The sequence below is a fragment of the Trifolium pratense genome, linkage group LG1 (genome assembly GCF_020283565.1).
Source record: "Trifolium pratense cultivar HEN17-A07 linkage group LG1, ARS_RC_1.1, whole genome shotgun sequence".
Lineage (NCBI taxonomy): Eukaryota > Viridiplantae > Streptophyta > Magnoliopsida > Fabales > Fabaceae > Trifolium > Trifolium pratense.
The window spans coordinates 15,490,715-15,730,653 of record NC_060059.1 but is presented as its reverse complement, the minus strand read 5'-3'; the positions used below and the strand labels follow the sequence as shown (position 1 = coordinate 15,730,653).

Here is a 239,939-nt window from a genome sequence, read left to right as displayed (position 1 = left end):
CAATCCCATCGAATCTCGAAACCCTAATCAGCTCCTTCACTTGCCTTCTTCATCTCCATTTCATTCCACTTCTGGTAACATCACTTCCCATCTTAAGATCTGTATAATTACTTCTTTCACCTTTTGTTTCCCCATCTTGTTTTCGATTTCATATTTCATTCATACGCTGCGCGAATCCCTTTTCTAATTTCAATCTATGTATATTCCTGATTCATACTTAGGGTTTCTATTCTGCAATTTTATTTTAAACTAGAACATCGACCCGTGCGGTGCACGGGTCTGATTAGCTGTAAGATATATAATGATTAAATAAGATATGATAATTCCAATAATGTAAGGTATATGAAAAAAGTTGAGTAACATTAAACGATAGTTCAACAATAATTTTGGATAAATATTCATACAAAGAAAATTATGTTATATTACGGAAGACTTCCTTATTATAAACCACATTCGAAGTCTTAGTCGTATCTTCACCGTCGTCATCGATGATCAATATTTTTAATCCTTTTCTAGAAGTAACTCTTGAAATTGCAAAATACAACTGACCATGTGAAAACACTATCGACGCAAGATATATCCCAACATTCTTTAAATATTGTCCCTGACTCTAACAGTCCTCAAAAGAAATCATTATAGGAAATTGCCTTCGTTGAAATTTAAAAGAAATTCTCACGTCAGATGGTGTCAGAGAAAATCTAGGTATGAAAACCTGATCACCAATATTACTTCCTGAAATAATTTTTTCTTCAAGAGCACGTTTTCCCAATCTCGTAATAATAAGTCTTGCTCCATTGCATAATCCTAATTTTTTATTCAAATTCCTTAATAGCATAACTGGAACTCCAACTTTAAGTCTCAACTTGTGATTTGAAAGGCCCGACGTAGAAATCGTGTTAAAAAATTTGGGAGTATGATCATCATCCATTGTTTGACCGTCTACATTTTGTGTGAGTGGAGTATCATAACTCAAATATGTTTTTTCTTCACCAGGAATTAAATCAAACATATAATCATTTATTGCGTCGACTATTGAATTTTTAGGAGCTAGTATAGCTTTATTTTTGAAATACATTATATCGTTCATGTTTTGTAAAAGTTTAGGATAGGTGCTTTCAACGATAGAAGCAAGAGGATCACATGAATTTGGAATCAATAAATCTGATGGAATATGAAGTTCTAAATCATCTTCGTTGTCATCTTCAATTTCTCCATCCCCAAAACTCATTCAGAAAACAATCTTCTTTGATCCGGAAAGGTTAGGATACATTGTTAGCAAAATAAACAAATATGAATCAGTGATTTTTTTCGTAATTAATAATATAGTCACGTTGATATATACCTGGAATCAACTACTATTTGCATAAATATCACCATGATATATATTTGAAGTAATACGATCAATCATATTCCTCAACATGAACAAACTTTTAAGTTCATAAAGACATAAAAAAAAGTAAATTTTTCTTAGCATGTTTAGTTAAAAAAAAGTAACTTTTAAGTCCAATGATTTTTTTCTTTTAAAAAACTTTTAAAGCATACCAGTCATGCGTTAAATAAATATTATTGTTAATTTTTTCGACTAATACTTCAAATTGATTCGCGAACGGATCTACCAAAGTTGTGAAACGATAAATTTCGTGTCAAAAATCAGCATAAAACATCTTCGGAAGCATCACTGCACCCTATAAAATCAATGAACAATAGAAATGTTAGGAAATTTTTTTTTGAGTTTTTTCCATTTAACAATGGTCTATGAAATGATGAATACTGCATATTATTTATTCCTTGTTAAGTATCAATCTAAATCTTAATATAATAGAAATCACTCCCTAAATGCAAAATTGTGTTGTGTGTGAAAATCCTAATATCAATACTTGGTATCATAATTTTAATAGAAATAACATATAAAATAAAATTAAATATAAATAATTTCCCTACAATGTTTTTCGCCACGATAATAATGGTGAAGACTAATAATAACTGATAGTTTTTTATTAGCATATGATTTTTTTGTCAAAATAGTCTTTTGAAATCTCAATCCAATACACCCCCTTAATTCTTCCGAACCAATTCGGATTTTAGATTTAGAACTAAAACCATAAACCACATAAACAAAAAACCCATACACAAAATCAAAGGTTTCTTACTCTCGTTCTTTCTTCCTCGCCTCCATCTTGAGGGGTTAGAAAAAATAAGAAGGGTCTAAAGAGAAATAAATAATCTTTCAGTTATATGGTAGTAAGCCCATTTACTCTACAACCCGTGTCCAAGAATCGACGCACGCCGGCGGCACACGTACTTCTCTTCTCTTGGCTTCTTCGTCCCTGCAGTGCACTACGTCCAGGTCCTCTTCTCTCTTCTATCCCTGCACCGCCACCTCCGCCCAGTCGCCCACCACAGCCGTCGCCGTCGCCTAAGTGACCTTCTTCAATTCAAGGTTAGTGTGATGTTATGTTTCATGTGACAAATTGGGTATAGAATAGAATTGTTACATTTTTAAAACATATTGTTGTTTGGAATTTCGAACCCATATTGGTTAAGGAAATGAATTGATTTTGAAGGAAGTAAGTTATGAAATTTGTTTATTTGGTTTAATATGGTTTATATTGAGATATTTTTCATCTGCATTGACCATTGAGAGCTTATTTTATGAATATATATATGAAAACTGAACATAGGGGTGTGCAAAAAATTTGGCTATCCTTAACCAAATTACTAACCAATCCATATTCAATTTTAGTTTGCAAAATCCATTTAAAAAAAAAACCACACCACTCCAATAAAAAACACAAATTATAAACCATAACCACATTTTGTAATTTGGTTTGGAATTGGGAAATTCTTTTTTTCTACCGCAACAATTGTCAATCTACCCCAACATTAATTTTGAATGGACGAATTTACCCTAATATATAAACTAAATCCTTGAAGAAAAAAATTTGGTTACCGGAACACTTTGGAAAAAAGTGTTCTGATATGTAAATTTTTTTTTGTTACCAGAACACTTTGGAAAAAAGTGTTCAGGTATATAAAATTTTTCTATTTTTTTTTTACCTGAACACTTTGAAAAAAAGTGTGTAGGTATGTAAAATTTTTCCAAATTTATTTTGTTACCTACACACTTTGGAAAAAAGTGCGTAGGTATGTAAAATTTTTCTAATTTTTTTTTGTTACCTGAACACTTTGAAAAAAAAGTGTGTAGGTATGTAAAGTTTTTTAAAATTTATTTTGTTACCTACACACTTTGGAAAAAAGTGTTCAGGTATGTAAAATTTTTCTAATTTTTTTTTTGTTACCTGAACACTTTGAAATAAAATCTCTTTTCAAAGTGTGTAGGTATGTAAAAAAATAGCCTAATTTTTTCAAAGTGTTCAGGTAACAAAAAAAATTAGAAAAATTTTACATACCTGAACACTTTTTTCCAAAGTGTGTAGGTAACAAAATAAATTTGAAAAAATTTTACATACCTACACACTTTTTTTCAAAAAAAAATTAGAAAAAGTTTACATACCTGAACACTTTTTTCCAAAGTGTGTAGGTAACAAAATAAATTTGGAAAAATTTTACATACCTACACACTTTTTTTCAAAGTGTTCAGGTAAAAAAAAATTAGAAAAATTTTATATACATGAACACTTTTTTCCAAAGTGTTCCGGTAACCAAAAAAAAATTTACATATCAGAACATTTTTTTCCAAAGTGTTTCGGTAACCAAATTTTTTTTCTTCAGAATTTTAGTTTATATATGAGGGCAAATTCGTCCATTCAAAATTAATGTTGGGGTAGATTGACAATTGTTGGGGTAGAAAATTTCCCTTCCTGGAATTGGTTTGAAAATTTAGGCCCAATAGCTAATTCAGGCCCAATCTTCAATTTTTTAAAATTCTTTATTATATAATAAAATAATTAATTAAAAGAGGGGTGGAGGACCGGTGGTCAACCAGTGGTCAACGCCGGACCACCGGCGGCCGGCGTGGCGGCGCTCCTACCGGTGCGGCGGCGGACGGCGGTTTTCCGGCGGACCTCCGGTGACTTTTACGGCGGCCGGTGGTGGTGCTCCGGCGGCCGGCCACCACCAACCACCCATACTATTTTATTATTATTTTATTTTAAAAATCAGATTTTTAATAATTATTTTAAAAATAATTAAAAAATCAGTTTTTAATGTTTTTAGTTTTTAAAAAATTCAGTTTTTTTTAAAAATAATTAAAAAATCAGTTTTTAATGTTTTTAGTTTTTCAAAAATTTAGTATTTTAATTTTTTTCCTATTTATTAGTTTTTTTTTGTATTTAAAAATCAGATTTTTTAATTTTAAAAATTACTCTTTTTTTAAATAATAAAAAATATTTTTAAAACAATATAAAAAACAAGTTTTTGGCTAAGTAAAAAATAATTTGGGTTTAAAAAAAATATTTTGTGGGTTGATTATAAACCAATTCAATCATAAAATTAATGAAAAATTATGTTTTTAAAATAATTAATAAATTTATTTTTTTTAATCAACTAATAAAAAAATTTAGTTTAAGTAAAAAACCTATTTAAAATTGGATCATGTGAATAACTTAAATTTTATTACAAACCGGTTATAAATTGGTTCGATCCGGTTAATAACCAAATCCAAATTAGTTTTAAAAAATAACCGGTTTGTTATTGAAATGGTTTTGGTTTAGAACCAAAACCATCAATTAGGTGTGGTGTGGTGTGGTTTCCAAACCATGCACACCCCTAACTGAACATAGGTTGAACAGAACATTACTCATAGTTAGTTTCCTTTCTTCAATCCAATCCAACGCTTTGTTAAGTGATGATTGTTCAGATTTTGATTCAACGCCATTTTCAATAACATCACATGTATGTCCTTAATGTAAAAATATTTCATTGATTATAGTTATCTATCTGAACCAGCGTTTTCTTCTTAGAGAGTATAAGATAGATTATTGGGATTTTCAGCTTTCTCATTGGAACTGCATAGTTTATATGGTTAAGGTTTGTAACAATAAGGCATTGATATCTTCTCCTCCAAATGAAACTAAAATGCCTTGACTAGCTTCACACAGTTAGGAAACTTGGGGTATTGAAATTGGTAGCCACTTAATTTAACTACTCAGTTGAAGTGATCTCTCTTGTTTTTTTTTTCTTCTATGATTTTTCAGTTCTCACTAAATGTAAGGAATTGAGAGCCGCTTAGATGCATCGTACAATATACACAATCTACCAAAATGTTTTGAAGGAGTAGCCGCTTCTTCTAGTGTCACCGTCTCACCGAGGGCTGGCAATGTTTGATGAACTTGTCTTTACACTTGTTTCCACATTTTACCATTTTAAACATCTCTATGATAGTTTTGGTTCTTCTGCAATGTGGGCAATTATCACTGTCATTGTTATCTAGGAATTCTCTGTAGGAAAGTTCTGTTTTTCTTTTTTGGGTAAACCATGTCTTTTTTTTTTCCCATTTAAGTCAATTCTTTCTCACTGATAATTCTTTGACCATGTATGAATATAGTTAATTCACTCATTCTTGAAAGTATAATTGTTTGACCATGTTTTGATATAGTTAGTTCAATCATTCTTGAAAATTATATACATATGTATCTTCGTTTGTGTATTTTTGAGTATGTTTGGGATCCTTCTTGTCTGTATTGTGCTAGAATAGCCCCTAAAATGTTTTCGAACCCGAATCAGGATAAAGGATAATACTAATGCACATGATACTGCAGTTGTGGATATCAAAGATGCTATTAGAGACATGATGTCTAGGTTTCATTATTGTTTAGATTTTTTTTTTTTTTTATATATGTATTAAAATGAAATGGCATAACATGGACATACAATTGTTTTTTTCCCTAATAGATTGACGAATGGTTGTTAAGGCACATTTGATTATTTCCTATTTTTATATAATATACATAATTTTAAATAACGATTTATAAGATGGGTAATTGGTGATTTTTTTAATTTTAATCACAATTTAAAATAATAATTTCGTATTATGATGATCAATGAATTTCTATTGCCCATTCTGTACTCTATCATGATATTTTTGATTTTTATTACTATTTTTTAATATATGAATATTTGTTCCAGCAATATTCAATATACGAAGGTGAATAGTAATTTTTAAAAAAATAAAAAATTTAACATTTTATGCGTGCTTTTGTAATTGTACATCCAAACACTTGTTTTTGTGTAAGCACTTTTGGATATACACATCCAAATGCAAATAGCTATCCAACATAAGCTTTCATGCCATAAGCGCTTGAATAAGTTGTTTATCCAAATAGGGCCGAAATGGGTGAAGAAAAGCAACACAGTATTCCCGCTTTGCCATGGATGAGAGACCCTGTCGACATCACTCTCTCTCAACAACTTCCGCTGCATTCTGTTCCTTCTCTCCACCCCAAGTAAAACACTATTATTACTCTATTGCACTATTATTTCTATTTCAATTTCTTTAGTATTTATTTTCATCACAATTTGTCATCAGGTTGAAGTCAGCGCTGGAGGACTTGGGAATCTCAAACCTATTCCCAGTGCAAGTCGCAGTTTGGCACGAAACGGTTGGCCCTGGCAATTTTGAGCGAGACATTTGTGTTAACTCACCCACTGGAAGCGGCAAAACCCTCGCCTACGCTCTCCCCTTAGTGCAGATGCTGTCTGATCGCATCACTAGATGCCTCCGCGCCTTGGTTGTGGTCCCCACTCGCGACCTTGCTTTGCAGGTCAAACAAGTCTTTGATGCCATTGCGTCTCCATTAGGCCTGTGCGTTGGCTTGGCCATTGGTCAATCATCCTTAGCCGACGAGATTTCCGAGCTCGTTGAAATGCCGGCACATGATATAAGCACCTACTATGATCCGCATCACGTTTCACTTCCTCGCTTTCAGAGTAAGGTTGACATATTGGTAGCAACCCCTGGCAGGCTTATGGATCACATTAATACTACCAAAGGCTTCACGCTTGAGCATCTTTATTATCTTGTAAGTCTAAATTCTCATTATTTTTGCTTTTATTTTAAGTATACAATTAAACTTAAAGTATATTGTGGTTCGTTTTTGTAGTGATATACTGTATATGATATGATAATGAGGGAAATAATGTCAGGTGGTTGATGAAACAGATCGGTTGCTTCGTGAGGCATACCAATCATGGTTGCCTACTGTGGTTGAACTGATCCAATCTAATGATGACGGTTTTTTCCAACCGGCTGATTCTTTTTCCCCCTGTTCTGTTGGTGCATTAAGAACCAGAAGAAGATGGTGAGTTCCAACATTATTCACAAGTCTTTTGAAATGTTCGTTTGTCGATTAACTAATAGAAGTGAATGCCACTGAATCCTGATCTTGATGGAAAACCAACATGAAGCTTTATTCAGAATTCTTGACACTGCCAGTAATAGGATTGTAGTCAGCCTTTTTATAGTTATTTTTGCCTTTATATTTTCATTTAGAGTAATGAAGGTCCAGTGACTGACAATCATGCTTTTTATATTAATGCACATATACATGTTTATTTATTAAAATGATATTTATTTCTGAAGTGGAGTTGAGAGGGGATTCAAGGACAAGCCTTATCCCAGGCTGGCAAAAATGGTTCTATCTGCGACATTAACTCAGGATCCAGGCAGGATTATTCAGCTTAATTTGCATCACCCTTTATTATTGAAAGCTGGACAAATGCGTTATCGGCTCCCAGAAAATTTGGAATCTTTTAAACTGGTATGACATTGCATGGATCTTTTGTCTCGTTTAATATTTATAAATCTTGTAGCTAGGCTGCTTTCAATGTCATTAACTTAATCACTTCAATTAGATACTCTCTTCAGTCTCGATCACAAGCAAAAATATATGCTATTTTTACTAACCTCACTATATTTAATGCTATAATTTTCAGAATACCCGTCACTTAACAAAAAATTTATTTTCTAATATTCTTCAGCAATAAATGTCATCGATGGTACTTTTTGAAATGCACTCATTTGTTTGAGATTAAGAACATTAATTGCACTAAACCAATTTTTTTATATACATGCGAGGTTTTAGGTTAGTTACTTTCTGGTTATAATAAAGATCTGAGGGGGAGTATTTGTGACCATAAGAGACTAACATCATACAGTGTCAACTGCTTTTTAGTTCTGTCGTTTTACCTTTCAACCCTTTTCCTGCCCTCCAATGTGGATAAACATTCTTTTCACTCCCAACTCCTTCGCTCAAGAACCATACTCAGTTTGGCAGTATTTATAGGACTGCACAGGCTTAGTTTAGTGAAAGGTAGCTTCCAAGTTCCAAATGATAGAATTTTATGCTTTGTTTTATCAAGTATTTTGTCTTTAGATAACAGCTTTTTCATCAATTTTAGTGGAGTTTGATTCTTTAGTTTTCTCAAAGCAAGATTTAAGATTTATTGTGTTTTGAAAGTCAGAATGTTCAAACTTGAGAGGGGATATGGCCTGAAATTGTAAAACATTGTGGTTATGTTCTTAATGTTTGATTTGTGAAACATTGTGGTTATGTTTCTTGTTGGCTGATAGAAACCCAAGTCTGAGAAAAATCGGAAACTGTATTATTGATTCAAAACAAACTAGCGCAAAAGAGAAACCCCCATGTTATTTCAGAGCAAAAAAACCATTCTCTTACTAATAACAAACAACAACTAATTTCCTACCCTTCTCTCCTCCCACACTACTTGTTATGCTGTATGGCCTAACAACTTCACAGCTCTGCAACAGTAACCAATTCTCTGCACCTAAGCATTTTTGTTCGTTTTGTACATAATCCTTCCAAGTTGTGAGCTTCCAATGCTTTGAGCATAATAACACATACCCAGTGCTCTATCACTTCCTGCTTTTGTGAAGAACATTCTCGTCCCCAAGGCTGAGATTAGAAAATGTGTTGAGTTAAAATTTATTCTTTCGAGCTAATGACTGAGATCAGAATGAAAAGCAGCATCAAGTTCATAATGTTGAGCTTGTATTCTAAGATGCAATTACTCTTGTTGGGTAAAATAATCAGGATAAAACATTGTCAATTCATAAATTTTCCCCACATTTAGTGATTTGGAAAGATCTTTTGGGTCAAAGGTTGAACTCAAAGTATGCAATTCCACTATATTATCACAAATGTACCATTAAGCTTTTGCAGTTGAGTATTGAGTACCAAATGTTGCAATGAACAAGTCTTGGCTTCCCTCTCTCCCCTCTCACAGTATGCCTCTATTTGTTGCTTTTCTTTTTGTTTATGCTATTATCTTTATGAATGCAACATATGAGTGACTCATCTAAGTGTACCCACAGAGTGAACTGTTTGTAACACACTCAAATAGTCATATTGTTTGAACACACTCAAATAGCCAGAAATAGAGGGTGGGAGATGGTCATTCTATGATTCTTCTTTTACCATTATTTTTTAATTTGGCATATATTATATGATACACACTCACACACACATATATGCATATTCACACAGAAAATGAATGACACATGTCTGTATTTTCATTAATTTAAAAATGGATGAATTATAATCTGCAGCTCCCTTGTAATTTTAGATTTTTATTTTTGTAGATTTGTGATAAAAATGTGAAACCCTTGTACTTAATTGCCCTTTTGAAATCCCTGGGAGAAGAAAAATGCCTAGTTTTTACAAAATCTGTGGATTCAACGCACCGTCTCTGCCAATTGCTGAATTGTTTTGAAGATCTACAAATTGATATCAAGGAGTATTCTAGTCTTCAACATCAACGTGTAAGAAGGTAAGTTTTATTCACAATAAATAAGTAGATATTTCAAGCAATGTATGCTGAGTGCATAGGTTTACATTACATTCAAAACTTGTTACCAAAGAACTTCTGTAGGTTAGTGTGTTTGGATTAGCATACCTTTTGCTCAAATTGACTTAATAGTAAAAAACTCACCAAAAGAACTTTTGAAAGAGAAGTGATTATTTTCCCCCTGTAAACCAACATACAAGTGTTGGTCCTTGATCTGAAAAAAGTTGCTAATTTTCTGCAGCAAGACATTGAATGAATTTCGGAAGGGGGTGTTTCAAGTGCTTGTATCTTCTGATGCGTTGACTCGTGGAATGGATGTTGAAGGGGTAAGAAATGTCATTAATTATGATGTGCCCAAATACATAAAAACTTATGTTCATCGAGCTGGTAGGACTGCAAGAGCAGGCCAGACTGGGCGTTGCTTCACACTGATGTCAGAAGATGAGGTATGAAGTTATATCATGTCATTTATGCTAGATCCCCGTTTCATAGCACTGGAGCCAATAGAAGAAGTTACAATTTGAGCTATAAAGACTATTTAAAAGCTTCAACAAGATAATTCTTTCATTTTTACACTAAAGTTAATCAAAGTTACATACTAATATAGGATTAGACGAATGGCCTCTGCTTGTGTAGAGCACATGGTTTTATGATGTGGGTGTCTGATAGGAACCTGGTATCTTGTTATACAAAATAAGGAAATCCCTTTGATTACAACACTGTAGAACTTTCAACCACTCCTCTTATTGATAGGAAAAAATACCATATTTCTCCTTGCATAAACTCCTTTCTCCTTGAATAAACCAACGACTTGGCAGTTTCCTTAGCGATTTCTTTGTCGCCACTAATCTCTTTTGTTCAAAAACAATTTAAAACTAACCCCCAAAAAAAATATATTTAAACTTCCTGTTTTTGTTCAATAATTATAATTGTCTTTCTGTGACGGGATTGTCTATTTGATGGTGGTGCTCTCTCTGGAGTCTGGCCTCTTTGAGTCAAAATTCTATAAAAACAACTGAACTTTTTCTCATTGAGGTTGGTATATGAATTAAAACTAAATGACATCATAAAACTCTATCATGTATTGAATCTAAAGATTGACCATTTACCTCTAAATCTCTCTTAATGGTTTCACCTATAATTTTTCTTGATCTCCCTCTACTTCTAACGATTTGATTTACCTTGGTTAACACTCCTTACTGTAGTGATGTTTGTACAAGTCTTTCTCTATGCATGTCCGAGTCACCTAAGACAAGACTCTACCATCTTTTTTCACAATAGCAACTATCCTAATTTTCTCTATACTGACTCTGAATTATTTAATTTGTTAATGCAATACAGATCACACATATACTTGATTTGTTGTCTTTTTAACATTTGGAACCTAAGTCATTCTTGAACTCATCAAATCTTATTCCATTCCAGGTTCGACGATTTAAGAAGTTGATGCGAAAGGCTGAGGGTGGTTCTTGTCTAGACCATAACATTTCATCCAGTCTAATTGAAGCACTCAATACTTCCTACCAATCAGGTAAATATGTTGATTGCATTTCAAGGGTATACGCTTAAACACCTTTTTCTATCATCACTGACATTTAGGGAGGGTTGTTTTGTCTACATTTTTCGGCTTGAGAAAATTTCTAAAACAAGATAAATTAAATCGTGTATTGACTAGCCCGACGCTTCTTGATGTTCTTTTCCTTCATGTTGTTTTGGGTTTACATTTGACGTTTCATTAAGTCAGTGTTATTTTGTTGGCAGCACTGACAAAATATAAGGTGATAATTTCAAAGACACAAAAGAAACCCAAGAAGTAGAATCTTCTCAGTTGAGCAGGGAATGAAAAAAAAATCATTCATAGGAATAACAGCTTATTCATGAACACGCAAGGGAAAAGTATCTTAGCTTCAAAGCATCAAACTATCAAAGTAATCCCTTGAAATATTCAACCAACAATTGGAGTTCTACATGACAGGATAAAATCTTCAGGGCATGAGGTCATGTTATTGGGGAATACTCCTAAAGGTGTTCGCTTTCTTCTATTTTATCGACGGGGTATATGTATGTCTGAGATGAACAGATCAATGATGATTAATGTTCATCAAAATCTATAGGATTAATTTCTTCATTTGTTATATTTTTTACTTTTTAGTTTTTTAGATATATTTACTAGTTTGCATGGACTTCTTAGTTTTTTTTTGGTATAGCATGGACTTCTTAGTTATTAGCTTTGTTTTAGCTATGTGACCATGAAAAATATGAAATTATGGATCTGTTTGACAAAAAATAAGCTGCGCAGGATAGGATAGTGACAGAATAGGATATACAACAGGATAAGGATAGAATATGATATCAGCAGGATAATAGTTATCCTCAGTTATCCTATCTTGTGTTTGGTGCACACAGGATAACAATATGATAATTATTATATAATGTTTTGAATACATACTAACTGATAATAATATGATAACATGTATAACATATTTAAATGATAAAATTACCCTTGTAAAAGAATTGTTATTTTTAAAATTTTTTTTTGTAATACTTTGAATTTTATAAATAAAAAATATAATTAAGTAATCAAATACCTTTATATAATTTTAAATAAAAATCATGAGAAAATAATCAAGCTTAATTTTTAATTTTTTATATGAATCATGATCAAATAAATAACTCAATGATATATTACTTTTTTTTAAAAAAAACTCAATGATATATACATGTTAGATAAGCTAAATAAATATATGATATATTTTATACGTAAATAATAAAATTACCATTGCAAAATAATTATATTTAATTTGTTATAAAATTTAAATTAAGTAGAATTTTTTAATAATTATTTTTTAATAATTATTTTACTTTAAAATATTGTAATTTTAGTAGAATTTCGATTTTTTAGATTATATAAATTACAAAATTGCCCTTGTGAGAAAATCACATTTTTTTTATATTTAAAAATTAATTATTTTATTATTAATTTGCTATCAAATTATTTTATTATTTATATTTTATTAATTTTCATTTTTTATTTTAAAATATATTTTATAGAATAAATCAGTAATTTTTTTTCTCTTATCCTATCCTGTTGGTAACCCAGCTCAAATTCAGGATAAAAATTTTAACTAGAGAGACAGGATATGATAAGCTTCAGGATTAACTTATCATATCCTGGCGTGTCACCAAACACTGGATTGAGACATGATATGATTCAGTTATCATATCCTGTCTCTTATCCTGTGCACCAAACGGGCCCTAGGATTAATTTCTTCATTTGTTATATTTTTTACTTTTTAGTTTTTTAGATATATTTACTAGTTTGCATGGACTTCTTAGTTTTTTTTTGGTATAGCATGGACTTCTTAGTTATTAGCTTTGTTTTAGCTATGTGACCATGAAAAATATGAAATTATGGATCTGTTTGACAAAAAATAAGCTGGGCACTTAGGGCCATCCAACCATCACAACCGGCATTTGGAAGTAACACCCAACAATCACAACCAGCATTTGGAAGCAGCATATTTGGTTCCTCAACACCTTTTGGCGCTTCATCCCAGCCAGCATTTGGTTCAACAGGCACTCCTGCATTTGGTGCTCCGAGCACTCCTGCATTTGGTGCAACTAGCACCCCCGCTTTTGGTACAACCAGTACCCCAGCTTTTGATGCAACCAGCAACCCTGCATTTGGTTCAACTACAACCCCAGCTTTTGGTAGCACAGGAAGTGCATTTGGCATGTCAAATACTTCCGTGTTTGGAGGTGGGGGGGAGGATTCGGGGCTTCAAGTAGTCCTGTATTTGGCTCATCAAGCACACCTGCATTTGGGGCCTCCAGCTCTCCTGCATTTGGTGCTTCTAGTACCCCAGCTTTTAGTTTTGGCTCCTCCAATCAGGCTTTTGGTCAGTCTAGTTCTGCATTTGGTACCAGCAGCCCATTTGGGAGTACAACCTCAGCCTTTGGAGGTCAGAGTTCTGCATTTGGTGAGTTCAATAGTTTTTAAAATTTTATCTTCTTTGTGATATATCCATTTTTAAGATATAAGGGACTTGAATAACTATTGCATTGTAATGGAGAGTTATCTTATGCAGGATCACAGACCCCAACTCAAGTAGCTAGTTACTCGGCTACAATGGAAACAGATGGTAGCTCTGGACAATGGAAACGGATGGAGTCCATATCAGCCATGTCTGTTTACAAAGATAAAAGCCACGAGGAGCTAAGATGGGAGGACTATCAATTGGGAGATAAAGGTACATCTTTTTTTTTTTTTTTTGTTTTAATTTTAAAATATAAATAATTTGATAACTCTGCTGGCTTTCATTGGTGATGATCTTGACTTAATTCAAATTTAGGTGGACCACTTGCCTCTGCTCCTCAGTCAACTGGTATGGCAGGCTTTAATTCATCTACGACACAGACAAATGCCTTTTCTCCTTCAACTACATTTGGTCCATCATCAGCCTATCCCTTCTCTAGCAATTTTTTGAATTGCACAACACCTAATTCGAACAACCCATTTGCACCAAAAACTTCAACATTTTCTTCTGGATTTGGAACTTCAGCTCCTGCTTTCAATTCACCGGCATTTAGCTTTTCAACATCAGCAGCAACATCATCTATTTTTGGCCAATCCCAATCTCTATTTGGGGGAAACTCTTCATCACAGCCATTTGGCTCATCCCCTTCATTTGGGGCCAACTCTTCATCACAGCCATTTGGGGCATCCACGTCTTCTCCATTTAGCTCTAACGCCCCTACAAATCCACAGTCACAGCCATTTGGGGTCAACTCTTCGTCACAGCCATTTGGCTCATCCCCTTCATTTGGGGTCAACACTTCATCACAGCCATTTGGCTCATCCTCTTCATTTGGGGTCAACACTTCATCACAGCCATTTGCATCTACGTCTTCCCAATTTGGCTCAAGCATTTTTGGCAACACCCAGTCATCCCCATTATTTAGCTCTACCACCCCTACAAATCCACAGTCTGGTTCTACTTTCGGTCAGAATACCTCCCCCTTTGGGCAGACTGGTGCTTTTAGTCAACCAAGCTTGTTCAATCCACCTTCGTCTGGGCTTGCTGGAAGCATTTTTTCAAGCAGCGCATCACTCACATCTAATGCTCTGACAGGTTTTGGTCAAACAGCGGTAAGTAGTTTGATAATGCTTTTCACTTTTAATTTTGTTCCGTTAAAGATCATGGTTTGTTTATGCATCTGCGTGTATAATTTTCTTTGAAGATTTAGCATAATTGGATATACTTTCTAATAATTGATTTACTTGTATGTGGACATTTATGATTTTATGATTCGCATCTTTGTATTTGTATGTACTTCATTCAAAACTTTATCCATTTTTTAGTTTCCTTTGTTTTCTGCATGTATCATACATTATCTCCAGACCACCTCCAGTTTGCATCACGTTTTCATTTTCTATTTTGTTCTTAATTTTTTTTTACCTGCAGCCGTCCATGTCAACGCCTTTCCAGACTGCACAACCTGCAAAGTCGAGTGGTACTTTTGCCATTAGCAACTTCGGCCAGACACAACCTGGTCAGTTCAATAATTATTAAGATGCAAGCGACTTGAATAATTATTGCAAATTTTTATCTTATGCTGTCGTAATTGATATCAAATCAAGCATAATTAGTATTTAATTATTATCATTATTATTTTAGGATTTGTATAAAGTCTATAGAGTCAATCACCTTAATTGTTGGAGATATTTGTTCCTTAATTTACTCCAATTAGGTTACTATACTTGTGTATATATACACCTCTTGTAAACTCTCAAAAGTAATGCAATATACAACTTTATTCATTCCTTTATATGGTATCAGTTGGTAACGTTCCAGCCCTACCCTGTTAACACTTTGCCGTCACACTTTGCCTCCCATGGCTTCCGATGGCTCTCGCTCCATAGCTAACCCCTATGAACCCTCCAAACCCTTTTCGTGTATCACCCTCAGCGGTGTCACCAAGCTTCTCCCTACCAATTACCTCAATTGGAAACTCCAGGTAGAAGCCTTCCTTGATGGTTTTGATCTACTCAAATACACTGATGGATCGTTCCCTGCGCCGACAGCAACGATCACCACCACCGCAACGCCTCCGGTAACATCACCAAACCCTGCTTTTCAAACATGGCGTCGCCAGGATCGCCTCATCTATGGTGCCATCCTCACCACTCTTTCCGACGAGGTGGCCTCCTTGGTGTCCCAGACGAAGACCTCGCACGACCTCTGGGAGCTTCTCAAGAACACCTATGCCTCGATCCTTCAACTGGACGGATTTACACCTCTCGCCATGTCAAGTTCGTCGAAACTGAATTCCCCTTCCGTTCACTGGTGGCCCAACCGATTACGTCCACGACCTCACAGACTGGTCCACTCCAACTGCCCGTCTTGCCGACCATCGCTCCACCTACTGCGAGCACCAATCCCACATCCCCGGATACCTCACTTGTTGAGCCTCCCTCCCCGTCTGGCATTTCCTCCCCGACCACATCCCAATCCTCGTCCTCAAATACAACGAGCAATGAAACGACCAGTAATGACCCCCCTTCCTCCTTACAGCCAACATTGCTCCCACAACCACAAACGACCTCTCCCCCCACAACGACCACTGAACCCCATGGCGGTGGGATCATCACCCGGTCCAAAAACAACATCGTCAAACCCATCCACAAACTCAACCTCCATGTTCGTCCCTCATCCCCGATGGAACCTAGTACTATTACCCAAGCCCTTCGTGATCCGGACTGGCGTTCCGCCATGTTGGCTGAATTTGATGCCCTACATCGCAACAACACCTGGGAACTCGTTGGTCGTTCCTCTGCTCAAAATTTGGTTGGTTGTAAGTGGGTCTTTCGCATCAAGAGAAATCCAGATGGGTCCATTGATAGGTACAAGGCTCGATTGGTCGCTAAGGGTTTCCATCAACGCCCTGGTTGTGACTACACAGAAACATTTAGCCCCGTCGTCAAACCAGTGACAATTCGGATCATCCTCGCCTTGGCAGTTCGACAAGGATGGTCGGTCCGCCAGCTTGATGTTAACAATGCCTTTCTTCAAGGGACGCTCAACGAGGAGGTCTACATGGCTCAACCACCTGGCTTTGTTAACAAAAGCTTCCCTGATCATGTCTGTCGCCTAAAGAAGGCGCTCTACGGGTTAAAGCAAGCTCCTCGCGCTTGGTATATGGAACTTCGTGTATTCCTGCTCTCCATTGGCTTCGTCAATTCCACCGCCGATGCTTCTTTGTTCATTCAGCGGACACCACGCGCGACACTATACTTGCTCGTCTATGTCGACGACATCATTGTTACGGGGAGCTCCTCGACAGAATTGTCTCGTCTCATTGCTACACTTGCTGCCCGTTTCTCATTGAAAGATCTTGGCTATCTCAATTATTTCCTGGGTGTTGAAGTCATTCCTTCCGCTGCGGGCATGTTTCTTTCACAACGGAAATACATCACTGATCTCCTTCAAAAGTCGGGCATGACAGAAGCTAAACCAGGGTCCACTCCAATAACTGCTACTCCTCCGCTGCTCAAAAACTCTGGTGATCCCTTGCCCTCCCCGACTGAATACCGAGCACTAGTTGGAAGTCTCCAATACTTGAGTCTTACTCGACCAGACATTGCCTTCGCGACCAACAAACTTGCTCAGTTCATGCAGAACCCGAGCACCATGCACTGGTTGGCTCTCAAGCGCCTACTTCGCTATCTGGCCGGCTCTTGCGACAAAGGCATTTTCATCTCCGCGACTGCTCCCCTGAACTTTCATGCGTACTCAGATGCGGACTGGGCGGGTGACAAAGATGATTACATCTCTACCACTGGTTACCTGCTCTATCTTGGCGACACCCCCATCTCTTGGAGTTCCCGCAAGCAACGCTCGGTTGCTCGATCATCCACTGAAGCTGAATATAAAGCCTTGGCCGACACGGCCAGTGAACTCCTTTGGGTACTCTCTTTGTTCACTGAACTTGGTCACACTCCTACAGCTGGTCCTGTCATCTACTGCGACAATCTTGGTGCTACACATCTGAGTGCTAATCCTGTCTTCCACTCCAGAATGAAGCACATAGCCTTAGCTTATCACTTTGTCCGTGAAAACGTTCAACGTGGCCGTTTTCGTGTTTCCTTCGTCTCTACCAACGACCAGCTTGCTGACATTCTCACCAAGCCTCTGCTTCGCCCCCGGTTCGAGTTTCTACTATCCAAGTTGCATCTTTCTTCCAGGTCGCCCAACTTGCGGGGGGATATCAAGCATAATTAGTATTTAATTATTATCATTATTATTTTAGGATTTGTATAAAGTCTATAGAGTCAATCACCTTAATTGTTGGAGATATTTGTTCCTTAATTTACTCCAATTAGGTTACTATACTTGTGTATATATACACCTCTTGTAAACTCTCAAAAGTAATGCAATATACAACTTTATTCATTCCTTTATAATTGAGAGTGATCGTATTTTTTTATGCAGGAACACAGACTCCCACTCAAGCATTTGCCAATACTGCTATAGGGCAATCAGAATTTGGAGGTCAACGGGGTGGAAGTAGAGTAGCTAGTTACTCGGCAACATTTATAGAAGATACTCCCTCTATACGGGCTGGTCAGTTCAATATTTTAGTTATGGGTACCTTTTTTTTTTTTTTTGTTTCATGCAATGATTGAAGGACTCATGTTTGAAAATGTTTGTTTTCTTTTGCTGTCTTAAATACCAGTTTTCATATGCATAGATTCTTTTTAAAGACCTGAAGATTACATAACATAATGATTGAGATTTTTCAAAGCTAGTTTATGCCATCCTTTTGTTTATATATATTTTTAAGATGCAAGCGACTTGAATAATTATTGCAAGTTTTTATCTTATGTCGTTGTAATTGAGAGTGGTCCTATTTTTTTTATGCAGAAACACAGACTCCCACTCAACCATTTGCCAATACTGCTATAGAGCATTCAGAATTTCGAGGTCGACTGGGTGGAAGTAGAGTAGGTAGTTACTCATCTACATTTGTAGAAGATACTCCCTCTACACAAACTGAAAAATTGGAGTCAATATCAGCCATTCCTTTTTACAAAGGTAAAAGCCATGAGGAGCTAAGATGGGATTACTATGAATTGGGAAATAAAGGTACATTTATTTTAATTGTAAAATATAGGCTTAATTATACTTTTGGTTCCTCTATTTTATCACGCTAACGAAAATAGTCCCCCTTTTTTTAAGTTGAACTTATTGTTCCCTTAAGTATCACATTTCTGAAAATGTTAGTACCCATCCAGATTTTTAGCCTAAAATATAAATAATTTGATAATTTTGTCGGCTTTTATTGGCGATGACTGATAATTCTATTGTGCAGATTTCGGTACCTCTGCTGAGACTATTTTTACATCGGAGTCCATATTAGCCACGCCAGTTTACAAAGATAAAAGCCATGAAGAGCTAAGATGGGAGGACTATCAATTGGGAGATAAAGGTACATCTTTTTTTAATTTTAAAATATAAATTATTTGACAATTCTGTTGATTTTCATTGGTGATGATTGAAGAATTAATGTTTGAAATTGTTTGTTTTCTTTTGCTGTCTTAAATAGGTGGTGGAAGTAGCTTCGGTGGAACTCCAGGCATGTTTGACAGGGCTACCCCCCCGAATTCTATCGTTGCACAACCAGCACTGATCAATACAAACCCACCCCAGAATTCTATCGTTGCACAACCAGCACCGATCAATACAAACCCATTTGGAACACTTCCTGCTTTGCCTCAGATGTCAATTGGTCGAGTTGGAAACACTCCTTCCGTTCAATATGGAATCTCTAGCATGCCTGTAAATGACATTTCTTGATTTTAATTTCTGATTCTGTTGACATTTTATGCTGGTTTTGTACTTAAACTTGAGTTCATCCTTATTTGATTTATCTTTTCAGTGCAAACCATGATCAACCTTTCTGGGTGGTTTTACATTTTATGAAAGCTAATAAGTTTCAAACTGACACTTGTTTTTCAGGTCCAAGACAAACCTGCTCCTATAAGAATATCCTCCGTATTGACTGCTCGCCACCTCTTACAAAAAAGGATCAAGTATCCTCTAAGGAAATATAAGAATGAGGAATCAAGGGTGAGTAATTGTAGTTTTGTTTATTATGATCAGGGTTTATGTAATAACTGGGCTTCTGGTATGTCTTAAATCTTAATTGCATTGTTCTCTTGCAGGTTCCATTCTTTAGTAATGATGACCACACCAAAGGCTGATGCCCTTTTCATTTCTAGAGTGAAGATTCAATTAAGTCCTTCACCGGCGTATACCACTTGACCATTAGATTAACCAATTCTATCATACACCGAACCATATTGAATCTCTTTTTCTAATTGTATCTTCTCTCCTTTTGAGTTTCGCCCACACCCGGCATTTTTAAGATTTTGGTGGCCTACTGGCTAACCTGTAAATGGGTACCTAGGTACCCGTACCCGTTACCAGCATTTTTACTAAAAATAAATTGATCAATTATAAAATATCATATAATTTTAATAGAATTAAAAAAATTTCAAGGATTTTAATATTGACTAATGAAAATTATAAACAAAATTATTATTAACCTTATGTTAAAGTTCATATTTATGTTAAATATTCATATTATTTTTATATTATGTTATAAATAAATATTTTTATTAAAAATATGTAATAATTTAGTAGAGTTCTATTGTTTTAAATTGATTTACATATATTATAATATAATAATATAAATAAAACAAATAAATATATATTATGCGGGTATGGGGCGGGGTGGGTACTAAGGTACCCGTACCCGCACCCATACCCGTTTATTTTTGCGGGTAATTACCCATACCCGTGCCCATACCCAGAATGCGGGTTTTTACCCTACCCGTTGTGGGTAATTTTTGCGGGTACCCTCTGGGTATGGGTCAAATTGCCATCCTATATAATTGTTTTTGCAAAATGTAGCCAACATAAAAACCCCAACAAACTTAACTCATGTTTTGTATTAAATCAAAAAAATTAACTACACTTAACTAAATTTCTTAAACACCGCATAAACAGTTATTTTTTTATATATTTATGTCCGAAGGGAGTATGTTCTATCATATCTTTTTCAATAAATAAAATGGTTAAAACATTCGACCTTTTTGTGACATTGATAATCTAAAATAATTTTTCAATAAGTTTAACCAGGATAGATTTGGACTTTTAAGAAAACGTATTTTCAATTTAACTATAAATAAGAGAATAATTTTGGTCTACTGTTTGTAAAACTTTTTTTACAGTATCAATTAGTGACAAATCATCATTTGCATGACTCTTACGGAGATATAATAAAAGTTAAACTTTTTACATAATGGGTACACACAAATTAAATCCAAATATTACTGACAAATTCAGCGGAGTTAAAGCGAACAACTTAGACTATTTGTCAAACAATATAGAAAACATGTATAGAGTGTCTTCCGTCGCTTATCTCATATTCTAAGCTTATTTCGATAAAGTAACCTTAAATTTAATATTTTTCCCGCTTATTTTCTCTCTCATTTTAACCCTAATTTAATTCAAATAAATGTTAAAAAATATATCAACAAGAATCAAACTCGAGACCTCTAAGAATTATTTGGTTCATCTACCACTAGGCTACATCAATCAATCTAATATAATGTGGTAACTCACATGTAATAAATATGAAATCAATGCTTAATTTTGTTTAAATAGAAATCAACCCCACTTTTTTATACAACTCCAATTTTTTTTCTTTATCTAATACACATTTTGTGTTACCCATTCAATTTCTTTTTATACAATTTTTTTAAAATAGAAATAATTAATTTATTTCCTCTCATTTTTTACATTAATTAATTTTTCATTAGATTCTTGCAAAATTCAGTTACAAATTGATTTAAATAAGATGTGTTATAGATTTGCATTTGAGTTATATATATATATATATATATATATATATATATAGAGAGAGAGAGGATGTATATTATGAGAATGATAAAAATATATGAGAAATATGAGAATGAATAATAATCATTAGATTAAAATGAATGGTTGAGATTAAAACACTTTTTAATGTGTCTATTCCACTCAATCACAAACCCTTCAACTTCTCTCTTCATTCCTTCGAAGAATCTTTCTCTTCCCTGCGGCCGTCTCTCTCTTCCGGCGACCATCTCTCCCTCGGCGAACAACTCTCTCTCCTCTCTCGCGGTGACCTTGCATATCTTTCTATCTCTCGGAAAACACGTTGATGATTGTGAGGTTGAAGCAAAGTGAAAAGGTATGATTTTGATTCCAAGGAGTAATTGTGACAGATTGAAGAGAATAATTGATAACTCTGTGGGTTGAAGGGAAGTGGAAAAGTTGGATTTTGATACCAGGAAAATGGAATTGCTGAAACGGGGATTGTGGAAATTGAGTTGGAGGTTTGGTTGAAAATGGGGCGGTGGAATTTGCATGGTGATTGTGGTGTAATGTCTTCCATTCATTTTATTCATCGTAATCATCTCAAGTTCAATTATTTTCAGTCATACACTTTATTTTTCTTGCAAATTTTGATCATGTCTCACAATTTAATTGAAACAAATCTTGATATTCATTGTTTGAGAGGTGCATTGTCGTTATCCTTTGTTTCTTATATTTTTTTCTTATTCACTTCATTTAATAATTGTTTTCTTTATGTTAAAACTCTTAGAGACGGTTTGCCACTCATTTGGGTCTCACAAGACTCGAGAGATTAGTCTCTGCTGTTGCGCTGCGCATACCCGATTTACACCAAATAAGATCCAAATTTCATAACTGGTCAAGACAAATACATCAATGATGTTTTTTTATCACTTTTTTTTTTGTTTTTGCCACCAATATCCGGCGCACTGTTACTCAAATTTTTCATATACCTTTGTTGGGTTTTTGTATGATTGGCTACATTTTGCAAAAACATCTTTTAGCCAAGTGTTGAGACATATGTGCTTACGCCAAGTGTTGCGACAGATGTAACAACACTTGTATGTCTGATTGTTCGCGCCAGCTAGCGTTTTTATTTTCTACTCAATCTTTCGAAGATTTGATTGAAGAATTGTTTCGTGGTTTCTTACTCAACAAGGCGCACGTGATCAATGTGTTTCAGAAGGCAGCTGAACCCTAGTTCTATTTTCTAAAGGAATAAAATAACTTTTAGAAAATATAATATTTGTTTCAAAAATATATCTTGTGAAGATTGCTGCAGAAAAAATAAAAGATTTATTTCAAATAAATCTTTGTGCTTCAAGAAGATTAGAAGATTTAAATTTAAAATATATTTACAACAAATATATTTATGGGAGGAATTTTTGATGCAAATAAAGATTTGGTAAAAATATATATTTTGCATCTAGAAGATTTATCGGAGCTGAAGCATTATGAAAAGCCCACGAGGCTTGATGCGCTGCAAGTATACAGCCTTGCCGCGTGTAGTTTTAAAAGATTATCGATCCCACAGAGACCAATAGTCGACCTACCGTTATCTAATGTTACGTTGTAAATCTAAGGCTAAATAGTAAATAGTAGTAGAATTTTCAAATAAAACAAAAGAAAATATTTTTTTTGGGGTTTTTAGAATAATAAAGCGTATTGCTAGGATGAGCTCTTAGTTGCTTCACAGGGTTCGATATTTAATTCGCGCTAAGTAAAATTACTACCGCATCTAATTGTCGTATTTTAATAAAAGTGATGCTCCAGGCGAAAGCCGTTCTCACTTCCAGCTCTCACAACTCTCATCATGAAATTATAAAATACTTATCAAAGTAGTTTTCGTGCTAAGTAAAATTACTACACCACCTAGTTGTCGTATTTTAATAAAGTCGATGCTCCAGGCGAAAGCCGTTCTCACTTCCAGCTCTCACAACTCTCATCATGAAATTAATAAAATACTTTACAAAGTAGTTGCATTACTTCTAGATATTTAGTGGTGTAAACAATTAAGTTTTCGAATTATATTGGTTTAAAAACACTAATCTCAGCTATCGCGAATCTTGACTAATGTTGTAGATTATAAAGGTGATGCTAAACTCTCGTCTCACATCCGCTAATAAAGTACTTTTTGAAAACCAAATATAATTAAATTACTTCTAATCCTAAGTGGGTGTTCTTCCGAATTAGAAATAATTATTGACTCTAATCCTAAGTGGGCGTTCTTCCGAATTATAATCAATGCTTAGTTTTTACTATCTAGTAGAAATCTCAAGTGGCGTTCTATGTTGATCCTACTTTAATTAATTCTCACTCTCGTGACAAATTATAGTCATTTAAAAATAAAAACTGCTTAAAGAAAACTTAAAAGAAACTAGCGCGCGAACTAACTATCGAAACCCTACTAGCTACTAATCACACATCCTAGCAATATTAAATTAGCTAGACATAACTAAAACTAAAACTAAAGACGAAATAAATAAATAAGCCGGAAATAAAAACATAAAGCAAATAAATAAATAAAGCATAAATAAATAAAAACAATAAAAGAAAGAAAATAAAATAAAAACCTGGATAAAAGCTCCAAGGAATAACGTCGGCACAAAAGAAAATAATATTCAACTTTAGAAAGAATTCCCGCAAAGGCTTAAGAATTCTTTCCAACTAACTATACGAGTTATATTCTCGTTTTACAAGTTAATTGTTACAAAGTTGTGTGTCTAGAAAGTGGAGAAAAGGGACCTATTTATACTAAAATACAAAACACCAATGTTGTGTACTGGCCGATGTGGGACTAATTGCAAAACACGCGTCACCGTTTGATTAAATTTTGAGGAACGGCTGTGATGGAAAGTGGCAGGCGCCACTTTGGACAATTTGGCAGCCGCCACTTTGTTTTGTTTGGCAGGCGTCAATTGTTGTTTGTGGGCTGCACACGTGTGGCCCAATTGGTTGCACGTGTGTGGCCCTTTTTGTCCGGTTTTGCTCCTTTTTGGTCCGTTTTCGCTCCTTTCTTCAACTCGTACACTTTTTATCTGTTTATTTAAAATACAAGAAATAAGTAACGATTCATAATATAAAACTTCGAAATCGAAATAAAAATAATTAAAATATAATAGTAAATTAACTAAATAAATAGCATATTTTAGGCGTATCAAACTCCCCTAAACTTGAACCATTGCTTGTCCTCAAGCAATTTAGCTTGCATATAGAAAACATTTGAAATGCGAAGCAACTCACACACACAGACTTAGAGAAAAATAACATCACAAGTACTCATACGTGGTCAGAAATTCAAATCGGCTAAGATTAATTAGTTAGGTTCTTTACACAATCAAGAAGGGTATTTCAACGACACACAAAGTTCTCCCTCTTATACATATCGAATTCGGATCATGCCGTTGTACTAAAATCTAAATCTTCTCCTTTGTTTCATCCTTTTTCATTCTAGACAGTCACATTAAGACCCTTTATCTATGTCACACACATGGTAAGAAAGCCGGTTAGCGTCTTTGTTCATCTTTTTCAACTCGCAAATAGCTTGATGATACAAATTTTGATGATACAAATTTTTGTATTAGCAATCATATAAATATTTTTTCCAAGGTTTAACCGTATTACCACAGTATGACCTTATATTATTTTTTTTTCTTTAAGGTTTAACCGTATTACCACAGTATGACCTTAAGAATTTGCTTAGATGATTCGCTTATATTCATCGACAAACCTACTTAATGTGTGACTTTATAGATGGTGTCCGACTGGATAGATAAACTACTAAAGGATTCCACAGATTTAAATCAGGAGATTTTGGCACAATGGTTATTCAAATTGATATCTATACTAGGGAGACTTCTGGGTGTTGGAAAAATACTGATTTTGTTGTGAAATTCCCTAATTTCCTTAACTTAGCCTCTCGTCTTTTCTTAACCTATATACTTTCTAAGTGAGCTATTAGCCTAAGTCTTTGAAAAAATTTTAATTTGGCTCAAGAAAAGGAAAAATTTAGAAAAACCAAAGAAAATACTATAAATTTAATTTTTTTTTATTATGCGAAAGGGAATAAAAATTCAAATAACTAAGAATTAAAAGTAAATAGAGATAGTAGAATACTCCCCTAAACTTAAATCCAACAGTGTCCACACTGTTGCAACTCAAGAGTAGTTTTGAAGCGTAAAACCTGTGGCAACAGCCCTGCATCTTATGTTGGGTTTGCAGAATTTGGTTTTGCTGGGTTCGCATGGATGTCACTTGTTCCATCATCTCCTCTTGTTGTTGATGCATGGCATAGAATAATCCATCGCACTCTTGATTTAATGCATTTTGGGCGCGTATCTCATGGAGTACATCATCGATGGAGCTTTGCCTTGATGAGGAGGAACTACCTGCAAAAGTGTTAGAAAAATGTGTAGTGTGTGCAGGTGGAACAATGCTTGCGCCCCCACCAGCGGCAACATTTGGAGAAATGTGCGTGGGAGCTCTATTAGGCACAAAATTATTAGTATAGCGAAGATTCCTTTCATTACGTACATCCGTAAGCCATGTGTTAGGAAGGGTGATATTAGAGAAAACACGGTTGTTAATCATTAAATCATATCTACCATCTTCCCTTAGCCTCACTAAATTCATACTCTTCATCATATCTTCATTGATAAAACGGGGTGGAGTATGGTCTAAATTTTCTAATCGAGGTCCTAGTCCTATGGCTTTAGCTATGGTCGTGATTAAGCCTCCAAAAATTATAACACCATTTTGCCTCGAATTAACTTGTGAAAGCATATGTGAAAAAAAAGGGGGCGGTGTTAATTCTTAATTCTTTAAAGACGGCAAACATATAAAACAATTCTTTAGAGTTGACTTTGCTAAAATTAGCACGGCCAAAAATAGTGTTTGCCAAAAGGTGGCGAAAATAACGTAACGCCGGATTATGGATAGATGAGGTCAAATGAATGAAAACAAAAACATCTTCCCTAGGGAATCATATGCATGGCGTGAACCATGCTCTTGTAAGAGTGTGGGAAGTTGTGTTTTTGTTTGCTCATGGAAGGCTTTTTTGAAAAGTGATCAAAGACTTATTTTTGAAAAAAAATTTCTTTGATAAAAATTTGGAAATCTTTCACTAAAGAATTTAATTGCGCATAATGTTGTGCTAATAGATTGTTTTGAAATGGAAATTATCGGAGAAAATTGAATATAACAGGTACTCATAAAGATAAAAAGAAGAAAAAACGATAAAGTATGAATAATAATGTATTAAAAGAAAATATGCGAAAATTTAAACACACCGAAAAATAGGGAAATAAAAGTTTTCTCCTCCTCCAAACTTATTAAATGAATTGTTCTAAATGTGTGGGCGGAGAAGAAAACATATAAAAATAATGGTAGTCACTAGCCACGTAGATTTTTGAGAGCGTTATGGATGCTCGCGAATTCTTTAGCGCAATTGTCGAAGCTCACAATAGTCAAGTCTAGGAATTTATTAAGATCGGAGCGAAGCGTCGCGACAGTATCGGTGAGCTCGGCTATAGCAGCGGTATGATCAACTAGGGCGGTGGGTGGTGACATGGATTCAGCTGGCTGGGTGGGTGATGGTGGTCCGGGTGTGTAGTAGAATGGAGGGGTTTCGGGGTCATGTTCATCTTCTCCTTCCAAATCGAAAAGCCAGTTGTTTTTGTCATGAATGCTCGTCTTTTCAAGGTTGGGCAAGGTGAAGTGGTGAACGGGCTGGCGGTTGATAATGAGCTGAAAGGTTGTGGGTCCCAAGTTACCAACTAGTTGGCGGTTAAAGCAAAAGTTGATGTTTAGGTAACGGAATCCGCTAGCTAGTGGGGCTCCAAAGTGGATGAGTTTTTGGGTGAAGGGGTTCAGGCCAATGGTCTTAACCAAGAAAGAGACAAACCCGCCGATGCAAATACGGTGGTTTGGTGTATCAATAATTTTCTGGATGTTGGCTAAGACGAATGGTGCAAGGTTTACGGGGCGTCCTTGGAAAGCACAATACAGGATGAACAATTCTTCCTTAGAAACAGCGGTATCATTTTCGGGCTTCCCAAAGATGGTGTGAGCTAGCAGCATATGAAAATAGCGAATGGCAGGGTTATGGATCTTTTGGTTAACTCGGTCAGCAGGTTCGGCGTTTGGTTCTCCAGAAATACTTCCCCATAAGTTGCTCAGCTCATAGTCCATAAATGCGTCCTCTTGGACCTTGGTTGCAGCATCAGGACTGCTTGGTACCTTCATGAGATCGGCCATGTTTCGGTAGCTGTAATGACAATCGACACCGAAAAGTCTGAATCTGGTTTGGCCCTTGTCAGGTGAGAGTCCATAATGAGGATAGGTCACGAAAGAGCTGAGGAATTCAATGGTCAGATTTCGGTAAGTGGGAAAGCTGGAGAGGTCGAGGTTATCCCACCCTAGTTGATTGATCAGAAACTTGACACTCGCGGTTATGCCTAAAGCATTCATCGTCGTATCGTGAGGAAAAATCTGGAAAGACATCTCTCTCGCGAAGAGGGCTTCGAAACGTTCCTGCTGGATTTCACTCTTGATACGCACAATCTGGTTATCGTGGAATGCCATTTCCTTTTTCTTTTTAAAATAATCTGCTAGTAATCATACGGGTTAGTGATAGCCAAAGTAAAGTAAAAATAAAAAGTAAAGACAGCAGTGAAAGTCATGGGTTGCCTCCCATGCAGCGCTCTTGTTTAACGTCGGTTAGCTCGACTATCTAGACCTATAGGTCAACATGGTTCCTCCTCTAGACTCACATCTTTTAAATTATGCTCAATATTCTTGGGTCTCCATTTGAAAATGTCAGACCATTTCATAGGTCTTCTCTTCTTTTTTTCTTTCTTTTTCTTAGAGACACCCGGGGGTATTTTATTTTGAGCGATGTTATTTTCTGGGTGGTCTTTTAATATGTCGGGAGGTATTTTCTTAGAAACGGGGCCTTTTAATTTATTCGGAGCCACAGGGGTTCCTTTTTGGAGTCTTGATGGAGTTTTTAGTTTTAAAGTTGGTTTAACATGGCTAGGTTTAGGAACTTGTGTAATCTCTAAACATTTAGCTAGGTCGTCATCACCATTTTTATGAGTTGGAGGAGTGGAAGTTTTTAAAATTTCAGAATGTTTAGTTTGATCCTTCTCACTTTCTTTTCTACATTCTTGGATGACGTCTACCATGTAACAACTATCGTCTATAGCTGGTGCTTGCGTTAAAATAAATTCGACTTTTTCTTCACCTACTACAAACGTTAGCTTTCCTTCCTTTACGTCTATTACGGCTCCGGCAGTTGCTAAGAATGGCCTTCCTAAAATGATAGGTGTATTGGAATCTTCCCTTATGTCCATGACTATAAAATCGGTAGGGATATAGAATTGACCTACACGTACTGGCACGTTTTCTAGTATACCTAAGGGGTATTTGACAGAACGGTCAGCGAATTGTATTGACATTTTAGTTGGTCTCAATTCTCCTAAATTAAGTTTTTCGCATATGGTCATAGGCATTAAGCTGATACTGGCTCCTAAATCGCATAGGGCCCTATCTATTACATAATTTCCAATTACACAGGGTATGGAAAAACTTCCTGGGTCTTTTAGCTTAGGAGGCATATCATTTTGGAGTATGGCGCTACACTCGGCAGTAAGCATAACGATTTCCTCATCCTCGATCTTTTTCTTTTTAGTTAAAATTTCTTTGAGAAACTTAGCGTATGAGGGCATTTGGGTAATGGCTTCCGTAAAAGGTATTGTGATGTTCAATTTTTTTAGAAGTTCTACAAATTTCCTGAACTTTCCCTCGCTTTTGGATTTCTCAAATCTTTGAGGATACGGGATGGGTGGTTGATATGGTGGTGGGGGTATATAAGGTTTCTTCTTTTCTATGATTTCCTCCCCACTATTTTCTTTATCTTTTATGTTTTGTTCACTCTCTCCCTTGGTTACCTCATCTGAGTCTTGGTGTATGGTTGGAGTATTGGTTCTAGGGTCGGCTGGTCCTTCGTATCGGTTCCCACTTCTTAATATAATAGCATTAACATGTCCCCTTGGGTTTGGCTCAGGTTGGCCTGGAAAAATGCCTGCGGGAGCAGCAGTTGATGCTTGTTTTTGTGCTACTTGTGCTATTTGAGTTTCTAGCATCCTAGTGTGAGTGGTCAAGACATCTAACTTGCTTGTTATTTGTTTAATTTGCTCACTAGTTTGAAGGTTGGTTTGAGTCTGGGTAGCTATGAAGTTTTCTACTAATAGTTCAAGATTAGACTTCCTAGGAGCATTGAAAGCAAGTTTTTGGAATCCTGGTGGTGAAGGAGTAGGTGCTTGGCCAGGTGCATATAGAGCATTGTTACTTTCGTACGAAAGGTATGGATGGTTCCTCGGACCTTGATTGTAAGGGTTTCCTTGAGTGTAGTTTACTTGGTCTGGGGGAACTTCCGTTAAGAGTTGACATTCAACGATTTTGTGCCCTTGAATTCCACATAGTTCGCAATTTGAAATTGTTGCAGCCATGGTGGCTGCAGGTGTTGTGGTCATACTCTCCATCTTTTGAGTTAGAGCTTCAAGTTTGGCTTTAACAAGGTCAAGCTCGTTTACTTCGTACATACCGCCTTTCGTTTGAGGTTTCTCTACGGATGTTCTCTCGTTTCCCCACTGATAATGGTTCTGAGCCATGCTCTCGATAAGCTGATAGGCTTGGTTGTATGGTTTATCCATAAGTGCGCCACCAGCTGCGGCGTCTATTGTCATTCTTGTATTATACAAGAGACCATTGTAAAAGGTGTGGATAATTAGCCAATTTTCGAGCCCATGATGAGGACATATCCTAATCATTTCTTTATATCTTTCCCATGCTTCGAAGAGAGATTCGTTGTCTCTTTGTCTAAATCCATTGATTTGGGCTCTTAGCATAGCAGTTTTGCTAGGCGGGAAATATCTTGCTAAAAAGACTTTCTTCAACTCATCCCATGTTGCGACTGAGTTGGATGGAAGGGACTGGAGCCAAGCTCTAGCTTTATCCCTTAATGAGAATGGGAATAAACGAAGTCTTATAGCTTCGGGACTGACACCATTAGCTTTGATAGTATCGGCATATTGCAAGAATATGGACAAATGTAGATTAGGGTCGTCCGCGGGATTTCCGGAGAATTGGTTTTGTTGTACGGCCGATGTAACACCCAAACCCATTATTTATATATTTCTTCCTTAGTAAAATCTTTTTCAAAATACGCAACGGAAAATCACATTTAATTTATTGAATGTTGGTTCGAGTATTACACTCCTCTACCAAAATGATACTAATTTAGTTCTTTAGTAAAAATACTTGTTTATACAAATGTTAAATCAACTAATGTATTTATTAGTTATACAAAACAACCTAGATAAGGAGATTCTATATACAATATAAAAACCCTTTCCCGTGTCACAATCAGAGCGGAGCTTCATCGACGACTCGACATCGAATACCACAAAACCTGTAAATCTGGACCCCCAACGGTCCAGCACATAACACATAAAAGAGAGTTAGATAACATACTCAAATTATACAAGTGTAAGTAAATGGTACTTAAACACTTCTTCACAAAAACATGCATAATCATACATTATACATATACATCACCATCATTCATGCATATTCATATATCATGCATATACTTCATTTATCACCTAATCAAACATCCACAAAATACACCAAACATATAGTTTCACGTCGTCTCGGACAATACCAAAACATCAACAAATACATTGTTCAGATTATGGTCATGACGGACCCTGCGTTGTTCATTTTATAGTCATGACGGACTCTGCTCCTCACATACGGATTAACAATCAACATTTACCAAGTATGTGTCAAACATCATTTATTATAAAATGCACACATAATCCCTAATGCAATCTAATGCTTCACATTCATGTTATGTCCTCTAGACACCTCTAATGCATGTGGTACCATCGTCTTTATCAGAGTATTTCACCTCCGATATCCGTCTTTATCAAACAATATAGTTCGATATCCTTCTTTATTGGACAAGCCAATATCCCTAAATATTCATGATGCATGCACTCAAAACTCATGAATATATTCATCAACAATTTTGGCATATAGCCCGTCAACAATAACGTGGAACACTATCCAACGTCCGTCTTTATTAAGATAATCAATACCTTAATATCCGTCTTTATCGAATAACATAATTCGATATACTTCTTTATTAGAATAACATACTCTAATATCATTCTTTATTAAGTTGATTAACACCTTAATATACTTCTTTGATATTTAAACAAACATCATCAACAATCAACAACAATTATAATTCACAAATATAATCAACAATTCATCAACACATCATTCTTCATCAACAAGCATCAACAAGCATCAACAATCATGTAAGAATAAGACACTGATTGAAAATACATGCAAAGGAAGATAGCAGATGAAAAATTGGTGAAAACTGCAACATTTTCGCCTGAGGCGAAACAAATTTCGCCTGGGGCGAAATTCTACTGGTTGCTCACTGACTAATTTTCGCCTGGGGCGAAATATATTTCGCCTGGGGCGAATTCTCTGCAGAATGGACTGGTTCTAATTTCTGCAGGACAGCCTCTCATTGCAACGATCATAACTTGGGCTACGAAAGTCCAATGGAGACGCACATATACTCGTTGGAAAGCCAACAAACAGGGCTACAACTCTTATGTTGGCCACTAAAACCAGTTCACAAAGAAAAGAGGTCAAAATTGCACGTAAAGGTTTAGACCTCATAGATAACAATTTTCTACATTTCTCATTTCAAACTCTAAACTCTCAAGACTCTCACATAAACCATTTTTCATGTTATAAACCCCAAATAAGTTCATATTCAAGTGCAACAAGCATATCTAAACACAAAAGGACAGTTCATTTCTCAGATCTACGTCATAAACATCGAAAAAGTAAAGATTGACACTTTTTCATCAAAACTCTCAAGAACACAAAGTTCTTGAGTTTAATCTGTTATAAAAGTCGTTTTTTAACCATTAAATCCGTTCATTAATCATGTTAAAAGCATGTTAAACATATTAAGAACCTTAGGAACGATTTCCATCAAGAATTTCTCTCTCTCTTCCTTGCCCTTAATGGGCGCCCCCTCACACACACTCAAGGCCCATTGGGCCTCAAGCCCAATTGGCTTGGCCCAATAACACGTTAACTCTCACTACTCGCTTAATAACTAAAGTACTCGATAAATAACTCTAGTTATTAACTTAATTAAAATTCCACGTTAAATAAAATATTTTAACACATAAAAATAATAATATGAAAATTGGGTCGTTACAACTCTCCCCCACTTAGAAGATTTTCGCCCTCGAAAATTATGCGACTAAAGCAACTCCGGATAACTCCTGTATCCGACCCTCCAACGAAACGCTCAAAACGCTACACATTACCAAGTTTGACAAAATTAGTTTATCCCATCCAACACAATTTTTGTCTATTTATCAACAAGAGATCAAGGACGGCCAGTTCCTCAATTTGTCGATAAATATTCAACAATCATGATATCGGCACAAAACAGTCTTATCAAACCGCTAAAACGTCCACTCCGCACGAAACATCCATAGATTCATATTCTACGGTACTCACAACTCTACCCCAAAACAGGTATAACCAATCGAACTCTCCGAAAGATACTTCCGTGGAATACTTCCACAACTTCATAATTCTCTGATTCCCTCATGAATCACTTAACCGTGTTACATCACTTATTCATATTCGAATCTTATTCCAACTTATCACTTGATAGTTTAATTCCAACAATCACTTGATGACCAACATTCTCAAACTTCATTGACACATGCTAAAAACTACCGTCTCTAACCGTCAAATTCCTTTTCTCACATATCTCCAATCATTTAGTCGAATCCCAACACGACTATTCCATTCCCAAGTAATCTCTCAACCAACATTTGCATTCCTTAACGCAACATTTTCCAATACCACTTCTCCTTAATCCCTTAGCAATTCGCTACTTCAAAATTAGGCTACCGCCTAAAATTGGTTCTCCAAACAATCATAACCTCTATCTCGTTGATTCCAACAACATCTTCAATTCTCTCACACTCCACCTATCCATGTTCCCCATCATCTTGTATTGCAACAAGCACACTCTTCTCCGTTTATTCACTCATCGAATTAAATCCACAAAGCTCCAAATACTCGTCATACGATCTAATCCCATCCATTAAATTCTAATCGACCTTTGTCTTAGTATTCTTACTCATGACTCCTTGTCTAATCCCAATATGACATCTCTAGAAAATTTCCAAAATTCTCGTCCAAATACATTTTAAGTTATGCACCAAGTCACTACCGTTTCATCATCCATGATGAAACAATTTAAAATCCTTTACTTCATTGTCACCGATTGTGACCATACCTCATCAACATCCACGATGCATCTAACAAAACTAGTCTCTACCGACTCTTCCATTCCATGAATCCAAATTCCTTAGCAAATACTTATTCACTCTTATCTTGTGGGCACTACCAAATGCTCTCTGACACTTACCTTAGGCATAGCCTTCAACTCTATACTATATGTGCTAAAACACGACATCTACTCATATGTGCGGTAATCCTTTTCGCAAACTCTCACCTAACACAAGTCACTTCCAACATGACCTCCTATTACTCACTCTCAACACGTTCTCCAACGGCTAACTTTCTTATTCTTCATCATTCAAAAATAATACCTCTCTTTTAGCTTCATCTCCACTTCTAGGATCTCATTCAACTTCGACACAAATTGCCCTGTCATTATCCAAATCCAATTACCCTTTCTTCGGCAAGCCTCTCACAAAATCTTTCGAATTGTTATCCTACAACGTCCCCACTTCCTGAATACTCCGCCTCAAGAACATCTCTACTCATCTCATCTTCTCACGATCGAAACATCTCGGAGGGATATAACCTTCTCCCCCACTTATCTCAAACCCACCTACACTCTTCCACTAGAACTTCTGGTGCTCACACCTAACGGTTCTATCGTCTCTAAACATATTCTTCCTAAGAAGAAACTAGTATCGACATCGTTTATACGCATGTCGCATACAGGGGACAAAACCTAACCCACGATACCTAAACACCTACACAAAATCATGCAAGCATCCAAGTAACCTATACTTCCCTCACTTCTCAAAGTTAGGAAATCAAAACAACACAAGAAAAATGAACATTGCATAGCAATAATTCATATTCACATTTATTCTAGTCCTAACAAACACAAGAAGACAAGAATCTCACATCTAATCAACTTAGGACAAGACATCAACCAAATAAAATTCTTGTCTAGCTCCCTCGCTTAGCAAAAGCTAGCGAGCTCCCGGCGAGACAAGTCAAAAACATTCACAGGATTTAGTAAGACTTAGCGAGACTCAGCGAGGTTCATTCTTCGCCTAGCGAGCACATCCAAAAATCTGGGTGCTCTGCTACGGTTTTGAACTTACGCTCACTAAACTCTCGTTTTCTCGACTCACTAATCCACAAAATCCAAAACATCAAGCATATAACATCATTATAGACTTGAAAGCACATTTAGAATCATGCATCAACAACCACGACATAGAATTATGAGATCTTCATGTTTTTACTCATAAAACGCATAGCAATTCAAATGCCTAGTAATCATCCAGCACATGTTATAAACAAACATATAACAAACACACACTAGGATTCATTAACATCCTACTCTTCTCACTATCTTGAAAATTTAATTTCCACTTATTCAAAAGAAAATAACTCTATATTTTCACCAAAATCTTCATCATCAAGAAATAACATTAGTTTTTCTTTTAAAACTATTTCAAATCATTACCACATGCAGTTTTATATCATGCCGGATCGTCACATGCAGTTTTATATCATGCCGGATCGTCAACAATTAGCAAATAAGCATCAATCAACCAAGTTTAAACTACACAAAGGTTAAACTCTAAGCATATACAACTATTATAAACATAGAAGCATAGCACTCATACAATTACTCAACAAAAGAATGGATCAACTAATCCAATTCACACCACTCATAGTTCCTAAATGAACAATATAAGTGATTTCACAAAACAAACACAACAAAATTGTTAGACCAACACGACTGACACACAATACTCACTTGGTCTGACTGCACAGACCTGCTCTGATCGACACATAACCCACACAGTCCGAAGACAACGGGGCTCTGATACCAATTGTAACACCCAAACCCATTATTTATATATTTCTTCCTTAGTAAAATCTTTTTCAAAATACGCAACGGAAAATCACATTTAATTTATTGAATGTCGGTTCGAGTATTACACTCCTCTACCAAAATGATACTAATTTAGTTTGTTGGCGTTGTATGGTTGGCCTCATTTTGCTAAAACATGTGATCTTTCCTGATGTGGAACTACATGCTTCCATCATCCAGTATAAGCAAGATGTTCGGTACAATGCTTCAACATTGGATACCACATCCAGTAGGCCGGGCCTGTGTATGGTGAGATCTCGCGCCTAAGTTCTAAATATGGAATCCACAATAAATGTTCGTTTGTGATAAGGAGCGTTGTCACGCATAATTATTAATGGATCTCGTGATCAAGTGTTGCTTGTTAATCAGATCTTCAAGTTAAGGAAACAAAACATTTTAATTGAAGAATATTCCTTGAAGGGACCATTAATCATGCTGAGCTATTGAAGCCTAATTGAAGACCTAGCCTGAGCTCGTGAAGGTTATTTAAAGAAGGTTGACTCCATTGTTCAACTCACTGAAACCAGAATTGAGTCTTACAAAGCGTGAGTTTAGGTTTTAGTATTGTGTTTTATTGTGTTCTAAGTCTTGTGTTGATTTCTCACTAGACTAGGAACTGTGTGTTTGTGCATTGTAATATCTCTGGAGCTTCTAAGCAAGGAGATAGTGTGTGTATACAATTCCAAAGCTTTTAAGTAAGGAATTGGTGTGTGTTTTATGAAGTGTGTCTTCACCTATTGAATCTATAAGTGTACGATCACAGTGGCTGTGATCAAGAGGAGGTGAGCGGAGGTTCTCATACCTAGGTGTGTCTTAGGTAGGATATAGCACGGGTGGTGATTAGGTGAGAAGTCATTAACGGGAGGTTTGTTAAGGGCTTCAAACTAATACTATCATAGTGGATTCTCTCCTGGATTGGTATCCCCCAGAGTAGGCTTATGCTGAACTGGGTTAACAAATCTCTGTGTTAATTTACTTTCAGTTTGTTTAGTTTTTATTCCTTGTGTATGCGCTGTTGGATGTTGGATCATTGATTCACGCATTAAAAGTATACTATAGTGGTGAAACGTTGAGTACAACATCTTTATACTAGTGTGTCAGAATTTCAATTGGCATCAGAGCAGGCACCCTGCTCGAAACTCAGGGTGAGCTTCAGGGACAGAAATTTCTGGTGAGATGGACAAGGAAGGAGGAACGGTTTCTAAACCACCACTGCTAACTGGGCATGAGAACTATGACTACTGGAAAGCTAAGATGATGGTATTTCTTAAATCCATTGATAGCAGAACATGGAAAGCTGTAGAAAATGGATGGGAACCCCCTATGGTTATTGATAAGGATGGAAAGGCACTACAAAAAAAAGTGGAAATTGCAACAAATGGATAGCAACAGTTTTGTAGAACTGCCGGTAATTTTAAAACAAAATTAAAATAGCAACGGTTTTGAGGAACCGCTGGTAAGTTTTTAATGAACCGGCGGTTTAATTTGGTTTACCAGCGGTTTAGTTGATAAATAGAAAAAAAAAAACCGCGAACCATTTTTTTTATTTTTTTAAGTTACTTCTTCAGCGCCTTCTCCTTCTCCTTCATTCCAGAGAAAACAAACCCTAACGAACCCTTCGCCGTCGTTCAGCCGTGTTCTCCTTCGCCGTCGTTCAGCCGTGTTCTCCTTCGCCGTCCTTCTCCATCGCGAAAACGAACCCTAACGTCGTTCAGCCGTCGTCCTCCATAAGGTATGTTCAGCCGTTTTGGAATTGGATTATACTTAATGTCACGAAGATAATCATCATGAAGCATAATTTATTTAATTTTATTTTTCTTTCTCCTGTGTTCCTTTATTCTACTTCTACTTGTCTTTTGTTCTCTCTCAATTATCATCCACAAACACTTCACATTCCACATCACACTGTGTTTTTCACTCTGCTTGGTTACATATGGAAAAGATAAATTATAACTTACTTTATAAAATTACTCTTCACTAATGGTATGAGAAAGAAAAATTACAAGAATTGGAAAATTAGAGTTATTCGTTTTGTTCTGTTCTTGTTCTGTTCTTGTTTTCCTCATCTTCATCGCCGCAACTCTCTTGTTCTGTTTTAATTTTCGTTTGTTCTGTTCTTGTTTTTGGGATTTTTTTATTTTGATTTTCGATTGTTTGTTATGTTCTATTATGTTCATGCTATCTTTCTCTCTTGTTTAGATTTTTTATTTTGATTTTTTGGGACTGTTTCTTATTATTGATAATGATTAAGTGATTATTACGGGATTTTGATTTATGTTCTGTTCTTATTATGGGATTTTGATTTCTGGACTGTTGTCATTGCTATTCCAATTCTGGTTAAGTAGTTTGTAAATGTCACGGTAATCGTCGTTGCGCTCTGGAGATATATTGTGGGTGTAGTTTCTGCTGCTGTTGGGTTTGTTCCTGCTGTTTCTTACACATGGTACTCAAATTATTATCTTCTAATGGTGGACCTCGTAAGAACCAATTCTCACATTTAAGAACTGCTATTGAGTTGGTTTTACGCTCAAGTGTGTTCCTTGTCATATGCTTTGGTTATTAGCAACCATCCTTGTCAATAGTACAGAGATAAATGGGAGGGATTGAACATACAGAAAAAGAAAGCCAAAGGAAAATGAGAAAAATATTGTATTTTTGCCTCTTGTTGTCCGAAAGAAACTGGCAGATCACTAGATGTTTCAGGGATCACCATGGTGTTCTGTTGATAATATGACTTACAGTCATTTTGAATGTAGGGAAATCCTCTCTTGCCCCTATTTTTGTTGTTACATTCTCTATCTCCATGTAGTTAGTGTTGGTTTTCGGTTTGCATCTTTTCTCTGCACGAGACATAAGTGTGTTAGTTCTTGATTGAACTGTGTTGGCTACAAGTATTAGGCCCTAACTCTATCAACTACATAGATTTTGGCCAAGTTGAAATAAGTACAATATACTGACAGGTAGAAATGTTAGATTCAGTATGTGCCAATCCTATAGTGATAATGTCATTGAATTGTAATGGATGGGTCAGTGCAGTTAAGTAAAAAATTAATTAATTAATGCTAACCCTTCAGTTTTACTGCCATTAAATTTATTTTCGTCTAAAAGAGGTAGATAAACTACTATAAGAAGTTGTTGGTTTTCTTCTGTTGCCATTTTTGTTGAATTTGTGAAGTTAGCAGAACCTGTGAAGTTGCAGCAGCTGTTCATTTTAATTTTAGTTCAATGTTCATGTTCCTTTCCCTAATTTTTCCATGCTATAATTCTTTTTACGTTTTGTTTCCTTAATACTGCATTCAATCCTAAAACTCTTGTTATTTGTATCTTTTGGCCTAAGTGTACAACTTGTACTTATTAGTGCCTCTTAATATTCTAATTATGTTAATTCTGAATTGATAATAATAGTTCTGAAGCAATGGATACGACTTGGATTACACAACCACGAAATACGCCAGAGTATGCTAAAGGACTTAATGGATTCCTTGATTTTGCCTTTAAAAATCGTCCAAATGGAATGGCAAAATGCCCTGTAAAAAATGCGGTTTCAAAACACCGCAAAGTAGAAGTGTGATTTAAAGTAGAAGTGTGATTTATTGGTATACCTATATAATTTTGGTTTCTTTTTTATCTCCTTTTTGTCCAATATTTTTGTGTACTAATTCATTTAATTTATATGTCAGATGATGATGGTAATGTTAGACAAAAAAGTGTAGAAGTGAACGACTTAATCCCGAACAAAGTGGGATTTAAGGTGCAAACAATCTGGAATGATGACCATCAGCCCATAGGAGAGGCAGGTGGACTGTTATCAGGATATATTGGCTTTCTTGCTAGTAGTGATGAATTGCTTCCTATAATGTATCCAAAATGGCCCAAAGTTCCGTTGGCAAAGAAAGACTTAATTTATGATAACAACATAAAGGTATAAACTGAAATTACATTGAATATATGTTTAATTTAGAAACATCTTTCAATTTTTTGTCGTCTATTTCAATTTATATATGTTTAATTTAGAAACATCTTTCAATTTGTTTCCGTTGAAGGCTAAATTTGTTGTAAGTGATACAAACAAGTTTCATAAGAAGTGGATTTATACAAGCTTGGGAAAGAGGTGGAGGGAACGTCGGTGCTTTCTATTCAATAAGTATTATGATTGGGCTCTTACTGTTGAACAAAACATAGAGCAATTTCCACCTGAAGTTACAAAAGATCATTGGGCCATGTATTTGAATTATAGATTGTCTCCGGATACTATGGTAATAACAATAATTTGAATTATTTTACACTTGTTCCTAATATATTGTATATTGATTGTTAAAATTGTTTTCTAATATAGGCGAAAGCAGACAAAAATGCTCTAAATCGCCAAAAGCAACGTATTCCCCATACGTTAGGCACAAGGTCACTAGCAAGAACACGAGATATTATGGTACAATTAAATTATTTCATATAAGAATTATTACATAATTATTACAATGTATAATTATATAACTATTTTACTTCATTTTAGGAACAAAGAGATGGACGGTCTTACAGTAGAGGAGACATGTATGAAATCTCTCACACGAAGAGGAACGGATCATATGTTAATGATGAGGCTCGACAAAAAAATGTAAGAAATTGTATTATATATGTTTACTGATTTTTGCTCTATATAAGTGTTCAACCATAGGTTAGAAGATTTATATTATATATGTCTGGGTGCCTGCTGCTTAGTGTTGGTTACTTTAAAATGTTGTTTCGGTGGCTGACTTGTTTTTTTCCCAATTTTAAATAAATAAAGGGATAGAAACAATATTATGTGACTTTTCTATCCTATATATAATTTCAAGTCAAATTGAGTTTTAGGCATTTCTTATGCATGACTTTTGGTAAGTCCAATAAACTATAAGTTTGTTTGGACTAGTTTATAAGTTTGTTTGAAAAAAAGTGTAGAAGTTAGATTCTATGTATTTTGTATTCTATCCAGATTCTTGTGGTTGGACTCCAATTTTGATAAATAACACTGTATTTGTAGGAAGAGTTACAAAAAGAAAGGCAGACATCATCTGATAATGAGGCTTTTGTGACCGTGTTTGGAAAAGAGCATCATGGTTATGTTCGAGGAATGGGACTTGGTCCAACACCATCTCAAAATAATGGTTCTAGTTCTCGTCCTTCAGTATCAACTTCTTCATCGACTGCTGATGCCAAAATAGCTAAGATGCAAAGCGAAATTGATGTGCTAACTAAAGAAGTTGCTGAAGTTAATGAGCTTAAAGCTAAAGTTGCTGAATTTGATGCAATGAAGGAACAATTTGCTCTTATTATGGCTAATATGCAAAACCAGGTAAGACAATATTTGTGTGCCTTACATATATATATATATATATATAATGTGAATATATTGACATTGACTTGTTGTTATTGTTATATTATACCTTTTTTAATAAGTTTTTTTTTTTTAATTTATTTCATGTTCAAAGTCACATGATATTAATTTGAAGTGCGTTTTTTTATGTATAATATATATAATATATATGTTGATACTACAATACTTTTGTTTTTAACTATACTTTAAATTTTGTTTTCAGGGGTATAACATAGGATCGTCGTTTGAAGTACGACGCTCTTCTGAGTCTAGTCATAATGTTGAGGGTAATCAAGCAACTCCAGACGATTCAACTTAGATATATAATTTTTGTTTAGGCGTGTTGAACTTTTGATGTCACGCTTTTCTATTTGTTTTAATTTTGATGTACTAGGCGCATGTGTTGTGACCTTCGTTTTTGTTTTTTGTTATGTACTATTTAGGTTGCATGTGTCAATGCAAACTTTAGATGTATTGCGCATGTATTGTGACCTTTAGTTCCATGTGTCGTTGTGAACACCTTATTTTTGAATCAAATGAATGTTATTTTGTTTATGAATTTGTTTACATTGCAAGAATTATTATAGTAGTTCAATATTTAAAAATACTACGTTTGAATATTAGTCGATGATTAAAAAAACAGGGTAAAAAATTGTCCTACAAAAAAAAATATATAAAAAAATTGTCCTCAAAGAAATCATAAAATATTTTAAAAGAAATATATTATAGCGGCGGTTTCAAACTGCTGAAAAAACAAAAAAATAAAAAATCAAATAGCAACGGTTTCAAAACTGCTGCAAAAACAAAAAAAATAAAAAATCAAATAGCAACGGTTTCAAACCGTTGCAAAACTGGCTAAAATTTGTGTTTTGCGTTTAGCTTATTGCAACGGTTTTAGAACCGTTGCAACACATACTGTGGCCGTTTGTGTAACGGTTTTTCAAACCGTTGCTATTTGAGCTACCAACGCTCAAATCTGCAACAGTTTGGCAACTGTTGCTAAAAATGCTGCAACATTTAAAAAATGTTGCTAAATCGTCCCAAAACTGTTGCTAAACACATTTTTTCTTGTAGTGAGGTAACAGGTGAAATCAAGCCTAATAAAGACTATTCCAAAGACGAGGATGACCTGGCTCTGGGAAATTCAAAAGCCTTGAATGCCATATTCAATGGGGTGGACATCAACATGTTCAGACTTGTTAAACGATGCACTGTAGCCAAACAGGCGTGGGAAATACTCAGGAAAGCACATGAAGGAACCAACAAGGTAAAGCTGTCCAAACTTCAGATGCTTCGCACAAATTTTGAAAATCTGAGTATGAAGGAAGAAGAGACTATTCATGATTTTCACATGAATATTTTAGAATTTGCAAATTCATTTGATGCCTTGGGAGAACCCATATCAGATGAAAAACTGGTGAGCAAAATTCTCAGATCTCTACCTAAGAGGTTTGACATGAAAGTAACAGCAATAGAAGAATCTCAGGATCTGGCCAACATTCAAGTGGATGAACTAATAGGCTCACTTCAAACCTATGAGATGAGCATAAACCAAAGAAAAGAGAAGAAAACCAAAAGTTTGGCTTTTACTTCTAATACTGCAGAAGATGATGAGATAGATATGGAGAGTGATGAAAGCTTATCTGAAGCCATGGTGTTACTTGGAAGACAGTTCAACCGTATCATGAAGAGGATGGATAAAAGAAATAAATTCAATGGTCCAAGCACCAAATCTGACTTCAACAATAAGTTCAATGGTCCAAGCACCAAATCTGATTTCAACAAACCTGTGTCCAGTCAAAGGAGGACCAGAAGTGATGACAAAAGTACTTCATCTAGAGGAGTTCAGTGTCATGAGTGCGAAGGATTTGGTCATATCAAATCTGAATGCCCTACTTTTCTAAAGAAGAAGAAGAGTCTTGCCGTTACTTGGTCAGATGAGGATGATTCAGAAGAAGATGAAAGTGAATCTGCAAAACTTGTCAATGCATTGACAGGTGTCTATGAATCTGATGCTGAATCATGCGATGAAACATCATATGAAGAACTTCTGGCTACCTATAAGGACTTATTCATCAGGAGCAATGAATTCTGCAAAGCCTTGGAAAAACAAAAGGAGACAAATTGCCAACTTCAGGTCGAGAAGAATGAATGTCTGGATATAATCAAGACTCTCAACAAAGAAATTGAAAAGCTGAATGAAGACTTGGAGTATGCTAGAAAACAAGCTAGAGTCTTTGCATCAGGAGAAGAAAAGTTTCAAGCCATGCTGCTTAAACAAAGTGCTGGTAAGAAACCTATTGGTTTTGATTACGAGATAGTAGATCAAGAAATGGGTTACAACAAAGCTACAATCACTACCCCCATTGAGAAAACTTTTCCTGTTAGTGGTGGGTTACTACCTCCTCATCCTCCCACACATCAGGGAACTGACACATGGTTAAAACCCAAGCAGCATGTCCAGAATAACTCGATGCCTCAACACATGCCTCACCATCGATATAGCAGGTCAAGGTCGAAGACTAAAAGAAGGAATTGGAGGTGTCACTATTGTGGTAGGAAAGGGCACATTAGACCTTATTGCTACAAACTGTACGGATATCCACAGAATTCACGGCCACTTGAACCCAAATCTGAGAACGTGAATGTCAAGAAAGAGTGGAAGAAGAAAGAAGATGGTGTAAGCCTGATAGCTCATACTTCACTACGGGCATCATCTAGACAAGATTGGTATTTTGACAGTGGATGCTCTAGACACATGACTGGTGTGGAAGGGTATCTAGCCAACCTAAGGTCCTATGCCACAAGCTTTGTAACATTTGGAGATGGAGCTAAAGGTGAAATAAAGGGAATTGGGAACCTAATTGATAATGGGTTACCAAATTTAGACAATGTTCTGTTAGTAAAAGGACTTACAGCAAATTTGATCAGCATCAGTCAACTATGTGACCAAGGCATGAAGGTGAACTTCACTCAATCAGAATGTCTAGTTACAGATGAAGAAGGAAGACTGATAATGAAGGGGGTAAGGTCCAAAGATAATTGTTACTTGTGGGTGTCTGAAGAAGGAAATTATATGTCTACCTGCCTCATAAGCAAAAATGAGGAAGTCAAACTCTGGCATCAAAAGTTGGGTCATCTACACCTGAGAGGAATGAAAAAGGCCATAGCTGAAGAAGCAATCAGAGGATTACCCAAGCTAAAGATAGACGAAGGAACAATATGTGGAGAATGTCAGATAGGCAAACAAACCAAGGTGGCACACCCAAGGCTTCAACATCAATCTACTACCAGAACACTTGAATTGTTACACATGGATTTGATGGGACCTATGCAGACTGAAAGTCTTGGAGGAAAAAGGTATGCTTTTGTTATGGTGGATGATTTCTCTAGATTTACGTGGATAGACTTCCTTAGAGAAAAATCAGATAGTTTTGAAACATTTAGAAACTTATGTGTTCAACTTCAAAGAGAAAAGGGGTCTGTCATTATAAGAGTCAGAAGTGATCATGGAAAGGAGTTTGAGAATAGCAAATTCTATGATTTCTGTGCAGCAGAAGGTATCCAACATGAATTCTCTGCTCCTATAACACCACAACAAAATGGTGTAGTAGAGAGAAAGAATAGAACCATTCAAGAGTCTGCTAGAGTAATGCTTCATGCCAAGGGTCTTCCATATCAGTTCTGGGCAGAGGCTATGAGTACAGCCTGCTACATACACAACCGTGTGACACTCAAAAAGGGAACATCTGCAACCTTGTATGAATTATGGAAGGGAAGAAAGCCAACTGTGAAACACTTTCACATTTTTGGGAGTAAATGCTACATTCTTGCTGACAGAGAACCAAGACGAAAACTTGATCCTAAAAGTGAAGAAGGTATATTTCTGGGATATTCCTTGAATAGCAGAGCCTACAGGGTCTATAACACAAAAACCAAAGTCATTATGGAAACGATCAATGTTGTGATTGATGATGCACCATCCACTCAACCATCGGATGTGGAAACAGATGTTGAACCATCTCCTGACAATTCTGAAGAGATGACACAAAGTGAAAAGTCTGAATTAAAAGGTAATGAATCTGATCAAGACTCTGTACCTGCCCCAGCAAAAGCACCATCTATTAGGACACAGAAGAATCATCCTAAAGATCTTATCATAGGTGATCCAGACCAGGGCATTGCTACCAGAAGAAGGATTGATGCTATTTCAAACACCTGTTTTGTATCAAAATTTGAGCCTAAAAACATAAAAGAGGCTCTTACTGATGAGTTCTGGATTGAAGCAATGCAAGAGGAATTGAATCAATTCACTAGAAATGAAGTCTGGGACCTTGTTCCAAGACCACATGGAGTAAATGTCATAGGCACTAAATGGATATACAAGAATAAGTCTGATGAGAAGGGTACAGTAACAAGGAATAAGGCAAGACTGGTAGCTCAAGGCTACACTCAGGTGGAGGGAATCGACTTTGATGAGACCTTTGCTCCCGTGGCAAGACTAGAATCCATAAGGCTGCTTCTTGGTGTAGCTTGCATCCTCAAACTCAAACTCTACCAAATGGATGTCAAGAGCGCCTTTCTAAATGGGTATCTTCATGAAGAAGTATTTGTTGAACAGCCCAAAGGTTTCATAGATCCAAATCATCCGGATCATGTCTACAAACTGAAAAAGGCTTTGTATGGCTTGAAACAAGCACCAAGGGCTTGGTATGAAAGGTTAACTGAATTCCTGATCAATCAAGGATACAAGAAAGGTGGAAATGACAAGACCTTATTTGTCAAAGAAATGAATGGAAACTTGTTGATAGCACAGATATATGTTGATGACATAGTCTTTGGAGGGATGGCGGAACCGATGGTCCAACACTTTGTGAGACAGATGCAGTCTGAATTTGAGATGAGCTTGGTAGGAGAATTAACCTATTTTCTTGGATTACAGGTGAAACAGATGGAAGACACAATATTTGTGTCTCAAAGCAAGTATGCTAAAAATATCATAAAGAAGTTTGGCATGGAAAATGCTGCACACAAAAGAACACCTGCTGCCACACATCTAAAATTAACCAAGGATGAGAAAGGTGTAGATGTAGACCAAAGCATGTATAGAAGCATGATAGGAAGCCTACTGTACCTCACAGCAAGCAGGCCTGACATCACCTTTGCTGTTGGTGTATGTGCTAGGTACCAAGCTGAGCCAAAGATGAGCCATCTTACACAAGTAAAAAGAATCTTGAAGTATGTCAATGCAACCTCTGATTATGGAATAATGTATTCCCACACCAACAATGCTAGGTTGATGGGATATTGTGATGCAGATTGGGCTGGATGTGCTGATGACAGAAAAAGCACCTCTGGTGGATGTTTTTATCTAGGAGAAAATCTTATCTCATGGTTTAGCAAGAAACAAAACTGTGTTTCTCTATCCACTGCAGAGGCTGAGTACATTGCAGCTGGGAGTAGTTGCTCCCAATTATTGTGGATGAAGCAGATGCTTAAGGAATACAATGTTGAACAGGATGCTCTAACATTGTACTGTGACAATTTAAGCGCCATAAATATTTCAAAAAATCCTATTCAGCACAGTAGAACAAAGCATATTGACATTCGTCATCACTTCATCAGGGATTTGGTGGAAGAGAATATTGTGAAATTGGAGCATGTTGCAACTGAAGAACAGGTAGCTGATATTTTTACCAAAGCTTTAGATGCAAATCAGTTTGAAAGGCTTAGGGGCAAATTGGGGATTTGCCTATATGAAGAATTATAGCAGTTAAGCCATTATGTGCGCGCAACCGTTTTTTTCTCTAAATTTCAACTATTGGCGCACGTAAATCAAGGAAAGACAAAAATAACTTTCCATAACTTCTCAATTACACGCTATCATCTCTCATATCATCATTATTCCTTTCCAAAACCTTCAACTTCCTCTGAACTCTTTGCTGCGATCTGCAAACACAAACCATCATCGCAAATCATCAAAAACTTCAAAAACCTCAACAATTCCCGTGTGAAAATGTCTCAATCCTCCGGTTTCGCTCAGATCAAAAACAAACTTGTTGATGCTGTGAAAACAAGATCAAAAGCTAAGAAGGAAGGAACAACTGTTGTGGTCGATGCGATGCCTATATCAAGTATTCCTGCAACTACTTCTAAGAAGAAGAAATCTGCAAAATCGTCTAAGAAAGTAAGTGAATCGTCTCCCTCAATCTCTATTAAGTCTGATTCTATTAAGCCTAAGAAGAAGAAACCCCAATCTCCTGTAAAAAGGGGTTTAAGCATGTCTGATCTGTACTTAAATAAGGATTTTTCTGAAACTGCGAATGTGGAATCGCATGATGTTGGCTCCGGCAAAAATGCGAATGTTGAATCGTCTGTTAAGTCTGTGTCTGAAAAGGTGAATCAAGAAAACCCTTCTGTAGAGGAAAACCCTAGTTCTGTTGAAACCCTAGGAAAAACCCAAAATATTGCTGAGAATGTTGGTATGAGCAATAATCCGAGTGTTCCTGAGAATATGACAGTTCCCCTGAATGTCATAACTGATGCTTCTGAAAAATCTCAAGAAAAGGCTGTTGTAACCAATGCTCCAACCGGTGTTGAACCATCCTCTATACCAACTGATGCTGAGCAGGATGTTGAAGCATCCAAAGGAGGATCTAGCCCACATGCTAACACTGCCACTGGGTCGTTGGGCAGTGGATCTAATACTGAAGCTTCCACTGAAGAGGAAGTAAACAAAGAAAGTACCCCTGAAGATGTGGCTGATTCTGAGCCAGAAAATGAAGCTGGTGAAGATTCTGAGAAAACCACCAATGAAGAGCAGGACATAGTAGATGTTGATGAAGTCTCCTCTGAAGAAGATCTGCCACCTCCACCTACTCAGAAAGGAATTGGGAGAAGACTGAGAAGCAGGACCACTACACCTGCACCTGCTGTTACTACTACCCCTGTTGTCACCAAGAAAGCAAAGGACACCACTCTGAAGCCTGTCAAGTATGGTCCTAAGAAAGGATGGAGCAAGCCTATACCTCCTCCTGAAAAGAATAAGGGTGTGCTGAAAAGGAAGAGTGCACCATCAAGTGACTCTGAACTTGAAGCTGAAAAGGATGACTCAAGCATCAAGCCTCCTGCTAAGAAGGCTATGTCTGCTAAGAAGGCCATGCCTCAATTTGTTGCTCCTGACATTGAAGACTTTCCTTGTGACAATGTTTCATTTCATCTTCCATCTTATGCTCAACGATGGGGAATCATTTGCAAAAGAAGATTGGCTCTGGAAAGGGAACTAGGCAAAGATATTCTGGAATGTGAAGAGATTGTAAGTTTGATCAATGATGCTGGATTGATCAAAACTGTGTGGGGCTTAGGCTCCTGCTATGAAAAGCTGGTTAGGGAGTTTGTTGTCAACATTCCTATAGGTTGTGACAATCCCTTGGATAAGGAGTTTCAGAAAGTCTTTGTTCGAGGAAAATGTGTTACTTTCTCCCCAAGTGTGATAAACAGGTTTCTGGGTAACTCTGATGAGCCACACCCTGATATAGATGTGTCTGACAATGTGGTCTGCAGAACCGTCACAGCTGATAAAGTGAAAACCTGGCCCAGGAAGAAGAAGGTACCAGCTGTCAAGCTAACTCAAAAGTATGCCATCTTGAATCGCATTGCTTCTGTCAACTGGGTCCCTACTACACATGCATCCGACATTGCAACAAATCTGGGTAAGCTCATTTATATGATTGGTACTGGTACTAAGTTTAATATTGGTCTATATATTTTCAATCAAGTTGTGCAGCATGCCAAGACCTCTGTCACCAAGCAACCCATTGCATTTCCAACCCTAATCTGTGACATCATCTTGTCCCAACATCCAAATATAAGGCATGAGGATGAGTCTGCTAAGAAAAGGGCAACTCCTCTGGCCATTCATCAGAAGCTGTATAGTAAACAGCATGCGCCAGATATTGTTGGACCATCAAATGCTGCTGCTGACACTCCTATGACAAGGAAGGAGATGATTGTTATGCTGGAAGCAAACTGTAAAGAGCTAGATGAAAAGAAGCTGCAGTTTGAAAGGATGATACATGCTCTCAGGGTTGAAGAGGCTGCAGCTCAAGCAGCTGATGCAGGTGATGATGGTTCTAGTGGTGAAGAAGAAGCCGACTCAGATGCTGAAGGAGAAGAAAGTGATTCATCTCCAAGTGCTTCTGTGTAATTTTGATGTTTCCTTGTTTGGATTTTTATTTTGCATGTCTGTGGGCTGAGCCCTGAATTTAGCACCGAGTGTGCATGGTTTGTAATATTTTGTCTGCACTTTCTGTTCTGCTACTATCTGCACTGCTCTTGGATACTATTTTATGCAGTTCTTTTTTGTCTATTTTGTGGCTAAAAAGGGGGAGTAGATATTGTATGTCATGGTTGCTGAGATTAATGTGCCACCAGATGCTGGATCATCTGACTAATCCCTATGCATGAATTAAGGGGGAGTAAGATGAACTTGGTACTCGATTCTACTTTTGAGGGGGAGCAATATTTCTTTTCTGCTTAGCACACAATGTGCTACTGCATGTTGAAGCATCATCTGTTCCTGAGAATTTATTTTTCTCAGCTTTGAGGGAATTTATTTTTCCCCAGTGTTTCTTTTATGAGAATCGTATACTCTCTATTGGCAAATTCCTGTGAGGCTCTTGTGCTTATCCTTCCGCTGTTGCATGCCTCTGAAGTTCTAAATTGATACATATTAAATATGCTATTTTTATATGAGGGGTTATTAAAACAAGCATGTTAAATTGTTCTACTTTACTTCATGACTGTGTGCCTACGTTGAGTTGAAGAAAAGGTAGCCTGTGTATCCCTTTAGAACGGTTGAAATAATCCTAGGATGTTTTAGCCAAAAATTGCCAAAGGGGGAGATTGTTGGCGTTGTATGGTTGGCCTCATTTTGCTAAAACATGTGATCTTTCCTGATGTGGAACTACATGCTTCCATCATCCAGTATAAGCAAGATGTTCGGTACAATGCTTCAACATTGGATACCACATCCAGTAGGCCGGGCCTGTGTATGGTGAGATCTCGCGCCTAAGTTCTAAATATGGAATCCACAATAAATGTTCGTTTGTGATAAGGAGCGTTGTCACGCATAATTATTAATGGATCTCGTGATCAAGTGTTGCTTGTTAATCAGATCTTCAAGTTAAGGAAACAAAACATTTTAATTGAAGAATATTCCTTGAAGGGACCATTAATCATGCTGAGCTATTGAAGCCTAATTGAAGACCTAGCCTGAGCTCGTGAAGGTTATTTAAAGAAGGTTGACTCCATTGTTCAACTCACTAAAACCAGAATTGAGTCTTACAAAGCGTGAGTTTAGGTTTTAGTATTGTGTTTTATTGTGTTCTAAGTCTTGTGTTGATTTCTCACTAGACTAGGAACTGTGTGTTTGTGCATTGTAATATCTCTGGAGCTTCTAAGCAAGGAGATAGTGTGTGTATACAATTCCAAAGCTTTTAAGTAAGGAATTGGTGTGTGTTTTATGAAGTGTGTCTTCACCTATTGAATCTATAAGTGTACGATCACAGTGGCTGTGATCAAGAGGAGGTGAGCGGAGGTTCTCATACCTAGGTGTGTCTTAGGTAGGATATAGCACGGGTGGTGATTAGGTGAGAAGTCATTAACGGGAGGTTTGTTAAGGGCTTCAAACTAATACTATCATAGTGGATTCTCTCCTGGATTGGTATCCCCCAGAGTAGGCTTATGCTGAACTGGGTTAACAAATCTCTGTGTTAATTTACTTTCAGTTTGTTTAGTTTTTATTCCTTGTGTATGCGCTGTTGGATGTTGGATCATTGATTCACGCATTAAAAGTATACTATAGTGGTGAAACGTTGAGTACAACATCTTTATACTAGTGTGTCAGAATTTCATAGTTCATTAGTAAAAATACTTGTTTATACAAATGTTAAATCAACTAATGTATTTATTAGTTATACAAAACAACCTAGATAAGGAGATTCTATATACAATATAAAAACCCTTTCCTGTGTCACAATCAGAGCGGAGCTTCATCGACGACTCGACATCGAATACCACAAAACCTGTAAATCTGGACCCCCAACGGTCCAGCACATAACACATAAAAGAGAGTTAGATAACATACTCAAATTATACAAGTGTAAGTAAATGGTACTTAAACACTTCTTCACAAAAACATGCATAATCATACATTATACATATACATCACCATCATTCATGCATATTCATATATCATGCATATACTTCATTTATCACCTAATCAAACATCCACAAAATACACCAAACATATAGTTTCACGTCGTCTCGGACAATACCAAAACATCAACAAATACATTGTTCAGATTATGGTCATGACGGACCCTGCGTTGTTCATTTTATAGTCATGACGGACTCTGCTCCTCACATACGGATTAACAATCAACATTTACCAAGTATGTGTCAAATATCATTTATTATAAAATGCACACATAATCCCTAATGCAATCTAATGCTTCACATTCATGTTATGTCCTCTAGACACCTCTAATGCATGTGGTACCATCGTCTTTATCAGAGTATTTCACCTCCGATATCCGTCTTTATCAAACAATATAGTTCGATATCCTTCTTTATTGGACAAGCCAATATCCCTAAATATTCATGATGCATGCACTCAAAACTCATGAATATATTCATCAACAATTTTGGCATATAGCCCGTCAACAATAACGTGGAACACTATCCAACGTCCGTCTTTATTAAGATAATCAATACCTTAATATCCGTCTTTATCGAATAACATAATTCGATATACTTCTTTATTAGAATAACATACTCTAATATCATTCTTTATTAAGTTGATTAACACCTTAATATACTTCTTTGATATTTAAACAAACATCATCAACAATCAACAACAATTATAATTCACAAATATAATCAACAATTCATCAACACATCATTCTTCATCAACAAGCATCAACAAGCATCAACAATCATGTAAGAATAAGACACTGATTGAAAATACATGCAAAGGAAGATAGCAGATGAAAAATTGGTGAAAACTGCAACATTTTCGCCTGAGGCGAAACAAATTTCGCCTGGGGCAAAATTCTACTGGTTGCTCACTGACTAATTTTCGCCTGGGGCGAAATATATTTCGCCTGGGGCGAATTCTCTGCAGAATGGACTGGTTCTAATTTCTGCAGGACAGCCTCTCATTGCAACGATCATAACTTGGGCTACGAAAGTCCAATGGAGACGCACATATACTCGTTGGAAAGCCAACAAACAGGGCTACAACTCTTATGTTGGCCACTAAAACCAGTTCACAACGAAAAGAGGTCAAAATTGCACGTAAAGGTTTAGACCTCATAGATAACAATTTTCTACATTTCACATTTCAAACTCTAAACTCTCAAGACTCTCACATAAACCATTTTTCATGTTATAAACCCCAAATAAGTTCATATTCAAGTGCAACAAGCATATCTAAACACAAAAGGACAGTTCATTTCTCAGATCTACGTCATAAACATCGAAAAAGTAAAGATTGACACTTTTTCATCAAAACTCTCAAGAACACAAAGTTCTTGAGTTTAATCTGTTATAAAACTCGTTTTTTAACCATTAAATCCGTTCATTAATCATGTTAAAAGCATGTTAAACATATTAAGAACCTTAGGAACGATTTCCATCAAGAAAATCCGTTCTAAGCTAAAACGAAAATGGGGTGGAGGAAGTTCGGGTGAGGAGAAATCGACATTCTCCCCTTCCTCGAGTCACCCACGAATATGAAATCTACTCTCTTACCTGGATTCGAAGAAAACACGACGAAGATCTCGAATCCCTAGCTCTCCCCTTGCTCTAGCTCCCAAGCTCTCCTCTTCTCCTCTCAAGAACACAAGAACCATGAGAAATGAATTTCTCTCTCTCTTCCTTGCCCTTAATGGGCGCCCCCTCACACACACTCAAGGCCCATTGGGCCTCAAGCCCAATTGGCTTGGCCCAATAACACGTTAACTCTCACTACTCGCTTAATAACTAAAGTACTCGATAAATAACTCTAGTTATTAACTTAATTAAAATTCCACGTTAAATAAAATATTTTAACACATAAAAATAATAATATGAAAATTGGGTCGTTACAGCCGACAACAATGAAGGTTTAAGCTCAAAGTTATTTGCTTCAATAGCGGGGGCAGCGATGCTATTGTGCGGTTCTTCTTGCGAAGGAATAGCGTAGGACCTTAATGGTCGTTCTTGTGGGGCTTCCGCCATGACTAAATCGGGAAGAGGAATCTCTAATTGATTTTCTAAATTTCTACGTCTTAAAAGACGTTCGGGTTCGCTAACTAGTTGCACCAATCTTTCGCCTCTAGAGCGAGTGCTTGGCATGCAACAAATGAACTAATCGGGGTAAAATAAAAATAAAATAAAATAAAATTGCCTTAGTCTCTACGGTGTAACACCGGAGTTACGATATCGACTAAATTGGTCCCCGGCAACGGCGCCAAAAACTTGATGCGCTGCAAGTATACAGCCTTGCCGCGTGTAGTTTTAAAAGATTATCGATCCCACAGAGACCAATAGTCGACCTACCGTTATCTAATGTTACGTTGTAAATCTAAGGCTAAATAGTAAATAGTAGTAGAATTTTCAAATAAAACAAAAGAAAATATTTTTTTTGGGGTTTTTAGAATAATAAAGCGTATTGCTAGGATGAGCTCTTAGTTGCTTCACAGGGTTCGATATTTAATTCGCGCTAAGTAAAATTACTACCGCATCTAATTGTCGTATTTTAATAAAAGCGATGCTCCAGGCGAAAGCCGTTCTCACTTCCAGCTCTCACAACTCTCATCATGAAATTATAAAATACTTATCAAAGTAGTTTTCGTGCTAAGTAAAATTACTACACCACCTAGTTGTCGTATTTTAATAAAGTCGATGCTCCAGGCGAAAGCCGTTCTCACTTCCAGCTCTCACAACTCTCATCATGAAATTAATAAAATACTTTACAAAGTAGTTGCATTACTTCTAGATATTTAGTGGTGTAAACAATTAAGTTTTCGAATTATATTGGTTTAAAAACACTAATCTCAGCTATCGCGAATCTTGACTAATGTTGTAGATTATAAAGGTGATGCTAAACTCTCGTCTCACATCCGCTAATAAAGTACTTTTTGAAAACCAAATATAATTAAATTACTTCTAATCCTAAGTGGGTGTTCTTCCGAATTAGAAATAATTATTGACTCTAATCCTAAGTGGGCGTTCTTCCGAATTATAATCAATGCTTAGTTTTACTATCTAGTAGAAATCTCAAGTGGCGTTCTATGTTGATCCTACTTTAATTAATTCTCACTCTCGTGACAAATTATAGTCATTTAAAAATAAAAACTGCTTAAAGAAAACTTAAAAGAAACTAGCGCGCGAACTAACTATCGAAACCCTACTAGCTACTAATCACACATCCTAGCAATATTAAATTAGCTAGACATAACTAAAACTAAAACTAAAGACGAAATAAATAAATAAGCCGGAAATAAAAACATAAAGCAAATAAATAAATAAAGCATAAATAAATAAAAACAATAAAAGAAAGAAAATAAAATAAAAACCTGGATAAAAGCTCCAAGGAATAACGTCGGCACAAAAGAAAATAATATTCAACTTTAGAAAGAATTCCCGCAAAGGCTTAAGAATTCTTTCCAACTAACTATACGAGTTATATTCTCGTTTTACAAGTTAATTGTTACAAAGTTGTGTGTCTAGAAAGTGGAGAAAAGGGACCTATTTATACTAAAATACAAAACACCAATGTTGTGTACTGCCCGATGTGGGACTAATTGCAAAACACGCGTCACCGTTTGATTAAATTTTGAGGAACGGCTGTGATGGAAAGTGGCAGGCGCCACTTTGGACAATTTGGCAGCCGCCACTTTGTTTTGTTTGGCAGGCGTCAATTGTTGTTTGTGGGCTGCACACGTGTGGCCCAATTGGTTGCACGTGTGTGGCCCTTTTTGTCCGGTTTTGCTCCTTTTTGGTCCGTTTTCGCTCCTTTCTTCAACTCGTACACTTTTTATCTGTTTATTTAAAATACAAGAAATAAGTAACGATTCATAATATAAAACTTCGAAATCGAAATAAAAATAATTAAAATATAATAGTAAATTAACTAAATAAATAGCATATTTTAGGCGTATCAAGGCTCTGCTATTTAAAGGGTGCTGCTAACCCTTATTATTTACCGAAACTTGAAGCAAAAATAGAATATCAAAATTATGACCAAAAAGGGGGAGTAGTGTGTGTGTGGACAAATGTGTGGACCGATGTTCTTACATTTGGTGAAGTTGTTGTTCTTATGCTTCTATGCTCGTATTGATGTTCTTATGCTTCTATGCTCGTATTGAGGGGGAGTGTGAGTTATATATATGCATATGTTGAGGGGGAGTAATGCTATTCAGGAGGAGTAGTAGTGTGTAGCTAGCCTGATAATGTTTATGCTCTGATAGTGTGCTTGATGGTTGTGGGAGTGCTATGTTCCTGATGTGTGATGTCATGCCTGATGTCTAGACATCCTGATCTGATGTGTGAGAATTTATTTTTCTCAGTATGTGGTTCTTTTGTGAGAGTTTAGTTCTCTCTGTTATGTAACTTGCACTTCTGATACTGCTATGGTACCTCTATGCCTCTGTTCTTTTGTTTAATGCACACTGACTTTATTTGTCAGAATTTGTGGCTAAAAAGGGGGAGTAGTGATATGTGATATGTAAGATCTATCTGCGTGATGTGTGGACAGATGTGCTGACATCTGGTGTGTGATCTGTGATATGTAAGATCTATCTGCGTGATGTGTGGACAGATGTGGTGACATCTGGTGTGTATGTTGTTGCGGTTCTTCCTGCGATGTGTTAATCTTCTAGGCCTATGTCTGAGCGGAGTAAATGTTACCTTCAGCTCTGTGTGATGTGCATGCAAGAATTCTAAAAAGCATTTAAACTTGTAGCATAGGGCATGATCATAATCATAGTCATAGAAATATGGATGATTCATCGTGCTTAGTCATAATCATAGAAATATGGATGACTTCTATGCTTAGGATCACAATCATAGAAATATGGGTGATTTGGGTCACAGTCATAGCAATATGGGTGACTTAGTTAGTTACAATCATAGAAATATGGGTAACTTGTACATGCTTATTTATGAATGCACACATGTGTGTCTACAACAACCATTAAGCGTTGATCACTCTGATTGAATGCTTCTGCTATTACAAGGATGTTGTAGTTCCTATGGTTGACTACATTGTATGCTTGTGCTCTATCATGCACAAATTCAGGGGGAGTGGTAGTATGAATAAGTGACAAGTGTGATGCCAAATGCTGAGACATCTTGGCTTTATTCTTTGGTGGCTGGGAATTTATTTTTCCTAGTTCTATGTTTGTGGGAATTTATTTTTCCCTGGTGATCTTTTGTTGAATGGATGTACTCTGATTATAGGAGTTTATTTCTCCTATCTTTGAATCCACTATGAGAGTTTATTTCTCTCTATCTGCTCTGTGAGGCTATATGTGTTTATTCCTGCTATTGCACGCCTCTAATGCTACTTACCTCTCTTGGAAGTAGTCTTACTATGTGTTACTTTCTTTCCTAGTTGTGTGATCATGTTGACTCGAAGGAAAGGTAATATTGTATCTCTCTTAATACTGGTCTAATATTGTTTTAGCCAAAATTTGCCAAAGGGGGAGATTGTTGGGTTTTTGTATGATTGGCTACATTTTGCAAAAACATCTTTTAGCCAAGTGTTGAGACATATGTGCTTACGCCAAGTGTTGCGACAGATGTAACAACACTTGTATGTCTGATTGTTCGCGCCAGCTAGCGTTTTTATTTTCTACTCAATCTTTCGAAGATTTGATTGAAGAATTGTTTCGTGGTTTCTTACTCAACAAGGCGCACGTGATCAATGTGTTTCAGAAGGCAGCTGAACCCTAGTTCTATTTTCTAAAGGAATGAAATAACTTTTAGAAAATATAATATTTGTTTCAAAAATATATCTTGTGAAGATTGCTGCAGAAAAAATAAAAGATTTATTTCAAATAAATCTTTGTGCTTCAAGAAGATTAGAAGATTTAAATTTAAAATATATTTACAACAAATATATTTATGGGAGGAATATTTGATGCAAATAAAGATTTGGTAAAAATATATATTTTGCATCTAGAAGATTTATTGGAGCTGAAGCATTATGAAAAGCCCACGAGGCTCTGCTATTTAAAGGGTGCTGCTAACCCTTATTATTTACCGAAACTTGAAGCAAAAATAGAATATCAAAGATGTAGTCTTTTAAGGGTTTCGTGTCTTTAAGCCACTCTCTAGGAGAGTTGGTGTAAAGTGAACCACTCGGGTTGTGAGATGGTCACTATGTCCTCACTCAGAAACCTATAGGTAATGAGTTGAGTATTGTAATTGGAGGAAGCTTTTAAGCAACTCCAAATTGTGAACTTAGTCGTTGGCTAGGTGGTGATGTTATTGAAGTGTGTCTTCATCTTTGTCAAGGAGAGTGTCTCCATTATGTTGTTATTGAAATCCTTACTGGTTGTAAGGTTGAGGGGAGTGAGACGGGGTCTCATATCTAGGAGTTCCTAGGTAGAAGTTGCATTGGGTAGGGATTAAGTGAGGAGTTGTAAACGGGGGAGTTTAGCTCTGAATTAATACTGCTGATAGTGAATTTCCTCCTGGATTGGTATCCCCCAGATTAGGCTGTTAGGCTGAACTGGGTTAACAATTATGTGTGTCGTTTATGCTTTTCAGTATATGTTTTTAATGCTCTGTTTTATTGTTCTTACTGCTAAGACAAGTGTTACGACAAGTGTTTGCACATCGTGGACAACACTTGTCTACTGTGTACCAGAATTTCAATTGGTATCAAAGCAGGCATCCTGTTCTGTATCTGGGTGAGATCCTAGGGAAGATACTTTCTGGTTATGAACAAGTAAGGAATACTGAAAAGTTGTTTGGACTTGAAGAAGTTCATATTTGTTTGAATGGTCCCTAGAAGTGGAGGATGGACTATTCATGGCACGATGTATAGCTTTGATGTTGAGCTTCTGTATGGTTTGATTTATTTTCAAACTTTTGTTAACCTGTTGCACCTGGAGTGTGGAATTTGTGCAAAGGTCATTATGGTGTGCCTGAAGTTTGTTGAGAAGTTTTTCTGCTTTGAATTCCGCTGCATATATATATGATGGAAAACTCTTGGTGGTTTTGAGTGTGCAACACTCTGTTCTCCTCTGAAGAGGTTCAACTAACTTGTTGGAGATGCCAACGATACTTGAGGGTGATCTCAAGTCCACTCATAAAGGCACTCATACATGAGTTTGTTAAAGAGAGATCTGAAGGTAGTTATGAGCAATTTATTTTTGCTTCTAACCCTAAAAGCCAACCTCAAATGGCTTTGATAAAAGATCTCTTGGTGTGTTCCTTGAGAAGGGGACTGATGTCTTCCCAGATGTTGGTACATCTGACCAGCAGTATGCAGAATCTTGTTGGATTTATTTTTACACTAGAAACTTGTTGACAAGAGGATCAAAATGGAAAAGAAAACTCATTCTCATTGAATTGGGAAAAAATGAAAGTTATCTGTTACATAGCAGTGAGGCTTCTGCCTTATATATATTTCTCTACAAAGGGTAATTTACTATTTACCAAACTAACTAATCTAGATAAAACTAATCAGTATAATAAAGCTAATAGCTCCCCTCAAGTTGGATGGTGTATGGAGCACAATCCCAACTTGGATAACATAGAAGAGAAAGCAGGGGAGTGAAGGGGTTTGGTAAACACGTCGGCCAGCTGTGACTTTGAAGGAACAGAGAGCAGATGGATTAGTTTTGACTGCAATTTTTCCCGGATAATATGACAGTCCAGCTCAATATGTTTGCTGCGTTCATGGAAAGTTGGATTGTGAGCAAGGTAGATGGCCGATTTATTGTCGCAGTAGACAGAAGCAGATTGAGGAAATGTAATATGAAGATCTTGGAACAAGTATTGGAGCCACTGTAACTCACACGTCAAAGAAGCTAATGCACGATACTCCGCCTCGGTAGATGAACGAGAAACAATATTTTGTTTCTTAGACTTCCAAGAGATGAGGGAGCTACCTAACAAGACACAGTAGCCAGTGACAGATCTCCTAGTGTTGGGACAACAAGCCCAGTCCGAGTCGGCAAAACCATGAAGTTGTAAAGGACTGTGACTAGAGAATAAGACTCCCTTGGCAGGACAAGATTTCAAGTATCTTAAAATGCGAGTAGCAGCTTGATAATGAGGTACTAGGGGCGTTGAAACATACTGACTAAGGTGTTGAACAACAAAAGAAATATCTGGCCTTGTATGAGTCAAGTAAAGGAGCCTACCAATGAGTCTTCTATAACCAGACGGATCATCAAAGGGAACACCATCAGTGGCAGACAATTTTGTGTGAGGATCAAGTGGCACAGTGGCAGGCTTGGAACCAAGAAAACCAGTGTCTTCAAGAAGCTCAAGAGTGTACTTCCTTTGATTCAAAAAAATACCAGATGAGGACCTAACAATTTCCAGGCCAAGAAAAAAACGAAGTGGACCAAGGTCTTTGATCTTAAACTGTTGATCAAGAAATAGTTTGACGGACTTAATCTCTTCAATGGAAGTGCCTGCCAAGACAATATCATCAACATATACTAATAAAGCTGTAAAGGAAGTGCCATGAGATTTGACATAAAGGGAATGATCAGCTTGAGAAGCTTGGTAACCCAGAGAAATAAGAGCAGCAGAAAGTTTGGAGTACCATTGACGACTGGCCTGTTTCAACCCATATAAGGACTTATTCAGTTTGCATACCTTCGAAGGAGTGGCATCATAGCCAGGAGGAAGTGACATATAAACTTCCTCATGTAGGTCACCATGCAAAAACGCATTGTTGACATCTAATTGTTCAAGATGCCAACCTCTGACAGCAGCAACAGCGAGTAAAACACGCACAGTAGTCATTTTAGCTACTGGGGAAAACGTATCAAAATAGTCAACCCCCTCCATTTGAGTGTAACCTTTGGCCACAAGCCGTGCTTTGTATCTTTCTATGGTACCATTAGCATGATATTTAATTTTATAAACCCATTTGCAACCTATTGGAACCTTACCACAAGGAAGATCCACAACAGTCCAAGTTTTATTTAACTCAAGAGCTGTGATTTCAGCATCCATGGCCTTCTTCCAACAGTCAAACTTGGAGGCTTTGTTGTATGTTGTGGGCTCAATGGTAGAAGAAATAGAACAGCAAAACAATTTGTAAGCAGGAGAACAAGTATTATAAGATAAAACAGAAGAAAGAGGGTGAACAATATTAGAGGAAACCTGGTTGGTACAGCCAGACTTGATATTGCAGTGATAGTCCTGTAAGTAACTAGGGGGCCTTGTTACACGAGTGGACACTCTAGTAGGGAGAGGTATAGAGGGTTCAGATGGGACAAGCACAAAATCAAGGTTGGGTGATGGTTGATCTGCTGCACTGTGAGCAGAATCAAAAGAAGGAGGGGCAGGAGTAGCTGTATTAATTGGTGGAGTTAATGGACTAGAATCCAAAGTTGGAACTAGAGGTGGTGTGAGGGCTGGATTAAGGCTGACATTGTCTAAGGAACCAGTGGACAAAGGGAAAGTATCCACACAAGGATTATGAGAGATGTCCAAAGGGTCATCATAAAGGGGAAAAATGGGAGAATTATGTGATGAAGTGGGGCCAGGGACAGATTTGAAAGGCAACACATGCTCATAAAAAACAACATTTCGGGAAAGGAAAATGTTATGAGAGTGGAGATCATAAAGGATGTAACCTTTAGTGCCATCTTTGTATCCAATAAAAACACACTTTCTGGCTCGAGAATCAAACTTAGTACGATGAGCTTGTAGGGTTGTAGCAAAGGATAAGCAACCAAAAACTTTAAGGTGAAGAAGGGTAGGTGATAATTTGAACAGTAATTCATAAGGAGTTTTGGATTTAAGTAAGGGACTAGGAATTCGATTGATAACATGTACAGCATGTTGAACACAAAAATTCCACATAGTAAGAGGAACATTGGAATGAAAAAATAACGACCTAGCTACATTCAAGATATGTTGGTGTTTACGCTCAACTATACCGTTTTGTTGAGGGGTTTCAACACAGGACTTTTGATGAATAATCCCCTTAGATAAAAAAAAATCAGTCAAGGCAAATTCTGTTCCATTATCGGATCTAAGACATTTCAAGGATGTGTTAAATTGATTTTCTAGGTAAGCAACAAAGTTCATAATGCAGGTTTTAGTTTCACCTTTGTTTTTGAGAAAGATCACCCAAGTGAACCGGGAGTAATCATCGACTAAGGTAAGAAAATATTTGTGTCCTAGAAATGAAGTGGTGGAAAAAGGTCCCCATACATCAGCATGCAAAATTTCAAAAGGAGTCAGGGAAGTAGTAATACTATTTGGAAAAGGAAGCTTCTTTTGTTTAGAAAAATGGCAACTATCACAAGGTGACATGTTATTTTTACAAGGTATAAAGGGAAACTGTTTAGAAATTGCTTGCATACCAGAATCAGAAACATGGCCTAATCTAGAATGCCATAGCTCAAAAGAATTACAAGAAATTGAATTACATGAAGACATTGGAGCAGCAGTATCTATCACATACAATCCTCTCTGAAGCTTAGCTGTACCAATCGTTTCCAATGAATGGTTCTGCAAAATTTTGCACAAGTCAGTGGTAAAACTCAAATGACAATTATTGGTACTAGCTAATTTGGTAACAGATATCAAATTGACCTGAAAGCAAGGAATGTAAAGAACATGATGGATAGTAATGGATGGTGATATAACTACGCTACCAGAAATAGAGGCTAATACTTGTGATCCATTAGGTAAAGACACAGGGACAGGGACAATGTTTTGATATGTTGTGAGGGAAGAAAGATCAAAGGTAATGTGATCAGTAGCACCCGTATCTAATATCCATAGGCTAGAATGCTTACCATTTTGGTGAGAGGAAGGAGAGTGCAAGGCAAAGGGAGAAGTGGTTACAGCATTGGCTTTTGGTTGGGAACCAAGTTTTGACTGTTGAAGAGCTTCAAGAATACCTTGATACATCTCCTGAGTAAATTGAAAATTGGACTGTGCAGAAGAACCTTGTTGGACTGATTCCAAGGCAGAAGCACTGGAGGTATTGTTGACCTGAGATGATGAACTCTTGAACTTGTTGGTCTTATAACCAGGAGGATAACCAATCTTCTCAAAGCAGTTGTCAACGATGTGATTGGTTTTACCGCAATGAGTGCAAACCCGATTCCCACTTTGGGATGAACCTTGACCCTTTTCTTTATAGAAGCTCTTTTTACCATGGGAATTACTCTTAGTAGAGTTAACTTGCATAACCATAGCAGAGTCAGAAGTAGCTTCAGAAACAGAATCAGAATTATTGAAACTTAACATCTCACGTTCTTGTTGAATAACTAGTGAGAAAGCACGATCAATATCAGGAAGGGGATTCATCATCATGATTTGGGATTTAGAATGCGAAAAACGTTCATTCAGGCCTTTAAGAAAGCGAATAACGAAATCTTGTTCGCGATAAGCCCTAACCGAATCAATTACACCACAAGAACAGGGAATTGAACACTTACAGTAAGGAAGAGGACGATAATTCTCCAATTCGTCCCAATAAACCTTCAATTGAGTGAAGTAATCAGAAACATCAAGCGTTCCTTGACGAAATCGATACATATCCTCTTGCAGATCGGAAATGCGGAAAATATCACTCTGAGAAAAACGAACGCGTAGATTCTTCCAAACGCCAGCAGCGGTTTCGATCCAAAGCACAGATCGCGCGATAGATTCAGAAATTGACCGGTGAATCCACGCCAGAACCATTGTATTGCAACGGATCCACGGTGCATACAACGGATCAGAAACAGGAGGTTTGGGAAGAGAACCATCGATGAACTTCTCTTTGTTCTTCGAAATTAACGCGATGTGCATCGAACGGGACCAGGTGTGATAGTTCTTGGCGGTTAAAGAAGGAGAAACAAGAACCAAAGCCGGATTTTCGTTTGGATGCAGATAGTAGGGATTCGCAGAGTTGGTGGGGAAATCTGTGTAGTTCTGGAGTGCCATTGATGAACTTCAGGAAGAAATTGATGAATTTCAAGAAGAGATAGGTTGGAGAAAAAGGAAGAAGAAGCAAGATTCAACAAGAAGGAATAACCGTTTTGAAGGAAGTGTAACAATGGCTACCAGAACTCATGTGAGCTCTGATACCATGTTGACAAGAGGATCAAAATGGAAAAGAAAACTCATTCTCATTTAATTGGGAAAAAATGAAAGTTATCTGTTACATAGCAGTGAGGCTTCTGCCTTATATATATTTCTCTACAAAGGGTAATTTACTATTTACCAAACTAACTAATCTAGATAAAACTAATCAGTATAATAAAGCTAATAAAACTTATGGTTGACTTCTTGGGTGAGTTTATTTCTGATCCAAGTAAGTGGTGGTGCAGATGTGTGTTTTGATTTTCCTGTGGAAGCTTGATAAAGGTATCTCATTTAGATTCTTTATGTGGAGGTCAAGCTCAAATGTCAATGACATCTTCTCTGATATCTGGAGAATCCTTCTGATCAAAGGAACCAGATTTATGGATTCTTGTTTATGGCCATGAAACAGATTCTGTTTGGAGGAGAGTAACTTGCGTATACCAACCACTAGATGTGCAACTATTGAAGGGGAGAATGTATAATTCTCTAGAGTGCTCTGAGAAGTTATTAATATGGAGTCCTTATTCTGAAGCTGTGAGATCTTGAAGACAAGTCAGACTCAATGTCTTGACATCTTGAGAACCTTTTTTTTTTGTTCAATATGTCTAGTGGTATTTCTCTAAAATAGGATGGAGGTTGTTTACTCTAACTTGATATAATCAAGTCTACGAGAGCATGGAACTCTTGTTCTGTTGTAGTGAAAAGAGCTTCATGGGATTATGAACATTGGAGCTGCTTCAACCTATGTTCAATGGGTGAATTGTTATCTGCACTTTGGAGTGTCATCCAAATCACCTAGGATAGGCATTTCAGTTGTTTCTAGCAAGGAGGAGTTATTATTTTTAGGAGCAAAGGATTATTGCTCTTTGGTATTGAAAGTTGATCAACTACTGATGGTTGATTCTCTTGTGGCCCCCTGCTGTTGTTAATTATGATGTTGGTGCTTCTACTAAGACCACAAGTGAATGTGTTGCAGATTCTCTCAAGGGAACTATCCCTGAGACTGATGTTGTGCCAAATATTGACACATCTGTGGCACCTGAGACGGATGTTGTGTCAGATGTTGACACATCTATGGCATTGGAGACAAATGTTGTACCAAGTGTAGGTACATCTGGGGTACCTGAAATTGTCACAAGTGACACTGTTCATAATGATGCTACTGAAAAAGAAGGAACTCCTGTGGTAGCAAAATCTAGTAATAATCTTGTGGATTACTATGAATCAGATGAAAGCAGTAAGACCCTATCTGAAGGTATGGGAGTGAGTGATTCAGATGTTGTCTTCATGCATGAAAACGTTACAGGTGACAAACTTGTGACATAAGTGTCTGATACTGGTGTTGGTAAAAGGACTAGAAGTAGGACAGGTAAAAGTGTGACAATTGTTAGTACACCTGTCCATCACTCTGAGGCAGAGAAGTCTGCTAAAATGGCTGGGAAGAAAATTGTGACTGGTCCCCCTAGAACCAGGAGCAAGGTGATTCCAACTTCTGAGGTCAAGAAGAAGAGCTTAAAGAGAAAAGAACCTCATTCTAGTGATTCAGACTTTGAAAGGGAGACAAATGTAGCTACATCTGGTGGCACATCTTGAAGAAGTGTGAAAGGTTTGATGAGAAAAGTGTCTGATCTAGGTGACTGTTTTGATAAGCTGGTAAGGGAATTTGTAGTGAATGTTGCTGACAATTGTGATGACCCTAAAAACCCTGAGTATAGGCAGATTTTTGTGAGAGGAAGGTGTGTTCACTTCTCACCCTCTATAATCAACAAATTTTTGGGAAGAAGTAATGAGGAAGTAGCTGAGCTGAAAGTCACAGATAATGAAATTTGTAAAACAATCACTGGGAATAGGCTGAAGCAATGGCCTTGTCAAATGAAACTTTCTGCATCTCAACTATCTCCTTTATATGCAGTTCTGAATAAGATTGTTGTTGTTAATTGGGTTCCTACCACTCATTCTAGTAATGTAGCCAAAGAATTGGCTAGGTTCATCTATGTTGTGGGAACAAAGACCAGAAGATCAAGTGAGCTGACTGTTAGTGATAAGAATTTACTGTCTGGGACACATGTAGATGCTGGTGTGGGTACATCTGTCCAGCAAAAGGTTGGTGCTCTCACTAGGCAGCAAATGATAACTGACTTGATTGAGTCTAGTAGAGCTCTTGAAGTCAGGAAACTGAAGATTGTGATGATCCTTTGAGCAAAGAATTCATGAAGACTTTTTTTTGATGTGTTGAATTTTCACCTGCTGTGATTAATAAGTTTTTGAGCAGGAGTGAAGAACCTGAAGCTGAGGTAGAGTTATCTGACAGAGCTATAGGTTTGAGTAACTTTATCTACATTGTTGGTATCAAGACCAAATGTGATTTTGACTCTTATATTGTTTTTAAACTACTAAGCATGCTAAGTCTTTGGCTGTGAAGATGCCAACAACATTTCCCACTGTGCTTTGTAGTATTATTCTTGATCAGCATCCAAGTATTTTGATCAGCTCTAATGTTGTCTGTAAGAGGGAATCTCCTCTCACATTGCACTATAGACTAGTTGAAGGGACAAATGTCCCACATAATGTTGCAACATCTGGCAAGAAAATTCTGGCTTCATGACAAGAAAAAAGATGATTGTTGATTTGATGAACCTATGCAAGTTGACAACCTTGGTCGAAAGAAGTATGTCTTTGTAGTTGTTGATAATTACTCCAGATTTACTTGGGTAAATTTTATTTTAATGTCTTCAAAGACCTTTGTCAACGCCTCCAAACAAAGAAGGAGGGTATAATTATTAGGATCAAAAGTGACCATCGGAAGGAATTTGAAACTGCTAAATTTTCTAACTTCTGCTCCTCTGAAGAATTAGTCATGAGTTCTCACCTATCCTCTATGAGCTTTGGAAGGGGAGAAAACCAAATGTTAAATATTTCCATGTGTTTGGGAGTAAATGTCATATCTTGGCTAATAGAGAACAAAGACGAAAGATGAATCCCAAAAGTAATGGTAGGAATGGTGATCCTTTTGTTGTTGTCAATGAATCTCATACTATGACATGTTTGTATCTTCAACCTATCAAAACCCCTAATGTCGAATCAAATGTTGTTACTCATGTTAAAGGTTTTGTCAGCTCAAATGTTGTGGGTAGTGTTGGAACATCTGTCAGATGTACCTCTCAAACTGTCAATCTAGTATGAATGTTGCTGTTGTTGATGACATTGTTGTTGAAATTGTGCATGTGTCATCTTCCAAGGTTGTTGGTTCTGACACTTTGTCATCCCTCACTAAAGTTGTGGTTAAGTCCCCCAAAGGAACCTAACATAAGTCTAATGTCATATCGGATGTTGAAACATCCTGGACCAACCCGTTAGAGTTGTTGAAACCTGTTCTGCAATCCCCCAAACTGATGCTGATATGGTTCTGAGAGTCCTCAATCTAATGAGGTTGAAGATCAACTAATGGTGGTTTGGAGTATTGACGTTTTGAATGTGGTAGAAGAAACCGATCTTGATGATCTTCCACTTGACCAAAGTTGTTGCTCAAAGTGTGACTAAAAGAGAACTAGCATGGTATGATTGTTTGTGTGGATGTGCATTCTGCTGAGAAGTATTATATGTGTTCAGATGTGTTATGATTAGATGCGATAATGCTCAGATATGTGATGATCAAAGGTGATTACTACTATTGTAAGTAACTATTTCAGACATGTTTCTGAAACCTCTAGTTTGATGTTCTTATGTGATGACAATATACCTATTGTTGAAGATGCTTTTGGTATATGTCTCTTGAGATTGAAACTGAATAATACTCATCTGTGTTGAATAACTTGTCTGTTCTGGTACGAGATGTTGTAACATCTGTCTCAACATCGTGTTATCTCAAGTGTTCCAACATTGTGTACAACATCTGTCACCCAAATGCCAGAATGTGGTTCACTATGAGCCAAATATTGAGGATGATGTTCTGGGCATCATGTCACTTGACTGGAAGAAAGTTGACATCTCTTCTGTCCTCTTAGAGAATGTTTCATTCATTTTGAAGAAAATGTCTAGAAATAGAAATTTGTGTTTTAAAAGAGATAATGCTATGAGAAGCTGGATTTTTGGTAAGTATATTTTTAACTATGAAGCAAGCTACAACGTTTATGGTGAAGCTACCAATAACCTTTATGGGTGTAATCTCTAAGAGTATTATGAGACAACTCTTTGAGATTGAAAGATCAGAAGCACTCCAAAGCCAAAAAGGGAGTGTCTTTGACTTCTGACTATAGATTTCTTTTGTCGGACCACATGTTCCTAACATTGTTTTCTCTGCCGGTTGGTACATGTTGTTTCCAAGAACAATGGTTTCTCATGCTCTTGTCATGTTGTGGAAACAAGGGGAAAATGTCTATTTTATGAGTGTTGACTATGGAGTTTGATGTGGTGGATATGATATGGTTCCTCCACTACTGATTTATATATGATAAGGTATGTATCCCATGGTGTTATCTTCAGTAGTAGTAGCTCTGTGCACTTTGTGGTTGATGTGATGAAGATAGTATAAGTTTATACCTTATGACTTATGATCTTCATGCTATACTGTTGGAGTTTGGTTATGGTATTGTGGATGAAAGTTCGCATGTTCTCTTTCCACTACTTCTGTTCTCTGTATATTTTGTGGGTCTTGCCCTGGATTTGTAGCACCTGTATGTGCATATGGTCTGTAATATGTGCACTCTGGATATTTCTGTTTTTGCTACTCTGTGTTCTGATATGTATGATGTTTGTCAAAATTATGACCAAAAAGGGGGAGTAGTGTGTGTGTGGACAAATGTGTGGACCGATGTTCTTACATTTGGTGAAGTTGTTGTTCTTATGCTTCTATGCTCGTATTGATGTTCTTATGCTTCTATGCTCGTATTGAGGGGGAGTGTGAGTTATATATATGCATATGTTGAGGGGGAGTAATGCTATTCAGGAGGAGTAGTAGTGTGTAGCTAGCCTGATAATGTTTATGCTCTGATAGTGTGCTTGATGGTTGTGGGAGTGCTATGTTCCTGATGTGTGATGTCATGCCTGATGTCTAGACATCCTGATCTGATGTGTGAGAATTTATTTTTCTCAGTATGTGGTTCTTTTGTGAGAGTTTAGTTCTCTCTGTTATGTAACTTGCACTTCTGATACTGCTATGGTACCTCTATGCCTCTGTTCTTTTGTTTAATGCACACTGACTTTATTTGTCAGAATTTGTGGCTAAAAAGGGGGAGTAGTGATATGTGATATGTAAGATCTATCTGCGTGATGTGTGGACAGATGTGCTGACATCTGGTGTGTGATCTGTGATATGTAAGATCTATCTGCGTGATGTGTGGACAGATGTGGTGACATCTGGTGTGTATGTTGTTGCGGTTCTTCCTGCGATGTGTTAATCTTCTAGGCCTATGTCTGAGCGGAGTAAATGTTACCTTCAGCTCTGTGTGATGTGCATGCAAGAATTCTAAAAAGCATTTAAACTTGTAGCATAGGGCATGATCATAATCATAGTCATAGAAATATGGATGATTCATCGTGCTTAGTCATAATCATAGAAATATGGATGACTTTTATGCTTAGGATCACAATCATAGAAATATGGGTGATTTGGGTCACAGTCATAGCAATATGGGTGACTTAGTTAGTTACAATCATAGAAATATGGGTAACTTGTACATGCTTATTTATGAATGCACACATGTGTGTCTACAACAACCATTAAGCGTTGATCACTCTGATTGAATGCTTCTGCTATTACAAGGATGTTGTAGTTCCTATGGTTGACTACATTGTATGCTTGTGCTCTATCTTGCACAAATTCAGGGGGAGTGGTAGTATGAATAAGTGACAAGTGTGATGCCAGATGCTGAGACATCTTGACTTTATTCTTTGGTGGCTGGGAATTTATTTTTCCTAGTTCTATGTTTGTGGGAATTTATTTTTCCCTGGTGATCTTTTGTTGAATGGATGTACTCTGATTATAGGAGTTTATTTCTCCTATCTTTGAATCCACTATGAGAGTTTATTTCTCTCTATCTGCTCTGTGAGGCTATATGTGTTTATTCCTGCTATTGCACGCCTCTAATGCTACTTACCTCTCTTGGAAGTAGTCTTACTATGTGTTACTTTCTTTCCTAGTTGTGTGATCATGTTGACTCGAAGGAAAGGTAATATTGTATCTCTCTTAATACTGGTCTAATATTGTTTTAGCCAAAATTTGCCAAAGGGGGAGATTGTTGGGTTTTTGTATGATTGGCTACATTTTGCAAAAACATCTTTTAGCCAAGTGTTGAGACATATGTGCTTACGCCAAGTGTTGCGACAGATGTAACAACACTTGTATGTCTGATTGTTCGCGCCAGCTAGCGTTTTTATTTTCTACTCAATCTTTCGAAGATTTGATTGAAGAATTGTTTCGTGGTTTCTTACTCAACAAGGCGCACGTGATCAATGTGTTTCAGAAGGCAGCTGAACCCTAGTTCTATTTTCTAAAGGAATAAAATAACTTTTAGAAAATATAATATTTGTTTCAAAAATATATCTTGTGAAGATTGCTGCAGAAAAAATAAAAGATTTATTTCAAATAAATCTTTGTGCTTCAAGAAGATTAGAAGATTTAAATTTAAAATATATTTACAACAAATATATTTATGGGAGGAATATTTGATGCAAATAAAGATTTGGTAAAAATATATATTTTGCATCTAGAAGATTTATTGGAGCTGAAGCATTATGAAAAGCCCACGAGGCTCTGCTATTTAAAGGGTGTTGCTAACCCTTATTATTTACCGAAACTTGAAGCAAAAATAGAATATCAAAGATGTAGTCTTTTAAGGGTTTCGTGTCTTTAAGCCACTCTCTAGGAGAGTTGGTGTAAAGTGAACCACTCGGGTTGTGAGATGGTCACTATGTCCTCACTCAGAAACCTATAGGTAATGAGTTGAGTATTGTAATTGGAGGAAGCTTTTAAGCAACTCCAAATTGTGAACTTAGTCGTTGGCTAGGTGGTGATGTTATTGAAGTGTGTCTTCATCTTTGTCAAGGAGAGTGTCTCCATTATGTTGTTATTGAAATCCTTACTGGTTGTAAGGTTGAGGGGAGTGAGACGGGGTCTCATATCTAGGAGTTCCTAGGTAGAAGTTGCATTGGGTAGGGATTAAGTGAGGAGTTGTAAACGGGGGAGTTTAGCTCTGAATTAATACTGCTGATAGTGAATTTCCTCCTGGATTGGTATCCCCCAGATTAGGCTGTTAGGCTGAACTGGGTTAACAATTATGTGTGTCGTTTATGCTTTTCAGTATATGTTTTTAATGCTCTGTTTTATTGTTCTTACTGCTAAGACAAGTGTTACGACAAGTGTTTGCACATCGTGGACAACACTTGTCTACTGTGTACCAGAATTTCAATTGGTATCAGAGCAGGCATCCTGTTCTGTATCTGGGTGAGATCCTAGGGAAGATACTTTCTGGTTATGAACAAGTAAGGAATACTGAAAAGTTGTTTGGACTTGAAGAAGTTCATATTTGTTTGAATGGTCCCTAGAAGTGGAGGATGGACTATTCATGGCACGATGTATAGCTTTGATGTTGAGCTTCTGTATGGTTTGATTTATTTTCAAACTTTTGTTAACCTGTTGCACCTGGAGTGTGGAATTTGTGCAAAGGTCATTATGGTGTGCCTGAAGTTTGTTGAGAAGTTTTTCTGCTTTGAATTCCGCTGCATATATATATGATGGAAAACTCTTGGTGGTTTTGAGTGTGCAACACTCTGTTCTCCTCTGAAGAGGTTCAACTAACTTGTTGGAGATGCCAACGATACTTGAGGGTGATTTCAAGTCCACTCATAAAGGCACTCATACATGAGTTTGTTAAAGAGAGATCTGAAGGTAGTTATGAGCAATTTATTTTTGCTTCTAACCCTAAAAGCCAACCTCAAATGGCTTTGATAAAAGATCTCTTGGTGTGTTCCTTGAGAAGGGGACTGATGTCTTCCCAGATGTTGGTACATCTGACCAGCAGTATGCAGAATCTTGTTGGATTTATTTTTACACTAGAAACTTATGGTTGACTTCTTGGGTGAGTTTATTTCTGATCCAAGTAAGTGGTGGTGCAGATGTGTGTTTTGATTTTCCTGTGGAAGCTTGATAAAGGTATCTCATTTAGATTCTTTATGTGGAGGTCAAGCTCAAATGTCAATGACATCTTCTCTGATATCTGGAGAATCCTTCTGATCAAAGGAACCAGATTTAAGGATTCTTGTTTATGGCCATGAAACAGATTCTGTTTGGAGGAGAGTAACTTGCGTATACCAACCACTAGATGTGCAACTATTGAAGGGGAGAATGTATAATTCTCTAGAGTGCTCTGAGAAGTTATTAATATGGAGTCCTTATTCTGAAGCTGTGAGATCTTGAAGACAAGTCAGACTCAATGTCTTGACATCTTGAGAACCTTTTTTTTTTTGGTTCAATATGTCTAGTGGTATTTCTCTAAAATAGGATGGAGGTTGTTTACTCTAACTTGATATAATCAAGTCTACGAGAGCATGGAACTCTTGTTCTGTTGTAGTGAAAAGAGCTTCATGGGATTATGAACATTGGAGCTGCTTCAACCTATGTCCAATGGGTGAATTGTTATCTGCACTTTGGAGTGTCATCCAAATCACCTAGGATAGGCATTTCAGTTGTTTCTAGCAAGGAGGAGTTATTATTTTTGGGAGCAAAGGATTATTGCTCTTTGGTATTGAAAGTTGATCAACTACTGATGGTTGATTCTCTTGTGGCCCCCTGCTGTTGTTAATTATGATGTTGGTGCTTCTACTAAGACCACAAGTGAATGTGTTGCAGATTCTCTCAAGGGAACTATCCCTGAGACTGATGTTGTGCCAAATATTGACACATCTGTGGCACCTGAGACGGATGTTGTGTCAGATGTTGACACATCTATGGCATTGGAGACAAATGTTGTACCAAGTGTAGGTACATCTGGGGTACCTGAAATTGTCACAAGTGACACTGTTCATAATGATGCTACTGAAAAAGAAGGAACTCCTGTGGTAGCAAAATCTAGTAATAATCTTGTGGATTACTATGAATCAGATGAAAGCAGTAAGACCCTATCTGAAGGTATGGGAGTGAGTGATTCGGATGTTGTCTTCATGCATGAAAACGTTACAGGTGACAAACTTGTGACATAAGTGTCTGATACTGGTGTTGGTAAAAGGACTAGAAGTAGGACAGGTAAAAGTGTGACAATTGTTAGTACACCTGTCCATCACTCTGAGGCAGAGAAGTCTGCTAAAATGGCTGGGAAGAAAATTGTGACTGGTCCCCCTAGAACCAGGAGCAAGGTGATTCCAACTTCTGAGGTCAAGAAGAAGAGCTTAAAGAGAAAAGAACCTCATTCTAGTGATTCAGACTTTGAAAGGGAGACAAATGTAGCTACATCTGGTGGCACATCTTGAAGAAGTGTGAAAGGTTTGATGAGAAAAGTGTCTGATCTAGGTGACTGTTTTGATAAGCTGGTAAGGGAATTTGTAGTGAATGTTGCTGACAATTGTGATGACCCTAAAAACCCTGAGTATAGGCAGATTTTTGTGAGAGGATGGTGTGTTCACTTCTCACCCTCTATAATCAACAAATTTTTGGGAAGAAGTAATGAGGAAGTAGCTGAGCTGAAAGTCACAGATAATGAAATTTGTAAAACAATCACTGGGAATAGGCTGAAGCAATGGCCTTGTCAAATGAAACTTTCTGCATCTCAACTATCTCCTTTATATGCAGTTCTGAATAAGATTGTTGTTGTTAATTGGGTTCCTACCACTCATTCTAGTAATGTAGCCAAAGAATTGGCTAGGTTCATCTATGTTGTGGGAACAAAGACCAGAAGATCAAGTGAGCTGACTGTTAGTGATAAGAATTTACTGTCTGGGACACATGTAGATGCTGGTGTGGGTACATCTGTCCAGCAAAAGGTTGGTGCTCTCACTAGGCAGCAAATGATAACTGACTTGATTGAGTCTAGTAGAGCTCTTGAAGTCAGGAAACTGAAGATTGTGATGATCCTTTGAGCAAAGAATTCATGAAGACTTTTTTTTGATGTGTTGAATTTTCACCTGCTGTGATTAATAAGTTTTTGAGCAGGAGTGAAGAACCTGAAGCTGAGGTAGAGTTATCTGACAGAGCTATAGGTTTGAGTAACTTTATCTACATTGTTGGTATCAAGACCAAATGTGATTTTGACTCTTATATTGTTTTTAAACTACTAAGCATGCTAAGTCTTTGGCTGTGAAGATGCCAACAACATTTCCCACTGTGCTTTGTAGTATTATTCTTGATCAGCATCCAAGTATTTTGATCAGCTCTAATGTTATCTGTAAGAGGGAATCTCCTCTCACATTGCACTATAGACTAGTTGAAGGGACAAATGTCCCACATAATGTTGCAACATCTGGCAAGAAAATTCTGGCTTCATGACAAGAAAAAAGATGATTGTTGATTTGATGAACCTATGCAAGTTGACAACCTTGGTCGAAAGAAGTATGTCTTTGTAGTTGTTGATAATTACTCCAGATTTACTTGGGTAAATTTTATTTTAATGTCTTCAAAGACCTTTGTCAACGCCTCCAAACAAAGAAGGAGGGTATAATTATTAGGATCAAAAGTGACCATCGGAAGGAATTTGAAACTGCTAAATTTTCTAACTTCTGCTCCTCTGAAGAATTAGTCATGAGTTCTCATCTATCCTCTATGAGCTTTGGAAGGGGAGAAAACCAAATGTTAAATATTTCCATGTGTTTGGGAGTAAATGTCATATCTTGGCTAATAGAGAACAAAGACGAAAGATGAATCCCAAAAGTAATGGTAGGAATGGTGATCCTTTTGTTGTTGTCAATGAATCTCATACTATGACATGTTTGTATCTTCAACCTATCAAAACCCCTAATGTCGAATCAAATGTTGTTACTCATGTTAAAGGTTTTGTCAGCTCAAATGTTGTGGGTAGTGTTGGAACATCTGTCAGATGTACCTCTCAAACTGTCAATCTAGTATGAATGTTGCTGTTGTTGATGACATTGTTGTTGAAATTGTGCATGTGTCATCTTCCAAGGTTGTTGGTTCTGACACTTTGTCATCCCTCACTAAAGTTGTGGTTAAGTCCCCCAAAGGAACCTAACATAAGTCTAATGTCATATCGGATGTTGAAACATCCTGGACCAACCCGTTAGAGTTGTTGAAACCTGTTCTGCAATCCCCCAAACTGATGCTGATATGGTTCTGAGAGTCCTCAATCTAATGAGGTTGAAGATCAACTAATGGTGGTTTGGAGTATTGACGTTTTGAATGTGGTAGAAGAAACCGATCTTGATGATCTTCCACTTGACCAAAGTTGTTGCTCAAAGTGTGACTAAAAGAGAACTAGCATGGTATGATTGTTTGTGTGGATGTGCATTCTGCTGAGAAGTATTATATGTGTTCAGATGTGTTATGATCAGATGCGATAATGCTCAGATATGTGATGATCAAAGGTGATTACTACTATTGTAAGTAACTATTTCAGACATGTTTCTGAAACCTCTAGTTTGATGTTCTTATGTGATGACAATATACCTATTGTTGAAGATGCTTTTGGTATATGTCTCTTGAGATTGAAACTGAATAATACTCATCTGTGTTGAATAACTTGTCTGTTCTGGTACGAGATGTTGTAACATCTGTCTCAACATCGTGTTATCTCAAGTGTTCCAACATTGTGTACAACATCTGTCACCCAAATGCCAGAATGTGGTTCACTATGAGCCAAATATTGAGGATGATGTTCTGGGCATCATGTCACTTGACTGGAAGAAAGTTGACATCTCTTCTGTCCTCTTAGAGAATGTTTCATTCATTTTGAAGAAAATGTCTAGAAATAGAAATTTGTGTTTTAAAAGAGATAATGCTATGAGAAGCTGGATTTTTGGTAAGTATATTTTTAACTATGAAGCAAGCTACAACGTTTATGGTGAAGCTACCAATAACCTTTATGGGTGTAATCTCTAAGAGTATTATGAGATAACTCTTTGAGATTGAAAGATCAGAAGCACTCCAAAGCCAAAAAGGGAGTGTCTTTGACTTCTGACTATAGATTTCTTTTGTCGGACCACATGTTCCTAACATTGTTTTCTCTGCCGGTTGGTACATGTTGTTTCCAAGAACAATGGTTTCTCATGCTCTTGTCATGTTGTGGAAACAAGGGGAAAATGTCTATTTTATGAGTGTTGACTATGGAGTTTGATGTGGTGGATATGATATGGTTCCTCCACTACTGATTTATATATGATAAGGTATGTATCCCATGGTGTTATCTTCAGTAGTAGTAGCTCTGTGCACTTTGTGGTTGATGTGATGAAGATAGTATAAGTTTATACCTTATGACTTATGATCTTCATGTTATACTGTTGGAGTTTGGTTATGGTATTGTGGATGAAAGTTCGCATGTTCTCTTTCCACTACTTCTGTTCGCCGTATATTTTGTGGGTCTTGCCCTGGATTTCTAGCACCTGTATGTGCATATGGTCTGTAATATGTGCACTCTGGATATTTCTGTTTTTGCTACTCTGTGTTCTGATATGTATGATGTTTGTCAAAATTATGACCAAAAAGGGGGAGTAGTGTGTGTGTGGACAAATGTGTGGACCGATGTTCTTACATTTGGTGAAGTTGTTGTTCTTATGCTTCTATGCTCGTATTGATGTTCTTATGCTTCTATGCTCGTATTGAGGGGGAGTGTGAGTTATATATATGCATATGTTGAGGGGGAGTAATGCTATTCAGGAGGAGTAGTAGTGTGTAGCTAGCCTGATAATGTTTATGCTCTGATAGTGTGCTTGATGGTTGTGGGAGTGCTATGTTCCTGATGTGTGATGTCATGCCTGATGTCTAGACATCCTGATCTGATGTGTGAGAATTTATTTTTCTCAGCATGTGGTTCTTTTATGAGAGTTTAGTTCTCTCTGTTATGTAACTTGCACTTCTGATACTGCTATGGTACCTCTATGCCTCTGTTCTTTTGTTTAATGCACACTGACTTTATTTGTCAGAATTTGTGGCTAAAAAGGGGGAGTAGTGATATGTGATATGTAAGATCTATCTGCGTGATGTGTGGAGAGATGTGCTGACATCTGGTGTGTGATCTGTGATATGTAAGATCTATCTGCGTGATGTGTGGACAGATGTGGTGACATCTGGTGTGTATGTTGTTGCGGTTCTTCCTGCGATGTGTTAATCTTCTAGGCCTATGTCTGAGCGGAGTAAATGTTACCTTCAGCTCTGTGTGATGTGCATGCAAGAATTCTAAAAAGCATTTAAACTTGTAGCATAGGGCATGATCATAATCATAGTCATAGAAATATGGATGATTCATCGTGCTTAGTCATAATCATAGAAATATGGATGACTTTTATGCTTAGGATCACAATCATAGAAATATGGGTGATTTGGGTCACAGTCATAGCAATATGGGTGACTTAGTTAGTTACAATCATAGAAATATGGGTAACTTGTACATGCTTATTTATGAATGCACACATGTGTGTCTACAACAACCATTAAGCGTTGATCACTCTGATTGAATGCTTCTGCTATTACAAGGATGTTGTAGTTCCTATGGTTGACTACATTGTATGCTTGTGCTCTATCTTGCACAAATTCAGGGGGAGTGGTAGTATGAATAAGTGACAAGTGTGATGCCAGATGCTGAGACATCTTGGCTTTATTCTTTGGTGGCTGGGAATTTATTTTTCCTAGTTCTATGTTTGTGGGAATTTATTTTTCCCTGGTGATCTTTTGTTGAATGGATGTACTCTGATTATAGGAGTTTATTTCTCCTATCTTTGAATCCACTATGAGAGTTTATTTCTCTCTATCTGCTCTGTGAGGCTATATGTGTTTATTCCTGCTATTGCACGCCTCTAATGCTACTTACCTCTCTTGGAAGTAGTCTTACTATGTGTTACTTTCTTTCCTAGTTGTGTGATCATGTTGACTCGAAGGAAAGGTAATATTGTATCTCTCTTAATACTGGTCTAATATTGTTTTAGCCAAAATTTGCCAAAGGGGGAGATTGTTGGGTTTTTGTATGATTGGCTACATTTTGCAAAAACATCTTTTAGCCAAGTGTTGAGACATATGTGCTTACGCCAAGTGTTGCGACAGATGTAACAACACTTGTATGTCTGATTGTTCGCGCCAGCTAGCGTTTTTATTTTCTACTCAATCTTTCGAAGATTTGATTGAAGAATTGTTTCGTGGTTTCTTACTCAACAAGGCGCACGTGATCAATGTGTTTCAGAAGGCAGCTGAACCCTAGTTCTATTTTCTAAAGGAATAAAATAACTTTTAGAAAATATAATATTTGTTTCAAAAATATATCTTGTGAAGATTGCTGCAGAAAAAATAAAAGATTTATTTCAAATAAATCTTTGTGCTTCAAGAAGATTAGAAGATTTAAATTTAAAATATATTTACAACAAATATATTTATGGGAGGAATATTTGATGCAAATAAAGATTTGGTAAAAATATATATTTTGCATCTAGAAGATTTATTGGAGCTGAAGCATTATGAAAAGCCCACGAGACTCTGCTATTTAAAGGGTGCTGCTAACCCTTATTATTTACCGAAACTTGAAGCAAAAATAGAATATCAAAGATGTAGTCTTTTAAGGGTTTCGTGTCTTTAAGCCACTCTCTAGGAGAGTTGGTGTAAAGTGAACCACTCGGGTTGTGAGATGGTCACTATGTCCTCACTCAGAAACCTATAGGTAATGAGTTGAGTATTGTAATTGGAGGAAGCTTTTAAGCAACTCCAAATTGTGAACTTAGTCGTTGGCTAGGTGGTGATGTTATTGAAGTGTGTCTTCATCTTTGTCAAGGAGAGTGTCTCTATTATGTTGTTATTGAAATCCTTACTGGTTGTAAGGTTGAGGGGAGTGAGACGGGGTCTCATATCTAGGAGTTCCTAGGTAGAAGTTGCATTGGGTAGGGATTAAGTGAGGAGTTGTAAACGGGGGAGTTTAGCTCTGAATTAATACTGCTGATAGTGAATTTCCTCCTGGATTGGTATCCCCCAGATTAGGCTGTTAGGCTGAACTGGGTTAACAATTATGTGTGTCGTTTATGCTTTTCAGTATATGTTTTTAATGCTCTGTTTTATTGTTCTTACTGCTAAGACAAGTGTTACGACAAGTGTTTGCACATCATGGACAACACTTGTCTACTGTGTACCAGAATTTCAATTGGTATCAGAGCAGGCATCCTGTTCTGTATCTGGGTGAGATCCTAGGGAAGATACTTTCTGGTTATGAACAAGTAAGGAATACTGAAAAGTTGTTTGGACTTGAAGAAGTTCATATTTGTTTGAATGGTCCCTAGAAGTGGAGGATGGACTATTCATGGCACGATGTATAGCTTTGATGTTGAGCTTCTGTATGGTTTGATTTATTTTCAAACTTTTGTTAACCTGTTGCACCTGGAGTGTGGAATTTGTGCAAAGGTCATTATGGTGTGCCTGAAGTTTGTTGAGAAGTTTTTCTGCTTTGAATTCCGCTGCATATATATATGATGGAAAACTCTTGGTGGTTTTGAGTGTGCAACACTCTGTTCTCCTCTGAAGAGGTTCAACTAACTTTTTGGAGATGCCAACGATACTTGAGGGTGATCTCAAGTCCACTCATAAAGGCACTCATACATGAGTTTGTTAAAGAGAGATCTGAAGGTTTTCATCCCTATAATTTGTGCAAATTTTGGTTTTCGTCCTTAATTATAATTTGTGCGAATTTTGGTTTTAGTCCTTGTAATACATGCCAATTTTGTCAAGTCAACTTTCTATGAACACGTGAATCCTGATAGTGTCCAAAGTGCTAAATCTGGCCACGTCACCATTTTGTGTGACATGACTAAAATCAAAGTAATTTTAAATTACAAGGGCAAAATGAAAAGATTTTTTTTTCATTTTAAATTAAAAGCGTAAGAAATAAGTCTGCTTAAAAATTACAAGGGCAGTTGAAATTAAAAGCGTAAGAAATAAGTCAGCTTAAAAAGTAAGTTTGTAATACAGTATATATTAATATTAATCTCTCTCTTCTTCCCAATTTCACTGCTACTTTATTTTCTCTGTGAAACTTGTTCCCGCTTTCGTAAGGTTCGTTTTGTTTCATTCATTGTGTGTTTATTTAACAGTAACACTAATATTTTGATCTTGATTTCAGTTCAACTGCTATAAATAAACAATGCCTGGTTCAACAAACGGTAACTTTTCTATCCTTCTTTATAATTTTCTTGTTATAACCTGAGAGGTTGCGTATCAGTTTAATCTGATTTGGAGGTCAGTTCTGACATAAAGTAGTTACAACCCCCTCCCGATAGCAGTTTAATTTACGCTATTTTGTTGCCTTTTAAATTACTGTGAATGGCTTTAACGGTGTAGATTATCGACAGGATTGATTCGAGGAGTGTTAGTTTGTGTTTATCTCTGGTGTTTCATGATGTAGAGAATCTTATTTGTGGTATTCAACCATGTTCTTCGTGTTTAGTTTGTTGAGTCTTTCGTATTGGATTGCATAGGTCAGATATTCCTCGAGGGGAAATCATTGCCTTGGATTGTATAATTTTCTTTGAAGATTTAGCATAATTCTATATACTTGCTAATAATTGATTTACTTGTATGTGGACATTTATGATTTTATGATTCGCATCTTTGTATTTTGTATGTACTTCATTCAAAACTTTGTCCTTTTTTTAGTTTCCTTTGTTTTCTGCATGTATCATACATTTCTCTAGACCACTTTTGATGAAATGACATTCTTCTGAAATTTATGCAGTGCAGCCACAATGTTCGACAATAACTCTTCCAAAGCGCTATCCATTTGCAAGCTTTTAGGCTCCGCGAGTTTGATCAACTATTAAACCATTTGTATAAGAGAACTTTGATCAAATATATATATATATATATATATATATATATATATATATATATATATATATATATTAATTCATCCTGAATATTATACAAACTAATTCAAAAGTTGTTTTCCTTCACCAAGGCCCTGTTTGGATTAGCTTATTTTTGAGCTTATGCAAACAGCTTATGCAATTTTTATGTATTATTATAAGTTTGTCAAAGTAGTTTATGATAAAATAACTTATAAAAATGCAATTTCCACTAGTATAAACTTATAAAATAACATCATCATACAAGAAACCGAGAAATTTGAACGTGTGCTCGTAAGCTTGAACCCGAACCTTCATCAACATATGTTCCTCTCCTAGGACGACCTCTTTTTCGAGGAGGAGAATCATTTGTGGCAAGCTCTCTACGTGCCAAACCATGGACATTTCTCTGCCTACCATATCTTCCTCTCCCTACATTTTTCTTCCATATCTACACAACAAAAAATTTAAATAAAATGTTCATTGAATCATTTCATCAAACACTTAGAGCACATTAACAATAAGGGTCATGTTCCCAAGACAATTGTTAAACATACTAAAAAAGGAAATTAAAAGATAAAATTAATGCTAGAAAGATGATTTTTTATGTTTTTAATGTGTTAAATGCACAAGTTTCAAGGTGAAACTTTCATACTATTAGTATGTTTAACTAGTATCCCGCGGGCACTTTAGCATTTTCCTAACAATAATCATAAAATTAATTATCAACAAATTATCACCTAATCATTAACATGATTCAATAATCACAAACAAAATCAGAAAATCATCAATATCACGATTAACTAATCACAAACTAATCAAATTAAACTGATCAAACAACTCATATTCAACAACCTAATCAACAACTCTAAAACCTAAAATACACTTATAATCAATAAAAAAAAATTATAACATTAATTAACCCTTACTTGTAATGTCACAAATTTGGTTTCTTTCAAGTTGGATTGACGAAATATGATAGATGAAGCAATAGTACTGTTTAGAGGTAACTGAATACTAAGTTATTTGTTCTGTCTCCCCAGCAACTGCAATCGGGAGAGGGTTGGAACCGCTTGATATCAAAACTGACCCTCAAACCAGATTAAATTGATGGTGAAAGCCAAAAAAAAGGACCAGTTTGAAAAACAAATTTCGAACCATAGCGAGCAAAAAAATGTTTTTCGAACTCAGTTTAGGTTGAGAGAAACAAAAATCAGGGGGTTTGAGAGAAACATGGGTCGGGGGTAAAAAAAATATTCTGAGGGAGGGCAATAAAGTGGCCCATTTGATGGCCCATATATTTTTTAAAAATCAAACGTATCCTCCGCACGCGCAACTGTAGAGACTATTTCTCTCGAAATAACTGAGATTCATTTAAGTAATTGACCTCCTGACCCAACACTCTTTTACTAGGCCTAATACTATTTGGATCGAAGAAACATTTCATATTTTTGCTTTTGTAAAGGTACAAAAAGAAAAATATCATTAATTAAATCTTAATTTAAAAAAAAAAAAAACTAGAATTTTGAGACAAAGTCACAAAACTAAAATGTTAAAAGAACAAAATATTGTGTAACTTGTTCCAAATCCCATATTACTTTAATTTGTGATGTTTATCTTTAATAAAATTTGTTTGACTACATAAAAAAATTAATATAAAGATGCATATATAATAATATATTATTAATTATAAATGGTTTACAATGTAAATTATTTTAAATTGTCAGTCCATATTTCATTTTATTTTAGAGTTTAATATATATGTTGTATTAGGGTAAAATAATTTTAAAATAACATTCAATAAAAATCAAATACTTATTTTATCATGTCATACAATTAAAGTGGGGTATATAATTATAAAATATTTGATGAAAATATTAAATTATTTTACAGTCCATTATCTTATTTTCTGCTTATGTGTTCATCTACTTCTTTTAAAAAATAAATAAATCAAAAGTATCATAAAATACCGTTTTCGTTTAAAAAAAAGACTGATTTGATTTGTCCCCGAGCTTATTTCAGTTGATAGGACATCGCATGCAGGAGTCAGACTTCAAACCCCGGACACTTCACTTAGAGCCTGTTTGGATTAGCTTATTTTTGAGGTTATGCAAACAGCTTATGCAATATAAATAAGATTTTATACTATTTTATAAGTTCAAATTAGTTAAAATTGTATTTTTATAAGTTATTTTATCTTAAACTACCTTGAGAAACTCACAATAATAAATAAAAATTACATAAGTTGTTTGCATAAACTCAAAAATAAGTTAATCCAAACAGGACCTTATTCATCTTTAAATTGAATTTTCTAGCCACCAGGCTACTTAAGCCATGTTTGACCCAACTTTTTTTAGAACTTATCCAATATAAATTAGGTTTTATGCAATTTTATAAGTTCACACCAGTGAAAATTATAATTTTATAAGCTATTTTATCATAAAATACTTTGATAAACTTATAATAATATATAAAAATTGCATAAATTATTTGTATAAACTCTAAAAAAAGTTGGGCCAAACAAGCCCTTAACAAAAGAAAAAAAAAAATTGATTTGATTTTTAAAAATAAAATGGTAAAAACGGTCTTAGATGAAAACGGTCGACGACGGAGATTTCACGCTGAAATTCAATTTTCAAATTCCTACGTCTGCGTAAAAAGTAAGTTCTTTTATTTATTTTTTTATTTTTTATATATATATCAAAATCTACAGTTTCTTGTTTCTTCCCAATTTGACTGTAACCTATTTCTCTCTTATTAATTCGTTTCTCTGTTTTCTTTGTTCCTTAAACCACAAGGTTCGATTTACTCTCTTTAAGTGCTTATTCATATCTTGCATTCATTCATTCATATTCATATAATAATTATTTAAGTGCTTATTCCTTTCTTGCATGTTTCTTGATGTTCGTTGCAGTTATTAGCGACCAACAAGGTTCCACCTTTCATTGTAAACATGGTTGCTTCAACAAATCGTAAGTTTACTATCATTAAGCTTTGTTTCAAGAACGACAAATTGATCATAACTATCACATTCTATTTTACTATCATTAAGTTATAGGACTGTTTGTTATTCTTCAGGTTTAGCTTGTTACATAGGTTGATTAGACTTACTGATCAGTATTATTATTTTTCTGTGGTGGAATCACCGTTGTTTAATTAGGGTCATATTTGTAGTTTCTCAAAATTCGAAGCCAAACCCTTGCCTGTTTGGCTTCGGATTTCGAGTAGATATTTTATCCTATTTGCACTGGTTGTCCGTTGATCGTTTGTAATTGTGGCTTGGAACGAGATCCTGAGATGTCCATTGTATCTTTCCTGTTGGATTGTATTAGTCGGAATTTCATCGAGGAGAAATCGTTGCTTCGGTGTTCATGTTGATTAACTTATAGTGAAGGAACTTTCTAGGATTGATCATTAGTGGACAATGTTTATTTGTTCGCCATTCTATGTTATCGTCATTATTATTGTTGTTGTTAATTGTCACTCCCTCCGGTCCTAAATATAAGAGGAAGTTTACATTTTAGATTCATTGAGAATCTAATGTATCTAGTCCATATTATGAATCAGATGCATTAGATTCTTAATGAATCTAAAAAGTTGATTTTATCTTATATTTAGGACCGGAGGGAGTATCATTTAAGTATAGGAAGTAACTTTCTTTACTGATTACATCGAAAAACTATTAATTAATATATGGACATTTTTTAACAGTTTTTGGGCAGTCGTCGTCAAGCCCGTTTGGCTCATCTCAGTCAGTGTTTGGGCAGCAGAACAATTCAAGTAATAAGGGTCGCAAACGGGTATTTCAAGTACTTCCATTAGGATCGCAAACAGGTAATTCAAGTACTTCCGCAGGTGTATTTGGTGCAACTCAAACGTTGTCACCCTTCTCTTCCAATACTACTTCCAGCGCTTCGTCTTCGCCAACTTTCAATAGTTCAATGCCAGCATTTGGGGTATCTTATACTCCATCTTTTGGTGGTAGGCTTTTCTATGGAATTCTTTTTTCTTTTTTTTTTTTTTTTATATATTTTTTCCATTTATTAATTGTCTTGCTATCTATAGATTGTTTTCATTGGAGTCTTTGAAACCTGTTTATTGGTAGTGTCATGTGATGTGTGAGAATCACAATACCAGTTTTGCCTTATTGTGAATTTACTACTATGGTATTTCCTTTCTTCCCTGATAAAGATTACATGTGAGTATGTGTGTGCGCTACATCCTGTTTATGGATTTGTTCTGTCCTTCCCCCACATCTGTAGTCAACCCCCTAAGTTGTTTTAATATACATGCTAGTATATCCACATCAACCCATGGATTAATACAAATCCCATGTGAAACACTAAAGAACAAAAACACCATGAAGATTAAATAACATAACAATCGAGGTTTGTATATATGATTTTCTATTCAATGCTAAATTATAATATAGCTCTTTTAATAACATGACAGAATTGTCAAATTATAGTTCTTTTTAAAGACCTAAAGATTATTTAACATTAACGATTGAGATTTGTATTAGCTAGTTTATGCCATCCTTCTTTTGTTTATATCTAATGATGGTAATCATTACCATCTTTTGGCTTATTTTTCTGCCTATTTTATTGTAATTATATTTTGTAGTTTTCTTTTCTAATTCTATCTGATAACCAACTTTCTTCCTTCGTAGGATTATCATGTTCTGGTCAGAAGCCTGCTATTGGAGGAGTTCACTCTACTCCTACTCAAACAAGCCCATTTGATTCTTCAGCACCTTTTTGTGCTTCATCCCAACCAACATTTGGTTCAACGAGCACTCCTGCATTTGGTGCAACGAGCACTCCCGCATTTGGTGCAACAACAATCCCAACTTTTGGTGGCTCATCAGGAACAGCGTCTGCATTTGGGGACTCAAGTTGTCCTGCTTATGGTGCTTCTAGTACCCCAGCTTTTAGTTTTGGCTCCCCCACTCAGGCTTTTGGTCAGTCTAGTTCTGCACTCGGTACCAGCAGCCCATTTGGGAGTACAAACTCAGCCTTTGGAGATCAGAGTTATGCATTTGGTGAGTTCAATAGTTTTTAGAATGTTATCTTCTTTGTGATATATCTATTTTTAAGATGTAAGACTCTTGAATAATTATTGCATTTTTTTGGTATCTTTCTCATTGTAATTGAGAGTGATCTTTTCATATTTTCTTATGCAGAATCACATACTCCCACTAAAACATTTGAAAATACTGGTATTGGGCAGTCAGAATTTGGACGTCGGCGTGGTGGAAGTAGAGTATCTAGTTACTCAGCTACAACTCAACCGGATGGGGGCTCTTCTGAAACTCTAAGAAAATTTGAGTCCATATCAACCATGTCTATTTACAACGATAAAAGCCACGAGGAGCTAAGATGGGAGGACTATCAATTGGGAGATAAAGGTACATCTTTTTTTAATTTTAAAATAGAAATAATTTGATAATTCTTCTGGCTTTCATTGGTGACCTTGACTTAATTCAAATTTAGGCGGACCACTTGCCTCTACTCCTCAGTCAACTGGTATGGCAGGTTTTAAATCATATACGACACAGAAAAATGCCTTTTCTCGACTTGTATTTGCTCAATCATCAGCCAATCCCTTCTCTAGCACAACACCTAATTCTAACAACCCATTTGCACCGAAGACTTCAACATTTTCTTCTGGATTTGGAACTTCAGCTCCTGCTTTCGGTTCATCGGCATTTGACTCTTCAAGTACGTCTGCATTTGGGACCTCCAGCTCTCTTGCTTCTGGTTCCTCTAGTATCCCTGCTTTTGGAGGTCAGAGTTCTGTATTTGGTGAGTTTAATAGTTTATAGAATTTTATCTTTGTGTCCGTCAAAAAAAAAAAAGAATTTTATCTTTGTGATATATCTATTTTTAAGATGTAACAGACTTGAATAATTATGGCAATTTATTATATGTCGTTTTAATTGTGAGTGATCGTTTCATATTTCTTATGCAGGACCACAAATTCACACTCAAGCATTTGTAGGTCAAAGGGGTGGAAGTAGAGTAGCTAGTTACTCGGCTACAACTGAAACAGAGTTTGGCCCTGGACAACCTAGAAAATTGGAGTCCATATCAGCCATGCCTTCTTACAAAGATAAAAGCCATGACGAGTTAAGATGGGAGGATTATCTATTGGGAACTAAAGGTACGTTTATTTTAATTGTAAAATATAAGCTTATTACACTTTTGGTTCCTCTATTGTATCACATTAATGAAAATTTTGGTACCAATCAATATTTTTAGCCTTAAAATTGGTAGTTGTCCCCAACAGTGGTTATTTATTACCCCCATTGTTTAAACTCAAGATAAAATACTACAACTGGGGCCAAAATTTATCTTCTTTTTTTTTGTCAAATGATGTAATGTTTCATTCATGCAAAAGGCTAAAAGCCAGACAATAACCAAAAGTAGATCAAATACCCAATATCGGGGTATAAAATATAGAATTAATGCAAAATCAACAAATAAAAGTTAAAGCACTAGATTTGCTCCTGACTTAACAACTACTGAATCAAATGACTATATTATTCTAGCTGAAGGCACAAAACATAACCGTTTGGGGGATACAAAGTCTGGGTTTGGACCAAAATTGCAACAAATGTGATACTTGAGGGACCAATCGGTTTTAAATAGAGAGGACTATATTTGGAAAAAAATGGAGTGGAACGAAATTGAATAACTATCACATTCCATTGTTTATGGAACGGAATGAAATCTATTATAAAATTTGTATTCCTTTTTATCTTCTTTTTTTGTTTGTAGACTAAGTGGCAAGCACCACTTGAAACTCACATTCTCGTGTTTGAATAATACTGCGATTGCTAGTTGAGCTAGATCGTGGTCCTTGTTTCATATACTATAATGCTATACTTTTATACATATAATAAAATATTAATGGAAGCAGCAGGATGTTTCCAACTATAAATATATGAGGAGTGGCAGTTTGTGTTCATCTCTTGTTTCAAAATTTTATAGCTTGTCTGGTGTTTCATGATCTGGCGTCTCTGGTAGAGAATCTTATTTGTGGTATTGAACCTTGTGCTGTTATTTTTGGATTAAGAGTGTTTCTTATTCTTCAGGTTTAGTTTGTTGAGTCGTCTCAGATTAGACTTACCGACGATGAGTATTACTTTTATTTCGTCATGGTATTATCTTAAAATCCTTGCCCTTTTGACTTTGGTTTGGAGTAGATATTTTATCTTATTTGCTCTGGTTGTCCGTTTGTGTCTTAGAATGAGATCCCGAGATGTCCATTTTATCTTTCTTATTGGATTGCATAGGTCAAACATTCATCGAGGGGAAATCATTGCAAAATAGAGTAAAGCAATAAATGTGATTGGATGCATACAATTTTGTTCCATTCCATCTTATTGTAATATATCCACACAAAAGAATATACTATGTAACCATGCCCACTCCATTCCATCCATCCCATGAATCCAAACATAATTTGCAATTTTTGTTTGCTTATCAAACCTCTAATACGGCTGATTATTTATTGGACAATGTTTATTTGTTTGGCATTCTATGGTATTGCAATTATTATTTGTTATTATTAATTGTTACCATTTAAGTATAGTGAAGAATTTTTCTTTACTGATTACTTCAATAAACTATTAATTAATATATGGAAACATTTTAACAGCTTTTGGACAGTCGTCGTCGCATCCATTTGGCTCCTCTCAGTCAGTGTTTGGGCAGCAGAACAATTCAAGTAACAATCCTTCTGTTTCTAAGCCATTTGGTATTCCAACTCCATTAGGATTGCAAACAAGTAATTCAAGTACTTCCACAGGTGTATTTGGTGCAACTCAAACATTGCCACCCTTCTCTTCCAATACTACTTCCGCTTCGTCTTCACCAGCTTTCAATAGTTCAATGCCAGCATCTGGGCCATCTTCAACTCCAGCTTTTGGTAATTCATCGTCGCCATTTGGAGGTAGTCTTTTCTATGGAATTCTTTTTTTCATTTATTAATTGTATTGCTATCTGTAGCCTTTGAAACCAGTTTATTTATAGTGTCATGTGATTTGTGAGAAGCACCATATTTTACAGAAGAAATATACCAGTTTCAAACACATAGTTTCTTTGTAGTGCTTACCTAATGCTTTTAGGAAGATTTTGGTTTTATGGAGGATTTGCAAAACAACTGTCAATCTTTGCCTAATTATGAATTTACTACTATGGTATTTTCTTTCTTTTCTAATAAAGATTCCATGTGAATATGTGTGTGTGTGTGTGTGTGTGTGTGTGTGTGATACATCCTGTTTATGGGTTTGTTCTGTCCTTCCGCTACCTCCATAATCCACCTCCTAAGTTGTTTATATACATGTTAGTATATCGATATCATCGGAGCCACGAATTAATTCAAAATCCCATGTGAAACACATAAGAACAAAAACACTAAGAATATTACATAACAACGATCGATATTTGTATATATGCTTTTCTATTCAATGCGATTTTAATAACTTGACAGAATTGTCAATATATGCGATTTTCTATTCAATGCTAAGTTATAGTTCTTTTTAAAGACCTGAAGATCATATAACATTAACAATTGAGATTTGTATTAGCTAGTTTTCTTTTGTTTATATCTAATGATGGTAATCATTAGCATCTTTTGGCTTACTTTTCTGCCTATTTTATTGTTACTAAATTATTATATTTTGTAGTTTTCTAATTCTATCTGATAACAAACTCTCTTCCTTCATCGGATTATCAGTTTTTGGTCAGAAGCCTGCTTTTGGAGGATTTCGCTCTACTCCTACTCAAACAAACCCATTTGGTAGTGCCATCCAACCACCACAACAAGCATTTGGAAGTAACACCCTACAATTACAACCAGCATTTGGAAGCAGCATATTTGGTTCAACGAGCACTCCTGCATTTGGTGCAACGAGCACTCCAGCATTTGGTTCAACGAGCACTCCTGCATTTGGTGCAACGAGCACTCCTGCATTTGGTTCAACGAGCACTCCTGCATTTGGTGCAACGAGCACTCCGGCATATGGTGCAACCACCCCAACTTTTAGTTTTGGCTCCTCTACTCAGGCTTTTGGTCAGTCTAGTTCTGCATTCGGTACCAGCAGCACATTTGGGAGTACAACCTCGGCCTTTGGAGGTCAGAGTTCTGCATTTGGTGAGTTCAATAGTTTTTAGAATTTTTATCTTCTGTGATATATCTATTTTTAAGATGTAAGAGACTTGAATAATTATTGCATTTTTTGTATCTTATGTCATTGTAACTGAGAGGCAATCTTTTCCTATTTTCTTGAGCAGGATCACGTACTCCCACTCAAACATTTGAAAATACTGGTATTGGGCAGTCAGAATTTGGACGTCAGCGGGGTGGAAGTAGAGTAGCTAGTTACTCAGCTACAACTGAACTGGATGGGTGCTTTGGACAACCAGGAAAATTTGAGTCCATATCAACCATGTCTTATTACAAAGATAAAAGCCACGAGGAGCTAAGATGGGAGGACTATCAATTGGGAGATAAAGGTACATCTGTTTTTAATTTTAAAATATAAATAATTTGATAATTCTGCTGGCTTTCATTAATTCAAATTTAGGTGGACCGATTGCCTCAGCTCCTCAGTCAACCGGTATGGCAGGCTTTAATTCATCTACGACAAAGACCGATGCCTTTTCTCCTTCACCTGTATTTGGTCAATCATCAGCCAATCCCTTCTCTAGCACAACACCTAATTCTAACAACCCATTTGCATCGAAGGCTTCATCATTTTCTCCTGGATTTGGAACTTCAGCTCCTGCTTTCAGTTCATCGGCATTTGGCTCTTCAAGCACATCTGCATTTGAGACCTCCAGCTCTTTTGCTTTTGGTGCTTCTAGTATCCCTGGTTTTAGTTTTGGCTCATCCACTAAGGCTTGTGGTCTGGCTAGTTCTGCATTTGGTACTTTCTACCCATTTGGAGATAAAGGTACAATTTTTTAAATAACTAAAATAAATGATTTGATAATTCTGCTGGCTTTCATCAGCGATGACTGATAATTCTGTTGTGCAGATATACGTTCTGGACAGACTGAAAAATTGGAGTCTATATCAGCCATTCTTCTTTACAATGATAAAAGCCATGAGGAGCTAAGATGGGAGGACTATCAATTGGGCTCTTCAGCCTCTACAAATGCACCTTCTGGTTCTGAGTTTGGTCGGAATACCTTCCCCTTTGGACAGATGGCTGGTTTTAGTCCATCAAGCTTCTTCAATTCACTTTCGTCTGGGCTTGTCGGAAGCATTTTCTCAAGCAGGGCATCACCAACATCTAATGCACCTGACTGGGCGATGTCATATCAAGGCAGAGGTTCGACGGTTTCATTGGCGGTTTTGACAGGAACGGTGCTTGCGACGGTGGTGGTCAGTGGGTGGATTTCGCATAGGTGTTGGAGAGCATGACTTTGGTCAGTTGATTATTCCATTTGAGCACTGACTCTAGCTCTTAAGAGAGCAGTTGATGGTTGTAAAGCAGTTAAAAGCAGTCGTACAAATGTCTCAAGGAATTGCTTTATGGTCTTTCCATTGAATAAGCTAGTAGATTTTATTTTACAATATAAGCTAGTAGAATTAAAGTAGCGTGTGCATGCTGATTTTTTGAACATATGATTGATCTTTTTTTTTTGCGGTACCCTATTGTTCTCAAGAGAATGGGCCTAATAATTTAGAGTTCGATTACTATAAAGTAAGTAAAATTTTATTTTGAAAACTCAAGAAATAATTACACATTGCTTGACAACCACTCCATGAAAGGTTTTTGTGTTATAATAAAGAAAAATGAACCCTCCAAAATGAGCCAAGGGTTAAGGGGTTAGAGGTTCAGGATTAAGTCATTGCAAGCAGAAAAAACTAACATTATAATATACTAAGAACTAACAATTTACCATTAAAAAAAAAAAAACACAAATGAGGCCTATTTATTTTGGAAAAAATGTGATTTTTTATAACATGTAATAATATTTTAGTAAGATTTTTAAATATTAATTTTAATTTTTTTCATGTGTTTTAGAATGCAAAATAATCAAATTAATGTAATTTTATTTGATATTTTATTATTTGATAATAAATTCAATTGATTTAATTTAGTCTTTATCCAAGCAATATTAACTTTGAAATATGAGACTTTTTTAATAAGTAATTTCTTTTATATTTTTGGAGGTCAAAGATGATTGTTTTAGTGGCCTTACCCTTAAGTCAACCCTACTAAAGTATTGCTGGTCTGCCATTTTCTTGACTTATCATCTACTTTAAGCAGCAGGGCCAAACACAATTTAACAAAAGCTCATTTAAAAATAAAAATCATTTTTCTTTAACATAAAAATACAACTAAACTGCTACTACAAAAATAGTTCGAATACTCATGAGTAAATTTAAGAGGTAGTAGTTTTGAGATAACTCGGATCTAATGGGGATCCTTGTGGGGATTATCTGTTTGGGGTTTTGAGTTCGGACATTTTTTTCCAGTGGAACGGGGATTGAGGGGAAAGTTTTCCCAGAGACACTTTAAGGCGGGGATCAAGGAAGCACCCCCATCCCGTGGACATCCCGGCCCGACCATATTACTTATAATTTGTCTAATTTTTTTGGTACAATGCTGGTGTATATTACTAGTAGATATAAAAACAAAATATTTGTATTATAGTCTGTCAACAAAAATTGTATATAGCAATTATTAAAGATTTTTTATTAAAGATAATTGCTTTTTTTTTTTATGCAAAAACAAAGCAATTATTAAAGATTTTTTATTTTATATATATTACAAATACAATTATACTCCCTGGTCCCAAAATAAATGACTTATTTTTTACTTCATCTACTATTCATATAATCTCCTTTGACTGAATTTTTCTACAAATATATATATATATATACAAATATTAATATATGAGATGTTGTTTGATTTATTTAAATGAGTATTTTTAAAATGTATAATTTTTTAATTTTTAATAATTGATAATTTAAGATATTAATGATTAAATTTGTGCATTAATAAATCTAAAGGTGATCAGCTAGGTAAAAGATTTGATACTAATATGTAACAAAAAAAAAAAAAAAGATTTGATACTAATAATTAGTCACGTGTGTTTATAAAAAAAAAAAGAACCGTTATTGCATAATTTGCATTTATTGCGCACAGCTTGCATTTATTGTCTATAAAAGGCAACACAATTTACACAATTAAGACAACAGTGCCTTCTTTTATTCTTTCCTTTTAATTTACACAATTAAGAGAAAAGAAGGCACTTCTTTTATTCTTTTGTTCCCTCCCTCCCTCCCACATAAGAGAAGTTTAATGGCGCCGCGAAAGAGAAAATTTGATGAAATCAACAAATCAGACAAGAAGTTTTCAGAACGCAAACTCAGTCTCTTCAACAAAGTAACAGAGCTCTCTGTTTTGTGCAATGCAAAAACAGCACTCATCATCATGTCACCTGACAATAAACTCTATACATGTGGCTATCCTAATTGTGACTCCGTTGTTAAACAATTTTTGACCGGAAAAGACATGGTGGAAGACGGTGAGAAAAAGAAGCAAGAAGAGATTGTTGAAACTCTAAGGTTTGAATATGAGGCAATTGAAGAGAAACTTGAAGAAGAAGATAAGAATTTGAAAGCTATGATTGGTGGTGAGAAGAAAGAGAATAGTGATTCTATTTACCCTTGGTGGTGTGATTCTATTGATGATATGAATTTAGAATCTCTTGAAGAATTCAAGGCTTCTTTACAAAATTTGAGGCTCAATTTAGGTTCCGCGATGGACGAAAAGAAATTAACCAATTTAGGCTCAAATTTAATGTAATACCTTATTGATCGAATGATATATATATATATAGAATTTAGTTAGTTATGATCAATTAATGTGTACAATTCATTAACTCATTGTCAAATATTGATCGTGCAAATTTAATGCAATGTTTTGTTTTTGGCCATTATTATTATTATTATTTTTGTTTTGGGTTTCTTGATTTAATTCTTGATCCAATGAATAATCAGCTTAAATTTGACGCTACACAAACATAAATTGAATTGCGTAAAAAGTAAGTTTTTTTCCTCTATCGTTTTCTTTCTCTTATCGTTTTCTTTCCTTTAATTCAACTTTTTTACATTATTACTATGACCACAGTTGAATTAGCGATGAAATTTAGGGTTTTTGTTTTTTCACTTCAATTTTAGGTCTTTGTTCTATTTAGTGATATAAAATTATTGGAAACCTAGAAATTGTTAATTATGATACGTTGTTGAGATTGGTTTGTGAAATTTGAATTCAGTAGGTTAGATTTTGAGCTTGATTTTGAAATTATGTGATAAGTTACCCTCACAAGCACATTGATTCAATTCTCTGTTATTGGAATTTTTCTGTTTTAAGATTCTCTGTTGTATGAAAAAATTATAGTTCCAATTTTGTTGCCTTTTAAATTCCTGTAAAAGGGTAGATTAATCGGAAAGATCATAAAGCTGACAGTGTAGATTATTCATAGTAGAGGCAGCTTATTACACAGGTTGGTTGATTAGACTTACCGATGAGTATTATTTTTCTGTGATGGAATGTCTGTGGTTTAATTAGGGTTATCTTGGTAGTATCTCAAAATCCTTGCCCGTTGTGCTTCGGATTTCGATTACATATTTTATTGTATTTGCTCTGGTTGTCCGTTGATCGTTTGTTTGTGGCTTGAAACGAGATCCCAAGATGCCCATTTTATCTATTTTTAAGATGTAAGGGACATGAATACTGGTATTGGGCAGTCAGGATTTGGAGGTCAACGGGGTGGACGGAGAGTAGCATTTGGAAATTGAACCTGTTGACGAAAGCATGATTTGGTGGAATATGCAAAGTTGTTGCCTCTGTACTGCTATCACTATAGCGCCAAGGTAAAGTCCTAGTGGCTGTTACAGAGGTCCGGAACCTGTAAGAGATTTTAGGTATTTACAAATGAATTCAAAGCTATATAAGTAGTTACTTGATTTGATTTAGGTTCCGTCTGATAAAATTAAGTTATAAGCTAGCTGAAATGATAATGGCTTCGACAACTAAAGCAGTTTGCTCCCATATTTGCAGACCAGTATAGTGAGTCAGGAGCCGACACTCTTGAACTGTTCCATAGAGGAGAATATAGCTTATGGATTTGATGCCAAAATTAACGACGCTGATATTGAAAATGCAGCTGTAATATTTAATGCCTTCTTTCACAAATGAGACAACATCTCTCTCCCATCTTTCATTTGCTCATTATTGGTATGTAATTGAATGCAGAAAATGGCCAACGCGCATGAATTTATATCAAATTTCCCAGAAAAATACAAGACCTTTGTTGGAGAGCGAGGCATAAGGCTTTCAAGAGGAGAGAAACAGAGAATAGCAATTGCTAGAGCATTACTTATGGATCCGAAAATTCTCCTACTTGATGAAGCCACCAGTGCCTTAGATGCTGAAAGCGAATACTTAGTGCAGGTGAGTTAACGCATTAGTTTATACGAGTTTATTTTTCCAGCTTCATTGAAATGTAAAATTTTCTTATCAAGGTGCAGGATGCTATGAATTCTATCATGAAGCGAAGAACAGTTCTAGTCATTGCTCATAGGTTATCAACTGTGAAAACTGCTAATACTGTTGCAGTTGTTATACTGCATTAGTCAAGAGACAACAACTACAAACAACAAAAACTGAAATCTAATCTATGTCTAGCAAATTATGAATAACGGGTGCCAGTTGCCACGGTACATGTGAGAACACTCCTGTCTGCCCGCAGAGCTTAGTTCGGTGGTTGACTGTGGTCAGACGCCATTACCATCACCACCAACCTCAACCCAACCTCTCCTTCAATCCTCACCGTATCTCCCACACTCGTCCTTCAACTCACATCGCCCAACCTTCCAATCTAGGGACATTCCCTCATCATCATCCTCTGCCATTCATCATTTTCACTCATGGCGCTCCCAAATTCGCTCCTCTTTCTCCCAATCAATGATCGTTCGCAACTATATCTCCACTTTATTCACCAAAAACCTACTTCATGGTAATCTTCCCAGAGTTCATTTTCACCGTCAGAACTTCAATTTCAATGGCGATGGTTGGTGTAGTCATGTCATGAAGTCCTTGAGGCATATGCCATTCCTTACTAATTAATTAGCTTGAAACTGTTAATTTTCTCTTGCCTCTTTTTATTTCCATATGACAGCATGATTCAAATTTGGCTCCTGCTTTCAGTTCATCGGCATTTTGGGACTCAAGCTCTCCTGCTTTTGGTGCTTCTAGTACTGCAGCTTTTAGTTTTGGCTCCCCCCCCCCCACCCCCCCCCCCCCCCCCACTCAGGCTTTTGGTAAGTCTAGTTCTCCATTCGGTACCAGCAGCCAGCCCATTTTGGAGGTCAGAGTTCTGTATTTGGTGAGTTCAATTGTTTTTAGAATTTTATCTTCTTTGTGACATACATATCTATTTTTAAGATGTGACAGACTTGAATAATTATTGCAATTTCTTTATCTTATGTCGTTGGTTGTAATTAAGAGTGATATATCGTTTAATATTTCTTATGCAGGTAAGTAAGTAGAGTAGCTAGTTACTCGGCTACTAATGAAGCAAATAGCGGTACTTCTGGCTAGACTGGAATATTACAGGTCTGTCTGTATGATGTCTCCCACAATAATATTCATATCATAATTTCAATTGAGTTATAGATTTGTTAAAGATATAGTTTTTAATAATAGTTGCCTAAATTTTAATTACTAATATAAAAATAAAACCAAAACAAATTTTATTTGAAATTAAAAAAATTGCATTTATTATTTACCGGAATTTAGGGTACAATACTAGTGTATATTACTAGTAGATATAAAAATAAAATCTTTGTATTATAATCAATCAACAAAAATTATATATAGCAATTATAAAAGATTTTATATAGATTTTTATCAAAAAAAAAATAAAATTTATATAGATATTGCAATTATAGAAGATTATGTAATTCGGGAGAAACTCTTTAAATTAATACTCGGTAAATTAATAAACTCTCTAAAATAATAAATTTGTCCGGTCCCGACTTGAGTCAATGTAAAAAATTGAAAAACTCGATAAAATAATAAGATAATAATTTTTCTGGAGATCCCTTTATAATTTTCGGTCCCAAGAAAAGCATAAATTAATGATTCATAGAAACTGAAAAAAATATATTACACTCTATTGAAATATGATTCAATAGTTGTCTGTTTTCCCTTAAAGTTCAAGTCTATTTGGAGCTCATCTCTAACATTTATTGTATTTCAAAAGTCATTATTGATTTTCAATGCATATGAACACAGTAGTTATTAATTTACGTTGAGTCTCAAGGTTCGCTGCAACGTAATTCTAAGAGGCATAGACTAATTTGTCTTTTTATTTGGTATGTACAGTATAATTACTTAAAAACTCTTTAAATTAATAATTATTAATTTATCGATAAATTAATAACTCTCTAAATTAATAAATTTCCCTTACATTATTAATTTAAAGAGTTTCTATCGTAAATAAAACCGTTATGTGAGAGAGAGCTTGAGTTCTTGCATCTATAAAAGGAAGCATCTATAAAAAAAAAGGCTAAAGTGTTACAAATAAAAAAAATAAAGAACTAAAGTATTACAAATAAAAAATAAAAGATCATAATGTTACAAAAAAAAAAGATAAAGACCAAAGTATTAAAAAATAAAATAAAGACATGAAATTTTGCCTTAAGTTTTTTATTCAGCCACATACATGGAATGTTGAGAAAAGGAGAAATTTTGTGGTCTAACTACTATCTCATGCGCGGGTAGCATGAGATAGCATGGTAATTAAAACCTACGAAATCTAGCAATTTGGCAGCTATTGGAATTAGGGTTTGGGGGAGATACTTAGAGAAGAGGGAACCATTACATGTTCACTAATTTTTTTAACTCATTTGAGATCTCATTGGGTAGAAATTATGACTTCTTTCTTGAGGCCAATTTCTTGCGACTCATTTGAGATATCATTTTAAATATTGGTTATAGTGAATGCATAGTTACGCTCCCTCACACATAGGTTATTTTTTTACTAAACTGGTAACCAATTTCTTGGTGTTTTTGGTTTTCCTTTACTTGTTGTTGCTTGAGATTTTGTTGCTTGTGCTTAGATTGTTTGATTTTAATTGTTTGGCTTGTTTGGCCGTTAATTGCTATTGGAATATGGTACATTACATAATATAAAAAAATTTAATGTATCGGTACATTGGATTATTAAATTACTAGATAAATGAAAAGAAAAAAAATCAAAGAAATCATTTTTTTATCATTTAAAATATCATAATAACTAAATACTATTTATCAAAGTTGTAAAAAAAATTATATTTTGTTGGCACTTTTTGGTAAGTCTAATAAGCTAGCTTATAAACTTGTTTGATATAAATGTGAAGTGTTTGGTAACGAGCTTCTCTAACTAGCTTATAATTTTTTTTAGATGTTATTTCAAGTAGCGTATGAGCTTATAGCTTATAGTTTTTTCATTTTATTTCATATTTACCCTTATTAGTTTTATTTATTTATTTATTTTTAAATTATGTAATAACTACCCACTAACACTTACAAAAAAAAAAACTACCCACTAACCATGTACTTTTATGTCATTTTGTATTTACAACAGCTAAATTTGTCAAACACTTTATTTTTATTCTACTAGCTTTTCAGCTATAAGCTACCAACTATCAGCTATTAGCTATAAGCTAGCTTATTAGCTATCAGCTAGCTTATAGCTTATTTTTACCAAACAGAGCCTTTGAATTTTTATCACTCATAACAGACATTATTGAAATTTTTTTATGAAAAAATGTAAAAAAAGTTAGTATAATATTAATGCTTATAAAACATTGAACTTATCTCTATCAAAAACAAAAAAATATTGAACTTGTGTTTTTTCTTATGAAATTATCATCTCTGAAATACAATTATTGGAAAATAGTTTTTTGATTTATAAAATAATCGTTAATTTAATAATTAATCGATCTAATATACTGATACTTTAAATTTTTTCATATACATCATAGAAGCTCCCTAAAAATAAAGGTTGTAACTTGTCATTGATGATGTTAGTATACCTTCGGTGAATTAGGGTTTAAACTTTTGAATTTTAATTAATATTTTTTTTATCAAGTAGTTTAATACAGTTAGAAATTCACTCTTTTTTTTGGTACAATAGAAATTCACTCTTTAAAATAAATAAGTAGAAAAATTTGAGTTTGGACACCCAAACCCTACATATATAATGTGATGTTCTCAGACAATGGTGCATGTTTATGCAATCGGAGGCACATGACCCCACTTTATCTCTTTTTCTTTTCTTTTTTGGAATAGAAGACGGCCGTAACCCACTTAATCTCTTATTTTATTGAAAGTATTTTAGTAATTTTAGCTATTCAACATTAAAATTAAGTGTTGCCCCCCACAAAATATTACTAAATAATTGTATTCATAAAGAAAATAAATACGCAAAAGTGAGAGATAAATTATTGAATGATGTTTGTTCACATATAGAAGTAGAGAAGGGAAGGTCGAAGTTTGGTAATGGAAGAAGAGAAAATCCTAGAAATCAAAAATAAGGAAAAAGAAGAACAAGAAGAATACAAATATGGAACAAGAAGATCTTGTAGTGTGTGTGTGTTTGGTTGTGAAAATAAATTGAGAAGAGAGAAAGACTTGAGAGAGAGAGAGAAGAGAGAAAAAAGGTGAGAAATTGAATAAATTGCCAAGCACCGGTCCACTGTGAAAAATCGTAGGTCTGTTAAATCGAAGAAAACCAAAAAAAATGGTGGGAACCGGTCGCGATTTTGATTGGCCGACTGATTCATCTTAATTCTCGTTTTGTTTTAATTTATTTTTTTATCCATTAAAGTTATATCATTTACCACTGCAATTGCGTCTTTTTTTATATTGTTGGTGTTGAATACCATTTGCTACCTTAACACATAACTGATCAAACAAGTTCTTCTTTTTGTCTCTCTCATTTGTTTTCCTTAGGTTAGGTTTGGATTGATGGAACATAATAGAGCGGAACGGAACAAAATATAACATAATGGAATGGAGTGGAACAGAATGGAATAGATATTTCATTCCATCGTTTGGATATTTTACGACGGAACAAAACTAATTTCCCACTCTATTATTTGGAAAGTGGGCGGAATGGAATGAGTTATAATTTTTTATTCCAATTTTATCTTTTATTTATAAAACATTTACATGTTGAATTTTCTTCTCAATTCAATTAATGCTTCACATATCACTGTACCTACTGAAATCACACTCTCAACTAAACAAACTACAAGAAAAAAAGAGAAACAAAAACAAAAGTTAAGGAAGACACATTCAAACAAGAGCACCAATGATAGCATACCAGCATACAATGAGTCTGCAAAATTAATTGTATGAAAAATTGGACTCAAAGAATTCATGAATCCAATACTAATCCATAGAATTTTACACGGAATGAGAATTCCCAACTAATTTATAACCCCAACATCCCATAACAAAAATAGAAAACCCCCAAAAAACCCAATAAATTGGAGTTGGACAATAGAGTTCCTAGTTGAATCCAAAACACATAAAAACCAACACTGCAGCAGGAGGACGCACAATAGACGAAGAAGAAACGTTGAACAAGAAAAGAGGGAATACTTGGAATGGTTTAACGTTGAACAAGAAAAGAGGGAGTAGTAAAGTAGGGACAAAATTGTAATTTTATAATTAATGTGTTCCATTCCATGGCATACACCCCAATTTGGGGGGAATGGAAAATTGGATAAATGAGTGGCATTGGATGGAATGGGTTCTACCACACTTCATTCCACTCCATTAATTTTTTGCAAAACAAAACAATGAAATTTAACTTCATCACACTTCATTACATTCCATTCCACCACTTTCTATCATAAACGGAACATATCAATGTGTTGTAATTATAAGCTATTTTTTAGCTATATTTTCAAGAAGGTGTGGGTAGTGGGGGAAGGAGAATGGTGAGGAATGAGAAATGTAATAAAAATCGGACCGGACCGACCAATTCTACCAAGAACCGGACCCTATGTCCAGTTCGATCGAGCCTGAAAACTGATGTGTCATTGAACCGGTAAACCGGATAAAAATCGAACAAACCAGCGGTTCAGGCGAGTTTACCGGTTGGACCGAGTTTCGGGCTTATTTAAATAGATCTACATAAAATCGATTTTGATTTCTTTAACAAATTCATACGCTTCAAACTACTACTCCGTACCAGATTTAGAAAGAAAAAAAAAATCATAAGAAAGAAAAAATGCAGGGAAGGAAACGTCCAGATATAGATTTAATATGAAATTCAATTCATAAGAAGGAAATGAAGAAGGTTGAGTGTTAGAGCAAAGATGGCTACATTTTTTTTTATTTAAGCAAATAAATGACCGAATGAAAATGTTGGCTAAGTTATGAATGTGCTGGTTTGCTATTTTATTTTGAAAATTTGAAATACGGTAGCTTAACTTCGTATTTACTTTTGCAAACCTAGCTAGGGTTAGGACTTATACTTCACTTATGTGAACAAGTGGGTTTGGGCCTGTCATATATAAACCAAAACTACTTTCCTTTTTTACTTACTCAAATAGAAATAAAATTATATAATTGACATTTTTTTTCTAAATAAAATGTCAATGAAAAGACTGGTATTAAGAATTGTTTATAAACTTTTTGATATACTCAAATAACCATATGTAAATAAAGCTTAAGAACTTAATCAGTCAATAAAAAAGTTTAAAATTAATAACTAAATAAATTGTGTATTAATTCTCATGTAATTATCAATCAAAATAAATATTCTATCATTTTCATTTTTAAAAAGTACAAGAAATTGTTGAGTTGATTTAATTTTCAATAGTGTAAAAATATTACTCCCTCCGTCCCAAATCTTTAGTCTTTTTAGCCTTTTAGTTTTGTCCCAAAACCTTAGTCCTTTTAAGAAACCAATGCATATTTAATGATACTTTATCATTTGTACCCTTACTAAAGTTAAAACATTAATTAAATATATTTTCTCTTTCTTAATAAAATAAGGGTAAAAATGAATTTACTTAGTGGTAAAAACAACGGGACAACACCGCACAAAGACGGGACAACAAAATACACAAAAACAAATAAATATGTAAAAAACACACTTATTTAATATAACGAAAAAGAAAAACAATTTGGAGGCGTGATTTTAATTCAAGATATCACCCCTCTTTATGGAGAGCATGTTTTGGAATTATTTGCCTATAAGAATCAAACTTGGTACAAATTGAAAATGTTCAACATCTTTTTATTACTTGCCGGGATGCTATATATAAACTTGGAAATTGTGTTGTGGGAAATGATTAATTAGGCATTGATTGATGTTTTTTTTTTTGAAAACTTGGTATCCGGTCTTAGGACCGACTAATCCAAGGGGACCAATCCCACCGCCCACTTGCGGGGGCCCCATTTAAAGCCAGAGTTTTTTTTGCTCTGTATGTACTTAGCCCACCGAAATTGGCACCAGTGTGAATCGAACTTGAGACCTTGAGAGGAGCATACTCCAAGGGCCCAAGCCAAAAAAAAAAAAACTAAACGAACATTCTGAAACATGCATGTTTCGAAACTGTCATAAAATAAGAATTTGTTTTTCACTGTAGCAAAAATTATCTTCAGGTAAAGCAAAATAGGTAAATAAAAATGTAATGTAATAACAGTATATATGCAAGTGCAACCACATTCCTTAATCAATACCAAAGAGCCAAATATTACTACTATTTAGAACAATAATATGAGTTGAGTTTATTTTCGTAAAAGGAAAAATATTTGTACATCAACTATTTACACTAGACTTTTAGGTACCGTTTGATCAACTATTTGTCAATAAATGATTTTTTCACGTAAAAGAAAACAAATGAAAATAAATAAAAAGACTTAAAAGAAAATTCAATGAAAAGATTAATTTCAATGCATTGTAAAAAAAATTCTTCACGTAAATACATTTAGATATACAATTTGACTCATATACAATAGGTATTTGTAAAAAATATCCATAATGGGTTGGGTAGGGTAAAATTCATATTTTAGGTACGAGCACGAGTATGAGTAATTATCTTCAAAATAAAGTATAATAAAAAAATAAGGTACAAAAATATACTTTGTTAACTGAATGTTACTGAAAAAGACACTTAAAAAGTATTAACTTTAGCATGAGATTAGTAATAATTTTGTTTATAATTTACACGAGTCAACGTTTGATTGCTTGGTTAATTTAAAAAAGTGAAAGATTCATGGAATGCGCTATAGTCTCACATGGAATGATATAGTGATATAGTAATAATTTGATGTTATAATATAAGAATAAAAGATTAAACAATGTTCAAACCATGGTTCTTCAGGCAGAAACGGGAAATGAGGACTGGTCGAGAAATGGATTGTTTGAATATTAATTAATCTTCTAATAAGTTAATAATAATAAACATGGATGTAATATATACCACACTTTCTGTGGCAAAAATGTTGGCATGGTAAATATATGATGGATTGACAATGTTGGCTGACAAAAATTGGAGATTTAAAAGGAAGAGCACGACGTGATGTAAATTAAACGATAAAAGATGAAAAATTGGATGCAAATTTGAGGTAAAGGAAGAAATGAAATGAAAGAAGAAAAGGGTTTGGTTACCTTAATATATGGTCGATGCAATGCGAGTAACGAAGGATTGAGTTTGAAGGTCATTGGTATTCTATTCTGCGTCAAAGAAAAAAGGTCATTGGTTTGATTAATTGCTTTGCAAGTAAAATCTTTGAATGAAGATTTATCTTGTTCTCTCTAAAAATTTGAGAGACACAATTTATTTTTAGTTTTTTTGAAAAAAGTGACACAATTTTTTTTTCTTTGGTTGCATAATTATCTAACCTTCAACACTTTAATTGGATAATTATCTACTAGACTATTTCTCTAATTTATTATCAATTACTGTAATAAATTAGTTAAGGGAAATCCTAGGACACATGTAAAAGAAGAGTTCAATGTGAAAATTGTCTTAAAAGTTTTACATAGAATTCTTTTTTTAAAGCAATGCATTCAATTTTTTAAACATTTTAAAAAAAATCAATATAAAAATTCAACTATTAATTTTCTTAACATGACTTGTTAGTTAATTTTGAATTATTTGTAGTAGATTAATCTCATTGGATTAGTCGGTCTTTAGACCAGATATTCAGTTTTAAATTTTTTTGGATTATTTGTATAATTTTTTTTATAGGATAGGAATAATTTAATAAAATATTACATAATTTATAATGGGATTTTTGCACTCTTAAATAATTAAGTTGCTCATAGTAGTAAAACCGTTCATTTATTTATTTAATGAGATTTTCTTTTGTCATCCTCGCCTATCTATATGGAGTGGATGAAGATTTGGTGGGGAAGTTTTTTATAACGTGCAGACGATATTTACAAAATTTCTTAATTTTTTTTTCTTCATTTTTATAATATCCGCTACTTAAGTAGCAAAACGATAAAATTGAAAACATGTAGAATGCGCAAGAAGTAGATAGGACGTAAAAAAAATTCTTTTGAAAGCTTTTGAAAAGCTTTTTAAGCTAAAGTAGAACATATGTGTTTATATAGTGCGGTATCAAAATCACTCTTCCCTAGGATGATGCAACAATTACGGTAAACTATTTCTTTTTACTTTTTAAAGCTTTTGAAAATCAACAACACGAGATGTTTTGAAAATACTTACGAAAGTTGTTGAGTAAAATAAAATAATTTTTCAAAGGAAAGTTTTAAGTGTTTGAGATGAGTTTCAACAGAGTATTAGTTCTAGTAAATGTTAATGTTGAAAACTTCAAATCTTCACAGGTATTATTGTAAAAAAAAAATAAAAAATCTTCACATGTATTTATAGAATTTCTATGACATACATTGTTAAGGCTCGGCTACAATTATTTGACCTTGGTTTGTCCTCTATTGAGCAGTGAAATTATATTTGGTGCAGTAATAAATCTCAACCATTGATTTTAAAACCACGTGATAAATGATGATATAATACATCAATCACACTAAATTGATTTTTTTTGAAAATCATTTTATAGTGGTCATAATTTAAAAGAGAAATGTAAGCTCTCCCCTGCAAAACCCTTCATCTAAACAGACCACAAAAAAGAGAGGTCCAAAAAGCTTGCAAAAATAGCATAGAATTGAAAAATTGCACCTGTCACTCCGAGCTCAAACCCAGGTTAAGGTGATTCGGTTTGCACCACAATAAACCATAAATTACTGATTAGGTGATTCGGTTTGCACCACTATAAACCATAAATTTTACACACAATAGAATGATTTTTTTATTTATTTTAGTCTATGATCTAAACAAGTCGCACATAGTGATCATCCACTATCATGTCTAATGTTCAATTTTTGAGAGCTACAAATGAATACTTAATTAGTAAGGTAAGCTGTTCATATAATAAACAGAAAAAATGTAGCAATTTTAACATAAGGCGATTAAAATGCATAGTTTTAGTGAGTGAGCTCCAGATCGCAAAGAAAATGGTTGGACATGGTCCGCAAAGGCAATGTTTTCCCTTTCGAAACGAAACAAACAGTGATGTTTCTCAAGATTGTAATTTGTAATTTACATGATTGAAAGCTTCAGATCATTTTTTCTCGAACGATCCAAAACCTTTAAGTGGCCATACCTTCAGATAAAACATCAAAAGATTAGGAAGAAAAAGAAGGGAAAAAGGAATTAGAGCCTTGTGTGTGTGGCTTCAGAGTATATGCACAAACTTACCCTCCAGAATATCTTGCTCTCAATAAGGCCATAAGGAATTGGACCAAAATTTCTAGAATCGTTGCTATTATATTTGTTATCGCCCTGTACCCAAACGTGACCCTTTGGAACCTATAAAAAGGAAGGCACTTAGAAAACAAATCTCAATATGATTCAGCAATGGAAAAAACCATTATTAATAAAAAAATTGACCATACCACAACTGTTTCAAGCTTATCATCACCGTTATCGGGATCAGAAACATATGTAATGCTATCACCCTCTAATCCAATCAAGCGCTTCGTGAAGATCTTGCTAGGGTTATGAGGTGAGCGATGAACTACAATATCTCCATGAGCAACTTTACCATATCGAGTTGAGATCTTTTCAGCAAGAAAGATGTTTGGTGTCAAATCGATTGTAGGAAGCATGCTAGGACCATAAGTCTGCAGAATTGGAACTGACTAGTTATTAATCATGAAAACGAATTTGTGATAAGTTAAAAGAGAAATCATGCTTACCATAACAGGGTTAACCAGGTAGTTTTTCGTAACATGTAAAACGCATAAGAACTTTACAACTGAGACTGTTTTCTCACATGCTTCTTTAATAGCAGTCCTCAATGGCCCCATGTTTCTAAATACCGTTATTGCCTTTTTCCTCTCTCCAAGTATGAATCTTGAAAGTTGTTATCTGTATCGAAAGATAAATGTTTCGTTCACCGGTAGCAACTAACAAAAACCGAGAACATGTCAGATGTGAGTGTTGGGATAAAGCATGCATGATTTGAAAGACATCAGCAGTAATTAGGAGGTTTTTATATAACTCTAAATTATCTGCTGTCCAGCTTTTTCTTCCAAACAGCAAACACATTCTAAACAACTTCTACATGAACTTTAGAAAGTAGAAACTCCAATATCAATCGATCATTTTATTTTTAAGAAAGAAATTAAACATTACGAAACATATCAAAGTTGTGAACTAGACAGAGACCAGTCACTTTTATACCCCAATTCAACTAACAGTAATAATATATGAAACTAAAACTAGGATCAAGACAGAGAAAGATAGACCAAGCTTAGTCATTGAAAATAAATAATGAAATGACATGCCACAAGAACATGCGGTTAACCAATGACAAAATTAAAGAACGGCGAATTTCAAATCAGACCATTAGGCTGCAAGAGGGCGGAATCCTCAATAGGATTGAAATTTGAAAAAGGTGTCGGATTATTACTTAACAGACACTTTTTCCCAATTTATTTAGCTTAGTGAACCATAGCTCCAAAACCCCTGAACTAAACAGACCCTAATGGACTTTCTACAATCAAAGATCAGACAAGGCATCTCAAGAATATTCAATTCAACACCCACTCTAAACCACTCGCAAAGTAAGCATAAAAAATTGAAATGCAAGGTTCTATTTTAAAGACAATCTATAGATACCAACCAATCAGTGGCTGATCTTGTTGATTCAACACCTCCTACCTATTGTTGATTTACAAATAGAAACATATCAAACAAATGAATTTTCGTAGATTCAACAAAATATGATTCTTTCTTTTAATTGCTCTAATTTTGTTGTTGCATTCGTGCAGATCTCCTTACCATTTACAGAGAAGCAGATGAAGGTAATAGTTTTTGGATACAAGATAGTATATTTCTATTGTAATAGTTTTTTGAAAAAATATGTGTGGTGACCAAGATCTAACTGAGAAGTTTACAAAATTGTAGCTTATAGCTCAAAAACTTTAAAGATATATTAGACACTCATGTTCAACTTAAACTTTCATACACTAAACTAAGTACTTCCAATCCCTACACCTTATACTATTATAGTGAATCACATCTCCTCATTGCTACTATCATACATACATGGTTATTCTCACCTTGCACCTAATCATATATTCTTAGTTCACAAAATATACATCCTTAATGACTATTATTATTATTATTATTTTATTATTATTACTACTATTATTATTATCTCTCTTCCCCTATATAAACCCCTATTGTTACATTGCTTTTTACTTACCTTATATCAATTTAAGATTACAATAACTTACCTTATATCATTGTTCATCTAACTCTTTATCTATATTGCATATATCCATACTCTATGTGATACATATCCAATCTCTTACCTTATGATGTTATGTGGTGTTAATACAAATTTAAATTCCTTATCTCTAACATTTTTCAAGTCAATGTTGAGTAAGCTATGAAACACGGATATATGAAAAACATGAATCACAAGCACTACCTATAGAGTCACAAACAACTCAGTATCTACAACTCAGTTATCAAGAATATAATTAAGAATAAAGAACATAATGTATCTGATAGTTATGACAGATTTTATAAAAGGAAACGTGGGCAGAATGATACAGCTAACCATTCCCTTATAGGAATGTTTCCTTATTCAGCGAGGGAAGAAAAAGTAAATCTAGACCTGATTGATTAAATAGGAGAATGTTTTCCTGCCACTATTTTTTATGCATGATTTGAGTGGTGAATTTTACCCTAGGAGAGCTAAGGCCTCTCGAAGTGCCTCCTTTATCATTTACAGCTTATTTCCTTTCATTTTAGTCTTATGTTTGTATTGTGAGCTAGATCCCACATGAACTCTAGCTATTTCCAGTAATAAGAATTTCTATTCACTACTATATTCTACTGTTTTATTTTATTGATCAATGTTCAGTAGTAATCGAGATCGAGTCCTATCAATTGGTATCCAGAGCCTTGGTTTGCGCTGCACACCAGAGAAAACGATGGATGCGAGATTTGATTCAATGGAACAAAAATTGGGAAACATCGAAACAAAGTTGCAACAAATTCGTCAGATGTTGTTGGAACAACAATCAAGACCGCCAGTCACGGTGGAGCAGTTTCGCGAGCTCATTCAAGAGGAACGGGCTCGTCGTAACCGTCTTCGTGGGCGACCACGGGGAAGAGTGCACCACTATCACGAAGAGGAGGAATGGAGCGATAATAGTGCGTGGTCGTGGGACTCACCTCAACCACCGCAAACTGATGGTAGTAACCATAATTTCTACGACGTCAGAGAAGAAACTCACCTAAACAAATCTGAGTTTCAGCCGGAAACAATAGTGATGAAGGTGTCTGCAACTACAGTTAAGGTTGAGACCGAGAAAATGAGGGTGCTAAGTACGATGGCAGATAACGATTGTGTACATAGATCAGCGGTGCAGCCTCCGCCAACATGGCAAAACACCACTAGACCTGTGACGGCACCACCGCAGCGAGTTCTGCCGCTCAAACCACTGAAATCGCCAAACGCAGAGTTGAACCACCATCGCAGTCAAACGCCACGACTTCCGTCAAAGCCTCTAGACACCGGCCGATCGGTGACAGTACTATCACAGCGATCTTCGCCGGACTCCGATTTGCATGAACGAATCTTTGCAAACACAGATATTCAAGAAAGAAAAGAGCAGGTGATTGTTATCAAACCACCACCGAAACCGCCAGACTTATATCGACTTGTGTTGGTTCCACCATGGCGAGAACCACCGGACATGGGAGTAGAGATTTCTTTAATGGAGAACGTGGAAGGTTTTCTCTTGTTGAAGAGAGAAGGGTAGTTTTGATATCTTACATGGTGGGTCTAGCTCTTGACTCGGTTGATTTGACTTGGATTAGAAAAGAAGATCAAAGGGCAAATGGGTCAATTGGCAAGGTTGGTATCTCTTTTAACATAATGGGTCAGACCCAAATTAAATTTTGTTTGATTTTGAAGGAATTAGCAATGTGGGCAGGAATAGAGTTATTGAGCTTAGTTCAATTTAATGATAACAATTGGATTATGAAAAAGGAGGGGGTGGGTACAGTTGATTATATGAATCTGAAGGGGATAGAAACAGGTCAGTGCTTCGTTTTAGGTGAGTTGGGTCAAACTCTTGATCTCATGGACCTAGTCCAATGTTATCATATCATTAGTGTTCAGGAGAAAAGGTATTGTAATGGTATGGCTTTGTGTTGGACAATTTTGACTCATCTTTTATCACCAAATGATGATTATTCGGTGCTGCAAGGTGGGGGAAAATTACATGGGAATGCTTACTACACTGAGAGAATGTATGAATACATGGTTATGCTAACTATCCAAGTAGACGATGATCTGGTAAGAGGGTACACAAAGGAGGTTGAAGTTATGCTCCATGAACAATTTCTCTTTGATAACCTGCTTGAATTCATTCGTAGTCTTAAAGAATTTGTGGATCCTAGGAATACTACCAAATTTTTGAAGTTCATCATTCTTGTTTTGAATGGAAGAAATATGAAAGAAGAAACAATATCAGTACACTTATTCATTCATACAATGAATTGTTACATGGAAGATATAGAAAGTGGTTTTCTTATGTTGTTGGAAAAGCCTATAGCATATGCCCTTGATCCTTTAGATACTTCAATGGAGGTTTTTATTTTCTTAGCTGGACCTATGATTGATTATGTGCGAGCTTCAGTGATTTTGAAAGAGAGCAACTGCAGGTCACCTAGAGACAGAGTGAGTGAAGTTGTCCTACAGATTCGATTGTTTGAAGCTGACTCGACAAGTTTTCAACAGTGGGACCCTGGGAAGGAACCAATTTTGGGAAGTGAATATGGAATAGATAAGTGGCCTTTCTGCATTGCATATGCACTTGTTCTTTGTTATATTTTAAGGCTCTCAAAGCATGAAAACTATAAGTTCCCAAAGATAATTGGAGGGTTAGGGGACATGTTGATCACTACCTTTGAATTCCAAGAAGGGGTCAACTTTTGCAATCAGAGTTGTCTCCAGAAATTTCTGGAAATAATAATATTCAGTTCAATATTGAAATTTTAAAAGAACACTACCCAAGTCATGGTTTCAAAGGAGGTACCAAGGTCACTAGCTTCAATCATAATTTGGAAGGATAAGTTTGTGCTTAAATTCCTTGATTTCTTGCAAGCTGTTCATGCCATGTTCATGAAATCCACTACAAGTGACAAATTTCTGACAACATTCTTAATGTTTACTTGGAATCTAAGTGTTTGCTACCTAGAGGGGTTGTTTCATTTAGCCATTGTGAAAATGGTGGTATTAAATTCACCGGTGAGGATAATACCATGGGATCTAGGAAAATTCAATGTCTTTATGGCTAAAGTTGCTTGTGAATGCTATTGGAGAAATTCTCTTTCAATCTATTGTTTGCTTAATTGGGTCTATGGAAGAAGGAATCATTTCCAACCTTTACCAACTGGTTTGAATGAAGTGTCGCAGCTGGAACCAGAACCTGAAGAAGCATTAGATACTCGAAGGAATGACCAAGGAGAAGTGGAAGTTTTGGTCAAATGGGAAGGATTGCCTGAATTTGAAAACTCTTGGGAGATAGCTGACAAGATGAGAAGAGTTTCCCAGATTCCTCCTTGAGGTCAAGGAGAATTTTGAAGGGGGAGGTATTGATAGTTATGACAGATTTTATAAAAGGAAACGTGGGCAGAATGATACAGCTAACCATTCCCTTATAGGAATGTTTCCTTATTCAGCGAGGGAAGAAAAAGTAAATCTAGACCTGATTGATTAAATAGGAGAATGTTTTCCTGCCACTATTTTTTATGCATGATTTGAGTGGTGAATTTTACCCTAGGAGAGCTAAGGCCTCTCGAAGTGCCTCCTTTATCGTTTACAGCTTATTTCCTTTCATTTTAGTCTTATGTTTGTATTGTGAGCTAGATCCCACATGAACTCTAGCTATTTCCAGTAATAAGAATTTCTATTCACTACTATATTCTACTGTTTTATTTTATTGATCAATGTTCAGTAATAATCGAGATCGAGTCCTATCAGAATATAATTTTTTCACTCATATATCTAAAGTTTCTTAAACATGAGTTTTGATAAGTTCAGAATATAATTTTCACTCTTAAAATCAGAGCTATTTTGTTATCAAAACTGAAATAACAATCAGACCTATTAGCATAAATCACAAACCCAGAATACATAATAGTATTTGCAAATCTACATCAAGCTAATCTACCGTCAGAGTGCTGGTTGAAAACCAGAATGGAAAAAGAACAAACATCAAACTACCGTACATGTAATAACAAAAGAATAAGAACAAACAGCAACAACAAGCAAAAATCACAAACACAGAATCGAATGCTATTTATTTACCTTCATAAACCAAGAATCAAAACTGCAAACCTAACAAATCCCAGACTCGAATGCTATTTACCTTCACAAACTGAGATCGGAAACTAAGATCGGGATGGTTTGATTTGAAGAATTAGGGTTCGATTTTGGTTTGATTTTAGATTTGGGAACTTATAGTAAGGTTGGGTTATTTCCCCGGTTCGGTTCTCAGTTAATAATGAACGGTCCTATCGACACCGATAAAAAATTGAGGAAATGACATAATTCAATATGATCATATATGTTGGTGTCAGACATCAACTCGTCTCTGACACTGGGGACACGTCTAATCCTAGAAGTGTCCCTATTTCATAGTGAGTGATTAACTAGGATGAATAACAGTAGGACACAAAATAATCGGTTATAATGGAGATCCACAACCATATTCAAATCCAAAACCAAAAATCCGGTTAATTCTTAAATGAAATTTAACCAGTCCATTTACATATGGTTGGGTTATCCAAATATGAAAACCGATTATTTAACCGGTTATCCATATCCAAAACCAAATTTCTAGTTTTTTTTATTTTTTCAAACCAATTTCCTAGTTCCTAATTTCATCTCTTTAGTTAAAAAAGAAAAATTAATATCTGTTAATTGTCAAAATCACAACCCCAATCTCAGTACAAAATTAGAGAGAGAGAGAGAGAGAGAGAGAGAGACGGTGCACCCATACCAAAGGAGATGAACGTACACGACGGTGATTGTTGCTGGTGGCGCGGCGGCGAACCAGCTTCGTCTTTCTTTCTTCCGTTTTCGTTTCAGCATTTTTCCCTTTGTTGTTTCTTCAGTTTATTATTATTATTATTATTATATAGTCATATTTATTTATTTACTTATATATGTATATTTGTTAAGAACATAGAGAGAATTATATTAAAAATTGAAAGAGAAAGTTTTTTCTTAATTTGTTTAAGTAAAAAAAAAAAAATCTTATTTTTTTCACATAAAGATTTTTTTTAAAAAAAATTGATCTTTAAATTTAGATCTGAGAAATAATCAATTTTAAACCAAAAAATAACTGGATTTAAAACTGAATTTGATAAATAACCAATTTAAAAGTGGATATATAAATTTAACTGGTTATGAAACCATAATCAGATTTATAACCGGTTTGATAACCAGTTTTAAATAAAAAGTGGATTTGATTATGGATTCTAATCCAAATAAATGGTTTATAAATGGATATGGTTTAGTTTTAGAGAAAAACCGACCGTGAACACCCCGCCCTACCAAATGGACTTGTTTGAGTAGGACTAGAGCCAAAACCTACAAAAGCAGGCTTCTGACAAAAAACTGATGATCCTGTGAAGGAAGAGAGTTGGTTCTCAGATACAATTAGAAAACCACAAAATTTAATAATATAATGACAATAAAAAAGGCAGAAAAGATAGCCAAAAGATGTTAATTATTACTACCATTAGAAGGATGGCATAAACTAGCTAATAAAAAATACAATCCTTATGTAAGATAATCGAAGGCGCCCTTAAATTCAAGCAGACCCAACCAACATGAACACCAAGGCATTGATTTCCACTTGAGTAATATATCTGACCTATGCAATCCAATAGGAAAGACTCAACAAACTAAACATGAAGAATAAGAAACACTCCTAATTAATCCGAAAAAATAACAACACATGGTTGAATACCACAAATAAGATTCTCTACATCATGAAACACCAGAGATAAACACAAACTAACACTCCTCGAATCAATCCTGTCGATAATCTACACCGTTAAAGCCATTCACAGTAATTTAAAAGGCAACAAAATAGCGTAAATTAAACTGCTATCGGGAGGGGGTTGTAACTACTTTATGTCAGAACTGACCTCCAAATCAGATTAAACTGATACGCAACCTCTCAGGTTATAACAAGAAAATTATAAAGAAGGATAGAAAAGTTACCGTTTGTTGAACCAGACATTGTTTATTTATAGCAGTTGAACTGAAATCAAGATCAAAATATTAGTGTTACTGTTAAATAAACACACAATGAATGAAACAAAACGAACCTTACGAAAGCGGGAACAAGTTTCACAGAGAAAATAAAGTAGCAGTGAAATTGGGAAGAAGAGAGAGATTAATATTAATATATACTGTATTACAAACTTACTTTTTAAGCTGACTTATTTCTTACGCTTTTAATTTCAACTCCATTGCGTCAAATCTCCGTCCGTCAGAACACATATTATTACTGTCGCTAATTATAAGCTAACAGTTTTTTTTCTTTTTAATTTTTTTATTAGGTGCATTTTTTAATATTTTAAAAAAAAAACGCTTTATTAATGTTACAAATTTATCTTAAAATATAAAAAATTAAATTGGTCTGAGTTATGTTACTGTGAGTACATGTCTTATGTTATAGTCAGTTTGTTAATAAAATATTTTTGCTGCTAAAAAAAATTTAAGGATATTGTTGGTATTATGAAAAGTCCACATCAAATGTTTTTGTATCCTCTTTATATATAGATTAGCGGGTCAGACAGGCGCGTTCCGCTTCTACCTGTGTCTAACTTATGTCTACAAAAAAGATATGTCTTATGTTATGGTGAGTTTGTTAATAAAAAAAATTTGCTACTAAAAAAAGATTTATGGTGAGTTTATTTGTTAATAAAAGATTTTTGTTGCTACTAAAAAAACAATCAAGGATATTGTTGGTAGGGTAAATAGGGTTTTACCCCCTGCAAAATAAGCCAATTTTGCATTACCCCCTGCAAAAAAAAACTTGGGATTACCCCCTGCAATATGAAGATTCTCTCTTTTTGCCCCCTACTTGACAACTTGGCATAGAATCTTTATTTTTTATGAGGTGGCATGCATATGTGGCATTTATTTCATTTTTATTTTTTTAATTTGCACATGTCATTTTTATTATTAAATAAATTGGTGATAAATATTTAAAATTCCACTTAATTAGTTTTTAAAAAAATAAAAAATATTGTGTCAAAAAAAAATTATTAAAAATAAAATATGATAATTCAAAAAGATATGTTAATCCATTGTTTCTAACGCAAAAAAAAAAAAAAAAAAAAACTCACAATCTTTTCCTGTAACATAACACAAATCTTTCTCCTTCTCATTCTTCTTCTCAAAACCCAAAATTATTTTTTCTCTAACACAAACTGAGAATCCCAGAATCCTTTTTCTCTAAAATAAAACTTAGAAATCCGCCGAATCACTCCGCCGAATTCGTCGAAACAAATGATTGATGAAGAACAAAGGCAGGAACTAGGAACCGGATTTCCTATAAAGGCAGAAACTGGGTTTTTGAATTTATGGGTTAGGGATTGAATTGATGGGATGAAGAATTGGGAAGAAGAATTATGTTTTTGGGTTAGGAAGAAATTGGGTTGTTGCAAAGGGATGAAGAATAGAAGAACAAAAGAAATTTATGATTATGTTTATGGGTTTACCGAGATTGATTTTTGGAAGAAAAAAAATTGGGTTCTTTTTGGATTGTTGTTCTTGGTGGTGTTGATGATTTTGTTGATGTTGTTGTTGTTCTTGGTGGTGTTGATGTTGTTGTTCTTGTTGAATGATGAAAGTTATCGCGGTAGGGATGAAGGGGAAATTAGAAAAGAATTTATTATTATTTTTTAAATTTTTAGTTTATTTAATAATAAAAATGACATGTGCAAATTTAAAAAAATAAAAAATAAATAAATGCCACATATGCATGCCACCTCATAAAAAATAAAGATTCTATGCCAAGTTGTCAAGCAGGGGGTAAAATGAGAGAATCTTCATATTGCAGGGGGTAATCCCAAGTTTTTTTTTTGCAGGGGGTAATGCAAAATTGACTTATTTTGCAGGGGGTAAAACCCTATTTACCCTTGTTGGTATTATGAAAAGTGCACGCCAAAACTTTCTCTTTATATATAGTATAGAATCATATATATGGGGTTTTCTAACATAGACCCTAGTTAGGTCTAAGTTAGCAAGGTGCACCTTTTCAATTGGACCAAAATACCCATTCTTTTAATTTTTGAAAGAATAGAGCAACAGGGGCATTTCTGTAATTTTACACCAACAGTACACGCGCCCCACCTTTTGAAACCATTAATAGACGCGGATCCAGTGTCGCGCGCGTACCGAAGGACCATGGTTACAGACCGTTGATTTCCATCAGACAGCCAAGATCTGATCTCATCAAGACTGTGTGATTAATCAGACAGCCCAGATCATCCTGATCCATCAGATTCCAGCGCCTGCGCCACACTGGATTACAACCTGGAGAGAGAAAAATTTGCTTTTTAAAAGTAGGACACGTGTCACACAATGGTTGGCTGGACGTGATTTTTGTTCATTTAATACTTTGAACTCAATTATTTCGTTGTAAATTAATTTTTTATTTTTTTATTTTTATACCAAAATTCATAATTTGTTTTTGTCTACAAATAGAGACTTGGTTCGTTTGATTTGGACACCGAAAAAAAACGCAATTTTTCACTACCTTAATCTCATTTTTTGTCTACTAAATACGTTACTTGTGTGTTGTAATTTAACACGCACCACTCAACCAACTCACTGAAACCATTATACCAGGAAAATAGTAGATAATATTCTGGAACTTTTGGTATATTTTATGAAATTTTTGGAGACCTGAAACTATTTTTAGTTAATTAAATGAGATAAAACGGTAATTAAAAACTAATGTTTGCTTCTGAAACCATTTTACTGGTAGAATGGTTGCACATAGTTGTATTCTGAAACCATTTTACTGGTAGAATGGTTTCAATGAGTAATTTATTAATTGTGTTTGCTTCTGAAACCATTTATTCGGTACAATGGTTTCAGAGAGTTGTAATCTGAAACCATTTTGCTGGTAGAATGGTTTCAGTAAGTTGATTATTAGTTATTTGCTTCTGAAACCATTTAGCTTGTAGAATGGTTTCAGAGATTTGTACTCTGAAACCATTTTTCTGGTAGAATGGTTTCAGTGAGTTGATGTAAGGTAGTGAAAAATGAGATTAAGGTATTGAAAAATTGGGTTTTTTTTTCTGTGTCCAAATCAAACGAACCAAGTCTCTATTTGTAGAGAAAAAAAAATTATGAATTTTGGTATAAAAAATAAAAAATAAAAAATTAATTTACGACGAAATAATCGAGTTTAAAGTATTAAATGGAAAAAAATTAACGCAGCCAATCATATGCTGACACGTGGCCTGCCTTTTCAAAAGGCTTTCTCTCTCCGCGTTTGGCCTTCACCCACGCGCGCCTGTCGGCGCGTGTGATGCACGCGCGTGATTTTTGTCCAATAATAGCGTGACACGTGTCCTGGGGGTGGGAAAAGAAGGTGGGGGCGCGTGTACTGTTGGGTAAATTACAAAAATGCCCCTGTTGCTCTATTCTTTCAAAAATTAAAAACATGGGTATTTTTGTCCAACTGAAAAGGTGCACCTTGCTAACTTAGACCCAACTGGGTCTAAGTTAGCAGCCCCTATATATATATATATATATATATATATATATATATATATATATATATATATATATATATATATATATATATATATATATATATATATATATATATCGTGTTAAACTTATATAAGTCCATATTATATTAAAAAATAAAAAATTGTTAAAACCTTGCCTATTAGGGACTAAAAACAAAAGAAAAAAATTTGTAGGGATAAAAACTAGTAGGATTAAAACCAAAACTTGCTATAAAAGTAGGATTAAAACCATATTTTACCCTAACTTCAATGAAAAATAGATTTGAATAGTTAGAAATATTTGAAAGTATTTTTGGATTTTTATTTAATGAATTAAAAAACTATTTCACAAATTTTAAAACTGCGTTTCTCATAAGAATTTGTAAGATGTTTATGATCGTTTTTCTTAATTAAAAGTGTTGCAATTGTATTTGCAAAATTTGTTGATATTTAAAACCGTAGATTGTTCGTATCTTACTTCAAATTACATTCATATCTTAATTATGGTTCAGTGGTTGATGAGGGTGCAAAGCTCGTTTTTATTTTCTAATTAGTTTATGTGCAAATGCTATAATCTAATGGTTTAACTTTTCCAAACAATGTTTCAATGATGTAGGAGATAAATTAAGCAAAAAGAAAGTTTCAAGTATGGTGTTCATTTTGACTTATAGAATCACCAAGCTTTCAATTTAATTATTTAAGATAGTGTCATAATTTCAACAGGTTTTAAACAAATATTTTATTATATTTCAATATCTTAACTTTGAATTTAAAGATAGTGTAAAATCTGGTTACAATTTATTATTAAATCCTACAGTAAATGATATGGCAAGGACAGAACAAGGGAAGTGGAAAAGACTTTGGAAAGTGTAGGCGCCGCCGAAAGCTAAACACTTATTATGGCGGATTTGTAAAGACTGCCTATCAACGAGAATTCGATTGCAAGAAAGGTTTGTTACATGCCCACTGGACTGTCCTATATGCGAGAATGATAATGAAAATGATTGGCACATTTTATTTGAATGTAATGATAGCAGAAACGCATGGCAGGCAGCAGGTTTAGAGTCGATTATTTTACCGCGTTTACAGCGTTTTAACACGATAAGAAAATGTATTTTGAACATATGCAGAGAGACAGATAGAAACACGGCTGGAAAGGCTGCAATGTTGATGTGGATTCTGTGGAAAAACCGTAACATATGCAACGTCGACACGGGGTTTCATCATGAGAATGAAAACCAACCGCAGGCTGGTGTATAAGAGACAATATGGGAAGGTTTGTGCTAGCAGGTAGCTCTTGAATACAAGGAACAAGATCTATAATTGAAGGAGAAGCACTAGCATTATTTGGAGCAATGAAGGAAGTGGAACAAAGAGGATTCACTAATGTTATATTTGAAACTGATTCAAAAAATGTAGCGGATGCAACTCATAGTGTGCATACCAGTGTGTCTGAATTTAGCGTTATTATTCATAAGATTAAATGTATGGTGTCTTTGCATTTTGACTTTGAGGTGCAGTCCATTAGGCGACAGCCGAATATGGTTGCTCATACGCTTGCTAGAGCGGCCATTTCTCGGTCTAGTAGCTACCTATTTGAGAGGATACCTCCTTGTATTGAAAACTTATTATATAATGAAATTATATGAGTTTATGTTTGTCAAAAAAAAAAACTTTGAATTTAAGGATATGTATGGTTAATGCAAACTAACTTTACACAAATATTCGATGAAAATTTAATTGAAACAGAAGTACTGCTCATGAATATTTATAGATCTTATTTAAGCTGACAATGAATGTTGATTAAACCCTTATATCACTTTTTATAACATGTAATCCAAATAATATGATTTTATATAATCAAAATAATCAATCACATGATGTAAAAATCAGCATTCAGTCTACTTTAGTTCTACTAGCTTATTTGTACAACTCCTTTGAGCTAGACACATTGCTCAAATGGAATGAATAAAAGAGTTGCTCTCGCCCACACCTGTGTCTAACAGTCTACGCAAAAATATTCCATCCACTGATCACCACTGTCACAGTCATTGTTCTTGTCAAAATCACCAATGAACGTCCCATCGAATGTCTTCCTTCAAATCGGTTAGGATTAGGAGTTGTGCTAGAGAAGGGATTGGCTGATGATTGATCAAATACAGGTGAAGGCGAAAAGGCATCTGTCTGTATCGTAGATAAATTAAATCCTTCCATACCAGTTGACTGAACAGCAGAGGGAAGTGGTCCACCATATTGAACGGAAGGAGTGTTTCCAACTCGACCAATTGACATCTGAGGCAAAGCAGGAAGTGTTCCAAATGGGTTTGTATTGATCGGTGCTTGTTGTGCAACGATGGAATTCTGGGGGGTAGCCCTGTCAAACATGCCTGGAGTTCCACCGAAGCTACTTCCACCACCTATTTAAGACAGCAAAAGAAAACAAACGATTTCAAACATTAGTCCTTCAATCATCACCAATGAAAATCAACAAAATTGTCAAATTATTTATATTTTAAAATTAAAAAAAGATGTACCTTTATCTCCCAATTGATAGTCCTCCCATCTTAGCTCTTCATGGCTTTTATCTTTGTAAGCTGGCATGGCTAATATGGACACCAATGTAAAAATAGTCTCAGCAGAGGTACCGATATCTGCATTACAGAATTATCAGTCATCGCCAATGAAACAAAAAATTTCACAAATGTGATACTTGATGGAACAATAAGTTCGACTTAAGAAAATGGGGACTATTTTTGTTAGTGTGATAAAATAGAGGAACCAAAAGTATAATTAAGCTTATATTTTACGATTAAAATAAATGTACCTTTTTTTCCCAATTCATAGTACTCCCATCTTAGCTCCTCATGGCTTTTAACTTTGTAAAAAGGTATAGCTGATACGGACTCCAATTTTTCGATTCGAGTTGAGGGAGTATCTATTACAAATGTAGCTGAGTAACTAGCTACTCTACTTCCACCCCGTCGACCTTGAAATTCTGATTGCTCTATAGCAGTATTGGCAAATGCTTGAGTGGGAGTCTGCGTTCCTGCATAAATAAAATAGGATCACTCTCAATTACAACGACATAAGATAAAAATTTGCAATCATTATTCAAGTCGCTTGCATCTTAAAAATAGATATACCACAGAAGATACAATTCTAAAAACTATTGAACTCACCAAACACAGGAGCACTTGACATGCCAAAAACGGGTGTGCTGGTTGTACCAAACGCCGGGGTGCCTGTTGAACCAAATGTTGGCTGTGATAAAGCGCCAAAAGGTGTCGAGGAACCAAATATGCTGCTGGTTCCAAATGCTGGTTGTGATGATTGGATGGCACTACTAAATGGACTAGTTTGAGCAGGACTAGAGCCAAAACCTCCAAAAGAAGGATACTGACAAAAAACTGATGATCCTGTGAAGGAAAAGAGTAGGTTCTCAGACACAATTAGAAAACCACAAAATTTAATAATATAATGACGATAAAAAAGGCAGAAAAGTAAGCCAAAAGATGCTAATTATTACCACCATTAGATATATATATATATATATATATATATATATATATATATATATATATATATATATATATATATATATATATATATATAAATAAAAGAAAGATGACATAAACTAGCTAATAAAAATTTCAATCCATATGTTAAATATGCTTCAATCTCAACCACAAAAGCTAGCTCATAGGGTGAGGTTGCCCTCACATATTTATACACTCAACAACCCGGGAACCCAAGCAATGTGAGACTTCAAACAAACTCCGACAACACAACTACATATCTCAACAATTTAATCTTCAGGTCTCTAAAAGAACTATAATTTAGCATTGAATAGAAAAGCACATATTGTTGAAAGAAATCACATTCTTTCATAGTGTTCTTGTTCTTAAGTTTCTCACGTGGAATCTGTGCATATGAACACAATTAAGTGCCTAATCCTATACAGGTCTCCACTATTAATAATCTACACTGTCAGCTTTATGATCTTTCCCAGTGCCAGATCCACAGCCCGGGCACTTGCCCAGGCTAAAAAAGAATTTGGTATTTTAGGGGTTATTTCAGGGCAAAATTGATATTTTTTTGTTCAAAACTGAGATTTTTTAATGTCAAACTGAGATTTTGCACAAGTTTTATAAATTTTCTGGCTCGGCCACTGATCTTTCCAAGATTTTTTAATGTAAAACTACGATTTTGCCTAGGTTTTATAAATTTTCTAGCGTCGTCACTGATCTTTCCGATTAATCTACCCTTTGCACTTAAAGCCATTCAAAGGAGTTTAAAAGGCAACAAAATAGCATAAATTAAAACTTAAAAGATTTTAGTATTTGGAACTATATGGTCTTCAGTCATAATTAAAAGTATATAGCATTATTTTTTTGAAACGAAAAGTATAGCATTATTATTAGTATTATTATAGTATGAAACAAGAACTAGCTATGCAACCTCTCAAATTATTAAAGAATGATAGAAAAGTTACCGTTTGTTGAATCAAACATCTTTGTTTCTTAGTAACAGCAATCAAGATCAAATTATTGTTGGTGTTACTGTAATGGAAAAACGCAAGAAAGAATCATGAACATTATTATCATATGAATGAATGAATAATGTAAAAAATAAATTGAATTAAAGGAAAGTAAAGTAAAGTAAACGAACCTTGTGATTTAAGAAAGCGGGAAAACACAGAGAAAGAAGTTACGGTGAAATTGGGAAGACAAAGATTGAGAGAGTTTGGTCACTTTGTTAGGGTTCTTGTTGACATGGACCTTAGGAAACCTCCTTTATATCGTATGTATTGGATAGACATTGATTATGTCCAAAGCCATTGTGAAAGAGTTATTAATGATACGCTTCCTGCTGAGAAAGAATTGAGGCATAAGAAAAACCAGCAACTTTTAACAATAAATGATTATTTGGTTTCAAAAGATAATAGACATAGTAACTAGTAAGCACACTGAGCCCGAGATCATCATTATTAACAACTTGCTCACAATGTTGCCTTCTAGATTAGAAATTGAGAATGCAGTGTTCTCAATGAACAAGGAGGGTACACCTGGTCCAGACGGCTTTGGAGCCTTTTTCTTCCAAACCTACTGGAAGATTATTCAAGAGGAGCAAAGACATTATCTCGAAGGAGCAAAGAGGATTCATAAAAGGGAGACAAATCAAAGATTGTACCTGCTTAACCTCTGAAGCCATTAACTTGTTGCCCAAGAAATCTTTTCAGGGTAACCTTGCTATCAAAATTGACATTGCAAAAGCCTTTGATACTATGGATTGGAATTTTATTCTCAAAGTTTTGAAGACATTTGGTTTCAGCAACACATTTTGTAGTTGGATTCAAACTATTTTGCATTCAGCCAGGCTTTCCATCTCAGATAATGGAAAACAAGAGGGATACTTTGCTTGCTCTAGGGGATTGACTAAGTTGGTGGACGATGGCAAGTTAAAGCTCATCAAGGGTACCAGAACCACAAATATTCCTTCACATATGTTTTTTTTTTTGGCTTTTCACCACCAGTTTAATCTGGTTCGGGGGTCAGTTCTGGCATCAAGTGGTTTCAGTCCCCTCCCGATTGCAGTTGCGGGGGATCGAACTGTGGTCCTTCCTACCAAGTTTAGCGTCAATCACCACTGAACCAACTAACGATTGGTTATTCCTTCACATATTTTAAGCAGATGATGTTATGATGTTCTGCAAAGGGGCCTCACCTCATCCAATATCCGGCTGTTGACGGATTTATTTATATTAGATAATAATATAAATAAAATAAATAGCAAATAAATATATATATTATGTGGGTATGGGGTGTGTTAAGTACTAAGGTACATGTACCCGCATTCATTACCACTCATTTTTGCGGGTAATTACTCATACTCGTGTCTGTACCCAAAATGTTTGTTTTTACCCTTTTGTGAATATTTTTTAATACGTACCCACTAAATATGGGTTAAATTGTCATCCTTAATTATAATAAGGGACCTATGACACTTTATACTTTAAAATGATGTTTTTTATATTGTTTGACAAATAGTCTAAAAAATATAAATACCAAAATTTTAATGCCTCTCTTGTATCAACTACCAATTTTATTTTATTTTTAAAAAATTAAATTAGCACACTCAAATTGACACCAGAGAGAATTGAACTTGAGATATTAAGAAAGAGCATACACCGGACCAACCCAAATGGGTTAATAGATTTGAGTAGTTAAAAATATTTGAAAGTATTTTTGTATTTTTATTTGATGAATTAAAAAAAAATCTTCCACAAGTTGTAAGACTACATTTTATCATAAGAATTTGTAAGATGATCTTTTAATTATTAAGATTTTTTTTTGACTAATTAAGATGTTTTAAAATAATTAATTATTAAGTTTTTTTTTACTAAATTATTAAGATGTTTTAAAACAATTAATTATAACCATATTTTGTTTATTACTATAATGTATCTAATTTAAAATACATAAATTTAATTCATTAACAATTTGTTTCAAAAAAAAAATCCATTAACAATTATAGTGTATTTGATGGATTTATTGGTGGATGGATTGGATGATAGATAGTGAATCATTTTGTCACCCCTAGTTGTAAAATAGTGGTTGATGATGTCAATGGAGACCTTAATTTGGTAATGGAAAGATTATGGATATTTTTATCTTTACAACACACATAAAAATCTTTTTTTCTTGGTTAATTTATGCTTGAATGCAGGTAAATTTAGGAAGATTTAACGTAAAAAATCCAAATCCTGGAATATGGCACTATACGTAGTTGTTGACTTGTTGTAAGGAGCTTTTACTTGACTATGAAAAAGTATTAGTTTTGTTATCAGATGAGCAAACTTTGTTGCCCATCTTGCAAGGGCGTCAAAGCTTTGAGCCAGACCCAAAGTTTTTTAGTTGAGTCTAACCTATATTATGGATATTTTGAATCTGGAAATAAAATAAATTTCTTACTGTCCAAAAAAAAAACTCTCCATCCCCACTACCACTTGAAATAAGCAAAAAATTTAAAGGGAATAGCTTTCATTCCCCTTTTTCTAATTTTATTTCCTATTTTCTCCTTTTACTTTCTCTATAACCTCCATTAAGGTGGGAAAAAACCAAAGACTAAGGTTGGATGAAGTTGCATGTGCAACATCAAATGAACTACAATTTACATGTCAAGAAAAGGTTAGGCATATGAAAAAAATATGTCCAATAATCAATCACCTACGGTGGTTGGGTTTTGTGAATTTCTTCATAGAGAATTTGCTTAATTGGGATCTGTTCAGCTGCTGGCTTGTTGTCGGTAAGAATGCTGTACAATGAGTTCAATTCTTGCGCATTCGCCTTTTTAAATAGACTCTTTATTACTGAAACAGCTCCAACGGTCGCAGGATTCCCTTGATCATTTCCGCCTCCACCATTTACAGTGCTCTGGCCAGCTTGTGAAAGCTGACCTTGAGGCCTAGAGAATGGCCGGGAATCCCAGTATTCATTGCAAATTCGACTTCGGTCCAGTGCCTCAATAGCCTGATGGAAAAAAAAAAAAAAAAAGCAGATACATAATACCTTCAGAGCTAGCAAAATTATGCAAAAGGAAAGAAAATCAAATTGGGTCTTACAAAATTAACAACTAATGACAAACCAGAAAGGGGTTTACACCCTAAAAACCAGGTTACAAAATATTACGAACAGGTTAAATAATAAAATTTTGTTAGTTTTTGTGTACCAGGCTGAATAAACAAAATTAAGACTATGTTTAAAAGCCAGAAGTAAAATGTTGCTTTCTTGATAAAGGAAACCGGTTTTTTTAAAATAAAAATTAAGGCTAACAAACTCCATTCCTTCTTGGAAGGTCGGTACGGCATATTTTTTGGCCTAAAACAAACTTTAAGGTGAGGACTTTTTAAAGATAATAATAGAAAACTCAAGAGCTTTTTTAGGCCTAATTATTTTATAATATTAAATAATATAAGATATGCATTTTAGTTCAGATTGATAAGATAAGAAGATCAAAGATAATTAATTACTAATGATGAAAGAGAGTCATAGTACGATGGTGGATCTATAGTTTTAAAGAGAAAAATATTTGGAGCCCAAGCAAATGTTTTACTTGCTATATTCACCATTGGGCATCCCCTACTTTTTTCCTTTGTAAAGAAATTACCAAGAGCATGCATGGTTTGTGGAAGAAACAAAAATCCATTTATAAATCCCTTTCATCCCATGTCATACACAAATGAAGCGCATTGAACAATAAACGAGTTTTGATAAATAAAATTACCTGCACTATTGCCGGTGAAGAAAACCCAAACATTTCAAAGCCATCAAGGCTGCCAGGAGGATGTAAAGGAGGAAGACCCTTTTTTCCCAACTTATGTTGTTTTGCTATCTCTAGATTCACTCTCTCTCTTACCATATCCCAGCATTTTGTCGCTGACATGTGAATGAAGACCTCACTTGGATTATTTTCCAAGGAAACCTGGGAGGAAAACCAAGATTTAGTTATTTTACATCAGAAATATGAAAGGCTTTTCAAGACATACTGATAAAAAGTGCGTACTTGCATGACAAAAGCTTGCAATTAAACATAAGGTGAAAGTACCATAAATAGAGGCGAACCACGTCCAGCATCAAGAATTTCTGAAATATAGTAACATGTACTGCATGGATCTAAGATATTTATGTATCGAACGCGGCTTCTAAATCCTGCATCAATTAATTTAATATGCATAAAACAAATTCAATTAAATAGTGACATAGACATACACGTCATTATAGACCAAATATACGCACCCTTTGGAAATATAGCCTGACTGCTGCACCATGATTTTCCAGAAAGCACAACTCCAAATTCCAAAGGCTCAACATTGCAGTTGATGCGCCGGACAACCTTTGCAATACGAGGACCTTTCTGACGGTGAACGTTTGGACCACAAGAGATATTTCCAATAGCAGCTCTTGCATGGTCTGCTACATTCGAAGTGGAACATCCATCAAACTTCTCATGATTATCCTCGTTCTTAACCTTAATAGGGCCGGAAGGTTGTGGGTTTGGAGGAAAAACCTCTAAAGTTTCTAAACTATGACCACCGGCATCCACTCTTGAAGAAGCTGGAATACTTTTAACTGGTTCTGTACTAGTAAGACCTATATGAAAAGAAAGATCTACTGGGGTTGAAGGTAGAACTGGTCCTCTCTGTTCGTGACATTCTTGTTTTACATGCAAAAGCTTAGTTGAACTCGAACCTGAATCTTCACGATGCACCGCAATAGCATCCTTCTCGCCCGTCACAGAAGCATCTGTTACAGGAATGGTCAGGCTTTTGTATTCTATATCACTACACGGGCTTGCTTTATTTCTAGAACCAGCAAGCATATGAGGAACCTCCTTCCTTCTATTTGAATCTGATGTCTTCACTTCATCATCTTCATCGTCGCTAAGAAGTATAACATTAGGTTTGGAATGTGAACTTTTCTCATCTCCATGTTGAGCTAAAGGTGGAGATAACGCATATGAAGAATCCTCTTGATTTAATTCACAAACAGGGGCACTCGGCTTTGATATGCAACTAACAGATTCTTCTTTAATAACACGGATCTTACGATTAGCCATTTCGTGAGTAGGTTTAGAGCTATTAAATGTTGACAGTTCTCTCTTGTGACTCAAAGGAGACACAGCTTCTGCTGACTTCTTCTGTTTAAGATAGCTCTGATCCTTAATATTAGCCAAATATGCTCGATCCACTATTGGAACATCTGCCGATTGAGCATTGTCAATAAATTTATTTGATGGATGCAATTTCAATTCCTGAATTATTGTTTTTTTATCTAGTGAGATATAAGAAGTTAGTGCCAGCCCAAGGTCCGATTTTGCCCATCTGTAAACTGCACTTAATTTTCCTTCCAATGCCTCAACAAGAACATTTAGTTCACTGATATCATAACGAAAAAGGAAAAATCTAGAGCTCCAAGAGCATGAACAAAACTGCTTTGCATGATCCAAGCAAGCATATCTATCTGTGGAGCAGTGACAGGCAGCAGCAGATAGGTGTAAATCAAAAAAACAGATGCTACATTCCCTTTCACTTGTAGCATCAAAACTACTCTCCATTTTTAATGCTTTTGAAGAACTGCAGAGAAATTCCCTTTTTACTCGCTCCGTCTCAACACGTGCCTAAGGGAAAACAAAAAAAAAAACAGTAAGAGAAAGTATTCACAAAGCATAACCCATATATTTTCATTCAGCATTCAATATTGATTTTAGTGCTGTGAAGCCAGAACCATCATTTTTTTTAGCGGGGTGAGGGTGGAGGGTCACTCATAAATCAGGAGCATCAATTTCAATTAGTCTTGTAATTTCCCCTTAGAAGTTTTAATCTTAAAACAAAGCAAATAAAACAAAAATTCCGCAGTTTAGTTACAACTTTAGGGAATTAAAATGTTTCCATCAAATGAACTAATGAAGTAAGGTACAATCTGACTAAACTAAAGGATCCTTTTCCATAAATCAGGAATTTGTCAATTATCACCCCCAATGGAGACAAGTGAAAAGTAATATGAGTGGGTGACTAACACAGATTGTGGCCTTCAAATGACCAACCAACACATGGCTTCCAAATGGACGTGATGGAATGAGAAAGAGAAATGACACCATACATCAGTACAAATAAAATTGATTATTCTAGATGTTAAACAAAATATTCAATGTATATGAACACAGTATCAGAATAATGCCCCTCTACAACCAACGCATGCCTTACAAATAAAATTTTGCCATCAAATCCTGATTCCAGAATATCTTAAGTAAAACTATTCTCAGGCATCCATCTAATTTCAACTTGTCAGGGAGTTGATCAAAGCCTCAACAGAAAAATGGTTAGAAGTTTGATCCTTGCCACTGCCCTTACCTCCAATAAAGTTGAATCCGTACACGATAAACAGGCTTATGAACTGACAACACTTGAGAGCTTTTAAGAAAAGTCAGCGCTTGACAACTGTAGACACTGATTAAGTTACATACAAAACAGCCATGACCAAGTTGTTGACAGTTTGATCCTTAGTACCCCCTATTTCTAAATTGAATTGGACTTCGCCAATCATGCAATGTTTACAGTTAAAGCTTAACAGAATCTTGAATGAATGTGATTGTTTTATATAAAATTATTCTAGAACCTTCACCTAGATAACTTAAATTTTGGGAGAATTGGTCAATGACATTCAGGAATCACTGAATGTATGTATACTTAAATTTTTTTAATTATATTATAGGTGAAAGATTCTATCATGAGTGATGAACCAACTATCTTGAAAGCTTAAACAGTTAGGTGATGACAAGACAGAATGATTTTATTTTATCTCTAACACACCCCTTCATTTAAGAGCCCTTAGGGAGTGAAGCACAAACAATACACAGCCCCCCTACTTTAGACTAAAAATCAACTTTTAATTAGGAGATGGGAGTAGTTGGCGATTGAAATTTAGGCAAATTGATCCTAGAGTACCCATTAAAAGTTCGCTCATTTCTAGTCCCTATAATTAACAAAAATAGTGTGCTTTTAGTCCCATGACTCGACAGCAACTAAAAACACCCAATTTATGTATTTTACAAAGACTAAAAATAAAATTTGTTGAGACTAAAATTGAATGGTTGTGATTTTATAATGGGGGGGGTTGTTTTTCCATTCCATACCCCCTGAATAGGTGGGGCAGAGAAATATGTGTAGGATGAAATAGAATGGAATACAAATCATCAAATTTGATTCCATCCTACAATTCAAACAATGGAAACCAGTATCATTTTATTCAATTCTACTCCATTTCCATCCCTTTCTAGCAATCCAAACATAGCTTAAGAAGACTAGTGAGCTTTACATGGTGGCTCAAACAAAACTACCTAATCATTATATCCATTGTTATGGCCATGTCATAAATTAATTAGTTAACATGAAACCATATCCCTTTATACAGTATACAGTATTATGGATAAACAAAATTTACCTTGAATGCGCTTGCCAGAAGACCATCCTTTCCACAGACATCTTTCCATTTTAGATTATCCGTTGTGTTTTTCTTAAGCAAAGTGATCTCCCACTGGGCTCGTACTGCTTCCCTAGCAGCCCCAAGCAATAGCTTATCATGAGATATGGAAGTCTTGCGCCTCTGCTCCCGGTACAGGTCTATAGCAATATGCCCATGGCGCAGCCAGTCAACAGGAGCTACGTTAACAGCCTCAGCACAGTTGAAGCCACAATTGAACCCAGAGTGGTAGGCTCGAGGAAATGTCAGAACAAAGTCCCCAGGGTTTTGGACACACCTATAAACTGGCACACCTTTAGACTTAAGAATAGAAGGAGAAAGTTGTGTGACCTGCAAACAGAAGTTTGAAATTCAAGCATCAGATAAATATATGCTAAAAAAACCGAAGCATGATCCAAAAGAGATATTTGTCAGCTCAGAAATGAAATATGGATAGGCAGGTGAAATGAAGAGAAGTAAAAAAATAAAGCAAGTCAAATGAATTTGCAAGTGAAGCAAGAGACAAACATGTGATCCCCCCATTTGCAACATCCTAGTCAAATGAATTTGTGCAGTGGCAGTAAGACTTTCACTTACCAGCTTATGAAGCAAGTCAGGTTGTTCTTCAAAGAGTTCAGGTAAATGCTTTCTCATGACCTCTTCCAATTTGCATGCATCTTTTGCAGCGACACCATACCACATTTTTGGAGCACCCCAATGCATATAATTCAATGAATATAAATGATGATCTTCCACATGCTGCACCCACAATTAAACCATAACATAAAGTTAAAGCAACTCTTAAAAATAAAGATGCTACATAAGCAATCTCTATTTCACGCAAACATAAAACTTCAACAAATAGCACACCAAATAGCTCTGTTGTGGTTTACTAATAAAAGCAGGGTAAAAGAATGTCAACTACATGGGTTCCTTATTCTCACCATGTACACACCCATAGCTTCCCATCCTAACCTCAAAGGGTGTATTGCGTATGAAGAAACAACAATCTATATTCTATATAGATAGGACATACAAACACAATATGCATGTGGACAAGCATCGAGTCATATAGACAACAAATGCAAGGCATACAAATGTATACTAATAAAGATAAATATGATTGTAATGCTTATTCTTGAGATTGGCCCATTGCTTGAGGAATCCCCAAGCACAATCAATTGCAAATGTACACGATTTATGTAACAGCCCGGCCCACCAACTTAGGTGGTCCCAGCACTGCCACCTCGCAGTCTTCTCCACCCCCTCTCTAGTGGAGTTTTTGCCTTCCATGGGAATCGAACCATGTACCCTGGGGTTCAAGTACATGTTCAATCCATTCCCACTACCAATTGAGCTACTCTTTACAATTTAATAACGGAAAGAACAAAAATAAGGGAACTAATTATGTGAAAGCTAAAAAGATGAAAATATACGGCACTAAATACATTAACTCTCCCTATAAACAAACTATTTTTTCTTGCTGAGAAAGTGCCAAAGGTTGTTCAATTGTTGATTGAAAACCCTAGCTTGACTGCCACTAGCAATGACAAAATTTTAAGATTTGTTTTCTAGAACAAGCCCAAATTTGTACCATCTTGAGACAGGTAAATATTTACCGAATTTTTTGAGGAATTCCTCAACACAATCAATTATTTATATGAGTTACAATTTAATATTGGAAAATACATAAATAAGTAAACTAGTTACACGAATGAAACTTGTGCAAATAAAAAAAAAACATATGACACCAAATAGATTATATCCTCCCTAAATAGGAGATACTTTCCAACATGTATAAGCATGAGTTGATGAAGAATACATGAAAGACGTGCTAGAAAAAAGGGAAATATGTTGTCCTTACCCAACAAAATGACGAAAAGCACATTCCTAAATACAACCATGGCACTACAACACCAGATATATCACTGGTTTCATAAGAGAGCAGAGATCCAGGTAACCTTGCAAAGTTATTTAAATTCCAGCCAGATTTTATGTACTGTTCATTTGAATCAGAAACTTGACTAGAGTTGATGGGAAAACCACTCCCAAAAACCCCAGTTTCTAGATCAGCTCCATAAAGCACCTAGAAGTATATCCGAAACAAAATGTAAGGAAAGGTTCATGTACAAAGGGCAATGAAGCGGCATATTTATTAATTAAGATTACATAGAAAGTGACCTCAATTTCTTCAGTAGGACTCTCGACCATCCGCCAGTATTCGCCTTCAATGTTCTCCACAGAAGGCTCCGAGGTACCACTTACAATGGTTGTATTAGCACTTGGATGAGATAAATTATCATTTCTGAAGTATTTGACCTTAAACTCATCTGCATATCTCTTAAATGTTTCCAAGGTAAATTCTGGTCCAGGTTCAAACCCAAACCTTTCAACTTCACAAAATACTGCATTAGGATCTGATTCAGTGCCATTATCCACTCCCATTCTTGTGCATCGTCTCCTTTTCCTTTTTAAATTATTTTGAATCCTCGACTTCTTTGTCCCTGAATTACGATTCTGAAGTTTGTCAATCCTTTGAACACGAGTAGCAAATTTAGAACCCTCCCATATACTTTTTTCCTTCAGAGGACAAGGGGGCTTCCATGATTGGGGGGGAACAATACGACAAATTCCATATGGTTCAGCTCTGGATCGAATACTCGATATATATTTCAATGTATCTTGAAATTCCTGGGAAAAAATTATGAACAAGTCAAAGATCGTATTCTATAATAAAGCTTCCTGTAGAAGTAAACATATAAATGAGAGTTACAAAAGTGAACTCTAATGTGCCACAAGAGTGAGACCTCTTCAGTGGGGTAGAAAACAGGAGCATCCTCGAGATGTGGCCTAAGAGCCTCTTCTGGTCGCCATTTGGCAATTACCTGCCAGAAACTTCAATTGTCAATTACTCATCAAGAAAAACTTTACCTAATAAAGAAGATTTTTTGCAAATTGTCGCGGTAAATAAGCAACTTGCATTTTATTTTAATATACAACAAATACGGAACATCCTAACTCGTAAAACTTGGTAATAAAAAAATATCATTATTATCATATACCTATATTAATTAATATAATAAGAATAATAAGAATAATAAAAGTAACGGAAAATAATGACAGAGGAAGATTGAAGTTGTGATAGGTCTGAGTATTTTTTTGAACAAGTGATCTGAGTTAGTTAATTAATTAATAATTAATTAATGAATGAAGCAAAATAATGTTTTTTTTTACACATGCAGCTAAATAATGTTAATGCAAACAGAAGCAAAGCACCTTTTGGCAACTAGGGCAATCTGGACATCCTCTGATGACTCCTTTAGGAAGACAGGGTCTCGAGGAGAAATTCTGCATTGATATTCGTACGTAAGACACTAACCAGAAGTACACTTTTATATTTAATTATTGTTATTGATATACATTGCAATAAAAATCAAGACATCTAAATCATAAATGAATCCACATGAAACTGACTTGATCATGCCGCTCACAATCACAGTCTTCCTCTGAACCATTCTCACACTGTCCATGGTTAATCCACGGTCTTCGTCGAAGGGATCTAGAAACTTTTGCAGTATCACTAATTTGAACACCATTTCCGACTTGAGTTGACTGCGATTCAGAAGCACTTGTAGAGGAACTGGTCAAATTTTTATCATTGTCTTTCTCATTCGCTTCTACTCTTTTCAGTGCGAAAGATGTATATGACTCAAAACCCGGTGGAACTGACGGAAAATCATCATTATCTTCTTTAACACATATCCTCATAAGCTCGGTCCCCATCAATGACCTCATGCAAAAGGCAATCGGCAATAATGTCTCTGATTTATCTTCCCTGTATGAATAAATAAGTATAACACCATAATCGACACATTCCACAAACACACACAAACATCTACTATATATTCTATTAAACTTACTATAATAAGAATTGTATTTATAAAATGGAAGACGTAGAGTCGTACTCATACCTATAAATGAAATCGATAGAAGCTAAATTAAGGTTCCAGTAACTTCATAAATAGCTCGAAAGCACCAATCTGAAACACATCACAAAGAAAAATCAGAGCAACATTCACATGCAACATACATCTTAACATTCGACACTTTTCTTTTGCAATATCATCAAAATTACTATCCTTAATATTGTCCAACAAAATAATTTCCAATAATGTGATTCACATTCATACAACAGAGTGCCAGATCAGAAACCAAATGCATATCGAAACTTCAATATACTCGTGTTTGTCATTCTAATTTAATCAAATAGTAATAATTTAAAAACAAAGGACCGAGTAAACGTAAACAAATGCATCGTCTAATAACACACGATTACTAGATCTTTAGTTTATTATTACTTATTTCAACAACCAGATCATGAGATCAAGTGTAAAAAAATTCATCAATCACTGAAAAAATCCAAAAAATAGCTTTACAGATCTGGTAAAAAGGATCTTAAAAAAAATTAGGTACAATTATCTATACAATTATACCTAAACAAAAATCATTATAAATTCACAAATTCACTACAATAAAATTATTTAGAATTGTTAAATAGATATAAACCAAGCAAATAATAATATCTTAATCTTAGTCAACAATATTACTGTAATCAAGCAATTATATGGTAATTATCCAAAATCCTAACACAAAAACGGAAATCCATACCCTATGATGAGATATCTAAAGGAAATCGCGGAGAAATTGAGAAGTTCAATTGTATGGTTGAATATAGGAAAAAATTGTGTTGGTACAATTGTGAATTCGTCAAAAATAGAAGGATAATTTGGTAATATTATAGATTTGTTCTGGTTAGAACAAGGAACTTGAAGAATTGAAGTTTCACTGCAAATTTTACAAACCCTAATAATAACAAGATAGAGGAAGAAGATGATTAAGCAAGCAACATAGATAAAAAAAAAATCTACATACTTTTCATTAATGTTTTCTTTTTTTTTTTTGCCTTTGGGTTGTTTTGGTCAAATCCTTTTGTTTTTGGGGTGAAACTTGTAATACTGAAAGTGTGTATAAAAAAGTATTTTCTCAAAAAAAAAAAAAAAGTGTGTATAAAGTAATTGAGCCGGAGGGTATTTTGGACTTTTCAACACATTCTGGGTTTTCTAAATCACAGGCTTTGGGTTTGATGTCGGGCCTTTGTGAATTGTGCGTTGTGGACTTTCACCCGGTATGCGGTCCTTATGTCTAAACGTTCATTTGAATTAGTTTATTTTTGAGATTATGCAAATAAATATAATTTTTATATATTATTATAAGATTTTTAATGTACTTTATGATAAAATAACTTATAAATTAACATAAAACCTTATTTATTTTCATAAATTATTTTGCATAAGTTCAAAAATAAGTTAATCCAAACAACTCTAAGCCTATATTTATAACTTTTTTTTTAATAAAGATTTTGCAGATATGTTTATAACATTATAGAAAGTTCCACCGCAAAAAATAAACTCAAAATTTTATTTATAAGTTTAGATTTTCTTTATTTTTATCTTGAACTTTTAGCTTTTAAAAAATACACATTAAATTCATGTTAAAAAATTCTAAATTTTAGTAAATAAACTTTTTATAATATTCTAAACATGTATGTAAAAAATTATTAAAAATTTAAGAATTTAATGATAGTTGAACAATTTTTGTTGTCAAGTAGTCTAGTGGCTAAAAAATTCATCTTAAAGGTGAATAAGTGGAGTGTCCCGGATTCGAACTCCGGCTCCTGCACATATAATACGATGTCTCTACCAACTGAGCTAAGCTCACAGGATCGAACAAATTTTGTTTTAGTAAGGACTATACATGAACTTTTTGTTGAAATTATGTGGACTAAATATTTATTAAAATTTAATCTATATGTAAAGGCAAATTTTGTTTTGGTGTAGCTTTTTTTAAAAATTCTAAAATACCCTGTTTTATAAAATCTCATGGTCATGTAGTCCAATTAAAAAAATGAAAACATTGAGATTAAAAAATAAAAATAAATAAAAAGATTCAATATTTTTTTAATCTTTTGTAAAAAAAAAAAAAGGATTTTTAATTTGTCTTTGTCAAAAAATACTGTAATTTGAAAGGTCCAATCCAAAGTGGCTAAACATCAAAAGATGCTCGAAGTAAGGACCGGCCCTAACTAGTAGCCATTTTTTTAAAAAATTCAACCCTAAATATAAATTATTTAATTGACAACTTTTTATTTATTAATCTTCTAATTTTCAAGCAGTTCCTAATAATTAAGAGTTTGAGCTCAATATAAATATGACAAAAAATTATTCTCACAAAAACTTTTTATATGTTTACCTAATCAAATAATTATTTTTTTTTATAAATAATCACATAAAATTTTATAACTTTCATTATGTCTTTTAACAAATTGTGACTTTCAATATTTACCACCAGGAATTTTGAGGTAAAACGTCAACAACATTAAAAAAAATAATGATGGTCATATTTTACGCAGAGAAAAGTAGTAAAAGATATGAAGAAGGGAAAGTCGAAGAAATAAAATAGAAATAAATACATATATACCTACAGAATATTTTAGCATATGTTTAATGTTTCATGTTTCTTAAATAATAAGTTCATTACTTTTTTTTAACGTAAAAAAAAAAAACATGATTTTTTGACGGGAAGCTCATTTACGTGTGTCTTATATATCATCGCACATCTATTTCTAAATATTAAGTTCATTATCCATCATTAGTTAGTTCAATGATAATTGGTATTGAGTTTGGTAGGAAGGACCACGATTCGATCTCCTATAACAGCGATCGGAAGAGGTTGGAACAATTTGATGTTAGAATTGACCTCCGAACTAGATTAAACTGATGGTGAAAGTAAAAAAAATAATATTAAATTTGTTACTTAGTCAAAAAATAAGTTGATTACATTATGTATGTATTTATTTATTTTTACAATGGAAGTCTTATTTATTTTTACAATGGAAATGAGGACCGAATTCGGGGCCTCTAGCGTAATACTTAAATCTCTCACCACTATACCAAACTTAAATATCTAATGGCTTTATATTTCTGAGTTTTTTACAATGAGTAATCGTACTCTCCGTCCCAAATTATAAGGAGAAAAATAAAAAAAATACACTTATTAAAAAAAACTAAAACATAATAATTTGACATATGTTTCTTTGTATTTTTTTTTTTATTGAAGGTGGTTGTGTGTCTCATCTCTCTATTTAATCTTTATAAGTCTTTTGTTCTAATTATCATGCATTCTTATTTAAAGCAGACTCTAATTTTTAGAGAGTTAAGTTTTTCATTATTATTTTTAAGTTTCTCTTTATTTTCTTTCATTAAAAAGGGTGATTTTGAGACTTTTTTTTAGCCGAAATCATTCATGTGCATTTTTTTAATTTAAATAAATAAGTGACTTTCATATAGAATAGTTTTTTTTTTATTTCGTCGTCTCAGTGTGATTTTTGATTTTCCATTTTCATGCGGTATTCATTTGATTTTCCGTCTTTATAGGTGTTCGTTTGTTTTCTCATCTTATTGCGGTGTTTGCTTGATTCAGATTAACAAAATAACTTCGGTCGACCACTGATGTAAAAATTATTATACAAAGGTAAAAAGAATATTATACAAATTTTTTAGCTTTTCCAAAAAAAAAAGTCATATCATATTTTGTTTATATTTCTTCTGGGGAAGATTTGGTTTATATTAAACCCAACATTTTTTATATTGTTACAATTCACACTACAACAAGTTTGAGGTATATAAGAATAGTTAAAAATTATATCAATATTGAAAAGTTCACACTAAATAGATTTTACTGTCGAGATCATAAGAGTTTAAGTCTATTTTAAAATTTATTTATTTTCACACATACGCACGGAAGCACGTGCATGCGTGCGCGCACACACACGACAAAATATTGGTGTCATATGCAGTCGCTCCTCCCGAATACCATTTGAATCCATAATTCATAAAGTTAAGTAGAAGATAAGGCTAACTTTTAGCGGACGATTAAATTCATAAAGTTTACATATATCAGCTTATAATATCCAAAAAAAAAATCCAAGTTTTAATATAAAGTTTTAAATATAAAGTTCAATTAAATTTTACTACATTTTTTTGTTACTTTAAACTATATAACAATGGCTTCGTAAGAGTAGTAAGATATGATTACCGTTGGAACAAAATTGGTTCTAAAGCCCCAAGTTTTAAATTTATAAAGTTTTGATAATAACAATAAGTATTAAATATACAATTGGTAGTACTAATTTTTTAATCTAGTGTGCAAGACCATTATAAGCAAATTCTGATGATCTTAAGATATGAAGAAAACAAACATGTTCAGAAAAAAAAAATGCTCTGATAAGGTCTCAGAAGCAAGGAAGTTCTGATAGACTTTTGACTCTAAAGCCTTTGACTCTGAAGCTACGGTGAATCAGAAGCAAGAAGTCTTCAGAAGATAACTAGTTCTCTGCGCAATGAAAAGTCACTTTCATGTCAGTCAAAGTTACAAGGACCTTCACATTCAAAATACTTTGAAGTCTGTTTGTACTCATTGTATTTTAGTCTTAAGGTTTCATTAGTGCTTTGTATTAATTCAACAAACTTTATTTCATTCTTAAATTTGAGAAGTCTCTTGTTGTGTGCTTGAGCATTGTGTATCTTGCTGTGTGCTTGAGCATTTGTAATCTTGTGTGATTATAGTGAAATCTTTTGGAAGTGCAAGGGGACTGGATTATTCTCGTTTTGTGAGAGGAACCGGTATAAATCTGCTTGTGTCTTCTCTCTCCCTCTGATCTCTCTTATATTGTGTTTACTTTGTTTTATCCGCTGTAATTTTTGCTTAAGCTGAGACTTTGAAAAAGTTTTAGTTTATCTTAAAACACAATTCAACCCTCCGTTCTTGTGTTTTCACACCTTCAATTACTACCTATTATGCCCCAATTAAGTGCACAACCACCGCAATGTTGGCAACGTCGAGAAGCCAATATAGGTTATGGTCATAGAAACCGAATTCAGTTAGTAGGTTTTCATGTGCATGATCTGCAAAGGTTGCATAATTCATGCTTCCACACAATAGATAAAATGTTGTAATACTTACAATGCTCACCACAGTTGCCCTTTTAATTGTATTTTGCTCAGCTGAAGATTTTATGGCGTCCTATGCAACAGAACAAACATGCTTTATTCTATGTAATAATTTGCATTTGTGTAAAAAGCTAAAATGGAGAAGGAATGTGCAAACCTGAATTTCAATGACTATAGTGGAGAAGGATTATGCAAAAGTTATTGCTCCTAAAGCTTGTAATCTCTTCCATATTTTCTGAGTGTGTGTGATTCTGTCCGTGCTAATTCATGTTAAGCTTCCTTTAAGAGTTCCATTTTTTGAAAGTTGAGAAAATAACTTGTAACAAAAAAAGTTGAGAAAATAACAATTCAACCAATCCAAATAAAATAATGTACTTGGCAATATATTGATGCCTCTAAAATTTTGGTGTCATATGCGGCCGCTTCTCCGAACACCCTTCGAAACCCCCGACTCTTTTACGTACAATATGGTCAAATATAAATAGATTATTTTAGAAAACGCAGCCAAATGTAAATCACTAGATTTTTTGACATAGGTAAATATAATCAGAAATCAATTATAGAATCATTAGTTTGCACTAGTAGTAGATGAATTATAGCTATCAAATAGACAAGATATTATCCCAATCATTTTTAGCCTCTAAATCTAGAACCTTTTTCCCAAAGTTTGTAGATGTCATAGTACCCTTTGGATTATTAGTAGCATTATTCCACATTATTTGTTCTGGCAAGTCATATTTACAAATAATGCTATATATTCTGTAAGAATATTATAGGCATTTCAGGAATCAAAGTGGCATATCAACTATCAAGAAGCTCTTGCTAGATAAAACTATATATCAAGATGAAAATGCCCTTTTTAAAGAAACAATTGAGTTGATTAAACCAAGGATTCCCTTGTGGATATGGCATAAGTCCAACAATAGAAAGAATAATATTTTGTAAAATAAAAATGAAATAATGTTCCCTCAATATAGTTCAATTAGTAAATGTAAAGATGTTAGTACCTAAAAAATCAGTTTAAATTTAAAATTTGTATTCTCTTTAGTCCTTTTTTTTTTGACATTAGTATTCTCTTTAGTCCTTAATATAAGAGAGAGTTTGCTTTTTAGATTCATAGAATGTTGAATGTATTTGATCTATTTTTAGTTCAAATACATCGATCATTCCATGTATCTAAAAAGTTAACTTTTTCTTATATTAAGTACCGGAGGGAGTATCAACAAGGGATATATGCTCGGCGATTAAAATTTATTATTTCAAATGAATAAGTGAATTTCAAATTCGAACTCCGAGATTAGTATATATAATATGATGTTCTTACCAACTGATGTATGCTCACATGAGCAAAGTAGTATGCTTATTTCATTAACAAAATAACTATTTTTTTTTGTTACTATAGTATTAATATGAAGTTTACACCGATGTCAGCGTTAATAATCTCAGTCGGAAAACTTGTGGGACACACAAGATGAATTCTCTCATTCCAACCAAATTTTCTCTATATATATATAAGTCTGGAATCGAACCTCTAACTATATGTTTAAAGGGACCAAGACACTTAATTACCACTTAAACCAATTCATTGTTAGCACAACTTATATTTTTTTTTATATATATAAATAAATTCCTTAATGACACTTCACACTTGTTAAAAAAATTATTATAATAATGAAATGAAATAAGAGTTGTATTGATACGGTTGGCATATTTTGACACTTGTGAGATTTTTCAATATATTCCATTCCATAATGAATGGTATACTCCTTAATTAAGATCCATGGCACAAAATTTCTTCAAGCGCGTTGTTTAGTCAATAAATAACGATAGCATCCTTATTCCTTCCAAACACGTTACACGCAAGCAAATAATCGATTACTGATAAATGATGTTTTATTTTGGGAATCTACGTGCAACTCACTTGGATTAAATTAAAGTTGCATCTTTACACTTTTTGACTTGAAGCCGTGTTAGATTAATCAACTTAGTTTATACGTAGCATGCATTAAGATAAATATTTATGTATAAAATATTTTTATTAAAAAATAAAATAAAGTTGTTTTTCTATAATTTTAAGTTGTATTTGTAAATTATTTTGAAGAACTTGTAAAAATAAGTTAAAAATAGTCTATAATATATAAGTTATTTTCATCAATTTTTCAAATAGTCTCACACGAGTCGATGTTTAGACAAACCCATCTAAAAATTCCTTTTTTTCACCGGACCAGTCTTTTTTTGTGTGTGTATAAACCCTTTGATTTTCAGAAGAAGAGATTCGATAATCCGTAGTTCGTAACTGCGAGGTAAGTAAAGTCTAATAGAAAAGCTTTATGACCTCTAAGATCAAAAGACTTCCAACATTTTTTTAGTAAGATTTTGAATTCCTTGTGCATAACCAACAATTGACTATTCTAAAGGGTATGGGACCCTATAATTGATGTTAAGGCAGAGAAGTTATATTGGTAAGTGATTGGAGATATCATGGTCACCCCCATCCATGGCCAGAAACGTGCCAATCCTCCATTTGCACCTTTAGATAACAAATATCGGTCCAATATGCTCACTGAGCTTCTTCAAAACTATATACCATGTAAATTTCCCCAACTAATATGAATTATATTCTGAAAATTTTGTCATCTTATTTCTTTTAGATCAGCCACCGAGCTCTATTCTCTCATAAGCAGACATTGAGTGCGTATGTTACACATATTTTTTAAAAATTTCTAAAAAAAATCTCTATATTTTTACAAAACAAAATTATTTTTTAAAGGTTAAACAAATGCATTTATTGTTGCATCGGCCACATGCCATTTATAGCTACTAAGTCTAACCAGAGTTTCCTTTATAAATTCGTCAATTTAAATTGGATAGCTGAGAACTATAACTATCTGACGTAGTAACAGTGAGAAATCCAAGTACCCAAAAATTGATCTCTAGTGAAACTAGACTTTAGCGAGAACATACCCAATTTATGTTAGAACTTTTCTCTCCCGACCCCCCTCATTTCTTTTCTACCCCCCAAAAATCTAATTTTGCCCCTTGCGGTTTGGAAAAATTTTGCCAACAAACTTCAGATTTTACGAACTGAAGTTTTTAAACATGGAAAAAAAATTCGGTTTATATAAACCGAAATAACATATACCGCCCAAAAAGAAGAAAAATTTATGTGAAAATTCGTGTAGCTACCTGTGGTAAATTTGGCATAGCTCTCTGAATATAAGTCGTATGCTAATGATTTTTAATCCAATGTAAAGAAGACAAAATTTACTACAAGATTGACACCGGAATTGTTAAATTTCATTAAGTATAGTATGAGTAAATCTACCTACAAGTTTGAGAAAAGTTTCTGCAAAATGTTGTAGAGATACTTGTGGTAAATTTGTCATAGCTCTCTGAATATAGGTCGTATGCTAATGATTTTTAATCTAGTGTAAAGAAGACAAAATTTACTACAAGATTGACACCGGAATTGTTAAATTTCATTAAGTATAGCATGAGAAAATCTACCTGCAAGTTTGAGAAAAGTTTATGCTCTGTTTCTGTACCAGTACCCATTATTTGGTCAAACTGAAGTACCCCCAAGGGCAAAAATGTAAATTCAGGAGGTAGAAAAGAAATGAGGGGGTCGAGAGAGAAGAGTTCTTTATGTTAACCCCGATGATCATTGATAATTGTGTGTTGTCAAAAAGTTTTTTTATTATATTTTTTTACAAAATGATTGGGTGAAGTCTACACTACTCTTTGATAATTTGAAATATTTATCCCACAACAAATTATAAAACAAACTACATAAATAGATTTGCATGTATATGATACTTACAACTAACTTTCAATTCACATGTATATGACTTGTTCTCGTTAGTTGTTGGAACATGATGTGAAACTTGAAGGAAAAGACTTGGTATAGAGTAAACACAAGTTATGAACTAAGAGAAGTGTGAATTGAAAAAAGCATTTCCAAGTCTCACATTGGAGGGAACACACCTCTTAGAAGTGTTTATATATAGAAAAGTGTCCTCTTGGGGTGTGTCCCAAGGGGTACCCTTTTTGTAAGCGATGGACCACGCCCTCCTTGTCGATTATCACACATGTGCGCACCGCCGCCGCCGTCCGTCGGACCGGGCTTGGGCTTCACACATGTTAATTGTGCGCAAGACCAAGTCATGGACGGTTATTTGCGTCAGCACCTATCCGTTATGTTTTGCCTTATTTTACTGATCACATTTTCATCTTATAAGGCTCAACTGATTCCTATTATTCAGTTCCCCACTTACTCTTCAAATAGCAGTTTTGCGTTTCTTATTCTCCAGTTCATCAAAATTCTCAATATCTATTTTTTCATTCTCTCTGCTTGCTTCTTCACCGAAATAAAAATTTCTTTTCTTTGTTGTTTCATCGAGTGGCTTTCTAGCCATACTGAATTGATACTCGTGTATCAATTATAGATTGATTCATCAAATCAAATCAATAGAGGGTGTATCTCTGCCCGAATTCTACAGTGCAGTAGCAATTCAGTATTTAAATTGAGGAGACTGTTTTATCCCGAGGACTTCACGGTTGATAGTCTATCTTGCACAATTTTGGATAGTGTTGTGAAACGTCTTAAAGAGAGCATATTCATCCACGACTCAACCAATAAGATTTTCAGCCGTAGCTTTTTCTAAAACTGTTTTTTTTTTTTAAATCAAAAACAACATTAGTTTTCTATAAATACTCTCAAATTATCATAGTGTTAGAAAAACCAAATGATTTTTTTTTTTTTTTGAGGCAGACAAGAAGAATCTTTCATTTGTAGTTTCTGTTAAATATGGGAAAACTGTGGATGGATAGCGTTGAAAGACAAACAACTGCAAAATGCAATATCTTGCATGGGAATAGAATTTAATTTTGTTGAGACAATTGGGCACATTTGTCTAATAACTTTCATAGATAGTATATATATAAAAAAAAAAAAAAAAAAGATTATAAGAATATATTTGTCCTTAGCATTGATCCAAACTCATTTTTCAATTTTTAATCTCATCCATATCCCACAAGACTTGTTTTATTCCCATTTCCTCAATCGTTCTAGATACCATTCCTGTCTGAGAGGTTGTAACATCACTTTGTTTAGTTGAGTGAAATGTTTCATATAAATATCTACTATATATGTATTAAAAGAATATGATGCTTTTTAATAATTTAATTTTGTACTATATATTTTAAGTAAGCATATGCCAATTAATGGTATATATAAGTCTATAGATTGATATGAAAATATTATTATCATTCTTGAGATACAAATCGCAAAAGGGAATATATTCTATTTCTGATTTCTTCCTTAGTTGTTCTTCCTTCCTTGTTTACATTAATCATGGCTTCTTTATTATATAGAACTTTTGGCTATGAAATTTCTTCCTTTATAAACCGTTGGTTTATTCAACCAACTCATAATAATAATAATAATCACAAAACCAATAAGAAGTTCAACATGCCAAAGGGTCGACCAATTTCCTTGCAGGTAATTGGCTTCATGCTTAGTTTAATTACCATATGATTATTTGTTCTTGTTAATTAATGTTTATGTATCTATATACATAAGTTCTAGTATGATTGATCAACTAATCATTTCTTTTTCTAGTAGGCAGGAGTTTAATCATATCTCATCCTATATTGAAATTATTTCGATGAATGAAATAAGTTAAAACTGTTTCGGTAAAATAATATTATTTTTAATGAATAAAAATTAAGGATTGTTTTGCAAGTTATTGAGAGCTTTTTAAAAATGAATAATTTTTTCCTCCAATATAACTTGAAATATTGTTATAGTTTTATCATAACGTAACATCTCCAAAAAAATTGAAAAAACATGAACCATAAAGATAAAAAAAAATGTAAGAATGAAAAACTATATATAACATCATAATTCATAATTACATGTCAACAATCTTGTCAAACAAGGAATAAAAGAGTGAAAATAGAAACTCAATATCATATTTCTCTCTAATATGAACCTAAATAAAAGGGATTTATTCGTGAACCTTTTTATATAGTAACATAATAGGTTTTATAAAAATAAAAAGGTAAATGATACAATATTTTATTAAAAATTATGGGAGTTCACATTTAAACCATTTTTTCCTAGGTCTGTTTTAGTAGAATTATAAATAGACCGACGAAGCTACTTTAAACCGATGGATCGAACTACATAAATTGGTTAAATATGGTCCTAGTCGGTTTGTTATTGAGTTGCATGTTATTAAGTCTGATCCAACCACTTTGGGTTATGTGGGTTAATGGGTGAGTCCAGTCCGTTTAAATTTTTTAGTTTTTTTTTTTTTGATAAATTTTTTTAGTTTATTCGCTCCTTTTATTTTTTGTCACTTTAATATAATTTTTCATAATGATTTATTTGGTGATATATAATTGGATGCAAGTGTAAACTTTTTACATTAACACTAAATATTTATTTGGTGATATATGAACTAATTTTTTATTGAACTAAACTATATAATAATTTATAAACTTTAAATTTTTTAGGTAAATCTATATCATTTTATTAAGTTCACATATTTAAATATATTTTTATGAATGAGTTTAAAATTAGATGATACTTTTTAAAGTTCTTACTTTTTTTTTTAAATTACATCAAGATATTAGTAATGGGCCTGAAACCCAAAAGGTTAGCCCAATCGGCCCAAGTTTGAATATTTCTCTTGGCACCCTACCTTTTTTCTCTTGAAAATTTCATGTTACGGGAGTGTTTTTTCTTTCTCAAACTTCCCTTTTTATAATGTCTTATACTTTTAAAATCTTGAAATTTTCATGTTTGGGGGACATTTTTTTTCCTCAAATTTTTCATTTTTATAACTTCCACTACTTAATACTTAAGTAGCTGACGTTTAAAATCCTGGATTTCATGTAGAGAGTGTTTTTTCCTCAAAATTCTAATTTTTCATAATGTTCGCTACTTAACTAGCGGAAAGGTAAAATAGAAAACTAAAAAAACGCGCGAAAAGTTGATAGAGTGCCAAAAGAAGCTTTCCCCAAGTTTTGTATGAGCTAATTGGGCAAAAAAACCTAATTATTTTTTATTTTTACGGTTCGGTCCATACTAAAATACATGTTAATTGATCTGATTTATTTTGCTAAATCTATATATATATATATATATATTAAAAACAAATTTAAATTCTCTCATGAGTTATGTTTATGATTTCACCTTTAAAATTCACTTTAGATTATTTTTTAATTTTCTGTCTTTCTGTAAACTCTGGTAGCTCATCTAGGCACACCTTGTGCTGAGGTGACTATGTTTAGTTTAATATATATCTCATTTTAGCTTCTTCAAAAAAAAAAAAAATTAATAGTGAGAACACTAATATAGCCCCACATATATATTGAATCCCATATTATGAAATGAGTGTTTCAAGCAACTGAAAGTGGAACTCATTTGTTTCAGACTGTTGAGTTGAAAGTAAGGATGTGCTGTACAGGTTGTGAAAGAGTTGTTAAAAACGCCGTTTACAAGCTCAAAGGTAATTAATTTTGTTTTTCATATATCTCAAGTGTTCGATGATCCACTATTATTATTTACTATAAAATAGGGGAGATGTTTTTTTTGGCAAGTAGTCTAGTGGCTAGAAAATTCACCTTAAACGTGAATAAGTGAAATGACACGGGTTCGAACCCGAACTCCTACACATATAGTGCGATGTCCCTACCAATTGAAAGTGGAACCCAAAACTAATAATTTAAGGGTATTTATTTATTGATCATCTAATAAAAATAAATCACATATATAAATTTGCATGTGGTTGCACTGATATCCACAATTAACTTTGTAACCAACTATTATTTTTATATATGCATGTGCTTTATTATAGTTAGTTATTGGGTAAATACTCCAAATTAACGAGGGTAGTTTAACAGGCATAGATTCAGTGAAAGTGGACTTAGAGATGGAGAGAGTAACAGTTACAGGATATGTGGAAAGAAACAAAGTGCTTAAAGCAATTAGAAGAGCAGGAAAAAGAGCTGAATTTTGGCCATACCCAAATCCACCATTATACTTCACATCAGCTAGCAATTATTTCAAAGATACAACAAATGAGTTCAAAGAAAGTTACAATTACTATAGACATGGTTATAATCTCCCAGATAGACATGGGACCATTCATGTGTCTCAACGTGGTGATGACCAAGTTAGTAACATGTTTAATGATGATAATGTTCATGCATGTTCTGTTATGTAAATGTAAATAAAGTTAATAAAACTAATTTCCTCTGTTTTTATGTGTGTACGTTTGTTGCTAGCTAGTGCCTAGTTGTTAAAACTTTCAACATAATATGTAAATATGGAGTGAATTATGTGTGTCTTACTGCTAGCTATAGTGATGAAAACATTTATGTATTGTCTTATTGTCATGTGTAAATAATTTGTAGTAATGTATGTCTAAACAAACTTGGTTTGTGAATTTTATTTGTATAATTCGCCATATATATATAAATTTTTCTCTTCAAAATTTACATTTATATTGTGGTCATAAATTGAATTTTAAATCAATGTCTAATTTCAAAATTTCGTAAACTTGACTTCCGGCGATTCTTGACACCGGCCTTTAATTGGGCTTGTTTTGACCTTTGTATCCATATTAAGATTTGAATCCTCAGGTGGTTTTTCTGTTTTGTCCTCTCTTTCTTGTTCTTTTTTATTTGTCTTTCTCTTTCATTATTTTCTTCTCTCTCGTTATATTTTTAATTTAATTTTCTTCACACTCTTAAACTGCACTCGAGAGGATCCAAATTCAGGGGTAAATGCTTTTTCACCGTATTGTTTAGAAGTCGTTTAAATTTTACCATAAATTAATTTTTAGCATGTGTTTTGTTTGTTTTAAGCAACATTTATGTAAGATTAATCATTATTTATTTTTTTTCCAGAAAATTATGTAATTTAAACCTATAAATTTACCTTTACATTATATTATTATTATTATTATTTTGTCAAGTAGCCCAGTGATTAGAAATTTTACTCTTAAGGTAGATAAGTAAGATGATCGAAATTTGAACTCCGATCCTCAGAGCCGGCCTGCACACATGTGCGGGAAGTAGAGGTGGGAATAGGCTAGGCCGAGCTAGGCTTTGCCAAGCCTGAGCCTGGCCTGTCAAAAAATCGAAGGTCTGAGTCTGGCCTGTGGCCTATCATAGACTTAAATTCTAGGCCTGAGCCTGGCCTTTTGAAAGTCTGATGTGGCCTGTTAGCCTGTTTAAAAGTCTATTTCATATGAACATATTTAAATAAATAATTATATTTATTTTGAAATATACTTATGAACTAATAAAATAATGTTCCATTTGATATTTTAGAGAATTTGACTATATATGTCATCATATTTCAATTCTAGTTTATAATAATACATTTATATATGTTAAAAACTAATGTAGATTAATAAACTTAAATTACTTAAAAAGTTAATAGATTTATAATTTAATCAAAGTATAAATTTTAATATATAAATAATAATCGTAATAAAAATATTATTCATGTTAACTTAAATAGGCCGGCCTAGTAGGCCTCAAAGGCTTTTTTAATGGCCTGCGGCCTGGCCTTTTTAGCTAAATAGGCTTATAAAAAAGCATTGGCCTGCTCTATTTAAAGAAATAGGCTGGCCTGGCCTGAGCCTATGTAGGCTAGGCCTTAAGGCCATGTAGGCCGGCCTGGCCTGTTCCCACCTCTAGCGGGAAGTGCGACGGCATCGGGCCTCAACTCAAAATTTTGAGGTCCTGTAATATTACTTATATATTTTTTGAACAAGAATATTACTTATATATTATTTATACCCATAAAATATCAGATGTATATTAATAGGTTAAATTTTAGGTCCTAAAATAATAGTAATATATTATTAATGTTCATAAAATATCATATGAGTATCAATAGATTAGTTATCTATACTCGGAAATATAGTTCTAGTCCATTTTAATCTTTGCATAAAATTTAATCTTAGATTAAGATGTTCCTTTTTAACGTTATATACAAAGATAATTATTTTGTATTTCTTGTTCTATTTGATTTAATGCAATTGGTTTAATATTGATAATTTATATGATTACAAGAATAAAAATGATTTTTTTTATATTATATACAATTTAAATCGATAATTTTTTTTTAAAAAAAAAATTATATTTTTTTTATTAAGGGGCCACTTCTAAATTTTGCACAGAGTCTCCTAAAACTCAGAGACGCCTCTGCCAATCCTATATATATAATGTAATATTTTTGCCAACTGAATTAAGTTACTGACCATTATATTATGTTCTTTAAATGAGAATAGAGTATATAAATATAAATGTTATTCTATAAAACTCAAAGAAGCCGGTGACGACTTTTTATAGTTATGTATACGTTTTCATTTGAAGTTAAATGCATAGAAGATACGAATCGGAGCAATATAATTTTTAATTGCCTTTAACTCATAATTTTTTATTTGTATAAAATATAACTACCTAATTGATTTAGACAATACATACATGCATGTCTTGCGTTGCGTGTGTTGTAAGGATGATCCCTTTTGTGGTCAACAAGTAATACTAGTTTTGGTTGGTTGCAAGTTGGACCTGTTTATTGTTCTCTCATTGTGCTTACATGAGTTTGGGTGTGTTCGATTTATATGCTCTTTATTTTTTTTACTAAAATAAAATATTCATTCATTCAAATTGATTGATACATCAGATACAAACATAAATTTAATGTCGCTAAAAACGTAAAGGATGAATCTGTGTTGAATCAGTATGATTCAAGTTGATCTGTCAATCTGAACCAAATGAATGCCGCAAAAAACAGAAAAGCAAACAAGCACTGCACGAAGACAGAGATCAAACAAACACCGCACGAAGACGAGACACACTGAGGCAAAGAAATCACAAAATAAAACAAGAAAACTCTAATCTATGTGACATTTCACTTATTTAAATAAAAACAAATATAAAACGATTAAGAGTGGTGATTTTGGATCAAAATGACCCTAAATCACCCCTCTTTAAAAGATAAACAAGAAGAGAAGATAGGAAGAATATGCGTTTTTTTATAAGCAAGAATATGTGTTTTGTTGACTTTTATATGCTCTTTATTTACCATCTATTTATTTATTTATAAGAAAAATATATATAAATGAAATATTATTAAAACTCAAATGAACAATAAATAAAAGATAAATAAATGAAGGATTTGAATCATCTTCTATTCTTTTTGTCCGACTTCTCTTATTTTTGTAACCCAAAATTTATTAATTGACCTGAAAAAGAAACCAGTCTAAAAGAGAAAAAAAAAATTATGCAAGAGAGAAAGAAAGAAAGAAAAAAAATGAATATATAAATTAAATTTAATATGCATTTCAACTTGAAACATTATATATATATGTGGCCAATTCTAACCTTCCATGATGTTCCATGATGCACAAGTTGTCCATATTATTATGACGAATTCAAATTTTACAAAATCGATCGTTGGATTAAAATGTTAAGTAGTACATTCCATTTATGACCTAACTTTAAAAATATTTAATTAATTAAATCATCTTATCTAGTAAAACAAAGGGTGTTGTATCCAAAAATAAAATAAAATAAAGGGTGCCAGCGTGGTTCATTTTTCAAGCATGTTTTTTCAGCTGCAATATACAGTTTTGTCCAAACGCTTTCATTTTCAATTCTCAATTCCCACACTACAAATTCTCTCAATCAATGATAGTAATTCAATCATACTTCTGAAAATCCAAAGTCCCTATATTCTCTCCGCATAACAATGGATCCATCATCATCATCATCACTTCATCAAAACGACGCCGTTTCTTCATCTTCTCCACTCTCACACACTACTCCTCAACGCACTACTTTCTTATACTCTCGCTCTTCATCTTTCTCTTCCGACGACGACGACGTTTCATCTTCCAATTCAATTCAATCCACCAACCGTCGTCTCGACTGCATGCTCCAATTCCTCGACCGTAAATTAACGATCGCCGACCACCACGACCTCCGCCGTACCTCAATTTCCGGTCAAACTTCTTTACCTGAATTCATCGCTAAAGGAGGCGGTACCGGAATCTTCAAACCACCTGTACGTGCCGCGGTTCATCCGTCGCGACCTCCCTGTCTTGAATTGAGACCTCATCCGTTACGTGAGACTCAGATTGGACGGTTTTTGAGGAACATTGTTGCGACTGAGTCGCAACTTTGGGCGGCTACTGAAATCGGACTCCGATTCTGGAACTTTACAGATCTATACGCGTCGTGGTATGGTGTTGGAGGAGAAGGTGTTGTTAGAAGTGGCGATGAAGAGAGTGCGCCGTTTCGTGAATCGGTTTGGACTTCGCCGGCGCTTTGTTTGGTTGCGGATGAAGGGAATAGGTTGGTTTGGAGTGGACATAAAGACGGGAAGATTAGGTGTTGGAATATGGATTATCAGAATTTGAATGATAATAACAAATGGAGTAATCATTTCAAGGAAAGATTATCTTGGCATGCTCATCGTGGACCTGTTCTTTCTCTTACAATCACTTCTTATGGTTATTTTTCATTCTTTATTCTTTGTTTGTTGTTATGCAGATGCTTGTTTGGATTGGAAAATTTTATTCGTTTTTACCAAATATATACCAGCTCTCTAAGTAAGGTTTTGTTTATGTGTTTTGAATAGTAATTACACTAGTAAGCAAGCTAATGTTAGTTTATTAGAATTGTTACTTGTAATTGCCATGGAGGTTTCTAGGAATAGGTTGGTTGCTAATAATAGTATGTGTAGTTGTTTGATTTAGGTCCAATTTGGATTTGTTTCTTTTCATTTTTCTAGATAAGCAACTTTGGATTAGTTTCTTTCTTCATTAGAATAACTTTATGGTCTATGAAGCACATACACCGCACACAACACTGACATTGACACGTTGACACTAATAACAATTTGAGAAAATGACATAATTGAATGTAATCATATGTGTCGGTGTCGGACACTGACACATGTTGGACACCGAGCACACCTTAAATTAGAAGTGTTGGTGCTACATAGTTTAGGGTATTTTACTGATGAAGAAAAGTACATATAAGCTTATAGATGTTTATGGAGGGGTTAAAGTTAAACAAGAGAGTTTCTGGTAAACTTGTGATGAAGGAGATAATTTCAACTCATTAATTGAAAGATTAACTGTTATTGCAAATTTATTTTGATTTTTTTTTTATTAATGATTCTTGAGAAGCTTATCCTAACTTACTTTACATGTTTGTTGTGAATGTGATACATTTTTTTTTTTCTTGACTTGATCTAGGGGATCTGTGGTCGGGTTCTGAAGGAGGTGTTATAAAAATATGGCCTTGGGAGACTGTTGAAAAATCTATTCACCTGACAGAGGAGGAAAGGCACATGGCTGTCATATATATGGAGAGGTCCTATGTTGACTTGAGGAGCCAGTTATCTACAAATGGCTACAATAACATGTTAACTTCAGATGTAAAGTACTTAGTATCAGATAATTCAAAGGCAAAGGTGTGGAGTGCGGGTTATTTTTCATATGCTTTATGGTGAGATTAATTTCCTACAATAGCCTCCGTTGGTGTTAGTATCATATGAATATTAGCATGGCCGATTCTTTTATATCTAGGGTTTGAGATATAATTGGAATTCATAATTTTTCATATCTAGTTGTCACATATATACATTATATTATTTTAGAATTGTTAAATGTGTTTCTCTCTTGTAACCAAAAAAGAATTGTTAAATGTGTTCTATTTTTATCCCCTACATTTGACAAAAAGATATAATATGCTTTTAGGGGATACATTTAAACTATTTTTGTTAAGTGTAGAAACTAAAAATGAATAAAATTCAAATAGGGATTATTTTTTCTAAAGTCATAATTTTAGAAACTAAAATCATGTTTAAGTCAATTTAAAAAAGGGTCTTGCTAGGAGATTGCCTTAAAATACACTCTCACACAAATTATTTTGGGATAATTTCAAATCAACAATATTCAAAGAAGGGGGGGTTGGGTATTTCAACTGGTTTGAGCTAAGGGTTAGAATTAGAGGACCTGGTCCAGACCCTAGTGAAGGAGAAAATACTAACATAACTAATTACTAAGATTTGCCTATCCAAAAAAATATATATTCAAAGGATGGTTAATGAATAACCAATTCTTGACTTAATAAACCGTGAGTAAGTCAAGGGGTTCATTATTTTGAGTTTGATCTTATGACTCAATAAAGAAATGCAAAAACTTAGGTGCATTATTCTAGGTACTATTCCTGCTGCTTTACACTATAAAATCAAAGTAACTACCTAAATTGCTTCATCCTAATTTGGTGTATATTTTGTAGGTGGTATTAGTTATTAGTTAAGCACAGTATCTAAGTTTGATCCTAAAGAGTAACCTCTAAGACAAAGCAAAATGTTATGTAATTTGATCATTGATGGCACTGTCTTTCATAATAAACGCAAACATTAGCTCAAGGGAAAGTGGGTAATTATACATTGTCTACAGTTCAAGCACACGAGTTTTTGTGTGAGACGTGTGCTGGAGTTGTGATTCTTCAGCATCCATCTAAAAGCTTACGGTTGTTCCTTAATCTAGTATCTGAAATAAAATTTTCTTTAGGTGATATTGTTTTGATGCTTGTTGATTAAAGTTTAGTAGAGCAGCCACAATGACATAGACATACTCATGATTTGACCACATACACCAAGTGGAAATATTGACATACTGATGTCCTTTAGTAGCTTTCTAAATCATCTAAAATTTTATATATGTAAACATGAAGATAATATCTTATGATTAAATGGTTGGATTGATTAAATCTGCAATCTATAAACAAATTATTAGGTAGTGTTAGTGTCTAATATATACACTTGGTGTCAATATGTATGCCAAATTAGTTATTTCCTAGGGTCTAGCTTGCTTCTTGCTAATAACTGTATATTTATTCTATGATATGAATCCTTAGAAAATAAGCACATGTAAGAACGATGATGTTAGATATTTGCAAGTACATTACATTTTTATGTGGTTCTACATCCTGAATTCTGTGTCCATTTTTATTCTGATGCATGCTCTCCTGGTGGTAACCTATGTACATGATATGTATAAATAAATCAAATAGACTGAGACCTCATTGTAATTTGATCCTTAGTCTCTCTCTATCTGCACGACTTGGTGCTTAGATACTGCCCATCATGTGAGTGTATTTTCCAACCTGTCAATTTAATATAAGCTAGTGCTTATTAATGTACAGGGATGCCCGTACAAGAGAGTTACTGAAAGTTTTCAATTCAGATGGCCAGATGGAGAATCGATCGGACTTGTCCTCAATACAAGACTTTCCAGTTGAGCTTGTTTCAAGTTCTAGGAAAGACAAAGCACAAAGTTCCATTGGGTTCCTTCAGCGCTCACGTAATGCCATCATGGGGGCAGCAGATGCTGTTCGTCGAGTTGCAGCAAAGGGAGGCTTTGGGGATGATAATCGAAGAACTGAAGCACTTGTAGTAACAATTGATGGAATGATTTGGACAGGGTATTCAAGTGGCTTGGTAGTGCAATGGGATGGAAATGGCAATCGCATACAGGATTTTCTTTACCACTCATTTGGTGTTCAATGTTTTTGTACTTATGGCATGCAAATTTGGGTAGGTTACGTGTCTGGTATTGTCCAGGTATTGGACCTCAAGGGTAATCTGATTGGGGGTTGGGTGGCTCATAGCTGTCCAATTGTAAAATTGACAGTTGGAGTTGGCTATGTATTTGCTTTGGGTAACCACGGGGGCATACGAGGATGGAACATCACCTCTCCAGGACCTCTTGATAGCATTTTGCATTCAGAATTGGGTGGCAAAGAATTTTTATATACTAAAATAGAAAACATAAAAATATTGAGTGGCACTTGGAATGTTGGACAAGGAAAAGCATCTCAAGATTCCCTTACTTCATGGCTAGGTTCTGTGGCCTCAGATGTTGGCCTTGTTGTTGTTGGGTTGCAAGAGGTTGAAATGGGGGCTGGATTTCTTGCAATGTCTGCAGCTAAAGAAACTGTAAGTTATTGTTTTATGTAAAAATACTAGAAAGTTGGTACATCACATCTATATTAGTATCATTAACAACAACTGCATTACTTTGAAGCAAAACATATTTGTTAAAGCATGATAAGTGAGAGGTATTAATCTCTGTTCATGTAACAATTCATGGATGATCAGATTAATTTCTCTCATGAGAGCATGCTCTCACCTGTTATGTATCTTGCACACAATATAACTAATAGCTTTGCCTAACCATTTTTGTGCATAACCCTCCCTAACATGTCTCCCTAACAAGCATATAGGTAGGACTGGAGGGTAGTTCTGCTGGGCAATGGTGGCTGGATATGATAGACAAAACATTGGATGAAGGTTCAACATTTGAACGTATTGGATCCAGGCAACTTGCAGGATTGGTCATTGCTGTGTGGTGAGTAACTATGAGAAGGAAGGAATATACGTGAGCTGGTGAATCCATTAATATATCAGAAATAATACCCTTTGTTTGTTATAGTATGAAAATATATTGGTTTTTTAAGTTAGTTGGGTACAAGATGTCAGGTTTTGTTTTTCTGCTTTCCTTGTTATAAATTCTATTTTGGTTTGAAATATATGGATGGATCATTAAAGGTTGGGCTCTTATTGTATCCTGAAATGAACTTATATCATTGTTTTCTAAATTCTTCCTTGTCTGCTCATTGATAGTAGTTGGTTTTGTATTCTTCAGGGTTAAAACGAACATTAGAGTTCATGTTGGGGATGTTGATGCGGCAGCAGTTCCATGTGGTTTTGGACGTGCTATTGGAAATAAGGTAGGTGTGTTTGCTCTGCTGCTTTGCTTGGCATGCTAGATTGCTAGTTTGGCTTCTTGGTTTTCGTTAATAAAGGATATCAGATAGGTCTGCTAGTAAAATATCAGATACCCATAAAAACTTCACGGGTTCTCTCTACTTGTATCTACTTATTGGAATTCAGTATGATGTTAGTTGAAGGCCTTGGCTTGAATTTCATGCAACATAAAACTTTGAGTCACATATAGGATCTATTAGTCTTCTCACAGATATCGGTAGTACATAATACTTCCTATATCTGTGAGAAGACTAATAGATCCTATATGTATATTTTTAATTTATGATAGACCAAAACATATAAATATAATAGAAATAACTTTTATTGATTATAGAATAGTAATATTACAATGGGTTCCCAAGAAATTTGCGAGTCTTGGGTCGCTCCCTTCCAAGAATTCAATAGCCTGGTCTCTCCCTCCCAATTTCCAATCAAATAACCATCTCCTATTCTTTTCAGCAACTTCTCTATTTATTCTAATTACATAAAAATGACTGCCATAATTTAAATATAGCTGCCATAACTTCTAACAATTAAGAAACAAACCCAACCCTCCTAGTTCTTCTTTCATATTGCTTATTAATAATTGATCTAACATATTACTTCTTCAGTCACAACTCGTGAGATATCTCAGTTATGACATGATATGCTCCTGTGTACTTGGTATTATTTTGCTTGCTCCAAATATTGGAAATCCCTGTTCAGCAATGATCTATACTATTTTATTTTCAACGACATACGGTGGCCAATGGCAGCAACTCCAGAAAATACCGTGGCACATGGCATGTCAGCTGTGCCATATTGAACCATGGATTCTATTTCGTTCAAATAAAAAAAATATAATATTAATAATAGAACTATGAAAAGCTGAACATAATCAAAAAAGTATTGGAAGAGGAATGACAGAAACCTGTAAGAGAGAAACTGAGACATTTGGCAATTTTTTCTGTGTTTTCAGAAAAAGGGTTAGATGTGTTTTTTGTCCATATAAAATTTATCAAATATGACTTTGGTCCCTATAACAACTTTTTTAATTTTTAGTCCATACATTTAACAAAAATAGAGTGTTTTTACTTTTAGTCCCTAATAATCTGCTTTTCAGAAAAGTATATTTTATTTCAAAGGTATTCATCTTTTTTTGCCATCTTTTGTTATTCTGACCATTTATTTCTGAATTGCCTGTCTCACCAGGGAGCTGTTGGTTTGAGGGTTAGAGTGTATGGTCGGATTATGTGCTTTATTAATTGTCACTTTGCTGCACATTTAGATGCAGTTGGTCGTCGCAATTCAGATTTTGATCATGTATACCGGACAATGTCCTTCAGCCGGCCAACAAACCTTTTAAATGCAACACCTGGTACCTTGCCTTTGCCTATTACTGTTTCTCACTTGCCTTATCCATGTATTTATCTTGACATGTTTATAGATCTGGCTTGCCATTGGTCCTTTATGTTGCAGTTGGAACTTCATCTTCTTTTTCAATGTTTCGTGGTGCAAATGTATGTACATGTTGTGCACTTTATTCTTTTTAAGTTATGCACTCAAATAGTTGAATGAAGCACTAATTCTTGAGATTGGTTTCCAGTCTGCAGAAGGGATGCCTGAGTTATCTGAGTCAGACATGATTGTATTTCTTGGTGATTTTAATTATCGACTTGATGACATTTCGTATGATGAAGCAAGAGATTTTGTTTCTCAAAGATGCTTTGATTGGCTTAGAGAAAGGGACCAACTTCGAGCAGAAATGGAAGCTGGCAATGCCTTCCAAGGAATGCGTGAAGCAATAATAACCTTTCCTCCCACATACAAGTTTGAACGACACCAAGCTGGTTTGGCAGGTTGGTACCCCAACACACACACACACACAAATAGTCTCTGAAAACTGAACTAGAAGGGAAACTTTATCATCAAAAAGTGAAAAAGAAATTAGAGTCTAGCGTAAAACGTGGCTGTTGCATTTCTTCTCTATTTATGGCAAATAGAGCATTTCTGCAAATCATGCAGCTCCAATAACATGCACAGGATGCATCCTACGATATAACAAAGAACGAGAGAAGCATAATTTTATGAAACGACAAATCCCAGCCACACTTCATAATGATTTTTGCTGTTCTCTTCATGGGTTCCATTATATCAATTGCTGAAACTGTAGGGCTGGGAAGGGGAAGGGGAAGAAAAAATAGCAGAGACTCTGAATAATAGGATTTAATTGCTGTTTATAATTATAAATTGAAAGGCGAAAAGACCATTTTAAGCCACAATAACTGCTGTTTATATTTGAATTCTCTGTCATCAGAACTGCTTTAGAGTTTCTAATATGGGCATGACATTGGATTTGTACGAAATGTTTTTTTGAAGGGTATGATTCTGGTGAAAAGAAACGCATTCCTGCCTGGTGTGACAGAATTTTGTATCGTGATAGTCGCTCTTCTCTGGGTGCTGAATGCAGTTTGGAGTACCCTGTTGTCTCTTCAATATTGCAGTAAGTGCTCTAGTTTATATGTTTATTGCATTTGTGTATACAGATCAAAATACTCTACCATTAGGACTTTGTGCATATTTAAGTCTCATTTTACTTGGCATGATCTGCTTAACTCATTATGCTGTTCTGATTTCTGACCCCTCTATTGATATCAGAGGATTGACATGAAACTTTATTATAAGAATTATGAAACAATTCACAATTGAATTACAGAGTTCTAAAACTGGCAACTTTACATTTCTAGAACAAGTTCCCATCATCATGACAAGTTGTCTTGTGGGTAAAATATATTTATGGTCCCTATATGTGACACTTTTTCAAATTGGCCCCTATATAAAAAATAAATAAATTTAGTCCTGATATGCATCACTATTCGACCTTGACCCTAGACATCACAAAAACTCCCATGTCAATGTAACATTTTCAAAGCGGCAATAGATGCTAAGGACAACATTGAAAATGACTGTACATTACAAATAGGGGCTAAATTGAAAAACTTTTTACATTTAGTGATCCAATTGAAAATGAGTGTCTTATATAGTGCTAAAATATATTTTAACCTTTACTGGTTGTGTAGCATTACTATCTAAAATATTTCAGCGAACATGAGCGAAAGCACCATCTTTTTGTACCAACTTTTGTTTTGATTCATACCATCTTACCTTCTATAACACCCCATATTGATTTATCTAGAATATCAATAGGAGCACACATAACTGAATCGGGAAACATTAAAATTGCGGAAATAAAACTAATCTTTTACACAAGGTAGTCTGAAGGAAATACCAAATATACATGATTTAATTAAACTGAATAAACTGTCATAATGTAACTGTTACAAACTTTACATCAGAGCCAAGATAACTGATAAATACATGTATACGTGGCATTATCCTATACAAGAGTTTCTTAAGCTGGAAACAGCTAAACATCGAACAGACTTCCATTAGCCTCGCTGATTCGTCCAATCCTTAACTTCTTGAACGAACAACCTGTTACCTATAATCAAATAATCGTGGGGTGAGACTACTAAGCCTCAGTGAGTTTCTTACTACCCTCCACTTGGTGTACTAACACCAGGGTCCTGCAAATAGTTGATCACTAGTAACTCATATTCATTAAAGAATAGCATAATATAAATAGGTGTATCACACAAACTTATCTTGGTTGTTTTTACAACTCACAGCCACTTCGAGGTGAGCGGTTCTCGAAGGCCGTGCTATGGTCCCTGATATTAAATGTAGATCAGAGAACCACCTCAGCTCACAATTTAACTAAACTGATTCTCACTAAAAGTGTACAATCTCTCCTAGCATATGCTAGTCTCATAGCCCAAGGCTACATAATCTGTGGTTCGGGACCAACCACTACTTAATCAGCTATATTAATTATAACGTTCTTAGTTAACAACCAATCCCGGGGAACTAATATAGCTTATGTTCTCATGCATCTTTACACGGTAACTCACAGTAGACGACTGAAGGTTTTATATACATTGTGCTAATTGCTTAGAGTTCAATAGTAAGTAAATTGTTATGAAATCATTCAACTCTAAATTATTACCACAATCTCCCCAAAAAAATAAAAAATTATTACCACAATATAATACCACAATCGAATATGGCGTTAACGTGTCTAAATATACGGAAAACTCGCACAAGTCATAAGCTCTAAACTATCATTAAACCATCCTAAAATTGATGTTGAAATGGTGTGTGAAAATGTTTAATAATCAAAGGACCTTTGCCGTACGAGCCGGGATTCATCCGGGCCTTAAAACAACATATTTTTTAATTAAGTTCTTAAAACAACTCTTAACACGGCACATTTGAGCACGGGGAAGGGAAATACTCAAGCATTTCAAATGATATCATTTCTAAGCTAAGCTAATTCATCAATTTTTCTAACATAGTAATTATAAATTCCTATGCTTTGAACTTATGGTTGCCATGTCTCTAGTTAAACAAACCCACCTTGAATTGAAGATGAACTCAGTAATGAATACTCTAAGCTTCTCGCCTTTTATGCATAAACCTTTTTGCTATATCATTCAATTCTCCTTATTTCTTGCTTCCTTAGCCTTCAAGCATCTACACCTTGGTTCTAATCTTCCAATTGGTACTCAACAGCCCTTGATTCCATCAAAACTCACATGCAACACAACACAACCCACTTGCTGAATTTGAACTTGAATCTTAATGAAAACAAGAAAAGGTGTTTGGTGGCTTACCTTAGCTCCAATTGATGATTTGAAGTATAGGTTTGTACATGCAAGAACTTAAATCCAATTAGGTGAAAGATTGGGATTTTTTGGTTGATGATGATGAATTCGTGTGAGAGATTGAGAGATGAGAATAAAGTCAAGTTCTTTAAAATTGAATGAATGAACATGGTGTGGGTTGCTTAATCTTGTGTAGAAACACTTGGTTGGAGAAAAATGGGTGATGTTAGGTGTTGTTGTTGTCAGCGTGAGGGGGAAGGGAGTGAAAGGAGAGTTTGGTTACTGCAAGGTGAGAGGAAGAAATGGGAGAGTTTAGGCATTAAGGTTCTATATGTCCTTTGGTGTACACAGATTAATAATCCTTGCTTTTGTTTATATTCACAAGAGTGCCACTCCAGCTCTTCCTCTCACTTACTAGTTGTCTTTAATTCCATTAATTTCTCTTATGCTTACCACTTTTCCTTAATTCCATATCAATACACACCACTAATTAATATTACTTCTTATTAATTAATGTTGGGTTGTTACACCTTCAATAGGTACGAAGCCTGCATGGATGTCACAGATAGTGACCACAAGCCTGTGCGCTGCATCTTTTCTACAGATATTGCTCGGGTAGATGAACCAATACGGAGACAGGAGTTCGGAGAAATTCTCGAGTCAAATGAGAAAATAAAATGTCTTCTGAAAGAATTGTACAAGATTCCTGAAACTATTATAAGTACAAACAACATAATTCTTCAAAACCAGGACACATTAATTTTGCGTATTACTAATAAATGTACAGAAGACAATGCTTTGTTTGAAATAATTTGCGAAGGGGAGTCTACTGTTATGGAGAATAAGAAGAAGGCAACAAACCATCAGTTGAAAGGTTCCTTTGGCTTGCCTAGGTGGCTTGAGGTAATATTCTTTCTTTAAAAATATTATTTTATAAATACTTAATTGTTTATAGTTACAGAAGCATTTTTGTTTCTAGTATTTTGTTTCTTAACTTTATAAAGTGACAAAAAAGCAGCAAGGTAGCTGCCATGCCACAATTTGCTTCACGCGCACACACACATAGATACATATATTTAGCAAGTAACAATTTATGTTTGTTAATGTTCTCCCAAAGGTAGAACTCGCCAATGTACATCTAATGCTCAAAAGTTATACATTATGGTATTTATACTACATAATAATTGAGAATAAATTAAGATGAGATCTACACATTAAAAGTAGAAAGTTAGGGAAGCCCTACATAGTTCCATTCTAAACATTGATGATTGACGAGTGAGTAGCGGAGATAAGAATTCTGACGTAGATGAGTGCACATAGAAAATGTTACATTTGGAACAAATATTTTCAAAAAAATCCATTTTCAGGGAGTCAATGTGATAGATAGAATTATTCAACGAATAAAATGTGAAATATAGAAGTTTCAATTTGTAGTTATGGTCAGCTCACTGTTATAGTCCTGTTTAGGAGTATGCCGACCAATTTGATCAGCAATCAAAACATCATACAATTGTATGGCCATCATAGTCGAGATGTCATCATATGGTACAGTCTGCAATTTATATCCTTGTGAACTAAAAAAAACTAGTTCCAACAATTGGATTTAGTACTACAAATTTTTTTTTTTGAAGAAGCTAAATTAGCCCACCCAAATTGGCACCAGAGAGAATCGAACCTCAGACCTCAAGAGGAGCACACTCCCAGGTCCCAAGCCAATACCAATGCACCAACCCAAGTGGGTTTTAGTACTACAAATTAGTTTCCAAATTTTGAGTGTATGGATACCAAACTTGTTTTGCTTTAGAAAAGGCATCTCCTTTGCAAAGCACCATATGGTAATTACTAATTATCTGCACATTTTATGATTCAGGTAAGTCCTGCAACTGGTATTATAAGACCAGATCACATTGTTGAGGTATCAGTGCATCATGAGGAATTTCAGACTCTTGAAGAGTTTGTTGATGGTGTTGTACAAAACTCTTGGTGCGAAGATTCCAGGGACAAGGAAGCAATTTTGATTGTTAAGGTGCATGGGAATTATACTATCCAGACAAGAAATCACAGAGTCCGTGTTCACCACTGTTATTCATCCAAGAAAAACCAACTCACGGACCCTCAATCAAATGGCTCCAGGCATGTCCAAGGAAGTGTACTTCACCGATCTGATTTCCAACGTTTAAGTAGTTCCTTTGATGTGGTTGACCAGCTACATAAATTGCATAGCCCTTAAATCAGTAATTAAGGTGAGTGCATGTGCATGCAACTATTTTTTTAATTCTATTACTTGATTGACGATCTCGTAAGGGACAAAAGTTCCTGTTTATGCATGCAATAATAAGCATCTTGATTATGTTTGGTAATGACTTTTTTTTTCATAGGGAGCTTGTGATTGAAGTTGAATCATGGAGCTGATTGATCTGTACAGTGAAAGCAAATGCAAGGCAAAAAGTAGCTTTGACAAAACCAATTATTCCAAAAGGAGCTTATTTTAACCTGTAAATGTATATCTACATACAAAACAGCGCAAGCTACAATTGAAAGGGAAAATTCAATGGCATGCTAGGGCAAATGAAGCTACTATTGTTGAGTTTGTTTTTTGAACTAAGGTTGCTTCAAACAAATATTTTTGAACTTCATAGTTTCTAGCATCTCATTACTTGCTTGGAATTTTTGTATAATGGAAGTCCATTTCATTAATGACTTCCTACTTCATATTATATTTTGTGACCATCGAATCAATACAATATACATATAAAAGGACAATGGGTATTACTAAGAAAATCTGAATTTATATTATGTGTGTGTGTCATTGTATTATAATTGCAAGATGAAACATAAATAAATGCGATCTTGAAGAAACCTCACTCTGTGAAGTTCATCGCGGGAATGGAAGTTCAGGGTCAATATATCACGGGAGTGTTCGATATGTTGACCTTGAACTTCCACTCTTGTGATGATCACCACCAAAATAATAGGTTTTCAGATAAAAGCCGACAGCTTCTTACATGTGATTTAATCTTTCACCAATTTTCCAATTATTTCATAAATAATACTTTCTCAAAAGAATTCCACAAATATGAACGATCAACGATAACAGACACGCCTTTATAACTAAGACACCTGAAATGAGAATTCCAACAAATGGTACAAAGTCAAATCTTTACAAAGCTTGATTTTGAATATGGATGAGACTGATGACCATGACATGAGCATTGAATGTCTTTTGCTTCTTTGGGGAACTTAGAATTGAAGAGGCAACAACAGAGCCTATAACTAAATAAGTATGCATATATTTGCTATTTTTGTAAGATCACTTTTAAGTTCATTATTTCTTTTTTATTTTGTGTTCTTTTTATTACATTGAGAGAAATGTTTGTCAAGTAAGAAATCTATTACATGATATTTCGATTTAGTAAAGTCAGTAAACCGGGGGTGTGTACTTTCAAATCTGATTTAATTTTGTATATTAAACAACTTATCATGTTTACTAATATTGTTTACCATATTGATTGCAGATTAAAAGAAAAATTATAACATGATTTCTCTGAAAGGACATAGTTGCTACACAAACCGGTTGAAAAAAAAAGGTTAGATGCATTTTCTTGGTAGTCCTGGTACTTGAGAGTGTGTAATTAGGCCATAACTGCTACACTAACCTGTTGAAAAAGATAAATCTAGTTTTTCTAAATTTTACTTTAGTTTTTGAGTTGGTTGATAGATTAAGCATGTCTTACCAACCAAGAGTTTAGAAAATGAATTGTAAATTAGAACTCATTTTGTTTCTTCAAGATGTTTAATTGTTGGATTTTCCTTTTTTAATTTTTATTATTCTTGATTTTAAATATCTTTAGTAATTTCAATTTTCCACATTTTTTGGATGATAGTAAACATTAATAAAGTAGGATATGTTGTGCTATGTTTTAAAAAATGATTAGAACGGGAATTCAAAGCTAATATAATGATAAACACAATTAGGACACTGTTAGTCTATTAAGTATGCCACAATAGGCTACTATTAGCTAGGTTGACAAATTGTTTTGGATGTAGAACCAGCAAAATACATCCAAAATTCAAGGAACAATGTATAACATCAAATCTTCAAGGTAATTTGTATCTCATCTTTTTCAACCTTCAATGGTGTATGAGTTAGTTGATCGATCACTTACTCTCCAACCTTCCTTCATAGAAATTGTGTCTAGTGATTTATAAGGCCAATTTGTTTTCTGTTGATTTCCGGGACAATGTATGTTTCTATATATTCCCTCTTTTTCCTACTTTTATCTTGTGTTAATTGATTAATTAATGCATCTACTATCACAAATATGCAGTAGATATATGCTGTTTATGGTATGCAATTGTGATACAACTTTTATAGAAGTCAGTGATTTACATAATTTGTTTTGTGATTTTAATCAATTTTGTAGTTGGTTTATAATATGTGTGTGTGTCATTGTATTATAATTGTGTCACAACAATGTCTTTTTTTCTGTTCATATTGTAGAAAAATAATTGTATGAGCATTATAAAAAATTATTTTTGGGACATTTTGGCGTCTCGTCTCATCTCATCTCATTCTTTCTGAGCAACTACTCCAACTTTACTATCTACTTACTTTTTTTTTCCAGATGTTCAATTAATGAAACTGCAGAGCTACGTTTTTGTTTTGAAACCAATTGATTGTGCTTGCAATGCATTGACAAATTCTACTCCAAAATTCCTTTCAGCAAACATTAAGATCAATCCTGAATAACCTAGTTGCATTTTCAGGTTTGGTTGAATAATAATAACTAAGAACAGAGTTTTGGAGTCACTATAATATCAAACCTAATACTAACAACAACCCTTTTTTGGCTCCCCATCTGCTGCTGCTGCTGCTGCTGCTTGTTGATCCTCCCCTCCTTCTGTTAGAACAACAGTCTTTCCATTTTCAATGGAGGAAGCATCCTGTTTGTTGAGCTCTTGAGACATCATAACCTTCCGGCTTAATATGTTGTAGATTTCTTTTACAACTGTTTGGAAAGCAGCAGATACATTTGATGAATCTAGTGCTGATGTCTCCATAAAGAACAAACCTTGTGCCTCAGCTAAGGCCTTGCCTTCCGTCATAGGTACCTCCCTTGCATCCTTAAGATCTGATTTGTTCCCGACAAGTATTGTGACAACGTTCATATCAGAGTGAGCTGTTAAATAATACACCAGTACACTTATTCCTCATTTCATCATATTCAAAACAACCACCAACATATGAGTATATGTTTTTTAAGCAAAGCAAAAAAGGCGGCAAATAATCATCAATATGTGCCAGACTAAAACCACACTCGCCTATTGCTAATTAATATTTAAACCAGTCTATCACAAGGCAGGAAGGAGGAGTATGTGTGCACATACATAAATGTCAAAGAATAACAAGACTAGCATATAAAAATGCAGAAGTTCGAATGAGGAAAAGACAAACTAAAACTACATCCTCTTAGTGAAGTAGCTTAAGAACCTAAAATGAAAAATGAAAATTTTCAATTCAGCATTTACAAAACAAAATCACCTTGAGGAAAAGAATAAAAAACTATAATCTTTGTTCATTTAGATTACGGACAATTTAAGTACCGAAAGGCAATTAAATTTCTTTATCATAAATGTTTTCCTATATTGTACCAATGTCAAATTTATTGAGATTTTAACAGTTTCCTGATCATTTATCTGACAAAGACACAAACATAGCAAGAACGAGAAAAATTTCAAGGGAAAGATGGATTCAAACATAATTATAATTCTTACTGTGCAGTTCATTAAGCCATCGACCAATGCTATCAAACGTTTGGCGCCTGCTAACGTCATATACCAGAAGTGCTCCCACTGCACCTCTATAATATGCAGACGTAACAGCTCTGAACCTCTCTTGCCCAGCCGTATCCCATATCTGCGCTTTAACTTCCTTTCCGTTAATTTCCATTTTTTGAGTTTGGAACTCTACTCCTATAGTTGACTTTGAATTAGGATAAAATTCATCCCTAGCAAATCTAGCAAGTAAATTTGATTTCCCAACAGCTGAATCACCGATTAAAACAATTTTAAACAGGTAATCCTCAGTATTCTCTTCTTCATTATTAAAAGCCATCTGTGAGTCCCAAGGGTTGCCAGTGCGTAGATACAAATCAACAATAAAAACTCATAATGGATTCTGGCTCTCCAATACTAGAATGTCACCTAAGATGTGAACAAGGATCAGAAACAAAGGAACAAAAGCTAAGAACGAAATCTGGAAAACAAAACAGCTAAATTAGCTATGAAGCACAGCACTCCTCAGATTAGCCATGTCCTGGTGTCGGACACGCGTTGGTGTCAGACACCGACACCGACACCGACACTTATGATTACACTAAATTATGTCATTTTCTCAAATTATTATCGGTGTTGACGTGTCAGTGTCCATGTCGTGTCCAGTGTCCACGTTTGTGTCTTTTCTTCGTAGTAAATTAGTGACATTGTATTTCCATTAAAAATCTTACGATATATATGATATATACCTTATGAAGCAACAGTTGACTGTTTCTAGTGCACAGAATTGCATCCACCATCAAAATTCAGACCTCAGTCCGAATGAACCAAAATTTTGTAGGGTACCTAAAAGCATCAGTTTTCAATATACAACCTTAGTTAATTGAAGTATTATAAGCAGAAGGGAAAGAGGAATAGAAGAAGCATTTGCAAAGGTGCTGTTTATAGCTGTTTATTCTATGAGTGTTATTAAAGCTAGTGTGCATTCCTGATGGTAAAATAATTCCATTTAATTTTCCATATTGTTTCTGGAGAAAAAGGAATGTTGTGCTAGTGAGAATCAACTCAAAGATAATTCTGCCATGAAAATACATTTCTATAAATTGTTACAATTGTCACCAATAAACTACAGATCTAGCAACACGACTAACAAGCGGATAGAGGATGACTAAGCTTACAATATCAAAATCATAGACAAAATTATCCCTTAATGCCAAAATGTGACTCACCTGATGACAATTGAACTGTACCATAATTTATGACAGGTGAATGAAACCAAAATTTAGAGCCCTTTTTGAATTATTTGTGATGAAAGTATATATCATATTATGGATGAGAAAGATACGACTACTTTCAGTGTTACCATTTTCTCCTTGTCATACGGATAACACCATAACATGTTACAGGATGACTTAGTAGCACCTATGGGTTCCTTGTGTGCCTTTCCACATTGGAGTTGGCATATGGGAAGGAAAAAAAGGGGAAGAAAGGCGAAAAGGTTTGATCAAAATATTTTTAAAAAGAAGCATATATTGATATGTATTCTCCTAGCATAACAAAGACAAAAGTATCGAATACTAAACTTGTTGATGAGATTTATGCATGAATAAATTGTCCAGAGTAAGGTGACCACTGAAAAATATTTGTTGGAAAACACAACTGTGACTTGTGAGTTTTATAATTCTTGAGGTGAATTTCTAAAGGGTGCTAAATCATTTGTGACAGTTATTTTTATAGATCTCTAAAGGGTGCAACAATATTTGTTGACGAACACAGCTGTGACTTGTGAGTTATAAAGTTCTGCAGGCAGTACAATCAAAATATGTAAATACCTTAAACAACTTCTCTCCTTGTTCCCTCGGTCCCTTGAACTCCAACTTACGCTTCTACCCAGTCTTTATAATAGCAAACCCTGTTAATATGTAAAATGTATTGAATCATTATTGCCAATAAATAAAAAAGGGTAAAACTTTAAGCATTAAATATGAAGTATCAAGTAGACCCATATATATAACCAAATGCAAGATGATATCAAGATTCAACGAAGATGATTTCTATGTTATCAGTAATCCATGTAGCAAAAGTTTACGATACTGGTGTAAAGCACCTCAAACGGTTTTCTTTCCGGCAAATCCCTGGACACGAAATCCCTTTGGGCTTGAAATTGGACAAGGAAGAGATCTTTAACATCAAATAGCCAAATAAACTTAGGACGGCGGCATAGTTACGGAAGATATTATCAGAATCAAGAACAAGAAAATTTTATGTCCAGCAAAACAAACGCACATTACGACTATAGCAATAGGAAGTCTTTCTTCTCATTAAGGTCAGCTATGTGGATCAAATGACACTAGTATCTTATTACAATCATATCAAAAAATAGACCATTTAAATCCAAACCTCTTTTAATGGTTTGGCTAATGTGACCTCCCTCTACCTCAAATTATTGAACTATCCTCTATCTTGTCTACTCTCCTAACTGAAGCTTCTATATGCCTTCTCGGTACATGATCAAACAACCAAAGACAAGACTTTACCATGTTTTCCACAACGGATGCTACCCCAACTTACTCGTTAATGCTTTCATTTCTAATCCTACATTGCCTCGTGTGACCAATCATTCATCATAATGTTCTATCTCTACAACACTTAGCATACGCTGTTGTTGACATTTTATTGTGAATATTCAGTCCAATATAACATTGCAAATTTTGCATCTGAACCTGAATGTCTGTTTGGCCCTACATTTTTTTTTTTACTTTTTTTCTTCTCCATAAAAGTAGTAGAGGTAAAAAATTGTGTTTGACCCAACTTCTCCTTATTTTCTACTTCTTCACTTTATTTCTCTATTTCTAAGGAGAAATAGGGTCATATATAATTTTCTATTTCTCTATTTCTTTTAAGGAGAAGTAGAAAAGTAGAAAATAAGTAGGGCCAAACGGGGCCTGATACTTTCTATCCAATGTTATCGATGGTGGACTATGGAAGAGATCCAACATATGGCGCCGTGGCACTTTCATCGTTTAAAAAATAGCCATATCGGTTTTCCAAAAATCTGTCACCAATATCTGCCATGGTCAATATTTGACAACACTGTTTCTGTCACAAGTTACACTAGATGCATTCATTCATCTCATGATCGCATATACTCTACTTGAATCCCATAGTAAATATCATTAACTATCTCCTCGTCATTTTGTACAATGGACACAAGATACCTAAATTGTCAGTATTATGTTGGGAGTGCAGATCGAACTCTCAACCTCCTTATCACTCCACTCTTTAACTCCTCACGCCACTCACCAAGCTAACCTTATATCCCCAAATTGTCGGACTTACAGTATGGTTTTCACCTCTAAGCTATAATCAGTGCTCTTTCTACTGAAATTGTCTCCATCCAGAGCACATATACATAACAACACACAAAAAACGGTTTGTTTGGCAGAATAAGGAAGTATGCAATGCTGCATAAGTATAGGTACAGGTACGAGTACGAAATACAGCAAATTTAAACAAATGAAGGCACGAGTACATTAATTTACAAATATAAAAAAATGAATTACTACTGTCATGCTTCAGTGATTTACTTTTTTATCCATTGTCTCTACTATTTCATCAAAATCAAGAGAGAATTGAAATGCAATAAAAAATCAAAATATTTTTCGCTATTTTCCCACCGCCCACACATTTTTCCCGTATTCACCACCATGAATCAACCAATCAAATATGGGCATATATATACCGGCAACATATTGGTACAAATACTTCATCATTTTAGGAGTACTCGTGGTTCATAGATACGATACTATGTGTTAATATTGTTACATACATACACTATGAATTTACACCCAAACAGTTACATAAAATCAACCAAACCAACCAATCCAACTACTTTACTTATTCACATTATTATTACTCAAAATAAGTTAGGGAACTAAATTATACAATAATATAATAACAGACAATAATGAATTAAAAAAAAGCAAAATCGAGTTGAGAGAAGTTTGCAATGTAAAGTGAAAATTAATGAATGAAATTTAGGGGTATGAAACACGAACACATTTCGATAATGATGATGAAGAAAACAATAATAATAATAATAATAATAAATGTAAAATTGAAGAGCGAAAATGAGGAAAAAAAGAAATGAAGTTAGCAGAAGTAATATTAAAATGATTATTATATACCTATGATCGAAGAAGAAGAAGAAGAATATAGAGATTGGGTTTGAGAATTTGGGAACGAAGCAAATCAAATTAAGAGAGAGAAAGTAAGAGATGAGAGAGAAGGGATCTACCGTTCTATACTTCCATGTCATTTCAACGTGTTTCCTTCGAAACTTATTATTAAATTTGGTGCGTGGATTTGGGTAGTATATAATAGGTTCTGGGTTCGATTTTTAGTTTACCGTAAACAAAAAAAAAAAAACTTATTATTAACTTATTTGAGTCCAATTCGTATTCTCTTTTTATTTTTCATTAAATTAGATGATTCTTATTGGATGTTAATTTTAAATTAATTTCCGTCGACAATGCATAATCTTAAACTCATTTTAAAAGAGTTTAATGGATCCTTACCAAAAAAAGCGTTTAATGAATATGTTCGTAAATTAATTTTACCCCTTTGCATTTGAGTCCCCGATCATTTTTTTGACTAAAGATGGATTATGCGACATTTTAAAATTTAAAAAGTAAAAAAAAATAAAAAAAGATCTTTTAAAATAAATGAAAAAATGTATTTTTTAAAAATAGTTTATAAATTTTTATGAACTATTTTTTAAAAATTATTTATTTTATAAACTTTCTTAAAGAAAAGTTTTTTTAAATTTTTTTAAAAAAACACATTTCATTTATTTATTTATTTATTTATAAAATATTTTTTCAATCAAAAAGTAAACGAGGACTAGAAAATGCAAAAAAGGGTTTAATGTGAGGTGTCAAAATCGAACAATTAAAATTTGGAGTCACAATTAAGAATTGTGAAACTTAGGAGATTAAATTCAAACAATTGAAACTTGGGGCTAAAATCATGTAATTGTGAAACTTGAATACCAAAACTGCATTTAAGCTTTTTTTTTAAAAGGGTCAATAATAAGTAGGGAAACTATCCACCTTAAAGGTAACATTACTGATTCATTCCTCTTTCGTAATGGTTTATTAACTGCATTTATTGACCCTTATTGAGTTACTATGTTTCGTAACTGTTCTTATCAACAAAAAAAAAAAAGGTTTCGTAATTGCATTTAATTTAAGTATAATTTAGTGCTTACTGAGTTACTTACTGTATGATGGCATTAAGTATAACACACAGTGTGTTTGTCATTGATAAAGATAAGATCATCTAGTGCTTTAGAACTTGTCTAGTAGAACTAGATAACATACTTGAATTAACCATGCTTTATAGGATCTTCTCTGCTTCATAGAATGGATTCATCTAAATAAATCATTTTCTTATCTAATATGTTTATATTTTATATTAGTGCAAAAAGATAATTATAAAATTTACTGCAGTCATTAAATCAATGGTCCCAAACTATCTGCAGTTGCACAATCTTCTGTCCTCAACTGTCCAATGAAGATCACATGGATATGGTTCATTCAATTTTCAACAAATAAGCTTTTAAACACAACTCATTTTCATCAGATGATCAAAATTTGAAACTGCAGAGAATCTATTTCTCATATCAATACCAATCTAACATCACAGGGTGAATCGCCACGCGGCAAATGCTCCATGGCAAGTTGCAACTTCTTTGCTAACAACTAACATCGTCCAATGCAATGCAACAATATAACACAATCTAATGCAACAACTCTTTCAGTATGTTATAGTACCATGCAGCTAAAATAACTTAATAAATTAATCAAACAGTACAAATCTAACTACATTGTCATGTGTCACAGTATGCATGATTTGGATGCTGCGCCTACCAAACGTCACAAAAAAAAGATGTGGTAGCTAAATTAGTAAGTTATTTCCTACTTTCATTTGCTTTTTCTTTTTCAATGATACAAGATAACTTATATATCATTGCAAGTTGCAAAACTTCAAAAAGTGCGGACATTGACATAGTAATCTACAAGCTTTGGCTTCTTGCAATATTTCAAGGCCTGGACTTATTAGGAACTGTGAAACTGGTTCAATACAATTCTCATTAACTCATTCACCTTCAAGTTCCTCACCGAATTTCTCCAATTGCTTAGCATCTTCTTCTAGATCCCGGACTGTGGCATGGTTAATTAAACCATCATCTTCACTGGCATGTATCTGTCTGCCACCAAACCTGGTAAATATATCAGGAAAGGTATGACAAAAGTTAATAACCAAACCAAAGGTAAAAGCAGATAAAAATTGAATATGAAGTGAAAATGAAAAGTGAAAGCATTTAAAAATTGAAGCAATTCTTCTACATTTTCAGTAAATTTTAAATTCCAATATTCATTTTAACACCGTATCAACAGTAAGAAGAGTTTGTCTATGATATTAATGCATGACCCTCAAAAAAGCTCACAGGTCTTGCATATCCAAAGTTGGTCAACAAAACAAGCTAGGGTTCTATTTTAATAGTAACCTAACTGGTTGCTTAATAAACAAGATCTAGAGATGGCCATCAAAAGAAATCAATCATGCCTAGGTAGGCTATTCTACTTATATGACAAGGTAACTTGTTAAAGCATAAAAATCACAGCGAAAGTGCACAGGAAAAAAAAAAGATAAACTTTCAAGGATTTAATTACCATCTTCCATTCATCAATTCTATGCATGCATGAGCACCCTTCCTATCCTTGAATTTAACCAAAACAACACCCTGAGGGTGGTTCTCACATACCTGCAAGAATCATTGAAAGAGGCAAAATTAAAAGTCAAATACAATATGTTACACAGATGAGTACAAAAAATAGTAGCACTGTCATTGGTACAGGTATGGGTACAACAAAATTCCTGAAAACAGGATATGGGTACAGGAGTTGTGCTATATAAAAAATATAAAAATAAAAAATATGTAAGTACAAATAATCAAGCAAAAGATCCAGATGAAAAATACAATTTAAGTAAAAATCATCAACAAAACTATATAAACTCGTGAAGTACATCCAAAAAGTAAAATATACCAGAAGACACATAATTTTAAGGGGTGAAGTAGCAAATACTTTCATTTAATAGCAAAGGCTTGCATTTTGTACAGAATCAGCTCATTGTCATGCTTTACCGAAATGAACTTGTGCCGAATATACACTCACTAATGGTATAAGAATGTCCATGCATCATATTACATGGATCTAAAGTAAGGTTTGAGGACATTACTGAGACCTTCTAGTTTCCCTTCCCCTAGCACGGCAGAGGGTTATGTGGGCAACAACATGAAGATAGAAATGAAAGCTCATTATACCAATGGAGAAGTGGAAGAAACAATTTTTCAGAATAATGATGGTATTGCTCTTACCGAGTAGGTTGGATAGAGGAATAATTTGGGTGTGCTATCAGATAGTAAAATACCTCAGTTTAAAGGAAAATTTTATTGCACAATTATGAGACCAGCAATGTTGTATAAAACTGAATTTTAGGTGGCAAAAAGCCAATAAGTAAAGTTAAAGTCGAAAAGATGAGATATGATATAATATGACTTGGATATATTACTTGGAATTTCAAAATTAATAAAAAGCCAATAACTAAAGTTAAAGTCGAAAAGTAAGATATGATATTCTTATTTGCATGGATCCTAGCTATTTACATGGATCTAATCTTATTTTAAAGAAGTATCCATTACATTATTCTTTCAAGGCATAAAAGTTGATTACCTTGACTCCGTCTATAGGTCCAAGCTTTGAGCATTCCTCTTTAACATCTTCCTCTAATTCTGAGCGCAAATTTTCATCAGCCTGAACAGATTAGGCAACATCAGAAAGTGTATAATATCAGAAATTGCACCAACAAATAGCAACCCTGAGAGAGCAAACTGAAATTGACTGTAATGTGAGAAGTAGGAAATCCTAGTATAATTGTTAATAGTGAAATATCAATGCATATATATATATATATATATATATATATATATATATATATATATATTTTGTTTCTACAAGACTAAAATAATCTATATAACAATATCCAAAATGATGAGCAGCTATGGTCAAATGTGCAGCAATGTACTAGTGTGATAATTGTGTCTAGGATACAAGAAAAATTAAGTAAACCAACCCTCATTTCAGCAAGAGTGAACATATAGCGAAGGACAACAGTTGTTGGAATTGAAACTTTTGAATCATCACGACCACCTGTGCAATTCAATGAAAATCACATTCAAATGAACCAGAAAACCCAAATCAGCCAAAAACTCTAAACTGCACATACAACTGAGATCAAAAGATTTCTAAGATGTAACCACAGCAAGCTTTCATGCTTCACAATCATCAGAAGTAAACTGGAAAACACAGATAGATTCTAGCACAGATCTTTTTATACAAAACTCAAATTTCAATCTCTACTATTCAAAGAACAAGGCCCAGTATGAATTAGCTTTTAGCTTACGGAAGTTTCTCAATCGAGATGAATATTTGTTTCCTAACTTATGAAACATTTATAAATTTAAAGCTACTTATAAAGAAGTTAAATGGGGTATTCTTCTTTAAAAGCTGAGATGCAAAAGCGGATATAGAGGTATGTGAGACGCTAATAGTTAGAAGACTTGTAGTCATTACAAGAACATGTCAATTTTTCTTCTCCTATTAGTGTTTAATGAAAAGTTTATCCAAGTTAGCTCTAAGATATATAAACTTCAATAAGATTAATTAATTAGCTCCAAAAGGAACTTAGTGAACTCCAGGAGACATGGGTGAAAGTATTGGTCCATTTAAACCATCTGGTAAATTGGAACATATTTACTAGAAGCTAAATCTATATAAAATGAAAAGGGGGAATTAGGCTAAAAATAAAATTTAGATGAATTAGCAATCAATCAATTTTCTGAAAGATCAACTTGAATAAAGCTGGCAACCAAGCATACCCCATCCAAGCATTTTCTCTTCCAACTTTTTTGATCTCTTTTTCTTTCTATTGTCTTTGTCCACTTGTTTGGAGACAAACTTCTCTCCTGCATATTTAAAGAAAGCTCCATCAAACACTAGCAGGAGTGATAAATAACTAAACTATCAATTTGATATGTGGATTTACCATAGCCGAGTACAATTATAAAATCACTGATAATGAAGTATAAAAAATTAAGTAAAGCCTACCTTTCTGCTGAAATTTAGCCAGGGAGACAGACATTGGAATCTCATGAGTCTTATCGCCAGGCCGAAAAAGCGCACCATCCAAAAGTTGGATTGCTAGAGCCACTGATGGTTCCTGATGTACACAAACATAAAATTGGAAACCCTGACAAATTCAAAGCTATATATCACAGGCAAAACTAGAGAAAGAATTACCTTAAGATATGTAACTAGAGCATCTCCCTTTTTTTTCCCTGTCTCTTTATCAACATAGAGCTTGACACGGGGCTTTTTGGTTTCTGGATCCTGTTTCAAACAGTCAATTCAATCATGCAATTCGTATGAAGCTTGAGATGAGCTACCAAAACCTCAAAAGTCTGGTATTTTCAAGAACATTCACAGATTATCACCTTGTAATGAACATTTTTGAAATAACAAACTTTTGCATGGCACTTTTGGTAAGACCTAGTTCTAAAGAGTTGTTTGGCCTTGTGTTATTAATTTTTTCTCAGTGTATTGGTGAGCACATGTGCCCAAAAAAGGGAAGAGGCTCTCCAAACTCTCATAAAAAATATACAGCTTATCATAAAAAAAAGCACATGAAAGCATTTAAAAGGATAAACATTATAATATGCATATGCAATGTACTTTGTTTTCATATGTAGAAATGTTAATCCATACTTTTGGCAATATATTTTACAGTGCCGGCTGTGTTTTCCTTAATTAAATACTCCCCCAGTCTTAGATTAAATCTCACATTTGGGTTGTGTACAATTCTTAAGGAAATGATTACTAGTTGAACTCAATGGTAAAATTGGTATCATTTACTAAAAAACCCTTATTAATTGTAGTCAGTGGAGTGAAATTCAATAAATGAGGGTATATTAGTATGAAAAAATAATAAATGTTGCATTGATATTCTAAAGTGATGATTATTTCGAGACAAAAAACGTATGCGACACTTTTTATGAGACAGAGGGGGTAAAACAGATACTTGGACGATAATCCTAAACACGAAAAACCAATATATACCTATTGATGAACTATAATTCTTAATTTTACAATTCAATAGAGAATATAGGAATAAAAAGGTACCTCTTTTATAATTCCATACTTGGAAAATGTTTCCACAACCTACAATATTTTTGCCCATGTTAGTTTTTGCAAGGAAGATAAGTACTTTCAGGTAAAGTGAGACAAAAGTTAATGCTTACTTCATCAACAGTAACATCCTCAGGCAACCCAGTGACATAAACATGTGTATTAACCTTTAATTCAAACCAACTGTCAGGAGGTTTATTAGCTTCCTGGAACAGAATGAGGTCAATAGGGATGTCAGTTTTTCCCCAAAAGAGGTACTCATTTCTAAGTGAAAGCAACAAAGATAAGAAAAATTTTAAGTAGGGTGACACCAGTTATATAAGTAAGATGAACAAGATAAACAGATAATGCACACCTTCTTTTCTTCTGGTTTATCTGAAAGTTTCCTCTTTCCATCGGCTAACACACTGGTATTATTTGCTTCATTTATTTCTTGCTTCAGGGAAGTTGCAGGAACACTCAATTCTGAACTATCTTCAACAATTTTAGAGGCATCGGAATCAGTTACTATCGGAAAAACTTCCTCCTCTTTCAAGAAGGTCATCTCTTCAACCCCATAAGGCAAAGCGCTGCCAGCCGTGCACTCCTCCTATGACATAACAACTTCATTAATCCCACCCAAAGGAAAAAATAAAAACAGCTTAACTAGAAATACATTTAAAGAATAAACAACCTTGGTTTCAATGGACCAAAAAATAAAACCTAGGCGGTTGAGATTGATACAGATCATAACTCTATGGATACAAGCAGACACAATTAAACATAATGGGCCACGAGGTTCAAACTTCAAAAGGAAACATTTTGAGTTGTATATAGACTATATAAAATAAAATGAAAACATTGAGTACTAGCACAAGCCAGATAAAAAAGAAATAAACAACTAAAGAGTATCCAATTAATCACAAGAAATAAAATACATCTAGCACAAGCAAGATAAAAAAGAAATAAACGACTAAAGAGTATCCAGAACAGAAGCTCTGCAGCTTGATTCTGTCTTTTAGACTATATATTTAGATTAGCACTGCACACAACTCAAAACAGGTTTACATATTAAAAACAAACAATTTAAACTTCAGAAAAATGTATCTGTGCACGTATAGGGAGGTTGTTTCCAAGAAAGTATTATCTTCAGGGTCTATATTAGTACCCAACAGGAGCCATGGAAATACCATGCCTAACTGCCTCTTGCATTATGAACAGCAGACACAACATACAGGAATTAAGCATTAAATAGACTAAAAAAAAAGAACGGCAACTGCATCTATAATTATTTACTACTCGGGGTCAATATAAGCAACAACCGATCTATTTTCTGAATAAGTGCTTCTTATTTTATCCATCAAAGCTTTAGTTATAAAGTTGATAGGAAAAATAAATACTTTCATATGGATACATTTCCTTAAAAAATTGTTTCAGACTTCTATTAACCCCTTATAACAATGTCTGTTTGATTTAGATTTTTTAAGAATCATTTTGGAAATGTATACATGTTGTAATATTCTTAAGCAAAACAGCTTGTGAAGAGAAATATCACCAAAAACTGCAGAAAAAAATGAATAGCATGAGATAACATAATTCCCATCAACAAGGCAGAAGCTTCATTTTTTTTATTTTGATTCTGCCAAGTGAACTGTGTGTGCTTTACAGAGTGTAAAGAACCAATTTGACAAGATTCCAAACATGAACTATTAGTATTACAGCTCTGTTTGATTCTTGGAACTCAAATGCCTATTACCTATGCAAAATCTAAAACAACAATACCCTATCATTTCAAAGCCAATGTCGAGATAGGTCTTTATGATATCAACGTTGTTAGTACATCCACAATAGTATCCATAACATGTACCAAGGACCAAGCTTTGAGAATAATAGTTAAAACTTTAAGTTTAACGACATGATTAAACCTAACCCGAAATCCATCAACATTTAGTCATTTTAATCATAATACAACAAAGAACATCATTAATTGCAAGGAGTAAAAGATTGAAAAATTATCATAATAGCAATAATGTAAAGATCGTGTACCAACCTGAGGAACCCAAGCCCTAATATTCCTGTCCCACTTATACTTAGTCCCATCATCATCGGTAAATTCTTCTTCACCATCAGGCGGTGTCGAAGGTCTCTCAGATTCTTCCCCTGCTACACCAACATCACCAGAAAAGGACCCAAATTCTGAAGCTTCGACTTGTGCCTCTGCCTCCTTAATCTCCTTTTGCCATTTTTCAAACTCATCTACATCATCAGCATCAGCAGACACTACATAACCGGTCATGTTGTATCCAAGTCCACAATTAATAATAACGATGAAAAATCCTAAAGCAAATCAATTAGAAAAAAACAATAGAAGTAAAAAAATAGTTAGTGTATGTTTGGATAAAGGGTTTTTGGAGGGGAGGGCTTACTTTTTCCTTTTAAATTACAGAGACTATAAAATGTTTTCTAAAATCAATGAAGTGTGATTGAAATATTATAAGATCATTTATCATGTTCTTTGAATTTTTTTAAAAATATCAAATCAAATATATTTTAAAATATAGACTTAGCCCTCCAAAACCCTCCCCTCCCAAACATACCCTTAGAATTTAATTCATATGCACCATTAGTGTAAAGAATTTTTACAATGTGGATCAATAAAAACATTTGATTTTCATCATAACTAATTCTAAAGTCACACACATGGATGGTTATATATGAACCCTGGACACCGGACATGACACGGCCACTGACACTGACACGTCGACACCGACAATAATTTGAGAAAATGACTGTCCGACACCCAGACACGTCTAATCCGAGGAGTGTCCGTGCTTCATATGTGATATGTTGACAGTGTAAAACATTTTACTGACAGTGTATAAAAATTAAACTCAACAAAATTTATACCTGCAGTTGAAGAAAAATCATGTCTTTGAGGGTTAATTTGATCCCACAATTCAGAAATTGAAGACAAAGGCTTCCAATCAGTTCTTCCTTCAGACCACAAAAGTGTATTTTCTGACAGATATCCATTTAAAAAATGCTCTACAATGCAAATTACCAAAGTAAAAATAGTTTTAATTTTCAACACAAAATCAATTTCAATTTTCACTACTATGAACAGCAAAATCACAAAATAGACAAAACAACAGAAGCATTTTGTGGGTTAGAATCGGAGAAGTGAACTCACCGCGCACCTCTGAGAAGACGTAAGGACCAACTTGTTGTTGATTTTCTCCGAGAACATACCAACCAAGTTCTGTGAGATTTTCACCTGCGTAATGAGCTCGGTGGTTAGTTTGCGGAATAAAGATGAGAGAAGAAGAGAGAGAAGTTACCGAGCGTGTACCGGAAGTAGGTTGCGGTTGATCGGTGCCATTTTCAGAATTCATTGATTTATTGGAACGGTTTCTGAGTTTGTTTGTGGTTTCTACAATGGCAACACAAATGAGGTTATGGTACAAACGAAAGACCGTAGTAGTTTCTAGAGAGAGCATAAAATTTGAGTTGGGAAATAAAAGGAAAAATAGTTTTTTTATACGCATAAATAATAATCCATGTTATATTAAAAAATTATGAATTTTTATTTACTCCTATAGTTGACTTTGAATTAGGATAAAATTCATCCCTAGCAAATCTAGCAAGTAAATTTGATTTCCCAACAGCTGAATCACCGATTAAAACAATTTTAAACAGGTAATCCTCAGTATTCTCTTCTTCATTATTAAAAGCCATCTGTGAGTCCCAAGGGTTGCCAGTGCGTAGATACAAATCAACAATAAAAACTCATAATGGATTCTGGCTCTCCAATACTAGAATGTCACCTAAGATGTGAACAAGGATCAGAAACAAAGGAACAAAAGCTAAGAACGAAATCTGGAAAACAAAACAGGTAAATTAGCTATGAAGCACAGACACTCCTCAGATTAGCCATGTCCTGGTGTCGGACGCGCGTTGGTGTCAGACACCGACACCGACACTTATGATTACACTAAATTATGTCATTTTCTCAAATTATTAACGTGTCAGTGTCCATGTTTGTGTCTTTTCTTCGTAGTAAATTAGTGACATTGTATTTCCATTAAAAATCTTAAGATATATATGATATATACCTTATGAAGCAACAGTTGACTGTTTCTAGTGCACAGAACTGCATCCACCATCAAAATTCAGACTTCAGTCCGAATGAACCAAAATTTTGTAGGGTACCTAAAAGCATCAGTTTTCAATATACAACCTTAGTTAATTGAAGTATTATAAGCAGAAGGGAAAGAGGAATAGAAGAAGCATTTGCAAAGGTGCTGTTTATTCTATGAGTTTTATTAAAGCTAGTGTGCATTCCTGATGGCAAAATAATTCCATATAATTTTCCATATTGTTTCTGGAGAAAAAGGAATGCTGTGCTAGTGAGAATCAACTCAAAGATAATTCTGCCATGAAAATACATTTCTATAAATTGTTACAATTGTCACCAATAAACTACAGATCTAGCAACATGACTAACAAGCGGATAGAGGATGACTAAGCTTACAATATCAAAATCATAGACAAAATTATCCCTTAATGCCAAAATGTGACTCACCTGATGACAATTGAACTGTACCATAATTTATGACAGGTGAATGAAACCAAAATTTAGTGCCCTTTTTGAATTATTTGTGATGAAAAATATATATCATATTATGGATGAGAAAGATACGATTACTTTCAGTGTTACCATTTTCTCCTTGTCATACGGATAACACCATAACATGTTACAGGATGACTTAGTAGCACCTTTGGGTTCCTTGTGTGCCTTTCCACATTGGAGTTGGCATATGGGAAGGAAAAAAGGGGAACAAAGGCGAAAAGGTTTGATCAAAATATTTTTAAAAAGAAGCATATATTGATATGTATTCTCCTAGCATAACAAAGACAAAAGTATCGAATACTAAACTTGTTGATGAGATTTATGCATGAATAAATTGTCCAGAGTAAGGTGACCACTGAAAAATATTTGTTGGAAAACACAACTGTGACTTGTGAGTTTTATAATTCTTGAGGTGAATTTCTAAAGGGTGCTAAATCATTTGTGACAGTTATTTTTATAGATCTCTAAAGGGTGCAACAATATTTGTTGACGAACACAGCTGTGACTTGTGAGTTATAAAGTTCTGCAGGCGGTACAATCAAAATATGTAAATACCTTAAACAACTTCTCTCCTTGTTCCCTCGGTCCCTTGAACTCCAACTTTACGCTTCTACTCAGTCTTTATAATATCAAACCCTGTTAATATGTAAAATGTATCGAATCATTATTGCCAATAAATAAAAAAGGGTAAAATTTTAAGCATTAAATATGAAGTATCAAGTAGACCCATATATATAACCAAATGCAAGATGATATCAAGATTCAACGAAGATGATTTCTATGTTATCAGTAATCCATGTAGCTAACATAAATTGTGTCACGAGCCAAATAGCACAAAAGTTTACGATACTGGTGTAAAGCACCTCAAACGGTTTTCTTTCCGGCAAATCCCTGGACACGAAATCCCTTTGGGCTTGAAATTGGACAAGAAAGAGATCTTTGATCCTCATAATAAAATTTAGCTCAACAGACTAAAAAGGATGTAGCAACCTTTAACATCAAATAGCCAAATAACCTTAGGACGGCGGCATAGTTACGGAAGATATTATCAGAATCAAGAACAAGAAAATTACATGTCCAGCAAAACAAACGCACATTACGACTATAGCAATAGGAAGTCTTTCTTCTCATTAAGGTCAGCTATGTGGATCAAATGACACTAGTATCTTATTACAATCATATCGAAAAATAGACCATTTAAATCCAAACCTCTTTTAATGGTTTGGCTAATGTGATCTCCCTCTACCTCAAATTATCGAACTATCCTCTATCTTGTCTACTCTCCTAACTGAAGCTTCTATATGCCTTCTCGGTACATGATCAAACAACCTAAGACAAGACTTTACCATGTTTTCCACAACGGATGCTACCCCAACTTACTCGTTAATGCTTTCATTTCTAATCCTACACTGCCTCGTGTGACCAATCATTCATCATAATGTTCTATCTCTACAACACTTAGCATACGCTGTTGTTGACATTTTATTGCGAATATTCAGTCCAATATAACATTGCAAATTTTGCATCTGAACCTGAATGTCTGTTTGGCCCAACTTTTTTTTTTTTACTTTTTTTCTTCTCCTTAAAAGTAGTAAAGAGGTAAAAAATTGTGTTTGACCCAACTTCTCCTTATTTTCTACTTCTTCACTTTATTTCTCTAATTCTAAGGAGAAATAGGGTCATATACAATTTTCTACTTCTCTATTTCTTTTAAGGAGAAGTAGAAAAGTAGAAAATAAGTATGGCCAAATGGGGCCTGATACTTTCTATCCAATGTTATCGATGGTGGACTATGGAAGAGATCCAACATATGGCGCCGTGGCACTTTCATGGTTTACAAAATAGCCATATCGGTTTTCCAAAAATCTGTCACCAATATCTGCCATGGTCAATATTTGACAACACTGTTTCTGTCACAAGTTACACTAGATGCATTCATTCATCTCATGATCGCATACACTCTACTTGAATCCCATAGTAAATATCATTATCTATCTCCTCGTCATTTTGTACAATGGACACAAGATACCTAAATTGTCAGTATTATGTTGGGAGTGCGGATCGAACTCTCAACATCCTTATCACTCCACTCTTTAACTCCTCACCCCACTCACCAAGCTAACCTTATATGCCCAAATTGTCAGACTTACAGTATGGTTTTCACCTCTAAGCTATAATCAGTGCTCTTTCTACTAAAATTGTCTCCATCCAGAGCACATATACATAACAACACACACAAAAAACGGTTTGTTTGGCAGAATAAGGAAGTATGCAATGCTGCATAAGTATAGGTACAGGTACGAGTATGAAATACGGCAAATTTTAAAGAAACGAGTACATTAATTTAAAATATAAAAAAATGAATTACTACTGTCATGCTTCGGTGATTTACTTTTTTATCCAATGTCTCTACTATTTCATCAAAATCAAGAGAGAATTGAAATGCAATAAAAAATCAAAATATTTTTCGCTAGTTTCCCACCGCCCACAAATTTTTACCGTATTCACCACCATGAATCAACCAATCAAATATGGGCATAGATATACCGGCAACATATTGGTACAAATACTTCATCATTTTAGGAGTACTCGTGGTTCATAGATACGATACTATGTGTTAATATTGTTACATACATACACTATGAATTTACACCCAAACAGTTACATAAAATCAACCAACCAATCCAACTACTTTACTTATTCACATTATTATTACTCAAAATAAGTTAGGGAACTAAATTATACAATAATATAATAACAGACAATAATGAATTAAAAAAGTAAAATCGAGTTGAGAGAAGTTTGCAATGTAAAGTGAAAATTAATGAATGAAATTTGGGGGTATGAAACACGGAACACATTTCGATAATGATGATGAAGAAAACAATAATAATAAATGTAAAATTGAAGAGCGAAAATGAGGAAAAAAAGAAATGAAGTTAGCAGAAGTAATATTAAAATGATTATTATATACCTATGATCGAAGAAGAAGAAGAAGAAGAAGAAGAAGAAGAAGAAGAAGAAGAAGATAGAGATTGTGTTTGAGAATTTGGGAACGAAGCAAATCAAATTAAGAGAGAGAAAGTAAGAGATGAGATAGAAGGGATCTACCGTTCTATACTTCCATGTCATTTCAACGTGTTTCCGTCGAAACTTATTATTAAATTTGGTGCGTGGATTTGGGTAGTATGTAATAGGTTCTGGGTTCGATTTTTAGTTTACCGTAAAGAAAAAAAAAACTTATTATTAACTTATTTGAGTCCAATTCGTATTCTCTTTTTATTTTTCATTAAATTAGATGATTCTTATTGGATGTTAATTTTAAATATTTGTAAGGTCAATAAATATAATTAGGGAGGTTATTATGCTATGTGACTCAAAGAATTCCAATAATAAACATATACGTTCATAAAATTAAGAAACCATAGACATAGTAAGTATATATAGATACTAGCTAGCATGGAGATTTTATCATATATATATTGAGACTTTTGCAAGAAGAGTCATACATGTTTGGGTATTCAACTATTCATATTATACCCCTAGTTAGTTTCATAAAGATGAGGAAGTATGTTCAAAAGATGGAAGACAAATCAAGCGGCAGGCAAGCAATAATGTATAAGAATCACAAACAAATCATTTATGTATTTTGTATACGTAGCAATTAGCAATTAATAACTTATAATGAAAAGTATAAAACATAATAAAAAAATCTAATCACATAGTGCATATCCCAAATCCCAATATTGTCATTCAAAATACACATCAGAATACATAGCGGATTATATAACAGAAATGAATGTTCATAATCCGAAGTAGAATGAACTGAATTAGCATAACACATTATGATGCCATAACACTTGCTACCACATTCAGCAAATTAAATCGTCAATTTGATCCCTAAACTATCACTCTCTCCAAATTGAACCCTATAATTTAAAGAAACCTACTAAACCGTCCCTAAACTATTCCTCATCCATCTTCTCCAATCTGTTTATTTAGTCCGTCTGTCACTTTGAGCGGCATTAAATGCCCCGCTAACACACTATCTATATCTTAGGAACAAATATTAAGAAAGAGTAATAGTTCATCCATTAAATTGATTGTATATTCAGAATGTAAGCTACTAGCTAATCCCAATATCAAAATTTAGTGTTAACATTATCACAATTATTTCATAATCAAGCAAAAGAAATTACAAAGATACACTATATTGAATTAAATTATAAGAATTGATGAAGAAATAGGTTACCTGAATACCAGAAGGAGGTTGTTGAGGATTATTTGCCATCTAAACAAAATTTCACAAACAATTCCTGAAATGAACAACAAGATGAATCAGTTAGTACGGAATCGAGGTGCAGAAGCAATTCTCTTTTGCAGAAGTGATTATCAGCGACAGTAAATTCAAAAAAAAAAAAAAATAGAAATTGAAATGAAATGAAATGGTGGAGGAGTTTCTCACTGTTTGTGGCGGACGACGATGAAGTCCGCTCCGTTTTCCGGCGAGATTTTGAGTTGAATTGAAGTGACTCCGATTTAAGTTGGTTTATGATGCAAGAAGGGTTTTGATTTCGTGAAATCGATGAGTTTTCTTGTTTTAGGGTTTTAATTTTTCTTTTCTTTTTTAACGAAAAATGGGTTTTATTTGTAGAAGTGTGTTGGTACGTCTTGTCTTGTGCAGCTGTTTTTTTTTTTTTTTTAAAACAACGAGTTCATAGCATTTCATTAATCAATAAGTGTTCAATACAATTTGGTTTGTCAACCAATAATTGGGGACTAGCTACACATGTGGCCACTTTAGCTAAACTATGAGCAACCTCATTTGCTTGCCTCCTAATAAACTCAACACTAGAGTTAACATAAAAAGCCTTAAAAAGTCTTCTACAATGTGAGATGATTTCTCCAAACTCGGTAACATCATGATTATTTGAATGGAAACCATCTATCACCAACTTCGAGTCAAGTTCAAAATCCACCGGTCCTAAGTTTAATTCATGAACCCAAGATAGCGCTGACAAGAAGCCAAGAGCTTCGCCGACACGAACATCACAAATTGGTGAGAATTGATCAAGCTTCGCTAACACATAAGCGCCTTTCTCATCTCGAATACAAACACCTATCCCAACTCTATTATTATGCGATGAAAACGAGGCATCAATATTACATTTCACTCGCCCATTGGCCGGCTTGGTCCATTTAATCTCAGTAGTCGTACGCTGCCCCATCACATCAGGTCTAGCCTGCTGCACAGCGCACCATTCATTAATCAAGGCAGCAGCTCGTGAAAAAACAAAGTTTTGTGCGTCAATCACATTGTTCCAAATACGGTTGTTCCTTTGCTTCCAAATACTCCAAATAACACATGCCATGAGTGAAGCATCCTCATTAGAGAGTTGTTGCAGCAAATCAAAGATTAAATTTGACGCTGCATAATTATTGTGCAGTGCTGCTATAATTTTATTTCCAAAACTGCACATACTCCAAACATTTCTGCTACTCGGACAATCAAAGAAAACGTGGCGGCTGTCTTCATCATGATCATTGCAAAGAGAACATACAGTTATGCAATTCACACCTCTACTCCGAAGGTTTACACGAGTTGGGACACACAGACGACAGATACGCCATAACAGATTTTTAACTCGCGGCGGAGCTTTTAACTTCCAAATCAAATTCCAAGTGTCGTCCATCTTAAAATGGGATGTATCTAATAGTTCTTGCACACACAAACGATATGCACTTCTAACTGAGTACACACCGTTTTTCTCCATGCGCCAAATACATTTTTCCTCCACCACAGAATCGAACAAAGGAGTGTGTAAAACTTTATCTATACTACTAGAATCAAGTAGAGTAGTGAGAAGAGGAAGATTCCAACCCTTTGTATCAGGAAGAATCACATCTGCCACCACTAAATGACCTGCTAAAGACACTTCAGTTTGCTGCAGCTGTAAAGACGATGCATCAAATAACCAATTTTCATTAAGTAGTGGAATATTATTGCCACTTCCAATCGTCCATCGACTACCTGCTCTAAGTAAAAATTTGGAGTTACAAATACTCCTCCAGACAAAACTAGGATTGTGACCCACCTTTGATTCAAAGAACTCACAACCGGGAAAATATTTTGCTTTATAGAGTTTATAAATCAAAATATCCGGATTTGACATAATACGCCAACCTTGTTTTCCCAACAGTGCTAGATTAAAAGCAGTGAGGTTTTTGAAACCCATCCCGCCATCATTTTTATGCATGGAAAGTTTATCCCACGACATCCAATGGATACCTTTGTTACGAGCTCCTGAGTGACCCCACCAAAAAGAGTTCATCATTTTTTCAATTTCATCACATAGGGAAGAAGGAATAGTAAAAATACTCATAAAATAAGTTGGAATTGACTGAAGGACTGATTTGATAAGAACTTCACGCCCCGCTTTTGACAAACTTTTACTACTCCAGGAATTAATTTTCTTCCACACTCTATCCTTGATAAAGCTGAAGATAGCTTTTTTACTTCTTCCAATCATGGATGACAACCCCAAGTATTTACCGGTACCGAGGACAGCATGAACCCCAAGACAATTAGCAATAGAATCTCGGACTCCTCCTAACACATTCCGGCTGCAGAAAATTTCAGATTTTTGAAAATTGATAGCTTGACCAGAAGCTGCCTCATAAGTTTCTAAAATGTTTTTCATTGCCTCTGCTTCGTTACTACTAGCTCGGAAAAATAAGAAACAATCATCTGCAAATAAAAGATGAGAAATGATAGGCGCATTACGACAAATTTTGATGCCATGAATATCACCTCGAGCCTCTGCCTTTCTAATCAGAGCTGACAATCCTTCTGCACAAATAATGAAAAGATACGGGGAAAGCGGATCTCCTTGTCGAAGTCCTCTACTCGGTGTGATAGGCCCTGCTACATTATTATTCACAAGAACAGAATAATCAACTGATTCTACACACATCATAATCCACTTAATCCACTGAGTACAAAATCCCATCTTTTGCATAACTCCACATAAATAGTCCCACTCAATTCTGTCATATGCTTTACTGATATCAAGTTTAAGTGCCACCTCACCAATCTTACCTTTTGTCTTCGTCTTCATATAATGCACCACTTCTATGGCTACCATCGCATTATCTAAAATAGAACGGTCGGGAACAAAAGCAGACTGGTTATTAGAAATGCACTTGCTCAAAATAGACTTCAACCTGTTTGCCAAAACTTTTGCTACTAATTTATAGATGACATTACAAAGAGAGATAGGTCGCCAGTCTTTCATAGATTGTTGAGAATCTCCTTTAGGAATTAGAGCAATATTTGTCAGATTCAGTGTTGAAGGAAAAACACCTGTCGTGAGCCACATATAACATTCATTGAAAATATCTTGCCCACAAATGTGCCAAAAGTGCTGGTAAAACCCCGGATTAAAACCATCAGGTCCGGGACATTTGTCTGGATGCATAGAAAACATAGCTTCTCTGAACTCTTCTAAGGTAAAAGGCTCAGTCAATAAAGTATTATCTTCAGACAGAATAGATTCATCAATAATGTTAACAACAGGCTCAATGGTACTATGTTGTTTGGTAAAAATATCAACAAAATAATCTCGAGCAACCTCACACAAGTCTGAATTATTTGTGATCAGATTACCTGATGAATCCAGCAAAGAGTTAATACGATTGACTTTCCGCCTAGACGTTGCAGCCGCATGGAAGAACTTTGTATTCAAGTCACCATCACGTAACCAATGTGTCTTCGCACGCTGACGCCAATAAGCATCTTCTTGGACTAGTAATTGAGACATACGCTGCCTCAAAGAATTAAAATAATTCACATTTTCAGAATTCACCTTACTCCGTACCTGTTCAATTTTCTTCCGGCAAGTGTCAATGTCACGTCTGAGGCGCTGAAAATGATTCTTGTTCCAAATTGTAAGGTCCGACGCACACATATCCAGCTTCTTCAATACTTGATGATCACCATAAGAGAGCCAACGATTAGAGACAAAATCACTGAAGTCTGGATCAACAAGCCAAGCATTCTCAAACTTGAAACGGGAACGAATTCTACTAATGCGATTTTCAGGTTCACGAACTAACAAAATGGGATAATGATCAGAGGCTGGAGCAGGCAAGTTCTCTAGAATAGCAGTAGGGAATTTTTGAAACCAAGCGTCATTGGCGAGTGCTCTATCAAGCCTCTCCTCCACTGCTCGAAAGGTACCAAGGCTCTTGAACCAAGTGAAGGGATAACCTTCCATATGAATATCTACTAACCCTGAATCCAAAACAGCGGATCGAAAACCATTTATTAGCCAGGGAGCTCTGTCATTCCTGCCTTTCTTCTCCGACGGTAAAAGAATGTCATTAAAGTCACCAAGGATGCACCAAGGGAGATTGGAGCTCTGTGATAGTTGTCTCAAGAAATTCCAAGAATCCCTTCTTCTACCACTACCGGGAAAACCATAGAAGCCAGTGAACCTCCAATTACCATTCATGTTATCCTCCACTTCCACATCGACATGATTCGAAGAATAAGTAATGACAGAACAATGAAAAGAGGACCGCCACATAAGAGCTAATCCACCCCCTCTACCTTCACGATCAACAGAGATGCAAGAGTCAAAACCCAACATACAACGCAATTCCTCCATTCTACTAGATATGGATATAGTTTCGCTTAAGAATAAGACATCCGGTTTATACACACGGACGAGGTACTTAAGACCAGGAACTATACGCGGGTGACCTATTCCCCGACAGTTCCATCCAATGATACTCATTTGAACTTGAGAGCTTGTCTACTCATAGACACACCACAGTTACCAACCAGATATCTTGTTTCATGTTCAAGAGCCATAATATCCCCTTCAATTGCGACTATACTAAGCCAAACAGCTTATAAAATGAAATGGAAAACCATCAACCAATTATATTAGATTCAACTTTCAAGCAGAGGAAAATCAGCAAGTTCTCAACAAAAGAGGAGAAAATTCCACCAACTAGTAGTATCATTTTTTTGGGTGAGTGATGGTTTGTCTTCTTCAAAATTGAAATGAATTGGTCTTGCATAGTCATTTGAATTTTGGATGCATATAAAATTATATACTCCCTCCGTCCCAAAATATAAGGGAAAATTGGTCAAATAAAATTGATGAATTTGGTTAAGAATTTGGACTAAATACATCAATTTTAGTTGACCAATTTTCCCTTATATTTTGGGACGGAGGGAGTATTATTTATAAAAAAAAATTAAAATATTTTTTCTAAACCAGTAGGTTTGATCTAGTGTCATTTTGTACAATGGACACAAGATACCTAAATTGTCAATATTATGTTGGGAGTGCGGATCGAACTCTCAACATCCTTATCACTCCACTCACCAAGCTAACCTTATATGCCCAAATTGTCAGACTTACAGTATGGTTTTCACCTCTAAGCTATAATCAGTGTTCTTTCTACTAAAATTGTCTCCATCCAGAGCACATATACATAACAACACACACAAAAAACGGTTTGTTTGGCAGAATAAGGATGAAATAGTAGAGACATTGGATAAAAAAGTAAATCACCGAAGCATGACAGTAGTAATTCATTTTTTTATATTTTAAATTAATGTACTCGTTTCTTTAAAATTTGCCGTATTTCATACTCGTACCTGTACCTATACTTATGCAGCATTGCATACTTCCTTATTCTGCCAAACAAACCGTTTTTTTGTGTGTGTTGTTATGTATATGTGCTCTGGATGGAGACAATTTCAGTAGAAAGAGCACTGATTATAGCTTAGAGGTGAAAACCATACTGTAAGTCCGACAATTTGGGGATATAAGGTTAGCTTAGTGAGTGGGGTGATGAGTTAAAGAGTGGAGTGATAAGGAGGTTGAGAGTGCGATCCGCACTCCCAACATAATACTGACAATTTAGGTATCTTGTGTCCATTGTACAAAATGACGAGGAGATAGTTAATGATATTTACTATGGGATTCAAGTAGAGTATATACGATCATGAGATGAATGAATGCATCTAGTGTAACTTGTGACAGAAACAGTGTTGTCAAATATTGACCATGGCAGATATTGGTGACAGATTTTTGGAAAACCGATATGGCTATTTTGTAAACCATGAAAGTGCCACGGAGCCATATGTTGGATCTCTTCCATAGTCCACCATCGATAACATTGGATAGAAAGTATCAGGCCCCATTTGGCCATACTTATTTTCTACTTTTCTACTTCTCCTTAAAAGAAATAGAGAAGTAGAAAATTGTATATGACCCTATTTCTCCTTAGAATTAGAGAAATAAAGTGAAGAAGTAGAAAATAAGGAGAAGTTTGGTCAAACACAATTTTTTACCTCTTTACTACTTTTAAGGAGAAGAAAAAAAGTAAAAAAAAAAAAGTTGGGCCAAACAGACATTCAGGTTCAGATGCAAAATTTGCAATGTTATATTGGACTGAATATTCGCAATAAAATGTCAACAACAGCGTATGCTAAGTGTTGTAGAGATAGAACATTATGATGAATGATTGGTCACACGAGGCAATGTAGGATTAGAAATGAAAGCATTAACGAGTAAGTTGGGGTAGCATCCGTTGTGGAAAACATGGTAAAGTCTTGTCTTAGGTTGTTTGATCATGTACCGAGAAGGCATATAGAAGCTTCAGTTAGGAGAGTAGACAAGATAGAGGATAGTTCGATAATTTGAGGTAGAGGGAGATCACATTAGCCAAACCATTAAAAGAGGTTTGGATTTAAATGGTCTATTTTTGGATATGATTGTAATAAGATACTAGTGTCATTTGATCCACATAGCTGACCTTAATGAGAAGAAAGACTTCCTATTGCTATAGTCGTAATGTGCGTTTGTTTTGCTGGACATGTAATTTTCTTGTTCTTGATTCTGATAATATCTTCCGTAACTATGCCGCCGTCCTAAGGTTATTTGGCTATTTGATGTTAAAGGTTGCTACATCCTTTTTAGTCTGTTGAGCTAAATTTTATTATGAGGATCAAAGATCTCTTTCTTGTCCAATTTCAAGCCCAAAGGGATTTCGTGTCCAGGGATTTGCCGGAAAGAAAACCGTTTGAGGTGCTTTACACCAGTATCGTAAACTTTTGTGCTATTTGGCTCATGACACAATTTATGTTAGCTACATGGATTACTGATAACATAGAAATCATCTTCGTTGAATCTTGATATCATCTTGCATTTGGTTATATATATGGGTCTACTTGATACTTCATATTTAATGCTTAAAATTTTACCCTTTTTTATTTATTGGCAATAATGATTCGATACATTTTACATATTAACAGGGTTTGATATTATAAAGACTGAGTAGAAGCGTAAAGTTGGAGTTCAAGGGACCGAGGGAACAAGGAGAGAAGTTGTTTAAGGTATTTACATATTTTGATTGTACTGCCTGCAGAACTTTATAACTCACAAGTCACAGCTGTGTTCGTCAACAAATATTGTTGCACCCTTTAGAGATCTATAAAAATAACTGTCACAAATGATTTAGCACCCTTTAGAAATTCACCTCAAGAATTATAAAACTCACAAGTCACAGTTGTGTTTTCCAACAAATATTTTTCAGTGGTCACCTTACTCTGGACAATTTATTCATGCATAAATCTCATCAACAAGTTTAGTATTCGATACTTTTGTCTTTGTTATGCTAGGAGAATACATATCAATATATGCTTCTTTTTAAAAATATTTTGATCAAACCTTTTCGCCTTTGTTCCCCTTTTTTCCTTCCCATATGCCAACTCCAATGTGGAAAGACACACAAGGAACCCATAGGTGCTACTAAGTCATCCTGTAACATGTTATGGTGTTATCCGTATGACAAGGAGAAAATGGTAACACTGAAAGTAATCGTATCTTTCTCATCCATAATATGATATATATTTTTCATCACAAATAATTCAAAAAGGGCACTAAATTTTGGTTTCATTCACCTGTCATAAATTATGGTACAGTTCAATTGTCATCAGGTGAGTCACATTTTGGCATTAAGGGATAATTTTGTCTATGATTTTGATATTGTAAGCTTAGTCATCCTCTATCCGCTTGTTAGTCATGTTGCTAGATCTGTAGTTTATTGGTGACAATTGTAACAATTTATAGAAATGTATTTTCATGGCAGAATTATCTTTGAGTTGATTCTCACTAGCACATCATTCCTTTTTCTCCAGAAACAATATGGAAAATTATATGGAATTATTTTGCCATCAGGAATGCACACTAGCTTTAATAAAACTCATAGAATAAACAGCACCTTTGCAAATGCTTCTTCTATTCCTCTTTCCCTTCTGCTTATAATACTTCAATTAACTAAGGTTGTATATTGAAAACTGATGCTTTTAGGTACCCTACAAAATTTTCGTTCATTCGGACTGAAGTCTGAATTTTGATGGTGGATGCAGTTCTGTGCACTAGAAACAGTCAACTGTTGCTTCATAAGGTATATATCATATATATCTTAAGATTTTTAATGGAAATACAATGTCACTAATTTACTACGAAGAAAAGACACAAACATGGACACTGACACGTCGACACCGATAATAATTTGAGAAAATGACATAATTTAGTGTAATCATAAGTGTCAGTGTCGGTGTCTGACACCAACGCGCGTCCGACACCAGGACATGGCTAATCTGATGAGTGTCTGTGCTTCATAGCTAATTTACCTGTTTTGTTTTCCAGATTTCGTTCTTAGCTTTTGTTCCTTTGTTTCTGATCCTTGTTCACATCTTAGGTGACATTCTAGTATTGGAGAGCCAGAATCCATTATGAGTTTTTATTGTTGATTTGTATCTACGCACTGGCAACCCTTGGGACTCACAGATGGCTTTTAATGAAGAAGAGAATACTGAGGATTACCTATTTAAAATTGTTTTAATCGGTGATTCAGCTGTTGGGAAATCAAATTTACTTGCTAGATTTGCTAGGGATGAATTTTATCCTAATTCAAAGTCAACTATAGGAGTAAATAAAAATTCATAATTTTTTAATATAACATGGATTATTATTTATGCGTATAAAAAAACTATTTTTCCTTTTATTTCCCAACTCAAATTTTATGCTCTCTCTAGAAACTACTACGGTCTTTCGTTTGTACCATAACCTCATTTGTGTTGCCATTGTAGAAACCACAAACAAACTCAGAAACCGTTCCAATAAATCAATGAATTCTGAAAATGGCACCGATCAACCGCAACCTACTTCCGGTACACGCTCGGTAACTTCTCTCTCTTCTTCTTTCATCTTTAATTCCGCAAACTAACCACCGAGCTCATTACGCAGGTGAAAATCTCACAGAACTTGGTTGGTATTGTTCTGGACTGGACTAATGCTAGTCCACCTAGACCCTCTCAAGTCCACGTGGCTTGTCCAATCACCTCCATGTCAGCATGACACAACCTCTCAACCAAGATAGGGTAAAATTGCTATCCACACCCACTATCTAAGGGTAATATCTTGGCAGTCCCTCTTAATGGGCCTTGGCTAGTCCAGCCCACTAAGAGGACCTTTGGCCCAGAGCTGGGGGCTATAAATACTCTCCCTCTTGGGAGAGCAAGGTAGACACTATTCATTACTACAATCTCTATCTCTCTCTAACTTCTCTCTAAGTACCTCTTGCTCTCTTACTGACTTAAGCATCGGAGCACCTGCAGGTACAACCCCCCCCTCCGTGGACCATCTGCTCGGACCTGCTGCCCTATCATCTGCTCAACGGACTTCCAGCTGGCCTTCCACCTGTTCTGATCAACAGTTAAGATCAGTGGCGCCGACTGTGGGGATCTGAGTTCTCCCCTTCTTTATTGCCGACCAAGTAAACAAAGAACAAAACCAATCATTCACACTTCTGTCATGGCCAGTTCAACTCATTTTAACAATGACATCGAGGACGCTGCTCCTCCCGTTTCTCCCCGCCTGTCTCCTGCTCTCGTACCAGACCACCAGGCCCTCCCCGAGTCTGACCCAAGAGACGGGCAGGAAGTTTCCTGGACTTCGGAGGACGGCGACCTGGGCGTCCTGACGGAGAAGCAGGCTGGGAAGCGCCCCCAGTCCGAGCAGGGTAAGTCAGCAGAGACAGATTTGTCCGCTGCATCAGTTACCAACGCTGAGCTTGCTTCGCTCATAGCTGCTTTGAAGCAAACCACTGAGGCTCTCCAAGGCCAGAATCGCCGCTTGGACGAGCAGAACACCAGACTTGATCGCTTGGAGAGAAACCAACGATTTTCAAGGAACAATTCTCCCCCGAGGAGGACTCCTGTCTCTCAATCCCCTCCTCGTCAAGAGGTTGTCAAACAACGACGACCTGCACTTGAGCGGATTGAGCAGCCAAACAAGAAAAGAGACCACGTCTCCCCTCCCCGCGAGGGTGTATCTTCCCCTGTTTCAAAGAAAGGAAAAACGGTGGACCGAACACCACCCCGTCGTCATTCTCCTCAAGGACTTAGTTTGATGACCAAGCAAGCGCAACCTGTAAGCCGCAATCAATTCTCCAGAAGTCCAACTCCGGACCGTGAGGACTCACCTCCCCTAAACTCCCATGAGAGTGACGAGGAGGATCCTCGCTGCCCCCTATCTCATGATATTCTCCAGGCTCCTGTGCCAAAGGGATTCGAGCGGCCACCTGCTCTCCCTGTATACGATGGACTGACAGACCCAGACGAGCACATTGCTTCAGTTAACGCTACCCTTAACTTCTTAAGGGTTAGCGGAGCAATCAGGTGCAGGATTTTTCCAACTACTCTCAGAAAAGGAGGAATGGCTTGGTACCACAGCCTACCCCCTCGTTCCATAGTATCCTGGATGGACCTATCCGACCAGTTCCGTAGACACTTCACTGCTTCCCGCAAGCAGCCGAAGACCGAGGCAGTCCTGGACGCCATCTTCCAGGCAGAAAATGAACCTCTTCGCAGCTTTATAGAAAGGTTCAACAGGGAGGCCGTCCAGGTTGAGACAACAGATGATATGAAGAAATACTTGCTCCAGAGGGGCCTCAGACCAAACAGCGATTTCGCAAAAGCCGTGGGAATCGAAAAACCACGCACATTCAGTGACCTTCTCCTCAAGTCCCAGGCATACATCCAGTACGAAGAGCAGCAAGCTGCAGACGCTGCCCGTTACGGACGAGCAGGAAACAATCAACCTGCCCCTCGTTCTAACGCTGAGCAGTCCAGTAGAGGAGGAGGAAGACCAAGAAGTGAAAGACCAGGAAGAGGCGAAAGGCCTAGGGAAACCCGAGGACCCCCCAGCACTTTTAGCAATTACACTCCCCTTAACAGGACAAGGGATGAAATTTGGAAGGAAGTTAATTCAGCAGAGTTTAGCAAGGCAGGGATTAAATTCCCAAGACAACAACCTGCCAAGCCAGGCCAGGATAAGACCAGGTTCTGCAAGTACCATAAAGGTTATGGCCACTACACTGATGACTGTGTCCAGTTGAAGGATGCTATTGAGATTCTGATAAGGAACGGACAGATTAAGCAATACGTGAAGCGGGACCGTGCTCCCCGGACAGATGCTGTTGAAACCAGCAATTCAGAGGAAGCTGCACCAGAGAGCTCAGGGCACAAGCCAGTTGCCCTGGCTATCTCCCGACCAGAAGATTTCCTCATCCCAGACCATCTGGATGACACCTACATTGCCCCTACATTAAACAAATGGGACACTCTCGCCCAAGCAATGGTGATCTCCGGTGGTGGGTTCGACAAGCAGACTGTGGGATCAATCAAAAGGAAATTCGAAGAGCTATTAGATGGCTCCTCCAACAGAAGTGCAAGTATAGACAAACCAAAAGGGCAGTCAAAGCCCATATCTTTCTATATGGAAGAACTGCCCGGAGGAGCAGCTAATTCCCAGATACCCCTGCTCATTAGAGTAGACATGGCCAACATGGACGTCAGAAGGGTACTGGTCGACCAGGGCAGCTCTTGCGACATCATGTATTCTCAGCTTTTTAACACTCTGCAATTGGATGAAACATACCTTACTCCCTATTTCGGATCCGATCTCTCTGGGTTCAATGGGGCAACAACAAAACCTTGGGGCTACGTGGACCTGCTCGTCACCGTAGGCTCCGAAGAAACAGCAAAAACAATCAAAGTCAAGTTCTTGGTGGTGGATTGCCCATCTCTTTATCAATGCATATTGGGCCGGCCAGCCATTGCAGACCTAATGGCCGTCCCCTCCACTGCTCATCTCAAAATGAAGTACTACACTCATAAGGGGCAAGTGGCAACTTTGCACGGAGATATTGAAGCGGCCAGAAGAGTCTTCAATGCCTCCTCAAAAGGAAACGAGTACATCGGGCAGCTCCCCGAATCAAAAAAATCCAAGGCAGCAGCTTCTCTACCATTGCCAGAGATTAGCTCTATTGACCTGGACAGCAGGTTCTCCAAGCAAGAGAACAAGGACGAAAAGAAGCTCCGAAAGGACAAGAAAGAGGACGACGAGGCAAGTCAGGAACACCGTCGCCCAGTGCCGGATGGAGAGTTCGAGCTCATGCCCTTCGGTGAAGACCCGAGCAGGGCAATCAAGATTGGGACTGGGCTCCCCGAGCTGGCAAGGAAGCAACTGGAGGCCTGCCTGAAAGAAAACGCAGATCTGTTTGCATGGCACGCTTCTGAAATGCCTGGCCTGGACCCCAACGTCGCATGTCACCAGCTGACCATCGACCCCACTGTACTTCCTGTAGTTCAGCGAAGGCGTAGGCAGTCCCCCGAGAAATCGGAGGCTGCAGAAAAATGTGTAAAAGACCTCCTAGAGGCAAATTTTATCTCGGAGGCCAGGTATACAACCTGGCTGTCCAATGTTGTATTAGTGAAAAAATCTAATGGAAAATGGAGGATGTGTTGCGACTATACCGATCTTAACAGGGCTTGCCCTAAAGACTCTTATCCTTTACCTAGCATAGATAGACTAGTTGATAATTCTTCTGGCTTTAAATTATTGTCTTTCATGGATGCTTATTCAGGTTATAACCAAATTCCAATGGCCGTAGCAGATAGAACAAAAACAGCCTTCATGACTGAGTCGGGCAACTATTACTACAACGTAATGCCCTTCGGTCTCAAAAACGCAGGAGCTACGTATCAGAGGATGATGAACAAAGTCTTCCAAACACAAATAGGAGACATGCTTGAAGTCTACATGGACGACATGATCGTCAAGTCCCCCGAGGAACTAGACCATGTAGTGCACCTTCGAAAGGTGTTCGAGCAGGCCAGAAAATACAACATGAGGTTCAATCCAGAAAAGTGCACCTTCGGGGTCCGAGCAGGTAAATTCCTGGGGTTTTACCTAACCGAACGAGGAATCGAAGCCAATCCCGACAAGTGCAGAGCTTTCGCCGAGCTCCCCACTCCAAATGATAAGAAGTCCATACAAACCCTCAATGGAATGCTAACATCGCTTTCCAGGTTTGTATCCAAATCAGCACAGCACGCACTTCCCTTTTTCAAACTGCTAAAGAAAGAAGCAGTCTTCGAATGGACAGATGAATGCGAGCAAGCTCTCCAGCATCTAAAAAAGGCTTTGTCAGAGCCACCAGTCCTCTCACGACCAAGTGACGAGGAGATACTATACTTGTACCTTTCCGTCGCTTCAGAGGCGGTAAGTGCAGCCCTTATTCGTGAAACAAACGAAGGGCAGAAACCGGTATACTTTACTAGCAAAGCCTTACAAGGCCCTGAACTAAGATACCAACAAATTGAAAAGATAGCCCTTGCATTAGTTTATGCTGCAAGGAGACTCAGACACTATTTCTTGGCTCATACTATTGTGGTCCGAACAGACCAGCCAATCAAGTCCCTGCTTGGCCGACCAGATATGGCGGGCAGGATGCTCAAATGGTCCCTCGAACTCTCTGAATTCGACATTCGTTACGAGAGCAGAAAAGCTTTAAAAGCCCAAGTCCTAGCTGACTTCGTCGCAGAGATGACCAGCTCCTTTCCAACAGTGGACGGAGCAGATAAGTGGACAATCTTTGTGGATGGAGCATCTAGCGCTACAGGAGCAGGTGCGGGCATCATTCTTGAAAATGAGAATGGCTTGCTAATCGAGGTATCCTTAGCACTATCTTTCCCAACTTCGAACAATCAAGCAGAATACGAAGCATTCCTCGCCGGACTACGTTTGGCCGAGGACTTGGAAGCCAAGGAGGTAAAAATCTATACAGATTCACAGTTGGTAGCCTCACAGGTGCTAGGAGAATATCAAACCAAGAATGATAACCTCTCTGAATACCTGCTGCTAGTAAAGGAAAAAATCACTAAGTTCAACTCTGTTGAAATACTACATGTTCCCCGCGAACACAACAAAAGGGCAGATATCCTGTCCAAACTTGCAAGCACAAAAAGGAAAGGCGGAAACAAATCCGTCATCCAAGAGATACTCCCTCGTCCAAGCATAGAAAAACCAACCAAGGGCATGGACATAAACGTCATAGGCGACAAGAACTGCTGGATGACTCCAGTATACAATTTCCTCAAGCACGGAACTCTCCCGGACGACCAGAAACAAGCAGCTGTAATCAGACGAAGAGCCTGCTCTTATGTCATACTAGATGGAAAATTATACAGGAGAGGATTCTCCATTCCCCTCCTAAAATGTGCGGACGAGGACACAGCAGATTACATCCTACGCGAAGTTCACGAGGGCATCAATGCCCAGCACCTGGGAGGTAGATCACTTGCCAGGAAAGCTCTAAGAGCAGGGTACTATTGGCCAACCATGCAACAGGACGCCAAAGACCATGTGAAAAAATGCGACAAATGCCAAAGGCATGGGGACATGCACTTAGCTCCCCCTCGAGAGCTAAAATCTTTGTCTTCCCCCTGGCCCTTCGCCTGGTGGGGCATGGACCTACTTGGTCCTTTCACCAAAGGACTTTACCAAAACCGTTACTTAATAGTAGCGGTAGACTACTTCACAAAGTGGGTTGAAGCCGAACCCCTCTCCGACATAACGTCGTTCAGAGTCCTGCGCTTCTTCAAAAGAAACGTGCTAGCAAGATTCGGAATACCACAGGTGGTAGTCACAGACAACGGAACGCAATTTACAGACAAAGAGTTTCAAGCATTTCTCGTTGCCCTGGGCACCAAGCAGCACTTCACCTCAGTTGAGCACCCCCAAACTAATGGGCAGGCTGAGGCAGCCAACAGAGTAATCCTGAGAGGACTACGAAGAAGGCTCGACCAAAACAAAAAGAAATGGGTCGAAGAACTTGACAACGTACTTTGGGCCTATCGAACAACTCCACACTCCACAACTGGAGAAACCCCCTTCCGAATGGTATACGGAACGGAGGCAGTCATCCCCGTAGAGATTGGGGAACCATCTCGTCGGACTGAGCAACCTCTAGACGAGGAGCAGAATGACGAAGCACTTCGAGAGGAGCTGGACCTCGTCGAAGAAATTCGAACGGGAGCTTCATTAAAGGAAGCCACCTTGAAACAAAAAATAGCTGCCCGGCATGACACCAAAGTCATCAAAAGAGAATTTGAGGTGGGCAGCCTCGTCCTAAGACGCAACGCAGACTCCCAGGATGGCAAACTTGCCCCAAATTGGGAAGGACCATATCGCGTCATTAGCAAAACAGAAAATGGTGCATACTATCTCGAGGACCTTCGAGGAAAGAAACTTCCTCGACCTTGGAATGCTCAAAAATTGAAACAATATTACAGCTAAGTTATTGCCACGCCAAAAAAGGCTGCTCGCACTTCATAACACAACGAGTCGAGCACCTTAAACAACGGAGGGCACCATGGCACACGTGCTCATCTAAAACCATGGCAGGAGAACTAATTCACCTAAGGGAAATAGAACTTCTGCTAGACGAGGATAACTCTTGAAACGAGCTCTTCGCACCAGTGCCACGACCTAGCACCCAGCTCGCGATGGGAAGTTCAGGTTGCGAAAAAGGGTACACTAGCGTGCCTGTATTCGCGTAACTTAGAAACAACTCTAAGTGCTTATACAGTTCCCTAAACTGTTTAAGTCAAATCAGAGGAGACTACCCTCAATAGAACATGCTCAAAGTCAAGCAGGGGAAACCTCCCCAGCAAAATAACAACGAGCACAGCATTCATACATGCAAAAAGAATAACAATTGTACAAAACAGGCATAAATAAACAGGCAAAACTTAGCACACCAACCTGCTCGAATTCCAGACGAGCACCTTAATACTGGGGAGATAAGCTCCCCAGCTCAAAGTTTAAACAACTAATTTTCATTAAATTGAGAAAAGGGGACCAACCCCCTGGCTTGAATGTTCATTAAGTTGAAAAGGGGACTAGTTCCCCGGCCCTAATTATTATTAAATTAAAAATTGGGACCAAGCTCCCCGGTTGAAATTTTTAAACAAAATTTCAAGTAAAAATTTTCTAAGTTATTTGGACGGGGAGGCTCCCCGGTTGAAATTTTTAAACAAAATTTCAAGTAAAAATTTTCTAAGTTATTTGGACGGGGAGGCTCCCCGGTTGAAATTTTAAAACAACGAAATTTCTCCAAAATTTTCTAAGTTAAAAAGACGGGGAGGCTCCCCGGTTGAAATTTTAAACAACGAAATTTTGTAAAATTTTCTAAGTTAAAAAAGGAGGCAACATACATGCGAGCAGATATGGACGAGCAGTTATAAACAAGCATAGATAAATAAAACGGGCACCTGCCCGGAATTGTCATAAATATCAAACGGGGACAAAAGCCCACTTGTTCCAAAATTACAAACCATGGCTCAAAGGCCCCAAAAATCAAAGAGACAAAAATAAATTACATTAGAAAGGCCGGGGACATCTACTCCTCGCACCTATCTTCCTGCTCAGTCACATCATCCTGCTCGTCTTCATGACCCTCCTCGAACACCCCCTCAGCATCTTCCCCCTCTTCATCAGAGTCGGCCAGGCCAGCCGGGATAACAATTTGGCCATCCTTGACCTGCCCGTTCACATGCATTCCCCGGGTCACCAGCTCCACGTCAGGATTGAGGCACTTGATTTGCTGCACGGCATTCTCAAAGGCGTACTCAGTGCCCTCTACAAAATCATGAGACAGCTGAGCAATCACCTTGACCAAGTCTGCTCGGGTGGTCAACCCCTCGGCAGCCTTGTGCTCGTTCTCGCCCGGCGCCATGGCAGCATTAAGCCTTTCAATTTCAGCCCGAGCAGCATCCAAATCCTCTCCCCTTTTACGGTGCTCGTCCAGCTGGTCACCCCAATGTTTTTGCTTCTCCCGGAGATCTTCCACAACAATTTTGAGTTGGTTGATCCGACTTTTGGACCGCTCGTGCCGGGCCTCGGCAGTGTTCAGCTGCTCGACTAAAGACTCCCGCTCGTCACCGAGGACAAGGGAGCTCGAGACCATCCGCACCATAGCAGCCATGTCTCGAGCATGCTGCTCCCTACGGGCCTCTGGTTCCTGGTTAAGAATGGCAGCCCTTTCAGTTTCAAAGACCTCCGGGGGATACTTCTCAAAAAATCTGTCCACGGTAAAGCACCGAGGAACCGGAAACTTGCTGCATCCTCCCATGCCCGCATCCTGAACCGGGGGATCTTCTTCTCTTGTCCTCTTCGCTGGAGGAGGCCGGGGAGCTGAGGTAGGGGTGCCCGTACCAACACCCGAGGACCCAATAACCTGCACGGAAGGGGTCCCCGGCCTCACTTCCTGGGAAGCTCTAGCAACAACCTTCTTCTTTCCCCGAGCAGCCTTGCTCGCCCTTTCATCTTGCTTGGCCTTCAACATGCGCTCAGCAATGCTCTCCATTTCGTCTGCAAATAAACAACGAGCAGGTTAATAAAAACGAAGAATGCATACAAAAGCAAAAAATTTTTCTAAGTTAAAAATAGAAAAGAAGCAATACCCAAGCACAGCCTAACCTCCCCGGCATTCTTACACTTAAGGAGGGTTCTAGTATTTATAAAGCGGGGAGACACCTTCGCCTTCCCATGCTCGTCTCTTATTATGACTCCCCTACGAGTCGTCCAGATGCCCGGAGTAAAACCGGCCACAAACGCCTTTAAATCCTCAAAAGCAGCCATCTCCTCGGGAGACAAATCCGCGTCCCCGGAAGTATACTCCTTTGGTTCCTTTTGAAAATGGTCATACGACCAACTTAATGGGAACTTAGGGACTGCTCGGAGTATAGGTTGCCCGTTGTCATCCTTCCGAGCAACACCCTGCTCGTCCCTATCTTCTGCCCATTCTAACAAACTCTCCCGGGCAGATTCCGATTCCGGACGGACCACAAAGTACCTCCCTTTGAAGTCTTTGATGGAGTCCACGAACATCTTGAAAAGTTTAACATCCTCGTGATGCTTTAGAGAAACCCAATTCTGGCGAGGTTCTTGCCCGGCATCCCTCGTCGGCTTGCGTTGGATTTTAAATATTCTGAAGAAAAGGGGAAGAGTGGGACGAACATCCCTATACGAGCAGAGGTGCTCGAACCCCATGATGAACGACCAAGAATTTGGATGCAGCTGTGACGGAGCCACCTGCAACGCTTTAAGCACGCTGGCCGCAAAGGGGCTGAACGGCAACCTGAGCCCCATCTCCTTAAAAACAAACTCGTACATTGCGAAGTCAAGTCCACCAAAGGACGAGCACACCCGTTCATCCTCCCCGGGTATACGGGTCGACCAATTTTGGTGCCCGTCCCCCCTCTCCTGCTCGACAGTCAGGAACACTCTTGGGTCCCGAGAGTTGAGCGTCGAGGCTATTCCCCGGGGCTCAGGAGCAACCCAATCCAATGCAGGATCGGTTATACAGTCAACCAGAGCATGCTTCTCCACAACATGCGTCTCCACGACCTCCTCGGCTTCTGACATTTTTACAACCTGAAATGCAGCAAAAACAAAGTGAATTCGACGAACAAATCCACCCTTTCACTGCAATTCAAGTGAAAGGGCGCAGGATAGGACGAGGACGCTGCCCTCGACCAAAAGCCCTTTTCAAATGGCAAATCAAAAATAACCGAGGAGGGTGACTTAAATAGAGCCGGGGAGATAAGCTCCCCGGCCCGAGATTCAAACAATTAATTCCTAAGGGAAAGACGAGGAGATAACCTCCCCGGTACGAGATTCAAACAACGAATTTCATGGAGAAATTTTCTAAGTTAAAAAGGGAGGAAATATCCTCCCCGGCCACAAAATCAATTGACTAAAGTTTCAAACGGGGAGATAGACTCCCCGGTACTAGCAAACAAACTGTCTAAAAATTGAGACGAGGAGATAGGCTCCCCGTCACTAGTCATCTAACTTAAAGTTTCAAAGGGGACTAACTCCCCGGCTCTAAATTTAAATGGTGCCCGGCTCTAAATACATATAGTGCCCGGCACATTCATACATTCATACATTCTTCATGTAAAAAACGCCCAAAACTGGGCAAGAACAGCAAAAGATGGATCTAAAGCAGTAAAATTTAGAAAAATTACCTTGAATATGAGGGAAATCTGAAGAATGACGTGACTAGGACGTTTGAACTTCAGAGAAAACTTTCAGGAATCACAAGTGAAGAGAGAGAGTGAAAAGTGAGAATGAAATTCACTCTCCCATATTTATAGAACAAGCCAGGAAAATGAAGAGACACCTTGATCCAAGGGTCATTACACCCCCTCGTAAAAATCAAAGCAGTAAATGCACCCTTTCACATCCCCAACAAAAAGCTGCTCGAATCACACCCGAGCAAACCTTCAAGAAAAAGCTGCACTTCACAAGGAAGACCTCCTCGGTGCTAACTTCTTCATCAGAATAGCGAGCAACATATGCTCCTCAATGATACCTCCTCGTCTCAACAACGAGCAACTATTTGCCCGTGTATAAATATCGCCTCGTAGGAGATACGAGCAACATATGCTCCTCGTTGTTACCTCCTCGTCGTAACAACGAGCAACCACTTGGTCTTTCATAAATATCTCCTCGTAGGAGATACGAGCAACACACACCTCCTCGTAACCATGATTACGAGCAAGATACCAACCTCCTCGAAAAATCAATTCGAGCAAACACTTGCTACGAGCAAGGTCTAGATGAGCAACTTCCTCATCTACTCTGTTCAAGAGAGGTTGCAAGGAGATTTTCTTCTACATTTGGGCACACATCTAAAGTCATCACTCCTATGACTAGGAGCAACGACTTGGGGGGCTCCTGTTCTGGACTGGACTAATGCTAGTCCACCTAGACCCTCTCAAGTCCACGTGGCTTGTCCAATCACCTCCATGTCAGCATGACACAACCTCTCAACCAAGATAGGGTAAAATTGCTATCCACACCCACTATCTAAGGGTAATATCTTGGCAGTCCCTCTTAATGGGCCTTGGCTAGTCCAGCCCACTAAGAGGACCTTTGGCCCAGAGCTGGGGGCTATAAATACTCTCCCTCTTGGGAGAGCAAGGTAGACACTATTCATTACTACAATCTCTATCTCTCTCTAACTTCTCTCTAAGTACCTCTTGCTCTCTTACTGACTTAAGCATCGGAGCACCTGCAGGTACAACCCCCCCCTCCGTGGACCATCTGCTCGGACCTGCTGCCCTATCATCTGCTCAACGGACTTCCAGCTGGCCTTCCACCTGTTCTGATCAACAGTTAAGATCAGGTATGTTCTCGGAGAAGACTCATTCCATCCGGCGGAACAGCTATAGGAGAATAAGCTTCAGGGTTGCGAGCTCCAAACTTGGCCAAGAAATCTGCACAAGTGTTCCCCTCCCGAAGAGTATGCAACAACCTAACCCTTCAGTTTCTAGTGAGAAGATCTTTTATGTTATAGATAATCGCTGCATAGTGGTGCCACTCATTTACATGATTAGATAACAGCTTAATCACGATTTTGGAGTCAGAATAGCACCACAAATCCTTAATGTCCAGCTCCCACGCCAAAACTAAACCATGGTACACTGCCAATAATTCCGCATGAAGGATATTCGAAAAGCCTATATTTCCAGCAAAACCGTGTGTTGGAACAAAGAGCACATTATGTGTGAATTGAAAATAAAAATGTTTGAGTCCCAAATCGGGTACAAGAACATACTAGTATGTATTATATACTAGTGTGTATTTTGAGTATAAAAATAATAATAGGAATAGTAGTAGAAAAGGTCAAGCATGTGTTCCTATTATATAACATTAGTTATTTTTCTTTGCTATATAAGTGATAAGTCTCTTAAGAAATAAACCCTAGTGAGAGACGGCAGCATACATTAAAAACTTTAATTAACACTCTCACTCGTACATGCCATGTCCTTCTCTTTGCTTTGCAATCACATTCTTGTGACTAAGGTTCCGTGTGTATGGCTGAGGAAGTTGTTGGTTAACATGCAGAGGTTTATTCTCGGTAAGCTGTGTTTAAGTCTTCCTTAATGCATTGTGCGGTTGAAAAGAAATTGAATTAGCACTTATATTGTTCTCGGTTATAATGAAGTTTTCTAGAAACTATTTGTGTCTGTTAAATTTCCTATATATCATGGATAGTGCAATTCAATTAGAGTTCTCACTAGCGTATATTTTAGGTTCCTAGTGAAGCTAAATATATTTACCATACTCAAGTCACTAGTACAGAAAATACTTTTTATATCTGGCCAAAACCCCATTTTACATCTGACCCCAGTCAGAGGTAGACGTACAAGAAGTAGTAAGTTTACGCTTTTTACATCTGACATTCGCCAGATGTAAAATTACCCCCTTTTACCTCTGTTCTCGTGTTTCAGCTGACCAATTTTTTTTTTTAATTAAATTGAACCTTTTACATCTGACCAAGTCACCAGATGTGAAATAATAACTTTATTTAATTTTTTTTTCTTTCAAAATCCTGCGTTTTTTTTTTTATAGTTTAAATCTTATTTTGTAATTAAAAAAAACCAAAATAGCATTACAATTCAACATTCAACCAAAATACAATTACATTCAAGCAAAATACAAGTCATTACAATTCAAAACATCCTATATAACACCCCATATTGATTTATCTAGAATATCAATAGGAGCATACATAACTGAATCGGGAAACATTAAAATTACAGAATAACTTTTGTACGACATAGTACAATTACAAGATAATTTGCCGGGCAATACATAATCTTGACAAAATCTTGAATAAACTGTCATAATGTACAACCTATAATATATTATACATCAGAGCGAAATGGAATACATAACAACCAGGATCAAGCCTTGAGCCATCTTCTATAATAATTAACAGGTGATCAATGCTACGAAGTTTCCATAAACAGCGTAGTGGAATAATCATGGTGGATTGTCACGCAATTTCTTTTTGATAAAATCTTACCAAGTGCACTAGCATTATCAATTATATATTAACATGGAATTATGCAATATTTATCAAAACTTAGAATGAACCAGTTAGACAGATATTATAAATTAGAATTATACTGAACAAATTAGATAGATTATTAATTGGTTTCTCTATTTGGTTATGCGAGTTAGGAAGAGTCATAATAACTGTGTTCCTAATTGTTTAGAGATGAATATGTTTATTTTATGTGTTGTGCGATACTAATTATATTATTAGTATTCATTTGTTTTGAGAGTGATCATAATATCATAGTTCCTTCAAGTTAAGAATGGTCATAGTATCATAATCCCTTTGATTTAAGAATGGTACAAGTACCATAAGAGAGTGGTCTCAGTACCATATTAGAATGGTCATAGTACCATATTAGAATGGACTTAAAACCATAGCGCAATGGTTTTAGTACCATATTTGAGGGTGTAATTCTTGCCCGATATATACAGTGCAGTATTTATCGGTATTAGTAGAACTGGGCTGTTTTATCCTGGGGACTTCGTGGTTGATTGTCTGCCTTGCACAATTTTGGGCAGTGCCGCGAAACGTCTTAAAGAGAGCGTATCGACCCGCGACTCAATCCAGTAATCTCTTCGATGACTGAAAATTATTTTTAACGATTTTTGAACCTCGGAATCAACACCGTGCACCCACGCCCCGTCAAAGTTCCGAATCAAACCTCCGAAGCCAGAGATACCTGGATTGCCAATGCTACTCCTATCAACATTCAGAATCATCCCGATACCACCATGTGCATTCCAGCGAACCATTGTAGTGGTTGGACTTATGTTGGGTTTAAGAAAACACGTTCTTAGCAGTTGAGTCAGGTTCTCGGTGTTCTTAGCAGTTGTACATGTTTGATTAAAAGTATGGATTAAAAGTTGTGATAGAAAATATTTGAGGGATTAAATGTTGCTGAAAATTTTTATAGGTATTAAAATAAAATTTGAGATATTTATAGGAACTTTATTTAACCCTAAAAATTTCTATACATGTAATTTTAGTCCTTACTATTTTTCATAATTTTAAACATTGCTTAATTATCTTTAAACTTTTAAAAAATATATTTTTTTACTAGGATGTTTAGTATACTAAGTGTTTCTTTACAAAATTTTAGAATTTTTTAAAATGAAAAGGATTAAATATGAATTTTTAAAATTTTAAAAGATATAAGTGAAAGTGACAAAAATCACATAAAAATCAAATTTTTAATTGTTTTTTTGAGGAAATTTTTATAACGTCTAAACATGGCTACAAAATAATTACTCAAAATCAAAAATACGCATTTGTTTAACAATATAGATTAAAACTGCATGCATAAATTTTTTGTAGGATTGAAAATACGTCAATTATTTTTATAAGGACAACAAACAATTTGATAATTTTTTAGGGACTAAAAACTTAATCATTTAACCTGGCACAAACATATATAAGCTTACTTCAATGGTTTTAGCACAACACAAAAGTAACATTCACTTTTATTAAAGGGTCATGCTAAATAGAGTCACGAACACTAGTTAAGGATATAAAAAATGTTTTATATTGGAAATATATGACTTTTAATATTTTACCAATTTTGACTACACAAGTTTCAAGATATTTTTACTATATTGATGTTCCTTAACTAGTGTTCCAGAGTACTAATTAACATTTTCCTTTATTAATAAATTTTGGAAGAGAAAAAACTCACAAAATGCTAAAAATTTGTCCAAATCTTGTAAGGATATCATGATAAAATCAATGTTCAAATCCATACCATCTTATGTCGTGAGTATCTATCTTATACCGTCATCCATTGTTGATTACGGGTGTGGTTATGTTGCATAAGCTTCTTCCTCATGCACCATGCATAAACAATGAAAATTACACAACGCACCCCACATTTACTCCATGCACCCCCATATGCTACCCCATTACTCGCGCGCCCCCAATTTACTATGCACCCCCCATATGATACCTAATTACTCGTGCGCCCCCAATTTGCTTAGGGCACCCCCCAATTTTTTTCCTTTTCTCCCCTAGATTTCTTACGAGCCCCCCAGTTTTTTTCCTCCCTCAAATTTCTAGCGCACGTCCAGTTTTTTTTTTCCTCCTCCAGATTTCTAGCGCATCCCCAAATTTCTAACGCGCCCCTCATTTCCAATTAAATAATAAGTTTTGTTCCTTTGAAGTACGTATTATAAGAATATATTTTCAATTAATTGTGTTGGATGATTATATAGGGTCTGTTTGGTAAAAATAAGCTATAAGCTAGCTGATAGCTGATAAGCTAGCTGATAGCTGAAAAGCTAGCTTATAGCTGATAGCTGAAAAGCTAGCTTATTGAAATTAAAGTGTTTGGTAAAATTAGCTTTTAAAGTGGTTATTAAATATAAAATTACATAATTGATAGTGGGTAGTTTATTTTTTAGAGTGGGTAGTTATTAAATTAAAGGGTAAAAATGGAATAAAGTGTAAAAAGCTATAAGCTATAAGCTCAAATGCTACTTGAAATAGCATCTGAAAAAAAGCTATAAGCTAGTACCAAAAGCTTGTTACCAAACACCTCTAATTTTTTGAAACAAGCTTATAAGCTCATATAATAAGCTATAAGCTAGCTTATTTGTGTTACCAAACAGAGCCATAGTCATATTTTAATTTAAAATTACATACTAAAACATGTACTGTAATTATGGTTTAATTTATTACAATTAACATAAATCATTAGACGAAACCATTGGTTTTTTGTTTGATTACAAAACCATTATGCAATTATTTTGGTTTCGCATAGAAAACTATCAAAATCATTAAACCAAACTTATGGTTTCAGTAATAACTAGTATTTAAAATCATTAAACCATTTAGTGTAAAACTATTTTACAATACACATGGTTTCAGTGTGTAACTATCTGAAACCATTTAACCAGCATAATGGTTTTCAGGATTTTTAAAACCATAAAAACACAATATTTGTTTCAGTAAACACATAAAACCATTTTATAATACAAACTAGAACATCGACCCGTGCGGTGCACGGGTCTAATTAGCTGGAAGATATGTAATTATAAATTACGATATGATAATTGCAATAATATAAGGTATATGAAAATTTTTGAGTAACATTAAACGATAGTTCGACAATAAGTTTGGATAAATATTCATACAAAGGAAGGTATATTACGGAAGACTTCCTTATAGACCATATTTGAAGTCCTAGTCGTATCTTCGCTGTCATCATCGATGATCAATATTTTTAATCCTTCTCTAGAAGTAACTCTTGAAATCGCAACATACAGTTGACCATGTGAAAACACTAGCGACGGAAGATATATCCCAACATGCTTTAAAATTGTCCCTGACTCTTATTAATAATCATCGCAAAAGAAATCATTAAAGGAAGTTGTCTCTTTGAAATTTAAAAAAATTCTTACGTCAGATGGTGTCAAAGAAAATCTAGGTATGAAAACCTGATCACCAATATTACTTCTTGAAATAATTTTTCCTTCAAGAGCACGTTTTCCCAATTTTGTAATAATAAATTTTGTTCCATTGCATAATCCTAATTTTTTGATTCAAATCTACTATATCTACTATATAAGAAAAGAACATACATATGAAATTCCCAATTTGCCCCTTTTTCATTTTTTGACACATAATCAATTCAGGGTTATTTTGTGTCTTTATTAAAAAAAGTTAGTTGAAAAATGCTAAAACATTTCTTAGTAGGATTCGAACACTTAACCTTTTAGTTACACTTCTTATTACATTACCACTAAGCCATATGAATTAATCTACTATATAAGAAAAGAACATACATATGAAATTCTCAATTTGCCCCTTTTTCATTTTTTGACACATAATCAATTCAAGGTTATTTTGTGTCTTTATTAAAAAAAGTTAGTAGAAAAATGCTAAAACATTTCTTAGTAGGATTCGAACACTTAACCTTTTAGTTACACTTCTTATTACATTACCACTAAGCCATATGAATTAATTTGTTATATTTTTGGAACCAAAGGTGAAGTGTTTATTTTTTTTTTCTTTTTTATAATAAGAGAGTAAAATTCATGTACAAATAAAAGGAGAGATTCAATGAAATTCTTTATTTCAACGTCATAAGTGCATTATACCAAATAAGACAACAAATGTATGGTTATTTAATTAAGTTAATTTTCAATTTGTAGTTCAACTCAATAAATTTAATACAAGAATATGGTGGGAGAAAAACTGAAAAACTCCCGTAAAAAAAAAAAAGGTGAGACAACAACAATAAAAATTGTCCGTTACCTCAAGAGAATTATTCTCTACAGTTGCGCGCGAATGATACATTTAGTTAAAAAAAAACAGTAAAAATTAAATACAAAGTTGAAAAATAAATGACATTTTTTAGAAGTTTTTTTTTTCAAGATTTTTTGTTGTTGATATAAGGACTAATATTTTTTTTAACAAACCAAAATGAGATATATTAACATAGACAACCTCCCCAAACACAAGACGTACCGAGGTAGACTACAAAAGTTTACAAAGAGTCAGAGAAACAAAACCATAAACAAATCACACAAGAAAGATATGACTTTCGTTCTTATGAGATTTTTCTATGCGGAACAAAATTATTGGAGAAAAAATAGGACTAAAATATTATGTTGCCTATTTTTTTTTAATAATTTTACGGTTTATATTCATATTAATACGGGAACCTAATTTTTTTGGATATATCCACGGGTCTTATATTTTTACTCATATATTAGTAAAGTTGTTTATTTTTTTTACAATTTTATGAGTTATAGTCATATATTAATATGAGGACATAATTTTTCGTGTGAATTCTACGGGACCTATGTTTTTCCTTTTTTTTTAGACTAACAACAAACAATATTCATTCATTAAAGTAAGCGGAAGAGGTGCATGTAACATGAAAAAATACAGGCCCAACCCACAAGAAGGTCCAGCGCAGCAACAAACAAAAAAAAACAGGGGGATGATCCGAGCTGTTTGATTAATCATACGACTCATGCTTGATCAGGAGGGTGGAAGCACTAAGGCTGCTTGATCAAGAATCAAAGGCTAAAATGAAATAGCGCGTGGAAGTAACGATGTGCGCGCATAGGGGATTAGCGCCATGCCTTATGCACCATGCATAAGAAAAACACTTATGCATGATAACTTTTGCCGTTGATGACATTGAAAGAATGCTAAACATAAGTTTTTGTTGGGGAGCGGAAATCCAAAATAAAGGTATCGAGTTATTGTCACCGGAAAAAATTGTTTGTTCAAAGTCCAAAAGGGATTGGGTTTTGACAACACAAAGATGTTCAATCTAACCAGTTTGGATTTCCTGCAGTTGAAAATACTGCAGTAAAGGTGCAGTAATACATTTTGTGAGAGAGAAGATTTTTTTTATAGGAGAGAGAAGATATAATTTTAACAAAAAAATAAAAGGGGTAGTTTTGTGTGTAAACTTTGGGAACAGCAGGAAATTTGGACAGCAGTAAATCTCAATCAAATCTAACCATGTTGGCTAAGCAAAGAACGGCAACACTACTTAGGGCGAGCTACTTATGCTACTTAAATTTAAGCTTGGTCATAATCCTATATGCATCGCATAGCATTTGTCCTCTCGTCATATCTTAATCCAATGAATGCAACATGAGAATAAGGAATGGAAGAGGTATTAGAGTTCCAAATCCCATATGAGAAATATATATCCATATGTTATTTCCAAATCCCATGGTTGAAGATATTATTTTGATACCTCAATATGGTTGATAAGGTTTTCCTTAATGTGTGCTATATATATGGAGGACTGAAATATATATAATGAATCAAATCATCATGTGTGCTATATGGAGGACTGGAATATCGGCATTTAGGGTTTAGATATATCTATCTAAAATTAGACAAGTTGTTGAGTTGATGTATGTATAACTTCCGGTACACACATTTTAGACATATTTATTATTTAAACAATGTTTCTTATTACATTTTGCTATATCCATAACATAATTGGTAGACCCTAGTGGTGAGATTTTATGCAATTACCGTGGCCTAGTTCTTTGGAGTGGTGATTCACAATGGACAATGTGTTTCTAAAATAAGTTAGCACTAATGTTCAAGTCAATATATGTAATAAAGGAGGAAGGAAGCTGAAAAGTAATTGAATTGTACCTTTGCGCGAAAATCTTCATATTTATGGTGGAGACGGTGGTAACCGTCATCGTGGAACTCGAGGTGGAGTGCGGGAGCTGTCAAAATCAATTCATCGTAGGAGGACACATAACCTATAGTGAAACTTATTTTTATTTTTTGTTAGATTAGTGAAACTTATTTAATAACATTTACAATCCTTATTTAGTAAAAAAAAAATAAAAACATTTGTAATGCTTATTAGATTATTTTTTTTATAAATATAAATGCTTATTAGATTGTTGATAGTAACATGCAAGGGACCACTTAGCACCATTGATGCACTAAGACAAAGAGTCACATTATATTATTGAAGTATTAGACTAAAAAGACAAAAAAACAAAAAATTAGTGACATTTTAACCAAAAAAAACATCTGTATATTATCTGTATATATATTATAATAAATAAAATACTTTGAAATAGTAGATCCAGTGTTGACGAAAGAAACTTGTTACCTAAAAGAATTTCCAATATGTCAAAAAATAAAAAATAAAGAAAGAATTTCCAATAAAAGAAAAAAGATAAGGTGCATGACACATTAATAACACTTTACTAATTCCAAACGACGTGAAAAACGCGTCGTTCACCGTTGAAATTAAATTGAAATATCCAAATCAAAACGCATAAATAACTCAGTTCACTCCAATTCTGTTTTTTTCCTCCCCAAGTCGGTTAGATTGTTCGTAACCACCGTTTCTACATTCACCTTTATCATCATCATCACCACCATCTACAAAACTTATAGTTGAATTTGAATTTTGAATCGAATTTAAGTTCTGTAACTGTTTGATTAATTTTGAATTATTGTAGTTGAAGCTGAATTGAAAGGAGAAAAAGTATAGTGAAATTGATTGATTGATTGATTAATGGATCTGAAATTTTTGTTGTTAATAGTTTTGGAAATTGTGTGTGTTACGATTGCGAATGGGAATGATTTAGTGTTTCAGGTGGAACGTCGGAAAACGAGTTTGAGTGGAATTAAAGATCACGATGATCATCGTCGTGGTAGATTTCTTTCAGATGTTGATATCAACCTTGGTGGTAATGGTCTTCCGACTCGAACCGGGTTCGTCTTTTGATTTTGTTTCATTTTAGAGTTCAACTAGTAGTTGTCAAGATATTGTAGGCTTTACTGATTTAAATGGCTGAGTGATGGTCAAAATATGATATCATTTTATTTAATTATGAATTTTACAAATTATATTCTTAATTTTGTTTAATTATTATTAGTTATGAATTTTTTTTGTTGATATTTTTAGTTTGTAGATGGAATGGTAAATAACACATTCGGACTAATAATTTCAACATTTTTTAGTTGAACTAATACTTATGGATGAGTTATGAATTTTCTATTGACAATGAATTTTCTAGTGAATTTCGGTTTACCCTCTCACTAAGCATGTTACGTCATCATTTATCATCATTTATGAGGAATCTTTACATTAATAGGTGAAATAAAAAATATATTACGGGGGGATAAACTAAAATTCGCTAACATTGCAGGGGTAAACACTATTTAACCCACAACTTAATTTATTGTTTATAGCATAAACTCTTATTATATATATAACAGTTTATTATTTTAGTCAAAAAATAAAATATAAGAGCTTATTATAAAGCTATTTTCATAACCAAATATAAAATACAACTGTTTTTTTGTACCAACAAAAAAATAAATAAAAAATAGAACTGTTTTTGTATAAGCTGTAAGTTGTTTTCATTTCCTAAGCTATCATGCAGAGCTTGTGGAAATAAGTTGAAATCAGCTTACAAACATTTCATAAGTTCTCCCAAATAGTTTCGCAAGTGATTATGTCAGTAGATGAACTCCAATAAGTCAATCCAAACAGACTGTAATTTCATAAAAAATCAGAAAAGCAATACAATGTGGAACTTGATAAAAATCTTGGTGACTAACTATAAATGGGATCGCCGAGCTAAATTATGAGCTGCTTTATTTATTTGTTTTGCCTTCTAATAAGCCTCACACTAAGGTTTGGAAAAAGTAAAAAATATTAAGCTAAACTATAACATGCAATTATTATCTTATTATTGTTATATGCTTAAATTAGTTTGTTTGATTTAGGTTGTATTTCACAAAACTTGGGATTGGTTCTCCAAAGAAGGACTACTATGTTCAAGTTGATACAGGAAGTGATCTTATGTGGGTGAATTGTATTGAGTGCTCAAAATGTCCCAAGAAAAGCGACATCGGTGTATGTATGCATCTGCAATTAAAGAATCGTTATCATATATAATAGATGATTTTGATTCCAAGTCAAAGTTATGTTGACACGAACCCTTTGAATTTCCTATTTTCATTATTGTTGTTGTTATGTTACAACAGATGGACTTGACCCTCTATGACCCAAAGGGATCTCATACTTCAGAGTTAATTTCTTGTGACCAAGATTTTTGCTCTTCCACATTTGATGGTCCGATTTCTGGTTGCAAGCCTGAAATACCCTGCCCTTATAGCATAACTTATGGAGATGGAAGTTCAACTGCTGGATACTATGTCAGGGATTATCTTACTTTTGACTTTGTCGATGGAAACCTCCATACTGCACCGCAAAATAGCAGTATTATTTTTGGGTGAGAATTTTTATTATTTATACTCCCACAATTCACATTGTATTGTATCCGTAAAAAACAAACGGACAATGTATTGTATGTTGTTGAGTTTTCGGGCAATCATGTCTGTTGTATCAGAGTGCCATAGGCAAAAAATTTATTGCCTTTTTGAGTTAACTCTTTTATGGTACTCGAATATTTCCAAGTGGGAGTTTCAGTGGGCCATTTTTATTTAGAAACATTCATCTTCCTAGGTTGATAAAGAATGAAAGAATAGGTTGATAAAGAATGAAAGAATAAAGTTGCTGGTTTAACATTTTAATTCCCCTCTTTTGCATCTCTATGTGGTATTCACTTGCTGACAGGTGTGGCGCAGTACAATCTATGGGTTCATCTAATGAAGGAGCCCTTGATGGAATAATTGGTTTTGGACAAGCAAATTCTTCTGTGCTTTCACAGCTTGCTGCATCACGAAAGGTGAAAAAAATATTTTCGCACTGCCTTGACAATATTCGTGGTGGTGGAATATTTGCCATAGGGGAATTGGTGGAACCAAAAGTCAGTACAACTCCATTGGTACCAAATATGTATGTTCATTAACTGTCTTTTGATCTCATGCCTTGATATTGGTTGTCATATACATTCAAGGGTAAAACTTGCAGACACACAATCTCAAAATTATCAATAATGAAACCTCATTTCATGATCAAATAATCATAATATTGTCTAGGTTGATATACAATTGATGAAGGGACCTGTACTTGAATAAAAGAAATTTGCTAGAGTATTGGATATTTATTTTTATTTTTTTAATCTCTGATGGGAATCCTCATAGGTATGGCTTATCCATCTGTTGTTTCTTGTGATTCTCCTTTCCAAGTTTTTATTGTCAACCCCATTGGATATTGTGGGCTTCTTTCAATTTTGTAATTCTAAAAAGAGTTTTGGGTATATGAAATTACATTTCTATCATTCTAGCTAGTAGTTATATGTATGATAGCTCCCTGGGTTTTCTGCAGTTCACTAGAATGGCAATTAAGTCCCATAGGTCAAAGAATGAACCGACGCATCCTATACTGTTCTTGTTGCATTTAAGCCTTTCATTTTTTATTATGGTATATTCATCTTAGACCTCTTTTTTAAGCTTTGAAAACATTCCGTGAAATGTTCTTTCAGATACTCATAATGTATTTAATTTACAGTTTAGCTCGTGATTGTAAGTATGCCATAACTGTAGCCTGTTGACTATTGCAGGTCACATTTCAATGTGGTTTTGAAGAATATTGAAGTTGATGGTGATATTCTACAGCTTCCCTCAGATATATTTGATTCTGGAAATACGAAGGGGACAGTTATTGATAGTGGAACAACCTTGGCTTATCTTCCTCTCATAGTTTATGACGAACTACTGTCAAAGGTATGTATATCTATAAAAAAATAATTCTATTAATATTTCTTCTGGGGCACTGATTGTTCTTTATGACAGGTTTTTGCTCGGCACTCTGGTTTGAAATTAGAGCTTGTTGAGGGACAATTTAAATGTTTTCATTATGCTGGAAAGTACGCCACTTACCATTCTGACATTTGTTTATAGAAATTTCAATTTTCTCTGTTATATCTGAATTATTATTGTTTACTAATATTAAGGTGTGATCTATTTGTTTGATTATTTTTGTGAAAAGATCTATTTGTTTGATTCATCATTGTTTTTTGTCAACTGAGGATATCAGATAATTTATCAAGATACTAGAGATTTATTTTATTGGTCGTTTATCCCATTGGGTATGGTGACAAGTGACAAGTGACAACATCATATTTTCAATTTCAGTTAATTATATCTTTCCAAATGTCATATTTTGCTGTTTTGATAATATTAGTGGAACAACTCCTTAAAAGTCTAAAAAAAAAACTTTTTTTCAATACAAAACTTCCTTTTTTTAGTTCCTTAACAAATGTTCTTAGGGCACTTGCCCTTGTTAGCACGACCCTATTAGTAATCCAATATTCTGAAGCCTGCAGGTGGAAAAAGATTAGTTTAAAATAAAGGAATATGACAATTTACGGTAGCTAGTAGGATTCAGTTAAGATGACATAGACTATAGATATAGCTAACTTTTGCACTCGAGAAAGAGTGCTAATTCCTGATTAGCTTCTTGATGAAGTGACTGTATTATGTCCTATCAGAACTTCATTAAACAGAGAAAGAGTGCTAATTCCTTTTCTCAGTCCTTTCTCATTTTCTTTTTTGGGCTTCACTATCCTTTTCTTTAGTTTGTGAAGGGAGCAGTTGAGCGGGCTGAATACTTTGCTGCAGATAATTTTGGATATATGTTTCTTTTTTATAAGTAGACTATAAATATATACACTTTTTGTTGGTACATTTGCAAATAATTTTATATTACCAAAGTGCCATCTGTTCAAGATGGTTCTCCAAAATTTTAACTGGGTTTGAACTGTTCAAATGATGCTTAAATATTTACTTTTTGAAAGCTGTTTGTTTTTTTCAATTCAAGAAGGAAATAAGTGCACTTGATTCTATTGCATATGCTTAATCCCTTAATTCGTTGACCATTATAACCTTGCAGTGTTGATGATGGATTTCCAGTTGTGAAGCTACATTTTGAGGACTCCCTTTCTCTGACAGTTTATCCTCACGAGTACCTGTTCCCATACAGCGTGAGTATGAACTTCATTATTCATTGTAGATGTACCCATTCTAAATTGAGAAGCTTTGTGGATACTAGATACTCAAATGATAAGTAATTTTATGTAAGCTTAACATGTCTGAATTGATTTCTCCCCCTCCGAACTGTACCTAGAGGTCCCCAGGTGTTTTTTGTATTTTCATCATGCATGTTATTAAATGCCATATATAACATGTTTAGGGACATTGATTGTAAATTAAAGGTCTAATTAACTATCCTATCCTTTGTTATCTGTTGGTTTAAATGATGATTTAAATTGCGATCTGGAGAATTTTACTGATATACTTGTGTATATTCTAAATTTATTTTAGAATACCTCATTTTGTTATGAAGTTACTGATATTTATTTTGCCTTGTTATTATTGTTCCCTAGGATGGTGAACGGTGTATTGGCTGGCAGAGAAGTGTGCCACAAACTAAGGACGGAAAGGATATGACACTTCTTGGAGGTACACTTTAGAATTATATATCACTTATAAATACTTCATAAGACTCGACATTTTGTATTCCTCATTAACTTTAATTATTTTTAATTTCAGATTTGGTACTATCAAACAAACTAGTCTTGTATGATCTTGAGAATATGGTCATTGGATGGACTGACTACAATTGTGAGTACCAAGTAGCCTTCAATAATTTTGTTTCCTATTTTGTTGTATGGTCATAGTAACCGCAGTTAAATGTTAATATGCAAAATTAGTCCAAGGTTGCACCAATCACTTCAGATTATTTCCTCTTCATTTGAATAAAATTCATCATTCCTCGTCTATACCTACTCCGGTTTGAAATATTTTTCAGCTTCATTTTTTAGTATTAGAAAAATAAGCAAGGTTAATTACTAAAAAACAGATTGACCAAAATAAGCCTCATCTGTTGTAGTAGCTATCTAATCTACATGCATCTTATGGTTAATTTCTACTGGTTTTTAGGGTTAAATTTGTTGATAATTATCTAATGCTAAAAAAAACTTGCTTACATTGTGTCATTGTTTCTTTATTAGGCTCTTCCAGCATTAAAGTTAAGGATTCATCCGGAACAGTACATACAGTGGGTGCACACAATCTTTCTCCAGCTTCTACCTTTCTAAATGGTAGAACATTGACATTCTTTTTGCTGCTAACTGTCATGCTAAACTGTTTTTTTAACTAGGTTTTTATGAGTCACGTCCATTCATTTGATGTTGTTGTATCATAATTCTTTGAATGATAAGGTGTGCAGAGTGGTTGATATGGTATAATTTAAATTTCTCCTATAGATGTAATTGAGAAAGGGGCGATTTATTTATAAAAAATAATTTTTTTTGACATTTTTGTTCTTTTTTTTTTGGATTATAATACTATTGGTATAAAGCTAGGAAGCCCCATACTCCAAAATTGCTCTTAATTTGTAATTTAAGATGAAAAAGACTTTTCACATTGGGAACAAAAAGTCATCCATTGAGCGGGAAAAATCCTAGGTATCGTGTTAGATATGTATCTAACACCGATATGTATCTGATACTTCGTGATATGTATCGGAGAAGTATCTAGCGATTAAATTTTATAGATTAGTTACATTTGCGATACTTTTCGATGCGTATTAGAGAAGTATCCAATAATTAAATTTTTTAATAAAAATATATAAGATATGTTAACGATACGTTGTTTTATGATGATGTGAATGGAGTAGAGCTGAAACAATTAGTGTTAACTCTTAAGTAGTGAATATTACGGATTTGGATTCTCTAAAAAAAATTCTCATGTTGTGATAATCTTAGTTTTATTTTGTATTTTTTAAACGAAATGATAATTTTAGTTATTTATTCACTTTTTCCCTCTCTCTTTTTAAATGGTTTTCTACTCTTTGTAATTTACATACCATTGAATAAAAAAAAAAGAGAGATGACGTGAGTGGACCAATATAGGTTGACATGATGATGAACATGTTAGAATATTTTTTAATATTTCGTGGGCTTTAATCAATTGTGGATTTTTATTTTAATAAAAACGGTTTGATGTTGTAATCCATATGATGATGCTTAGGCCCAATAACTCCACATTCAGAATGCTCAACTCAGTTCAAGCAACATGCTCATCTCAACCCAACCTTTAGCATGCCTAGCTTAACTTGACCTTGAGCTCCACCTTTAACATGTCTATAGCTCAACTTAACCAAGAGCTCCACCTTCAACACGACTAGCTTAACTCGACCATGAGATTCAAATTCAACATGTCAGCTCGAGCAAGAGCTCCTCCTTCTGCATGCTCAACTTAGCCCGACTTTTAGCATGTCTAGCTCAACTCGACCATGAGCTCCAACTTCAACTTGTCCAGCTTAGTTCGACAATGAGATCCACCTTCAAAATGCCTAGCTCAACTCGCTCACGAGCTCATCCTTCAGCATGCTAAGCTCAACTCGACCATGAGCTCTACCTTCAACATGTCAACCTCAGCTTGATCATCCATGTCATATTGAACCTATCCTTCATCATGACAAATGTAGTGTGGTCATTCAGGTCATGTTGAGATCCATCCTTTGTTTAACTATGCAAGTCAGTTGGACCGCGGCTTGGCCTTTCACACATTTTTTATGAACATAGTGACGTGTGCTAAGCATGCTCCAGTTCTATGTGATTTGCACGGACGAGTGATGTGGGTCACGCGTGCTTCAACTCCACGTGTCCTATACAGACGAGCTACATATGGATATTAGAGTTATAGCTTATTGGTCCTAGATATCCAAATCTTGCATAAGGCCCATTAAACTATAAAAGGAGGAGATCTCCTTTTGTCACCCCTACCGGTTACTTACGCGCCTTACGTCTTTCCCTTTTTACCATTCCGATACTTAAGTAGCCTACGTTAAAAAAAATGAAAATTTCTAAAAAATGCCGTCCTCTACTTAAGTAGCGGACGCTCCCCCAAAAAACCTTACATTTATAGCGTCCGCTACTTAAGTAGCGCACAGGGGTATTTTGGTAAATTCGTAGGGCGCGCGAAAAAATGGATAGGGTGGCAAAAGTAAAACTCTAAAAGGAGGCACTTAGAAGGAAAATGAGAGATCCATTCTACGATAAACATTATATTTTACTTTAATCTCTTTAGAGTATTCTTAGAGCTCCTCTTATCGTGCTCCATAGAGTAGCCCACTCTTTGTATTTTATGTTTACATACATGAACAATGAGGAAAATATTGGAGAGGATCCAAATCCGAATATTAGACTATGATGCTCTTTTTGTATAGTACTAATAATGTTCTTTAAGGATAATATATATTAATATTTTTTTTGAGATAATAGTACTAATGATATATTTTTTTTTATAGTACTTTAAAAAAAAATGCATATCCATCTTGCCATATTTAAAGTTAATGGAAAAAAAGTCTACAAATGATAGTTCAATTCACAAAAATGTCAAAATTATTAAGTCGGACACTATAATTGGGGTTCGAACTTCATTCTCTTAGTTTTGTGTGTGACTTTTCAATAATTTATCATTTCGTCGAATTTCTTTTGGTGCCTCGCGTGTTTCTCTCACGCCTTGCTAGTTTTCAATTTTACATTTTGTTACTTAAATTAGTAAACTTTATAAAAATGAGAATTTTTGTAGCAATTTTGAAAATTCCGTTTGCTATTTAAGTAGAGGATTAGTCAATGGTCAAGTCTTTCGCACCAGTTAAAGGTCTACCAAGTGACCAATTTTAATTGGTCCCTTGTGGGGTCATTAAATGACATTGGCCGATGGGAGGCAGCTAAAAGTTCTATAAATTGTTTTGCTTCCTTACTCACTTCACTCCCTCTCATCTTCGCATTTTCATATATCTTCTCTAATTTTTTGTTTGTTTAGTTATTGTTAGTTTTTGTCACATCGTGTGTAAAGGCCGCATAGTATGTCGTCGTTACTCATATTGTTTCTACTAGTGTTCTTTAGACTTTAGTCATCATGGTTGGGAACAATATGGTAATAGACAATTACCTTTTTGTGGCTTAAAATTAAAAAAAAGGACCTTTTTGAGATTTTACAGGGACTAAAATTAAAAAAAAAATATTACAAGGACCAAAATCAAAACAAGACATATTTACAGGGACCAAAATCGTATTTAAGCCAAATTTCTAATAGTAGTGTCATATATGGGAAAGTGTATTTGGAAGCATATAAATGCCTTAATTAAATTATTATATGTAGCTTATAAAAAATATTTATTATATATCATTTTAATTTAATTATAGTTATTTTTTTAAGAAATTAATTATAATAATATAGATTATTAATTAATTGTAACCATTAAATTATTAAAAAAGTATGACTTTAGTCATAATTACACAATTTCCAAAGTTAATTAATTAATTAATGTATATGATGTATAATATAGACCAGATACATCATATATTCGCTGTAGGGATGGTAAGTTGATAACGATGAAGGTCGGGTGCGACTTTTACATTTCCCAGACCCGCACCTGAAACCACCACCCGAACCCACACTCAAAGGTTGTTTGGGTGGCAAAATAAAACCCACACCCATTGGGTTCAAGTTTTTCCACCCAAATCCGAACCCGCACTCCAAAATGCTACACTATCCCAAATTTTTTCTACCCCATCCTTTGGTAATTAGGTAATTTAAAATCTAACCTAGTGTGATTTTGAGTGCGAGTGATCCCAAATACGGACCCGTGGTATCGGGTGTCATCTGAACCCAAACTCGATCAATTCAGGTTTTTGTCCGTTGACTCAGATTCAGATGGACCCGGGGGTTTGGGCTTACCTCCCTAATTCAATGAACTTTAAAAATTAACTATTTCTTATAAAAAAAATTGGAGGTAGCGTAATTTATTAATATAAAGTTAAAAAATTACACTAAAAACTTATCAAAATTACTCTTATTTTTTATTTTTCCACCAAACCCAATTAATTAATATGACGTGGTAACTTATACACTGTTGTTATCCTCTATGTACAATTGTTTTTGTGTAAACCTCTTCCTTTATAAACCCTTTGCACTAAGTCATATTCATCACTCAAATCATTTCTAATCCATTGAGTTTTAGCATTCTCTACACAAGAGAACTGAAATACTCTCTAACATCTATATGTCTAATACCATGGAAAACAACAACAATAACAATGAAATTCAAAGGGAGAAAATGTATTTGTTCGATTTAAATGTTGAACCTTCTCCTTCTCTCGATTATTTTCAGGTATATCTATGTTCTCTCTACTTTTTTTTGTCGAATAGCATAGTGGCTAGAAAATGATTAATATATATGCATTTATGAACTATATGTAAACAATGAGCAATACTTAGATCGGCACACACAAGCCTAAATTATTTATTCTTGGACACACACACACATATATGATGATGTGATGAAATTGTTTATCATTTGATTTTTTTTTATTGATGTGTGTGCCCAAATAAAATTAATTTGGAGTTGTGCTCATAGAAAAATACCTCTATTAACAACATCGTATTATGATACATAATTTTTTAAAAAAACAATATAACTATTCATACAAATTAAATTTAGTTTATCTATGCTACAAGTAGCACCAAATTTTGATCTAGCATTTTATCTTCTTATTTTACACTTCAGTTAAATGGGTTTATTTGTCCTTCTTTAATTTTTTTAATAAAAAGGTGTCACTAATATAATGAATGATCAATCATTTTACAAATACTCCGTATTACACAGATGAAAGCTCCATTCGTTGAAGTCACTTTTTATTTTTGTACAAACTTTGAAGTCATTTTTATTCAATCAAATAACTAATTTTAAAAATATCTATATACACACACCTAAATATAAAGGGGATACCAAATTTTGATATTACACTTTTTCTTTCAATTATAATATTCATTTAAACTATTTTATTTTCCTTATTTACCCAATTTAACTATTTTTATTAAAAATAACCATATAAAGTTTTGTATGCTTGTACACTCATTTCACTCATAAAAAAGTCAAATGTATTTACTCTAATTTTAAGTCAAGTACATTTGATATTTTGCTTTTATTTAAGACCAATTTGTTTAGATTAAATATACGTGACCTTTTTTATATTTATTTAATATCTGATAGGTATAAAGTGGATAACATTAATTTCATTATTATCCACTTATAAACTAATCCAAATTCACGTTTTTTTACTTTTTGGATTTTGTTTTTGTATTCACGCTCTTCATTATTACCAAGATTTGAGCCGTGACCTCAAATTCCTTGATCATTAGCTCAACTAGATTAATCAGTATGATTCACATAATTTTATCACCAATTCGATTGTGTGATTGTGTGATTAATACACATGCAATTCTCAAATTTGTTTCATTAATACAACTTAAAACTTGAAATATTTAAACACGACAAACATTTTGCTAATCTAGCCTTCAATCTATCTCGTATTCATTGCAATAATATATAATAATACTTTTATAATAGTGTAAGAGTACTCAATTTTATCATATGTTATATATATATATATATATATATATATATATATATATATATATATATATATATATATATATCACCATTTTAAGATGTAGTTATAAGAATAAAATGTAATTGTTATTATTAGTATTAGTATTATTCACCAATATGAATGTGGGTGTATTTGAATTGAAAAAAACAATTAGGGTTCTGCTGATGATTGCCATATGGCAACAAGGGGAGATGCAGAAGTCCATGCAGACATTGAAGTTCAACAATCACCTGAAGGACATGATGCAAATCAAGATGAACAAGTTCTCAACATGCAGAATGATGCAAATGCTATGCTGGATATTGAAAGGGCTAGGAAAGGAAAAATGCCAATGATTTATTCTGAAGGAGTCTGCGCCGAAGAAACTGTTCCTGTTGCTGATGATGAAGTTCCAAATGCACCTCTGCCTAACGGACATGATGCAAATCAAGACGAACAAGTTGTCGATATGCAGAATCATGATGCAAATGCAATGCTGGAAATTCAAAGGGCTAGGAAAGGAAAAATGCCAATGAATTATTCTGAAGGAGTTTGTGCCGAAAAAACTGTTGCATTTTATGATCAAGTATCAACTGATGAGGAAATTCCAAATGCAATTGCTGATGATGAAGAAAGTCACATTGGTGGAGCTTCTCCAAAAAGGTTTTATAATTTTATTTTTTTTTTTTACAAATGCATCCGATTAAATCACGTCATTTTTAGATATATATATATATATACTTTGTTTGATTTTTGTGTTGCCTGATTATTTTGCATTGCAGGAAGAGGAATATGGATCTCTCTGAATACTATAAACCACCTCGCGCTAGGATCGGGCCAAAATCAGTGATCCGAGTTGAAAGCGAGGAAGACATTCTGGACGATGGTTATCACTGGCAAAAGTATGGACGAAAGTATGTCAAAGGAAATCCTAATCACCCAAGGTAATGAGTTATCTTTTTTCTTGGTGTGTCAATATGCAAGTATGTAAATATTAGTAAATGTTATTATCTCAAATGTTACAACTTAGAGAATTGTAAACTTCTACGTTTAAGAACCAACATGAATCATTGTTAAATTTTGAGATGATTTTCAAGTATTATAATTGGTCAACAGTCCCTAGCTAGCAAGTATTATAATTTTGATATTAAATTGGAGGGTTATATAAACATGTATTTTTTTTTTATCTAATTTATCATTTTATGCTAAATAGTTTTTACTATACTTTTATATATTTATGCACATGTTTTAAGTAGATACAATACAAAGTTTCTTATCATTCTCTAAATATTGATCATTATAATTCTATAATTAATTTATAGTGTATGCATGAATGTAGGGCGTATTACAGGTGCACACATCGAACCTGTGATATAAGAAAACAAGTAGAGAGGGACGCACGCTATCCACAATTTGTAATTGTTTCTTATGAAGGGAGACATAATCATAAGGTTCCGGGCCCCAGACAAAGAAGCCGGACGTTTACTCCCTTTACTCCAACTGTACCGGTAGTATATGCTGACATGCCCCCGCCACCACCATCGGCAACACCCGTAACTCTTTCTTTCACTCCATTTAACAATCCAAATAACAAATTCATCCATGGTTATAGACCTTATAATTTGGATTTTGATCGGCCGAACGATAGTTTCTTGAACATACCTCATACGAGGCCTTATGATTTTGTTCAGCCGAACAATAGTTCTCCGGGATTTTCATTATCGCCACCACTTCCACCATCTGATGGTCGTGGTTTTCTTTGGATTGGTGGGCATGACATTGCTGCTGCTCCATTCAGAGGTACCGCACCACCAACTGATGAGGAAGAGGAAGCTAATGATGTTCCTAACAATGAATGATGTTTAGGCTACATGATATTTATTATTGTCTTTTATTTACCGTTTTACTTGGCATGGAAACATTCAATTTTCTTTAAGTTTAGTATTTCTTATTTCAATTAATGTACTTTTTTTTTTGAAGACAAATTAATGTACTTTGTTTGGTGTCATTGATGTTTTTTTTTACCGTAAGTGGTGTCATTTATGTTATCTATATCTATATTATATTGGTAATTTAAAATTTTTATTGATATATGTACCAAAAAAAATTATTGATATAATTATTCTCATCGATACGTTGACTCAAGGAGCAACTCTAAGAAGAGCTACTCTGTTTAAGGGTGCGTTTGATCTGCTAAAAAACAAGGGACTGAACTAGACAACTTTTGTTATACACTGTTTGATTTGAAACTAGTTATGAGACTGGACAAATTAGGTAGCAAGAGACATGACAAAAACAAGATTTTTTGTCCCTCAATAAACCAAAAGACAACTTTTTGTCCACAGTACAACTATAAAAAATACTAAAATATCCATTTTATTTTTTAATATAAAAATATTATCGCCTTATATCTCTCCGGTACAGTTTTTTCTTGTCCTGTATTATCTTGTTCTGTCCTGTGTTGTTCTGTCTAGTTCTTGTTGGTTTACGAATCAAACGCACCCTGGTAATTCATTATAGACAATAAATTTTATTAACCGTCAATCAAAAGTTTCTATTGTATAAGTCAACTCCACAAATTTTATACAAAGTTTTAAACTATTTGATACTTCGTTAAATAATTTTATATGAACATGATTAAAAAAAACAGAATTCAAATTAACCGTTGAGTCAGTGAAATTCATTGTTAACGAGTTTTTGCCTTTGGTGGAAGTTGAACCAATGTACCAAGAGATAAGAGTTTTTCTCTTATGATTTTGATTAAAGACAAGTAATGATTTTTGTTAAGAGTTTTAAAAAAAATCAAATGGCTTTTTCAATTAAACTTTTCAAAATTTGTACTTCAGTTCATAAACATATTAGCTAAAATTCAGTTTACTAATATGAATGTTATAACTTTTTCAAAATTTTAGCTTTTTCTTCTGTTTTATGGTTTATTTCACTGTATATTTTGCACACCACTAGATAGAGGATTAGGATTTTCTGATGTAACTATTTTACGCAGGCCGTCCAAAAGTGATTAGGCGGTCCTGATTGATCAATGTAGTTTGAACATAATTTTAATCTCAACCCTTCATTTTTTTTATTAGACGGTCAAGAATGATTACTGCACTAACGCAGTAACATCATTATAATCTTTTTCCCTAGATGGGTGGATAGATAAAAATAGTGAGAGTGGTGTTATAAGCATAAATTATGTGATAATAAAATATAGATAAAGAGAAAATGAGATGTCAAATGAGCGTTGGAAAATTAACAGCGTCTAAATATCATTCATGAAAGAAAAAGAAAAGAAAAACACAAAAACAAAAAGTTATGATGAAGTATTTGATGCAATTTTTGTGTAATTATAATAAAAGAAAAAAGGTTTGTATGTCATGAATCATGTTGATGCTAATCACAAATGAGAAGAAATATTGAGAATGAAATTGTTAGTGAAGAATGAATATGATGCTTTGATAATGATGATGACAACAACGACGACGACAATGACGATGATGCATTAGAATTTGAATGGAGAGTCTTAACAACCTCTTCTTCATCCTCTCTCATGGAATATCACCCCATAATTCCCATATCTCAAGGTTCAATATCAATCTTAATTCATATTACATCATCATTTTTATATTAGATTGGTTTTAGATTTTTGTGAGTCTTATAAACTTTCATTATTTGCATGATGATGTTATTGTTTTAGGTTCAATGTGGATGATGAAATTGAGGCCAAGTGAAACAATGAATTCTGAATCTTATCCACAACGTCCAGGGGAACCAGATTGTTCATATTACATCAAAACTGGCCTTTGTAGATTCGGTTCCACGTGTCGATTTAACCATCCTCCTAATAGAAAGCTGGTATAATTAAGTTATAAGTTACATATAATGCATTTTTATAAATTTTGTTCCTAAATATTTAACATATGCTAATATTGGATATGTTGATTTGATACATAATTTGTCCTTGGATGGATTTGTTTGCTATGAAGAACGACCACTCTTCAGATTAGCCGTGTCTGTGTTGTGCCCGGTGTTTGTGTTTGTGCTTCATTGTTTCAAAGCATTCATATTTTGTGTGACAGAACAGAAGCAATTAACAGTTGAAACTATTTGTTATTGTCTTCTTAATATTCTCCATCGAACACATGTTTAACACCGACACTTTAGATTGAAGGTTTGTCTAGTGTCTGACGCGTGTCAATGACAATGACCTATATTGTTGGCCTATATATACAATGTTCAATTTGCTTTGTTCTTTTTTCTGTTGAGACTACTGTAAAATCTGGAGGTTACAAAATTATAAATATCTGATTAAGTTTAATTATGAATATCATTAGGCTATTGTGTCTGCAAGAACGATTGGCGAGTTCCCGGAAAGAATAGGGCAACCAGAATGTCAGGTATGTATATATATCAGCTTCTCTGCAGACATAACATGCATATTAATTGCTTAATTAAGAATTATCCTTAATGCAATAATTTGTATCTTGACATAGATATAATATCTATATTTATGTATTCTTTTATTTTAAACATTGATCTTAACAAAAACATATAACTTTTTTATGCTTTCCAGTACTATATGAAGACAGGAACTTGCAAATTTGGAGTCACATGCAAATTTCATCATCCTAGAGACCAAGCTGAGATTTCTGGAAGAGTTGCCTTAAACACTTTAGGCTATCCACTCCGCCCCGTTAGTTTTTAATACTCTCCTCGTTTATTTTTCGTAAAGATCTATTAATGAATCTTTGTTCATTTGGTAACAATTAATGTGGATGTTGTTCTTGAATATCTTTCATATATATATTTTCCAAAAAACCGTGTTATTGCACGGGGCGATTTAATAGTATTTGAATTTTCTGCTTCTTCTGCAGAATGAAGCTGAATGCAGCTATTATTTGAGAACAGGAGAATGTCAATTTGGTAACACTTGTAAATTCCACCATCCTCAACCAAGTAATATGATGCTTTCATTAAGGAGTTCTCCTATTTACCCTACTCTTCATTCTCCAACTTCATCCTATCTTCCTTCAAGTTATACCCCTTTAATTATGCCCGGATGGAGTGCATACAGAGTAAGCGTAATTATTCGTTCTTTCTTATAGACCATAATAGTACTCTGATAGAATTAGTTTGAGTTGGTTATTTGAAGTAAATGTCAATCATTCAGATGTCGGCCGTTACAGAAGGCTGACTTCCTTGACCGTTAGGCAGGAGGACGTGAGTTGGACCGAGTTTGGTGCATGAAAGGAAGAGATCCTCGGTTATTGGGCCTTAGGCCAAGTCTAGAACAAATACTAACCAACTTGTATCTACTTATAAACAATTCCAACTTAATACTAAATTACTAATAGTTACAACACAATGAATTATAGACAAATTAGTACAAACCAATTTGCATAAGTATAGCACGAACCAATGTGCGGAAAATTGGTGACTATGATCATGAAACATGACATGTAACTGCTAGAACCTGTCCTGCAATATGTGTACATTCTAGCTAATGGAACAGTATTAAATATTTTTTGCAGGGTCAAATGGGATCAATGATCTCTACACCTCCAGCCAGTCCATTGCAGAGGGGGAACATATTTCCAGAGAGACCAGGTCAGCCCGAATGCCAATTCTACATGAAAACGGGAGATTGTAAGTTTGGTGCAGGCTGCCGGTTCCATCACCCGCGTCAAAGACTACTAATTCCTGCTTCTCCTGACTGTCTCTTGAGTCCCATGGGCCTTCCTTTACGTCCTGTGAGTCCCATAAACTACTTATAAAGTCATACATATAATTACTCATGACCCGTGATTTGTTGACAGTGTAAAACTTTTTTAGATGACATTGTATCAAAATTTAACTCTTTTTGAAATAGGTGAATTATTTTAGTACTTTCATTGAATTAGAAGTAGAAGCTGATAGAGGTTGTATCCTATCTAATGTCCTACAGGGAGAACCTATGTGTGTTTTCTATTCGCGCTACGGCATATGCAAATTTGGACCAAGTTGCAAGTTTAACCACCCAATGGGAATTTTTAGCTATAATATATCTGCATCTCCTTCCGTTGATGACGCCACTGACAGACGTCTATTAGGATCTTCATCGGCAACTGCTACATTACATGAAGAGTCAAGCTCATCAAAACCGACGAGGCTTTCAATATCAGAGACAAGACAGGTTCCTTCTGACGATGACGATGATGACGTAGACATTGATGAAGATAGATGATGTCTTTTGGATATGGATCATTTGGCTTTTACAATTTTGTTTAGGGTCAGTGGAAAAATGAATAATCTGTAAATTGAGTATTTTTTGGGTGCAGATTTGAAATTCATTTCAAAGCCTCTAATTTTTCAATACACTTTGGTGATGGTTTCTGCTGTGTGTGTATAGAGTCTGTTTTTCAGCGGCAGTATCATCAAAATTCAACACATTTGTACTTTTTCATGTTCTTGTACTTGTACCTTCCTAACAGAAATTAAATGTTGACAATGATTTATTATATCTGTATAAATACCTTTTGTACTTTTAGTCTGGAATTTTAATTTTTAATTTTTAATTGAGGCTATTGTAATGATACCACTAAAGAGTGCCAATTCAGCAAATGGAAGTTACAAGGTTGTTATTGTTAGAATTTAGGAACGACTTTAATTCAACTCTACAAACCTGACTTGTAAGGTAAGATTTGCAGTCAGTTATAAATTTATGTTAAGTCATCTGACATCTAATGAAACACCTCTCCCGCACAACACTATTACACTTGATCTTGATACTGAAAATTCTGCTCATGCATATGTTACTGCTAAGTTCAGATATTACAAGATCACAGTATTTGACTTTGGTCCAAGGGAGAAACAGAAAATAATGATTTACAAGGCTATAATAAGGAACCTAAATTGGAATTCCAACTATATCATGCCTGCATTTCCAGTTTGTGTCAATAGAGAAAGTGTTTATGTTCCAATAATCCTACTCAAATGGAAGACTCTACCACTTAAAACAAAGCACTTGTGATTATTCATCCTCCTCGAGGATAAGGATGTTTAAAGGGAGGGTATTGTATCAGAAGATATCTATTAGAATATTAGTTTATTTTAAATATTAGTTTTATATTATATCATTTTATCTTTTTAGTCCTTTTGGATGTATTTAAGAAGGTTTTGGCCCCATTTTCTCTTTGATAATGAATTCTATTCTAAATTATTAGAATTCTTTTAAGACATGAATTTTCTCGATTCATCTCTAAAATCTATTTTCCCGTCTCAAATTGAAACTATTTGACGAGAATTTCTTAACTAATACTCTAATTAAGAACACTAAGTTTTTTTTTTTTTTGAATCAATCAAAGAAAGAACACAAGTTAGTATGATCCATAACATATTCATTTCTCATTTTCTAATATTTCAACAGTCTAACACTATTTTTTCAACATTTGAGTCTATATATCAAATTATGATTTACCAAATTAACAACTAGAGTGTTGAGCTGACATAATTCATTATATTATAGTTACTCTGTAACACTTTATAAGCAAAAATATATTTTTTAGGTTTATTGTATACATTAAATATACAATAAACCTAGAAAGTGTATTTTTGCTTATAAAATGTTACGGAGGAAGTATTTTGTTAGATATATCTGATTTACATCTTTATTTTATATTACCTAAAGGCGTTTCCGAGTTTTAAAAGGTTCTGTGCAAAATATAAAAGTGACCCCTTAATAAAAAACATAGTTGCAATATGTCCATGTGCCGACGAAAACACATAGTGTTGTGATGAAGGAAACCGGTTAACAAGACAAAAACCTCTGTGTATAACCGACAACTACACTACTAGTCAAAACGAAAGTGACAGCAAATTGAAAATTATCCAAGGTAAACCTTGTCTTTTTCTTTTCTTTCTAAAAATAGATTCTTTTTATTGTGAATTAGCTAAAAAAGAAAAGCGCAATCATTGGTTAATAATAATTAATTAACTAGTGTGTCAAAAAAAAATAATTAACTAGTCTTTTACTATAAAAAAATAATTAACTTGGCCTATATATCAAAAGGAAGTTTAATAGCATTAGGCCTTCAATTTTTTGAAAGATCAGATTCAAACTTGGTAAAGTAAAACTTGGCCTAATTTATTCTCACTCCTAATTGTGAATGATGTATATATTGGATGGAAAACTGGATGTTGAGCGTTATATTTGAGAGACTCATATATATATCTAATGGCTTAAAATTTTGAGTAAAGATGTGATGTCGAAACTCAATTGTGTGATTGTTTTTTGTCCAATGTGACAATCCACCCGAATGGAGGCTCTCCTGGAGGCTCTCCTAACAGTGGCATCATAGCCCAATTCAACTTGTTGGGGGAGGTGTTTTTGGTGGTGAAAGTGGAGCTGCTCTTGGTCCAATGTAGATGATGTTCACCTAACAATGATATCAAAGTTGATGGTTTGATGTATCAAGAGTCTTCTTGTCAAGGCAGCACCTCATGATGAGCGAAAGCAACAACGATATAAGTAGGCAAGGCTGAAAAAGTGTCTGTTTGAGGGGGCATACATGTGTAGCGGATGAACTCACATTTAACATGAGAGAAAAATTATTGATATTTTAAGTGTGTGAATAAAAGTAAGAGTCATGCATTGAATAAAAATGGTGACCTATATACTTAATGTTGATTGTTCAAAGCTCAATTTGATAATTCTTGGATCCCCTCATGACCCAACAAGAAAGAGGTGACATCTTTGACTGCGTTTGTGAGTTGAACTTTAGAGAGTTGTAAAAGAGAAAGACTTTAGAGGACTGAACTTATATTTTAATATATATTTGATATTTTAAAAAAAATGAAAGAACAACTCGACAAATAATATCATATCATCTAATGTTGTTCTTTTAATTTTTCTTTTAAATATCAAAATATAGATTTAACCATTCAAAAATCCCCATAATATTTTGAGGTAATTTGTTTTTTTTTTGACAAAATAAGAAAAGAAAAATGTGAATTCTTTTAAGACCTGTGGCCCGGCTTTTAGTGTCAACTTTTTTAGCCTTGAAGATTTTTTACCCTAAGCATGTGGATTGGGATAAAAACTTATGTGAGAATGCTATAGAATTTAGGGCCATTATGTAGGAACCGTACTACATTTCTATAGGTTGGTCATAACTTGGCAAATGTACATTCATAGTGTTTGTCTGTTTCCACTCATTTTTCTATATTGACATATTTGATAATTTAAACTTTAATAAAATGCATTAGAATTTCTATGCCAGCAGCAATAAGGGAAGAAAATAGAGACAAGATGGGTCACTCTCCATAGTCTCTAATTTCAAAGCAAACAATTGTCATTGTCCTTTGTCCTTCATCTTCGGTCTTTTTCAGATTCCAACTCAAGAATCTCCAAAGCTAGTTATTATTAGTACTTCATTTTCTAGTTAACAAATAATAGAAAAACTCTTCACTCTCCATAACTAGTACAAACCAAAGAAACACTTATCAAGATGCCTCCTTCTACTCTTTCTCATGGCCTCATCATCGTATCTCTCATGTTTGTGTCAATTTCCTCACCCAATGTCAATGTGAGTTTTCTATTCTCTTTGTTCTCGTCCACGAGTTTTCAACTTAGTGATAAAAGTTGTCCCGGTAAGCATAACTCAGTTGGTAGCTAGGGATACTGCAAGTAATATGCATGGACTGGGATTCAAACTCTGGTACTTCCACTTATTTATCTTAAAAAGTGAAATTCTAGCCGCTGACTACTTGACGTAAATCTTTCTGAAATAGTTGTAAAAAGGTTATTAGTCTTACTTTAATTAATAATAATTTTTCCATTTTTTTTAGTTTAAATTTATTATTTTTTATTATTAGGAGGTAAATGGGGCTGAAGTTTCCATGCAAATGATGGCGATGAGTGATAACATGAGGAAATTGGGAGGCTTCCAAATATGTGCACTATGCACTTGCTGCGGTGGTGCTAAAGGGATGTGCTTGCCTTCTCCTTGTTGCTATGCCCTCAAATGCAACCTTCCTAATAGGCCTTTTGGGTTTTGTTCCTTTATCCCTAGGACTTGTAATTGCTTTGGATGCCATACTTGAACCGGGTTCCTCTCCATTTTCAATTATTTAAAAAATTTAGTAATGAAAGAAATTGAAATAATTGAAAATGGAGAGGATCGCCCAACTCGCCATACTTAGTTGTTTCAACTTCCTAGTCTTATTTTTAAAGTCAATTCAAGAATATTGGGCCTTGACATTAATTTGTATGCATTTCAATCCATATATATGAATTCAGATGTTATATAGGGTGGGGTGGGAATTATTAAGTGAATCAAGCCTTTGGCTTTTGGCTATTTATTTCACAATTGGTCATATGTAATGTATGATGTATAATGTAATGAGACTTGGTCTTTACATTATTGTTTCTTTTTATGAAGTTTATTTTCATACTAAATTAGTAATATAAAGTGATTATGCTCTATTGGTTAATAAATTATAGTTAGCGAGAACCTGAATTTGAATTCTATTTAGAACAATCTTCAGTAAAACATTACTTAACTCTCAATCGAACTTCGAATTACCAAAATCATCTTCCTGGTAATGTGTCTCTTGCCTTCAAATTTTGGTAAGCTATATATTTCTTGTTTCATCTATGTTGATTTATAAGCCAATGAGATGTTGTAGATGAGTACTATATATTCAACTGTTTCTTGTTGGGATAATTTCTTCAGACTAGAATCATTTGGTTGAAGCAATACTTACCTGAACACTACATATACAATTAACCACAAAATCATTCATAAGTGTATTTACATGTGTTTTAGTTTTCAATACAAGTGGATGGAATTTAACCCCTCAAATATCAATGTGTACAAAAAGTTAACTTGTTTGTTGATATTATATTAATAGCAATAGCAAACAAAATGCAATATTAGCTTTATGCACTTCTTATATAGTTTTAACAAAAAGAATCATTAACCTTTAATAATTAATCTTATCAAAAAGAGAACGATCATAACCACCAGAGTAGATAAAGTTTATGGTTTAGTGATAATGAAAAGAAGAAATGAAATACAGGAAGGTAGTACTGTCTAAAAAAAAAAAAAAAACATGTGTTTTTATAGTGTTTTAGTCTTCAGTAAAAGTAAATGAAATCTGTGTATAAAATTATAATTATTTTTTATTATGAGTTGTATTCATTGTCTTCGGTGTATTTAGAAAAAAAATAGTTGATATACAAATAGTTAAGTATGATTTAGCTATTATCAAGAAAAAGATTATATTAAAATAATACTAATTCTTTTAGGAGTCAGGATCCGTTGACACCAAGTAGTTTGACACCAAATGTTACACCTCTCAATAACGTTTTAACCGATATAAATTTTATAAAATTCACCGTTGGATTGAAAGTTTACATCATATAGATCATTTGTGTAAAATTTCAAATAAATCCAAAATCATTTGATATGTTATTGAGATACATCAAAATTAACGGTTTTTGTATTTTTTTAAATGCCGTTAATCTTTATGTGTCTCAATAGCATATCAAATGATTTTGGATTTGTCTGAAATTTTACACAAATGATCTATATGATGTAAACTTTCAATCCAACGGTGGATTTTATAAAATTTATATCGGTTAAAACGTTATTGAGAGGTGTAACATTTGGTGTCAAACTACTTGGTGTCAACGGATCCTGACTCTTCTTTTAGATAGACAAATGTTAATATCTTGTCAAAAAGAAAACAGACCAATAATACTACTGAGACCACCGAGATACAAAGAAGCAAAATAGAATTTCTCTTGATACGACTATGAGTTACATTTTTTTTTTTTTTGAAGCAGACTGTGACTTACATTTTATAGTATAGGTACAAAATTTCACTTTCAATTATTAGTGACTAATTTCTGCCGAGAAATCTGCATAATACATAAAGCCTATTAGCACTTAAATTAATTTATTGTGTTGCAAATATCTTTATTAGTCATGACGTTCTCAATGTTGATGGCCCTAAAATGTTTCTCGTTAATTAGCATAACATTCTCAATCATCATCATCAAAATACATCACTAAAAATATTATGACTAATTGATGACGGACTAGGCGGTTATTTATACATAAAATGATGAAAAATAACCAAAAACAAAAGAAAAAAAGAGAGAAGAGAGGAGATCAGAATAAGAGGATGAGTGGTGAAAAATGAATTTGAGATTTCAATTTATAGAATGTGAGAGAGACAATTTTGAAAAACCAAGCGACATGCGAGAAAGTAATGGGGTGATCTGGCTTGTTTGCGTTTGGATTGTGTGGAGCGAAAGAAACCATCAATTATTCAAAGGCTCAAAAAACTCCTTACATCATTTGTTGGACAAGATCAAGATTAACTCCTTTAGGTAGTTAAAGGCGACAGGTGTTACTTTAACTTCTAACTACCATAGCTGGTGGTCTAGTTTATTGTTTTGTTTGGACCTTTTATAATTTGCTTTTATGGTTTTTAACTCTTTGACTTGTATCTTTGGTAGTCTCCCCTGGCACACCTTGTGCTGAGGACATTATCTGACTCGTCTTTCATTATATTATATTATATATATATATATATATATATATATATATATATATATATATATATATATATATATATATATATATATATATCCCATTTTAGTTTCTTAAAAAAAAAAGTTTATATTGTGTATAGTTAAAGGGGCCATTACATAGTTTGGGCCTTATTAACTTAGTTCATTGGGCCTTAAAGGCCTTTGTTCTGCTTAGGTTAGAATTTTGCTTTTCTGGCCCCCCAATTGCTCACAGGTCCCGAAAACGTTCGAGATTACCTTCAATGAAGGCTTAGAAGATACGGTTCAAATCCAACCTCAATAAGTATATTCTGAAATGGTCCAAAGTGAAATTTCTTTTCTTTTTTATTATTTTTTTTGGGTTTTGGAAGTTATCTTATCTTCCAAACGCGCTACGTTTCGAAGCAGAATTTTCGAAAGGGTCTTTTTTATGCCAGTTGTTGGAAAATTGCACTTTCATTTCCATTCACACACTTCACCTCCATTGTTATGAGAAAGAAGCTACTTTTTGACATTTTTGAGGCATGAAAACAACATTTCTTCACTCATAGAGGGTTTTTGCACTCATTTGCCATCAAAGAACTGGTAATGTGTGATTTAAACCGTTCATTTTTTGAATTTCTTAAGCATTTCAATTTTTTTTTATGTTAGTGTAAACTTTTATTGAAACTCATATGGTAGAAGATGAAGAATTGGAGAATGAGTTTTCATATTTCTGAATTTTAAATTTGGTCCCTGGGAAAATTTGTTTTCCGTCCCTATAATTTGAGTGAATTTTGGTTTTCGTCGCTATAATTTGAGCGAATTTTGATTTCTATCCCTATAATTTGAGCGAATTTTGGTTTTCGTTCTCAATACATGCCAAGTCGGTGCCTCCTGAACATGTGGCATTAATCCAGTCATGAGATTCTTGTCATGTTAGCATATTTGTGTTACATGGCCAGAGTAGGGACTAAAACGAAAGAAATATGAAAACAAAATAAAAAAAAAAATTATGAATAAAAACAAATGGTTTTATTTTACAAGACGAAAATCAAAACTCATTATAAAAGTATTGACCGAAAACATATTTTATCCAAAAATGAACGGCAAGAACCATATACATTATATAACATTGTCTATAAAAAAAACTGTGCAATACAAGACTTGTACTCAACAATATAGACTATGCATATAGTGATTGAGGGAAAAGATTAAACAATTACACTGCTCTAATTTAATAAAAGTTATAACAATATCATTTTCTTTAAACAGAGCCCAACATGCTCTATAATTCATAATTGAATGACAACCTGTGCCTCTGTGTTTTTGCATCACTCTCCTCCTCATCCATCTCTTTCAGGGTAGGGACTAGGGAGAAGAAGAGATGGTGGGTTTCTCTTCTCCCTGTATTTTTTAAAAAATAATATGTATTTCAATATCTAGATAATCGACACCGTATTTTTATATGGTTAATTTTTTTTTCTATAAAAAACTTTATTTGTTATTTTGATTTCAAATCTACAACATTGCATTTCTGAGGTGCGAATTTTGCGAGTCTCGAGATTTTATCCTTTGTAAAAGGGGCAACATTTCAAGCCACTAAGTTTAGTGTGATGATGAGGGGTTTAAATTGTATAATAGTGATTTGAGTTCAATTTTAAGCTTTTATTATAAACCAAAAAAAAGGGGCATCAATTCTCAGGAAAATGTGAAACTTCAAAATACATCGGAACAATTGACTCCCAATTGAAACTAGGAAAGTTAGAGGGTTTGTTCAATATTATAACCATAAGACCGCATTTTTTTTTTAAATATTTTTTTTAAGGAAGTTTTAAACAATATCTTATTAAGTGAGAAATGTGTGTTATATATAAACTACTTTCAAGTTATCATTCCAAATAATGTGAGAAATTTTAAAATATACTCAACACCTACCTTTTTTTTATTGTATTTTTATATTATATAAGGGTGCTATAAAATGTCTTGGCCTTATGACCTTATTATGTTCAAATATTAGCCGGGACTACTATGCCTTGATGTTATTGTGATCGTATCTGAATCAATCTAAAAGTAAAATTGCAAACCGAACCAATCCAAATTGAAATCACAAAAAACCGCATTTAGTTTTAACCGCACAAATCATTTTCCTTTTAAACCGCACAGTTTCGTTTGGTTTGCGGTTTTCATTTCGGAAAACCAAACCAAACCAAATCAAACCGCAATACTTAACTTTGTTTTATCAACTATTAGCAATCAACCCAAATTGAGTCCATAAAATAATAGGTACTCAAAACATATAATTTCACGCGATCCAAAACTATATTGTTTGTATTAAAAATAAGTTATTATGTGTATGCAATTTCTGTATATGCATATTATATCATGTAAACAATAAAATAAATTAAAATTTTCTATGTTTATTTTGTAACAAGTTGGAAATATTGTCATGTTTTTTAAATTGTGATAAACCGCACAAACCAAACCAACCCTAACTGCATTGGTTTGGTTTGGTTTGGATGACTTTTCAAAAACCAACCGAACAAAACCAAAGCATGTATTTTTAGCTCGCGGTTAGGATGACTTTTATGCTCAAAACCGAACCAAACCGCACCGCGAGCACCCTAGATGCAAGTCCACAAATTAAATTACAGAGAAGCAAAGAGAAACATTCACAATTTCACATGGCAATGCATATATGGTCAACTTTCACAAAAAGTTGCTTCAAAAAGAAAACTTCCACAAAAAGTGAAACGTGGGAAA

At 34.8% G+C, this 239,939-nt stretch overlaps 16 protein-coding genes, 2 long non-coding RNA genes, 1 other non-coding gene and 1 pseudogene across 33 annotated transcripts; 13 read left to right on the top strand and 7 right to left on the bottom strand.

Annotated features, from left to right (window-relative positions):
- Positions 1-1,979: 1,979 nt before the first annotated feature.
- On the top strand, positions 1,980-11,606 carry LOC123921381 (DEAD-box ATP-dependent RNA helicase 1-like). Of its 3 annotated transcripts, none has more exons than XM_045973907.1 (9): positions 1,980-2,440; positions 6,285-6,404; positions 6,488-6,980; positions 7,105-7,259; positions 7,541-7,718; positions 9,560-9,747; positions 10,007-10,211; positions 11,191-11,296; positions 11,527-11,606. In XM_045973907.1, exons 2-9 carry the CDS (start codon positions 6,292-6,294, stop codon positions 11,580-11,582), a joined length of 1,494 nt encoding a protein of 497 aa, XP_045829863.1. In that variant the 5' UTR covers positions 1,980-2,440; positions 6,285-6,291; the 3' UTR covers positions 11,583-11,606. The 3 variants fall into 3 exon arrangements, with proteins under 3 accessions (XP_045829863.1, XP_045829870.1, XP_045829856.1); XM_045973914.1 differs by lacking the exon at positions 1,980-2,440 and adding an exon at positions 5,298-5,429; XM_045973900.1 differs by lacking the exon at positions 1,980-2,440 and adding an exon at positions 5,735-5,760.
- A 1,512-nt stretch (positions 11,607-13,118) lies between these two features.
- LOC123889088 lies at positions 13,119-20,217 on the top strand (annotated as a pseudogene).
- Positions 20,218-28,471: 8,254 nt separating this feature from the next.
- LOC123889081 lies at positions 28,472-30,913 on the bottom strand. Its single transcript, XM_045938278.1, has one exon. The coding sequence runs from the start codon at positions 30,911-30,913 to the stop codon at positions 28,472-28,474; it is 2,442 nt and encodes an 813-aa protein (XP_045794234.1).
- LOC123903371 lies at positions 30,531-30,637 on the top strand. Its single transcript, XR_006807948.1, has one exon. It is a non-coding gene; the product is annotated as a small nucleolar RNA R71 (small nucleolar RNA).
- Positions 30,914-37,584: 6,671 nt separating the features above from the next.
- Positions 37,585-41,879, top strand: LOC123887282. The gene is made up of 7 exons (XM_045936571.1): positions 37,585-37,729; positions 39,678-39,919; positions 40,041-40,253; positions 40,334-40,426; positions 40,508-40,609; positions 41,015-41,326; positions 41,571-41,879. Exons 2-7 carry the CDS (start codon positions 39,854-39,856, stop codon positions 41,664-41,666), a joined length of 882 nt encoding a protein of 293 aa, XP_045792527.1. The 5' UTR covers positions 37,585-37,729; positions 39,678-39,853; the 3' UTR covers positions 41,667-41,879.
- A 5,484-nt stretch (positions 41,880-47,363) lies between these two features.
- On the top strand, positions 47,364-49,553 carry LOC123889078. Its single transcript, XM_045938264.1, has 2 exons — positions 47,364-48,546; positions 48,634-49,553. The coding sequence occupies exons 1-2, from the start codon at positions 47,364-47,366 to the stop codon at positions 49,551-49,553; spliced, it is 2,103 nt and encodes a 700-aa protein (XP_045794220.1).
- Positions 49,554-83,369: 33,816 nt separating this feature from the next.
- On the top strand, positions 83,370-91,231 carry LOC123883835 (nuclear pore complex protein NUP98A-like). Its single transcript, XM_045932780.1, has 13 exons — positions 83,370-83,442; positions 83,559-83,616; positions 84,356-84,625; positions 85,314-85,685; positions 85,827-86,051; positions 86,137-86,448; positions 86,615-86,806; positions 88,307-88,375; positions 88,457-88,600; positions 89,387-89,803; positions 89,944-90,165; positions 90,237-90,605; positions 90,690-91,231. The coding sequence occupies exons 2-13, from the start codon at positions 83,598-83,600 to the stop codon at positions 91,076-91,078; spliced, it is 3,000 nt and encodes a 999-aa protein (XP_045788736.1). The 5' UTR covers positions 83,370-83,442; positions 83,559-83,597; the 3' UTR covers positions 91,079-91,231.
- A 1,650-nt stretch (positions 91,232-92,881) lies between these two features.
- On the top strand, positions 92,882-93,597 carry LOC123896833 (agamous-like MADS-box protein AGL62). The gene has a single exon (XM_045947239.1). It carries the CDS (start codon positions 92,970-92,972, stop codon positions 93,474-93,476), a length of 507 nt encoding a protein of 168 aa, XP_045803195.1. The 5' UTR covers positions 92,882-92,969; the 3' UTR covers positions 93,477-93,597.
- A 749-nt stretch (positions 93,598-94,346) lies between these two features.
- Positions 94,347-95,728, top strand: LOC123897297. The gene is made up of 4 exons (XR_006804941.1): positions 94,347-94,597; positions 94,734-94,841; positions 94,929-95,120; positions 95,198-95,728. It is a non-coding gene; the product is annotated as an uncharacterized LOC123897297 (long non-coding RNA).
- A 9,267-nt stretch (positions 95,729-104,995) lies between these two features.
- On the bottom strand, positions 104,996-112,435 carry LOC123897406 (mitochondrial inner membrane protease subunit 1-like). 3 transcript variants are annotated; one of them, XM_045948373.1, is made up of 5 exons: positions 112,303-112,435; positions 105,970-106,179; positions 105,667-105,894; positions 105,470-105,580; positions 104,996-105,374 (listed from the first exon to the last, which is right to left on the bottom strand). In XM_045948373.1, exons 2-5 carry the CDS (start codon positions 106,078-106,080, stop codon positions 105,333-105,335), a joined length of 492 nt encoding a protein of 163 aa, XP_045804329.1. In that variant the 5' UTR covers positions 106,081-106,179; positions 112,303-112,435; the 3' UTR covers positions 104,996-105,332. The 3 variants fall into 3 exon arrangements, with proteins under 3 accessions (XP_045804329.1, XP_045805763.1, XP_045805061.1); XM_045949807.1 differs by having other exon boundaries at positions 105,970-106,141; positions 112,303-112,415; XM_045949105.1 differs by lacking the exon at positions 112,303-112,435 and adding an exon at positions 111,609-111,809.
- A 6,559-nt stretch (positions 112,436-118,994) lies between these two features.
- On the bottom strand, positions 118,995-121,790 carry LOC123896662 (nuclear pore complex protein NUP98A-like). The gene is made up of 6 exons (XM_045947345.1): positions 121,736-121,790; positions 121,560-121,626; positions 120,247-120,483; positions 119,892-120,113; positions 119,602-119,718; positions 118,995-119,484 (listed from the first exon to the last, which is right to left on the bottom strand). The coding sequence occupies exons 2-6, from the start codon at positions 121,576-121,578 to the stop codon at positions 119,075-119,077; spliced, it is 1,005 nt and encodes a 334-aa protein (XP_045803301.1). The 5' UTR covers positions 121,579-121,626; positions 121,736-121,790; the 3' UTR covers positions 118,995-119,074.
- Positions 121,791-124,030: 2,240 nt separating this feature from the next.
- LOC123895446 (putative lysine-specific demethylase JMJ16) lies at positions 124,031-134,131 on the bottom strand. Of its 2 annotated transcripts, none has more exons than XM_045946565.1 (13): positions 134,017-134,131; positions 133,056-133,124; positions 132,559-132,919; positions 132,361-132,432; positions 131,892-131,969; positions 131,266-131,775; positions 130,949-131,170; positions 129,682-129,843; positions 129,067-129,435; positions 125,863-127,243; positions 125,672-125,775; positions 125,351-125,548; positions 124,031-124,596 (listed from the first exon to the last, which is right to left on the bottom strand). In XM_045946565.1, exons 3-13 carry the CDS (start codon positions 132,877-132,879, stop codon positions 124,294-124,296), a joined length of 3,720 nt encoding a protein of 1,239 aa, XP_045802521.1. In that variant the 5' UTR covers positions 132,880-132,919; positions 133,056-133,124; positions 134,017-134,131; the 3' UTR covers positions 124,031-124,293. The 2 variants fall into 2 exon arrangements, with proteins under 2 accessions (XP_045802521.1, XP_045802093.1); XM_045946137.1 differs by having other exon boundaries at positions 133,753-134,126.
- Positions 134,132-143,135: 9,004 nt separating this feature from the next.
- On the top strand, positions 143,136-146,498 carry LOC123924199 (heavy metal-associated isoprenylated plant protein 30-like). The gene is made up of 3 exons (XM_045977011.1): positions 143,136-143,652; positions 145,594-145,669; positions 146,064-146,498. The coding sequence occupies exons 1-3, from the start codon at positions 143,506-143,508 to the stop codon at positions 146,384-146,386; spliced, it is 546 nt and encodes a 181-aa protein (XP_045832967.1). The 5' UTR covers positions 143,136-143,505; the 3' UTR covers positions 146,387-146,498.
- Positions 146,499-149,717: 3,219 nt separating this feature from the next.
- LOC123924136 (type II inositol polyphosphate 5-phosphatase 15) lies at positions 149,718-162,527 on the top strand. 2 transcript variants are annotated; one of them, XM_045976925.1, is made up of 12 exons: positions 149,718-150,694; positions 151,445-151,697; positions 153,405-154,197; positions 154,485-154,609; positions 154,907-154,991; positions 156,220-156,385; positions 156,487-156,527; positions 156,614-156,866; positions 157,387-157,510; positions 160,271-160,634; positions 161,602-161,974; positions 162,110-162,527. In XM_045976925.1, the coding sequence occupies exons 1-11, from the start codon at positions 149,932-149,934 to the stop codon at positions 161,959-161,961; spliced, it is 3,327 nt and encodes a 1,108-aa protein (XP_045832881.1). In that variant the 5' UTR covers positions 149,718-149,931; the 3' UTR covers positions 161,962-161,974; positions 162,110-162,527. The 2 variants fall into 2 exon arrangements, with proteins under 2 accessions (XP_045832881.1, XP_045832874.1); XM_045976918.1 differs by having other exon boundaries at positions 149,796-150,793.
- A 1,859-nt stretch (positions 162,528-164,386) lies between these two features.
- LOC123924184 (ras-related protein RABA5a) lies at positions 164,387-169,832 on the bottom strand. Of its 3 annotated transcripts, none has more exons than XM_045976985.1 (5): positions 169,694-169,832; positions 167,339-167,418; positions 166,256-166,352; positions 165,507-165,935; positions 164,387-164,911 (listed from the first exon to the last, which is right to left on the bottom strand). In XM_045976985.1, the coding sequence occupies exons 4-5, from the start codon at positions 165,844-165,846 to the stop codon at positions 164,562-164,564; spliced, it is 690 nt and encodes a 229-aa protein (XP_045832941.1). In that variant the 5' UTR covers positions 165,847-165,935; positions 166,256-166,352; positions 167,339-167,418; positions 169,694-169,832; the 3' UTR covers positions 164,387-164,561. The 3 variants fall into 3 exon arrangements, with proteins under 3 accessions (XP_045832941.1, XP_045832956.1, XP_045832948.1); XM_045977000.1 differs by having other exon boundaries at positions 169,804-169,832; XM_045976992.1 differs by having other exon boundaries at positions 166,256-167,418.
- A 1,313-nt stretch (positions 169,833-171,145) lies between these two features.
- LOC123924151 (HIV Tat-specific factor 1 homolog) lies at positions 171,146-185,111 on the bottom strand. Of its 6 annotated transcripts, none has more exons than XM_045976965.1 (18): positions 184,891-185,111; positions 184,678-184,741; positions 180,981-181,061; positions 179,908-180,004; positions 179,145-179,225; positions 178,986-179,069; positions 178,703-178,840; positions 177,846-178,051; positions 176,172-176,405; positions 175,930-176,022; positions 175,811-175,849; positions 174,932-175,021; positions 174,740-174,851; positions 174,511-174,597; positions 173,706-173,782; positions 173,306-173,386; positions 172,244-172,335; positions 171,146-171,789 (listed from the first exon to the last, which is right to left on the bottom strand). In XM_045976965.1, the coding sequence occupies exons 5-18, from the start codon at positions 179,185-179,187 to the stop codon at positions 171,666-171,668; spliced, it is 1,500 nt and encodes a 499-aa protein (XP_045832921.1). In that variant the 5' UTR covers positions 179,188-179,225; positions 179,908-180,004; positions 180,981-181,061; positions 184,678-184,741; positions 184,891-185,111; the 3' UTR covers positions 171,146-171,665. The 6 variants fall into 6 exon arrangements, with proteins under 6 accessions (XP_045832921.1, XP_045832899.1, XP_045832929.1 ...); XM_045976943.1 differs by having other exon boundaries at positions 177,846-178,075; positions 184,891-185,110; XM_045976973.1 differs by lacking the exon at positions 179,908-180,004.
- A 5,716-nt stretch (positions 185,112-190,827) lies between these two features.
- LOC123921600 lies at positions 190,828-205,375 on the top strand. 2 transcript variants are annotated; one of them, XR_006814133.1, is made up of 5 exons: positions 190,828-191,841; positions 192,818-192,914; positions 193,603-193,683; positions 193,760-193,784; positions 205,056-205,375. It is a non-coding gene; the product is annotated as an uncharacterized LOC123921600 (long non-coding RNA). The 2 variants fall into 2 exon arrangements; XR_006814132.1 differs by lacking the exons at positions 193,603-193,683; positions 193,760-193,784; positions 205,056-205,375 and adding an exon at positions 193,212-193,567 and having other exon boundaries at positions 191,726-191,841.
- LOC123921597 lies at positions 201,261-204,068 on the bottom strand. The gene is made up of 2 exons (XM_045974205.1): positions 203,893-204,068; positions 201,261-202,231 (listed from the first exon to the last, which is right to left on the bottom strand). The coding sequence occupies exon 2, from the start codon at positions 202,224-202,226 to the stop codon at positions 201,261-201,263; it is 966 nt and encodes a 321-aa protein (XP_045830161.1). The 5' UTR covers positions 202,227-202,231; positions 203,893-204,068.
- A 7,972-nt stretch (positions 205,376-213,347) lies between the features above and the next one.
- Positions 213,348-219,508, top strand: LOC123913473 (aspartic proteinase 36-like). The gene is made up of 10 exons (XM_045964232.1): positions 213,348-213,989; positions 215,010-215,139; positions 215,271-215,518; positions 215,863-216,084; positions 216,752-216,914; positions 216,984-217,057; positions 218,083-218,173; positions 218,576-218,651; positions 218,742-218,813; positions 219,203-219,508. The coding sequence occupies exons 1-10, from the start codon at positions 213,790-213,792 to the stop codon at positions 219,349-219,351; spliced, it is 1,425 nt and encodes a 474-aa protein (XP_045820188.1). The 5' UTR covers positions 213,348-213,789; the 3' UTR covers positions 219,352-219,508.
- Positions 219,509-227,865: 8,357 nt separating this feature from the next.
- LOC123903305 (zinc finger CCCH domain-containing protein ZFN-like) lies at positions 227,866-231,147 on the top strand. Its single transcript, XM_045953254.1, has 7 exons — positions 227,866-228,222; positions 228,336-228,493; positions 228,973-229,035; positions 229,212-229,331; positions 229,513-229,713; positions 230,170-230,388; positions 230,583-231,147. Exons 1-7 carry the CDS (start codon positions 228,189-228,191, stop codon positions 230,859-230,861), a joined length of 1,074 nt encoding a protein of 357 aa, XP_045809210.1. The 5' UTR covers positions 227,866-228,188; the 3' UTR covers positions 230,862-231,147.
- The last annotated feature ends 8,792 nt before the right edge of the window (positions 231,148-239,939 follow it).

Coding starts and splice junctions, on each gene's coding strand:
- LOC123896833 (XM_045947239.1), top strand. CDS start 92,970: ATGGCGCCGCGAAAGAGAAAATTTGATGAAATCAACAAATCAGACAAG.
- LOC123924199 (XM_045977011.1), top strand. CDS start 143,506: ATGGCTTCTTTATTATATAGAACTTTTGGCTATGAAATTTCTTCCTTT. Junction 143,653..145,593: donor GTCGACCAATTTCCTTGCAG/GTAATTGGCTTC, acceptor CATTTGTTTCAG/ACTGTTGAGTTGAAAGTAAG. Junction 145,670..146,063: donor CGCCGTTTACAAGCTCAAAG/GTAATTAATTTT, acceptor GTAGTTTAACAG/GCATAGATTCAGTGAAAGTG.
- LOC123921381 (XM_045973900.1), top strand. Junction 6,981..7,104: donor TTGAGCATCTTTATTATCTT/GTAAGTCTAAAT, acceptor AAATAATGTCAG/GTGGTTGATGAAACAGATCG. Junction 9,748..10,006: donor CAACATCAACGTGTAAGAAG/GTAAGTTTTATT, acceptor AATTTTCTGCAG/CAAGACATTGAATGAATTTC.
- LOC123895446 (XM_045946565.1), bottom strand. CDS start 132,879: ATGAGGTCATTGATGGGGACCGAGCTTATGAGGATATGTGTTAAAGAA. Junction 129,844..130,948: donor GCTTTTCGTCATTTTGTTGG/GTAAGGACAACA, acceptor TTGTGGGTGCAG/CATGTGGAAGATCATCATTT. Junction 127,244..129,066: donor TTCTGGCAAGCGCATTCAAG/GTAAATTTTGTT, acceptor GTTTTCCCTTAG/GCACGTGTTGAGACGGAGCG.
- LOC123924151 (XM_045976937.1), bottom strand. CDS start 179,187: ATGAATTCTGAAAATGGCACCGATCAACCGCAACCTACTTCCGGTACA. Junction 178,076..178,702: donor TGATTTTTCTTCAACTGCAG/GTATAAATTTTG, acceptor CCGGTTATGTAG/TGTCTGCTGATGCTGATGAT. Junction 171,790..172,243: donor GAATTGATGAATGGAAGATG/GTAATTAAATCC, acceptor TATATTTACCAG/GTTTGGTGGCAGACAGATAC.
- LOC123896662 (XM_045947345.1), bottom strand. Junction 119,719..119,891: donor CTATGAATTGGGAAAAAAAG/GTACATTTATTT, acceptor TCTGTAATGCAG/ATATCGGTACCTCTGCTGAG. Junction 119,485..119,601: donor CTATCAATTGGGAGATAAAG/GTACATCTTTTT, acceptor TGTCTTAAATAG/GTGGTGGAAGTAGCTTCGGT.
- LOC123921597 (XM_045974205.1), bottom strand. CDS start 202,226: ATGGAGAGCATTGCTGAGCGCATGTTGAAGGCCAAGCAAGATGAAAGG.
- LOC123889078 (XM_045938264.1), top strand. CDS start 47,364: ATGTCTCAATCCTCCGGTTTCGCTCAGATCAAAAACAAACTTGTTGAT. Junction 48,547..48,633: donor TGACATTGAAGACTTTCCTT/GTGACAATGTTT, acceptor AAAGGGAACTAG/GCAAAGATATTCTGGAATGT.
- LOC123924136 (XM_045976918.1), top strand. CDS start 149,932: ATGGATCCATCATCATCATCATCACTTCATCAAAACGACGCCGTTTCT. Junction 150,794..151,444: donor AATATATACCAGCTCTCTAA/GTAAGGTTTTGT, acceptor GACTTGATCTAG/GGGATCTGTGGTCGGGTTCT. Junction 151,698..153,404: donor TATTTTTCATATGCTTTATG/GTGAGATTAATT, acceptor ATTAATGTACAG/GGATGCCCGTACAAGAGAGT.
- LOC123887282 (XM_045936571.1), top strand. CDS start 39,854: ATGTATCCAAAATGGCCCAAAGTTCCGTTGGCAAAGAAAGACTTAATT. Junction 40,254..40,333: donor GATTGTCTCCGGATACTATG/GTAATAACAATA, acceptor TTTCTAATATAG/GCGAAAGCAGACAAAAATGC. Junction 40,427..40,507: donor CAAGAACACGAGATATTATG/GTACAATTAAAT, acceptor ACTTCATTTTAG/GAACAAAGAGATGGACGGTC.
- LOC123883835 (XM_045932780.1), top strand. Junction 86,052..86,136: donor CTATCAATTGGGAGATAAAG/GTACATCTTTTT, acceptor ATTCAAATTTAG/GCGGACCACTTGCCTCTACT. Junction 86,807..88,306: donor TTATCTATTGGGAACTAAAG/GTACGTTTATTT, acceptor ACATTTTAACAG/CTTTTGGACAGTCGTCGTCG.
- LOC123889081 (XM_045938278.1), bottom strand. CDS start 30,913: ATGGGTTTGGGTGTTACATCGGCCGTACAACAAAACCAATTCTCCGGA.
- LOC123913473 (XM_045964232.1), top strand. CDS start 213,790: ATGGATCTGAAATTTTTGTTGTTAATAGTTTTGGAAATTGTGTGTGTT. Junction 213,990..215,009: donor GGTCTTCCGACTCGAACCGG/GTTCGTCTTTTG, acceptor TGTTTGATTTAG/GTTGTATTTCACAAAACTTG. Junction 218,814..219,202: donor TGGATGGACTGACTACAATT/GTGAGTACCAAG, acceptor TTTCTTTATTAG/GCTCTTCCAGCATTAAAGTT.
- LOC123903305 (XM_045953254.1), top strand. CDS start 228,189: ATGGAATATCACCCCATAATTCCCATATCTCAAG. Junction 228,223..228,335: donor CATAATTCCCATATCTCAAG/GTTCAATATCAA, acceptor TTATTGTTTTAG/GTTCAATGTGGATGATGAAA. Junction 229,332..229,512: donor TAGGCTATCCACTCCGCCCC/GTTAGTTTTTAA, acceptor CTTCTTCTGCAG/AATGAAGCTGAATGCAGCTA.
- LOC123897406 (XM_045948373.1), bottom strand. CDS start 106,080: ATGGGGCCATTGAGGACTGCTATTAAAGAAGCATGTGAGAAAACAGTC. Junction 105,581..105,666: donor ATAAGCTTGAAACAGTTGTG/GTATGGTCAATT, acceptor TCCTTTTTATAG/GTTCCAAAGGGTCACGTTTG. Junction 105,375..105,469: donor AGAGCAAGATATTCTGGAGG/GTAAGTTTGTGC, acceptor TTTTATCTGAAG/GTATGGCCACTTAAAGGTTT.
- LOC123924184 (XM_045976992.1), bottom strand. CDS start 165,846: ATGGCTTTTAATAATGAAGAAGAGAATACTGAGGATTACCTGTTTAAA. Junction 164,912..165,506: donor ATGGCTTAATGAACTGCACA/GTAAGAATTATA, acceptor ATTATTTAACAG/CTCACTCTGATATGAACGTT.